This window comes from Corythoichthys intestinalis, chromosome 2, assembly GCF_030265065.1.
Source record: "Corythoichthys intestinalis isolate RoL2023-P3 chromosome 2, ASM3026506v1, whole genome shotgun sequence".
In the NCBI taxonomy this organism is placed as follows: Eukaryota; Metazoa; Chordata; class Actinopteri; order Syngnathiformes; family Syngnathidae; genus Corythoichthys; species Corythoichthys intestinalis.
In genome coordinates this window covers 49915860-50120608 of record NC_080396.1, presented here as the reverse complement: position 1 = coordinate 50120608, position 204749 = coordinate 49915860, and the positions used below count along the sequence as shown (strand labels likewise).

Here is a 204749-nt window from a genome sequence, read left to right as displayed (position 1 = left end):
AATTGATTTCAAATAATGTTTTGAATAATATCTATTCTTGAATTAAGAACATTTCTGACAAGTTTTTCTTTTAAGATTAAATATACAAACTTTTTGCTTAATATAAATCTGTTAAGCTTATTTTTAGGTAGCTGTTTTTCTTCAAGAAATCTGAGTAAAATTGACTGGAAGCACTGTAGCAGTAGCAAATGTAGTGGTGCCCCCCCCCCCCCCCCCCTTTCACAACATTGACGTCTTTTTACATCACTTACAGTGGCTGCTGCTGGCAGAAAAATAACTTCTAATATCCCTCGTCGGGGCGGGGGAGGCGGCATGTTGTATTTCTGTTGGGCTGAGAATGCGTGTTTGTGTGTGGGGGGGGGTTCAAGTCATCAGCCAATCAAACGTGCGTTTGAGGGGAAAAAATGGACTGGCACTTTCAGCGAGTAAAAAGGGGTCAATGTAAGCCTGAACATAATGAAAGTACTGTAATTCACTTAATAATGGTAGGATCAATTCTACCCTTACACCATATGGAAGACAATCTAAATGACCTACAGTATATAACAAGTCATTATATAATGCAAATAAGGTTGCTTAAAAGTTGGTGGGGATAATTTGAGCATCCTGAAAAGTTTGTAGTGTTATGTCCCTACCGTCCCTATGCAAACCTACGCCCTTGCCCTCACCATACACATAAATATGTTAGTAAAACATTTTCAGCCACCTAGAGGAAAAGGGAGGGAAAAGTGACGACATGACTAAGCAGAAATTCCATCATCAAGCTAATTGTTCTAACCACAGTTAGATAAACCTTATATATATATATATATATATATACATATATACAGTGCCTTGCAAAAGTATTCGGCCCCCTTGAACCTTGCAACCTTTGGCCACATTTCAGGCTTCAAACATAAAGATATAACATTTTAATTTTTTGTCAAGAATCAAAAACAAGTGGGACACAATCGTGAAGTGGAACAAAATTTATTGGATAATTTAAACTTTTTTAACAAATAAAAAACTGAAAAGTGGGGCGTGCAATATTATTCGGCCCCCTTGCGTTAATACTTTGTAGCGCCACCTTTTGCTCCAATTACACCTGCAAGTCGCTTGAGGTATGTTTCTATCAGTTTTGCACATCGAGAGACTGACATTCTTGCCCATTCTTCCTTGCAAAACAGCTCGAGCTCAGTGAGGTTGGATGGAGAGTGTTTGTGAACAGCAGTCTTCAGCTCTTTCCACAGATTCTCGATTGGATTCAGGTTTGGACTTTGACTTGGCCATTCTAACACCTGGATACATTTATTTTTTAACCATTCCATTGTAGATTTGGCTTTATGTTTTGGATCATTGTCCTGTTGGAAGATAAATCTCCGTCCCAGTCTCAGGTCTTGTGCAGATACCAACAGGTTTTCTTCCAGAATGTTCCTGTATTTGGCTGCATCCATCTTCCCGTCAATTTTAACCATCTTCCCTGTCCCTGCTGAAGAAAAGCAGGCCCAAACCATGATGCTGCCACCACCATGTTTGACAGTGGGGATGGTGTGTTCAGGGTGATGAGCTGTGTTGCTTTTACGCCAAACATATCGTTTTGCATTGTGGCCAAAAAGTTCCATTTTGGTTTCATCTGACCAGAGCACCTTCTTCCACATGTTTGGTGAGTCTCCCAGGTGGCTTGTGGCAAACTTTAAACGAGACTTTTTATGGATATCTTTGAGAAATGGCTTTCTTCTTGCCACTCTTCCATAAAGGCCAGATTTGTGCAGTGTACGACTGATTGTTGTCCTATGCACAGACTCTCCCACCTCAGCTGTAGATCTCTGCAGTTCATCCAGAGTGATCATGGGCCTCTTGGCTGCATCTCTGATCAGTTTTCTCCTTGTTTGAGAAGAAAGTTTGGAAGGACGGCCGGGTCTTGGTAGATTTGCAGTGGTCTGATGCTCCTTCCATTTCAATATGATGGCTTGCACAGTGCTCCTTGAGATGTTTAAAGCTTGGGAAATCTTTTTGTATCCAAATCCGGCTTTAAACTTCTCCACAACAGTATTTCGGACCTGCCTGGTGTGTTCCTTGGTTTTCATAATGCTCTCTGCACTTTAAACAGAACCCTGAGACTATCACAGAGCAGGTGCATTTATACGGAGACTTGATTACACACAGGTGGATTCTATTTATCATCATTGGTCATTTAGGACAACATTACATCATTCAGAGATCCTCACTGAACTTCTGGAGTGAGTTTGCTGCACTGAAAGTATAGGGGCCGAATAATATTGCACGCCCCACTTTTCAGTTTTTTATTTGTTAAAAAAGTTTAAATTATCCAATAAATGTTGTTCCACTTCACGATTGTGTCCCACTTGTTGTTGATTCTTGACAAAAAAAATTAAATTTCATTTCTTTATGTTTGAAGCCTGAAATGTGGCGAAAGGTTGCAAGATTCAAGGGGGCCGAATACTTTTGCAAGGCACTGTATATACCTCAATAACACTGTTACTTTAATGAGAGTAACAATACTAGTATTAAAATGTTTTTCCACATTAAGTCTCTGGTTTGCTGAATTGTAAAAGAAATTTTCTCCCTACGTTTCTGGGGTTCTTCTCTGTTTACTATTGATTTTGGAGCTGGATGAATGCAAACATGTTTTGGTTGATGGTACGTTTTTCCTCACCACTAAAAGAATTCATTTCGTTCCCAAATTGTCCTTTCATTGTGAACTGGTCTGATGAGCCTACTTTCAGCTTGAAAACACACCACTAAACCACTCCACTGTTCAATCAGGACAGAAATGCACAATCAGGCCAAATAGTGCACACAAAGATGTTTTACTCCATTGGCTGTTTTTTTTTTTTTTTTTTTTGGTGCACTTTTACAGCTATTGGAGAACGAGACTGCAAAACCTTAGTTGTAAATGAAGCAACCAATGTACTGACACACTTACTGTAAGAAAGAAAAAAGGCAGAGGGAATTAAAAGATTAGCAGAACAACAAGAGGTGATATTGTGAAAGTGAACTTAAATTCTCTCCTGAGGATGAATATGAAAGTGTGCGTTTTTGTCATAATTATTTTGTATTCATACACCACATAAATGGGTTAGAAATAAAACAAGATGTGATTAAAGTATATACATTCATATTTATATTTCAAATGAATATGAATTACAGCTATTTTATGCATATTACCTCCATTCTCAATACCACAAAAGCATTTGGACAGTGACTAGTTTTTTTTTTTTTTTTTTTTTTTTTTTTTTTTCCAAAGTAATACTGCCGTCTACTGGTGAGGCCGTGTCATTTCTGTTAGCCGTGCAAAACAAAGGGGGGTGCCAGTTGATGATGCTGATAAAAGATTGTCTTTATTGTTTGGTATTGTTTAATGAATTCCATACCACAGCAGTTATGGGAGTAGGAAAACCACTTTTACAACCAAACACGGTCCGATCATGCTAACACCATATGTACAGGAAAGCACATTGAAAAGTGTATAAATTATTTATATGAGACTCAATGTCAAGAACGGTGGAGACGGCCACAGTCTAATGAATTCCTTTTTCAAACACTGATTATAGATATTTATCAATGACATTGATCTCTGGAGTACATGTATATACACAAAACAACAATAAAACTTTTTGGGGGTGTCTGCAATAATTCTCAAAAATAGCTCACAATACAGCTGTATGTACATTAACGGAATTTACACGGGAAACTTGTAATTGTTCCTCTAGTTTGAGCATCAACTCATTGTGTAGTTCTCCTCCGCAGTTGATACTCAAATGGTGTTTAGGCCTATATCTAACCTCAGGCTTATGTCCATACAAAGTACAGAAACACGTGCAGTACGAGGGCCCTTTGTGAATAAGCTCACACCACTAATGGTCTCACATACAAAAATAGATGTCTAGTCAGCTGGGAATGTGATGTACAGTGATACGAAGCCTCCACCTGCCAAATAAAACACTTAGGGATTTTAAAAAATTATACAGTAATAATAATAAACACATCTCTTCCATTGTTCTTTTCCTTCAGTCTGAAACACGATTCGTTTTAACAATACAGGACGTGACTGGGAAGAGAAGAGGCATAAGTGGGATAAGAAATATCAGCCCTACAAACATGGCAATCTGAAACCAAAATCAGAAAGTGGGGCCTATTTTTCCGTGAGGGAGAGAACACAAAGAAGAGCTTACAGTCCAGATGAGAGGTCAAACTATGTGACTGCACTTAAGGCAAGTAGGCGATTCTGACACTTTCTGATGGGCTTGACAGTGTCATTGAGCAGGTTTAGCCCTCACTGCTTAACAGGATCTGATACAGTAAAGGAGAGGGGAGAGAGACAGAGAGTGAGCGGGAGAAGGCGTGAAGTGAAGAGTCCTTTCAGCCTTCATTCACAGAGAACTTGTCACATGACAGTATGGGGAATTGATTCATTCCAGACAGCTTGTCAACCCGCAGCCGTTTCTGTTCTTCTTTCCTAATAGGTCCTCAACAAAGACTCAAATTAAAGAACTGGAACAAAACAAAAACTCAAGTTTGCTGTACAAGAAGATCATCTGAATACATTCACGTAGGTTTCCATACATGTAGTACGGATGGAGAGTAGCCAGTCCCAAAGATGCTGGTCCAACCTTTGTAACGCGGAAAATATGAGTCACTATTAAGGAGCACTTAACAGTGTAATGGATATATGAAGCCTTTTAAAACACTATCATGTAGCAAATTTATCAAAATAAGAATTCCTGTGTATGAAGCATTGAAAGCAGAGAAGTCACTTGACTGTGAACAACAACCACCTGATGCTGCATCGTGAGTTGGTCCTGCGCGGGCGTGATCATGGTCGCTAGATTTCACAAAACGCTTGTCGTATTATTTGTGAATGGAAAACATGCTCACAGACAAGTTGTACAAGTGTGTACAATCGAGATCTTTTGCTGTCCTTTTATTGTTGTTTTATTTCTCTCATGTCATCACTGCGCCTCCTCGTGCTCCTCACTGATGCACTGCTCCCAGGCGTGCTTGCCCTGCTCGTCCCTGTGGCCGTGGGGGGAGTGGAAAATCCGGCGGGGCAGCGGAATGGGCTGAGGCTGCAGATCCTCTTCTGGGATGCAGCCCTCCCTCAGGTAGGGCTTGGGTGGGATGGCCGGGGGCTGAGGCCTGCGATAGGGGATGTGATGAGGCCCGTGTGTGGGAGGGTGATGGTGAGGCGCCGGCCCGTGGGAGTGGCCATCCAGCCCAGAATGAGCGTGCCCGTGGGGGTGCGGGTGGGAATGAGGGTGAGGGTGAGAGGCAGGGCCGCGGTAATGGAAAGGGCGGACCGGGTCCACTGAGTCCATTTCTGGCGTGCCGTAGTGGATGTGCAGGTACGAGGAGGCCAGGTACTCGTCGGGGGGTGACCACAGGTGGCTTGGGAGAGGCTCCAAGGCGTCGTTCCTGATGGGGCCAGGATCTGGATACTGGCCACTGAAATTACTCTCGCTCAGAGAGGATACGCCGCTGCTGGCACTGCCGGAAAGGGTGGAGTTACTTCCGCCCAAAGCAGACTGAGGGCTGGTAGGGGAGCCAGGAATCGGGTGAAGGGGAGACTGCGGGCAGACAGAAAAAACAATGGATGTTGCAGGTGTTTTAAAAAACAAACCAGCCTTGGAGAGATGCTGCGACTTCATCATTGTGACAAACACTGACTTCAGACGTCTAGCAGCAAAGTCCTAATCAATAGAGTTGAAAACAGAGGTGTGTTTTTTACGCTTTACTCTTGATTAAGACCAAGTGTAAGGGATGACAAATGGGCATCTATCCAGCATATGAAAGCAAGGCAATGTAGAAACATTTCCAACCAATGGACTTAAACAAACATTTTTTGTGACGTAAAAATGAGAACAAGATAAATCAGCAGAGAACTTGAAAGAAATTCTCAGAGTCCCTGAAAAGTGAAAACGTCTTCCACATTTGACCCACCGCAGAGAAGGGTGTTGTTAAGAACCGTGTCAAAAATAGTCATCCATTAAAAAAAAAAGCTTCTAACTCGGTTTGGTCTACTGTCAAATCTGAATCTAATACTACCACTGCAACATGGAAACATAAAGTGGGGCAAAAAAGTATTTAGTCAGCCACCAATTGTGCCAGTTCTCCCACTTAAAAAGATGACAGAGGCCTGTAATTTTCTTCATTGGTGTACCTCAACGATGAAAGAATGAGAAAGAAAATCCAGAAAATCACTTTGTCTGATTTTTAAAGAATTTATTTGCAAATTATGATGGAAAATAAGAATTTGGTAAAGAACAAAAGTTCATCTCAATACTTTGTTATATTGCCTTAATTGATAATGACAGAGGTCAAAACGTATTCTGTAGGTCTTCAAAGGTTTTCACACATTGTTTGGCCCATTCCTCCATGCAGATTTCCTCGAGAGCAATGATGTTTTTGGGCTATCGTTGGGCAACACGGACTTTCAACTCCCCCCAAGGATTTCATATATGGTTAACATCTGGAGACCAGGCCACTCCAGGACTTTGAAATGCTTCTTACGAAGCTACTCTTTGTTTCCTGGGCAATATGTTTGGGATCACTTGCCACGTTTACATGGAGCCAAATATTCCAATTACAATCGGAATATTTGTTCAAACCGAATAAATGTGTTCCATATAAACACCTAATTCGGAATGAACAGGCCCAAACCGAATGGAATTTCATTCCGATTCAGAGGGGTGGAATATTCCTTTTCCCAAACCGATTAGAAGTAAAATTATATCATGTAAACAGGGAAGCGGAATGGTGTCTGGTTGCGTTCTTTCTGCACATGCTCCGTACTGACGTGGTGACGTCACTTTGTGACGTAAGTAACGTCACTCGCAACATGGCTTCCAAGCACAGCGCACCTAAGTCCGGCGGAAAGATTGTATTTAATTCAAACTTTAAAATAATTGAATATAATTGCTCGCTTAGACGGGCGTAAAACGAGGAACAGTGAACTATTTAAAAAAGTTCACGAGAGGTTACACGAAGCCGGAATAGACCGGAGCAGACCGGAGCGTTGACCAGATTAGAAACCGGTGGAAAACCAGCTACTACAAGGCAAAAGAGCAAAACAGCAGAAGCGGATACGACCCCACAAACACAACAAGTGGGTTAAAGTTAAAACAGCAGCACTCCGACGATCGATCTCCATGTTTTGCAACGTGACGCTTTGTTTTGATTAATCTACGCATGTCAGACAGCAGTTGTCAAACGTCCTGTCGGAATAAAGGCAGTCACATGTAAACGCTGGATCGGAATAGATGAAGTGACATGTAAACAGTTGATCTGAAATTTCCATTCGGAATGATTTGAATCGGTATGAATAAGTCAGCATGTAAACGTGGCTACTGTCATGCTGAAAGACTCAGCCACGTTTCATCTTCAATGTCCTTGCTGATGGAAGGAGGTTTTCATTCAAAATCTCACAATACATGGCCCCCTTAATCCTTTCCTTTACACGAATCAGGTGTCCCGGTCCCTTTGCAGAAAAAATGTGGTAAAGCATGATGTTTCCACCCCGTGCTTCACAGTAGGTATAGCATTTTTTGGATACAATTCAGCATTCTTTCACCTTCAAACACGAGAAGTTGTGTTTCTACCAAAAAGTTCTATTTGTTGTTTCATCTGACCAGATGACATTCTCCCAGTCCTATTCTGGATCATCCAAATCCTCTCTAGCAATCTTCAGATGAGCCTGGACGTGTACTGGCTTAAGCAGGGGGACACATCTGGCACTGCAGGATTTGAGTTCCTGGTAGCGGAGTGTGGTTTCGATAGTAGCCTTTATTACTTTGGTCCCAGCTCTCTCCAGGTCACTCACGAGCTCCCCCCCGTGTTATTCTGTCATTTTTTGCTCACTGTTCTTGGGATCATTTTGACACCACGGGGAGCGCCAGATAAAGGCAGATGATCAGTGGTCTTGCATGTTTTCCATTTTCTAATAATTGCTCCCACAGTTGATTTCTTCACACCAAATTGCTCACCTATTGCAGATTAAGTCTAGAATTTTGTTTCTGGTATGTCCTTTGACAGCTCTTTGGTCTTGGCCATAGTGGAGTGGAGTGTGAGTGTTTGAGGTTGTGGACAGTTGTCATTTGTCCTGAGAATGAGTTCAAACACGTGCCATTAATAGAGGTAACAAGTGAAGGACAGAGAAGCTTCTTAAAGAAGTTCAGCTCAGTAAAAAGCAGAAATCTTGCTTGTTTGTAAGTGACCAAATACTTCTTTTCCACCATAATTTGCAAATAAATTCTTTAAAAATCAGACAAAAGGATTTTCTGGATTTTTTTTCTCATTCTATCTCATCGTTGAGGTACACCTATGAAGAAAATTAAAGGCCTCTGTCATCTTTTTAAGTGGGAGAACTGGCACAATTGGTGGCTGACTAAATACTTTTTTGCCCCACTGTAGGTGCCAGATCCAGCATCTTTCTTATTATCTTAACATAACTTTATGTTTGAGTCCCAAAAATATAAGCGATGAAAAATAGTATCATGGTCAATGTTCTGTGTTTCAACGAGTAAGTGTGCAATTAATTTTCTCTATAGACGTGCCCAGTTTTAAAGCGCTACGTTGATTACAATTAGTACCTTTCGAAGTGAACGCACAGGCAGGGCGGGTGGAGGGTCGTTGTTCTGGGGGTTATATGCATCACAATGCATTAGGAAATGTCCTAGGGGGGAAAAAAATCACAGATGACAAAACTTATTTGAGTAAAAAAATAATAATAATTGTAAAAAATGCAAACGTCTTTGCTTCCTATTTCGGTGGAATACAAGCCAAGCATCTGGCCCAATTAAGGACTGCACGTTAACTCATGCACTACTATATCACAAAAAACATGATAGCGCAGAATGTGCCGTAAATGGGGCATGTACCTGGTGGAAAGGATCTGGGGGGAACTGGGGGCATAATTACACCTCCAGTAGAAGTTGACATGTAGGACACTTGTTCCCTGTTCTCTCCATCCAGGTTCCAGCTGCTGGGAACGTTTGGAAACACTGCCGGCAACACAAAGGTGTCAAGGTGCTTGCAAACAAAACATATATGAAGTATTCCATCGAGTTTGTGCCACACCTTTTTCTGGGAGAGTCATGTGAGGATCTGCGCAAGGCTTGCAGGGGCTAACTTGTTGCACTAAGGCACGCTGCATGTGGTTATTCTGTATAAAATGACAGACATGAAGCCAGAGGTTGTGATTTCTAAAATGAACTTTTTTTCCCACTGTAAAAATAATAAAGTTATTTCAATGTTCCTTTTATTTAAATACAATAATACAAACAACTCAAATGATTTGACAACAAATAACTCAGATATCAGCGTATTCACTGCCATTGGCAGCGATAAGACGTCAAATCCATTTGAACTGGCATGGCTGGAATTGAATGATCGTGATTCACTTCCATTGACGGGGATCGACGTCCAATCCATTTTGACTCGGAGGGATTGAAGTGATTTAATGTCAGCCAATACGTTACCCTAATTTTCGGACCATACACCGCTATTTTTTTCTCCCACTTTGAACCTTGCGGTTTATAGTCCAGTGCAGCTTGTTTATGGATTTTATACTGGCTAATGAGCTGCATGTCTTTTGCTATCAATATCTTACAACATGATGTGGACGCTTGCGGCTTATAAATTGGTTTGTAAAACTTGGTGGAAGTGTCTTACTATTGTTTTAGTACAAAAATTTTTAGGTAATTTATTACATAACCTTAAGACCATTACAACAGTAAAAAAAGATTGCTTGAACATTTTCCTTAGTTTCAGCGTAATAAGTATTACTTTTAGCGTTTGTGTGGTCAATGTAAAAATGTAAAAACAAATCTTTTTTACAGCAAATCTATCATTGCCGATGTCAGTCAAACAAGTTAATTGTAACAAAACTGATTTAAGTTTAATTGCTAGCAAAAGAGAAATCTCATTCACTTCTATTTACGGCAGTACAAGTCAAATATCCGTCTTTAATGGGAGGTAGTGATTGCTCATAAATGAAATGATGAGTTGACTTTCATGGTTATAGCGATTTTCAACCTTCAGGGTACTCAAAGCGTTTTAAAAAATATAGTTTATACACTCATTCACCTTCTGATGACACTGCATCAGAAGCAATCAGGGCTTCAATTTCTTACTTAAAACACACCAGAGGCTTGAACACTCTACCTTTGCTTTGAAAGACGGCCACTCCACTCATCTGAGACATGCTGCACTGACGGGATGAAGTGTTATGTGATGACAAGTGCATATTGCAGTGTACAGTTGTGTTCAAAATTAGTCAACCCCCACAGTGGATGTGTTTTTGTAAGTTTGACATTTATTTTTCATTTTGTTAATAATCATATCATACATGTCAAATAGACAAATACAACTGAAATTACCCCCCCCCCCCCGAAAAAAAAATTGGAATAATCCAATTAATGGCCTTTCTGTGATTACGTCATTGACAAAATTATTCAACCCCCCCAAGTCCACCCCTCTAAAGGTTTCCATCAGGTGTTGTCAAACAGTTGATGAAAACATCTATAGATGTGAACGGAATCCTACTGAGCAACAATTAAGCAGATTCAAAAGCATTGTGACACATAGCTTTTCTTGGCAGTTAATGACATCTTTACAACATGGTGAAGTATAAGGAATGGTCAAAAAAGTTCTGAGAAGAGGTCATTTTACTTCATAAGCAAGGTTATAGATATAAAAAGATAGCAAAAGGACTAAAAATTTCAAGAGACAATTGGGAGCATAGTCCGCAAGTTTAAAGTTAAAGCCCCAGTGGAAACACTACCTGGGCGTGGTACAAAGAAGTTACTGTCTGCAACTGATGTGCAATACCTGAAGCGAAAGGTGGAGAAAAATCCCTGGGTGACAGCTGAGGAACTACGACAGGACATGTCATAGGAAGGTATTCAGGTTTTATCCTAGACAATAAGACGCACACTGCGAAACGATGGCTTCCATGCAAGAACTCCCAGGCACACACGCCTGCTGACTCCAAAGCACAAGAAGTATGCCAAAAACCATGTGGACAAACCGCAACGGTTTTAGGATACTGTACTCTGGAGTCATGAGACCAAACTGGAACTTTTGGGGCGAACAGATCAACAGTATGTGTGGAGGAGAAAGAATGATGCCTATAAAGAAAAGAACACCCTATCTACTGTGAAGCACAGTTGTTTTGCTTCTTCAGGTACAGGGAATCTTGGATACAAATGGCATGCAGTCATTGACAAAGCTGAGGCTTGGTTGAGGTTGGACTTTCCACTAGGACAATGATCCTAAGCATACCTCAACATCTACCAAATCTTTGTTGCAAAAGAAGTGCTGGAAGATTCTGGAGTTGCCATCGCAATCACCAGACTTAAATCCCATTGAAAGTCTCTGGTGGTACTTGAAGAAGGCAGTTGCAGCACGCAAGCCCAGAAATGTTAATGAACTGGAGGCCTTTGCCCATGAGGAATGGGCAAAGATACGTGTGGATCACTGCAAGAAACTTGTGTCAAACTATGCTTCATGTCTAAAGGATGTTATTGTTGCAAAGGATGCTGTACTAAGTAATATACATACCTAAGGGGTTGAATAATTTTGTCAATGAAGTAATCACAGAAAGGCCATAAATTGGAATATTCCAAAAAATATTTGTATTATTTCAGTTGTATTTGTCTATTTGACATGTCATTATTTAATGTGATTATAAACAAGATGAAAAATAAATGTCAAACTTGCAAAAACACATATATACTGTGGGGTTTGAATAATTTTGAACACAACTGTATGCCCAATGTCGTATATTGCAATATGTATGTGGTTGTAGAATGGTCTGCAATTATGTATGTTACTTTATTTCTTTTGATTAAGATGTACACAGAAAATCTACAAGAGTTCAAATCTGGGTGGTATCGTTTTTTTACAGGAGTGTGGTGATAAAGTGGCACTGTGTGAGTTCAAACAGGCCCCGGTGTCGGAGTTGAATTTCAGAGCAAAACGGTCAAGTGTTAAAAATAAGTCTCTCAGTGATAAGGTGAATCTGACTTTAACTGTCTTCTGACTCAGAGCTCCCTCAGTGGTGGTTGCAATTAACGAGACACTCCGCTGCTTTGGAGACAGCTCACCAAGCAAAATCGCTTTCCAGTTACAATGTTTTGAGAAGCATTGCATGTGGAAATGGATAAGATATTGAAGGACATTACATTTCATATACTGTAATTAGACGTTTTGTAAGCACTGGATTGTTCAATAACTTGCCCTTGTTCAACTGAATACAGCAAATTGTAATGCACAGAAACCAAGCATTTCTTGTGTGTAAGACCGTTCAGACCCTTTACTTTGATGAACATTTTCATGTATTGTGTATTCATGACCAATATCAAGAAAATTAATTGACATTAACATTGAGAATATAACATACTTCGAGCCATTTGATAAGCAGCTGTCAAACAGCTGATGAACTGCTCTACATCGTACTGTATTTTGAAATAATTTAAAACTGTTTACACCTGAAGAATGTTTTATAATAAATTTGGTCATGAGCAGTACTTTGTTATCATCTATACTTTTCCCTTTTTTTTTTTTTTTTTTTTTACAACACCGCAACTATGGATGTATTTTTACTGAAATATATAATATATTATATATAAATATAAATAATTATAATAATAATAAACTCTCCAAAAAGGTTACATTTAACACTGAAATAGAAGTATTTTTACCTTCAATATGGGAGTACAACTGTTTCACACCGCAAAAGGATTAATTGTAACACCTTCTGTTGTGGTCGAATATAAAATCCAGAAAACGGTTCAAATGAACACCATGGGAGTTGTTCTAATACTGTTGATCTTGCTGTGAGTGTAAATAGCAAGGGTGTTTGCTCTTTACTCATTATTTCTTACCTGTCCATTTTCTGCCATGTTGTAATACATGGAATTGTTGGCCCTCTCACGATGAGATGGCAGCAGGATCATCACCTCCCTGTTGTGCTTGGCCTTGTCAGGCAAGGACGGGGAACCTGCAATGAAAGAATTCAAAACAAAGCTTGTAAATGCCAAAATGTACTAGTCCTTCTCAAAAAATTAGCATATTGTGATAAAGTTCATTATTTTCTGTAATGTACTGATAAACATTAGACTTTCATATATTTTAGATTCATTACGCACAACTGAAGTAGCTCAAGCCTTTTATTGTTTTAATATTGATGATTTTGGTAAAAACGTCCAGAAAAACCAAAAATCCCTATCTCAAAAAAATTTGCATATCATGAAAAGGTACTCTAAAAAAGCTACTAACCTAATCATCTGAATCAACGAATTAACTCAAAACCCTGCGAAAGATTCCTGAGGCTTTTAAAAACTCCCAGCCTGGTTCATTACTTAAAACCGGAATCATGGGCAAGACTGCCAACCTGACTGCTGTCCAGAAGTCCATCATTGACACCCTCAAGCAAGAGGTTAAGACACAGAAAGTCATTTCTGAGCGAATAGGTTGTTCCCAGAGTGCTGTATCAAGGCACCCCAGTGGGAAGTCTGTGGGAAGGAAAAAGTGTGGCAAGAAACGCTGCACAACCAGAAGAGGTGACCGCACCCTGAGAAAGATTGTGGAGAAGGGCCGATTCCAGACCTTGGGGGACCTGCAGAAACAGTGGACTGAGTCTGGAGTGGAAACATCCAAAGCCACCGCGCACAGGCGTGTGTGAAACAGCGGCAGAAGCGCCTGACTTGGCTACAGAGAAGCAGCACTGGACTGTTGCTCAGTGGTCCAAAGTACTTTTTTCAGATGAAAGCAAATTTTGCATGTCATTAGGAAATCAAGGTGCCAGAGTTTGAAGGAAGACTGGGGAGAAGGAAATGAGAAGGAATTCCTTAAGTCCAGTGTCAAGTACCCACAGTCAGTGATGGTCCTGGGTGCCATGTCAGCTGCTGGTGTGGGTCTACTGTGTTTTATCAAGGGCAGAGTCTATGCAGCAAGCTATCAGGAGATTTTGGAGCACTTCATGCTTCCATCTGCTGAAAAGCTTTATGGAGAAGAAAATTTCATTTTTCAGCATGACCTGGCACCTGCTCACAGTGCCAAAACCACTGGTAAATGGTTTACTGACCATGGCATTACTGTGCTCAATGGGCCTGCCAACTCTCCTGACCTGAACCCCATAGAGAATCTGTGGGATATTGTGAAGAGGAAATTGAGAGACACCAGACCCAACACTGTGGTTGAGCTTATGACCGCTATCGAAGCATCCTGGGCCTCCATAACACCTCAGCAGTGCCATAGGCTGATTGCCTCCATGCCATGCCACATTGAAGCAGTCATTTCTGCAAAAGGATACCCGACCAAGTATTGAGTGCATAGCTGATATAATTAATTGAAGGTTGACTTTTTTGCATTAAAAAACACTTTTTTGTATTGGTCGGATGAAATGCTATTTTTTTTAGATAGGGATTTTTGGTTTTTCTTGACTTTTTTTGCCAAAATCATCAATATTAAAACAATAAAAGGCTTGAACTACTACAGTTGAGTGTAATGAATCTAAAATATATGAAAGTCTAATGTTTATCAGTATATTACAGAAAATAATGAACTTTATCACAATATGCTAATTTTTTTAGAAGGACTAGTATATTCCACCTTTCGAAGGACCCATGGCAGCTCAACGGTATTTAATAGTCAAATGATTGGAATGATGAACTGATATAGAGCAGCAGCTTGACATACAAGTTAAATTTACAGCCAATGTACAGTACTCATAGTCTAGCATTTTTCACAAATAGAGCAGAAAAAAATACAAATCAGCCTGAATTAGCTCGTACCTCGAAAAATCTAATCTGTCATATCTTGAAGCACCACTGTGCATAAAATGCTTGCATTGTATCAAAGTATTTTATTTTTATGTCTCCCAAGTAAAATTGTAACATATAACATTACACCAACCAAGGCTATTTTAAAGCTGTAGTGTGAACTAATTTCTTTACATGCCAAATAGGGTCACAAGTAAAGTAATTAAACATTGTCCACCAAATAAAGCATGAAAAAATAATTTATATATTGTATATTTGACAAAATTATCGCGTTTCCGAAGTTCGAGCCTGAGAGGGGACGAACCCGGAAGTGATACGTCACACCGGGAACAGCGTTGGCATACATACGGCCGCCATACAAAGCTCTTCAAACAATGATTCAAACAGCGATATAAGCGATAGACCGAGCGCAAGGGAGGAGATCCAAGTTTTTGAAGAGTTGGAGGAAGAAGAGGAGCTTGGAATTTTATGTTGGATGTAACATGTATTAGCCAGACGCTAATCAGAATGCAAACAGTGTGCCTAGACTACCTGACATGGAATAGATACAAGACCCATCGAGATTACAACATTGGTAAGATATAGGCTGTATTATTTTTATGATTTGAAGATGCAGGCATTTGCACATAATGTTATGTTTTTGTCTATCTGATGACATTGTTAAAAAAAATAATAATCAGACTTCATGTTCATTTTGGCAGATCCTGCAGCTCTCGTGCATATAAAATAATAATATAAAAACGTTGGGGGGAAAGAAGGAGATGAGTCTTCGATGGCTTTCTCCACTTTATTGTGGCAACAATAAGAAAACAAAATAATAGCGGACTGCCGCCACATTCGACAGCGAAGTTTTGCTTCTCGCCGATCTCCTCCTCGCCTCCCACTCCAGCGTCTCTTAAACGGATTGTGCATAGTGTCTTGTTATGAGCTTTTTGTTTACAAATGTATCGAACACACGACGCGCTGACAACCTTGTCTCTTTATTAACACATGGAGCAGTTCTTATGGAAAAGTTAGAACACAGCTCGGCACAGCTCTCGGCAGGAATTGGCGTCTAATGGCGTGAGGAAATGTAGTTTTTTCACACAAGCGAACAGATTACAAAGCACCACTTCAGTGTTGTCCCGAGACTACATTTCCCATGATTCACTGCGTGACCTGCGCGCTCGCTGATTCGCTGCGAGATTGACTCAATTTCTACGCTAAACCAACACGCTATTTTTCAGCTGTCCCCTGTCAGCGGCTCTCATAAAACACAAACTAGAAGCCTATCATGCGATCACCGTGAACGCTGAACCGTCCATAAGCAATGCAATGCTTGAAGTATGAAGGTGGAAATACATAATACAAATACAAATAAATGTGCACAAACTAACCGGCGGTGTGTGTCTCTTACAGCAACATGACCATGAATTACCGCAACGCCGACCCGTTTATATGCACATCCACACCCATTTCCCGATTGACAGTGGATTAACCCTTTCGGACATGATCGTAGATGACGCACAATTTAAACACGCTTAACCTAGCGAAAGCAACAACAACTATGATTGGGGATTTCCACGAGTTAACTTTCGGCTAACGTCGCTAGCTTATACTGTTCAATTCCACAACAGTAGGCAGCTATGCTTTGACAAAGTCATCAGTCATCTATCCAAAAATCACACTTACTTTTTGGCAAATCCTTGATCATAAGCAGACCGGTTAAGAAAGCAGGCATCTTCGAAGTGTTTGCAGCAGAGAACACTACTCGATGATAGCGTGAAATTCATTCGCTTCGTGTGAACGAAATATGTCCATTTACGTGCCCTGCTATCCTTTGGCCACTCATACAACTTTTCGTTTGAGCGAGAGCAAAACATCGCCACACACCGCTGTGGCATCTTACCGAGAAGCAATGCAACAAACAATACTGTTCTATGGTGGACTTCCCTCGCATGTCTAGGTGTGACGTAATTTCCGAAGATTTCCGAAGATTGCCGAAGAAAAGCATTTTCGTTGTCAAGGGCGTTGCTATGGGTTAAACAAAGAATCTGGAAGGGTTGCGTTAAAAAAAATAATGAAAATATGCTTATAATTGTTTAGCCATTGATATTATTCAAAAATATGGTTGGCCAACCTTACTTCAAAGTTCCCCTTTAAAGAACAATCATTAAATTCACATTACATACCTCTAGCACTCGAAGGAGCCGAGTTTATAATTTGGGAGGAGTTGGAACGAATTGAGCTCAGGCTGGAGGATGAAGGGCTCGGCTGCAAAACAAAATACATTTACACAGCATGAGCTGTCTTTCAGCGAATAATGGCCAAAACCAAAATACATAAAGTGGCTTTAAATTGTAATATGAATATTGGACTATGATATAATTGGAAGGAACATTATTTGTTTATTATTATATATATATGTATATTATAGTGGTATTACAGTATTTGAACATTATTAAATTGGGGGGGGGGGATTAATCATTTTAACAGTCAGTTTTTGATATGGCCGAAAAAGCAGTTTCTGCTCTTGCACCCCTCTTTAAAATTGCGTTATTTTAAGCAAAAAGAATTGTTGTGTTTGATAGAACAATATGTCTATATGCTGCCATCGCAGTTTCATGGCGCATTAAGCCCCAGAACTATTTTTAATTTGTCCATTTTACCCTGGAGACCCTCGTTTACAGACACCAACCGCTTTTGTTTCAACCCAGCCATAAAAAGAAGGTAAGTAATTATATTTATTATTCAAAATGTCTATCATTTTTAGTTTAGAATCATTAATTGATGTCTAATATTTAGTTTAAAAAAAAAAAAACGACTTTAAAAAATTATTCACTCGCATATTTTAAACTTTTAAACAAATTACGTCACAATGAAAAAATTAGCGTCTGTAAATAGAACGTGGATATCTACCTCGTAACTATCGCTTAATTGTATTTTTTTTTTTTTTTGTCACTGTTGCATTTTCCCCAATATTTTAGATGATAAATAATCGAGCCAAACAAAGAAAAATTGAAATATAAATGTATAAAAGGTAACATATTTGAAAAACAACATCTGAACATCTAGACCACTCCTTGATGTCTGCGATTTCTGCATTGCGAACCTTATTATATTACTGTGTTTCACCCATAAAATCCCCAAAAAGTTCGCCTGTGGCCATTCATAGCTGTGTCTTGACACTGGGTGAAACATGCTACACGGAGTTTTTGGATCAAAACAAGGTAATATTACACATGCATACAGGACAATTTTGAAATTTGGTCAAAGTGGGGGTCTCAGAACGGAACTTCAAGCCACCTGAATGTTTTCCGCCATATTCAAGCATTACCTGCATGTGAATGGACTCTTCAGGGTGCTCCCCCATCAAACCGTCAGTCATTATGGCGAGGTTTCCTGTTCCGGCCTCACTTGAAGTGTGAGACGACAGTGAGGAGGACGAGTGACGGATCGATCCCTGCAGGTTCAGAGGGCTGCAGGAGACAGTTTGCTAAGAGTACATTTTGGACTTACATTACGCTTCTAAAGAGAATTACACATCTTTCAACAAAACTTTTGTGAGGAAAATGAACACCTCATAAGAACTGTGAAATACAGTATGTCAATTCAACTCCTTCAGGGCAAGTGACAAACTTTGGTAATTTAAGGCAAAAAAAAAAAATGGAAAAAAAAAAACTTAACTCCATGGAGACCTGTCATCAACATACTTGCAGTACATGAACATGACATTTAGTCTACAGTTTTGGCCTACATGACCCAAAATATGTTAGCCAAATATATGTAGAACAGGTCTCAATTATATTGTATATATTATATATTTCCTCCTACCTTTAGGATCAATTATAAAAAAACATAATATCGCTTTTCATTTTTATGCTGATGACCTGCAGCTTTATCTGCCCTTGAGACCCAACAAACAAACTGCTCTCACTAAAATGATGGAGTGCATATCTGATGTGAAGCAGCGGCTTGCACAAAACTTCTTACATCTTAACGAGAGCCAAACTGAATTTATTACTTTTGGCACACTTTCTATGATGAATGCCCTTGAGCCCAACTCTGGCGCTCTGGCTGACATTTTTAAAACACACGTTAACAATCTCGGAGTGATATTCGATAGCAGACTAAACTTTGAAAAACAGATTAGTTCTGTTGTAAGAGCAAGTTTTTTTCCCGCTCCGTCTCTTGGCCAAAGTGAAGCCTTTTCTTAGTGGCCACGACCTTGAAAAAGCAATTCACGCTTTTATAAACTCAGGGCTGGACTACTGCAATGCACTTTATGTTGGTCTCCCCAAGTCCTCAATTTCTCATTTGCAAATTGTTCAAAATGCTGCTGCTCGATTTTTAACAGGTACACCTAGACGTGAGCATAGTACCCCCATGCTATCATCACTCCACTGGCTTCCAGTCCATTTTAGAATTGATTTCAAGCTTTTACTGTTTGTTTTTAATTCTATTAATGGTCCATGTTATTTATCGGAAATTTTAACCTTCCGTAACTCTGGCTGGACTCTTCGGTCAACCGGCCAGCTTCTTTTACATGTTCCAAGGTCAAAACTGATACAGCGGGGGGGAGTTATCTTTTGAGGTTGCTGCCCCTAGGCTGTGGAATAGCCTTCAGCCTGAAATCCGCACCACTACGGATCTAGGTCTTTTTAAGTCTCGGTTAAAAACACAACTTTTTACACTCGCCTTTACACTTTTTTTTTTTTTTTTATCTTGAGCCATGTTTTGTTGTAAAGGGGATGGCGTTAGAGCCTAGTTCGGGCCTAAAAAATCCAGCCCGACCCGACACGGCCCGCTGGTATTGAGGCCCGACCCGGCCCGAGCTCGATCACTTAACTAGATTTGCAGGCCCGAGCCCGAAAAACACGATTTTTTTTTTTTTTTTTTTTTTTTGAGTGACGCGGAAAAAACGCAGCAGCAGCAATTTATTTTCATTTCTTCGAGTTGGCAGAAAAAAACGCAAGTTTTCTTAATGTTTAAATAATCTACATATTTTTTTGAGAATTATCAAAGCATTCACACAACGAAATAACGCTGGGAAAGTTTGTTAAACATATTTCTGAGTGTGTGGGATATTGTTCTCACATGGACGCGCCTCTCTGACAAGGAAATGAAAAAGCGGCCGGCGCCACGGCGTTCGTGCACACGCACAAGCAGAAGCGCAATACAGAGAGCCTGCTCTCCCTTTTTTTTTTTTTTTTTTTTTTTTTAAATAATTTATTAGTCCGGCATGGCGGCCCGACCCGAACTGACCCGAACGTGAATGCTTAAAATGTGGGCCCGACCCGACCCGAATGTCAGGTCGGGTCGGGTCGGGTTCGGGTTCGGGCACAAAATCTAACCTCTAGGCGTGGCTCAGTGGTGGAGTAGTTGTCCCCCAACCCTGAGGCTGTGTGTTCGAGTCTCCACCCTGATGAACCCGCCTAAATATCCTTGAGCAAGATACTGAACCCCGCATTGCTCCTGGTGCTGTGTCACCAGTAGGTAGATGGCAATGTAGTGTAAAGCGCTTTGAGTACCTTGAGAGGTAGAAAAGCGCTATACATGTATAACACCATTTACCATTTAAAGCACTCTGAGGGCCTTTCAGGTTTTGTAAAGGGCTAAATACATAAATTTGATTGATTGATTGATATTTTATCATTATTGTATTTTTAAATTATTTTTGTATTCACATTTTTTGTACATGAAGAAAAAATATAACTCAAGAAAATAATAATCAAAACAACATTAATAAAATTCAAATGTACTTAATGAGAAATACACTCCGGTTACGGCCCCCATTAGTACTCTAAAGAGGATTAACTATTATATATTTTTTTATCTTCATCGCATCTAACTCATCCATTTTAACTAGGAGGGTTGGCTGCGATCATTTGCAATCATTGGCTGCCAGCCTCTCCTCAATTGTCAATACGTTAAATGAGTGCCCTATGAAGCTTTAAGACCTATAAAGAGTTAATAGATTTCCCTAAATCTTTAGTTCGAAAACCTGCAAAGATTTGAGCTTAGTGTATTGTGAAAGTGAGCTGGTGTGACTAACCTGTGTCTGTGTATGAGGCGCAGGCTCTCAGGGCTCATGTGATTGTGGGATGAGAGGATGCCTCTGGGAGAGTTGACCCCCGAGCAGCCACCAGGGCCAAATCGCTCCACACCAGGCACACCCTGCTGAGTACCAAAAATATACTACTCTGAATATTTATACTGCTCACATGTACAAAGTGTAACCTGCATACACAACTGTTCGATTGTATTAATGTGTTTGGAAAATATTCTGCCTTGTGAACGTAATACTGTATGAATATACTTAGGGAGAGAGTAAACTCACGTGGTGCAAACCAGTCCTCATCATGTGGAATTGGTCCACCAGCTTTTTGTGTAGTGGACGCATCTCTGGGTGTACCAGCTTCTCATGAACAGCAAGACCCACCCCTAGAATGTGCACCTATGAGAGGAAACCAAATAAGGCTAAAAAATTCCTTCAAACAATTGACAAAAATTATATTTAGAGAATATAAATATTCCAGACCACAGTAAGTATATACAAACACACTGATCATATCATTTCTCACATCATTTAACAAGGCACATAACTAACAATTCTTTATTCTGTAGAACTGCAAGGTGTGAGCTGTCTAAGTCTGACCTGCTCCTGCATGAGGTCCTTCAGGTGTGTAATCCTCTCCGCATCCTCCGGGTGACTGCTGATGTAGTCCTTGTCAAAAAATGCCTGTGGAAAGGTTTCAAAAGATAAGATAAATCCATGCTCAAACTTAATTCAAATGCACCAGACGGTGGTCCGTGTCTACCTCTTGGTATCTAGCGATGCCTCCATTCACTGCAGCATCGATGACTCCATTGAGGCACATGCTGAGGGGGTTGATGTTGCCGTGATGCTGTCTGTGTTGGTACTGGCTAATCAGAGTCCGCAACTCCTGGGTTTTATTCTCCACCACATAAATGGCATTCTCCAGAGGGCTTACCTCCACCTTGAAGAAGAGTGTTTACACAGCTCATGTTTTGCTTTTAATTTTACTTGTTTACTTTATTTTTAAAATAATGCAGCTGGAAAAAAAAGTACTATAACTTAATTTTATAATTTACTGTCATAATTTAAATAACATGATCTTTAAAATAAAATTAAATACTGACAAGTTTAAAAGTTTTGTTTAAGATGAAACAAAAAGGACACCAAAATAAGTGTTTAAGTAGCATAATAAGTTTAACATTGCGTTGAACCTGTGGATGGGCACCAGAATAGGACTTAGGTGCTCTCTCCTACGTGTTGCACGTAACATGGTAGTTGAGTATAACAGCGTTATAAAGTTTAGCTGAAGGTAACTTTTAAGTTGAATTTATTCAAATCCAATATTTTAGATGTATTTGTTTATAGAGTATATATATAGATAGAACATTTAACATAAATCATTATTTGAGCATTTTTATTCAAGTACCGTATTTTTCAGACTATAAGTCGCACCTGAGTATAAGTCGCACCAGCCCAAAAATGTGCAATGAAGAGGACAAAAAAAAACATAAGTCGCACCGGAGTATAAGTCGCATTTTGTGGGGAAACTTACTTGATAAAACCCAGATATGTCATCTTGAAAGGCAATTTAAAATAAAAATACAATAAAGAACAACATGCTGAATAAGTGTACAGTATTGATAATGTTAAATGATGCAAGATCAACGAAATGCGAACGTGGACGGTATGTTAACATAACATAGCTATTAAGAGTTTTTCAGATAACTATAGCACAAAGAACGTGCTAACAAGTTTACCAAACCATCAGTGTCACTCCAAAACACCAAAATAACATGTGAAATGATATAATATGGTGTTAATAATTTCACACATAAGTCGTTCCAGAGTATAAGTCGTCCCCCCAGCCAAATTATTAAAAAAACAGCGACTTATAGTCCGAAAAATACGGTACACACTTTCAAAACATGCACAATGTTATTTTGTTTTACAATTATATTAATTATAGCTTTTAAGAACATTGCATCATTTTTGATGTGGACTTACACTGCTGGCAAAATTTGGCACCCCCGCAATTCTGTCAGATAATGATCAATTTCTCCCAGAAAATGATTGAAATTACAAATTCTTTGGTTGTTATATCTTCATTGATTTTGCTTGCAATGAAAAAAACCGAAAGAGAATGGGAAAAAAAGTCATTATCATTTTACACAAAACTCCAAGAGTGGGCCGGACAAAAATATTGGCACCCTTTGAAAAATCATGTGATGTTTCTCTAATTTGTATAATTAACAGCACCTGTTACTTACCTGTGGCACATAGCAGGTGGTGGCTATAACTAAGTCACACTTGCAGCCAGTTAAAATGGATTAAAGTTGGCTCGACCTCTGTCCTGTGTCCTTGTGTGTACCACATTGAGCATGGAGAAAGGAAAGAAGACCAAAGAACTGTCTGAGGACTTGAGAAGCAAAATTGTGAGGAAGCGTGGGCAATCTCAAGGCTACAAGTCAATTTCCAAAGACCTGAATGTTCCTGTGTCTACTGTGCCCAGTGTCAATAAGTGTAAAGCCCATGGCACTGTGGCTACATACTACAGCCACACTACATGTGGATGGAAAAGAAAAATTGACGAGAGATTTCAACGAAAGATTGTGCGGATGATGGATAAAGAACCTCCACTAACATCCAAACAAGTTCAAGTTGTCCGGCAGTCCGAGGGTACAACAGTGTCAACCCGTACTATCAGTCGCCGTCTGAATGAAAAGAGACTCTATGGTACGATACCCAGGAAGACCCCACTTCTGATCCAGAGACATTAAAAGCCAGGATGGAGTTTGCCAAAACTAACCTGAGAAAGCCAAAAACGTTTTGGAAGAATGTTCTCTGGTCAGATGAGACAAAAGTAGAGCTTTTTGGCAAAAGGCATCAAAATAGAGTTTACAGGAAAAAAAACAAGGCCTTCAAAGAAAAGAACACGGTCCCCATAGTCAAACATGGAAGATTTTCCCTGATGTTTTGGGGTTGCTTTGCTCCCTCTGGGACTGGACTGCTTGACCGTGTTCATGGCATTATGAAATCTGAAGGCTACCAACAAATTTTGCAGCGTAATGTAGAGCCCAGTGTGAGAATGCTGGGTCTCCCTCAGAGGTCATAGGTCTTCCAGCATGACAATGATCCAAAACACGCTTCAAAAAGCACTATAATATAGTTTGAGATAAATCAATGGAGACTTCCAAAGTGGCCCGCAATGACCTGAATCCCATAGAACACCTGTGGAGAGATCTGAAAATGGCAGTTTGGAGAAGGCACCCTTCAAATCTCAGAGACATGAAGCAGTTGGCCAAAGAAGAATGGTCTAAAATTCCAGCAGAGCATTATAAGAAAGTCGTTGATGGATACCGGAAGCGGTTGTTCGCCTGTTATCTTGTCTTAAGGTTGTGCTACCAAGTATTAGGCTGAGGGTGCCAATACTTTTGTCCGGCCCATTTTTGGAGTTTTGAGTAAAATGATAATGATTTTTTTTTTCATTCTCTTTTGTGTTTTTTCATTGCAAGCAAATTAAATGAAGATATTACTACCAAAGCATTTGTAATTGCAATTATTTTCTGGGAGAAATTGAGCATTATCTGACAGAATTGCGGGGGTGCCAATACTCTTGGCCAGCAGTTTATCTATGTTGTGGTCATTGTGGTGGCACTTGGAAAGCTACTGTAAGTCTTTGTTTAATCCTTGTGTTGTCCCGGTACAATACTCAGTGTCAGTTTAGCGAACTATACGGCTATTATTGCAGTATCGGACAGCATTGGATTTGGTCAAAAGATCGGATCCAATCCAGTGTTGGCTTATTTTTCAACACCGTCGCGCTTTTTGTCTGCTGTAAATAATTTAGAAAAAAAATAATAATAATTTGGCAAAAATGTCTGCTGCGTAGGACTACTTCTCATTTGAAGCCAAAGATAGCAGAAGCGCATCGTGCAGTATTTATGAACTGAGCATTTCTCAAGGAAGTGCCAACAGGGCTCACTTCAATACAAAAAAATATAATTATTTTTAAAGTTCCTAAAATATAGGTGTCGGTATTGGATCAGTATCGGCAAAACATGTCTTTGAAAGATGTGTTTCTCGACTGGGACATCTCTTGTGTTAGTGCAAAACCACTGGATTAAGGTATGTGTTATTGCTATTATTGTCTCTGAAAAATGTTCCGCTCGGTTAAGTTACGTAAACAACTAAAAGACTAAAAAAATAAAATACTTTTTAATAAGCACTGTTTTGCTTACTATAGCCTTCAATGAACACATCTCTGCCAACAAAAATATTTCTAAACTCTCTCAATGCATTGTGCAGTTCAAATTTGAGGAGTGAAAAACAGTCAAATGATAAATCAAAAGCCTCTGGAAAATGTGCAGTCATGGACAATATGTAATGACGTTCCTCACCACTTCCCTCTTTTCCACTTCAGCCCAGCGAGAGATGCCCGGGAGAGGGCGGGAGAGGATCAGGGTGGTTCTCTCAATCCAAAGGCTCTGTGGAACAGGCAGATGAGAGATTTGTTGCGCATCATGTACACCAGGCATTAAGATTGGGGTCAGTATGTAACAGTGGGGGAATGGGTAGTAGTCCTGCAGAGTGCTAGGTCGGCTGGCACACTTAAGAAATGAAGTGAAAAGCTCTTGGTTTCATATTTAGGTCACAGTTTGACACTTGTGTCATGTGGAGTCCTCAAAAAACTTGTTTTGGTATTTGGAGGAAAGAATGAGGAATATGAATGTACAAAGGGAAAAGATGTCGTCGCCAAAATAATAAAAAAAAATTAAATGATAACAATTTCACAATGTTCTTCCCTTTAATCGAATTTTCTTGCAATTGATTTATTACAGGCTTATGACAAATTATTTACATTACTAATTACTGTAGCTCCACTTTGTCCTAAATTCCTGTTGTCACAATAGTCTGACGTCAAGGGCATAGGTTTGGTCTCAACTTTGGTAGGGACGATAACATGCATGTACACTTATTGCTCAGCATGGAACATTAATAAGACCAAACAGATTGGGTGAACGGGGGTCAGGGCTACATTTCTCACGAATATGAACCTAATAATTGATATGCAGAATCAGGAGTGCTCATTACACCGATCACGATTGACCAGTCGATCGCAACGCTAGTGTGGATAGCTCACGGCAACAAAAAACGTTATTTTTTAAAATAAACTGTAAATAGTTAATGATGATTATTTTGTGTGTATGTTGTGTTGTGTGAGAAACATATGAGGTTATACAGCACGCCTCTCTCTTTAAGCAGCTTCTTGCTCACGTTTTTCTAGTTCTATAGCTTCCAGCAAAGTTCACTACATTTCTCATAGTTTAATTAAAAAAGAAAAGACAAACAGAAGGACACTTCTCTCTAAGCAGCTTCCTACTCGAGTTTTGCAGGTTAGCAAGTTCACAGTTTTATGTTATGCTAACTCAGACAGGTCAGACTTTCAGTAGCAAAATTTGTGGTGTGTTTTCCAACTCCAGAACAGTGGCGTCTTTTTTAATTACTTACAGTGGCTGCTGCTAGCCGAAAAAAAAAAAAAAACTTCTAATATCCTCTCTTTCGAAGGGGGCGGAGGAGGCAGCATGTTGTCGACATGTATTTCTGTCAGGGCTGTGTGCGTGTGAGCGTGCGTGTGTGTGTTGGGGGGTGGGTCAAGTCATCAGCCAATGAAACGTACATTTGAGGGGGGATGGGGGGTGGACCAGGAGAAAAAAATGAACCGGCAAAATCAGCAAGTGAAAAGGGGTAAATGTAAGTTTGAACATAATGAAAATAATTCACTTAATAATGGTAGGGTCAATTCTATCCTTACAACATATTGGAAGACAATCGATTTGATGTATATACCTGAACTAATTATATAATGCATATAAGGTTGCTTAAAAGTTGGTGGGAACAATTTGAGCATCCTGAAAAGTTGGTAGTGTGATGTCCCTACTGTCCCTATGCAAACCTACGCCCTTACCGACGTCTTGCCACACATATACACCAAAATACATTCAATATAGTAATGACCTGATTTATACGTTTTTTGAGATGCGATCTGTGCTTTGGCTTTTCTTTTTTCCTCTTTTTTTTTTTTGCTTAGAATTGTGACCAATGTTTTAGGCATGTGCGCTATATGATGGCATTGAAAACAACTGTCTTCAACACACGCAAAAACTTGGCACATACAATAGTAAACATGAAAATAAATTGCAGTATTGTGTATTGAAAACAGAAACACTACTCCGCTGTTATTTATGTATTTAGTTTTATTTTGCTGAGCACTGTATCTTATAGTCATTGCGTTCAAGCACGGCAGCACGAAGTTCTCTGTTGTGACCACCAAGAGGCGTTACTGCTATTTTTGAAGGGTTAAAGTGTTGCTCCATATAAATTAAGCCAGCGACTGGCTCACCGTACCCTGAACTCATTTTCGCGGTCCTTGGGACCCTTGTGGAAAGGCCTGTCATAGTGGAAACGGCTGACGTTGTTGATGCGGTAGAAGCTCTTGATCCTCTCGGGCACACGCTCCAATTGAGGCACATCTGAGATGTCTGACACTGGAGTCACCGCATAGATCTGCAAGTCTACCAGAAGACTGTCAAGGAACAAACTGACACGCAGTCGATCGTAGAAAATACTGTAAGCTGTACTATGATTTGTATTGACTTACTGCCCTATCAATAACCACTCCATATAATGTGTATGTTATCAACGAAACATATACAAAAATGATAACATTAAAAATGATGAAAAAGGATTTACTCAAACAGAACATATTCAAACAGACATGTTTGCCAATTTTCTTGAATTTTCTCATGCATACTCATATTCAGTACATTTAATTTAGCTTATTTGTCATATTAGCATGACCTTACTTTTTTGACACACAACAGTACAGTTTCTTACTGGAAGAAAATAACATTGCACCAACTAGAAAAAAACACTACTTATAGAGGTGTACAGTGAAAGGGATACACTGAGCATCACTCTGCAGGATGGTGTCATCGGGTTGGTTGGGATGCTGCATGGCGATGGCTTGCGGAAACTCTCCCAGCATCCTTTGCTGGAAGTCCTCCAGCCGTTCGTAGTCATAGCCACGACAGACAAACTCTTTGTTCTGGAAAGAGAGAGCATCGCATTCACAACATAACAGGCGAATAAATTGGGTCAGCTTGGGGAAGAGGAGAACTTTTAATTGCACACGTAAGCTCAAAGTAAAAGATCCAAAAATGCTTTTTTTTTATATATTGCCCGACATACTTTCTTTGTCCGTGAGTGGTTTTAAGTTACATCATCTCATTCTCAGCACAGATGGGACCAGACTAAATTTGGAGAATCTTACCCTGAGGAAGAATGGAAACTTCCTGCCATAGAAGCCCATTCTGAAAAACTCTGGTTCGATCCGCTGCTGCTCAATAATGTTGTCATAGTAAGCTGCCTCCATTTTCTGATATAAAACGACACAAGATGAAAATGCCTAAGCAGAGACACACTTACTTAGGAATGAGAGTACCACCAGGAGTGACACTGACTTGACTTACCCTTATCCAGCTGAGACTCTGGTAATCATATAACGTTTCATACTGGAAAGCCAGCTCCCGACACAAAGAGATGCCATATTCCCAGCACTGCAAGACCGTATACAAGAATAACGCATTTAAAAACGGGGACACAAAGCAAAAAACTGCAAACACTCAGCATCCTTGCCATTAAAATAATTCAGTAGAACTAGACATGTGCCGATTACCAGTTTCAAGGTATGCCGTGCTATGAAATCGTCAAGGTTTCAAAACCGCAAAAATTTTCCATCATACCGTCCCTAAGGTATTAGCTATTTTTTATATGCATGGAGAAATCCCTCGCTTGCAGCTGTAAGGCCCAACCCTGTCCCACTGGTAGTTGCTCAGTGTCAGTGAGTCAGGTGTGCTACACAATGGCTGAAGGAAGTGAAACTCATGAACTTTTTCCCCCATCAAAGAAAACGTATGGGAATACTTCCGCTAGAGAAAAGTTACAGGCAGCCACGGCTCGGAGGAGGAGCGCCAACCGACATGTCAAACATATTTGCGGATGGTTGCTGCCAAGGAGGTAGTACCTCCAGTATGATTTCGCATTTATACAAAATTAAAGGTTAGTAAACACTGTCATGAACGTTTTCCACCAGCTACGAGAGTTATGTCCAGCGTGTTTAGTGTGTCTATCAGTGGTAAAACATTTTTTTTTTTCTCTCTTCTCTCTGGTGTTGATAAAGAGAGTGTGTGTATAATGAAACATTATACGAGTAATACACACGTTCTCTATATGGAAAATAACTTGTTTTTGTTTTGATGGTAATAAAGGACTGGATTTAATTTATTTTAGAATATTTTGTAATTTTTTATTTTTTTTTATTTTAACTTAACATTATACCGGTAGTTATGTTCCAATTTGCTAATGTTTTGAAAAATAAGAATCCTATTCAATGGAAAAAAGTTTTGTTTTTTTTAAACCCAGATATCTTGAATTAACTCATTTTAGAGCTCTAATTGCAATACTGTGATACTGTGAAACCGTGATATTTTGGCTTAATGTTATCATACAGTCAGAATATCATACCGGCACATGCCTAATTACAACCATATCATTAGCCTCTACAGTAAGAAATGCCCTTAGACAAACGTGGCAGCACAGTGATACATTGGTTAAAAGTGCCGTACTGCGTAGTTGGTCAAATCTTGCCATAATTTCTACTCATTTGCTGCAGAAGGATTTAGTTTCTCTAAAGTGCAGACGACTCTCAAATGATTACATTCATGGCTGGATATCAGCCAGTGAGGAGAGATTCTTGGGAGTGAAAAGCATCTCAGTCGAAATATGGTTAAAAAAAATTGTAATTGTAATGTATAATTGTAACAGGGGAAAAAATCCCTACAGACATCATTGACAACAGGTATAATACACTAAAATCCACCAAGTAAAATCATAAGTCTTTGAAGGCATTATAATTACAAAAAGTATTTCAGAAGAAAATTTAAAGTTGAGCCTCATATAAGAGTAGTTTACATATAATAATTACGGTATATTCTATCCCAGCAAAACAGAATGGTAGCATTGATGACCACAGTGTTATAAGTAGCCTCAGTTAGAGGTTATTGTACTGTAGTGGAGACTAGAGTAAATAATTATTAATCAATTACAGTACCTCCATTAGTGATAGATTTTAATCAACTCAGCTCTAAACTCGATGTTAATCATAGAGCATTTAAAAAACAACTGCAGCAGAAGCAAAGTGTTGCACATAAATAATAACACAAAACACTAAACATCAATCACACACAACTAAATCAATTAAAAACTGTAAAATAAGATGAAAACAATAAAAACCCGCAATGTTAATGTAATACAAAAACCCCTTATCCTTTTCTAAGTTTGTCTGTTGACCTGGGGCATCGTACAAGGGTGTATGATGGAGCAGCCCAGAGATGTAAGGCAGGGCGGAGAACATTTGACGATTCAAACATAAATTAAAGAATTCTAAAAGGAACTCTGAATTGCTAAGGCAACTAATGTCAAGAATTGGAGCTACATTCGCCTTCTTATTTGTTCCAGTTATGATTTGAGCCACGTCATTTCAAGCCATATGGAGATTTTTGTGTCCTGCTCTGAATTTTTATGTCAGAAAGGAATCCCAGGTTGGATGTTAGCTCGATAAAGCTCAATGTTGCCTTACTTTGCCCTTGTTGAAGTAGTGGAGGATTTTACGACTTAGGTTCTCCTTGCGCTGCCACTCGCTCTGGCATGGATAGTGAAGAAAATCCCTCAGGGGCCGGTCCTCCCAATGGAGAAGCTCCCAGTACAGTAACAGGGTAAATGCGGCCTCTGTGGGTAATGATGCAGAGTTTAGGAAGAAAGTGTTCAGAAATTCTGATTTCTGCCTTTACATAAAAGCTACACATCTTGGACACTTTGCACAGATTGGCCACCAGAGCATGCTGGTACCTTGCAGACATTTTGGGCTATATTTTTTTTGTGAACAGATGTCAGAAGCCGCCTGGAGCGTGGCAGCTGTCTTCTGATGTATAAAAGACCAAAAGAACAAAGTTCAGCCTCACAGATGAAATTATATCTGTGACATTTTTTCCCCTCTGCAGCTGATAGCTAAGCTAATTAGGTACCTGTACTAATCTAATACACTACAGGCTAATGGTGTAACATTTAACAAATCTGAAACGATAGATTGTTTTGTAAGAACAATCGTATCGGAATCGATCAAAACACACCAAATCGAATGATATCATCATCTTTTAGATATGTTATTTTGTTAAAAGGAATTATTTTATTCAAATATTTGAAATTTTCAGCAACAACTCACATCAAATCATCAAAGTTGCTTTGTATTTCTGTTGCTTTAAGTGAAATGGAAATGATTGTTTTAAACCTGTGTATATAAAATTGTATGAACTTGATCCTTGAATCAAATTATATTGTATCGTGAAAGATTTTGTAATACCTGCAGATATCATAGTGTTGTCCAAAGTATTGCTAACTTATTGTCATGAAAACAGTTATTTACATCCCTAATACACAGCACACTGTTATTGTTGTTGTTTTTCGCACAGTTATTCACACACAAAAATTCCAGTACTTCAGTCTGAAGAATATTTAATTGGGTCTGTAAATGTTTACTCCCAGCATGTTAGGTTTATGATAGTATTTCATATCACATCAATCATCAAATCAAATATTGCTTAGTTTATTGACACACTTGAGTCAACTGCATGATGAGATTTACAAACAAATTCATCTTGACTTCCTGATCTCAATAATCCAATACATAGGTCTGAGGTTTGAAGCTGGTACTTCACATACCTGTGTAGTCTTCAGCTTGGAGATGGAGGTCACACAGCTTATGAATGTAACGAATGTACATGTCCTCCTTATTGACTTCCGACTTGTAGAAGTTCTGGGTTTGTGTAAAAAAAAAAAAATAATAATAATAATTAAATGCATGGTGTGGGGCCAGAGCAAAGTTATTAAGATTAAGGTGTCTCACCATGAGGTTGACAGAGCCGCCCATTTTTTTATTGTCGACTTCATCGCCTTTCATGCAGTCCCTAAACAAACAAAATGTATATTGTTATTGAATAAATAGACCAAACAGACAAAAGATTCAAATTCCACTCTGCTTAAAAGACCCTGGATAGATATGTAACTTTTTAAAGTCAGCAAAGTTCTGGTTGCAATTTTGCAACTTTGCCGCTTTTAATCTCTTGGGAGGAAATTAATCTTACACTTTGATGCATATTGCTTATATATGCCACACGCATTCCGGTATGTAAAAAGAGATGTCTAGTCTACTCCCAAAAGAGTGCAATATAATACTTTTGCCCATACAGCACCTTTGAATCTTGACTTTACCTGTAGTCCAGCAGTCGCTCCACTAGCCTTGTGACTGATGTGACAAATGAGATGCCCGTCTCTCTCCAGGTCTCCTGTTCTATCTTCTCCAGTAAACTAAATATAAGCAACCGTCACCCATTATGTCTTTAGTGTGTGCATAATGACATCTCGTAATTCCGTGTCAGTGACATAACTCACCTAGGATAAGGGCCAAACAACTGGGTCCTATGGTGAAACAGGCAAAAAAAATGCGTATGAATGTGTTTAATTATCTTTTAAACACAAGAAGAGCCTGAATGTCAAAAAGCAAGTTTGATACTCACAAAAGGCTGAAGAGTTCCCTGTGATTATCATCGCCTTTGCCATCAGACACCATGCTATCCAGCTTATCCATCAGCTCTGCTTCCACCTACGCACAACACAGGCACATTAGCCAAAATGAGTGGGCTTGCTACCAGAGGACAAAGTCAACAACTAAATGTCATGGTGACCTGTTTGAAGTTTCCATTTTTCCTCTGCTCCCAGTCCATCATGTCATGGAAAATTGGAATCATAATATTTCGAACTTCAGTTTGAGGAACCAGGGTCACACCCAGAAAGGGGCCCATCATTCCTGGAATGAAGTGGGGTTTGTTGTCACCTAAATGGAAAAAAACAAATCCATCATGAGATCGTGTGATACATCTTGTGAGTTTAAGCTTCAGAGTGTTGGTGATTTAATGTTATACACAGTAAGAGTCAAACCTAATTTTTGCCACATGCTAAAGAGTTCATAAGCCATCAGTACTCGCATATCTCCATACCTGCAGAAAGAGATAAGATTAAAATTAACTGCATGCAGACAAAGGACACTGAAAAGAAAAATATGCAATACGGTTGACATTCTTGGCTAATATTCGTATTTTATTTATTTAGCACATGGTAGACCTGAATCTGTTAGCAAGCTTACAGTTCAATGTATTAATTAGTAAATGTATTTCAAATTTGTGAAGGAATTTCTTTTTATTCAATTGAAATTTGATTTAAATAATGTAGACATGTTAAACTTGAGAACAACTACAAAACAACTACAAAATCTGATAGGAAGAAAATTATGATGAAAAATTATGTTTACGCTGCAACTAGCCATTGCTTCATTCTTTATTAAAGAAAAACAAAATGCTGGAAGTCACTAAAACTGACAATTTCTTAAAGAAGCAGTTACCCCTTAAAGACAGGGTGGACAACAGGGATTTGGGGATACTTGTAAAATGTTAAATGTGATCATGAAAATATCTTAAAGGACTTTTTCAATAAAATATCTTGCTGTGAAAACTAAAACCATGTATAACAAGTACTAGTTTCCTACTACAGGCTGAAGGCTAAGACAAAGAACACACATGTCCTCCATTGTGTAACTCATAGCCTGCAGGCTTCCATCTCCCAAAAACATGCATAGTATGTCAATTGAACACTCCAAATTCTCCATAGGGGTGATTAAGAGTGCTAAAGGTTGTTTGACTTTGTGTACCCTCTGATTGGCTTGCAACCAGTTAAGGGTGTACACCACCTCCTGCCCATTACCGTTATCTGGGATGGGCTCCAGCACCCCCACAGCCCTTTTGAGGATACGGTACCACTTATTAAACATACTGTAGTTTAGCAGAACAGCATGTGAAACGTCAAAATCATAAAATTCCATTTAGCCAAAATACATGGTAGTTGCTTACTTATCCAGAATTTTCTTTCTCTTAGCGGGTCCGACCGCCTCCAGCTGGAGACTGGGCTGATTGATGTAGAGCACGGTGAGGCTGAAGAAGGAATTCCATACCTAAAACAAAACCAAAGTTCAACAAAGACCAGACAAGCCACCGAAATGCATTGTGTATTTACACAGACAGACCTTGAAATCGAAATCAGCCTCGGAAAAGTTCTTGTGCAGCGCTGGAGAAAGAAGCTGTGTTGTCACAACAATGATGCTGCAGAAAACAAAGCGAGCATGTCACTGTCATCTCTAAAGAAAGGTAGCAACTAAAAATAGCTGGCAAGGATCACAGCAAGGTAACCTTCACAACAGCGTAATTTGAAGAGAGTCTGATCTAATGGCAGCCTGTGCTACCAAACCTTCAATGGGACAATGACTGCATGTCACAAAGAAGAAGTCACACTCACTGACTGGTTAGAAGTCTCATGACACTCCAATCTCGAGGGAAGATCGTCAGTTTCATCAAGTTCCGGAATACACAGAAGATCTTCAACAGGAACTCCTACAAACGAAGATATTTAGAATGTAGTTTAAGAATGAGGTTTCAAGAGAAAAAAAATAATCCAACTCTTAATCTGGTTTCCCCACTTTGAGCTCTTCTTTGCTATGGAAGTTGTTGAGTAGATGATGAAAATGGATCTCTGTCATCTGTCGGAGCAGAGAGAGAAGACAGGACACATACTCCCCCTAGTAGAAATAAAATTATACATGAAAGTGTGAGAAGTTAATGAAATGCAGAAATAAATGGTTTTGTACCACGCATCAGAAGGATTTATTGAGTTTACCGTTATCTCTGCAGTGCACTGAGGGCAGCGCTGGCCTCTGGATGTCTCCACAGAGTGAGACTTGCTCATGATTGACAGCAGGGTCTGCAGCAATACATCCAAGAGGCTCTCAACCATCATCTCCACTTCCTCCTGAACAGACGACTCCTGAAAACAGGCAAGTTAAAAGATCATGTCAGTGCAATCTGAAAATGATGTCTGAACATTCCAGAAGACTAAAATGAGACAATAATTACTCTATTTGTTTGAAAATTATTGTCCTATTGTTGACGTGACGATACACCATACCATAGAACTGTTTTTGATGATGGAGAAGATGCTGCCAAGAATCCCAGAACAGATAAGCAGCTCCCTCTGCTGGCGCAAGTGCAAGTGAATGTGATGCAGAACAACGGGAAGCAAAATGCTTCGAGACTCTGAAGGACAGACCAGTGAAAGAGGATGGATGAATTTACCATTCACTGTACAATGCCATTAGCCTCAAATACATACAGTGGGGCAAATAAGTATTTAGTCAACCACTAATTGTGCAAGTTCTGTCACTGGGCAACACGGACTTTAAACTCCCTTCACAGATTTTCTATGGGGTTGAGATCTGGAGACTGGATAGGCCACTCCAGGTCCTTGAAATGCTTCTTACGAAGCCACTCCTTTGTTGCTCTGGCTGTGTGTTTGGGATGATTGTCATGCTGAAAGACCAAGCCACGTCTCATCTTCAATGCCCTTGCTGATTGAAGGAGATTTTCACTCAAAATCTCTCGATACATGGCCCCATTCATTCTTTCCTATACACAGATCAGTCGTCCTGGTCCCTTTGCAGAAAAAACAGCCCCAAAGCATGATGTTTCCACCCCCATGCTTCACAGTGGGTATGGTCTTCTTCGGATGCAATTCAGTATTCTTTCTCCTCCAAACACAAGAACCTGTGTTTCTGCAGACGGGCCTGGACGTGTACTGGCTTCAGCAGGGGAACACGTCTGGCAGTGCAGGATTTGAGTCCCTGGCGGCGCATTGTGTTACTGATAGTAGCCTTTGTTACTGTGGTCCCAGATCTCTGTAGGTCATTCACTAAGTCCCCCCGTATGGTTATGGGATTTTTGCTTACCGCTCTTGTCATCATTTTGATGCCACGGGGTGAGCTCTTGCATGGAGCCCCAGATTGAGGGAGATTCTCATTGGTCTTGTATGTCTTCCATTTTCTAATAATTGCTCCCACAGTTGATTTCTTTACACCAAGCGTTTTAATTAATGCAGATTCAGTCTTCCCACCCTGGTGCAGGTCTACAATTTTGTCTCTGGTGTCCTTCGACAGCTCTTTGGTCTTGGCCATAGTGGAGTTTGGCGTGTGACTGACTAAGATTGTGGACAGGTGTCTTTTATACCGATAAGGAGTTAAAACAGGTGCCATTAATACAGGTAATGAGTGGGGCCTCCTTAGACCTCGTTAGAAGAAGTTAGACGTCTTTGACAGCCAGAAATCTTGCTTGTTTTTAGGTGACCAAATACTTATTTTCCACTCTAATTTGGAAATAAATTCTTTAAAAATTAAACAATGTGATTTTCTGTTTTTTTCCACATTCTGTCTCTCATGGTTGAGGTTTACCCATGTTGACAATTACAGGCCTCTCTAATCTTTTCAAGTAGGAGACCTTGCACAATTGGTGGTTGACTAAATACTTATTTGCCCCATTGTAGATTAACACTAGCTATGATGCGACACTTTTTCATCACAGATAAATTCTTACCAGGGAAGAAGAAGAGCCGGCTTTCAACGGTCCGCGCAATCGACTGCAATTTGACAACATCCATTGATTGGCCAATGTCAACGGTGCTGGGCATACTTCCAAGGGTGCCACGGACATATTCAGCCACTTCCTGAACTGTGAACATCTGCAGCAGCTCATCAAATATATCAGGGAAACTGTTCAACAGCGCCGCCTGGGAGTTGAACAAAAACAAGGACTTCAGCGTCATCTCGATGTTTTAAAACATTACATAGCTTTGTCAAAGATTCCCGTGTTAGAAAATCGCTCGAGAAATGTTCAGCTATTAATATTCCAAAAGAAAGTTGCCTAAGACACTAACACAACCTGGCACTTTAGACTTACTCCAGTCTTTTGTGTCAAAACAGAACAGGTGCCAAAGATAAACCTCAATGGCAGCTCATGTCTGATAGTTGTGGGACCAACATATAATGTTGTGACTTACTGAGACTGACGACAGACCTGGAGCAATACCACATAGACATGCAGCGGATCACACCCTCCAAGATCAAGCCAAGAAAGGGGCAAAATTGGACAATGCACAGAATGACACACAAAACATGTAAATAAAAATGAAACAAGAAACAAAAATTAATCAATGAAACATAAATGCCAACTGTGACAATGGACAAATGAAAGATGTGAATAAGTTTTTCAAAAAAATGGTAACATCTGTACTTAAGTAGACAGCAAAGACATTCTCCATTCAGACCTGAGTGAACACAAGGTTCTCTGAGCTGCGGCTGTCCAGGCTCAGCACAAAACGGATGGATTGAAAGAGCTCCTGGATGCTCGCTCGGAATTGCTCCTCCTCCATCCCGCAGGTTGCACGTGCATACAATATTCGGGACTGGACGATGAACTTGAACAGGTACTCCAGAGCCTAAGGGAGGACGAGTAGAGAGGTTTTGATTCTTGGGCTTTGGATTTTTTTCTAGAACTGCGACAAATATACAAATTCTGAATAAAACAAAATAAAATAAAATACCCACATGGAAATATGCCTAGCAAGAAACAATTTAGGATTGATTTATTGAAAAAGGGAGTTGATGTTGAGAGGTAAATGAACATTTCTGCTTGTTATTTATAGAAGTGTAAATTTCATGGCAATATGATATTAATTCTTTGGACAACATACATTCGAGTTCAACGTCCGCCACGATTCGATTTGATTCGATTCAAGGGCCTTTGATAGATTCAATATTATATTGCGTACACATTTCATAATAAGTTTAATTTCACTAAAAGCAGTAAAATAGCAAAACAATTTTGATGTTTTTCAAATTTTGTTGCTGAAACTAAATGGCATATCTAAAAGATAGTGACGCCGATAGATGTTTTGCATTTCGATCCTGCTTAACCAATCCATATATCGATCCAGATCGATGTATTGTTACCAGTGTTAATCTTACTTTAAAAACTAAAAAATTACAGTTAAAAATAAATTCTCCCAAAACGTAATTGAGTTAGTAACTCAGTTACCTGAATGTATGAATAATTAGTTACTTGGCAAAGTAACTGGTGTTACTTTTCATGTTTTTGTTGTTGTTTTTTTTTTTTTATTTAAAAAGAAAATAAATAAATAAAAAACATAGGTCACACTATGTGAAGTTCAAAGGGTTTTTGGGACAATTGGCTCTAGCACAATTCGTTACCCTAAACTTAACCAGACACAGCAGTATTGCGGATTTTGCGATAACTAGATGGTAACCTCTGCTATGTTTGGAAGTCATTTAATGTTGTAAATCTACCGTTAAAGTTGTTAAAATTGCTCCCATTATATTAGTCTACGTTTGACAGGTAAAAGTTTTAAAACTGTTCAATCATTTAATGATAGATTCAAGTCAAGATTTTGCCGATTTAGGAGTATTTTAGATAAAAAGTTACTAAGGTTCGCTAGAAAGGTTCTCTACAACACAGCCTTCCTGAGAAGTCTACTGCTTTACGATGGCGGCTGTTTACGAACGCCGACGAGTCTATCATTTCGCATCTAGTTCTCTATACATGTGATAACGCCATTGAGTCTGTCATTTCGCATCTAGTTCTATATACGTGTGATATCTACCTTAGCATCATGTGGGCATAGTTTCTAGGCTACCGGCTACAGTCAGGCATTTTTGGAGCCACCTAGCATCGTGTTTGCACCAGTTTCACAACTCTCTTCCCTCCTCCCCTCTCTGCTCTCTCAGTGAGTCCGTATCGCTCAGATTTTTCTCGCGTCATTCAACCAACGTAGTAACGCATAGTAACGCACGCCTTTGCATCCTCAGCAATAGTATCGGCGTTGCAAAGATGAGAAAAGTAATTAACTAGATTACTTACTAATAAAAAATATTACGCCATTAGTAACGCCATTTTACTCTAATGCCGTTATTAACAACACTGATTGTTACATTCTAATCATTTAGTGTTTAAGTAACCCACAGTTCTAAAAAGTCATGCTACCAACGCAATGGTCGCAAATGGCATGCCTACATTGCTAATGCTAGCTTGGTATTGCTAGTGTTTTTATTTTAAATGAAATGAAATGTTTTTCCTGTGACTATACGCAATGACTATGGACTTTCATAATCGCATGCCATTATGAATGATAATGTTTGAGAATTGTACTTGTGCACTTCAGTTGAAGGGAGGAAGCGGTTAACTGAAATGAGGCTGCATTCAATTCTTGCCAGCAGTCTTACAGCAACTCCATTTCAATCTATTGGAATACTGCACTGTGCATGAGTCAATACCCTGTTCCGCATTTGTTTTCTCAGCAGCCAACTCACTTCCTGAGGTGTCATATTACCCCTTAGCAAGTCTTTTGCGTTGAGCATTTCCTGATTCCATACAAATCAATTTACGCTGCTGCAGCCATGAAAGTTTCTCTGACCTTCTGAAAGTCAACCATATCAAGTACAGTAGTGAATCCAAACTCCTTTACCCGCATGGCTTCCTGGATGTGATCTTGTCGGACGACTTCCGCTGAGCGGTCCATGTACCACTTCAGGCATCGAATAAGCTCCCTACATGCACATTGTTTGAAATTATTTTGTCAGTTTTAGGTATATGAATCACTTATCAAAGAGAAAGTAGAAACTGTTTCAGTACTTGTATGCCAAAGCTCCAGCAAAATGGTTTTGGATGTAAGAGTCCATTACTGGGCGAAAGTGGTAGAAACGGCTGTCCCTGAGCAAGTTGATAATAAATACCTGAAATACACATGGACATAAATGGCAGATTTATGTAAAGCTCTTTTACCTCATAATAAAGAATTATAAAATTACAAATGTTGCCGTAATTGTCCTACCAGAGACTGGAAAACCAGAGGTCCGTATTTATCAGTGTTGTCATCTAAAAGACAAAAGAGTGTATCCAGGACATCTCGAAGGAACTGGAGGTATAAAAAGAAAAATGGATCAACCATACACACAAACAATTCTGTTCATAGAAAATATCTAATAATTGGGAAATCTACGGTAAGATCTGTTCTAAACATAGATGGCTTAGTTTTCTTTGACCTCTTATTTAAAAATTAAATTTGGTGTTAACCATTCCACCACTGTTCAAATGTCACTTATTAGCCATTTTTTTTAAGGAACTATTATATATATAGTATATTGTATTCACATTGTTAATTAATTTAGAATTAATTCATTGTTAATGTTGGAAAAACTATGCCTTTGTTTGAAAGATTAACAATGATGGCATTTCATGAAAAACATTTTTGGGTGACCTTAAGTATTTGAACAATATCCTACTGTATGAAAAAAAAAAATTGCAGGAAGCAATCGACATTGTGGCTTGCCAGTGACTTGCAGAACTTAAGCAATCAGTGACTGGCTGTAACCCCTGATTCTAGTGATACCATTATTTTGAGCAAAATAGCCATGCATGCCAATAATAAATAACTACTGCAGTAAGGTTGAAAAAAAAAATAAAAAATTTTAAAGGCCTTTGACCACTTTTTCTAATATAAGGCTGTTGATTGGATATAATCATGAAATGATTTGAGCTCAAACGTATTTAGTCACATCTCCTTTAATATCAATGGGGATTTTGTTTTAGCAAGGAAAAATAATCCCAGCGATGAATGCAGTGGAGGCCAATCCGCTGACTGTGTCTAATTCTCTTGCATTTTCATCAAGAGGTGAACAATTAGAGAAGTCAGACATTAAATATTGCCCGAATAAGATGAAATGCCACAGCTGCTGAAGGTTAATATCTTAGAGAATGTGTGTCAAATGCAATTAATACACTCTGCAGCTTTACAGAGGGCAAAATACTTATTACGTTAGCAGGTAATGAATATATTTGACAGCAGTGACCTTGACAATCTCCTCTCCACTGATCTGACGCAGTCGACCAAGGATGTCCAGCACCCTGTCCGGGTGGGTTTTCCAGTTCAGAAGTGCCAACAGATCCACTTAAAATAGTACACAACCAAATCAAAATCTGAAACCTTTAAAATATAGGGTCATTTATTTTGTTCAAAAACAGTAGAAAATGCATTGTTACCATTCTGTGTGAGTTTTGTGGAGCAGAGTATGGTAGAAACCCAGAAGGTCTCTTTAGGGCTCCTCTGGAATGGCAAATTAGCCGGCAAGTTGGGACAACTGTTGAAGTCCTCCTTGCAGCACGGCAGGCTGAGGTACAGGCCCTGGTTACTAAAGGTGGCGTTTTCATCACACTGCATCAGACATAGATAAGATGCAATAAAGGGAAATGGGTCAACCGTACAAGCACTTAGAAAGGGGCAGCTTATAAAAGGTTTCCAATCCTAATCGCATTAAAACAGTATATATGATCATTAGACACAGACATGCAAGGATTAAACAGGCATAACCTTAGCCCATTCTTTATTTTCATGATATTAAATTGATTAAAGGAGATGTTTCTTCTAGCTGCTCATCTATCATTATGAATGTTGGGCACGTTACTTTAAAAAAGTAATTAGTTATAGTTACGCACTACTTCTTCCAAAAAGTTAGTAACTGAATTACTCTATTGTAAAAGTAACTAGTTACCAGGGAAAGTAACTATTTCCGTTACTTTAAAAAGAGGTTGTTGTATGTCAAAGAATTTGAAACTTTCTGAGCAGTATTCGAGTCAGTTGAACAGAGAAGAACAGACAGGTAGTTATGTTATAGAACCTTGTAATATTTATTGCACCTCATCAGCAATAGATTTATCCTACACTTGAAGTGCAACAAAAATAAACAGATTTGAATTGCTTACCACAGATGTGGACAAAAGCTTTGCCCCGGGACATAAATTGCACTTTACATGCACATTCTTTACTTTAATTTTGTCCAACTTGAAATTATGTTTATATCTCCACCTCGTAAAGGACAAATTTTCCTCTGAATGCTCTGCCATCATATCCCCCTGCATCTGTTTTGCGTGTGTGTGTTTGCCGCATGCGCTCTTCCGGTTTGTGTGTGAAAACACCGGCTCTGAAGTACGTGCGCTATGAGGCTCGTGCATTTACGTCACAGAATGGGGATCACGTGAGATTTGACAACAACGCAGCCATATTGGACGCAGGTTTGCCTCGCGGGACATTAACTTGCCAGTTCGATAAAGACACAAACTCGTTACTAAGGCGAAGAACAGATATGTGATCAAACTTAAGGATGTGAACAATGTTGATCCTTACGAGCAAGCCAAAGACAAATGGAGTAAAGATGTCGACGGGGTTCCACAATTACGCGAAATGGACATTCTGCTCTATTTATTGTTTTGTGTATGTTACGAAACACATCAGCGATTCCGAAATTACAAATCGCAACAAAGCTACGAACAGTTTTGCTGCGGATGGGTGCAGGACCTGCACATTATGACCATATCAAGCGACAACTCCATCGTTCTTGCAAAGGTAGGCTATGTGTGTTTACTATTTTCATTGCCATGAACCTGAACGCACCCCAAGTCTTGGATGACAAATATGCAGAGTAGACTCGCTACGGCTGGTAGTTTCTTCAATTTATTCAAAGTAAGTAACGCACCGCTTTTGACCGTCAGTAACGGTAACAGCATTGTAACGGCAGAAAAAATAATTAGTTAGATTACCCCGTTACTGAAAAAATAATGCCGTTATGTAACAACGTTATTTATAACGGCGTTATTCCCAACACTGATCATTATGCTTATGCAGATATGTACAATATGTAAGTTCCAGGACTAACTTCTAACAATGTCAGCAGCCTTCAAACAGGGTCATTTTCCACAATTCTCCTTCTTTCCGAATGCCCAGGTCAACCAGGATGACAATCTGTTCATTCTTTTCCTTAGCTTTTGAATTGTTCAATAATTCTACTAGCAGTATCAAGAGGAATTACAGGAAGATATTCAGCAATTTTTCGCTGGCTTAGACCAGCATCACACTGCCAAATAATGCAACCTCTGAAAAATCTTACCGTTCTGCTCTATTTTTTCTGCGTGGAACGGTTATTTTTTGCACGTTTTATAATATAGCATCAAGAAGGACATTACAACGAAGGTTTCTTTTAACTTCTTGCATGTCTGTGTATATTGTTATGTGTTCTGTAAAACAGTTTGGAATAACTAATGTTGTCAAAGCACTACCGTAATTTCCCGAATATAAGGCGCACCCATGTATAATGCGCACCCCAAATTTACTTGTAAAATCTAGGGGAAATTATTGTACCCGTTTATAACGCGCACCCTAATTTTAGCACCAATAAATAGAAGAATACAAGAAAACAGAGCTCGTGTACAGATACAGAGATGTCATTTTACTGACTGGTGAAACACAGCACAAGCATAGCACATTGGTAGTTCAAAACATTACCGTAAACTGACAATATTTACGGTAATAATATGATTTGACAATTTCTCCAACTTACCAGAATCTAGGAGAAAACAAAACGGATGTGACTTTTCTTTTAAAGGCTGGTGTATAACTTGCTCGTTTCCTCAGGTTGAATAAATGTTTCTTCCATGGATTGATACGGTAAAATGAAAGTCAGAACGTAAGTCAGAAATCCGTGAGAGCTCATCACTGTCAACACGACAGTAACCAAAGGAACTATTGTAATTTGGGTTTGAGTTTTACAAGGGACCGATATAGTTGACGGACACAGGAAGTGTGTGTCCTTACATTTGTTATGGTCCGAATTGCGGAGCTGCAATAAACGTCGACTCAAATGAGTTCAAGAAACTAAATTCTGTGCTTTATGAAGAGTGAAAAAAGCAGAATTTAACACAGACGAAATCATTCGGCCGATTAGAGTGAAGTACGGTATTACCGAAACAAAATGGTGACGTCACGTACCGTAATGGTCGACAACGGGTCGCCGCATACGTTTCTTCAACACAACGTGGCCGTGTCAATGAAAAAAAATCGGTTTATATATATATGTAATACATATATATTTCTGTCTCCATCCATGTACCCGTTTATAATGCGCACCATGAGTTTACAAGTTGATTTTGGGGAAAAAAAGTGCGCGTTATATTCGGGAAATTACGGTAATTTAACCAATGGAAAAACAGTGTGGCTGTTCTTGAGAAATAAGGTTCATGACTTTCTTTTAGCTGCTTTATGTTGGGAAGAATCTCACCTTGTAGACATACAGCTCATGACTCTCGTCCGACAGCGTCGTCCCATCCTCTCTCATTAGAGGAGTGAAAGCGAAGCCAAAAAGTTTTTTCTCCCCTTTGTCTTTAGCTGAAATGACATTGATGTCAGTGACCCGCTTCATAAACCACCCTGACTGTGCTAATGAGTTCCCTGAAATGAGGGACGGGCGCCGCTGACCCACAGGACTGACTCACTGGAACAGTGTCTGAACTCGAAGCGTAGGTGGGAGCCTCGGAAGCGGTCTATGGGAATGGGAAGTTTGACCATCTCACTCCACCGAGGACTATTGTTGTGGTAGAGGACAAAGGAGCGATATTCAGTCATGTTGGGCTCACCGCTGCCCAAACTGATGCAGTCCTGCGAAGGAAGGATGCATCAGGCCATGAGCAGATGCTGACAGAGAACTAATGTACTCATAGTGAAAGATGGATTGCTATTATGCTGAATGAATCATTTTTGTCACGTATCATACTTTGAGAGTGTCCCCATCGGCATAGAGGACATAAAGCGTCACTTCAATGTTCTTCTGTACACTCTTGCCACCCCGCTCGAACTCGCCTCGTTCCAGGGTTAAGTACAAGTCATTGCGAATGTCACCTGCAAGAATTAGAGCAGAAAGAAAAATTACACAATGAGCTACTAGATATGTGCCTTAATATAGCTTACTGCAAACCATGCATGTGACGACTATGCAAGATAATATAATGCAAATTATCCAGTTTGAATATAGTATTTATCAAAGTGGTTTCCGATGGGACATAAGTCATACAAGGTGTGCAGAAAGGTTTGAAGACTACTGTCACCAAAGATATATTCCAAATCCATGAAATGCTTAGGGCATCGCAGGCAGCGTTGTTATGCGGAAGCAGGACTGAAATGGTCAGCCACAACTTTTGCTGCAGTTTCCACTCCTCTGGTAAGATTTTGTACAATATTCTAGTCCGTTTTTTTTCTCCTAAAATGTACAGAACACCAGCAAAAAGGGAAGGTCTTGGCTCCCAAGTTATCCACAACAAATGCATCTACTAACTCAGGCTTCGGTGGATGTTTTGAGCACAGAGTAAAATATAAATGAATGTTTTCCATACTGTTCTCACATTTGGGATCTGTTGCATTCAGCCAAACTGTTGATTAATCATTATTTTTAATGAACCTCTGTCCCAAAATGAAACAATACAGCATTAGTGTATGCTTTTCTGTTTCCAGTTCCATTTCTTCTTTTCTATTTGTTTAAGGGCTTCAATCCTGCTCCCGCCTCGTCCTTTCCACATCTCTCCTCTCGCATCAACATCCTGTGTAAACTGATCTTCGACCTTCAGTTGCCCTCCGCCTCTGGTCTCCAGCCCACTCGCTGTAGCTCTGTGCTCATTATGTCCACCGCTTTTTGCCTCCTTACCTGGCATGATGACATCTGGAAAACCCAGTTTGCGCGTGAGTGCCAGGGCGCGGTTGAACACCGCCTGGTTCTCCCGTCTGATCTGCTCCAACTCGCCCCTCAACAGCTGCAGGGAAATGATGAGGCCTGAGAGCAAAAGGGGATTGTGTGAGGAAAGTGGAAGAAAGGAAGCAGAAGGGTAAGAGATGAGGGGGGCAGAGAAGGGAGGACAGAGGGTTATTTAAAGGACATTAGTCAGTGTGGGGGAGGAGATGATAGACAGAGGGGTGGATAGAGACGAGAGATGAGAGCAAAGAGAGAAGAAGATGCAGGGTGAGAAATATCTCGCAATAAGGCAATTGTTGGCAGTGCCTACAAATGATGACAGATTTTTTTTGCGAATCTGCAAGAGGCAGGTTAACATGATGAGTTTATCTTTTAGTTGCAGCGTTGTCATCAGAGCATAAAAAGAAATCTGACTAAATTTTCCTAATAACAAAAATGAGAAAACTTTACTGTTTGCGAAAAAAGTACAGTGATCCCACGTTAGTTCGCACTTCAAACTTCACCCACTCAGTCCACTGCGGATTTTTTTTTTTTTTTTTCAATTAAAAAATAAGTAAATAAATACAGATGAGCTGTCCAAAGCCGATCACCTAGTCCCACCCTCCCTTCCTCCCTCACTCTGTTGGTCAGGCAGTGCATTGGAGTTGCTTATTAAAGTTTACAATGATTGACAGACGGTTAAGGTCTGATCTTGTCAGAAATGAGTGACGCATGCGGCGCTTTGAAGTTCACATTGTTTAACTTGTTAGATAGTTGCTGTGGCGACTCATAGTGTGTAAGTGAGCAACTTGAGCAGATTTGAGTGGACTCACTCAATGAAGCATTTAATAAAGACAAACATTTTTTTTTTTTTTTTTATTCTTGTTTAAAAATAATTCGGTGGGACAGTAATATGTTTAAAATATATACTGGACTGTCTCAGAAAATTAGAATACACAATATTCTAATTTTCTGAGACAGTCCTGTACATTAATCCACCATTTAAAGCAGGGGTGTCCAAACTTTTTGCAAAGGGGACCAGATTTGGCGTGGTAAAAATGTGGGGGGCCGACCTTGGCTGATGTCCTTTACATAGAACAATATACAGGACTGTCTCAGAAAATTAGAATATTGTGTATTCTAATTTTCTGAGACAGTCCAGTAATTATTGCATTTTAAGTGCTTAAAAACCATTTTAGATATATACATTGGGGAAAATTAGCATTTAGTCAACCACTAATTGTGCAAGTTCTCCCACTTGAAAATATTAGAGAGGCCTGTAATTGTCAACATGGGTAAACCTCAACCATGAGAGACAGAATGTGGGAAAAAAACAAACAGAAAATCACATTGTTTGATTTTTAAAGAATTTATTTGCAAATCATGGTGGAAAATAAGTATTTGGTCAATACCAAAGGTTCATCTCAACACTTTGTTATGTACCCTTTGTTGGCAATAACGGAGGCTCTTCACAAGCTTTTCACACACTGTTGCAGGTATTTTGGCCCATTACTCCATGCAGATCTCCTCTAGAGCAGTGATGTTTTGGGGCTGTTGTTGGGCAACACGGACTTTCAATTCCCTCCACAAATTTTCTATGGGGTTGAGATCTGGTGAATGGCTAGGCCACTCCAGGACCTTGAAATGCCACTCCTTTGTTCTGGGTGTGTGTTTGGGATCATTGTCAAGACCCAGCCACGTCTCATCTTCAATGCCCTTGCTGATGGAAGGAGATTTTCACTCAAAATCTCTCGATACATGGGCCCATTCATTATTTCCTTTACACAGATCAGTCGTCCTGGTCCCTTTGCAGAAAAACAGCCCCAAAGCATGTTTCCATCCCCATTCTTCACAGTGGGTATGGTGTTCTTCGGATGCAATTCAGTATTCTTTTTCCTCCAAACACGAGAACTTGTGTTTCTACCAAAAAGTTATATTATGGTTTCATCTAACCATAACACATTCTGCCAGCCCTCTTCTGGATCATCCAAATGCTTTCTAGCGAACCGCAGACGGGCCTGGACGTGTACTGGCTTCAGCAGGGGGACACATCTGGCAGTGCAGGATTTGAGTCCCTGGCGGCGCATTGTTATACTGATAGTAGCCTTTGCTACTGTGGTCCCAGTTCTCTGTAAGTCATTCACTAGGTCCCCCCGTGTGGTTCTGGGATTTTTGCTCACCGTTCTTGTTATCATTTTGACGCCACGGGGTGAGATCTTGCATGGAGCCCCAGATCGAGTGAGATTATCAGTGGTCTTGTATGTCTTCCATTTTCTAAAAATTGCTCCCACAGTTGATTTCTTTACACCAAGCGTTTTACCTATTGCAGATTCAGTCTTCCCAGCCTGGTGCAGGTCTACAATTTTGTCTCTGGTGTCCTTCGATAGCTCCTTGGTCTTGGCCATAGTGAAGTTTGGAGTGTGACTGACTGAAGTTGTGGACAGGTGTCTGTTATACCGATAATGAGTTAAAACAGGTGCCATTAATACAGGTAACGAGTGGAGCCTTGTTAGACCTCGTTAGACCTTGTTAGAAGAAGTTAGACCTCTTTGACATCCAAAAATATTGCTTGTTTGTAGGTGACCAAATACTTACAGTATTTTCCACTCAAATTTGGAAATAAATTCTTCAAAAATCAAACAATGTGATGTTCTGGTTTTTTTTCCACATTCGGTCAAAGAGAAGAGCGGCAAGTTTGAATTTACTTTCATTTTCAATGTTATCTTTAGAAAACCGTCAACTGCGGTAGGTGTTTTGTGTTGGATAAGTTGTGAAATAAATGATAAAAACGTGACGAAAAAGTTTTTTGTAACTATACTTTGGGGGGGGGGGGGTGAAAAAGCATGTCTTATATGGATCTCTTTCCAATGTTTTATATTCATATCTATATAAATTCTGGGATTTACGCATTTATTTACAAGAATTTTCAACTTAAATAGCTCTTTGTTTTGAGATGGCCGCCATGTTGGATTTTGTATCCATACACAAAAGCGTAACTTTACATTCAAATAATCAGATAACTTTTGGCCAACTGCCCTTTTTTGGCATAAAAAGTAGTTATTTAGACATTTCTGCATCCATACAACAACAAATAATCGTCATTTACGTGTTTTACTTAATGTACCATTTCAATCTAAAAATGATGAGAGCCAGATAGCCGGCAAGACGTGCTGAGGTAATAGTGACATTGGATTTCAACCTCAATAAGTTGTAATTGTATATAGTAAAATACAAAATTTGCTTTTGTTGGGTAAAATTAAGATGGTTTTGCATACTTTCTTCAAGTATTATGTTTCTGATGTGAAAATTGAGTGATTTAGCTGTTGAAAACTTTTTCAGGAAATAAACTTGATATGATATGTTAAATATTGCTATTGATCCTGAAAATATAGGTGATTATCTCTGCATTTGGTGATTTTTATGCATCTTGCATAAAATCTGAGAATTTTATAGCCGTATTATACGTATATAAAAAAAATAATTAATCGGGATTTTATAAGGGAGCGACTTTGAATTTTTTTTTATTGCCAAAGCTCATGAAGACTCATATATTCCTAAGGGAAGTGGCTGTTCTGCGTTTAGGTCGCTAGCTGCTTTGGTTCTGAAAATATTTTGAATTTTAAGTTTTTGAAAATAAGCCCCAATACGGAACGGTCCTGTGCCCCCTTTTCCCCGTCAACTGATAGTGAAGTGTCTGCATAACTACTAGTTACTATAGAGGTGACATGGCACCGGACCAGACTCTACATTCTTCTCTGGCTCTTCCTTCTTCGTCTTTTATCTACTGCGTGTGCAACAAAGTGCCACTGTTCAGTTAAGAACCCATGTAAGTGAACTGCATTGTGCTACAAGCTAATTTTAAGTGAAACTTGCGACAGAACTATTGGAAAAACATGCAGTTGAATGGCAAAATGTAAGTGATGATAAGTTCTTACTCTAAATAGCTTAATATTTGTGTGAAATGTGTTCCGTAATCAAAAAAAGGTTTTGTGTTTAGAAAAATATTTACATTTTGACCACAATTGCAAGACATAATGCCATCATCAAGTATCAGTAGGCCTACTCTGTATCAGCAAGTCCTCGAATTTAGGTACCATGTTTGTACTCACACTTGGCCTGTAAAAAGTGGAATTAGTGCATCCAGAGTTTCATCATTTTATCCGAATTTCACTTAGAGAAGAAAATAACTTATTAAAAAAAATAAAAATAAAACACATGACAAAACTGTTAAAACACGCAACGAAAAAACATGTTGATGGAATATCCTCCGTTAGCACTGCATATTCAAAAGACCCACAGTAAATGTGTTTACCATAATTGGTGCTGGGAGCAGAGTATTTGGTGTTGGACTTGCGGATGATGTTTTCATGAACCTGGTACCACTCGTTTTCGTTGTTACATCTGGAGAGAAAAACAGGCAGGTAGGGCAGTTGGCAGCAAAGCCATTAGTGGAACAGATGGGCGAATAGGAATTGTGCACATGGGGACTGCACGAACAGCATGTGTCCCTAAGCTGATTTCCTCCTGGAGAAAAGGTAGCAGCATGGGGGAGTTGCTATCAAGTAGCACGTCAGCCCAAATGCTCAGCACACTAAACAAAGCTGACAGCCAGCTCTCGACCAGTCTTTTTCATTACTGAGGGCCTGTAGGCCCCTGGGAAAGGCATGGGGAAACGCATGGGCTGGAGCCTTATAGGAGCAGACAGTTTGGAGGCAGCACAGCATTGAATCACTGCTTGCTTTTCAGAAGGAAGGTCTCTCGCCTAAGCAGAGTGGCCGGCGACAACAGTCCTTTGTTGTGGAGACATTTATTTTAAGCCAAATCTCCAAAATGCAACCATTCCAGTGGTATGGTGTGTCTAAGTGACCTCTAGCCCAAAGCTGAGACATTATCACAGTCAACTAACTATAAAAAGGCTGGGGTATGATCATCATTTTTAGTGGCGCTCTACCACTGGTCTGTGATATTTTGTATGCGGTGCTTCTTCCCTCTTAAACAGTAGAGGACTCTAATATCTAAAACCCTGTCAAATGAAATTAGTGGTGGGCAATATCACATACACTAAACAACAGTACCATAAATTAGACTATATATTCATTCGTCACTATCAGCAATTTTTACGACACATTTTAAAGTGCACTGTGCTCAAGTCTACAGCGCTGATATTTCTTGAGTGTGATAAATCGCCACACAACACAGATATGCGGTGCATAAATGAAACAGAGTTGATGAAAATTTAAAAATTTGGTGGTGGAGAGCAACACTACTACTACACTACACTGGGGAGGAATCAACCACTTACAACGAAATACAACTAAGTATTAACAACTTTTTGAATAACATGTTTTCATCAAACAATTGAAATAGTGACATATTGTTATCATATTACAAAATGCTCCATATCATGACAGAATATTTTTCCATATCATCCAACGCGATGTAAAATCATAGATTTGTTTTAAATGAAAGCTGTCAATTTAACTTACTAATAATGTCGATAACTCTAAATTCTGATGTGGTTCATTTTTTTTAACATGCAGTTAATAACCTTTGCCAAACCACATAATTTGATGAAAATACACCTTCAGACCTCCTGGCAAATCACGCCACTCTCTCGGCTGCCAGAGACAATGTTTTCGGCCATGCTGGCCCCGAGTGTCAGGGAGGATTCCTGATTGTTGGGCAAAACAATGTGGGGTTTTACTAGTCGGGCAAAACAATGTGGGGTTTTACTGGCCAAAATTGGCCATATTCAGGCGGAGCGATGAGCATGTTTGGATGAAAATAAATCTCCAAACCTCAAGGCACTTCGCTCTGCTCGAGACACACTATTTTAGGGCACAACCGCATGAAGGATCAGTGTGAAAACTAACGCCTGCCCGTGTTAGCTCATGAGCTAAGTTTTAGCAGGCGCCTTTTGTGGTAGCTTAAAAACCATCTCATGAGTTTTCAGAAGTCTCATTATTATTACAGTGCTGTACTCTCAACACATCAGCATTCAAGTGCAGGGAAACTAAGCACACTATCGCTTTACTCACGTATAAACTTTAAGCACAAAGTCCTTCTCCTCTTTGAGGTCAGTGATAGTATGGAAAACATCACTCATAGCGAGAACGGCGCAGCCATATGGTCGTCGGTACATCACGTGTGGTGGGCCTTTCTTTGAGTCGTTCAGCAGCATGCGGCCTGAAACGTAACAAATAAAAACCTGTGACAACCTCTCTGAGAGAAAACTAGTAAATACATTTGTAAACAAGTCAGTACTGTACCAGTTCTCATGACATGTGCAACAATGTACAGGTCTCTCTTCAAGTCTTTACTACTTAGGTCCTGCAGAGACACATGGAAAAACAGTTTTGTTATTGAATAAAAAAGAGCTGTTGTTAATTTAATCTATTTTCAGGCTGAGTAGAGAGGCCCTCACCGTGAAGAGAGCACAAAGACGATCAACCTTCTCTGGATTCTTTGGTCCTCCATTTTTGTTGAGTTTCACCATGAACTTTTCGCTGCAAAGCAATCACGTTTATTGTTGGCCGTGTCCGTTGCAGAGCAGGTCTGAACCAGTAATGTGAAAGATGTTTACATGCACCTGATCTGTCTGGCCTCTCGAGTGTCATACAGAGAGAAGAAGACGTCTGCGTCCTCGCTGATGCTGTTGTAAGTGAAGCTCTTCAGATTGATGAAAAGGTGGTGTGACACTGGGACACGGCAACTGTCACCATGGCGTGGTCTCACGTTGTCAGCCTAGCAACGAAGGGATAAACTGAGAGACCAAGTATTTGCAAGTAAAGTAAAATTCCGTAGTCAGTACTGCAGTTGATTAATACAGAAAGAGCCCATTAAAGTTGCATGCAGATGTTGGGTTTTGTGTTTGAACACTGCATGAAGGTCATTTTGGGATATTTCCTAAATTAATTATTCATCAATCACAATGACGGATTTCGAGCATATGCTAGAGGGCTATCTCTAAAGGTGTTCATTTTGGTGCTGATCTAATTTGGAGCTGCTGAGTTGACTTGTTCGGCCTTGATGGAGGTCAGCACAATATACTCCACTCTATACTCGTGTGTTATTGGTTATCAGGAATGGCAACCTGTTTACACTACTACAACATATATGAGCACTGGCTGGAGGGTCCAATCTTTTTCTTCCAAGCGCATAAATATAAACGGAAGACTGCAAGGGCTGCTTTGACATTCCATGCTAAAACCATTTCATTAGCATTTAGATATTGTTTGTATGTTGTGGCTATTTGGAAAACCTGATACTTTAAAGCTATCTGAAAGGTGATAATGCAAATTTTGGATTTTGGCGTAGTAACCAGCCTTGAAAACACACTAGAATAGATCGTCCACTGCAAAAAGTACCACCATAATCAGTAGTATGCATTAGGACAGGGGTCAATAACCCGCGGCTCTAGAGCTGCATGCGGCTCTTTAGTGCTGCCCGTAGTGGCTCCCTGGATCTTTTTCAAATATCTTTCAGAATCGAAAAAGATAGGGGGTGGGATATATTTTTTGTTTTAATATGATTTCTGTAGGAGAACAAACATGACACAAACATTCTTCTAATTCATTGATATTGTAATAAACTTAAACTTGAGGCAGCATCGTACAACAGAGTAGTCATGCGGTGCGTCATTCTCTATAGCAGTGCTTCTCAATTATTTTCTGTTACGTCCCCCCCAAGAAGACGTAAATGTTACGCACCCCCCAAACTCTCTGCCGCCACTGTAAATATACTGTAGTATCATTTTGTATATAAATAATATATAGCGTATTGGCCCGAATATAAGACGGTGTTTTTTGTATTGAAATAAGACTGAAAAAGAGGGGGTCGTCTCATATTTGCGGTCTAGACATTATACCCATTCGCGACGCTAGATGGCGCCAGATATCTTTGAAGCGATGTTCTGTCATGACAGATCTCAGCTACTCTCAAGTTTAACCAGTTTGCATCATTTTATTGCAATGTTTTCCCTATTCAGATTTGTTTCAAGACTGCAGTTACAGTTAGACTTCACTTTGATGGTTAATGCGGTTATTGCAATTTTGTTGTTTTATCACAATAGATTGTTTTTTTTATGTTTCAAAAACCAGAAGCCATTCATTTACGAATCTGATTGCACTTTAGTACATATTTAGATGTTCAGATATTACGATTTGAATGAGGCAAAATAACAAAATAACATGCTTTTTCTCTCAAATATATTGTTATAATTATTTGTTTCAGATCTACTGTAATTATTTTCTGTATTAAAATTAATTTGGTGTTCAAAAAGTCTTTTTTTCAAACTTAAGTCTTGAAAAAGAGGCAGTCGTCTTATAATCAGGGCCGTCTTTTATTCGGACCGATACGGTAATAAATTTGTACAACTCTGCATAACATTGTGTTCTTTTTAATATCAAAGCAAAATGTCATATAGATCAACTCACAATAAAGTTTAAAAAAAAAAAAAAAAAAAAAAAAAAAAAAAACATCCATTCTGTAAAAATACACACATTTTTATATACATACATTTTTTGACCGTTTGATACTGTAAAATAAAATTCAATAAAATCAATAAATGATAATAAATTCAAATTGATTAGCAACATTAACTCATGAGAACAATATGCCAAACAATTAGACCGAAAAAAATATATATAATTAATAGAAAAAAATGACAGTGTCATTGGATAGAGGGACAGTTTTAATTTTTGCTGCAGGAAGTATCTGCTCCTTTGCTATGGTGGGGTTATTTTGCACTGAGCAACTTGGTATGCCACCTTATATGATGCCGACAGTGTTCACTGGTTTACTGATGTAACACTGACAAAGCGGGAGGATTGTTGGCATTATTTGGCACTCGCTGAAAAAAATAATTCCTGCTATTCGCTTCAAACCTTTTTAATCAAAGTAAATAGTCTTTCCCCGTCTCCCACTGTACTAAAATTCAAGGCCAAAAGCTAAATGCTACAAACGCTTCGTTTCCTTGTATAAGCTTTTCCTATCTCCAATGCTCTTTGCTTTGTGCTCTTGTTTGGTTCAAAAATACTGCGCACACGCTGAAAATGAGAGCGGCACTGCCACCCACGGAGTGGATGTGCAATTACACGTTATTCTAGTACGACAAAAAAGTATGTTCCCCACGGTCACGTGCGCAACCCCCAGCATTGCTCTGCACCCCCCTGGGGGGGAAGCCCGCCCCACTATTTGAAAAGTACTGCTCTAAGTACTGCTTATTTAAGGCTTTTAATTTTTTGCGGCTTTAGACATATTTGTTTTTTGGTCCAATATGGCTCTTTCAAAATTTTGGGTTGCTGACCCCTGCATTAGGAGATGGATGGATGGATGGATGGATGGATGGATGGATGGATGGATGGATGGATGGATGGATGGATGGATGGATGGATGGATGGATGGATGGATGGATGGATGGATGGATGGATGGATGGATGGATGGATGGATGGATGGATGGATGGATGGATGGATGGATGGATGGATGGATGGATGGATGGATTTAATCATACAAGTCAGGGTCAATCACAGGTTAAATTTATAAATTACCAATTCTATATTATCGGTGAGATTAAATCAGGTGGTTTTTTTTTTTTTTTTTTTTTTAAAGATACTGGGTGTCGACTCATGTTTGATTGGGATATTTTATTTTTGCCGGTGCAAAATTAAACTATAAGAAATTCTCACAAAGACTAAAGTCGTTTTCAGTGTTCTTCAGGCACCAAACCTTCTGGAAAACCTGTTCTTGAGACTGTTGCCCACCTTTTGACATCTTTGCATAACTTTGCCATATTTCATATTTTTTAACTTTACTTAATAAATTGAGGAGGGTGAATCCGAACTCTGATGAAGTGTCTGAAGCATTATTTGGCAAGCATTGGCACTTCTGAAAGAATTTGTTAACCCCGCTTTTGGCCAACAACACCCATAACATAACAGTGTCTGTGTCAATTATTGAAATCTGGCCACTAAAAATGAGGGGTGGGTCGCAAAGGTCCCACCAGCTATTGGTCGGACACCCCTAACCACAAACCAAAATGTATGTATGAGATAATCAGCTGTGTTGTTTGACTGAAATTTAAAAAAAAATGTTGAGGTTGTGTACCTGGTTTGTGCTTTGCTGACCACAGTGTCTGCTGGATACATGCTGAAAGAAAAAAAAAAAAAGAGCAAAGGTCACAAGAGAGAGCAGTCAAGCCATTGTTGTCCCCTCCCACAAAAGATTTGATCCTATTTACCGCACCGTAGCTTCAGACACGCTCTAATGCCTCCGCCTATATTTGAAATGGGACAACATTTCACCTACGTATTGAGCTGCAAGCGCTAAAAGAAGCGACGTGTGGGAAGGAAAAGGACAAAGCCGTCCTAACGCTGTATCGCCCACACGCTTCACAGCAGCCCCAAAGAACCTGTGTCCTCCCCTAACTGAAAAAGTGCCAGGGCCTTGAGACCTGCCAAAAACAAGCTTGTGCTCATCAAGTACATTTTTTTACAAGGTCGAGCTACAAAAACTTTCTGGACTGAGCATTCAACTTGGGAATAATTTGCACAAAAAAATTAATGAATTAATCTACATAAAATTATAGTCATTGGTTGTTGTTCAATTTCATACTGTACATCAAGTCATTTATAACATAAAATGATTTACCATGAAGCCAAAGAGTGTCTTGTGAGAATGCATGCAAGAAATTTTGAGTATTTTCCCATCATCTATCCCATCACCTGTCGCTTTACATTATATCTGCATTGCTGGCTTGTCAGAGTCACGTGCCCGCATGTGGAAGGAAACACTCAATATGGTACTAGACCAAGCATAAAGCACAGGTCACACAAATCTTTTCCTTCAGCTGAATTTGCCCGCTCTCGTGAGTCACCTTCTTATGGATGATTTAATAATTGGCACATTTACACATCCTTAAACATCCCACAATATATACTGTATATGCTAATAAAAAAAAAAAGTGCCTTATACATATTTTTTAAAAAAAAAACAAACAAAAAAAAAAAACTCCAAGTGCACAGAAACCTTTCATTGCTGCAGATGTAGTATATGCATTCTGCAGGGACATAGCATACTTTATAATTTAGAGACCACTAATTCACATATTTAATTTATTGCGTTTAATAATTCATAGGGAGAGTTTGTGTAAAATGAAATGGTTCAAGAATAATTCTGAGCAACATACCAGTTTGTAAAGCTCTGATATGCTGATCTGGTCTGGGTCCACCATTTCAAACTCTTTCCTTGGCACAAGGTCGATGCCAAGGTGTCTGTTTAAAGAGAAATGATTGAGGTTAGGGATAAGGTTAGAAAAGTTTACATTGCAATGACCGTCGAAGTTCAGTTTATTAATAGCTCACAGCTAAAAATAAAATCAAAACACTTTGTGTCACTCCAAAATAAATACAGCATAAATAGAAACTTATTTTTATTTAGATAAATATTTCATCTAGTGCATGTGGAGAAAACTTTGATATGATTTAACCCTACATTTAGTTCTACATGGCATGGGATTAAACTTTCATACAAACTCAAACCTGCGAACAGCAATTTGTGATTCAAAGATAATTTTGTCAATGAGGTCTGACAAAAGCGACAGATAAGGCGAAAAGGCCTTCATTCTACATAATGAAGACAATATTCTTTCCAAATGGGAGTTTTCAATTTAAAAGGACAATCAGTTTCTGTTATACTTGTTAAATGTGTCAGTATGACCCTACAATAGCACATTAGTAAAATGAACTGTGAGAAAACAAAAATAACCCTCTTGTGCATACCTCGAATATTATTTTTAATTAACCAGTCAGTGATAGAAGAGAAGACGAAAAAAAAAATATATATATATATATATATGTGCATTCACAGGCGTACACTGCAGGCTCATTCTAGATGTTCCTGATTAGGGTCTCTGGGTTACATTAAGAACTGTTGCTTCCTTGCACAACTAGGGATGGACCAATCCAGAATTTTCCACTTCCAATACTGATACAATTCAGATACCAGAACTTTTTTTTTTTCAAACATATATATACAGTGAGGAGCAGAAGTATTTGCACCCCTTGTGATTTTGCAAGTTCACCCACTTAGAAAATAGGTACAGGTCTGAAATTTCTATCATAGATGCATTTCCACTTATAGAGACATAATCTAAAATAAACTCACATTGTATTATTTTTCAATCATTTATTTGTAATTTACTGGGTATTTTTACCCCTGAGAATTAGCAATAATCATGACATTCAAAGAGTTGTCAGTCTACCTTAAAAAAAGTCCACCTTTACCCCATGAGTAACCACCCACCCACCACCTGTTTGAGCTTATTATTATCATCACCGGTGCACCCCACAGTCAGTCATAATCCAACTGCTACCATGGGCAAGACCAGAGAGCTTTCAAAAGGCAGCAGAGAAAAAAATGTTAAGATCCACAAAGCTGGACAAGGCTATTGGACAATTAGAAAGCAGCTTGGTGACAATAAATCAACAGTTGCAGCAATTGTTAGAAAATGGAAAAGGCTAAACATGACTGATAATCTATCTCAGACTTGCACTCCATGTAAATCTCTTCTCGTGCGGCATCACTCATGATGAGAAAAGTGAGGGCTCAGCCTAGAACTACACGGCAGGAGCTGGTCAATGACCTGAAGAGAGCTGGATGCACAATTTCAAAGGCTACTCTCAGTATAACACTACGGTGCGATGGTTTAAAATCATGCATTGCTCAGAAGGTTCGCCTGTTGAAGCCAGTACATGTGAAGGCCCGTCTGACGTTTGCCAGTGACCATCTGAATGATGCAAAGGGGTCATGGGAGAAAGCCATATGGTGAGATAAGACCAAAGTAGAACTTTTTGGTGCAAACTTCGTCGTGTGTTGAGGAAGGAAGGAAGGATGAGTACAATCCCAAGAACACCATCCCCATACCTCATGCTTTGGGGCTGCTTTTCAGCAAAGGGGACAGGACGACTGTACTGTATAAGGCATCCTCTGAATGGTGAAATGTATCGTCAGATTTTGAGCCACAACCTCCTTCCCTCAGTCAGAGACTTGAAGATGAGTCGTGGCTGGCTCTTCCAACATGAGAATGATCCAAAGCACACAGACAAGCTGACGAAGGAGTGACTGCGTAAAAAGCATATCAAGGCTCTGGAGTGGCCTAGCCAGTCTCCAGACCTTAGTCCAATAGAAAATATTTGGATAGAGCTAAAATTTAGGGATCCTCAACGACAGCCCGAAAACCTGACAGATCTGTAGAAGATTTGCCTGAAGGAATGGGCCAAAATCCCCCATATGTGTAAACCTGGTGAAGAACTACAGAAAGCGTCTGAACTCGATAACTGCAAACAAAGGCATCTGCACTAAATATTCACACTGATTTTTTTCAGGGGTGCAAATACTAATGAACCCCAGCGAATTACAAATAAATTATTGAAAAATCATACAATGTGCGTTCTGGATTTTTTTACTTTTTTTTTTTTACTTTTTTTTTTTTTTCCTGAGATTATGTCTCTATATGTGGAAATGCATCTATGGTTGAAATTTCAGACCTCTACCTATTTTCTAAGTGGGTGAACTTGCAAAATCACGGGGGGGGGTTATCATTGACAGTGACACCATATGGGGGGGCCTGATGACTGAGGAGAAAGAGGAGGGACGGGGATTTAAAGGGTATATTAGCACTGATTTTCTCAGGGGTACTAATACTTATGAACCCTAGTAAACTACAAATAAATTATTGAAAAATTTATATGTATATATATTATGCATGCCTAGCCGTTTGAAAAATCCAGGAGAGCTATCAACAATAGTCCTGAAATAAAGTATGTCTAGGAGAGCAATTTACTCTTTTAAGTGACAAATATTTTGCAGTGCCATCATTGCTCATCTGTATGATGTACCCTGAACAAAACAGGAAATAAAACTAAGAAAATTAACAGGAACATAACTTCTACTGCCAAAACACATTGAGTTGGGATCATCTGGTAGTATGTATGCCATGGATAGAGTTGCACAAAAAAATTCACATTTGCAGCCTTTATTCTTTGTTAATGCTGTAAAAATACTGTAACTGAGCAAACTTGTTTGTTGTACAGTATTAAAAACTGACTAAATGAATAATAATGAATAATTTCGCAGCTAGCTGTTGTTAGCTGTTTGTTAAGTTTTGTGTTTGTATGCAATGTTCGCTCACATCTTGTGGATCACCTGAGGACTAAGTCCACCTGTCCTTAAGGCCTAGTGACCCCCCCTTAGCAGTGGTCTGTAAACTTGGAGTAAAACTTAAAAAAATAAAAAATAAAAAAATAAAAACATTTTTGGAAGAAAAAAAAAGCAGGACTTCCATCCCTATCTCGCTCTCTGGCGGCTGCCGAGACCGCCTCATTTTGGGCTTGGTTCACTGACAAATCCTTATTCTCAAGTTAACCTTTGCCAAAAATGCCTAAAAGTGCACTTTCAAGGTGGATTGACTGGGGCTAATGCCCGTGCTGCTCACGGTGACTTCTTGCAGTATTTATAGGCCTTTTTGGAAGGAAATTGATTTGGGGACTTTCACCATAGGCAGAGTTTGACTTTTGGGGCAGGGGGGCACAACATGTTTATGACCCCGAAACGCAGTGTCAGCAATAAAATTAACTTACAAGAATATTCATAATAATAAGTTGAAAATGAGTGTTTTTTGTTTCCCATCATTCTTGAGGGGAATTCCAAATCAGGCTGCTTAGGCAATACATTTCCCCAAGATCGTCATCCATTGAATATGGTACGCCTGCCGGTGTCGTGCCAATGTAGTTACCCCTGTCAAAAATTGTATCCCCTGGGCGAAGCCACTCCGCTGCACTGATTTGCTTTATTTCTGTGTTTTGGTGATGTGGTTATCTACGAGGTTTTAAAATATGGCACATCCATTAAAAAAAACACACAAAAAAACACGTTTTTTTCTGTCGAATCATGAAACATACGTTCTAAACGTAAAAAAAGCCAATGTCTCAGTTTGACTCGTAGAATGACCTATAACTGATATTACTGTAATTCAAGTCCTGTATGAATTTTCTCCAGTTTAATAAACGTTGATGTCCAAAATATATATAACTGTGGTTCTTTTTTTGGCTTCAATTAATTGTTTAAAACTATTTTTGACAGGGGTATCTACATTGGCAAGACACCGGTGGTGGCTCTGTTGTACAATTAGTGGGGCTTTAGTGGGGCAAATTGAAACTCCGCCCACCATTTTGTCGGTAGTCTCCATCATTTCATGGTCCATATTTTCAATCCTTGGTTCTTGCTCAGTAGTTGTTGTCGCGTTTTGAAAGCTTAGGTTTGAAAAAAATTACGAATATCAATCTTGCCTTACATTTGACTTACTATAAAATATATTTTTTGTTAATTTCATTCATTTTTGTTGTTTGTTTTATTGCTTTGCAACTTTTATAGACAGTATTTTACCAGAAAATTCTTAATCTTAAAATCATATACTGTATAGGAAAGTCAATTACAAGCATATGGCACTTTTCAACCACCAGGGGGGCCTGACCCCCCTGGCCCCCCCCGAAAATCCACTTCCACCTCCAAACTCGCTCTTTCAAGGCCGCCGAGCTCGCTGTATTTTGAATTTCAGTGTAAAATTATAGTTCTAGGCGAGACTCATTTTTTTTAGCCAAAAACTCCCAACATGAAGCCCTTCAAGGCAGATTGACTGGCACTAAGAAAATGTTCCATTTCTTTACAGCAATTTAACACTAGATTATGTGAGCTGAATGCCGCCAACTATATCTTATATCAGAAATGAAGATGACTCATAAACAGGTGAAACAGCCGTGGCTCATGAAAGTGGACCTGATTTTTTTGACAAAATGACTTAAAACTGTGGGACCTGTAAATGCGCACCCCAAAACACATTTTAAAGCACATGCACATTCGTGCACCTTAAATGACGAAATCTTGAGATATAGCTATACCGTATTTTTCGGACCAGAAGTCGCACCTGAGTATAAGTCGCAACAGCCAAAGAATCCGCAATGAAAAGGAAAAAAACATATATAAGTTGCACCGGAGTATAAGTCGCATTTTTGGGGGGAAATTTGATAGAATCCAGCACCAAGAACAGACATGTCATCTTGAAAGGCAATCTAAAATACAATAGAGAACAACAAGCTGAATAGGTGTACGGTATGCTAACATTACATGATGCTAGAAGTTAGATCGGCCCTAAAAAATCCAGGCCGACCCGACCGGCCCGCGGGTATTATGGCCCGACGCGGCCTAAGCCTTATCAGTTAACTTGATTTGCTTGCCGAGCCCGAAAAAACCCTGAAATTTTATGTTTTATTTGTGAGGACTCAGGAGAAGGAGGAAAGACGGTGATGCAATGCGTGGTTGCGTTTTGGGTGATCATATTTGTGACGATGCCGGTGCATATATGCATAATGATAACAAATTAAAGCCTGTCTTTTGTAACGAATTCTCCCAGCTAAACAAGACTGAAAGATGTATATTCAATAAACATTTATATCTTTTATATTTGCGTGTCTGGATTTGACATTTATTTCAATCTTCTCGAGTTGGCAGAAATAAAAAACAAGTTTTCTCAATGTTTAAATAGTATACATATTTTTCTGATCATTATAAATGCATTTACACAATGAAATAACGCTGGAAAAGTTTTTTAAATATATTTCTCGTATGAGACCAATGCGCCACATTCGTTTACATTCAGCTAAGCTGGCACAGGTTTCTGTATAGCAATTTGAATCCTTTCCATTTCCCACTCCTACGGCAGTTGTTTGCTTTTCAATTCCCCTGTCTTTTGTTTGCTTCTCACTACTATGCTGCTCCATATCGAAAAGGAAACACCAGGATGCTCGCGGAGGACGCCATGGCAGTAAGGGAAGATTGAAAAGAGCGGGGCCACTGCGTTCCTGTGCGCAGGCATGCACAGCGCTTTGTCCGTTTTATCCAAATGATTTATTTTATTTAACATCCATACATCGTTTTAGTACAAACATATGAATATATATATATATTTTTAAGAAAAGTTAGCGAGAGAGAGGTCAGCCCGACTCGACCGTAAATAATAACACATAAGTTGCTCCAGATGCGACTTATAGTCCGAAAAATACAGTATATATGATATATAGATATAGATATATTGGAAATTTTCATTGGTTGAGTCAATCGATCTGATTCATGAATTAATTTTTATCGGAAACCGATACTCATACTGGATCGGATCGGCCGCACCTATGAACACAACATAATGTAAAGCCTCAAAGTACTGCTGAGACATGTTAACCAGGAAAATAGCTCAGACAAACTCTCAAATCTCAGGTTAAACCTTTCAGATCCGCATTTTTTCCGCTGGGCAAAAATAAAAAATGTGCAGTGATTTTTCCTCAACTCAAACACCAGGACAAAGTGCAATTTTTTGGTTGGGGATGTTTCATGCTTTTATTAGCTATTTTTAATGTTAATGTTAATGTGTTAAATGACAAATTAGCACTTTACATTATCCTTTTTGAAGTTGCGCTTGGTCAGCCATTATCAAAGAGCCAAAAAATAGCAAAGAGGGCGTGCCGAACCTCATGATTTGATTTCGATGGGTGAAGTTTCATCCAGTCATGTCCCAGAAGTGGCAAAAGCAACTAAATTCAGTGTAGTAAGTGGTTTAGACACGCAGCATGCTTAGGTCTGAAGGGGTTAAGTTTCCTCTCCAGAAAACTGACCTCAACAACCTCACTAACCTCCTTTTATTAGAGCCTTTATGTTTCCAAATCAAGATGAATGAAGACGTTAAACTGCGTATCTCTTTTAAGACGTGGCGAATCTTAATGTCATGATTGCAGAATAAGCTTGGCCTCAATCAAGATGCAACCCCCGTGTCTTTACATAGTTTATGGATGTCTTTCACTGCTCTGTTAGATTTGAGAAATGGCAGCAGAGAGAAGATGGCCTTACAGTTCCTCCAGGGAGAAAGACACTGACTTGAATCTGCTTGACACGCACTGAACTACAAACGCAACTTCAAGATGTGTTAGGACAGTAAGCAAAATGCTAAATAAGTCTAAATATATTATGACTCATGCTTCATCACTGTGAACATAATTTATGTGGTCGCTTGGAAGAGGAAACAGTATAATTACAATAATAAACTCAATAATGACATATACTATCCCAACTGTTTTATACTTTGTGTTGTTGAATAACTACAAAATTGTATTAATGAACCACAGTAAGACAAAACCATTCTGTCAGCCTGCCACCACATTGATTAATTGCACAGTAAAATAAGGATGCACAGAGCAGAGGATAAACTCACTCATTGCCCCAGTCAAGGCGTACAGTGATGTGCCTCTTGATCTCACGGGTTTGGTCTTGGGCGAGGTGACCCTGGATGAGCTGCCGACGCAGATCGATGAGCTCGTTCATCACATGACGCAACTTATGGAAGAGATCCACCTTATGTTTCTGGGAAATCAGACAAAAAGCTTAAGTTGGTAAACACTTTGACAGTCTTTTGGATATCAATAGTGCACCACTACTATAAAGACGATGGCTAAGTAGCGTTATCAGTGAAAGTCAGGTAAAATATATCATTCGGAATGAATGGCTTAATGTGCCACGAGGATGCAATGCTAAAGTAATGTTTGCCAGTATTGATGTGTCCACCTGTGTTGCTGTGCTTCAACTCAATGTAGTAAATATAAAACCCTAGTGTTTTTGATATTATAAAAATGGCACCAAAATATATATATATTTTTTTTTTTCCAAAAACGTACTTACGCTTTTACTGAATAACCACATAATTAAGTGCTGTTCTAGTAGCTGTCTGAAGGCTTTTATTTTAACAATGACTGTTATGTAGGAAAGAAAAGAACTCTTTACATAATCAATTTTGACACTTTTTGACATACGATTTTATTTACAAAGATATCTCCAATAGGACAGAACACATAAGGACAGAAAACTACATTTAGTAATGTAAGGATACCAGCAGTGTACCAGTACTGAACAATGTTAGCTGTGCATGTGATGCTGAGAGTTGTCCAACAATACAAACTGGACTGCTTGTGAACAAGAAAAGTTAATAACAAGACTAAAAATAAAAAGCAAAATATTTGCCCAACTTCTTTTTTCTGGTCATAACACTTGTTTTCTTGGTCACCTGTTGCTAGGCGGAACTCAAGGAAATCTTGCTGCATGTCAGTTGTGCTCAAACTATTACTTTTTCTTAGGAAAAGTGAAGGCAACGGCCTCCACTCTCTGCCAACCCAATGGTTTAATGACAAACTCAAAAACCGCAAAAATAACAACTTAAAGACAAATTCATTTACAACACTATTTATACTGCGTATTAAAAATTTAAAACAGTTCAAGCCAAAAAAGTAACATGCTTTTACACCACAGAACCATCTGCTGCATCTGGTGAATCACTGCTCCACTTGCCCTCGATGCATAATTGCAACTGCAATAAATCTAAATAATTTGCCAGGCATGTAAGTTTCGCCTCCTTTTTGACATTAACAGCCGATGTGACCTGGAGTGGACCATTCAGTATTTTAGACTTATTTCTGGTTCCATAACCCCACATGACAAAGTTGCTGCATCATTAACCTGTGAATGGTCAAAATAATTTCCTTACATACATCATAATCATCATGTGATGAGGTGAAAGTGCTTTACAAACCTGATGGTAGAAAGATTCTATACAAATGCATTTGCTCCGAGTTTACAGCCCGGACATTTATACACCACTATTTCGCTTGTGCATTGACCTCCTGGTGTTAATTTCTTGTATATCAGAGACAACACAATAAATACAGGCAATCTTTGTTCTCCCTAAAGACATGACACAGCCGCAGTCCTACTTATGTTTGTTTACATAAATGCAAAGATTAAGCAGAACCACAATACCCATGTAAATTTAATGAGGATAAACAGTGCTTGTCCTCCAAGACTGCTGAGAAACGAAGGCTTCGTTTGGAGTTGATGAGCCTTTTCAGACATCTATTCCGCAGGCCTAATTATGTACATTTTCAAGTTATCTTTAGACTATTGCTCCTGAAACTAATGTAACGAATTGAAACTGGCAACAATGAGATAAGGGCAATCAACATCTTGTCCGCGATACGTCCTATTATTATCTGTGGCAACGTGGTCTGTCTCACACAGGGGTTGAGGACCGCCCCCAAAAAAGCACCCTTAAATCACAGCTTTGCATCATTCCAGCATGAGAGGGAGTTACATCACCGCAGTAGTGCCCTGGGCTGCTTGGTTGCTCAGAGGATGAGCAGCTCTCACTAAGCGCAGTTATGTAAAAAAACAACATTTTAAAAAAAGAAGAAGAAGAACACAAAAATCAGTGGCAGCTCCGCAACATTGAGAATCCACTCAGGGCCTCAGCCTCAACCCATTCTGCCTGCCCTGGAGCTGGATTAAGGATGTTTTAGGTTTCCAGTAATCACTTTTGCCCAGCAAGTGAAGATGATACAGGAACTAAGTGAGGCAGGCCAAAATCAATCAAGGGCTGAATGACAGCGCATGAAATTGTGGCTGGCAGGTCTGTGGGCCATTATCTGCGTCCAGCTCCCATTTCTGTTCCCACATAGAGAGTACATGAAAATGTAGAGCAACAGTCATGACTGATCTAAATGAGGTGTGCTGTATATTCAGCCTATATCTCTTTTGTAGGAGTCCGGGTAATATGTGCTGAATTAGGTGGGTGGGGAGAACCATGTTGAAAAGGCTTATTATGTTAAACTCCTCTGCAGGATGCAAATGAAACAACGAAAGCTGTTTGGGTTCCAAATCACATCAGAAAATGTAGCAAATCTCGCTCGTGTTTATTGCTTAGGGATTTGCTGTCGTATTTTTGACGATGTGAGCGCTACTCACCACATAGAGCTGCTTCCACAAGACACCCCACTCCTGCAGCGTCGAGGTGGTCTCTGTGATAATGGGGTCCTCGAGGGGCACCACCGTCTCGCACAGCCTGACAGATAAATTTGCATGAATATGAGGGTGTACAAAGACACATGGGCAAACTGGTGAATTGGTGTGATTTAAGCTTAAACACAAAAGGTAAAACAACTGGGACCTGGTGTGATCAAATTCTCACAACACCTTTCAGTCTACTGTTTTTTCTGTTGCTATCACATCCAAATTGTCTGAGCTGTCTTCATTTTGGAGTCATTTTATATTCCTAAAATCTAATGCAACAGTTGTCCAAACCAAGTAAACAAATTCAAATATTTCAATGGCATATCAGTCAAAAATAATTATGTAAAGAAATCCTATGAAAATATCCTGACGTAAGTAAACAAATTAAGATCTAAAAACCATCAGACAATTTGACGTGGAATAAAGTGATCCCTCGCTACTTCACACACTCCATTATTTTTTTTCATTTAAAAAATAAATAAATAAATAAATACAGATGACCTTTCCCGAGCTGATCACATAGTCTCACTCCCTCTCCTGCTGCTCTTTGTTGGTCAGGTTTGATCTTACCACAGATGCCTGGAAGCCGAAACTTCAAAGCGCCCCATATGTCAATAATCGTTTAACTTGTTAAACAGTTGCTCTGGCAACTCATTGTGTGTAAGTGAGCAGCTTGAGCAAATTTGAGTGGACTCACTCAATGAAGCATTTAATAAAGACAAGCATTTTTCTACTTTATTCTTGTTTAAAAATAATTTGGTAAGACAGTAACATGTTTAAAACGTATCATTATTATTACATTATTATTCATTAATTAATAAAAGTACCTAAAAACCATTTATTAAAATATGTATATACATAAAAGTTTTTTTTTTACTTATACTTTGGGAAAAAAAGTGAAAAAAAACATGTCCTAAATGGATCTCTTTCCAATGCAATGCTAAATCTGAATAAATACATTGAACACACACACACACACATACAAAAATAGCGGGGGGACTACGCGGTTTTTCACTTATCGCGGCGGGGTTTGGGTCCCCATTAGCCGCAAAAAACGAGGGATCACTGTAGTGAAAAAAAGAGTTACTGAATCAGTGTCACATAGTGCAACATTGCAAAAGTAAAACAAGTGTGCTTAACTCTACTTAAATAGACATTGACATTACAGTTATTTATTATATATAGTATATGGTGGAAAACACAGAGAAGACTGAAAAAGCAGTTTCTGCTCTTGCACTCCTCTTTAAAAGAAACTGCTGTATTTTAAGCCAAAACAACTGTTGTGTTTGATAGAACAATATGTCTACATATTGAATAGCAGATTCATGGCGCATTAAGCCCCCAAACTATTTCTAATTTGCCCGTTTTACCCTGAAAACTCCCGTTTACAGACGTCACACAACCGCTTTTATTTCAACCCAGCCATAAAACGAAGGTAATTGATAATATTTATTCTTCAAAATGTCTGTCATTTTTAGCTTAGAATCATTAATTGATGTCTAATATTTCGTTTAAAAAAAAAACGACTTAAAAAAATTATTCACTCGCATATTTTGAACTTTTAAACAAATCACGTCACAATGAAAAAAAATGGTGTCTACAAAAAAGTCACGGATATTTACCTCATAACTATCGCTTAATTGTATTTTTTTTTTTGTTTCTGTCGACTTTTTTCCCGATATGTTAGATGATAAATAATTGATCCAAACAAAGAAAAATTGAAAAAAAAAAATTTTGAAAAGGTAAATATATGAAAAAGAAAATCTCGACCACTACTTGATGTCTGCAATTTCTGCATCGCGACCCTTGTTATATTACATTATTATATTATTGTTTCACCCATAAAATCCCCCAAAAATCCAGCTGTGGCCATTCACAGCTGTGTCTTGACACTCAGTGATACATGCTACATGAAGTTTTTGGATCGAAACAAGGTAAGTACGCCATAATATATCATTAAAGTCATGGCGTCTGTAATTCTGCTCTCGCGTGCTCTCGCTTCCAGATAGGGTTTTGCTGTTTTTTTTTTTTTTTTTTAAATACCCTCCTGTTCAAAATTTTTCTTCCCCCAGAAAATTGAGATTTTAAGCTTTCCAGTGATGTATCACATGTGCATATCGGACAATTTTGAAAGTTGGCTAATTCGGGGGTCTCAGAGCGGAACATCAAGTCACCTGAGTGTTTTCCCCATATATATTTTTTTTAAATCGACGTCTCGCCCACCCGGGCGGTATGGTCTCTCCTTTCAAGCTCGGGTCCTCTACCAGAGGCCTGGGAGCTTGAGGGTTCCGCACAGGATCTTAGCTGTCCCTAGGATTGCGCTCTTCTGAACGGAGACGTCGGACGTTGTTCTTGGTATCTGTTGGAGCCATGCACCCAGCTTGGGGGTTACTGTTACTTATATTTATATAACGTCATTTAGGCAGTGAAGTGTCTCCTCGAACAGAAAGGTCTTCAAGCTGCATCTTGTATAAAGTTTTGTGGAATCCCATCATTCATGTCAACATGGTTTTCAAAATCTTGTCTTTTTCACACTACCAAACCAACCCGAATTGTGCCATTTTGTAATATAAAATTAAACAGTTGCTTTTCCATCTGGCAATGTCTTCTCACATTAGGATATTTTGTCCCTTTACAAAAAGAAAATCAAATCTTTTTAACCCAGTACCGATTAGATGAAAGAATTTGATTAACTCGATTCCCAAGCACATGATCAAATTGGGACAACTATGGAGAACAAGTTTTTCCTTTGTCCATCTGACTGTGCGGCAGCCACTGTGCTCTCCTCTCACAGCACCACGACCAAAATGGATTTAGTTCCCCAGTGTATCACTGTTGTCGTGACAAGAGGGAAACCTCCCAGTCCATGAAGCCAAGTGATTATCAGTGCAGGGAACACTTTGGGAAAATGCAATAGATGCGTCACATCATTAACTCCACAAGAAAGCAAAACAGAGTTTCCAGATTGCAGCTCCTGGAGTGAGAAAGTAGAATCATGTTGATTTCAAAGTTGGTTCTTTTTAATTGTTTGAGCCCAAACAGAAGTCTTCCCCATATGAGGTAACCCAGCTGGTGGGTGGTGACACAATAGTGAATTCCTTACAAGTTTCTTGAGTTCAGGAAGTTAAAGACCTACACTGCCTACTATTCTCATATAGAATCATCATGGTTGGCTAAGGATATGAATAACTCGACTAATGTTTTTCTATATTTAAGTCAGCATTTGGATGATTTTTGCTTCAACCTACGAGCAAACATTAGTCATATGATCACTGAATGGTGGCAGTGAACTCAGCTTGACTCACTTAAAACTCACTTTAAAAAAAGAGGTTTCAATGGCAATCCCAGGTGAAATTTACTGTAAGAAACACTAAAAATGTAAACAACCGTATACAGTAGCTTAACATAACACAAAAGGTGGAGCAATACACGTAGACAGAAAATATAACAATACTCAGAGATTTGTGTCATCTGAAGGAAGGACTAATACTATCACTGTTTACTGAGTCACTTTAACCATTTCAATATGTACAGTATATGTTTGTATCTCTAAATTATAGTGTCCCAAGCTGGCGCGCAAACGAGAAGAAGCATCAACACAATGTTCATTTTATGCAAGCAAAAAATATATAAAAAGTATCCAAAAAAAATTACATTTTATATATGTTATTTAATTATGCTATCCTTATTTGAATTATAAAATGTGTTCAGTTATATAGGTCATTTAGATTGTCTTCCCCGGTGTTGTAACGATGGAATTGACCCTACCATTATTAAGTGAAATATTTTCATTATGTTCACTTTCTGAATGAGCCAGTCCATATTTTTTCGTCAAACGCACGTTTGATTGGCTGATGAATTGACACCCCCCCACACACACACGCACACTCTTACAGTACAGAATTATATTACATGTCGAGATGCCGCCTCCTCCGCCCACTTCGAAGAGGAGGCGTATTACAAGTTTTTTTTCCGGCCAGCAGCCACTGCAGTCTGTAATTATTAAGTTATGTAAAAAGTAGGGTTGTCAAACAACTAAAATTTTTAATCGAGTTAATTACAGCTTAAAAATTAATTAATCGTAATTAATCGCAATTAATCCCATTTCAAACCATCTATAAAATATGCCATATTTTTCTGTAAAAATTATTGTTGGAATGGAAAGATAAAACACCAGATGGATATATACATTCAACATACTGTACATAGGGACTGTATTTGTTTATTATAACAATAAATCAACAAGATGGCATTAACATTATTAACATTCTGTTAAAGCGATCCATGGATAGAAAGACTTGTAGTTCTTAAAAGATAAATGTTTGTACAAGTTATAGAAATTTTATATTAAAACCCCTCTTAATGTTTTCGTTTTAATAAAATTTGTAAAAATTTCAATCAAAAAATAAACTACTAGCCCGCCATTGTTGATGTCAATAATTACTTACACAATGCTCATGGGTGCTGAAGCCTATAAAATCAGTCGCACCCAAGCGCCAGCAGAGGGCGGCAAAACTCCATAAAACACAATTAACGTGGGCATTTCTCTGTACTGTCATTTAAATCTGTCTGAGCGGGGCATGTGCGTTAATTGCGTCAAATATTTTAACGTGATTAATTTTAAAAATTAATTACTGCCCGTTAACGCGATAATTTTGACAGCCCTAGTAAAAAGTTACTGTTGTGAAGGTGGGAAACCACTAATTTTCCCTACTGAAAGTCCCACCTGCATCAAAGTTAGCAATACCATGACAATAAACTGTGTGAACATGCTAACCTGAGGAAGCTGCTTAGGTAGAAGTGTGCTCCTGTATGTGTTTTCTACTATGTCAACGTTAATTAAACTGTGAGAAATATAGTGAACTCTGCTCAGCTGTAAGAAAACCAAGGTTTACCCCCTTCTCCCCAGTTTTCATTTTTATTTCACTTATGTGGTCTTAAAGCAGCCCAAAGGAGCTTTCATTTTTTAGTGTAGTTTGGCTGTGCTTGTGGACAAAAGCAGTAGTGTTTGTCCTGGAGGAAGGCTCCATTTTTATTTATTTTTCTTATTCCCTAAGAACTTTTTTTATATATATATATTTTATTTCGACAGATAATTTTGAGTGGTATAAATATAATAGTGGTATAAAAAACTAAATACATAAAAAATGGTATAAAAAAATAATAGTGGTACATTTGGGGGGGGGGGGGGGGGGCATTCCTGGATACTTAAGAGATGATTAACAAGTTTTGTATTTCTTGTGTATGTGCATATAATTTGTGTTCATAATAATGCAATTTAAATTTGCTAATAAAATCTGGACATTTATTCTTGAAGTTTTCAAAATGTTTCTTTAGTAGTTTTTGAAAACAAAGGTTTGAATGGAACGGTGTATCACCGCAACCATTACACATGCACTGCAAAAACCCAACTCCTTGAAGCTGCAAAAATAAAATAAATAAATAAATAAATTCCCTTGTTTTTAGTGTAAATCTACTAGAAATAAGTGAAATTATCTGCCAGTGCTTCAAGTAAATTTCATTCAGATTTCTTGAAATAAGAAAAATAGCGAGCTGAAAATAAGCTTAACAGACTTATTTTAAGTAAAACGTATGTATATTCGATCTAAAAAAAAACTTGTTTGTCAAAAATGTTCTTAATTAGATAATACAACTAGCTAACAATACCAATGTTTAATGTATTTGTTGTTGTTGTTTGTGCTTCTTCTGTCTCTCTCTCCTTCTTTTCGTTTGTTCCCACATAACCCCTTCCTCTTCGCTGCTTTAACCTAATAAACGAGGCACTTTGAATGATCACAATGGGAGTATGTTATACTCCCATATGATATGATGTCAAGCAGCCGAACAGGACAGGTTAAAGAAAAAAAAAAAGATTCTTAATTCAAGAATAGATATTGTTCAAAACATTATTTGAAAGCATTTTTTCTTGATTTAGGTGAAAAATGACCGACTTTTACTGTGTATCACAAAAGTGTGTACACCCCTTGCATTTCTTCAGATATTTAAGTATATCTTTTCATGGGGCAACACTGACATAATGACACTTTGACACAATGAAAAGTAGTCTGTGTGCAGCTTATATAATAGAGTTAATTTATTGTATTTGAGACTTTGCACGCCTCCACCTTCCGCTTCAGATTCACCCGAAGATGTTCTGTTGGGTTCAAGTCGGGAGACATGCTTGACCAGTGCATCACCTTTACCCTCAGCCTCTTCAGTAAAGCAGTGGTCATCTTGGAGGTGTGTTTGGGGTCATTGTCATGCTGGAACACTGCACTGCGACCCAGTTTCTGGAGGGAGGGGATCATGCTCTGCTGCAGTATTTCATAGTACATGTTGGAGTTCATGTTTCCCTCAATTTAATGTAACTTTCCAACACCTGCAGCACTCATGCAGCCCCAGACCATGACATTCCCACCACCATGCTTGACTGTAGGCATGACACGCTTATCTTTGTACTCCTCACCTGGTCGCCGCCACACATGCTTGAAACCATCGGAACCAAACAAATTAATCTTTGTCCCATCAGACCATAGGACATGGTTCGAGTAAACCATGTGCTTTGTTGACATGTCTTCAGGAAACTGTTTGCGGGCTTTCTTGTGTTCCGTCTTCAGAAGAGGTTTCCTCCTAGGGTGACGGCCATACACACCAATTTGATGTAGAGTGTGGCGTATTGTCTGAGCACTAACAATCTCTGCAGCAATGCTGACAGCACTCCTGCGACGATCTTTCAAAGAAAGCACTTGTATGTGACGCTCAGCACGTGCGCTCAGCTTCTTTGGACGACCAACCCGAGGCCTGTTCTGAGTGCTCCTTTAAAACGCTGGATGATCTTAGCCACTGTGCTGCAGCTCAGTTTCAGGGTGTTGGAAATCTTCTTGTAGCCTTGGCCATCTTCGTGTAGTGCAACAATACGTCTTTTAAGATCCTCATAGAGTTCTTTGCCATGTGGTGCCATGTTGGAACTTTCGGTGACCAGTATGAGAGAGTGTGAGAGCTGTAGTACAAATTTGAACACACTTGCTCCCTATACACACCTGGACCTGGTAACACTAACAACTCACATGACCTTTTGGAGGGAAAATGACAAGCAGCATTCAATTTGGACATTTAGGGATGTAGTTTCTAAGGGGTGTACTCACTTTTGTTGCCAGGGGTTTAGATATTAATGGCTATATTTTGAGTTATTTTGAGGGGAAAATAAATTAACTCTATTATATAAGCTGCACAAAGACTACTTTTCATTGTGTCAAAGTGTCATTTTGTCAGTGTTGTCCCATGAAAAGATATACTTAAATATTTGCAGAAATGCAAGGGGTGTACTCACTTTTGTGGTACACTGTAGATGTATAGGCTTAATAAAAACAAATGGTAATATAGTATTTACTAAAAGTAAGTGAAAGAATCTGGCGCATTAATACGTTAACTAGCCTTTGAAACTCAAGATAAAAAATATTTGACTAGATTTAAGAAAAACTGTCAGATTAAGATGTAATACTGTAAGTTTGAAGAGCGAAATGTACCATATTTTTCGGACAATAAGTCGCGTTTTTTTTTTTCTTTCATATTTTGGCTGGGGGTGCGACTTATACTCAGGAGCGACTTATGTGTGAAATTATTAACACTTTATGATATCATTTCACATGTTATTTTGGTGTCTTGGAGTGACACTGATGGTTTAGTAAACTTGTTAGCATGTTCTTTATACTCTACTTATCTGAATAACTTAATAGCTATGGCCACGTTCGCGTTCTGCCTTTGGCAATGTGTGTTCAATTGTATTATCGACTTTTTTTTATATTGAAATGCATGCTTTTAGTTTGTGGCGCTTTCACGCCCACGTGGGGGCGCACTCGCACTTGTTTACGTGAAGAGCGCTCACACGCCAGAAGAAGACGGACAGCTACGTAGGTCTGAGTGAGTGGGTGAGTTAGCAAGAGAGAAACACGGCTGCGAACCTACGTTCATTGTTTATGCTTTTAAAATATCTCTACAGAGGCGATGCCTGTGTGTATCATATTTTCGTTTGTTGTTGTGTGTTTTCCACCCGCGATCGGCACTTACAGCCAGTTGTGTGGGTGTTTGAACGATGTGCTAATGCTAGCGAATGCATGCTAACTGTTTGTGTCATTGCTGTAATAGCACCTGATTATCATTTATTTACGTTGATGCGAACCTGTTTGGTATTGGTGTTTGGCCGTAGCATCCCGGTGAGGATAATATATTCACATTTCGTTGTTCATGCACTGTACATTTATTCAGCATGTTGTTCTCTATTGTATTTTTATATTAAATTGCCTTTCAAGATGACATATCTGTTATATGTGTTGGATTTTATTAAGTAAATTTCCCCCAAAAATGCGACGTATACTCCGATGCGACTTATTTATGGGGTTTTTTCTCTTCGTTGGGCATTTTATGGCTGGTGCGACTTATACTCAGGTGTGACTTGTGGTCCGAAAAATACGTTAGTACAGGTCAGTACAGATTTATTTTGCATCAATCATCTAGCCTATCAATTAATTAGGTTCTTATTGGAGAGAAATGTAGCCCTGAGCGCCGTTCACCCAATCTGTTTAGTCTTATTAATGTCCCTTCCCCAGCAAAATGTGTACATGCAGGTTATGCTGTTATATCGTCCCTACCAACATTGAGACCAAACCTATACCCTTGGTCATTAGCATTAATGAATACTTATGACAGATGTCATTAGGTGTCATCTGGCAAATTTTGTCACTAAGTCCATTTATGTCCAGTCCACATCTTTTACATCCATTCAAGAGTGACATAATTTGCCGAATGACACATAATAACTTCTGTCATAAGCATTCATTGATGCTCATGTCAGTGTCATGTCATAATTATGACGGTCTAATGACAGTCTTATGACACCATTGTCAAATAGTGTTACCAAAACTTTTTAGTAAGAACAACATAAATAGGATTTTCAATGAAATACATGTTTTGAAACCACAGATTTTAATAGTCAGAAAGCTTGAACAAGAAGCAATATGGTGAACTCAGCATGGAGGCCCTAATAATTGGAATGAAAAGTAGGCAAACTGGTTAACGGTCATCAACACTCAATTTTATATATTTAATAATCAAATTTTGAACCAGTTTCTACATCAAGCTTTCAACTATCCATGTATTGTGTAGAACTGTGGTTAAATTTGTACCAAATCTGGTACGGGATTACATAAACAACCCTACCTATGTATCTGAGTCAAAGGGACCAGAGCGCAACTGTGTCAGTAGGAGGTTGCAGTTTTTTTGTTTGTTTTTTTTTTTTTTTTTTTTTATCTTGGACAAATGGTTTGTAACTCCAGCATTTTTCAGATAGTATGTATGCAGTATGTATGTCTGAAGATGTCCAATCATTTAGCTTACCCTCTGTTTGTCACTGTGGACTTCTTTAAGTGGACATAGCTGATTGGGAAAATACCCTGTGGACAGACAGAAGTAGCGAAATATTAGACACTGTGACAGGATTGTGTTATTGATTGATCAGAATCCGGTTTTGTGACCGTATTGTTTGTTATAAATAGGGGACAAAAGTTGTAGAGTGATTCCCGTTCCTCTTTAATCCATCTGCGATTTAATTAAATATCGTGTTTTGTAGAGAAATACTCCTACCACGTAGAGAAATTTCATTAAAACTTGTTTCACAATGCAAAGAAAAATCCATTAAATAATAAAATAAAATATTGTATGACCACAATGATCTCAGAGTGCACAGAACTGGTGAAATTGCTTTTAAAATAGGTATAAGTTACTAATAAACTCTCATATATTACATACGGTATCTGTTTTAACGAAAACCAGTTTATGGATTTTGTATTTCATAATAACTATGAATTAGGCATTTATAAATAGGAAAGGCAGTCCTATGGTTAAGTGTAAGACAGGACATTACTGAATGGACTTAATTGCAAAATGGGGTTCTGAAGAGCTAAATGGGCGTCCCTCTCACTCATCTTTCTGGACTCATAGCAGTTCATCATGACATAATAAACTGTTAACACAATACAGGATATACAACTACTGTATTTAGAAACCTTTCACAATTTTACCCTTATTGTGAAATGCTAAGGAAGCAGGAAAATAACATGCAGAAGAATACTGTGAAGAGTTTGGATAATAATGGTAAGATGTGGGTCCAAATGTCACTTGTACAGCTTGTCTTTCCAATCTGCCAGATGTGAACAATTAGCCACCACGAGTGAAATGAAGTCTGTGAGCACACAGAGAGTACGGGGGCGAACGAGTGTGGGCAGCAGAGCGCACAACAAAATGGAGGGGTGTTAGGAAGAACTGTAAATAGCTGATGGGAATGGAAAAGTACAAACACCTACATTTACAGGGAATAGACAGATTTTGTGTTTTGCTTTAAACAACCCAGTTGCATCCCATAATACCGCAGATCCTTGTAGCTGTTAAAAGCAGTGCGGATGTGCTTGAAATGCACCTGTGTTTCTTCGAGGAATCAACTTTTTATTGGCTTTTCCAGACTACTCTGCAGCATGCTATTCCTAATCAAACACTTTGTCATATGTATTGGGCCTTTTCTGCAGTGCAGTATATTGATTCCAGTCCGCAGTGATGGTGTTCTATTGGTGTACTTCCTTGCTTCTTTATGCTTCTCAGATTTAATAAAGATGCTCCATATAAAGGAGCTCCCAAAGGGAACATGATGGCTGAATGTACTGTAGTACCCTGTATCAGAACAATGCATCTTGGCCGCGATTAACCATTTCAGGGACGAATGTCATTGCATTGGACGACTATTCAAAAGTTGACACTTCAGAAATTTAACCCTATATACAGTAGTACAAGTGACTATTTTTGTTGATAAACACTTAAATATTAGCAATTGTCATGATATTATTTTATAATGATTTTTTTATTATTATTTTCTATATAATTACCTATTAATAAATTCGTAAATGAATAGAGGGTAGTCCAGGGGTTACAACAAGTTCCGTTCCTACGCTGGCGACGTAACCTGAATTTCCGCGTAAGTTGGAATTAACCCTTTAAGTACCCTTACATCTTAAATAAACTATCCTAAAAGTCCAAAAGTATTGCATCTGTTTTAATGATGGAGGATACACTGCCCTCTGTTGTCAGCGTTGGGTGTGGCTGGACTGTCGCCTTATATGACTGAGGAGCAAACTCAGACGTCTGACATGGATAAAGTATAGCTGCCTTCTGGTTAGGCCCACATCCGGCTGTAAGTTGTTTAAGCTAATATATGTTTGTGTATGCATTTTTAATTAAGTTTAGAGCTGCTGTTTCTGATGAGTTAAGTCTGAGAGATTTGCTATGAAAATTGTAAATACATTAGCATTCGTAGCATTTAAGATAGCGGACTTATGTTTGACAAATTGGGCAAATTTAATCTACTAAATTTACATATTGATCAGACTAGATCAATGTTTTAGCACCAATTGTTCTGTGTTTTATTGTTAAAATACGTGTCATTTTATAAGTGTACATATGTGTGTTACAGCTTTACAAACTGTCAAAAGTGATGGAAGCAAAAAGCTTCAAAAAGCACAATTGCCATGTTTGCTGTCTGTAAAGCTGAACACGTCATATTAATAAAGTAAGTAAAATTAAAAAAAACACTGGAGACTCCGGCGTCGTAAAGTCGAAACTGCGGAAGTCAAGTACGTCGTAACCCAGGGACTGCCTGTATAATGTCAATAAAAGCCAAATTAATGTAATTAAAATGAATGAATATAGAAATAGTTACAGCCCAAAGTAACTCTTTAATGTACAATAGACGTCCAATTCATTTTACCTGGGAAGATTGACCGTATGGCAGCCAATGAGTTAAATGACCAGCCTGTAAGGCGGGAAGTCAATGTGTTGATGAAAGGGTTAAAGCTAGGACTCTAGAAATCTACACTAAGATAAATTAAACAACATTTGGCTATTTGGTTATGTTAAATGGCTTACAAATAGTAGATATACAATGACTGTTCTTTAGATCACGAACGGTGACATCTGTTATCGAAAGAAATGTTACCTTGATTGAAGGCTTCTTGGTGGAAAAGCCTCTGTACCAACCTAAACGACAAAAATAAATCAAATCAAAACTATTAAACAGTCAAAAATAGAAAAAACTGCATGTGGTGTGTTATTAAATCCCAGTGCCATGGCAACCTCATAACTCAAACTGTTGTTACATAACTATGTATTTGTACAGAAAGATATTTTATCCATATTACTGCAGGCTGTTGTCTGTCATTCTCAGCACCATAGTTGTACTTACAAAATGCATGAAGAAAAGGAAATCATGCCTTACAAATATATTCAGATGTTTCAAAACTATGTAAATACGTCTCCCAAAAGCAGGCGGGAAAATGTTATACTTTGTAACTTTTAGGAATAAAAACCAAAGATTAATTTGGAAAAATACCACAGCACATAAAAAAAAATATATATATTTTTTTTTTAATCAATTTGAGGACTGTGTACAGAAGTGACAAATAATATTCACGTTCATGTTATACAGTATTTAGCAGGCAGAACTTGCCTGCCATCATTTAAAGTGACTTTGATTTAGTTTAGATTTTAAAATGAAGTGGGCCAAAGCAGCTTTAAAAAAAAAGCTGCAGGCATTCTAAGCATAAAGTCATTGTTTACTACATGTGACACCAATCTACTTTATCCTTCATGTCTCTGAGATGTTGAGTAGGTAGTTAAAAAGAAACAAACAAAACAAAAAGGGTTACAAAAATATGTGTGAAAATGCTTCATGAGCTAATAAAAAAAAATTTTTTTTAAAAAAAACAATGTTGAATTTTTATTAGGAAATCATACATTGTTTATTACATTTTGCAGAAAACCTTTTACCTTCATTCTTCTCCAGAATCTGTACAGTCTCCCCAATCTCCAGGACCAGAGCCTGGCATATTGGTGACCGGAAGTTGCAGATAACTGTGGAAAAAAAACAGAAGAAAAATAAGGATGACACAAGAGTGATGAGGGCAGTTTAGAAAAAAGACATTAACATGGTTACGCAGTTTTTTTGTTTTTTTAAATCAAATTTTACAAACCCAATACTTTTATGATTAACTGAATATTGAATATGAAATGGTGAAAAACAGTGACAGTAATCCCCCTCCGTTGTGGGCGTTACACTCTAGCCCAGTGTTTTTCAACCTTTTCTGAGTCACGGCATGTTTTTACATAGGAACAAATGTCGCGGGACACAACAAACCAAAAATGTTCCAAAATTACTTCCTTTACAGTTCATTTAATTATCCAATAATTTATCAATATTTATTCTAACTCAGTGTGACTTGAGCGTGTTTAGATGAACACAAAGCCGATATCATGGCTGGAATTGAAGAAAGACGCACACAAAGCTCTTCTTCAACAGCTCTTTGTCTCTCTGTTTTTATTTTTTTCATCACAGTTAGGCTCGAAAAGTTCAGATTTATCAGACAGGGGGACTTTAGCAATGCTTTTAACCTCATTAGGGCCAAGCATTTCGCTGACAATTACTTTGCAGGCAGGAAGTAATAATTTCTCTGCTACAGTGTGGGACTTTTTGAATTTAGCAACAAGTTCAGCAACAAGGTAACTGGCTTTGAGGGTTTTCTCATTTACCTTTGTAGTTGTTCCTCCAAAAAGTTGCCTGTTTCCTTGTGTTTTCACAAAGGCGAACAAAATAGTCAATCGACTTCTTTTGACCCCCCATGAGTCATCACCTTATCGTGGTGGAGGGGTTTGCGTGTCTCAATGATCCTAGGAGCTATGTTGTCTGGGGCTTCAAGCCCCTGGTAGGGTCACCCATGGCAAACAGGTCCTAGGTGAGAGGCCAGACAAAGTATGGCTCAAAAAGACCCCTTATGATGAGCAACATTAATGAACCCCAGTTTCCCTTGCCCGGACGCGGGTTACCGGGGCCTCCCACTGGAGCCAGGCCTGGAGGTGGGGCTCGAAGGCAAGCGTCTGGTGGCCGGGCCTGTCCCCATGGGGCCCGGCCGGGCTCAGCCCGAAAAGGCAACGTGGGTTCCCCTTCCCATGGGCTCACCACCTGTGGGAGGGGCCAAAGGGGTCGGGTGCGTAGGGAGTTGGGCGGCAGCCAAAGGCGGGGGCCTTGGCGGTCCGACCCCCAGCTGCTGAAGCTAACTCTTGGGAAATGGAATGTCACCTCTCTGGCAGGGAAGGAGCCTGAGCTGGTGTGTGAGGCAGAGAAGTTCCGACTAGATATAGTCGGACTCTCCTCCACACACAGCTTGGGTTCTGGTACCAATCCTCTCGAGAGGGGTTGGACTCTCTTCCACTCTGGAGTTGCCCGTGGTGAGAGGCGCCGGGCAGGTGTGGGCATACTTATTGCCCCCCGGCTTGCCGCCTGTACGTTGGGGTTTACCCCGGTAGACGAGAGGGTAGCCTCCCTCCGCCTTCGGGTGGGGGGACGGGTTCTAACTGTTGTTTGCGCTTATGCACCGAACAGCAGTTCAGAATGCCCACCCTTTTTGGAGTCCTTGGAGGGTGTGCTAGAGAGCGCCCCCTCTGGGGACTCCCTCGTTCTACTGGGGGACTTCAATGCTCACGTGGGCAATGACAGTGAGACCTGGAGGGGCGTGATTGGGAGGAACGGCCCCCCCGATCAGAACCCGAGTGGTGTTCTGTTATTGGACTTCTGTGCTCGTCACGGTTTGTCTATAACGAACACCATGTTCAAACATAGGGGTGTCCATATGTGCACTTGGCACCAGGACACCCTAGGCCGCAGTTCGATGATCGACTTCGTAATCGTGTCATCGGACTTGCGGCCGCATGTTTTGGACACTCGGGTGAAGAGAGGGGCGGAGCTATCAACTGATCACCACCTGGTGGTGTGTTGGCTCCGATGGCGGGGGAAGATGCTGGCCAGACCTGGCAGGCCCAAACGTATTGTGAGGGTCTGCTGGGAACGTCTGGCAGAATCCCCTGTCAGAAAGAGTTTCAACACCCACCTCCGGCAGAACTTCTCCCTTGTCCCGGGGGAGGTGGGGGACATTGAGTCCGAGTGGGCCATGTTCCGCACCTCCATTGTTGAGGCGGCCGATCAGAGCTGTGGCCGTAAGGTGGTTGGTGCCTGTCGTGGCGGCAATCCCCGAACCCGCTGGTGGACACCAGCGGTAAGGGATGCCGTCAAGCTGAAGAAGGAGGCCTATCGGGCCTTTTTGGCCTGTGGGACTCCGGAGGCAGCTGACAGGTACCGGCTGGCCAAGCGGACTGCGGCCTCGGCGGTCGCCGAGGAAAAAACTCGGACATGGGAGGAGTTCGGTGAGGCCATGGAAAATGACTTCCGGACGGCTTCGAGGAAATTCTGGTCCACCATCCGGCGTCTGAGGAGAGGAAAGCAGTGCACCATTAACACTGTGTATAGTGAAGATGGTGTACTGCTGACCTCGACCTCGTCGTGAGTCGGTGGGGAGAATACTTCGAAGCCCTCCTCAATTCCACCGACACGCCTTCCTTTGAGGAAGCAGAGTCTGGGGACTCTGAGGTGGGCTCTTCGATCTCTGGGGTTGAAGTCACTGAGGCGGTTGGCAAGCTCCTCGGTGGCAAGGCCCCGGGGGTGGATGAGATCCGCCCGGAGTTCCTAAAGGCTCTGGATGTTGTAGGGCTGTCATGGCTGACACGCCTCTACAACATCGCGTGGACATCGGGGACAGTGCCTCTGGATTGGCAGACCGGGGTGGTGGTCCCCCTTTTTAAAAAGGGGGACCGGAGGGTGTGTTCCAATTATAGAGGAATCACACTCCTCAGCCTCCCCGGTAAAGTCTATTCAGGGGTGCTGGAGAGGAGGGTCCGTCGGGAAGTCGAATCTCGGATTCAGGAGGAGCAGTGTGGTTTTCGTCCCGGCCGTGGAACAGTGGACCAGCTCTACACCCTCAGCAGGGTCCTCGAGGGTGCATGGGAGTTCGCCCAACCAGTCTACATGTGTTTTGTGGATTTGGAGAAGGCGTTCAACCGTGTGCCTAGGGGAATCCTGTGGAGGGTGCTCCGGGAGTACGGGGTACCGAACCCCTTGGTAAGGGCTGTTCGGTCCCTGTACGACCGGTGTCAGAGTCTGGTCCGCATTGCCGGCAGTAAGTCGAATTCGTTCCCAGTGAGGGTTGGACTCCGCCAAGGCTGCCCTTTGTCACCGATTTTGTTCATAATTTTTATGGACAGAATTTCTAGGCGCAGCCGAAGCATTGAGGGGGTCCGGTTTGGTGACCTCAGCATTGAATCTCTGCTTTTTGCAGATGATTTAGTGCTGTTGGCTTCATCAAGCCGTGACCTCCAACTCTCACTGGAGCGGTTCGCAGCTGAGTGTGAAGCGGTTGGGATGAAGATCAGCACCTCCAAATCCGAGACCATGGTCCTCAGTCGGAAAAGGGTGGAGTGCCCTCTCCGGGTCGGGGATGAGATCCTGCCCCAAGTGGAGGAGTTCAAGTATCTTGGGGTCTTGTTCACGAGTGACGGTAGGAGGGAGCGGGAGATTGACAGGCGAATCGGTGCGGCGTCTGCAGTAATGCGGACTCTGCACCGGTCCGTAGTGGTGAAGAAGGAGCTGAGCCAAAAGGCAAAGCTCTCGATTTACCAGTCGATCTACGTTCCTACCCTCACCTATGGTCACGAGCTTTGGGTCGTGACCGAAAGAACAAGATCCCGGATACAAGCGGCCGAAATGAGTTTCCTCCGCATGGTGTCCGGGCTCTCCCTTAGAGATAGGGTGAGAAGCTCGGTCATCCGGGAGGGACTCGGCGTCGAGTCCGCTACTCCTCCGCGTAGAGAGGAGCCAGCTGAGGTGGCTCGGGCATCTGGTTCGGATGCCTCCCGGTAGCCTCCCTGGAGAGGTGTTCCGGGCATGTCCCACCGGCGGGAGGCCCCGGGGACGACCCAGGACACGCTGGAGAGACTATGTCTCTCGGCTGGCCTGGGAACGCCTTGGGATCCCGCCGGAGGAGCTGGTTGAAGTGGCTGGGGAGAGGGAAGTCTGGGCTTCCCTGTTAAAGCTGCTGCCCCCGCGACCCGACCCCGGAACAAGCGGAAGATAATGGATGGATGGATGGACTTCTTTTGAAGTGTCGGGTGTTTCGTTTGGAGATGACGTTTAAGCTTGCTTGGCAACTTGGCAGCTTGGCGCTGTTGGATAGCTGCTCGTGTCACATTCAAGAACTCCTCTAACTTCTACCCACCAGCCACCTTGCTGGCCTCGACAATGTGTTGGAATAAAATACATATTTTATCCATATGTGACAGTCGTCACATATGGATAATATAGAAAGGATAATTTCGTTTATATTGACACTTGACTAGTCTAATCCAATCATGTACAGTAGACGTGCTGGGGTCCACATTGTCACGGACAGCAAGGTGGCTGATGGATAGAAATCTGAGCAGTTCTTGAACATGACACGAGAAATACCTCGCTCATCTGCACACAACTGAAACTTTCTACCTAGTCCTTCCTTGCGATAAATGCGATACTGGATAATCTCCCGCGGCACACGGTTGAAAAACACTGCTCTAGCCCACCACCATAAAAAGTGAAATTGATGATACAGAACAACTTTGCACCTAACAATAATCATGCTCAAAATGTTCATTATAAAATGCACCAAAAGATGTTGCTTTCTGTAAGCCTATAAAAGAGGATTGTGACATTCAATAATCTTGGGCAAAAACTAGGGTGAGCCTAAAAACCTCCTGTTTTCATTCTTCTTCTTAAGTAAAATTTACACAGTGTGAGTGTATTTCCACTTAGCAGTCTTTAAAGAAAATACTCTTAAAAGATTAGTAAAGCATAAACAAACCTCACCACTGAAGTGGGCTTTCGTTGATGACTAATTTATCTTTAAGTGGCCTTAAATATGTGTAATATAAATTAAATTAAAGATTGCATATTGGAGCCCACACAGGGAGGCTGCATTTTTTTTTTTTTTAAATTCAATGTTTTTAACTCTTATAATAACCAGGCATTTGCATACATCTTCCGTCCCACCTGATTGTAATGTGCAGCATTATGCAGTCTTTGGTCAAACACACACATGACTAAAACACAAATTAATGGCAGTTTTTTTCTTTAGGGAATGAGTGCCACGGCGAAGTGACAAAATGAGGCATGCTATGTACAGTAGACAGGCTTGAGGGAAGACAAAACTTGTTTCATAATGACAGCGCTCCTTTGACGACGTTAAAACCCACAAACGGTGGCCCTTGAAGGTCCGCTTGCTGTGAATCATTATGCTAATGAACTAGCCATGGGACCCAGTGAGGGGGAGGAAGAAAAAGGAGGGGCCCTGGCTCAGCTCCGCTGCTTGATTCAGAGTAACAAGCGCTCAGTTCCTCTGCGAGGGTTTCTATGGCAACAGACCAGCGACAAACTGCAGCGCTCTTTTCACTGTAACTGCTTCGAGGATGAGGGTATTGTAGTTTAAAATGCCAATCTTATATATGCTGCGTGCCACCATAGAGCTGAAGTCAACTAACGGTACTGAATTAAAAGGCAAAGTGATGGAGAAAACCTTTGGTACTGTACGTTCAAGTTACTGGTCTCTGTTAGGCTTCAAAGAGTAAGAAAAACCAACTGGGATGAGATAGTCATGTGGGAGCGAGATGAGAGATTCCTGTTTTCATAGTCCTCCCTCAGAAAACCTGGAAGCTGTGCAAACACTCTTTCACTGTGTCTCATGATGGAGCGCATGAGCATCTCCTCTAAACATATCCAGCAAAGTTCGCTTCCAAATGTGCCAAGAGTAGGGAATAATGACCAAACCACAGAACTTTAACGCTGCAACAGAATATCGGTGCAGACTACGAATCTATTGACTTGCGCGATCAAGTTTGTGTGCAGCATTGAATCACTGAGTTCAAGATCTTTTTTAAGCATTCAGCCACTAAACCAGATTTTTTTTAACCTCATTTGGAGAGAATTCCCTGTACTATATACACACGTTAGTTTGTATACTGTGTAAAAAGTACACTCTTGAAGCAAGCATACAGTGCTACATTGTGGAAAAAGTACATGTGCGTTTAAAGGAGGCACTCCAGCCAGATTTGTACTGGACACAGGATTAGCATAAACAGGCAAAATCTAAAGAGATCTAATAATAGAGTTGCATTTTCTTTATATTGCTGTATAAGAAACGTTTCTCAGTGCAATGCAGCATTACAACTTGCAACAAAATTGTTTCAGTCATAACGGGGCATTTTGAATGGCAGCATATTTAATTCAGCTCTAGGTGAACTCTGCAGGGGGTACCAAATACTATGATTGCACCCAAAAGAAAGACTTTTTAACATAAGCAAAGCCAGAGTGGATTTTTGTTTGTTTGTTTATCCTTAGCAACACGACATAATGTGCTTTTTGTTCCTCAAGTCAGGTGGTTCACTCTTATGAAGAAACTGTGACTGCATCTGTTCAAATAGTAGTTTACCCTCCCTAATCTCTATGAGGACAAAGAAAAAGCCAAAATGCACGAGCTGCTCTCTATTCAAGCAGCACCAATCACATCGCAGCAGGAATGTTAAGTTTCTTCTGCCGATGTTAAGTAAGATAGTGTGCCCTTCTTTCTTACAATAAGGTTGACGACACCAACTGTCTTTCAGGACATTGTCCCCTAGTGAGCTGGCGAAATTGGCTGCATTTATTTATTTTTGTACAACAATTACTCCGAGAAGCCGGCAAGTCCACCTCACAGTTCTGAGATCAAGGGTTCAATTCTTCTGCCTGCGTAGGTTTTCTCTGGGTACTCCGGTTTACTCCTAAGAAACATGTATTGTAGACTGAGCACTTTTAAATTATCCATAGACATGATATGTGCGTGATTGGTTGTTCATCTCCTTGTGCCCTGCGATTAGCTAGAAACCAATTCAGGGTGCACCACACCTAACCTTTAAGTTGTCCCAAATAAAAGGTTTAAGTCGTCATATGGTGAAGTTTGTTTTTAACTGAATTTAAATACAGGGTGTCTCAAAATAATGTTTACACTCTTTGACTTTAAATAGCTAATATATTTTTTTTCTATTTTAGATTCGATTTTGGAGTAAGAATGACAGGGGCTTACGTTCTGGATAAAAACAAAATTTTCTGATAACTTTCTGTAAATGTGATAATAAAGCTGAAGTGGCAAGACACTTTACGTGTGTGATCCACAGAGAACCATAGCTGCAGTTACTGGGCCCAAGAAAAACTTCATCTTACAGTGGAACATCACTTGAATTTGCCTGGAGTCACTGTCTGGTGCCAACTTTCATCCAGGGGACTTATTGGACCATTTTGTTTTTTTCGAAGGCACAGTGGCTGGGTTGAATTATCTCGTGTTGGGGCATCTCTGTGGAACTCACGCGTAAAGCATCTTGCCACTGCAGCTTTATTTTCACATTTCTAGAATGTTTTCAGAACAAATAAACGTTAGCCCAGTAACTGTCATTCTTACTCCAAAATCAAATATGAAATGGGGAAAAAATGATTAGCTATTTAAAGTCAAAGAGTGTATACATTATTTTGGAATACCCTGTATTTTATACATTTATCTTCCGTACTGCTTATCCCCATGAGCGTTACAGAGTTGCTGGAGCCTATCCCAGATAATTTACGGCAGGAGGCATGATACAGCCTGAATTGGTAGCCTACTAATCTCAGGGCAAATATAGCCAAACTACATTTCACTCTGACAACAAAAAATGTTCCATGAAGTTAAAGTATTCTGATTGAATAAGGAACTGTATTTAATCCAGTGATAAAACAAATTCAATTAATTTAGGTAAAAATGAAATAATGTATTTGCCTCATTATCAGAAACTGGTTTGAATAAAGTTAAATCTTTCATATTGAAAACAAAATATTGTACATTGTATATCCACCACAATATTAGTTGAGATCGATAAGCCAGATTGTTTTAAATTGAGCCGCTGTGTAACTTTTTTTAGTGTAAACTACACCACTGATACGATTCAAGAGAGTGGCTGAAAACATGCAAAGACTGTGAACAATGTAGTTCTAAAATGTGAATATAGTATACATTTTAACACCATTTCAGGTTACCAGATTTTTGGGAGATGATGGCTTTTTCACATTATCACTTTGAGCTTTAAGCAGATATACATGTATAGTGGCCGTGGCGCAGTTGGTAGCTCGAGTTGTCCCAGGACCGAAGGGTCAGCGGTTCGACTGCCCACTGTCAAAGTGCCCTTGGGCAAGGCACTAAACCCTAATACGTCCCCAATGGGTTGGCAGCACCGTGTGTGAATGTGTGTGTGAAAGGGTAAATGTGTGCTAACGTAAAGCCCTTTGGGCATTGTAACAATGTAGAGAAATGTGCAATACTATACTGTGCTCTCTCCATATAAATTAACTCAATTCACAGGGACTCAAGTCAACTCAAATTGCAAATTTCATGACTTGCAACTGCATTAAGACTTGATGAAGAAAAAAAACAGACTCAGACTTAAGTCGCTTGGGTTGGGGAGCTCTCCAACTCGAGATTTGACTCAACTCGGGAGGTCGAGACTTGACTCAGCTTAGGGGTCATTGACTTGAGATTTGACTAGATCTGAGACAAGCTGACTCAGAAAACATGAAGCAGACATACTCTGGTGCATAGCGGTTACCACCTGCTACCAGAGATCCTTGAGGACCACCACCGTGAGTGCCTCGATCTCAAGGACCGTCACGTCCAGGACGAGTTCTACAGTTCACAGAGTAAACAATTTGAATTTTAAAAAAAACAACCATTCGGATGGGAAACAAAGAAAGTTTAATGCAAGATGTGCAACGCCATGATTAGCAACCAATACGACACCATGTGGAACTTGTTATTAACTTAAACCTGCACTTCAACTAATATTATCGCTCTTCTTTTTATAGGCTTTTACCTAATAGATCTAGTTATGAAAGTGTTACCATCAAAAAGTATAAGGACAAATCTACAGTTTTGTTTCACATTCTCTAGCTTGTCAGTTGCGTGCTAGCTATTATTTAGCTTGTAGTCTTTAACATGAGTTGAGGGTCATTGTCACACCATGAACAGTCCAAAATATTCAAAGGTTTTCTTTAATTGCAAATGTTCATGGCACAGTAAATGGTAACTTAATGCAACTCGGCTTAACAAAATTCTGACTCAGCTTGATTTGACATAACATTGTGATTTGACTTGACTTGACTAAAACAGGAAAAACTAGCTCCACGCACGGGAGGAGGCGGGAGCACACTCCCACACATGCATACCCGTGACACTTGGGACCTGCTGGAGACTCAGACCAAATGACTTTGCCTGGCACAGCCAGACTGATCTCCCTGTATTTTTCAAACACTGTGAGAACAGTCTGGGACCTAGCTCCACATTGGCCTCTCGAGCCAGAACGAACGTATCTGTGCAATCAGATTCGTTTATTTGCGTGACGTGTTCTTAAGGAGCAACGTCACTCTTGCGCGTCGGAAGTCGTCTCCACAACAACACAGATGATGAACGGGAGAGCTGGGAATATGTTCCAATCTGCAGTAAATCCAGTTTTAAATGACCAAAAACTAGGGTTGCTCCGATCATGTTTTTTTGCTCCCGATCCGATCCCGATCGTTTTACTTTGAGTATCTGCCGATCCCGATATTTCCCGATCTGATTGCTTTTTTTTGCTCACGATTCAATTCCAATCATTCCCGATAATTTTTCCCGATCATATACATTTTGGCAATGCATTAAGAAAAAAATGAATAAAACTCGGACGAATATATACATTCAACATACAGTACGTAAGTGCTATATTTGTTTATTATAACAATAAATCCTCAAGATGGCATTTACATTATTAACATTCTTTCTGTGAGAGGGATCCAAGGATAGAAAGACTTGTGACTTTGTATATAGTGACTAAATATTGCCATCTAGTGTATTTGTTGAGCTTTCAGTAAATGATACTGTAGCCTTGCCCAAATGCATGATGGGAAGTGGAACCATGACTGTGCGTAGTGCTACCAATTGATATATCTTCTCTGCGTTGGGAAATAACATAAGGTGTTAAGAAAAAGATCAATTGCTACCTTGCTTCCCCACATTGCTTCCCATGATATTTCTAATCGTAGGGAGAGGGATTGTAAGGCTTTAGCCAATTAAAAAAAAGCTCCAAAGGCTGCCAAAATTCAACCTACTCATTTTATGCTGCCTTTTATCTCGCTATATAGGTAAAACGGTGCCATTACAGATTGAGCACGACAATGCGTGAGTGGGTCGCACAGCGCATGCATTAATTGCGTTAAATATTTTAACGTGATACATTTTTTTAAAAAATAAATTACCACCGTTATCGGGATAAATTTGATAACCCTACCTTAAGCCTAAACTAAAGACTCTGGATGAGTGTAACATATTATGTCTATAATGTTAAGTACAATTAGAAAACGATTTAATTAAAATATATACAGTATATATATTTAAAAAAGGCATGGCCGATATTTTTTTGCCGATTCCGATACTTTGAAAATGACGTGATCGGACCCGATCGATCCGACGATCGGGACATCTCTACCAAAAACACATCGGGTCGCTAAAACCCCAGCAACTGACAGCACTGGAAGCATTTCTTTTCAAAGAAGATGTGCTTCCTTGCGCTAGAGTTTCTTGTCGCTTTACTAACGTCACGTCCGCCCGTCGCTAATTGGTCCACTCCGCTGTCTGTTTGCTGTGGTTTGCTCCACCCTGGGTATTTGATCCGCGGAACGGTCGCCAGACTGTCTGGAGTTCCAGGCAAAAAATGACTTGCAACTGGTTTGTGATTCGGATCAGAGGGACTCTGATGTACAGCATAGTCATGTGTATGCATTAGCAAGATGTAAGACGAAAAAGCATCCATTCTTCCATGTCATAGTAGAGGTATTTGATTTAGAGATGAGAGGGATGTAGTTTCAGCACATTTAGCTTTGAGAAAACAACTTCATTTTGAAGCCTCAAGCCACACTTTTTGACAACACTCTTCTCCATGGTTTGTGAAATTTAGAAGACTTTCATATTTTCACTTTGGAAGGATTTTGAACAAATAAATGGATAAGTGAGACCGTTAAGTTGCCGGAGAAAATTTCGATCAAGAATTGGCGCTAATCAAATTGACTTGAATTGACTAGCTGTGCATGGGGTCTCAATTACTAACAGATGAACAGTCGTAATTTGAACTCCATTCTTGGGCACTTCATTGTTACAGTATATTTATTCAAAGTCTGAATTCTTTTCTCTTTTAGCAGCAACTAAATTGTGCATAATGAAACAGAGCTGTCTCAGCAGGTGCACTGATATTCAGCTCACTACACTTCTTAATTATTATCAGGCACACACACACACAAAAAAAAAAAAACATTAAGTCGAGCAGAATTTTGTATAAGTTACAGGTCTGATCTTATGTGAGAGGACAAATAGATAGATTACAATGTACTAAAATGTGTCCCAAAGCTAAATGTTGAAATTTAAGGCAAAGGTTTAGTGAGCAACAACCTTCACTGTTATTAAATTGGCTCCAGTTAAAATAAACAACACTTTATTTTAAAAGTTGTTTGGATGCTAGGAAGACGCCCAGTTTTTTATTAAATCACAGTTTTACGTGTGCATGTGTTTTTTGTGTGTGTGTTTGGACCTACAAATCCATTACTGATGAAAACACCCTAGGTTTGCAGTGTTATTGGGCCTTTTATGAGATGATTACAGGTAATTGAGGAGAATATTGCACCTGATGTGTCATAGTTTTAAGGTCCGTTCAGTATCACAAGCACGCAACTGCACCACATCAGCGAACAACAACATTATTGGGAGTTTGAAATTATCTCTTCACGTCACATTTACTGCACATTTGAACTCACAGGACCTTAATTGGCGCCGTTTGGCCTTCTCTGACAATACTTATCCATTTGCTGTCCTGCATTACTGCCTTCATCCTCAGGATAAACATTAAAATGCTCCTCATAAAACACGTGTGGCTGAACGATCTTGCTTTAGGACCACTGAGGCGCATTCCTACATAACTGTACAATAACCCTCGGGGGACAAATGCAGAGAAAGGTGAGGTATCATCAAAAAGCTGTCGGTACAACAATAAGCACTTTTACATCTTATAAATGTACTGCTGTCAAGCACCTACAGTATACACGTGTAAACGGCAGTACTGACTAAAATCAGCTGATTTCCGTTTTGTTTCCTTTTATCCCACTCTCCTTGTCTGCTATATGAAAGTGTGCTTGAAGCCTCGGCAGAATGACAGGACTGTATGTAATGCATAATAGCCCAACCAAGTCTTGAGCCAAACAAGCATTCATAGATCAGTGTTTTTCATCATTCAGGCCTGCCACCACAATGTAAGGCCTTACCAAATGACTTTGCAAGCTTGATTCGTTGTGATTCTGTTATGATCACTTGGAATCCTAGAAGTGTCCAGTACAAACAGCAGTGACCTACAACAGTTGGCTTGATTATTTAATGCATTGTGACAGTGGCATGTGCGTGAGCCACGTGCACAGTGCAGCAAACTGTACGCATCTGTTTCATGCCCTTGTTTCATTGAAAAGTTCAATAGAAAGGTCAAATGCAGGCACTTTTAAAGGCTCTTTTGTTGGGCTTGCCAGCAAAAGTGCTGTTATCACATTGAAATCCCTTTAAAGGCACTAGAGGTGCCTCAAGATAGTGATTGGCCCAACAAAAGGTTTTTGGGAGATACGAGCTGTCATTTGTCAATTTTTTTTTTTTTTTTTTTTTTTTGCATTTAAGCATAAGTCGAAATTTGAGATACAGAATACTGGCAGTGAATTTAACTCACAACAGCAAATAAACATAAAGCGAAAATTGTGAATTTAAGAACAGCTACACAAATGTATCTTAATGCTAGTGGGTATCTTATTGCAAACAGAAAGTGGGGGGCTACAAATAACATTTATATGGCAGTGCAACGCTTGAACTAAAGGCTACATCCAAATCAGTTAGTCATATTGCGACTGTTTCATTCCTTACCAACTATTTACCTACCGTATTTTATTCCTGTGTCTTTTACAAGATTATATTTTTTGTAACTAATAAACATATTACAAAATATTTTTCTGTTTGTTTTTGGGGAGGCTAAAAAATCAATTCATTTTGATCAAAAAATGAATTCAGATTGAATAATAATGAATAAAATTGGATTTCTGTTACAATTGTGGTTGTGAAACAATTTTAACTTGATATGTTTTGATCAGGATGTAGCATATCAAAGTAAACCTAGCAAGCAAAGTGCAGTAATTCAACTACAAGGGCTAAGGTTATTATTTGCACATTTTTTGCTATCCTCTAAAAATATTTCTTTCTGCAGGTATTTCCAGGAATTTAACAAAATAAACATAAAGTCAACTCAGCAGCTAATTTGAAAAAGACATTGCCGTTTTATAAGGTAGTCTCCACCACTTTCCTTTTGAAATGACACCAAATAAAGCAAGACAGCAGGAAGGACAGGCCTGATTGGCTGCTCAAGGGCTCTAGCTCTGTTTTATTTGCTACTACTGGCAGGAGCAATCAAATCATTCATGAAATAGGTAGGGAAATGTGTAAAATAGTGCTATTAGTTTCACAAGGAGGGCAAGGGACTAGATGAAAATGAGCTTTGTGGGACAGCAAAACAACCTGTCAGCCTGGACTGCATCTGAAATAGGAGTGACAGTAAGAGAAAAATCTGAGTAAATAAGCAGCAGAATAGATAAAAGATGCAGGGATGGGGCCTTTGATTGTAGAAATATATTGCCATTCAGATCATCTGTACAAGCATGAGAGCTGTCTTGTAATAAACACCACAAGCAGCTTAGAGGCATCATCACATTAAGTAGATCTATATCTTTATGGAAAGTAAGCTCATAGCCAAACAGAGAATATAGGCTGCAGTCATTGGGTAAATAACATGCTCCTGCGTTTCTGCATTTCAGCACCATGGCTAGTGCCAGATCACCCTGCCTGCACTAATCTTCACTTTTTTTCATTCATCCATTCAATTCCTACAGCTTTTACACAGTTGAGGTCCACAAAAAAAGGATCCAGTCCCAAATGATTTAGGACTATGAACTTGCCTCATCCCATCATGTAAACAGCTCCGTCACAGTCATGTGAACCGCTACAGTACTCACTACAAACGTATCTTCTTTTCTCTTGCCGTAAATGTGCTAATAATAATAAATAATAATAATAATTAAATTAAAATGTGAGGCTGCAATTCTTTTGCATTGAGATAATGATCTTTAAAAGTGGTCCTCAAACTTTTTAGACAAAATACCACCTGAAAAATATTTGGCCCCCCAATTACCACCATCATGACCAACTTTAAAATACAGTGTTGTAGTAAGTGAAAATCAAAAACGAGGCAGATTTCATTCCTCAAATTTGTATTTTATATTATTGTAAAACACTGTAGTATTATGCACAACAATAACACTATGGTTAAACACAGGGGTGGAGGGGATTTGTATGGTTCAAAAACATGTTGTACACAAAAATGAAAAAATACCTACAAATGTTAACAAACTAAATGTTCTTAAAGTTTGCCTGCAAGTGTGTTGAACCTCAGGTTAAACACAACTGAATGGAGGTAGTGATTATTTTGCCAACCACTTGAGGGTGACAACATTTACCTCACACACAACCACTGATGATTATTGAGATAAGAGAAGTGATGACAGTAACTGGTAGGGGTGTGACAAAATATCAAAATGGTGATATATTGTGATACTTTGTATCCCAAAAGGTTATCGATATGCTCCTCCCAAGAATCGAGATATCGTTTTAAAAAGGTGTCAATGTTAAAAAAAAAAAAAAAAAAAAGGAACCAACAAGTTGCTACAAAAATCTTCCACCATAATAGTGTCTCAGGTAACTCTAAGGCTGCCATTGACAGTGCTCGACATCCAATCCATTTACACTGGGAACGTTCGTTCATTCGAAATAAGGCTGCAGCTATCGAATATTTTAGTAGTCGATTAATCTATGAACTATTTAGTTTGAATAATCGAGTAATCTGATAAGGAACATATAAAATTAAAATACCTGAGCTGAGCCTCACATGGTATATAAAAATAAATAAAGATAGGATCTATGTACAACAATAGAACAATTGGCTAACTTACAAAGCAAAAGTCTGCTAGCTAAAATGCTATAAAATGCTAACGCTTTTTTACAATGCTCTTAACAAATGGCTCAGACACATATTTCCACAAAACATGGCTAAATATAGCTTTAAACTAAATTAGGAATGCGTTCAAAAAATCATTAGCTCAAACAAACGCTTATGTTAGTAATAAAATAAAGCAATAAAAACAAATGCAAACACTTACATAGCAAAAGTCTGCTAGCTAAAATGCTATAAAATGCTAATGCTTTTTACAGTGCTCCTAACAAATGGCTCAGACACATATTCCCACAAAAAATGGCTAAATATAGCTTTAAACTAAATTAGGAATGCGTTCAAAAAATCATTAGCTCAAACAAACGCTTATGTTAGTCTTAACAGGGAGCAGATGGATTCAGCCATGTGAAATGAGGTAGACTAGAGGGCTGTGTATCCACCCAATTCAATAAAAACAAATGCAAACACTTTCAAAGCAAACCATTACAACGCCACTTCAATTAAACGAATACTCGAAGCAGCAAAATTTGATTTTTTTTTTTTTTTTTTTCTAATCGAATACTCGAGTTAATCAATTAATTGTTGCAGCACTAATTTGAAACCAGAGCATTCGCAGTCATTCTGTCCAATTTTCGGGGCATTTACAGGTCACTTGCTTTTCATTTATAGGTCATTTCCTGTTGAGTGTGAGTCACTGCCTATTCATTTGGGTGATTCCCAGGTCACTTCCTGTTCTGTAACTCAAAATAAACAGGAAGTGACCCATAAAATACCCCAAAATCAACAGGAAGTAACTGAAAATCAACAGGCAAATGACCTTAAATGTCCCAAAATTACCTCATTGCCTGGCATTGGCTGCCACTGACGGCCATAGACGTTCAATCCATTTGAAGTAGGAGGGATGGCAGCGAATGAACTTGTGACAAACTCATTCCAATCCAGAGCAGAAGCTTGTTTTCTGTTTATAAGTTGTTTGTAGAATATCCTAGAATGATATCCTGACCAATATATTGATAATCGTTGTATTGCCATATCGTCAGATCATCGTTATCGTGAGCTTTGCATCGCAAATCGTATCTTATCGTGAGGTAACTAGAGGTTCCCACTCCTAGTAACTGGTATGTTTATGTTTGTTTGATTCAACTGCAACTTTTTGCAATAATGTCTAAACATAGTGTGGAGACGTTGTTGGGTGCATGTGGCGATATATATCAATTAATCAAACAGTATATCAAACCGTGTGTGTATCTGTCAGGGTCAAGGGCCACCCATCATGACAAAAGTTCACAGGTAGATCCCATTTATACCTGTTGGGGTAAGGGTGCCCCCTGGTGGTTGCAAAACCTTTCGCGTCCTTGTTCTCCCCCTCCCTGGCTCAACATTAAAATTGACTGAATAGAATGTGCTAAAAATTAAACATGGATACATTTCTATCGAAGCAAGCAACCAAGTGTGATTCATTCCATTAACACCTGAGCATACTGAGATTGCATCTCCGAGGAGGTGGCTTGAACTGGAGGCTGCATCATCCCACGCACCCCCCACCCCCACCCCTTTCTATGCAGCCATTATAAGTGTGTGTTGTTCTTCATTGGATGTAATGTTCTTAATAAGTGGGAATCAAAATGAGCTGTGTGACTATGGGTGTACCTCATCCCAATGCTAATAAAGAGTCCCCAACGTCATAAACGGCTATAAAAGGCGCATTTGACTCACCAACTCCGATTTTCTCCTCTTCGGTAGGAATCCACATATTTGGTTATTTGTGGCACATTGTGTCGAAGACTGGAGATGACGCTGGTTTAAAAACTGTGATGAAGAAGACGAGGGGGAATATTGTTCATACTACATGTCTCCACTGGAATCTTGACGTCGGTGTGCGCAGTGATGGTGGCGGGGGAGGAAGGAGCATGAAAGATCACTGCCGTTCTTTTTGAATATCGGACAGTATTATGATTATTTCCCGGCTTGTCTTCAGTCTGATGCAGTCTCCGTGACCAGTACGCGCACGCGCGCAAGGCGTTCTCCACAAAGGTGTTATTACAGCCGCATTTGGAGTCAAGTGCAGGTAGATTTCAAAATCCTCTCATGCGGTGGCCCTTGTAGAAAGAAAGAAAAAAACACTACGTTCTACAAACAAATGATCAAATGAGAAGGAGAAGCAAGTTGGCGTCTATAGGTCGCAACACGGAGAGGTCCGAGTTGGCGCAAGAGGTATCGAGAGGAGGCTGCAATGTAGCGTAAGATGCGCCATCTTCGTGCGGGTCACGTGACTCGTTTTGTCAACACTGATGTGTCAAGCGTATGCGAATGTGCTCTCTTTCTCTCTCCCTCACAAACTGCAGTTCCTCCTCCCTTCCTCTCTCCTTCCACTGCGCGCAGGCCACGATGCACCGCCCCCTCCGCGGCACCCTGGGTGCTACATGCCAGGCCCATGTTGAGGTGGTGGGGTGGGTGATGGTGGTGGGGGGGGGAAGACCTCCCCGTTGAGTCATTCCAACGTGCCATCAGTACTATGCTTTGTCACGCTGCATACATCTTTAATGTGATTTGGACATTGGTACAACCGCCGCCCCCTTCTATCTCGCCCACCCACCACATTCACCTCTGTCGCCAGTATTCGCCATCCATCCATCATAGTATTTCACAGACGGCCTTGATATCCTACAAACTGCAGGATCGTTAGTTTTTGACACGAGTGGGCATTATAAACTAAATAGCGTTCATTGTCTATGCGTGCATGTCCATTCTATACGATGGACATATGGTATGGCCTATGATTCGACAGGTTGGTTGATTTGACCCTACAATAGCTGGTCAAGTAATGACAAGTTTCTGAGGTACTTCCGCATTTCTGCTCGCGACTTCCATTTTTCTAGTCTGTTGCTAATCGGTAGATGTTGGATGGCACAATTATGTTCAATTTGACTACAATTCTGTGTGTTGTGTCACAGCTGAGACATCATTAGCTTTGCTTGTTATCCAGCGATAAAGAAATGAAAAACAAACACTCATCTACTACAAATCATACATGGGCTTCTTACTCTAAATCAGTCTTTTTCAACCGGTGTGCCGCGACACACTAGTGTGCCGTGAGAGATCGTCAGGTGTGCCGCGAGAAATTATCCAATATAGCTTTCTTTTTTTTTTAACATCGTCGGGCAGAGTTGCAGTAGGAAGGAAGGAGTGGGTAGAAAGTTCTCGGTCGTGTGCAGATGAGCGAGGTATTGCTGGTGTTGCGTTCAAAAACTGCTCAGATTTCTAGCCATCAGCCACCTTGCTGTCCGCGATGATGCGGAACCCAGCACGTCTACATCATTTGATTAGACGCGTCAAGTGTCGATATACTGTACACAAAAGTGTCCTTTCTATTTTCTCTATACGTAACGGCCGTCAATCCTCCCCCTGTGTTTTATTCAAACACACTGTTAACAACAGCAAGGTGGCTGATGGCTGGAAATCCGAGCAGTTCTTGAACGCGACACGAGCCAACAGCTCCATGGTGCCAAGGAAGCTTAGACTTCATCTCCAAACGAAACACGCGTCGCTTCAAACTATGGACTATTTTGTTCGCCTTTGTGAAAACACAAAGAAACAGGCAACTTTTTTTTTAGAAAAACTACAAAGGTAAATGAGAAAGCCCTTCAAAGCCAGTTAGCTTGTTGCTAAGTCCCACACTGTGGCAGGGACATTAATACTATCTGTCTGCAAAGCCATTGTCAGCGAGATGTTCGGCCCTAATGCGGTTAAAGACATTGCTAAAGTCCTCCTGTCTGATAATTCTGAGCTTTTCAAGCCCAACTGCTCTAAAAAATAAAAACTGAGAGACACTGAGAGCTGTTGAAGAAAGTTCCTGCCAAGATATCGGCTTTGTATTCATCTAAACAGCTTTAAATTTCACACTGACTAAGTATAAATACTGAGATTTCTTTTTTTTATATAATCTAACATACTGTACAGAAAGTAATTGTGAAACATTTTTGGTTTGTGGTGTGCCAGGAGATTTTTTTCCTATGTAAAAATGTGCTGTGACTCAGAAAAGTTTGAAAAACACTGCTCTAAATGCACAAATGCAAGTGTCGTAAGTTTTTGTTCGTTTGTTTACAGGTGGAAAACGCTGTTAGGCAAGGGAAGAAAACTTGATGTGCCTCACAACAACACGTACTGTACGTTAATGGACATAAATCGAGACCATGTGCATTCTACTTTGATGATGGAAGGCTCGACTTATGCTTCACCTCAGTATATATTTTTTCTAGTTATATAAATTGTGATTTATTGACCTGACCAAGACATTGAATCATGTTGTCCAAAAGTTTTATTCCGATCAATATCTGCAATAAAAAAGAATGACATACTAATTGTGTTTATATGTACATGTATAACTATAAACAGATGAACAATACCTTGTAGTATTTCCTTGTAACAAAATCTGTGTCAGCCCTTCTGCATTCGGCAACTGTAATATTATTTGTATTTTGCCTAATTTTGGTCACTCAAGTGACCGGCGTATCAATCTACACCTCATGTTAACACAGGCTGCACAGATTGTTAGAATTTTATCCACGAACGATCAACGAAGTAATAAGAACAAACGCACAACACAGAAAGTACCAGAGCTTCATCTACGTCGTGCCGAATCCATTTTTGGAGATTCCGTGGGGTCCTCTGGTTTGATTTTGAAGTTTTAACTTTGTCTACATATTGCTTACTTCAACTGCACTTCATGTTGTTCTGTCTAAACCAGTAGTCTGTAGCAGAAAATGTCAAAGATAACGCCGCCCATGTTTCGCTCAGAAAACTTGTCTATACCCACACATTTAGTGGTACGTTCAGATATAAATTTTATTTCTGTGACCATGATCATAATTCAAAACGCTATCATCTCAAATCCTTTTTCTTATTAAAATGCACTGAAATGCCATTAATCCGTTCCATCATGTTCCATAAAAAATGCAGTGTTATACTTTTTAAATAAGCAACAGCACTCAACAGTTTTTTTCAAATTGCAGTTCATGAAATCGTTTAAATATACCGTAATTCGTTGGCCTGTTTGTGGAGTTTCCCCTTTTAAGTGTTAGCACTAAGCTAATGGACAAATTTCAAAATTGTGGTTCTAAATAAATACACATCAAGGAATTGTCTTTTTTACAGGCTGAAGGCCTGTGAAGTTACCATTCAGGTTGTTTATCTTGCTGATCTTTTTCTTGTAGACACTAACTTTGAAATCCTACTCCACTGTCCTTTGGGAACCGATCATCTTTAAACTTATGAGCAACGTAGCATGGGCCAGTATATATCGATCATCAGAGCCCCATTTTTTTTTTTTTTGTTTTAAGGTGGACTAATTAATTGCGGAATTTTTAGCCAGTAAAGCGCAGTCTGCTGTATGTTAGGACTTTGCCAATAGAAGGCAATTTAATGTACGTTTATTTCGAGGACGGAACGAGACACATTTGTTGTCCACGATTCATGCTCGTTTAATTTAATAATTGCTCGATACACAAAGCTACTAAATAAAACACAGTAGAATTAGAATGCACTCCTAGTGTACAAATTTGAACCATATAGCGAAAGAAAAGACAGCTTTGGACCCCTGCTTCTGGCTTCTCAGAGCGCAACCGCCTTATACTCAGGGGTGAAAGTGGTTAGAATTTCTTGCCAGAACTCCCCGACGTGAAAGTCGCCAGGAGCCAGAATTTGTATTTTTTTATTCATTTATTTATTTATTTTGGGGGGTGGGGTGTTTGAAGAGCGCGCAAACATTGACTTTTTTTAATCATAAGGAAATTAATAAGTAGCCTAAGATACAAAATACTGAATACTGAACAAATATAAGTCCAAAGTGCACACTGACAGCTAAAATGTTCTGAACCTCCCCATCAGAGTAAATAAAACTAAATATGATATATAAGCCACCTTAACTCTTTCCTTGCTCTTAAAGATTTGATCCATTTTCTGTTGCATTGCCCCCTTTTTTTTTTTTTTTTTTTTTTTTTTGGGCTGTTTCAGAAAACATGCACATTTGAACCAATCAGAGCTAACAATCTCTGGTGATCACATGTCACCATGTCAGCCAATTGAACGGATAAAGGAGTCAAGGCGTTTTGCTTTGCTGCGTGCATTCGCACGTTGACGTGACTCGTCATCGTCAGACTCAGATAACTGCAGCAGCTGGGGAAACCTCCATGCCGTCTGTGGAATAAAATAAATAATAAATATCGGGGGAATATAAATATCGGTGGAAACAGATTACCCTACACAAGAACTTTATTATGGTTGTTGTTAACACTTGTGAATGTAAATCTTATGTTGGTAGATTGCTTTCTTCTTGGAGATGAAATGCATGTGTGGCAGCTTTGTATTTTTTTTTTTTTTTTTTTTATAAATAGCGTTTTGACAGTTGCCGTCATATTTTCGGAATCAAAGCACCATAGCCTCACCATATAGAACGCTGTTCCAACCCTGAAACTTATACCGGAACTGCGTTCCGGCCTTAAATCTTATGCCGGAACTGCGTTCCGGCCTTGAATCTTATGCTGGAACTGCGTTCCTGACCGTTCCCGCCCACTTTCACCCCTGCTACTGTAAATACTGATCTCTGGAGCGAGCTACTGCGATGGACAAGTGAGTCTGCAGTACTTGTGCAGTTGGAATTCATGGATTGAATTTGTGGCAGATAAAATACCGCAAAAGTGAAAATGAGCATTGTATTTGGATTGCAAATGTCCACCACATCTGGTAGCGACATCCGCTTATGAAATCAAATTAAATAAAAAATGGGAAAGTACAAAAAAAAAAAACTATCCAACAACTGCAACTCCAGTGGTCATCTGAAAATATAGACATGATTTATCAAAAAGTGTTGCACGCATGGGTTTAAAGTTCATTTAAGAAAAGCTTTCAGGAACTTTCTCTCGATGCCCCATGACAACTCATGCGCACATAAATATTTGGTCAACAGGGGGCAGAGTTGTGACGCAGCGTCATTGCAAGGCAAATCTGCCCTTGACATGAAATGCCACTGCCAGTCCCTACTCTTACAGGATTCGGAGTTATCATGGCTTTAATGCAAAGGTATGGATGTCTCAATAAAGAGAAAAAAAAAAAAAAAAAAAAAAACAAGGAAAAGCGCTAATTTTGCATGCCAAAACCTGTTGATCCAGAACATTGTTTTGGTCTCGCAAAATATGAAAATAACAATGATCCGGCGCTTCACTCAGTCGCAACTGGTGGGTGCTAGTGAAGCCCAGTCAATGATTTCACGTCACATCAGTTCCTAAAATGGCAGCTCGAATGACAATTAACTAGGGGGGGTAATTTTGGCAAACACAAGTCTAGACACAAATATTATAACCCCAGATATTTATCAAACTGCAATATTGCTAACCACTGCTGGTACACTTTATTTTAATTCACACTGACCTTTTTCTCTGCCATTCGGGACGGGCTCGGAATAGAGGAACTGCTCCTCCGAATCGAGAGGAGCCAGATGAGGTGGCTCGGGCATCTGATTAGGATACCTCTCGGATGCCTCCCTTGTGAGCTGTTCCGGGCACGTCCCACTGAGAAGAGGCCACGGGGTCGACCCAGGACACACTGGGAAGACTATGTCTCTCGGCTTGCCTGGGAACGCTTGGTGTCCACCAGCGGGTTCGGGGATTGTCGCCACGACAGGCACCAACCACCTCACGGCCACAGCTCCGATTGGCCGCCTCAACAATGGAGGCGCAGAACATGGCCCACTCGGACTCGATGTCCCCCAATTCCCCCGGGTCAAGGGAGAAGTTCTGCCGGAGGTGGGTGTTGAAACTCTTTCTGACAGGGGATTCTGCCAGACGTTCGCAGCAGACCCTCACAATACGTTTGGGCCTGCCACGTCTGGCCAGCATCTTCCCCCGTCATTAGAGCCAACACACAACCAGGTGGTGATCATTTGACAGCTCCGCCCCTCTCTTCGCCCGAGTGTCCAAAACATGCGGCTGCAAGTCCTATGACAAAATTACAAAGTCAATCATCGAACTGCGGCCTAGGATGTCCTGTTGCCAAGTGCACATATGGACACCCCTATCTTTGAACATGGTGTTCGTTATGGACAAACCGTGACGAGCACAGAAGTCCAATAAAAGAACACCACTTGGGTTCTGATCGAGGGGGTGGGGGGCGTTCCTCCCAATAACGCCCCTCCAGGTCTCACTGTCATTGCCCACTTGAGCGTTGAAGTCCCCCAGGAGAACGAGGGAGTCCCCAAAGGGGGCGCACTCCAGCACACCCTCCAAGGACCCCAAAAGGGTGGGTACTCTGAGCTGCTGTTCGGTGCATAAGCGCAAACAACAGTCAGAAGCCATTCCCCCACCCGAAGGCGGAGGGACGCTACCCTCTCATCTACCGGGGTAAACTCTAACGGACAGGTGCCAAGCCGGGGGGCAATAAATATGCCCTCACCTGCTCGGCGCCTGTCACCGTGGGCAACTCCAGAGTGGGAGAGAGTCCAACCCTTCTCGAGAGGATTGGTACCAGAACCCAAGTTGTGTGTGGAGTAGAGTCCGACTAAATCTAGTTGGAACTTCTCTGCCTCACACACTAGCTCGGGCTCCTTCCCTACCAGAGAGGTGACATTCCATGTCCCAAGAGCTTCTGCAGCTGGGGGTTGGACCGCCAATGCCCCGCCTTTGGCTGCCGCCCAACTCCCTACGCACCCTACCCCTTTGGACCCTCCCACAGGTGGTGAGCCCATGGGAAGGGGAACCCACGTTACTTTACCAGATGCTTGCCTTCGAGCCCCATCTCCAGGCCAGGCTCCAGCGTCCGGGCAGGGGAAACTCGAGTGCATTTATATTATTTATCATAACGGGTCTTTTTGAGCCATAATTTTTCTTGCCTCTCACCTATGACCTGTTTGCCATGGGTGACCCTACCAGGGGCTTAAAGCCCCGGATAATATAGCTCCTAGGATCATTGAGACACGCAAACCCCTCCACCACGATAAGGTGATGACTCACGGAGGGGGTCAAAGAGTCCATTTGATCTGAAAAGTATGCAAGGTTTAAAATTATTACAGCACACATATAGAAAAGAAAATTGAAACATTAAAATCATGTGCCATGTACATAATCTTGAGCAGATCATAATCAATATTTCACATGTGCCATGTACATAATCTTGAGCAGATCATAATCAATATTTCACAATATGACAGAAACATTTTTTTTTTTTTTTAATTACAGGAGCGAGCAGCCTTGGCCAATGTAGCTAAATTCAAAGCATTGCCATATTTCTGACGTCTGTGACTTTTGAACCTTTCTTTTCTTATCATATCACCTATCCTGCAAATTTGAGTTAAATAGGCTAGGCTGTTATTAGGTTATTGCGCATTATATATTCTTTTCCTGACCTCTGTGTTTATCACCTTTTCCGTTTCATATTGCAAACTTATTCTGCATTTTGATAATTATCCCTTTGTTAGTTCTTAAGATATCTTGAATATGGACATACAGTACCGAATACATCATCTCCACCCTCTGTAAGTTTCACCTGACGGTGGAAGTAATAAAATACATCATACTGACTCACAGATGCTGATTTTGAAATGGACTAATGTGCGCTGTTCGCTGAAGATGTGTTTTGCTCATCAAAGTTGAGAGAAAGCATTTTTGCTTTGACCTACCAACCAGATGACGGTAAAATGCTGATGTCCTCAAAGTCCAGTCCCACTGCTAATATAGTTTATTTCATTGGTCAGCACTTCTGATTTTGTACACCCTGGGCTGATTAGAAATACATGGCAATGCATTTTAGTGACCGCTGTCCAATTGCAAGGAAAATCAAACCCTTGCTTTACTACTAAAAGAACTTTTGAGAACTTTGTGGGTCACAACGTTTTATACTTTTTAAGTATTTTATTAGTTCTGTCACTGCTGTCCCAAATCCTAATGAAGCTTGAAATTATTTTGATAAAATCCTTTAACTGTGTTGCCCACAAACAGGCACCGTTTAAGAAATTAAGAGCATAGAACAGAAATAACCCATTTTCATCTGAAATTGCTGCAGTGTTGCATAATAGGGACATTGCCTGGAACAAAGCTTATGCTTCTGGACAGAGGGTGATTGGCAGTATTTTCATCATCTCTGAAATAAGTGCCTTGTTGAACTCGGTAAAGCTAAATCATCTCACTATGTTACATCTTTATCAGGCTGCTGTGGTAATCCATCACAGTTCTGGAGGAGATTCAAAACTCTCAAATTGCCCCCCCCCCCCCCCTTCCCTTGGCTGGGCTGTTTCTTTTTCTAATAAAAATGAACTATGTGACACTCTTAATAAACACTTTGTTATCACAAGTTATAGTGTATTCCAGAATCTAAGCCAGAATGTTCCAATCAACAATTTTATGCTAACAAATAGTGATGTACACAGGCCCTTGACTACATCTGAGTTCTATGCTTTCTGTTCCTAGGAAAGCTAACTGACAAGGGCTGACGATTTAAATCGACAATTTAACTTATTTTGGATGTCCGGCTGAACCCTTATAACTGGGCTCTTTCAATCGAGTGTATTATTATTAACCTATCAAAAAACCCAATTGTATTGCTTGTACTGGTCTTTGCGTGCCTGTACAACATTGGCATTAATGACAAATTCTGTAAGTGTTTGAGAACTACTTATAATGGCAGAACTCAAGCTGTTGGCTGATGGTTATTGATCAAGTTATCTGAATGTTTAGTCTTCTGAAGGACCACTGTTTTTTTTATCTGATATACAGTATGTATGGTTTGTACGTGTGTATAAAAAAGTTTCACCTGTATGCGGATGATGCATCACATCTGTCCATCCAAACTTGAGAAAGTGAGTCGGATTTATCTTTAATTGAAGTACAGGGTTTTAATGTCATGATTGCGTACAGTATTTGGGCATCTGTAATGATGACACATCACTACAGATGTGACACACATTAAAAAGATGAAGCCTGTCCAGTATTTGCCTTTTTTCCCTCTCACATTTAAATATATCTTGCCTTCTTCTGCCCTGTAGGAAGCAGATTGTAGAGGCAACATTTTGATCACTTTTTGATTAAGGAACTGTCATTCATACTCCTTTATCTACATTAACACCAATCTGCAACGTTTATAATGTTAAAATTTGATTTTTTAGTGGTAACCCATTACTATCAAAAGGGCCAGTATGATTGCTGGACCTTCTTGACTCTGAAAAAAGCAATACTGGTTCTTTACAAGGTATGTTTTTCATTATCAACCTGCATATTTTGATTAATCTAGTTATTCAGTTACTTAGTGCATATTTATTACCACATAGCTCTCAAAGTCCTAAATGGTAGGACTGAGGATGGAAAAAACTGCTTTGATTGTTTTGCACCCTTTGAATGCTTTTGAGAGGAAAGGGATCACTCCTGCAGAATGAGCCTGAATTCCAGCATAATATTGGAGCGCTTTGACGAGTGCAAAGAAAAATCGTCTTTAGAGGGGCATTTTGAGAGCGCTTATACAGTACATACTACATGTGTGCATAGTAGGCATATAAAATGATAAATGGTGGCATGTGCACTTATTCAGTTGCTGTTTTGTAATGATTTGATATGCAATTTTTTTCCTTCGCTTTCAAAATATATTAAACTTTTAATGTTACCCCTGTTTATCTTTAATCGGACAGTAATTGCATACTTAAAAGTTTGCTTGCTCCAACTTTACATGACTTCTGATTTAAATTCATTCTGTTGTTACCGATACGTAAATTTAAAATGTATGACAGGAGTTATTCATATGATTTTCAAAATCATAACAGGACCGCCGTATGAGAAACTACTGTAAATGAAAATGTGGCCCGCGACGAAAATGATTTTAACACCCTTGATTTTCAGTAAACACCGTGAATACACGTTTAGAGCTAGAGAGCTGGAGATAATCTACACAAGCACACAGAAAACATGTCAAATCACACAGAAAGGCCTGCAGTAATACTTTGGAAGCTGTAACTTTCTTCCTTCAAGGCAACCATGCAACCAAGCAATCCACTGTTCAGAAGTTAACTTTTCTTGGAATATCAACTACTAAAAAGTGCAAGATGTTTCTCTTTCTGGCACAAAACAACGTGAACATTAATTTGCCGCACCATATATTCAGGATCTTTATGCATTGAGCATATTTTGTGACTTGAAAAAGAAAGTTTGCATAGAGCCGTCCCAGGAGTTGGCTCAATGTAGGAGGGAGGGCAGCGTTCAGCAGGCTAATACAGTATGTGTCTGTGACTGACTTCCATCTGTCGACAACGGAGACTGGAACATTGTGGGAGGCCTTACAATCACACAGAAAAAGCAGAAGGGGCTATAGCACCACCATAATAAAACGTTTTCAGTGGGAATTTGAGAAAACATCTGTCGAATTGATGCTCATTTGATATACTGTAGACATGACATGTCATTTTAGTCTGGGTTCCCTATAAAAACATTTCCGTCTGGAGTTTCTGGCTGATGACCCTGCAACTGTATCAATGTCATGTGCCGTGAAATTATGCCTATAGCTATTGTGAATGAACTATACATTTGACATTGGAATGGTTTGAAAAGTTTGCGCGAAGAGACGGGGAAGAATACGTCTAAAATTTTGGTGCACAATCTTTTTCAGCATTGAGCATGTAGAGCACCAAGGAAGGAAATTCCTTCCTAGTTGCAGTAGCACCGTGGCAATAACATGCTCTGCAAACAGCCTGTTGCCGTGAGTCCTGCTCTCTTTCAACACCCTCTTTGAAAACCAAGCAGGTAATAAGAGGCACATCTTAGAAGATCATCTATCATTGAGCTGTACACTTTCTTTATGGTCATAATAGAATTTCTACAAGTGTAAGGGGCCAGTTGCTTGTAAAAATGCACAATTATACACAGAAGATATATAACGTCTACCTGTGGCCTGTTCAAATCCCAGGTTTTTGTCTTGAACAAAATAAATAATTTCAAAACCTTTTCAACCATTTATGTTACCATTATTATTAAACAACACAATTAAAGAGATAGTTGTTAAGGGGAAATAAAAATAAGACAATATGGTTGAAACCATGCACACCCTCTTCTAACTGGGGATGTAGCTGTGTCCAGTTACCTAATCGTGTTTAAAATCTTGTTAAATGAAACACACTTGAACTCAAACACAGTCTGCTTTTAACAGAGCCACTCCACTCATTACAAGGTGCAACTGTGCCACTATGTTCTCTTATTTCGACTTTTTCAAATAGTGTTGCGTCTTTGAGAGCATGGTTCACATTTAACGGTGTGATGCGGGGGGTGTCTTTGTCTCCTTTTGTTTTTGAAATCTCCCAAAAGCATTAGAACAGGGATGTGAAGACATTTTTAAATATTATAAATAGTATAGATTTCAAAATAAAAAGGTCACATGGAAGTACATGAGGCTGCGAGCAATCATACGATTTATATAAATCATTTGATCTCCCCTAATGAGGTTCTGATGACTATTTTAATGTGTTCTATTATTAACTGTAGGGAGGCCACAGGAAATAAATCCCGTCATGCACAATCTGACAATAAATAGAGCGTGGTAATGTCATTTCATGGGAAATCAGAAGCACACACTCAAAGGGCTGTACATAAGATGGTCACTTGACACAATAAATGCCGCTAATAGGCACATCCTTATTGATGAGGTTATAGCAAGGGGCAAAATATTAAGAGCACCAGTCGATTTAACCGCAACATCAGCATTTCCATTCAGTCAGTAAAAAACAGGGTGAGGAGAAAAGTGGGAGAGATTAGGTAAGCGAGGTTTTTAAAAATCTGCATAAATTGATCGTGAACTCTAATTCTTATGGTTTAAATAATCAGACTAGAGTCTGCTTCAACTAAGACCACACAAACAAGTTTATATCAGACATAGGCCAGGGAGGAAGTGTGTGATACAATAAGTGCACAAGCAATGTTATTCATGTGTAGTAAGAAAGTATCCTACTTTTTGATATGTGATCGGTAATCCTGGCACCAACAGTTTTATATACGTATGTGTCGTAATATATCGTAATATTTATATACGTAATATGTCTAGTGGCACGTAGTCATGTAGTCATACGGTACTGTCACCAATTTCAAATCGACTCCTTTTCAGATTGGCAGCATCTCACGAAAGCCATTGCAATTTAAAGCACAAACATCATCAATGACGAACCTAAACTAGGTCACATTGATTATGCTCCATCTTAAGCATTTAATGGTAGTGGGGGGAAAGGTAAAGGTTCATATTTCCCTCCCACTGAACATTGTTTTTGCATTTGTGTAGTGTCTTCTCATTCAGTCAGCCTACATGCAGACATTTACAGTTCATCACTAAACTCTCAGTTGTTTGAGTTTGTATGTAATAGAGATCTTGTAAAATGGCGACAGACCCAGATGGAAAACATTTACATCAATATGGAAACGCACAAAACAAATTCAGAAGATTTATTTATACGAAAAATACTTTAGGTACATACAAGCTGTACAGTAAATGTCTTTCAGAAATTAATTCCACTCCATTGTGAAAAAGAAAGCTGATAAAATGATATGAAACTGAATCATTTAGAAAAACTCAACGGCTTTATAAAATTGAGCCCGAGCGCACACCCACACACAAGCACACACCATGTTTGAAATGACCGAGAAACAAAAATTTAAATCAAAATAGACTTTTAGATCACATTTTGCAGCCCGCATATATTTAAACGTGATCCCCCCCCAAACCCCGAGAATTGGTATGGTCAATTTGTTACCAAAAGCACAAAAGTTGGCCACCATCTAGAGGCATCCCTTCCTTGGTGTAGGATGGAGGACAGCTGTCATGTCAAGTTTTAGTGTGCACACTGGGGATTGTGAAGGAGGCATTGGCAGTTTTGTCACATTAAGCACTCTTGTTTAGGTTCAGCAATTCAGAATATGAATATTTCAGTTGATGGTCTACGCCTATGGATGCATTGCATAACAGAGATGCACCCCAATAATGTAGCTCCAGTTTACCTAGTAATCTGTTACCAAATTGCTGCTTATGTAAGGCTTTACATCAAACAGACACTTGTTAGGAGTTTAGTGAATAATATATAAAACCTTTTCAAAGCACCCAAACACCAGCTGTTTCCCTCTACATCAAGACTTCTTATAAAACTATATTCATATCCAGCACAATCATGTTTTTATTTATCTCCTTGGTCCAATCACCCAGTCCATTTGTACACAGACGCCAGCTCATTCAAACTGGCAGAGCTCCAAGTTAACTCCCACCACATCTGCTGATCCCCCTTCTTGCCTCTTCCTCCGCAGCTCACAGTTCTGCGCTGCAGAGGTCCTGACTTGTGGCCCTGTTAGTCCCCACGGCCAATCGCCCCTCACTCATTCAGGGACAGAATTATGTCATCCTCAAGGTCAGAGTTGTCGGAGCTGTCTGTTTGAGGGTGAGATGGGAAAAGAAACTGTTACTTACCCAGTCATCTGTCAGTGTTTTTGAGTCATGACAAAAACAAAGCAGCATCAGCAGATTTCTCTGGGTTTCTGTGCCACTCTCACACTGACCGTTTATCACAATAAAAACAGTACGTCCGCTAAAATTAATCTACCCCTAATACTGACTCTGCAAGGGTAGCAAGTGTTTGACTTAGTGTTGTCACAATACCAAAATTCTGACTTTGGTACGGTAACTGCATAAAGTACCCCTATTACCCCATTAAAAAAAATGCAAGAACAACAAACAGGACATCAAAACTGAAAAAAATTAATTTAAATATATTTTTTTTTATTGGTATAAATCCTAAACATTAAGATACTTTGTGTGAAATTGCTTTTAAATTCAGATTTGCACACCAATTCAATTCACACAACAGTATGCATGCACGTTGCTTGCATCTTGTACTTAACATTTACAACTTGACATTTGATTTGTTCAGTTTAAAATGACGCATTTATACCGTTATGCCTGGCTTATGCCTGAAAATTTATTGCTAATGGCTCAATATAACATTGCTGGGGTCTGTGTTGTTTACATTGCTAATCACAGCCGAAAGAGTCTACTAGCATTTAGGAACAAAATAGGTTATAACAAAATAATTCTCATTGGACTATTTGAAGGGAGGCTTTGAAACATGTCTTTTAATTGGTTAATTAAGTAGTTCATCGAAATGCTTCATGATGTTGGAATAGACCCTACCCACCGACGTCACAAAATCACGTGCTCACTGTATGGTTCCGCCCCCTTGTCCGTCATTTTGTGTCTGTATTATCAATGGTCTCAATTGATCGAGCAATTTATAATGCATTTCATGGAAGACTCGGTGCTTTCGGATGCCGTAAACTCACTTGATGCGTTGCATAAAAGGCGTTATGTGGAAAAGCTTCAGTTTATCCATTCGCCAGATCCATATTTGATGCCTAAATCGATGTTTTTCGACCCGCTGTCTCCGCCGTATTTGCCTGACATCTGCTAGCAACCCTGATATGTACAACTATCTTGTCCACACTAAATCAGCCTATTCTCACGAAAGTTTGAAAAACTTTAAGAGCTTGGAGGCTTATAAATACTTCGTTGCTGGTTGGGTGAAACAGGTCCTCGTCCACGAAAATTCGGCAGGAATCTATCTTGTGCTTGGAAAGGTGAGTTACAAAATTTTCAATTCAAAATCTTTTGTTATTGCTAACATCCACTGTCAAGTCTAATGTATTTCATGTCGTTTGTCAATGGAGTTAGGGCTTTTAATGTTTATATGGTTTAGCGATAGCACTCTCACTACATACATACGTGTATGTTGTCGGCGATTAGCCTAGCAATGATCTTAATTGTGGTTGTCAGCCCAAAACCCTCTAAATATATATTAAATGCATCTTACCAGATATAAAATGACTACTACATAATCTGTGGTAATCGTTTGGAGCCCAGTTTTCTCGTCGAATTGCAGCAGCCCATCTTGCGCTCTTCTCTCCGGGTCTCTCGGAATCCGGTAGAACTTCAAGTCTCTCCGTCTTCTCCGTCTATCTTCTCTGTTATTGCAACCGACCGCCACACACGCCTTCACCATTTTGATTATTAATGTTAACGAGCAGAAAAAAACGTCGTAAATAGGAGGAATGTACGTAGCCGTAACAGGTAAACATGATGTGTTGACGGACAAGTGGGCGGCACCAGTCAGGAGGAAGGAGTTGTGACGTCACGTGGGTAGAGTCTATAGCTTCTACCAAGTGCGACAGATGTCTTATAACCAGTGTTGTCATGGATTACTTCAAAAAGTAATTTAATTACTGAATACACCTCAAAAAAGTAATCTAGTTACTTTACTGATTACTTTATTATCAAAGTAACTAAGTTACTTTAAAAGTAAATTATCAGTTACTTTCTACCAATTTTTCTCCTTTTGCTGCCTCAACATAAAAATGACAAAAGAAAAATGTAATCGCATGTAAGTGAATTTCTCACATAAGGCTTAACCTTTGAGTTAGCGGGGGTTTAATTAGTCGATGGAGTTGATTTCAACCACCATTGATTCGCGCTAGCTTAGCCACTCTGGAGCCCTGAAACTAACAAATAACTGACAAACTGCACAGAATTTGTTCAAATCAACTCCAACGACTAATTAAACCCCCGCTAACGCCATGATTAAGCCTAATGTCAAAAATTCTGAACTTCCCCTTTAAAATGAAGACCTAGCCGATAAAATGTTGTCTATAAAAGTTGTAAAGCAATCAAACAAACAACAAAAATTAATGAAATGAACAAGAATCCTACAGCGTATTTCATAATGGGTCAAAATCATTTTTCAAACAGATCATGTGACCCGCGCCTTAGAGACTACCCTTTGCTTTGCTTAGCCAAAACTACTCATGAGGAGGCAAGATGGATATCTAGAATTTCTTTAAACCTAAGCTTTCAGACGCTACCAACAACTGAGCTTGAACAGTTGATTGAACACCAACGGTGTAAAGATGTGTTTACAGTAGAGTTGTTCCGATCACGTTTTTTTGCTCCCGATCTGATCCCGATCGTATTAGTTTGAGTATTTGCCGATCCCGATATTTCCCGATCTGATTGCTTTTTTTTGCTCCCGATTTAATTCCAATCATTCCCGATAATTTTTCCCGATCATATACATTTTCACAATGCATTAAGAAAAAAAATGAATAAAAGTCGGACGAATATATACATTCAACATACAGTACATAAGTACTGTATTTGTTTATTATGACAATAAATCCTCAAGATGGCCTTTACATTATTAACATTCTTTCTGTGAGAGGGATCCACGGAGAGAAAGACTTGTGACTTTGTATATTGTGACTAAATATTGCCATCTAGTGTATTTGTTGAGCTTTCAGTAAATGATACTGTGGCCATCCCAAATGCATTATGAGAAGTGGAACCATGACTGTGCAACGTGCTACCAAATGCTATATCTTCTCTGCGTTGGGAAATAACATAAGGTGTTAAAACAATGATCAATTGCCACCTTGCTTCCCCACATTGCTTCCCATGATATTTCTAATCATAGGGAGAGGGATTGCAAGGTTTTAACCAATTAATTAAAGGTTCCAAAGGCTGCCAAAGTTCACTCTACTCATTTTGCGCTGCCTTTTATCTCTCTATATAGGTAAAACGGCGTTATTACAGATTGAGTGCGACAATGAGTGAGAGGGTCATGCAGCGCATGCAATAATTGCATTATATATTTTAACGGGATACATTTTTTTTTAAATTAATTGCCGCCGTTATCGGGATAAATTTGATAACCCTACCTTAAGCCTGAACTAAAGACTCTGGATGAGTGTAACATTATGTCTGTGACGTTAAATACAATTAGAAAACGATTTAATAAAAAAAAAATATATATATATATATATATATGTATTAAAAAAGGCATGGCCGATATTTTTTTGCCGATTCCAATACTTTGAAAATGACGTGATCGGACTCCCGATCGATCGGGACATCTCTAGTATACAGTATTGGCCAAAAGTTTGGAGAAACCTCAAAGGTGGATACTTTTAAGAATGTAGAATATAAAACCTGTTTCCAGTTATTTCACTTTTTTTTTTTTTTTCATTCCACATGTTCATTCGTAGTTTTGATGTCTTCAGTGAGAATTTACAATAGTAGTGAAAATATATAATACATAAAAATGATGAAGTGTGTCCAAACCTTTGACTTTTGTTTCATGTTTTGCCCCCAGTTCTATAAAAGTAAAACTTCGCCTATGATTACAAACTCTAACTATAAAATGTACATAAAGGCTGGTTACAAACTGTAGAAGTGCTGGCTGTATTTCCAGAGAGTGTTTGTGGTATATCTCCTGCCGTTCACTGTTAGCATTCTAACAAGGCAGCGAGGATATGCTGTTGACCGCCATGGCAGACAGGGCTCAAACAGCATGGTAATATATGTGACCCGTCCCCCCCTCCAATGAGAAAACGTGAGATGTGATGTGACTCCCTAACTCAGGGGTAATATTTTCTATTCAAATGCTCTTCGTACATGACTACAGTGTTCTTCATTCTACATACATTATGAGGCAACAACAAAATAGTAACGCACAGCCACTAAGGAAACTAGGGCTGCAGCTATCGATTATTTTAGTAGTTGATTAATCGGTGACCTATTTAGTTTGAATAATCGAGTAATCGGATTAGGAACATGAATTAAGATACCTGCGGTGAGCCTCAAATAGTATTAAAAAAAAAAGAATAAATAAATGAGGATCTATGTACAACAAAACAACAGTTGGCTAACTTACATAGCAAAAGTCGGCTAGCTTAAATGCGATAAAATGCTAATTTTTTTTTTTTTTTTTTTTTTTTTACAATGCTCTTAAATGGTTCAGACACATATTCCGACAAAAAAGGCTAAATATACTAGTTAACTAAATTACTAATACATTAACTCATTTGCTCCCGGAATCGTATAAATACGTTTTATTTTTAAATGCTCAACTCTCCCGCAACCGTATTTATACGTCTTTTGCGTTTTTTTTTTATAAGAAGCATATATAGCTTCCACTGTACCTGAGAAACAAAGAAAAACGCTCCAAATCAATTTTAAAGCAATAAAACTGGCCACTGGAGGGCAGTAACGCATTTTGGAAGACTAGACAAGCCGATTCAACAGCAGTGAACGGCCGGCCAGCATTGTCAAAGCGCTGGCGGATTGAGCCCAGGCGGCGCTCCGTCCGGACAAAACAACGAGAGGACGCCTGGGACACCAGGCGCTGGACGATCGTGCAAAACGAGTAAAACCCCCCGTGGAGCGGCTCGCCTAGCAGACCCTGCAGAAATGCAAAAATAATCCATTTTTGTGAGACAGACAACGATGAGGGAAAAGTTTACACAGTCGACGTGGCGACAACGGCGTCATCTCGGCGACAAACCGTCATCTCTCATAGTGACGGGATCTGTCGTTCACTTGAGTAAACGAATCCATTCCGGTTCGTTCAGTAAAACGATTCGTTCAAACGAATCGTTCAACGAATCGTTCGCCCCCCTCATCTCCCTCCCCACCCAAATGAATCGTTCGGTTAGTGAACGGGAAGTGACGTTGCCGAACGAATCACCAAAGACCGCTTCGCAGTATAACTGAACGGGAAGTGACATTGCTTGGTCCCTCCCTCTCTTGCACATTGACCACTCGTCGTAGTTTCAGAAATGAGTGACAGGCGATATCATTCTGCTCTCAGAGACAGCCTCGTCTCCCTCCCGCTGCTGCAAAAGCGAGGGAGGACTTCCGCGTCGTCTGTCCTAGTTCTATGGGCTCAAAGTCATGGCTCGTGCTTGCATTTCGAATTAGGACACGGTTAAACATTTTCCTTTTGAGGGGGAAGTCGGGGTTTGGGGTCGGGGGCGCACGGACTTTCTTTAGCATGATCTTGCTCACATATACAATGCTGCTGCTAACAGCCAACGCGGCATGCTTGCTGTCACGAAAATAAAAATAAATCGAAAGTTTAATTTCTAATTATGGAACGGCCAACACATCATATTAACCTCTCGCTCTGTTGTATTTTTGTTTTTTATTATTAAGATGATCGTTTTGAATTTTTGCACTGGTATTAATAAATAAAATAATCCGGTCAGCTCCCCTGTCGTCCCCGCATCTCAGATCGTCAAATGCTGACGAGAAATAATTGTTTGCTTTATGATTTCGCCTTTCTACTCTTATTAGTCTGTTAAGAAAAATGTAGACATATTGCGACATCTCCCGTGTCCGCGCGCTTTGTTTTTGGGGCGCTTGAGTAGCACATGATGGACGGATTGACATAATTTGTCAAACCAACCGACACCCTCTGACACGAAAAAAAAAAAAAAAACACTCGGAAAAAATTGACATGTATATACAGTTTCATTGCAAATCAGTATTATGGTGATCATACTAAATATTATTTTTTTTCTGTGCACATATGAGGTACATATCGCTGCCATGAAGCCTCCATATAGTGACAGTTCTCTGCCCGCTTCACTGCCGTCACGCGACCGCAGCTCAGGTTTTGCTTGCCTCGTAGCTACGCGTGTTTTAAATTACTGTAAATTTGATAGTATATCGTCATAGGCACAGTCCCGAGTCTGTTGAGAAAAGTAGAACACTAAACCATGCTCGCTAGATTTGTGTGGTGTTTTTGTCTTTTTGAGCAGCATTTGATAGGCTCCACGTTAACAAATATGTGACAAAGTCGTTTCCTTTCATTTTATGACTCGTTCACCGCATAGTCATTACTGGAAAGTCAAGTTAGCAGCAAGCTAGGTCAGGAACCGGAGGACCGAATCACTGAACGGGAAGTGACAAAACTCAGTCTTTCCCCCCTGCCTGCACGCTGGCTGCTTATTGGCCACACGTGGAAATGAGTGACATACGCCATGATTCTGTTTCCGCTCCCTCCCCTGCCCGCGATGAGGCTGGCGTCTGATTGGTCGTGTGCGATGTCAGAAGACGCTGCCGCTTGCTCAACGCCCTCCCACGCAGCGAACAAGCGCCACCAACTTCATAGAACGAATCAGTGCAGATGGTGATTAGTTCGGTCTCGTTCACCCAAACAATTCGTTCAAAAAGAACGAATCGTTCGCGACCGATACAACACTAATCTCTCAGTCGTTGTGTGTGAATAAATTGTTACTATTCTATCTAAAGCTCTATTTGTCTGGTTGTTCATAGTATTTTGTAAAAGGAAAACATTATTCAGATGTTTGGGATGTAACTAATGCAAAAAATAGCTTTGTTAAAGTCAAAGTTATGTTTGAAATGTATGCGTTTACAAAAAGCTCATTTTCTCCGTTTTTTCATCAGAAATTGGAAAATTGCTCAAACTAAGCTATTTTCTAATGCTGATTTCTAAAGAATGGAAAAAGATACGAACTTACTTTTTTTTTCTGCTGAAAGAAGAGAGTCCAATCTTTCTTTTGGTGGGTTCAAAGTTTATATAGCTATAGAACAGAATTTTTTGTGGGCCTTGCAAAATCAGTCAAAATCCAGAAAAAACGGCCGGGAGCGAACGGCCTTGCTCTGGTGAAAATGGCTGGGAGTGAAAGAGTTAAAAAAATAGCTCAAACAAAAACTTAGCTTATGTTGGTCTTAACAGGGAGCAGATGGATTCAGCCATGTGAAATGAGTTGGACTAGAGGGCCGTGTATCCACCCAAATCAATAAAACTAAATGCAAACACTTTCAAAACAAACCATTACAACGGCATTTTAATTAAACGAATACTCCAAGCAGCAAATTTTAATCCGAATCTTCTTTTCTAATCGAATACTCGAGTTAATCGATTAATCGTTGCAGCACTAAAGGAAACTAACTTTAATCAGATTACTGGCTTGGAAAAATGAACGCGTTAGATTGCTCGTAAATCAGATTACAGTAACGCGTTACTGACAACACTGCTTATAACAAGCCTTGTATAAAGGCTTTGTTCTGTCTAGTGACTTGCTATCACAGCCCCACGTAAACAAAATAATGTCCAAATAACATGCCATGCAGCTGTCTTCTTTGCAAGGAACAGTATACACGCAGCAGTACATATGGAGTACACGTCCACTTAAGGGCATTTCTTTCTTGTCAGCAAAGATGCTCTGCGTTAGTTACTGTCAAGAGTGTGTGTGTATGCCCCTTTAAGGCCCACATTTGGATCGTTGTGATTTCACACATTTCTTTATCTTATTAAACTACTGGGACTAAAATAAATATGGTACCAAATTATTTTTTACATTGAGGTGGGAAAAAAAGTAGTTATCGTTACTTCTTGCAACAAATGGGCACATTTTCTTTCACTATTGCAATCATCTTGAAAAGATTGGAGGATATAGTTATAAATTATATTTGACTGTTTTTCCCCTAGTTGTCAGGAGGATATTCAATCCAACAAAAGTGTCATGAAATCTATTACTATGAAACACTTTTGGGTGCAAAGAGAGTGATCTTTTAACTTAAAGGTTAGAGCAAGACCTACCAATGACATCCAGTTCTGCATCGTCATTGTCAGAGTCATCGTCATTGTCGTCGTCATCATCATCCTCCTCATCCCCTCCATCTAGCTCCTCCTCGAGAAGGCGAGCCACTTCCTCGTCAGAAGGAGAGAACTCATCATTTCCATCGTCGTCCTCATCTCCACCATTCTCATTCTCAAGCTCTGCTATAAGAGGATCTGTATCAACATCGTCATCAGAGTCGTCATCGTCTTCGTCGTCGTCTTCCTCCTGATCATCATCCTCCTGCAGCACAAAAGACCACAAATATCAAAAGATTGATAAGGTTCCAGGCTATTTGAACCTTTACACAATAACTGGCCGCATAGGCGTTTATGACCCCCATTTGCAAAACGCGAAAGAGGTGCATACATGACATCACTCTTAGCAGAGGTTCACATAAAATATTGCTGACAGTCCTTTGTGCAGTGTCTTCAATTACATGAATATCATTATTAAATAGTGTAAAGAACAATGCTATTTTACATGGATTTAGAGAGGCAGAAGTCTGTAAGACTTTCTCTAATCGTTGCAGCCGTCATAATGGAATATAATCTTGTATGAAAGTCTTCAACAATTGTTAACTGTTGATCTTTATAATCATAATCGACCTACAGGTTGAGAAATCTGGTTAGTCCGCGCAACCTTTTTGAGAACACCTTCTCATTATCTACCCTTCCACATCGTGCGTCGCCATCTTCGAACATATTCCTGTGTAATCGTTACATGAACGTAGGATGCCTGTGCGACTCCCCGCAATTTCCTTCCTTAAATTGTGTCGAAAAGGTGAGTTTTGGGCATTTATCACGTAATTTCCCTTCTGTAAATGCTTGGTAAAAATCAGTTAAATGAATAAAAGATATATATATATATATATATATACATAAATATAATGCAGTTCAATACCTGATCTTCCTCATCCTCCTCCTCCTCCGCGAGCCTTTGTCGGCCAACTTCGTAAAGCCGACAGACCGTGTCCGTGTTATTGGAGTCTTGATTCTACGAAATTAAAGCATGAACTGTCTATATAAAAAGTAAGCTTCACCTCGTAAGCATATTGAAATGGCAATGTTACATAACTTACCTCGATCACAGCAAGGTAGCAGTCTTTAGAGTCTGTACACAGATCAAAAATATTCTTCTTGACGTCAATAGTGGCTGAGGGAAGAAAGAAAACACTTAAGTTAAGCCTGCATAGTGTAAATGTAACTAAATAATATTGCATAGAAGACAAGGTGGAGGAATGAGTACACTGAAACACCGTACCAATAGGTTTGTAGTCTGTGGCATTGAAAGTCCGGAAAGATGAACCAAATGGACTTTTCATCTGCACCTCCATCATGTCGTCTTCATCATCAGCCTGCAGTATTGCTGCAGACACACGACGGGCCAGAGTGAGCTAGTCAGATAGGGACTTTTTTTTTTTTTACATCGACTTATATGGCCTTTTTTTTTTTTTCTTTCCTGGGTCACTACCTATTAGAAGCAGCCGATAATGATATTTTGTAACCAATATCCATTTTCCACAAAAGGGAAACTATTGGTCAACATTTTAATAAATAAAAGCTTTATCAATTGACTTTGTGTAATGCCTTTAGCATGTTTATTGACGTTTTTCAGGCTTGTAACATACTGACAAAAAAGAACAAACGTTCAGGAAACTGCCAAGGTCAAGCAAACATACACTAAAGAAGGGACGTCCAAATCACATATTTTTGCACCAGAGTCTGAGTTCGAGTTACCTGATTTTCAGAATCTGCAGATACAGAGTCCTAATCCAAAACCGTGTTTTTTTTTCTTCTTTTTTTTAAAAGTGTTTTTTTTTTAGTTTGAACAAGTTTCAAACATGTTACAGTATTGTACTGTTTACAGTACTTCCGCTTTTTCCGGGAGTGTTGCGGAATATAAAACGTATATTTTTGTTTCTTTTGGCAATGACATTGTATTTCTGGATTATTTTGTTACTTTTTAGCCCTGAAAAAAATTGAAGAAAAAAAATGAAAAACCCAATCCTTTTGACCTGATTCCAATCCTATGAAAGATGGCCTGATCGGACAGATTTCCGATCATGTGATCGGATCGGGGACATCCCCACACTAAAGGTAAAGAGAAACAGTTTTCTACACCCTTTAAAGTTCACCAAAAAAAGAAATTGAAATGGTTATTTTATTGCCGTGTAAAATTAAAACAAATAACGCTGAGTTCTCAAGGTGACATATTTAAAAAAAAAAAAAAAAACCCACTAAATTATGGAGACCACAGCTACATGCAACATTGATATTAACAATTTTGCCTCTAATGCAGATGTACAGCACTTTATATTTAACTCGCAAAGCCTTCTAAAGTTGTGGTACGTATCAAAACCTAAGCACAAGCACAATTCTGCAAGCAATGTTCAAGCCCCTGCGGATGGCGACCAAATACTAGTATACTTCCCAACATTAGGTGTTTATTTACCTCCATAAATGACAGTCCCATTGTTGTTGAAGACTGTCCTGCACTGGTCCAGGGCAGGAACTGTGTGAAGCAGGTGGAAGGTTCGCAGATCCCACTAAGAACTCAGATTAAGGAACACAGCATGCCATGCTTGACCAGAAACAAACTACATAAATGCATTAATCTGAGCAATTCAACTGCTCCATGATATTTGTTCAATGTTAAACGATGAGTCAGAATCCTCAAGGATACAATTTCTGTGTTGATGATGACCTCAAGGCCATTGGGGTGGAAAACGCCACTGATGTTCATGTTGAACTTGTCAAACTTGTGGATGGCCTGAGCTGAGCGCACATCCCACAACACGCCATCGTTCAATACCAGGTCATCTGTAGGGTTGAAGGTAGCACAGTTCCTCTTGTAGTTATTAGCGAGGTCTGGGTTGTTTAGAGTCAGTGTCACCTGCCCTGTCTGGATGTCGTAAATCTAAAAAAAGAGCAAAAGTTGATGTGAGCAGGCTGTCATCCATGAAGGTCAGCATATTCTCTGCATTTAATATTCAATGCAGATACTTTTAAATACTGGCATCCATACACGCGCTAGCTGCTCCTCAGTCCCAATGACACGATCTTGTGACAGCTTGCTGAACTCCACATAATGGTCACCCATAAAAGAATGCCTGCACACAATAGAGGTGGAAATTTTCATGTATAATTAGAATATCAGTTTGAGTATAAAGCAATACAAAGCATGTCAGAGCTTGTTGGCGGGCTCAGGATCAATTAGAATAATGTTGCCTAGGCTGCGCTATCGGATGAATGAATCAGATTCCTGGTGTGCTCTGAGGTGAAACTTGCCGGCCCCAGGCTATTGGCGTGCATAATTAAACGAGCCCTGTTTTGACAGTTTCAAACTGCTCGAGCAGAGATCAAACTTCTTTTAACTCCTTGCCATTGACGATGATAGACATCCAATCACGTGGCTCTCTTCATCATTCTGCTGTCAACTCTTTTGAGCAAACGAGCAATATTTTAAATGAATTATCTAATAGGTAATTGATTATATGAAAGAGCATGATGCTAACTGAATCTACCTAGGGTTGAAACGGTTTATAATGATTATGATTAATGTTAAAGATATTCTATATTGCGTAATGTGTTTTGCTGTGTGCTTAATATACTGTATATACACTCATCGGCCACTTTATTAGGTACACCTGTCCAACTGCTCGTTAATACTTAATTTCTAATCAGCCAATCGCATGGCGGCAACTCAGTGCATTTAGGCATGTAGACATGGTTTAAGACAATCTCCTGCAGTTCAAACCGAGCATCAGTATGGGGAAGAAAGGTGATTTGAGTGACTTTGAACGTGGCATAGTTGTTGGTGCCAGAAGGGCTGGTCTGAGTATTTCAGAAACTGCTGATCTACTGGGATTTTCACGCACAACCATCTCTAGGGTTTACAGAGAATCGTCTGAAAAAGAAAAAATATCCAGTGAGCGGCAGTTCTGTGGGCGGAAATGCCTTGTTGATGCCAGAGGTCAGAGGAGAATGGCCAGACTGGTTCAAGCTAATAGCAAGGCAACAGTGACTCAAATAACCACCCGTTACAACCAAGGTAGGCAGAAGAGCATCTCTGAACGCACAGTACGTCGAACTTTGAGGCAGAAGGGCTACAGCAGCAGAAGACTACGCCGGGTGCCACTCCTTTCAGCTAAGAACAGGAAACTGAGGCTACAATTTGCACAAACTCATCGAAATTGGACAATAGAAGATTGGAAAAACGTTGCCTGGTCTGATGAGTCTCAATTTCTGCTGCGACATTCGGATGGTAGGGTCAGAATTTGGTGTCAACAACATGAAAGCATGGATCCATCCTGCCTTGTATCAACGGTTCAGGCTGGTGGTGGTGGTGTAATGGTGTGGGGAATATTTTCTTGGCACTCTTTGGGCCCCTTGGTACCAAATGAGCATCGTTGGAACGCCAAAGCCTACCTGAGTATTGTTGCTGACCATGTCCATCCCTTTATGACCACAATGTACCCAACTTCTGATGGCTACTTTCAGCAGGATAATGCGCCATGTCATAAAGCTGGAATCATCTCAGACTGGTTTCTTGAACATGACAATTCACTGTGTGACAGTTCACTGTACTCAAATGGCCTCCACAGTCACCAGATCTCAATCCAATAGAGCATCTTTGGGATGTGGTGGAATGGGAGATTCGCATCATGGATGTGCAGCCGAAAAATCTGCACCAACTGTGTGATGCCATCATGTCGATATGGACCAAACTCTCTGAGGAATGCTTCCAGCACCTTGTTGAATCTATGCCACGAAGAATTGAGGCAGTTCTGAAGGCAAAAGGGGGTCCAACCCGTTACTAGCACGGTGTACCTAATAAAGTTGCCGGTGAGTGTGTATGTATATATATACATATATATATATACACAATTTATAGGGTGTTATGATGAGGAAATTGTTACATTTAGAATTTTAAGGTAAAAAAAACATTGTTTCCCGGGAAGCATGTAGGTGTTTTTTGTTGTTGTTGTTTTTTAAGGGGGCGGGGGTATTGATATTTTTGTGATGATACCAATAAACATACCATTTTAATCTTTAGCCCCTGATTGACAATTAAAGAGCTGTAATCTAAAATTTGTGTGATCTCATTCATCCCGATACAAAGATGGATTAAACAAATCATACATATAACACTGTACCAATTCTATATCTGTCCTACAGTCATAGAATACAATTTTTGCTCAATGCTGATGGTTTAATGCACTGTGATGAAAACAGAGCCAAAATGCTCAAGTAAGAATCAGATAAAGGACATGTAACTCATTAATAGCCCAGACACAATGTGAAGGAAAACAAACATGCCAAGATTGGACAGAAAAAGTATGAATTAAAATGTCTCTATCATAATTTAAACACTGTTTTGAAGTGTACAGCCAACGATCATGTCATGAAATATTCTTTTCAGATAAATGGCTTACTTCATGATGAATACAGACTTCATTCCCCAGAGTGAAGATGTTGGGAAATTCCAAGAGGCGGATGTTAAAATTAGGGAGCCATCCTGAAAACACAAAATTTTAAATTTAGGGCTAGCAGCTAACAATAGATTACAAACCCAATTCCAATGAAATTGGTATGTTGTGCTACTCATAAATACAAACAGAACACAACGATTTGCATATCATTTATTCAGTCATCTCCTGTACAGCTTATCCGCACTCGGGTCGTGGCGGTTCTGGAGCCAATCCCAGGCAGTAGGGCGAGTTACACCCTGACCCGGAGCCAATCAGTCGCATGGCACATACTGTGCAGACCAACAGCTTTTTACACTCTCAATCACACTAATGGAGAATTTATATTGTTATGCTTATCATGCATGTTTTGGGGATGTGGGAGGAAACAGGAGTACCCGGAGAAAACATATGCAGACACGGAGAGAATTTGAAAACTCCGCACAGGAAGTCCGGAGTCTGGGATTGAACCCTTTATCTCAGAACTGTGAGGCGGACGTGCTATTAACTCATTCACCATGCCACCATTTGCAAGTCATGTTCAACCTATCTATATTTAATTAAATACAGTACACTACAAAGACAAAATATGTAATATTAATCTGATACTTAAACTTTGAATTTTATGGCTGCTGCAGCATGTTCCCAAAAAGCTTGGACAGGGTCAGGTCTACCAATGTGTTACATCACCTTTTCTTTTCACAACATTAAAGAAAAATGTTTGTGAACCGAGGAAACTAATTGTTGAAGCTCTATAGGTAGAATTCTTTCCCATTCTTGCTTGATGTACAACTTCTGCTGTTCAACAGTCTGGGGTCTCTGTTGTCATATTTTACGCTTAATAATACGAGACATTTTCAATGGGTGACAGGTCTAGACTTTAGGGCGTTCAGTCTAGTACCCACACTCTATTACCACGAAGGCATGCTGTTGTAACACGAGTAGAATGTGGTTTGGCATTTTCTTGCTGAAATAAAGAAGAAAGCCCATTAAAAAGACATTGCTTGGATGGAAGCATGTTTCTCCAAAACCTGTATATACACCCTTCTGCATTAATGGTGCCTTTACAGATGTTTAAGTTACCGGTATTCATTCAAGGCTTTTGAATTCGCAATTCAGATGGTTCATTTCCTCTTTGACCCGGCGGACACAGCATCCAAAATTACAAAAAACAATTTGAAATGTGGACTCGTCAGACCGCAGAACACTTTTCCACTTTCTATCTGTCTATTTTGAACTCTGATGAACGTGAGATGTGATGTCACTCCCAAATTCAAGGGTAATATTTTCTATTCAAATGCTCTTCGTACATGACTACAGTATTCTTCATTCTACATACATTATGAGCAGGGGTGCACATAAGTGGTCCGCATGCGCGCATGCGTACTGGATGTAGACAAACGCGCTGGCCCTCAACGGCTTCCATACGCTTTTGCGTACCGATGGCTGACCTCTGTATTTGCGGCGGACACGAGAAAATAACTTCTCAAAATGTCGACGAAGTAGGCCACACTGAGTAATTACTTCCGTGTTCCCCCACCCCCGTCAAAAGACAGACAGACGAAAGAGACGTCACCGGAGCTACCGAAAAAAAGGACTTTTGCTGAAAAGTGGCTACAGGAGATATCATGGCTAGAAGCAAATGATGCTTGCGCGGAAATGCGGTACAAAATGTGCCGTGAGAATCACAATGTCGCCGATAAGAGCAGCGCATTTTATGTAGGGTCAAAGAATTTCAGCCATCCAAACTTTGAAAAGCACGAAAAAAAACAGAGAGCATGTGGCAATTAAGCAAACTATCGATGTCAAACAGGACCCCACTCGCCCTATGGACAAGTCGCGGAATAAAGGTAAAGAACAGCGACATGCACTGACAAACGTGTTTTTGCTCGCATTTTGCAAAGCTAAACATGCACGTTCAATGAGGTCTTATGAGGAGGACATCCCACTTTTAAAAAGGCTTGGAGTTAATGTGGGAGCCGCATAACGCCCTTTATTTTGAATTGGTGCTTTTATGTTTATTTCTTTACATTTCACTTCATAGTAATGCCAATTTTGTTGTGCCAGTTGATGTTAATCAAGCATTAATTGTTAATATAATTAATTAAAGTTAATTGGCTCTAAGTAAAGCTTGTCATAAATTTATCGCATCAGGCGGGTCGGCTCTCAAGCTCAATGAGGACCAAGTCACATCTCCAGGTCTTCCTCTGAGAACCTGGGCAAAAAAATTATGTGCACCCCTGATTATGAGGCAACAACAAAATAGTAAGGCACAGGCACAAAGGAAACTAACTTTAATCAGATTACTGGCTTGGAAAAATGAACACTAAGTTAGATTCGTCGTTACTGAAAGAAAGATTACAGTAACGCGTTACTGACAACACTGCTTATAACAAGCCTTGTATAAAGGCTTTGTTCTGTCTCGTGACTTGCTATCACAGCCCCACGTAAGCAAAATAATGTCCAAATAACATGCCATGCAGCTTGCTTCTTTGCAAGGAACAGTATACACGCAGCAGTACATATGGAGTACACTTCCACTTAAGGGCATTTCTTTCTTGTCAGCAAAGATGTTCTGCGTTAGTTACTGTCACGAGTGTGTGTATGGCCCTTTAAGGCCCACAGTTGGACCGTTGTGATTTCACACATTTCTGGTCTGAACTGGTCCAGAGAAGCCAGTAGCATTTAGGTGTCATCTGCGAGTTGTTGATCAGTGGCTTTTGCTTTGCATATTTATTTTTAACTTGCACATATGGATGTAGTGCCGAAATGTATTTACTGATGTTGGTTTTATGAAGTGCTCCTGAGCCCATGTGGAGATATCCGTTAGACTTTTATGTCCGTTTTTGATGACATGGCGCCTAAGGGATCGAATGTCACAGGCATTCAATATCTGTTTTCGACCTAACCGCTTATATATCAGTGATTTCATCAGATTTTCTGAACCTTTTGATGACCTCAGATGATAAAATCCCTAAATTCTTAGTAATTGTCGTTGAGGAACATTGTCCTTAAACTGTTCGACTATTTTCTCACGCACTTGTTCATAAAGAGGTGAACCCCCATCCCATCAATTACCCTTTCATCCGTGGGATCTTACAAACAGATGTTAGATGAGCCTTCCTCAACTTTGTCAGCCTTTTTTGGCACCTGTTCAAGCTTTTTTTTGTTTGTTTTTTATAAATTCTAAGTTAATGATTATTTGCTAAAAACAATTTATCAGTTTGAACATAGTATTCTGTTGTATTCATGTTTAAATCAACGTCCATACTTCTTTGGAGATGGGCTTGTAATCGCTAAAATGGTCACATAGTCCGAAGCTCATCCGCTTACCCGAGAGGGCTCGAGGTGAGTTATGGCTGAGCTGTGACAACTGTAGCTGGCTTCCTCCTGGCCTGTAAAAACATTGTAGAGTTTCAGTTGGCCCGTGCAGGTTCCAAGCATCAGGAAACGCTCTCGAGCTGAGAAGGCACAGCACATGAATCCACTCTCGTCTTCATCAGCTTCTCTAAATACAGAGATTGGACGAAACCTGGCAAAAGTAAAGCAAAAGTGTAAGAAAACAAAATCAGCAAACAAAAAAAGTTTGCATGCCAACCTGCTGAAAATGAGGTGTCTGTCAAAGCATCCTCCATCGACTCCTCCGTATTTCGGGTAGATGACCCTCCTTGTGTGTCGGGACGTGAAGTTAATAGGTGCTTGTCGTCTCTGTTTGGGCTCAGGACACTGATGAGGGGTGAAGAGAGAAAAAGGCGGGCAGGTTGCGACTGGGTTTTTACAGCGCGCGTGCTGTTCCCGCAGGTACTCAGTGATGATACTGTCTAATGCAGGTGGCGAGGGCATGTGCCTGTCAAACTGTTTCTTTATGGCTGGTGTTTGGCTGAAGGCGCCGTGGTCTGACTTCTGCCTCAGAACTCGAGTTTTCTTGCAGCTCATCACATTGCACGACGTGTGCCGCTCGCGAGAGAAAACGATTCGTCCGATCAGAGGAGAGCCGTTGCTGCAGTGAGGCACAGATGTTGAGGCTAAAGCAGTTGTGGAGGGTGCGACAGGTTGCGATGTTGAGGGGCGTGCTTGTAAATGGCCGGGTGACTGAGTTGGTAAGTGAGAGGGATGGTTGCTGAGTCTTGACCCCACACCATTGGCCAGTCGTGGGGTGCGAGGTAGAGTGGTGATGGCGGCGGTAGTGGGGGTTACAGCAACAAAAGGAGAGGCAGAAAGTGATGAATGAGAGACACACGCCATCGGGAGATCTGCCTCTTTGGTGAGAGCCGTCGCCGTGTCTTGAAGGCCTTTGGCTACAAGATGGTTCCTAATAAGTAGCAGCAGCTCTTTCTCTGGAAAGGTGATCCTCGACTGAGCGACCACACTTGCTCTTTGCAGCCAAGCGAGGGATACATCAGTACCTATCAGCAAGGGTTTCCCTGATATTCTTTCCATGAGCTCAGCCGCAAACTTGCAAAACTTGACATGCTCGCTGCGTTTGTCCTGGAGCACAGGCTCCTTCATGAGCTGCTGGATGTGTCCGCTGCTGAACAACGGTAGCTTACTGATGATCTGTCTGACAGAAGTGGACCGAGACAGACCGACCAGAGCTTTGCAGGCAAGAGCTCGGATCTGATCTGCATCTGTAATTGGCATCTTGACCGTCAGTAGGGACAGCAGCACCTACAGGAATATATGCATTTTTAAAATAGATTACCAAAGACAGGCAAAGAAGGCATGTTTACAAAAAGCATAGCGTCTGGTGGATGTATTCTCTTGTAGTTCATTATGTTTTGCTTTGTTTTTGTCCCCCCCCAATCAAAATTGTCAGTGAAATATAAGAAACACCCACCCAAACCATTTGATCAGTTACAGAGAAGTTGCAGCGGGCAAAATTTATCACGTGACTTTTCATAAAAAAATAAAAGAATTAAGACCATAAGAAACCATATGTCCATACATGTGGAAATCACATTTTGGGTCATGTAGGCCACAACATTAAGATTTGGTAAACAAGTGTAGGCTCCATGCCTCCCCCAAATATACATATACAGTGGGGAGAACAAGTATTTGATACACTGTCAATGGGTTTTCCTATTGGCAGTGTATCAAATACTTGTTCTCCCCACTGTGTGTATATATATATATATATATATATATATACACACACACACACACACACACACACACACTCACCGGCCACTTTATTGGGTACACCATGCTAGTAACGGGTTAGACCCCCTTTTGCCTTCAGAACTGCCTCAATTTTTCGTGGCATAGAATCAACAAGGTGCTGGAAGCATTCCTCAGAGAGTTTGGTCCATATTGACATGATGGCGTCTCACAGTTGGTGATTTGAGTGACTTTGAACGTGGCATGGTTGTTGGTGCCAGAAGGGCTGGTCTGAGTATTTCAGAAACTGCTGATCTACTGGGATTTTCACGCACAACCATCTCTAGGGTTTACAAAGAATCGTCCGAAAAAGAAAAAATGTCCAGTGAGCGGCAGTTCTGTGGGAGGAAATGCCTTGTTGATGCCAGAGGTCAGAGGAGAATGGCCAGACTGGTTCGAGCTGATAGAAAGGCAACAGTGACTCAAATAACCACCCGTTACAACCAAGGTAGGCAGAAGAGCATCTCTGAACGCACAGTACGTCGAACTTTGAGATTTGTTTTTCAAATGTAAAGTGCGTTATAAATAAAATGCATTATTATTATTATTATTATTTGAGGCAGATGGGCTACAGCAGCAGAAGACCACGCCGAGTGCCACTCCTTTCAGCTAAGAACAGGAAACTGAGGCTACAATTTGCACAAACTCATCGAAATTGGACAATAGAAGATTGGAAAAACGTTGCCTGGTCTGATGAGTCTCAATTTCTGCTGCGACATTCGGATGGTAGGGTCAGAATTTGGCGTCAACAACATGAAAGCATGGATCCATCCTGCCTTGTATCAACGGTTCAGGCTGGTGGTGGTGGTGTAATGGTGTAGGGAATATTTTCTTGGCACTTTTTGGGCCCCTTGGTACCAATTAAGCATCGTTGGAACGCCACAGCCTACCTGAGTATTGTTGCTGACCATGTCCATCCCTTTATGACCACAACGTAGCCAACTTCTGATGGCTACTTTCAGCAGGATAATGCGCCATGTCAGAAAGCTGGAATCATCTCAGACTAGTTTCTTGAACATGACAATGAGTTCACTGTACTCAAATGGCCTCCACAGTCACCAGATCACAATCCAATAGAGCATCTTTGGGATGTGGTGGAACGGGAGATTCGCATCATGGGTGTGCAGCCGACAAATCTGCACCAACTGTGTGATGCCATCATGTCAATATGGACCAAACTCTCAGAGGAATGCTTCCAGCACCTTGTTGAATCTATGCCACGAAGAATTGAGGCAGTTCTGAGGCAAAAGGGGGTCCAACCCGTTACTAGCATGGTGTACCTAATAAAGTGGCCGGTGAATATATATATCAAACTCATTGGCAGTGTATTGTTCTCCCCACTGTGTGTGTATATATATATATATACATATATATATATACTGTATATGAAGGGTGTAACAGTACATGTATTTGTATTGAACTGTTTCGGTACGTGGTGCTCAGTTCGGAACGGAGGCGTACCGAACGAGTTTCTGACGTAATGCAACTTACTTTTCGAGGCTGTGAGTCGATCAGGTTACAGTTTCTTTGTGTAGATTATATTTACGCCGTCTTCTATATTATAATGAGGACCAACACGGTACGACAGTAAAACCCAGAAACGTCAACGGCGCGACAACGTGGCCGTCGCAAGAACGCAGTGAAACGCGGGCGTTAAAGTCAATCAGCCAATGCACACCAAAATCTAAAATCTTTGTCATTGGGATTGCTTTTCTCTTTAGCACAGGACTTCTTTTTTCTTCTTTCTTTCAGAAAGAAAGCTGACCAATACGCGGTGTCTGAAAGGCAAATTGTTGTTGGATTATCTTTAAATACCCGCTACTTTTTGAGCAGAATTCTAGTTTTGTATAGGCTAATGTTCCTATTGTTGAAAGCACAAAGGTGTGTAATAACTGGCACATTTATATTTTGCATTTTTTTCTTACTGTACCGAAAATGAACCGAACCGTGACCTCAAAACTGAGGTACGTACCGAACCGAGATTTTTGTGTACTGTTACACCCTTAATGTAACAATTATAATAATAATAACAATTGATTAAAATAAATAAAAACAGAAATGAACTATGGTTATGCCCCCAAACAACATATAAAGAATGTTAGTTTTTTTTGCCTAGTAATTAAGAGGGTTGGAACAGTTTAAAAAGGTTTGTGTCAAAATAATTAGTTAATTCAACTTACAAAAATAAATTAACTGAAATTATTCACGGAAAATCACCTTAATGCCATTGTTGGACTGCACTACATTCCACATTTTTGTGAGCACATTCTCACTCGCTTTGGTCATCTGGGGGAGGCGACGACGCGGAGTGCCCGCAATAAACTTGCCAATGCTGGACATGCGTTTGTCAGGAGCACAGACACAGTTAATGACAACCTGCAGGGCAGACTTCTGGATCTCCGCATCATTCACAAACACTTCTCCCTCTGCTACTGACAGGACAATGTTCATTCCTGAAATAAAAGAAATCCATCTCAAACATATGATGCAGCAGAAAAGTATTCTCTATGCCCTCGTAGTTGCATTTTTCTTTAGCAACAATTTAATATGTACGCATATATGGACAGTGCTCGTGAAAAACTATTTGCCCCCATATTTATTATTTATCACACGCAAAGGTTTCAGTGAACCAAACCAACTGTAACATCACATGGAGACAACCCAAGAAAATACAAAATGCAGTTTCTAAATGAAGATTTAATATACTAAGGAGAAAAACCTATTTGGCCCTTTGTGGAAAAATTAATTGCCTCCTTGACACTAAGGTTTGTGTCACCTTGGAAGCAATAACTGAAATCGAGCATTTGCCAGAATTAGTTATCTTTCACAAATTCCAGTGAGTTTAAGCCCACTTTTCTCTGCAAAATTTTCAAAGTTTCAACTATGCAACCAGGATAAAAATATTGAAGAGTGTAAGCCGTCTCCAATACATATCGTTGCCATATTTATGATTTTGTCATTTAAGATTCGTTCTTTTTTTTTTTTTCTTTTTTTTTTGGCGCTTTAGTGGTAGATGACATTAATTCAGATGTTTGTAGAAGTTGAACCGGCCTCAGTTTGAGAAGCCTAGAGGTTACTGAGCTCCAACAACCTGGATGCAGACAGAGCTGATCTTATATAATTGGCCGACAGGTGGAAATCCATCATAAATAGAAATAAAACAACTTCTATGGGCTGACAATCAAATTTGAAAATGGGAAAATCTAGGCTTTAACATTGAAAAACATGTTGGAAGTATTTACAAAAATATGTTTCTTTGATAACTATTGAAATCATATACAGGTTGTCCCGTTTACGATCGAGTTCCGTTCCTGCGCTGGCGATGTAACCCCGATTTCAGAGTATGTCGAAATTAACCATTTAAATACCTTAAAACAGCCTCTAAATGGAAAAAAACACATGTATTATACGTCATTGTCCAGTCTTCGCCAAGACGCTGGAGCTAGGTCCTAACTGGACAGTGATCTAAGCTCCAAAATGACCATGTCAGACATCCATGTGTTTCGCTGACTTTATTCAGCTGCTCATGAAATCAACACTTGCAGAAAGAAACTAAAATAAAATGTAATTAAATCAGTCTCATCTTCAATACCAGCAATTCAAATTTGTGTTTACAAGTAACTGCTGATAAAACATTAACAAATGATTAGCATGTATCAGTTAGCGTCCGCACACCATCAAAAACCAATCACATAAACCCGCCCCAAGTATTCGACCACAATTGAATACGCACAGTAAACAGTACAAAAGGGATTATATACAGCCGTCGCATCTGGATGCTTCTCAAGCAACAAAGGTGCGCGCAGGCGGTCTCCTCCGTCACTCGGCTGCGCTGAGTGTGCGTATATGGGGTGGGCGGGCGCGTCTGTACATGCATTCACTTCCTGTTCTACGCTTACTGCGCCAAAATTAAAGCATGCATCACTAAACAAAAGTCAACATAAAAAAAAAAAAAAAAAAAATGAAAACGAAACACCGGCGACCGTAAAGTCGAAATTGCTTAAGTCGGGTCCATCGTAACCCGGGGACCACCTGTAATGAAAAATTGAAGTGCATTTCTTATATGGCTCCTTTAAAAGGTACTGTATGGAATTTACAGTGTTCATGTAAATTACTTTTCTACTTTTCATGCATGCTCCACCAACGCCCTGATAAGTACACAGAGAATTTTACAGAGACTGCTCCAAAAAGCCCTATTTCTTCCCTTCAATAGAGTGTTCAGTCAAACACTCTGGGCAAACAACAAGCGCCTTTGCACGTCCACACGGCAGCAGCTCTGTTTCACCTGGCCTCTGCCTAGCCTCTGCTTGGCAAAAATACGCGAGCCGGTAACTGTCCACAATTTAATATGGATTCTGCAAACAATAAGAAGAGACCAACTTCCAGCACAGCAAGTATAACTCGTACAAGCATGCGCACCATGCACAAGCGTAACAAAGAGGCTGTAATTATGCTTTAAGTGTGGCAGTCACATACTGGACTGTCTCAGAAAATTAGAATACACAATATTCTAATTTTTTGAGACAGTCCTGTGTATATATACAGGACTGTCTCAGGAAATTAGAATACACAATATTCTAATTTCCTGAGACAGGAAATTAGAATATTGTGTATTCTAATTTCCTGAGACAGTCCAGTATAAAAAAAATTGACAAGCTCCATATAGCACAATTGCAATTGGTTTGCTGAAATGAAACCTTTGTGTGTGACGACAATGCAAAAAAACTAAGGAATCAATAAGGGACGAAATACTTTTTAACTGCACTGTGAGTATAAGACGAAGATAAATCAATTCTCCAAATGATTGGTCAAATATCAAATTAGATGTCAATTTGAGAAGTGAGACAAATGCACTGTATGATTATTAGCACACTCCCAGTGCACCACAAAAAATATGACATGTTAAAACAAAAGGATATGTGTTGGGGCCTTTTTAATGATGCAGGGACTAAAGGTCGGCCGATATAGACTTTTTTCAAGATCGGCCATCGGCCAATAAGTAGCCGATATAATAGAAGAAGTTATGTTAGCTGCTTGGTTGCTGATCTTTCTCATAAAGGTCAAACAATATGTTGGCTGGCTGGCTACTATATCGGGCCGATATATGAACTTTTTTCAAGAACGCCCTATATAATTGTTATGCTCACTGTTTGGGTGGTGAACTTTCTTATAAAGGTCAACAGAGATACAGTGTATCAGGCCAATATAAGCTGATATACAGCCTGTATAATGACAATAAAGGGCTATTCTATTCTATTCAATATACAGTGGTATCTCGACATACGATCACATCGACATACGATCCTTTCGACATCCGACTTAAAATATGACTCCCCATTTGTCTCGACATATGACGACATCCTCCAAATACGATGAGTTATGACAGCGTCACAATTTCATTGTTTATCCGCAAGACGGACGCACGGCGGATTTTCTTGTGAGACCCATGTTGATAAATCACATGGGTCCCAAGAAGGTTAGTGCAGGTGGTGGAAAAAGGTGACGCTCGGAGTTGAAATTAAGAAGGAAATGATAGAAAAATATGAGCGTGGTGTGCGTGTGAGCGAACTGGCTAGACTACGCGGCTCACAGTCCCCGCCCTTTCACGTCAGTCACACGGTGCGTTCAGTAACAGCATGCAAAACACAACTGCCACATTAGAACCTGATTTGTTACATTAATTTATTATTATTATTATTACCTGTATTAAATTATTATAATTCTGATTTGTATTTACAGTTTATTTGTTTTGCTATGAGTAATTGCTATTAGTAATTATACCTGTAGCAGAACGAATTCATCAAATAATAATGTATTCTTATGGGAAAATCCTGCTCGACATACAGTGGGGAGAACAAGTATTTGATACACTGCCGATTTTGCTGGTTTTCCCATTTGCAAGCCATGTAGAAGTCTGTTAGGTCAGTTACTTCTGGTAATGAGTGGAGAACAGGAGGGGTTCTTAAAAAGGAACTAAGAGCTGAAATATTTATTAGTTGGTAATGTATCAAATACTTATTTCATGCAGTTAAATACAAATGTATTATTTAAAAATTATACAACGTGATTTTCTGGATTTTTGTATTAGATTCCGTCCCTCACAGTTGAAGAGAACTTATGATACAAATTACAGACCTCTACATGCTTTGCAAGTGGGAAAACCAGCAAAATCGGCAGTGTAGTGTACTTGTTCTCCCCACTGTACGACCATTTTTACACACAAACCAGGTCCTGGAACTAATTAAATTTGTATGTAGAGGTACTAGTGTAATGGAATAACTGTATGTGCCTAGTTTTACAAAAGGAAGCAGCAGAAGAAAGATTGAACCCTTAATATAGACATTTATATCATGAGAGTTAACTTTAATAATCAACCTGCTTTAAAAATAAAAAAATAAAATAAAAAAGGATATCGGCCACAAATATCAGCTTACAAAATCAGGTTTAGACAGCCGTGATTGACTGAATTTTTTTCTTTTAAATCTGTTTCGGCATCGGCCTTTCAAAATCCCATATCAGTCGACCTCAAGCAGGGACTCTTAATATTCAAACCTGTAATAGCAGACAGTAATGGAAATTGTACGATTTCCAATATGACTATATATTGCACTGTTGATTCTATTTTTGTGTGCCAACCTCAAAGATCATCATTTATACAGCCAGCACCCATACACAATTAATGTCTGTATTAATTGTCTCCCGAGGAACTGGAATAGGATGTAAGCAGGTTATCACTAATTTTTCTTGGCTTTGAGTCAACTCAACTAGAAAGAATTCGGAAAAACTTGAAAGAATCACTAAGCTCAAAATGTTATTTCTGTAAAACATTTCTCAACACATACCAAATGAAGTGTAATGGAAGGCATGTCGATTCCTTATTAAACTATTAAAAATATTAATTTGATACTTGACCAATAAAATAATTCAGTTTTCGACTTCTAGATTAATTCCTCTCTGCATACATACCAGCACTAGATATAGTAGACCCGCCCTCACTGACAACAGTAACCGTCTCAGATAATAACATCTGAGTCTTCGGTACTACCGTGAGAATACTCAGGATGTCAAGTGCGTAACGTACAGTGTCACTCCTGCAAGAAAACAGACAAAATAAGTGAACCATTGTCGCACAATACACTCCATGCAAGTGACAAAACAAACAATCTCAATCATGAAAATACGGAATAGCAAATCCTCCACACCTGCCATAGTAGGTCCTCCAATCACACGCGATAGAAATGAGTTGCAAGAGCAGTTGGATACAAGAGAGTTTATGGAAGACTTCTGCTGGTTCCCAATATAAACGAAGAGGGCCACGCTCGATGAGGAACTCCATCATTTCCACTACCTGCTCACGGCTGTAACTGACTGCCTATGTCCAAGGAAAAAGTCAAATAAGCACTACAAAACATCACAAATAAATCACAAAAACACACGCTATATTTTTTTCAGCAAATACCTTGTAGTGGGGCTGTGAGTGAATAGGAGCACCTCCCTCTGTGCGTTGCAGTGACTGCTTTACCTGCTCAACCTTGATGGCCAGGTGAGCATCAAAGTACCTGCGCAGCGCCATGCAAGTGTGCTTGGCTGTCTGCCTGCTGGAAAAAATCTCATCATCACTGAGAAGCGCTCCCTGGTCATCAGGGTTCAGTATCTCCAATGTGCTAATCTGGAAGATGTCATAGCACACAGCAGCTTCAGTACGAAATAAACAAACGTACTAGGATGTAGTGTTGCAAATAGTCAGTATTCAAGTCCGCAACTTTGTTTTTCAGTCAGCAACACAGATGGTAACATTTGCATGGTTAAAATGACGTTCCCGGGAGGCGAGCTGTGGGTTTGTCGTACCAGATTGACGAGGCGTCGAAGCCCGTCCTGCTTGTCAAAGAGCTCCAGCACAGCACGGAAAGAGAAGGAAATGGAGAAGAACATGGTTGCGTGGCAGCAGCCGGATGCATGCGAACATTCCAGCAGCCACAGTGTGTAGCCAACCACATCTGACAAGACAGAGTGAGGCAGCATGCATACCTTGGAAGAAGAAGTCACACCAATGAATACCAATGGGAGCATGCTGGTTTATACAAAATACATATTTTCAAGGAATATTTACTTCTGGTGTGAAAACTGGACGTTGTGTTTTGATATTATTAAATTGCCATTTCTACCCAAAAAATGTGATTTTGATTTTAATTGGAGCAGGATATTATATTTCTGGTTACTAAAAGTTGAGAAAATTTCTGCGCACATAAATTATTTTGTTGAACCTGCAAATATTCGTTTATATGTTTTATTGTTTAGGGTTAGCACACAACAACTAGTGAGAGAACTTTAGAACTTAAAAAGTAAAAAGTTTTTCTTTTTTAGTTATACAAAAAATATCAAGTTCAATGTAAAAAATGATGAGGTTGAAAACAGGACAGTTGTCGATCACATTTTTTTTAACAGAACACTGTACTTTGATTTGTGCCATATTCACAGATAAACACATGGACAATCACTACTTCACAAGACCATTTGGAAAAATTCCAGTTTATGACCTATTATTAATTGAGATGATCTACAATAAAGTATACATACATTGAAGACAAAAATATTATCTTTTGTTTATAAATGTTCACTGTTTTTCGAATGGCCCAGATGCAAAATGGTCAACGAGTGATGACGTTCGACCCCATTGCCCCCATAGTGTAGGACGGGGTACTCATTACGTCAGTCGTGATATACCAGTCAATCACAACGCTTGTGTGAATAGATCGCGCCTTTTTTTTCATTTTTTCATTTAAAGGCCAAAAAAAAAGCTTAAGCATGTTTTGTTGTGCAATACTAAATGTGATTAAATGCGATTTTTTTGGTATAATTTTATTTTCTGTTTCAAATGTCTTTGTTTTTACGTTCTATTGATTTAATGTGATTTTTATGATCTTCATGTGATGTAAACCACTTTGAATTGCCTTGTGTTGAATTGTGCTATATAAATAAATTTGCCTTGCCTTCCCAATACTGCTGCTGACCTTTGTAGGAGCTATAGAACACTATACGAATAAAGGTTAAATGTATTGAATAAAAAAATGGATATAATCCTATCATCCATGATGAGTAGCTCACAACATACATTGCTGCTGAGCCTTTTCACACCCCCCAAAAAACAAGGGAGATCATGGGAGGCTGTCTCCTTGAAAAGTAGACCTTGAAGTAAAAAAATGAGCACCCCTGGTGTAGGCAATAACTGCTAAATGCAGTCGTAAGTCACTCAAAGTATAAATTCTCTCCACGTCTCATTTCCGTTGCATTTAAGTTATAAAGACATTTACTATATATTGATGACCCGCTAACCTTACAGAACCAATCAGTAGTTAATGGAAAGGATTTAGCGTTGCGTGTCAGAACTTTGCAAATAGCAAATGAATATGTAAATATGTAATGCAACCATGTACTGGAAATTTTTCAAAGCTGTTTATATCATTTCATACCCGCTCCATAGCATCCTGGTTATAGGCAAGGTAGTAGAGGCAGAGAGACACCCCAGTAGCAGCCATAGAGGGCCTTGGAATTTCCAGCAATTTCTGAACACCTCCGTGTGCGACAAACTCCGCAGCAAACTTTTTGTGAAGCAGCAGAGAAGCCAAATACTGTGAGAGAAAGATAAAACGAAATTGTAGTGTTTTTTGAGTGGATTACACTGATTATCGACTTCACCTTGAGAGCCTCAAATGTGAGCTGTACATCGTTGGTCTGCTTTAAATCAGTATAGTGCATCAGAAGCTCACGGGCTCCCATCTGCATGAACACCGCCAACATCTGAAAAAAAGGGGCAGGTTGGGAATAATTACACTTGGCAAAGTAAAGTCAAAAGAGGATGAGTTCAACTATTTTTAAAGCATCCTGTTACCCTAATCGGGGAGGAATTGTAAGTGCTAAAAAACAAACCAACCTCCTGATATTCTCCCAGGGGAGTGAGATACTGCAAAATGAGCCTCTGCTCGATTTCAGGAGTCAGGGGGGATAAGCGGTAGTTGTTACCAATCACCCATGGGCTCATCTCAGACCAGCTACTGTTGGAAAGCTCACTTATATTCCTCTCTACTTCAGGCATGGAGAAATTCAACTTGAGTTTTGAGGTCCTGCCATACTCTTTTTCTGCTTTTCTTTTTAGGTAACTACTACCATCCGAGGTACCAAGGTGCAGAAGTGACCCCGAGGCAGACATGGGCTTCATCATGCTTTTAACAGCCGAGGTGGCACAGTTGTTGGTCTTGTGAGGGTTGTTAAGGTGAAACGGAAGCTCATTTTCAGACTCCAAGGCGGACAGGGTAATTTCACTATCCTCCTCAGATTCCAGTCCTTGTGTTTCAGACCCATTGTGGCCGAGGGAAAATGGCTTCTCAAAGCCTCCATCAACAGCCTCTTCATCCAAAGGCAGCAACGGTTCGTTCAGAGCTTTTCTGGGACTAGGACGTTTAATTTCTCTTTTGTTTTCAACATCTTTATCTTGAAGTTCACGAAGGCGATGCAGCATCAATGGCACCTGTCAATTTAGAGAAAATAATTGAAATTTAAAAAAGATTGGCAGGGACGGGAATTTAGTGTCTAAAGGAGACTAATAAGTTTAATTATAAAATAACAGCAAACAAATTCAATATGAGGGAGGAAATAGGGCAAGAGCACCCCCTACTGACCAAAATAGAGTTTTCTTCTCTGTAGTTGGCAGCAATGTCCTGGTTCTCCATGGCACCTGCCAACAAGCCAGTGGCATAGATTCTGAGAGGCTGCTCGGCCTCCTGAGCCCACTTGAACAACCTTTCAACTAGCCCCTCCTGAAGAGAAACAATCAAGCAAATTACAATAAAATCATAGTATATTTATGTGCACAGCCTGCCTCAGATCAGGTCTTGGCTTAGTGCTCTTTTTTCTTTTTTTTTTCATGAAATGGGCAAGAGAATTGTGACTCGACATTTACTATGTTTATGCTGGATAACGACAAACAGTGTGGAAGTACAACTTGCTTCCAAACTGAACTCTGGCTCTACAAACAAGCAACAACAACAAAATTGTCGAAAACAGCTGATTAGTGGGTACGAATATCGACTAGTTTAACAAACGTTTCTGCCTGTATGGCTCAAATTAAAAGCATTTAACAAGCAACGGTGACAGAATTAGTCAAAAGTAAAAACGATAACACTGCTTGCTTCAGTGTGTTCATCATGGACACCTACTAAATAATTTTAATTTTCAATATTAAACAGCAATAAAATGCCATAAATGAATAAGCCTGTCGCAATATGCAATAATTCCATTTATCGCGCGATATATAAAAATGGAGGCGATAACTTTTCCGCTGCGATTTATCGCCTCGCGTGCACGTGTGTGTGCGCGTGCGGCAGACGTGCTGTTAATAGTTCGTTACCAACTGCGCAAAATGCATCTTCGTTCCAGGTCCGCCAAAAACTAGCGCCAGAGCCAATTGTTCCCATTATATCCTATTGTTCAACGTATACCGGCCGCGTCAGTGCTCCGGAGTGACTGTGGACCATCTATGGCGCGCCGGTGTTCGGCCATTCCTTACTACGCGGCGAAACGTTCTACACAATGCTCAGGGCGCTTGCGCATGCATTCACACGCATGCGCACATCTGTTAGAGGCGGCGATTACTCACTATTTTTGTTTTTATTTAGTTATTTAGAACCTTTTCACAGCCTCAAAGATACTTTTTGCATGTATTACCCTCTCATACTTTTAACCATTGTGTTTTTTTGTGTTAGCTTTGAAGCAGTTGACCACATTAGTCACGTAGCGTGTTTAAACCGTCCTTATTTGATATAACTACATTTAAGTATTTTCTGCAGGCATTTTTTTAGTACCTTATTCCTGTATGCATCTAAACAAAACAAGTTTAGAGCGCACGGTAGTACTTTAGGTCTCAAATTCGACTAATGTAGGACGTTTCGCCGATGTAGAATATTTTGGCAGAACACCGGTGTTGTTGACGTGCGGGCGCTCCCGTCAGGAGTGACATTTCACGCGGGGCGGCTATTTTTCGGCACAACGCTGGATATTTACAATTAAGTCCGCCAAAACATTGTTACCGACTTGGCTGCTACGAATAACCTCACTTTGACAAAGAACAGCTGAATGAAATTACCGGTAAGAGCGCTGTGCTTCAAACTCGTCCTGTATATGAAAGCCCTCATATGCTGGTGTTGTGTAGTAATGAGCAGACGTGACTTTCGCGGCGCTTGCTAACTTTTTTAATGCGCGCACACACTAGATATCATGAAATGGCAAACTAGATGTGCTACTTCCCATGCCATTGGCTACGTGAGCCCAGAGTGATTATGGGACATGTAGTCCATATACTACATCGATGAATTCTAAACTGTCATTTGTCACATGAGATTAAGAAGGCCAAATCAATCCATACCAGTGCCTATAGATAATGTTGCAAGTATTGTTAATTCAGTACGTGACACAAATGGATTCGGACCATAAATAGGATGTCTTGCTCATGTAGTAAACCTAGCTACTAAGAGAGCTGTAGCAATCAACGGTGTGCCCTGCCTCACTTTACAAACAGTAAAGATTGTTCTCAGCACTTTTATGCAATTTTTTTTCATATCAGTAAGAAGTAAGCACATAAATATTATGCACTAAAATGCATGTTTATATGATGGCAATTTAATTTTTGCTCGTTAGCAAAAAAAAAAAAAAAAAAAATACAATTGTTTTTTGTTTTTTTACAGAGCATTAAATGTATTGAATCGGATCGAAAATCATGTCCCTCGTATCAAAATTCGTACCGAACCATGACTTAACTGTATCATTGCATCCCTATGGAACACCATTGCAGAAGCTATGACGGGAAAATTTTTTCTAAATGCTGAAGTTGTTAAGTGCATTTTTTTTTTTTTTTAAACACATTTTATTTATTCTGTGTTTCTGTGCGGTATAAATATTGTTGTTTTTTACTTAAGAGGTATGGTCTATTGTTTTTAGTTGTGATTTCTTAAAAAGTAGATTTGAATTTAAGAGTAAATATCGCGTTTAAATGGGTGTACTTCATCTATTAATATATACTGTATTCGCACTGTGTTATTGTAAATTGGTTTAAAAAATTGGGGGGGGGGGCGCAATAATATCGCATATCGCAATAATTTATGAGAATAATTATCGCACACTAAAATTTGTTATCGCGACAGGCCTATAAATGAATGTAAATATTTTCATAGTAGAGTCAAAGGCAGCAACAATGTACCTTTTCCTGAAAGACAACGGCAGTCTCCAGGCCAGGCATGATGTTCTGAAGGAGGCGACAAGCTTCTGCATTGAGGCTAATTTCTCTACTGGCCATCACATAACTATTCACCAACTGTATGGGACATTAAATGTTATGTAACACATTCAATTAGACCTTTTCTGTAAGCAAGTACTGAATGTCGATTCAAAGCATCCTTACTGTATTCATGAATTCATCATTCTTGAAGAGGATCTTGAGCAAATGCCCTAATACACATTCTGGATCAGCTCTCCCTTAGGGCCAAAGAGGAAAAGAACACAATGTATTATAGTTTCACAATTTACAGACCCATTTTAAAGAAATACTGTTACATGGAAAAGTTGATTTATTTCCATAATTACACTCAAAAAGTGAAACTTTGATAAATTATAAATTTGAAGTGGGAGGGTTGGCAGCGAGTATAGATTCCGGGCTCATAATTTAAATGATTTCAAGTATTTATTTGTACATTTTCACATAATTTGGGCTGCCAGCTCATAAAACCCACAAAAACAGGATTTCAAAAAAATCTTAATACTGGACATTGCGACCCAGTTTCTGACTGACAATGGATATTTCACGCTGGACCAGAGGGTTCTATCCCTCATTCCTCTTCTGCAAAAACCCTTGGACCTAGATCCCTAAAGCAAGGCTCACTTTACCTTACTGGGAGAAGAGCGCCTTGGAACACTCTGTAAACAACCAGCTTTGTTGAACCGAACTGAAACAATTCAACCAAATTGAAGAAATTTAATGACACCCGGGGAAACCTGTGCAGGTGCTTTGAGATCAGCATTTGACACCCAATTTAAAAAAAAAAAAAAAAAAACGTAATGGAAAATCTGGGATTTTTTTTATTTTTTATTTTTAAACAGCATTCAAATGTTTTTGAAACCCTGTTTTTGTAGGTTTTATGATCTGGAAGCCCAAAATATGTAAAAATAAAAAAAATAAATACTTGAAAATTGTGGGCCCTGCATCTATAATCTATGAAATTCTGACTTTAATTGTAATTGTGAAAGTGTTTTTTCCATGATATTGTATTTTTTAAATGGGCCTGTATTTACATATCTATTGTTCTGTCTTTTTTTTATCATACCAGGATGTCGATCATCAAAAGGGTCTGGATCCGCTTTGCGGTACTCCTCAGTCTCCTTCTCGACAAGCTCAGATATTCTAAAAGGTAGAACATAACGAACCACAAAATCTACAACTATCAAACGGCTAATGTGATCAATCAAAAGCACTTACTTGGTGAGGATGTTTACTAGTTCCTGTGTACTGCCTTGTTGTTCCCTTTCCCACTGTTCCAAAAGCGCAGTCAGCTCTGCCTTGGAGTCCACACTGGCAGATGCCGACGCCATAACTCTAATGAGGAACAACAGTACATTGGTTTGGTTCAATTCAATTCCATTCTGAACTAAAGTATACTCCCCTAACATAAATAGCGCACAGCGTGTACTGTAACCGGGTCTTAGCAGCTACTATGTATCTTACAGTCAAAGAGGGAGTAATACTCCTTTGAGATATATGAAAAGGAAGCTAAACATAAACTCAATCAGCCGGATCATTCTTGTGATATATTTAGTAATAAATGAAACAGATTGTCTGGTTGCAGGTGCAGCGGTCTTCAGGGACTACAACTGACAAAACCAGTAGGACTGTTCAAAACAAGACAAAACAACCAAGCAGGAAAACAGTTGTTCTGATTATATCAAGATGGTAAATTTCTTTTTTTTTTTTTTTTTTTAACATTCAATGACATGAACTGCGGTTTCAGTCGCTGAGCCGTGGCTAAGGACGGGAGCTAACTGGATTCGTACTACTCATGACATTATACGATTGCTCGCTTTAAAACCCAGTGCTGTGTTTACATCTGACGTGCATATTGTACTGTGTTATATCAAAATGATCTCTGAACCACGGCGACCGGTCCATACATGGAAACCAATGTTGTCATTAGCCACGAGCTAGCGGCATCATAAGTAAACCCGCTTATTTAGCTAGCTAACAATGCTAACTTTACCTTGCTGTTCCGCTTAGTCCTTCAGTGTTGTGTGATTGCTCCAAAACTTAAATAAGTTGATAGGAAGCTAGGTCCAATGGCTGCAAACAAACGCCGGTAGAATAGGCGGGATTTTACAGTCAAATCTCAATATACACAATGTGGCTTTTTTTGTTGATAGTTGACTGTCATTATGGCGAACACGTTCTTTACGTCATAGCAGCTGCGACTGTCCACTTCTTATGACGACAACACACGAAGCAAAACATTACGAAACACAATTTATTCGATTTTCTCAATCAATAGTTTTTAGTGTATTTGTGCAAAAGCATAAGCAGAAATAAACGGTTATACAAAAAAAAGGTATTTAAAAACAAAAATCGCAAGATAGCAAATTGATACACGTGTTGCAGTGATTTAGAAAATACAAAGACAAAATCATGCTTAACATACAGGAACTTCTAATGAAATACAGGATTACATTATTACATTTCCCAGAATGTACTGTAGTGGCTAGTGGGATGTTTCTCTTCATCTCCAGGAATGTTGTTCTGGGCGAAACATAGGCCTTTCTGTCCATGGGCATGTAAACACTTAAACACATAACATACAATTTGAAATTATATTTCATAGTTGGTCAGAGGGGATGATATGAAGAGCCTACATCAGCTTCTACAACTACATCACTGTGCAGCAGCAACAGGTGGCAGGGTAGTTGTCTGCACTGACTTGAAATTCATTTCCATAAACATAGTAAATGTGCGTTTTCCCTTTCCATGAGTAGGTCACCTTGGTGACAGGAATCAGCTCGATAGTTTGTCGCTAGAAACAACAACAAAAAGATAAATGGGCATGTTACTGAAACCCACATTCATTATTCATAGAGGTTTAAATGGAGTTTACGTAATTGTATTCAGCTAAAAATGTGGATGGTCCACAATTACCTGTTGAAGAATGCGAGATGACTGCGAGAACCTGGCTTGATGTTCATTGATTAAACGCTGTGCGGCATTTACCACAGTAGGGTCTGGGAATCCCATCACAGGGTATACCTGCACAGGTTCACACAGTAAGCAATGTATCGTAATTAGGGACTTGAAAATTGATCTGTGTTAGAGCCTTCTAAAAGTACAACAGCCACAGAGCAGACACTTTAGGCACTCATTATCACAAGTCAGTTTGAGTAAAACAATTTATATTAAAAATGATAATAATTTGATTAAAAATCTAGCCCTTAATCAAAGGAAGTTATTTTATCTATTTTTATTTATTATTTTCGAGTTCCTGTTCAGTATTTGTGCCAAATGATTTCCACACAGTGTTGAAATTGACCAATTATACCAATACAGGGATCACAATGGGATCAGGTTAGCCTGTTAGTCACTGGGTCTCCAGTTTGTTCAAAATTCTGCTGTTCTGCTCTTAACTGCAGCACGTAACAGGGGACACATAACCCCTATCCTGCCCAGGTCATGCAAATTGTACAGATGTCATTAAGGTATGGTTGAATGAGTCTGTTTTGGAGGAACATGAACACTAGCTCTAACCCTATTAAACACTTTAGATCAGGGATGTCCAAACTTTTTTCCAAGGGGGCCAGATTTGGTGTGGTAAAAATGTGGGGGGGCGACCTTGGCTGACGTCCTTTACGCAGAACAATATATTTAAGCAAATTTTAGCAACCCATACTGTGTGTCACATTTGTTTTATTATATTTTTTAAATTAATAATTGCAACAATCTTGCAACTAGCATTCTCTTTCGACTCTCGGGCTCTTGCGAAATGCTGCTGCTGTGAAATCAAACTAGCTTCAAAAGTTGCTTCAATTTCTCGCTGCATATCTTCCCTGTAATCTTGTCGTACATGTTAGCATGTCTAATATCGCCTCACATTGAATTCTTTAAAATCAGCGACTGTCTCTTTGCAAATGAGGCAGACACGGTTGTTGCATATTTTATTGAAGAAATAGTCCAATTTCCACCTATCCTTGAAGCGTCAGCCGTCGCAGTCAACTTTTTTTTTTGTTGATTGTCGCCATTTTAGAAAATTGGAAGTCAAGGATCACACGGGGTAATGTTGCTTAGAGTGCTGCTGCCTTTTAGTGGGTAAATGAGGGGCAGCATTTAGTGTGTAGGCTACTTCATATGCTGGTAGCAGTACTGCTGACCAATTTATTAAGTCTGTGTGCGGGCCAGACAATATTGATCTTATGACAGAGGCTGGAGGCCGGATGAAATTTGACCACGGGCCGCATTTGGCCCCCGGGCCGCAATTTGGACATGTCTGCTTTAGATGTTACCAAGAAAAGTGGCGTGTGGCCTGGTTGACTGGACATGAATCCAAAAGACACATCAATTCATTGCAAACTGGGGAAGGTATAAAAGGTGTACTTGTTCTACAAGTGTCTTCTTTGCACCTTTTGCCGTTTGTCTATATTGTGTACATTATAACAAGCAACAGCTGTGGGAAAAAATAGCAAAAGCATAAAATCTTACCAAGTACTGGGAGTCGCTGAAAAGCTCTTTGCCAGACACTTTGCTCAGGTTGTCCAAATTAAGTCCACTGGACTGTTCCACAACATAGTCGTCAGAGTTGTTGGTCCTGAAATACATAATAACATTTTGCTTGATCACTGTTACAATGACACCTTTTAACAATGCACCCAGATGTTCAGTACCATTTTACAGTGAGGTTGATATAGACCAAAAGCTGTTGTTTTCCATGACATGTGGGGCATTGCTTGGATCCTTGCCCTTGGCAGCCGTGGCAGCTACAACACAATAGTGCAGGAATGGTACTCTGTACATTTTAAGTAATACATGTTTTTAAAGCTAATGTTTTATAACAACAAAAAGTGATACTTACTTTTCTCTCCCTCTACCAAAGCAATGATTGCAACGCTCATTTCCATGGCGGAAACCAGCTCCATTACACACCCAACAAACTTTCTACCAAAAACAGAAGTACAGGAATCCAACACTGGGTCGGTATTACAACAAATCCTGTTTACCAACGAGTTATAACTTACATTGCCCGCACCGGCACAGTCTTTGCAGGGTGTCCGCCCCATTCCCATGCAAGCGTGACAGGTCTATTGATGAAATGATTCTCATTAGGAAATGGCGCACACGTCATCTTGTCTGAACATGTTTAGATTAGAATGGCATTTAGCTGTTATGAACCTTCATAGATGAAGTGTAAGGAACTTTGATGATCTGTTTGCTTTCTTTAAAATAACTGGGGGCAGCAGCAGGAATGTTCCAGGGCCCTGGAGGTGGTTGGGCGTATGCATCCACTGGCTGACCTGAACCAAAGAAAATAGGATTGCATTGGGGAGACAACCGTATTGATCTCAACTGAAATTCTACAGAGTTAAGTAAAACTGATAACAACACAATTTTCTACCATCAATCACCTGTCAATATCTACCACTTTTCTCAACTACAGTATACCAGATTTAAATCAAGAAAAGCATTTCTTTAACACCAAGCCATCATAACAATCCTCACTGAAAATATGTTACATTAGCCAGATTTAATGAACAAAGTAATAAAAGAAACCATAAACTAACAGTTGAAAAGTAGGACATATACAAGAGAAGAGATACATACCATTATATGGCTCGTGGCTCCACTCAGTCAGTCTTGATTCAGTGAAGGTTTCCAGGCGGTACTGAAACGAAGTCATTAAGATGTGATTTAAATTACATGGTCTGTTTTACACAATAATTTTTCCTGATTTTGCATTCCTTTTACCCTGTAGGTATTGAAAGCTTCCATGTTGGTGATCACTCCATCTTTTGCTGGTGCTGAACTGTAACAACAATTGCTGGAGACCCAAAGAGCAAATGCCTCCCGTGCTGTAGACTCACTTATCGATGGAATACTGCAATTAGCAGAGACATGAGATGAGGTATGTCGTAATTGTCTTAGTTGCGGACACCCTTAGTTTGCATTAAATGCAGTGCATTACTTCCATTGTGGCTGTTCAGGTCCAGGTTGGGGCTGAGGAGTTGGATTCATTGGCATCGGAGGTGGAAGAAATCCACCTACAGCCAAGATTAAAAGTTAATATACCTTATTAACATGTCACTATCAAATATACAGTACTTAGAATCATTTACGCCATTGATCATCATGTCAATTAATCGAGAAATCAGATAAAGATATGGTTTACATTAAAAGTGATTACTGCCGTGGTGATTCCCCTGGAACTGATACTGGAGACAATACTCAGAAGCCAAGAATGTCTTAACTATGAAAAAAGGCTTATTTGGTCTGGAGAGCCTCACAACAGTACAGACATTAAGCCACAAGCCAGAAAAGTCTCCCCCTCCAAAGTTCAAGCCCTCCATATAAATCATAATTATCAATATTATGTCTGAAGGAATACTTCTTCCTGAACCTAGGGCCAGTACGAGTCCAAACAGTGGGTTATAGGGTTCCCAATTTGTTCCTAAATAAAAGAGTGCGAAGACTAGGAACTTAACAGGGGAACACAAATTACTATTAGAAGGTTTGTGGCGATGTATGTATATATCGACCATGCTTATGGGACCAAATAAACAACCCTAAAGCGATATCAGTTAATATAGGAGTGATGTACTCACAATCTTTTTGGAACTTGTTGTATAGTCACATTAAATTAAAGGGATAAGAGGTCAATAAACACTTCCGGAGCTGCTTCAGGTTTAACTACAGTACATGTTAATTACCGGTTACCGTATTCACATACTATGGCTGTGTGATTTATTTTTCAAAATGTATTGAATAGACTACTATTTTTTTCCAAAAACATGATGCTTCAGTTACTGGGTTTGTCTGTAGCATGTCAGCAAATTGGGAGAGGTATCGATCATTGAGGACTCCTCCGTCTTGCAAGGGGACTTCTCGAATTAAATGTTCAATGACAGTGAGACCTGGCATGGCGTGATTGGGAAGACCGGTGTTCTGCCAAAATGTCTACCCCTGCGAAACGTGCTACCAGAAGCAAATTTGATACCCAAAGTACTACCATGCGCTTTCAGCTTGCTTGACATCATCAAACAAGTACTATCATACAGTGGTACAGCTACTTACTAATGTCTCAACATACAGAATTTTCAGAAGACATGCCTCAACGGGAAAATATGGCCTCTTGTTACAAAAGAAATTTCAGGATGAAAGGCAAAAATACAGTATGCCTGTTACTCGTAGCTCCCAGAGTTTACTGAATGTGACACACTTATACTGTAGCTGCTCTACCATTGGCTACTGCCTGGCATTCCTGGCATTCAACTGGCTAAGAGAGGCCTTCCCTGCATGTGTATGTGCGTATCCCAGCGTCCTCTTCATTCGCTTCTCGTGTTCTGACAGCTTTACATGAGTCTATTAACTTTTATTCTTCACTCTATTCTTGGTTTTTTTACATTATGCACAACTCTGATTTTGTTTATTGTGCAATAATCTAATTGTAACATATATTTGTTCCATGTTTTGATGCATTTTTATGCATTATAAAGGATTTATGTCTAATTTGGAGGGGCTTGGAATGGATTCGGGAATTTACATGGAAAACGCATCTCTACTTACAGAATTTTCAAGTTAAGAAACTACTTCCAGAACCAATTAATTGTGTAAGTTGTAGTACCACTGTACGTGATTTTATCCATTTTTACCATAAATGTCGCAATCACCCATCGCTGTCAGTTCCATAGAAAACCATTACAGTGCTGCTTGTGCTTGGAACTATTTAGGCCTACATGAACCACCCGTGGCGAGATCAGAGCGTGTCGCAACTCTCTTTCTTCTTTCTACATGGCTCTGGGTAGGACATCTCGCCGGGTAGAAGGAATTGCAGAACACTGTCCGCCCTGATCCAAACCCTTCTGTTTTATTCATTTTTAAAAATACGTAAATTTAATCACATAAAAAATAGTCACTTGCCTTATGAGGGGGTGAAGATACAAAGTGTCAAAAAGAGTTTACTTTTTTTTTTTTTTTAATTACCAAAAACAGTCACCTGCTCTATAAAGGGTTAAAGGTCTTTAACGTCAACTATTGACTTTTGACCACTGTCCTTGAAAGGGCCAAGTATCACTTGTTTAAATCTTAGTACTAGCACTCAGTACGTGTTTTTTGTGACATACAATATTTCAGGATTAGTTTATGGCTCATATACTCAGTCAGATAAGTGTTCCCAACTTTCGAGGCACCATACAAGTACCTCCTCCGCCGGCCACAGTGCCTTCATAACCGGGCATGTTATCGAACATGCTGGCTGGTGGAGCGCTCGGCCCATGAGAATCAGGCGCGGGTGGGGCGAACATTGCTGAAAGAAACCAGAGAAACCAGTTCAGGGAACGCTCATATCTGTATTGAAGTGGTCAAAGAACCAACGTTTTCATTTGAGACCCAAACAGTTGACCTAAGAAAAAATATTTAGTTTCTTCGCGTTGTGTATCTATCCCTAACTATTTTATATTAAGTTTTATATGGGAAGCGGACACATATTCTTCCCTCCGATGTATACGCGAGTGAGTGTGTGCGACTCACCTTGACCCTCTGCGTTGTTATAGTCCATTTTAGATGTTTGTGGTAAACACAAAATAATACTGTGAGGTTGGGTTCAGCCTTTGAAAGAAAAAATCTTAGAACACCTCGCTCTTAGGACGCCAAGTTTCTACGGTGTGGACACATTGCGTGACGTCACTAATATGTTTTGCACGGAAGTGGAGAAGTGTGCGAGTACATCCTTGTTTTTTAAACAGACACACTCCCAGCTATCCAAACGTGTTATGGTCCAGTGAAAACATTTAATTCTCACACTTACCAGGACGAGTGTCAGCTGCTTGTACGTAACCTGGATTGGCCACTCCGTAACTTGCTGTCCCATCACTGGTTTGTTCGGAAAACGAAAGTTAACAAGAAGGTCATAACGGGACGATCCCTCATGACGTCTTTCTTTACAAAACACAAACTTTTAAGACTCACTGTATCATACGACGATATTCCATATTGGTGAATTAGATGTGATCTGAAACAAACTACAAACAAATGAGTTTCGCAAGAGTTGATCGCAAATATCATGTGACAGACAAATCATTTACCTTTTTACCACACGTTAGAAAACACGATGTCAGCTAAATAGTCCTGTCGAACATTCAGATTAAAGTACCAATTTCAGAGGTCATCATCCGTGATTTGTTGTCGAAATCCGATTTCCCAGCATAATCCTCCTTCCTTCCCTAAAAATGAAGAAAAAGAAAAAAAAAAAAAGGTGGGGTGTTCCGGAAGTGCGCATTTGCTTTATGGATGTGGGCACTGGGCAGTAAACTGAAGTGAAAGTGTGTCTGTGTGTGCTGATGGAGGCAGAGCCTGGACGTGAAGAATTAACTAACTGGCAGCCATTGACTGCGATAGACGTCCAAACCATTTGGACTTTGGGGGGGGCAAAGAATAAACTATCGCTCATTCAGCCACCCTTTCCAGTTCAAATGGATTGGACGTCTATCAGTGACTAAATATTTTAAATTCACAACAGAAGGATGCAAAGTGCCACATAACTGGACTTCCATCATTACTATTGTGAATGACACTAAAAGAGTTTTCTTTTAATGATATGGTCAAATTATTTTCCATTTGACTTGAATAGTATTATTATGTCATTTAAAAAACATTTTTGAATACAATAATGTCCATGATTTCATTTGCTCTATTTGTGCATTGGCTGTTTCAAATAGGCCTACGTAAGTGGGGCAGCAAGTAACCAGCTTCACTGCAGATCCTACCTATGTCACAAACGGCGCTCCGTATTTATCTAGCTGTTACTGTTGAGCAACAGGACAAACTGTGTTATCAAGTCAAAGTTACAGTATTTTTTGTTTCATGGTTGTCTGATTCTGATCATATAGATTACAGGGTTGCGTAAAATGAACTAAGTCATCCAATTAGGGCTAACTATTTCATGAAACATGAAAAATAGAAGCAAGGACATAAATTTGCTCCACCCATTCGTTTGGAAAGCCGATTAATGTCAAGTCAGCGTATTTTCTCACTGCTTTCTTCTTATAATGCTAAAAATATTATGTCAACAGAGTTGCATGCAAGTTGTGGAAGACACGCTCAATGAATACCACTTAACATTTAAAATAGTATGTTTATTAAACGAACTATTCCTGCAGTTAAAAGAGCAAAGGAACAAACAATAAAGATGAAATGGATTTTGTCATTGGACTGGGGCAAGAGAAAAATGCCATTTTACAGTGTATTCCAGAGTTATTTGGTATTTTGAAATTGTTTTCACGCGTTGTTTTCTCTTAATATTATTAGTTCTATTGTTTTTTTGTTTTCTGTTTTTTGTTTTTTTCCAGATTTAGTGTCAGGATATGTAAATTGACCCAGACCCTGCATGTTTTAGTATTTTGTATCTAGTTGTTGTTGTTTTTTTTTTTTTTTTAGGGTGGAACATAAAATGTCCTCCAATTCTGGAATGACCTACAGGGCCTCCTGAGACATGCCTGAAACACTTCACTAGGGAGACTATCCACAATGACATTGCAAAAATGCAAAATGGTATATAGATATACGATATCAAAATAATGTGATACATTTTAGAGTTCCTCATAACATATTGGGGCCAAAGTTATACAAACAATTGCAAACTATATTTCCTCCACCATAAATATCTAATCAATAACAACATTTGGTCAACTTTTTTTTTTTTTTTTTTGGTAAGTAAAATATGATACAGTATTCTGTCTCATTGTTTTTATGTGCACATAAATGTCCACAACAGACTTGCTTTTCACCAGAAGTTCAGTTCAGTTTATTCACACATCATTAAAGGTATACAGTCCATGGTCATATACAAGCAGTTCGTATGATAAGATGCGCGAAAAGGACACTCCAAAGAAACTATTTAAAACTTTTAGTAGGGGCATAGTTGGACAGCATACACATACACAAACCCGTACACATACATACAATTAACTATGGACAATTTCAACATTCCAGTTACATTGGATTTGATATATGGTGAGTTTTGTCTTTATAATGGGGGTCACCATAACTGAAGGTACACGTAATAAAGCAAATTTCGAAGCAATTTCCCCAAATTATTTTATTGCTTCTCAAAAGCTTCATTTTCTCATCACTACTTTGGGATTGATTATTATGTCTTCTCTTTTACAACCACTGTGAGATCAAAGATAATGTTGCGAATTAGTGACATTTCAGATCAAAGCAGCCTCAATGTTTTTTTGCTTTTTGTCGCTAATTTTCAACATTAGCTTATTTTATTATCCATTTTTGACTGGCACCCTGGCATAAGAGATTAGGTGATATAAAAACCATAAAAAAACATGATTTTATTATAAAACCTCAACGCACTACTAATGTATTGTAATGTACATTTTTTGTGAGAATGATTTCAGTTTGAGGTTTGTGTTTAATTTAAGCAGTTGCATGCGCCTTTTGCTAATACTGTATGTTTGGAATACAATTCCCATAAGTCTGTGCGAAACCCCGGAAGTCCTTTTTCCTTTCTTCCGGTGTAGGTGAAGTCCTTTTCGGATTTACATCGGTGGGTGAGTCTATCGTATCCGTAACAATCCTCATAATTTGTTCCCTTAATACACCATTATGGTGTTTTCTATCGATTATATGCGTTTGCTCAGCGTGAATCATGTGAAATCAAACTTGACGGAAAGACATAATCCATGATTTGTCTCGCGAGGTACCACTGCTGGAGCTATGACGCTTGCAAGGCTTTCTTCCTGTCATGCCTTGTCAATATATCAGAAGCCCATTTAAAAAACGATAAAACAAGTCATAGAAGCGCTTAAGCAGTTTTGATTTCAGAGTCATGGTAAATGAGAATTAAATTGGTGTGTAAGGAAATTTCTTCCGCACAGACATAACGTTGAAACGTGAGCTAGCTAGCTAGCAGGCTAGTCAAGATGCTATTGGAAAGCAGCCATAATTGAAGTGATTGCGAGTTTAATTTAATACTTTTCTGGTTGCGGACTAACTTGCCGAATGCCCTCTTTCTAATGGGATTATTTGTGTGTATTCTTAGTCATAATGGCAGCCCTCCGACCCCTCACAAGGCCTAAAATTGTCAAGAAGAGAACCAAGAAGTTCATACGCCATCAATCCGATCGATATGTCAAGATTGCGGTAAGTTGTGATCCTGTTACTATTGTTGAGGATGCACACAACTCAATTTGATTTTTCTTTTCCAGAAAAACTGGCGCAAACCCAGAGGTATTGACAACAGGGTTCGCAGGCGGTTCAAGGGCCAGATGCTGATGCCCAACATTGGTTATGGTAGCAACAAGAAGACAAAGTATATGCTTCCAAATGGCTTCAAGAAGTTCCTGGTGCGCAATGTCAAGGAGCTGGAGGTTCTGATGATGAGCAACAAGTGAGTCAACGTCCATGGTGTTTTGGCTGTTCAGCAATTTTTGTATTTGCAGGAAAGATACTGTATTTTCATATTCTTTTTGTTTTACATCAAACACACTAAGATGCCGTAAGATTGCATTAAAGCTATAAGAGAGTAGTAAATGGTGTCGAAGATCAATGTTAAGTTGATACATCTCGAGTGGGTGCTGAGGTTAATGTTTGGTAATGTAATATGTTGAAATAGTCTTTATTTTTGGGCTTGGGCTGGTATGTTATTAACCAAATTTAGGAAATGAGATCTTGGTTTGGGACAGTGTCTCCAGTTACTTGTGTTTGTTCACTGTTGACATCAGTACTTGGTCCGTATTTCCCTGGTTGAATAGTGTGAGCTTACTGTACAAATTTGTACAAGAAAAAGATAATTAAAAAAAAAAAATAAGGGAAATTTTAACTTGGATGAAATCGGAGGCTATTGGAAATAAATTTTGTTTCCAAGCCTGCACCATCATACTAAAACTCGATTCAAATTGTTTTGCCTATCCAGTTAATTCATTAAAAGAAAGCTGCGACTATAATGAAATAATGAAAGCAACAATGGTGAATTAAAAGTAACTTGTACTTGAGCCTTTACCCTAATTTGCGATATCTAACGATATAAATCTCTGAACACTGTATTAACCTCATGTTCTTTGATTCCTCTATAGGACTCACTGTGCTGAGATTGCTCACAATGTCTCCTCAAAGAACAGGAAGGTGATCGTGGAGAGGGCAGCTCAGCTGGCCATCAAGATCACCAACCCCAACGCCAGACTCAGGAGTGAAGAAAACGAATAAAAAGGCTGTTCATAATAAATACTTCAATATTGAATCTTGCGCATATATTTTATTGGTTAGTAAAAAAGTTCGGCACCGTGAATGAGAAAGCAAGTTCATTTGTTGTTTTTCAAATGGATGACATTTTTACTACCCAAATTCACATTTGTTATTAGATGTTGGAATGTAGCCAATTGCCACAAATCCCCAGTATGTATTTTATAACCTTGCCCAGATTGTGTTTTTGTTTAAGAGGCTGTTCCCTGTAGAGAAAGTTTCCATTGCTGTGTGTCTGCCAGGCTATGCCCCTTGGTGCTCAGTCCTGTGCCATCTGTCACCTGAAAAGTGCCAGAGATGCACACAAAAAACCTTGCCAGTCTTGTCAAGAGAGTAGAGCAAACAAACCTCGGACCCTTTTGAATTCTTCAAAATACATTGTCCTGTGGATGTAGTCAAGAAGGTTTGGAGTGTTCAAGAGGGGGACGAAGACTGCAGGCAAACTTGGATCTATTTGTATCTTGCCACAGTTCAAGACAATGAATATGACGGCGACTTTAGTGTTAGGAAAGGGCCATCTCACGCCCAAGCAAGTCTCATTTATCTTCTGTCAACCTGATCAAAGGCGAGGTGTTCACTCTGGTGGAGGACCGAGGAGGATGTTTTTTTCTCTCAGATGTCGGCTAGGCTTTGCCCGAGGGAGGACTAAAGGTACAAACTTAAAAAAAAAAAAATTATATTGCAGGTGCCATCAGATGCTCATGCCTTCCAAGATTGGTGAAAGCCGTTAGATTTTATCACAGAAAATACTGAAATATTTTATGTGAAACCTAATTTTCTGCCACCGTGTTACAGGTACCGCGTTTCAAAGTATCGTCCAATTATGTTACGACAGACGACTGTTTTGACTTCTATAAATGCTTTGTTGCGTCGTTTTTAAACATTGCATTTTCACCTGACTACCAGAAGATGGCAGTCTGGTTAAATTATGAGGACCTTTAGGGTGAGTTCGAGGACTAAAATTGGAGGTCATGCCCTTTTCTATATTAAGGCCCTTTTGTACTAATGACATCGATGGTTTTGGATGGTTTTGGTCCTGTCTTTTTTACTGCTACTGTCCTACATTGTAGGGGCAATTAGTTTATTTCATCCCCCAAATCCAAGGACCGCAGCTGCTTTCAGAACAAAACAAGAAAAGGGCCATATGAGGGTTTTTTTTTTTTTTTGTCCCAGGAGTTAATTTATTTCTGCTCATTTTGTTCATGTTCACTCAGATGGGATTTACCTTAAACAAGTCACATTGCAATCGTAGAAGTCATATATCCAATTACAAAACTATTATGTCTATGGTACAATATGCTGAGAGCTTCAGAAGCAATAACAAAATGACTAAAACATTTAAAAAGAGAACAATATTCATCAGACATAATGACTAAAGTCCCTGTAAATTCAAAATACAGCTCTTTTAAATTTGGCACGTCACTGAATAGTGTTGAAAACCAAGGGCGTAGGTTTGCATAGGGTTGGTAGGGACATAACACTACCAACTTTTTAGGATGCTCAGATTGTCCCCAACAACTTTTAAGCAACCTTATTTACAGAATATAATGAGTTCAGTTACATAGGTAATTTGATTGTCCTCCCATATGTCGCAAGGACAGAATTGATCCTACTTTTATTAAGTGAATTATTTTCGTTATGTTCAGACTTATATTTACCCCTTTTCACTTGCTGAATGTGCCGGTCCATTTTTCCCTCCAAACACACGTTTAATTGGCAGATGACTTATTTATTTAAAATTTATTTTCTACATTATTTATTCAAACATTTTTTACAGACATTTTTTAGATAATCATACAGAGGGGTGAAAGTGGGCCAGAACGGTCAGGAATGCAGTTCCGGTATAAGATTCAGGGCCAGAACGCAGTTCCGGTATAAGATTCAGGGCCGGAATTCTGTCTCGGTATAAGATTCAGGACCGGAATGCTGTTCCGGTACACGGTGCTTTAATTCCGAAAATATGACGGCAACTGTCAAAAACGCTATGTAAAAAAAAAAAGTGCTTAGCTGCCACACATGCATTTCATCTCAAAGAAGAAAACAATATACCACATCAGATTTACATACACAAGTGTTAACAACAAGCACAATGAAGTGCTTGTGTAGCGCAATCAGTTTACACCAATATTTATTATTTATTTTATTCCACGGACGGCATGGAGGTTTCCCAGCTGAGCTTATCTGAGTCTGACGATGATGAGTCACGTCAGCAAAGCAAAACGCCTGGACTCATTTATCCGTTCAGTTGGCTGACATACTGACATTTGATCAGCAGAGATGGTTACCTCTTATTGGTTCTAATGTGCATGTTTTCCGGAACAACAACAAAAAAAGAAAAAAAAGGTTGTTGTATTGATGCGACAAAAAAAGGGCAATGCAACATAAAATGGATCAAATCTTTTAGAGCAACGAAAGAGTTGAGGAGGCTTATTTATCATATTTAATTTTATTTGCTCTGATGGGGAAGTTCAGAACATCTTTGCTGTCAATGTGCACTTTGGACTTATATTGGTTCATTTATGTTAGGCTACTTATTCATTTCCTTATGATTTAAAAAAGTCAATGTTTGCACGATCTTCAATATATATTCCATTTCACTGCATAATATACACTGTAAGTCATTTTTACTTATTTTTCTGAATGTATGTTACTTAAATCTTTATTATTAAAAAAAAAAAAAAGTAAATGTTTACATCATCTTCAATTTTAATATACATCCTATGTTCTTAACTTTTATTTTGCAAATCATTGAAAAAATACAATTTTGAATGAAAATCAGTTTTTGTATGTGTTATAGAAATAACTGCTAAAACAGTTTTCATTGCATTTCAGTAGTTTAAGAGGTTTGACACCCCCCCACTAAAAAAAAAAAAAAAAACATGAAATTTCTGGCTCCGAGGCGACCGTCATGTCGGGGAATTCTGGCAAGAAATTCTAGCCACTTTCACCCCTGATCATACATGATCATAATTGAGGTAAAAAGTTTTCATTTTTTTATTGAGTTTGGCTGTTCTTGTGGACAAAAGCAGTCGTGTTTTATTTTTGTTATAACTAAGAAGTTTTTTTTTCAGTTATGTTTTATGTATTTATGTAGACCAGTGGTTCTTAACTGGGGGTCAATCGAACCCCAGGGTTTCCGTGAGTAAGCATCAGGGGTTCGGTGAAAGTTAAACGCAAAGCCCTATTTTGTACGCTGACTAAATCTAGGCAAAGTGGCGTTTAAATCCAAGTTTTGGACAAAATTAAAAGGCCTTATTCTATTTCTTTCAAATGCTAGCCCTCTATCTAATGGGAGGTGAAATTGGTTTGGAAGTATAACAAACCTACAGACGGCGTAAACTGCGTAGATAATTTAAAAAAATAATAATAAAATAATAATTGCATCATTTTACGCCATGAATATACTGTATTAGCCCGAATATAAGACGGCCCTGATTATAAAACGACCCCCTCTTTTTCCATGACTCAAGTTTGAAAAAACACTTTTTTTTTTAACACAAATTATTTTTATAGAGAAAATAATTACAGTACATCCGAAACAAATGATTATAACAATATATTTGAGAGAAAAAGCATGTTATTTTGCCTCATTCAAATCTTAATATCTGAACATTTAAATATGTAAACTAAAGTGCAATCACATTCGTAAATGAATGGCTTCTGGTTTTTGAAATGTAAATAAACCAATCTATTGTGATAAAACAACAAAATTGCAACCATTAACCATCAAAGTGAAGTTACTGTAACTGTAGTCTTGAAACAAGTCTGAATAAGGAAAAACACTGCAATAAAATAATGCAAACTGGTTAAACTTCAGAGTATCTGAGATGTGTCATGACAGAACTTCGCTTCAATGATATCTGACGCCATCTAGCATTGTGAATGGGGAGAGTAGCTGAGATCTGTCATGACAGAACATCACTTCAATGATATCTGGCTCCATCTAGCGTCGTCAATGTGTATAATGTCTAGACCATGAATATGAGACGACCCCCTCTTTTCTAATCTTATTTCAATGCAAAAAAAACACCGTCTTATTTTCGGGCCAATACGGTAGTATATAATGCAAGGATGTGACAATAAAATGAGAATGTAGACATGAAAACAAAAAAAGGAACAGTGTGAAATGAATGAAACAGCAGAAGGCAAAATAATTTGTAGTAAATCTGAAATCTTGAAGAAATTTGAACAGGAATTCACTTAGATGTTAGCTTACTAGGTTTTGAATCCATTAAAAAAAAAAAAAAAAAAGGCATTTTTATGACATTCCAAAGGGTTTGGTGAAAACACTCGTGAAACTCTTAGGGTTCAGTACCTTTAGCAAGGTTAAGGACCACTGATTTTTGACAGACAATGTTGAGTGGTCTTAAGACAAATGTTTATTTTTCCGCATTTCAGGATAGCTAAGAGATCACAATTAAGTTTGTATTTAATGTGTATGTTAATATAATTTATGTTAAAATTTCAATTTAATTTCAATTTAAATTTGCTAATAAAATCCAGACATTTATCCTGGAAGTTTCCGAAATGTTTTTTAGTTTTTAAAAACAAAGGCTTGAATCGAATGGTGCATCACCTGAACCACATGAAAGTTAGTATAAGTCAAAACAGATTTATTTTGCATCGATCGTTTAGTCTCTGAATTAATTAGGTTCATATTCGTGAGAAATGTAGCACTGACCCAGTTTCACCCAATGTGTTTGGTCTTTTTAATGTATCATCCCCAGCAAAAATTTTACACGCAGGTTATGCTATTATATCGTTCCTATCAATGTTTAGACCAAACCTACGCCCTGGTTCAAAACCTTCCCCAATCTGAATGATTAAAAAAAACACAGTGTTTTTATAACAAAGCATTGAAATATGGCTTCCAGCTCTTCCCACTTGAAATTGATCGGACGTCTATTGCACAACAAAACCTATGACCTGGGCTGCTGTGAATGACTGAAAACTTTTGAATTGATGTCCACTGTACAGTAGTGACCACTGTTTCCGAAAGGGTTATGTGATTTTTTTCCACCACAGAACTTTTTTATAATGAGTTAGGGTTTGGGGGCGGTTGTGCTTTGTTTTATTACTTTTGTCATTTTATTCCCTAAATTTAAAGCTGCTGCCTCTGTGACCTGATTAAGCGGGATGGATGGATGGATGGATGGACGGACGGACGGACGGATGGATACCATCAATATTCCATCTCCCGATTGCCTTTATGCAGCTGGTGATTAATATGCTATTAGAGAGGAATAAAAGGCTCTCAGAGGAAATTATCCTCAGTCAAGTATTTTGTAACAAGTGGAACAGCTGACTAATTAGGCCTGGTGCAGAAATATGATTTTTTTTTTGTAACCTCTTGAAATTGGCCTGACCTCACATGGATTCCTGTTGAAAGGGCGACAGTGTGTAAACGTTGCAAGCGTGTCAAACTCTGCTCAGCTCAGGAAGTGGTAGACGTCCAGGAGTGTGTGCTTGACAAATGGTTCGACAGGTGTGGCGACGCTTGCGCCGACATATCTGTTCATATGGCTCGGATGTCAAACCGAATGTATTTCTCATCACTTTAACCCGCACGGTCAGACATGATTGCCCCTCTGGAATTGTGCATATGCCGATATGTGCGATTGTGCATGTGCTGGGTACGTGTTACGAAAAGTCCTAGTGTTAGAGTGGGTGGGTGTGCACATGTAATGAAGGGTGTTGGATTTGGTGGGAAATGGATGAAGACTGTGCATGTGTGCGCGCGTGTAGGGGGAGGGAGCAGTGACAGTAGTGTGCTCCCGCCTCACTCAACCCCTCTGGCAAAGAGAGAGTGTATATGTGTGTATTTGAGAGAGAGAAAGAGAGAGAGGTATGTGTGAGTCTGTGAGCACATGAGAAGAGGAATGATAAATCCACTGAAAAGAGACTAACATTTTCCAATAGAATGGCAAGAAAAGGATGCATTTATCTCCTTGTTTTGGATTTCATGGAGAAAAGGAAATCGGTAGGTGTTCTTTAGGCACCCGAGTACAAACTAAGATCAGGTCTTCCACTAGAATAAAAACAGCGCTGTATAGGGCCAAAGGATCAAAGATGGAGTTCCACTGGTATCTGAGTCGGTGAAACATCCCAGTCACCAACTTAATCCTCAGGTAGACTAATTATCAAGAAGGTGACTTCCAAAAGGGAGCTGTAGCCATGCTGTGTGGTCTTCGGAGAGACTCCAAGAACAGCAATGGTAAGATCGCCACTCTTTCATTTTCACCAGGTCACGGGTGTCATCTTTGGTGTCGTCGAAGTGGATTTGAGGAGCGAGAGCATTGCGCTCTTAGAGCAATGTAATGTCACGGATAAATATGAATGATGAGACTGAATATATTGCATGAAATGTGAATGTCAGCAAGCGCGTCCAGCCGGCGCCTCTTGCCCTCTGCCAAGTGTAATGTGGACAGATTTAGACTCTGTTTGTGAATCAGGTTTTACTTCTGAAATAGCATCATGACTTCATCCTCACCATTTCTGTCACACCCTCTTCCTACAAACCACATATTCAACCTTATCCTAAACTACACTTGATAGGAATTGTTCTGATTTAAAATCTGAGTTAATGTATTCATCCTTTGCATATTCATAACAGAATCCACAATTAGAATTATAATGACGCACAGCTCTTATCGTGGAGTCGCAGTCGAGGTTGTTTATTAATTAGCTTCAGTGTAACATCTTGAGGGCGACTGATGCTTCTTTTAAGCCTCCAGAAGAAAAGGCTACAGTGGTACAGTCGTGGCCAATCACGTGCAGCACGTTGGGTCTGTGTAACCCACAGCTAATGTTGCCTTTTGACTGCAGTGACAGCTGCTGGACTGTCAAGGCCCCCAGGAATCTGTGTGGTATTAAGGCTTTTGCCTAAGATAACATGTTTGTGATGTGTCACTCACTTTGTTCATGTGGGCTCGTACCTTTGGGCATCCAGGCTGGATATTGTGCAAGGATGTGTGTAAAATACCATGTTATGCAAATGTGTCTTCATTCATCACATGAAATAAACAAAGATATATCGTTGTGTTGGGTATGAGTCATGCAGCTGTGTAAAAATCAGAGTATTCTTCTGGGTTCCCGGCATCCAGGTCAGAGGTTTCAGGTCACAAATGCTTTGACAGGGACTCTATGCCTCTCAGTCATCTCTACTGTGGATGCATGTCGACACTTGATGTGTTTGAGAAAGGAAAAAGACAGTAATTTTGATGCCCTTCGAGTTGTTCAGTCCTTACATTCCTCTCGTGTCGTGGGAATCTCAGTTATGGCCGTTACGTCATTGATTGTAGACCAGAAGATAGCAGGTTCAAAATATGGTGAATAGCTGTCAGCTCACTTCCCGAGTGCAACCAAAAACGCCATGAATGAGGGGCACAAACCCACAACTGCAGGGTCTTTCCCTCTTTATTGTTTTCATCATACAGGGAAAAAAGCATGGAGAAAACATCAGCCCTCAGAAGGATGCATGATATTGTAATCACGTTGCCCGATCAGAAAGAAAGGCAGTCACCAGCCCAATCCCATTGTAAAAGCCATCCAGTTTAATAAGAGCCAGCTCAAATTACAACCTCCTGTTAAAGATAAGATGTTTCCTTTGTACAACTCTGTATTTACATTTTGGGGTTAGTGGATTGGGGTGGGGTTAGCAGTTTCTAGTTTGAAAATTGTGGTTATTGTAGGTAACACAATCAGTATCCCAAATTGTTCACATTTCTTATTGGGTTTCAGTAGAAATCATGGTTAAGCCTCACCGCAGTTTTGATTATGATGACTTTGTAAAGAATGTTTCAAAACCAATGAGGACTTGATAAATGTAGATCTTCATCACTCTCGACATGGTGCTCCGTCACTGTACCGGGCAGCCAAAAGGTAATTCGCAGTGAACACAGTCTGTCAAAACAGCTTCCTCGTCGGCACGACTGCTGAAATGCTTATGTAGCTGCTTTCAGCTTAAGACTGCTCACAGGACCACTGCGAACATACCCTGTGCTTCAGAAATGGATCCCACTATGGATGGAACAAAACACTTTCTCCCTGCGGAGTAAATTGAAGACTCATTGTGGAAACAGCTCTAAATGACATGAAATGATGATTTTCCCCCCATGCAGAAAAGAGTCCATTAACCACATGCTGTTGCATCCAGAGAATCCTCAGGCTCAAGTCGTTGCATAGAACCCTCTTGCTGAAAATATATTCTTGTCACGAGTAAATGCTCTTCATGGGTAATTTCTCCACATTGAACACATCTGACCATTTCAGGGGTTGTTTAGGAGCGGTCACATTAAAAAACTGATTTATTCAACTGCAGCCCCCTTTACCACCTAGTCCCCACTTTACCCAAGGTGCACTTCAGAGTAATAAAAGCTTGAGCATCTGTTATGAGGTGCATAATGGTTTGTTCATTTGGCCATCTGCCGCAGAGATTCTCTCTCATTGAGCCACAGTGCCTCCTAACATACCTCCTTTCTGTCTCCTCAGATGAGGGACCATACGCAAAAGGAAGCAAGCAGTCCGGGGCATCTGACCAATCACATTTCTCCCAGAGGCGCAGCCTTTCAGGTACAATTTAGTCAAACGTGCATCATACTTTGTTTTCAGTTTGTGCCTTGATGCATGCTTATGCATTCACCTGCATACTTTTCTGCTGTAGAGATTGCCACATGGGGAAAATGTTTGGCATATCACTTATTGGCAATAGGGTATTTTTATAACACTTTTTAAAATCAATTATCTATCACTTAAACATCAAAAAGAGGTGATGAACTTACTTCTCAAGCAGAAACTTGTGCTGGCTCCAAATTCTATTAGAGGCCTCTCCACATCTGAAAAGCTATTATACAGTATGTTTACCCTTGTTTGTGTCAGGCCAATTCCTTCTTTTGCCCTTTTATTGCTTCCCGGATATGGATATTCCTCAGGTGGGATGTTTAAAAAAAAACAACAACAAACAAACCACAGAGCTATACAATGGAGACATTGAGGCAAGACTTTTCATTGATCATTTTTTTAATGTACTAGCATCCTGGTTCATTCAGATTTTTTTTTTCTTCAAATTCATTTTTCAACCGACTGTTTAATACGACACTTGGTATGGATAACCTGCCACAAAAGAAACCTAATCTTCATCTTGCTACCCTCTTTTACTAACTTCCATAAGTCTTTAATTGAGAAAGGATGTACTTTCACAACTTATTCCCAGACCTTTGCTAAGGTGAGCGATATGACAAAAAAACTTAAAAATTTTGAAAATGTTAACACCGATTATTGACAATATCAATTTTTCCCAAATAAGGTCCTTAAAGACCCCCATACAGTATAATAAAAAAGTATTCGTCAGTAAATCACAAATTCTTCTTGATCTCTTTTTAGACCTTTTTATGTGATTTTTTTTTTTTCCATTTCATGTTGTCATTCATAGAGGTTGAAAAAAAAAACAGTTTTTTACAAGGGAGTGCAAGATAAAATTGCGGCACTCAAAGTATCTGGGGAAAAAATACTTAAGTACATTAACAAATTTTTGCACTGTGACAAACCACAGCACAAATTTTGATTGAAGTGATTGACACAAAAAGGCCAGAAAATTGTTTTCTTTAAGAGGACCTGTTTGTCACAAGCAAATACTAATGGCCCATCCACATGGTTTGTCTACAGAGGAGTACCGGGGAGTGACCACAGTGGACCTAATGAAAAGGGAAGGCAGCAACCTCGGCCTGACCATCTCCGGAGGCTCCGATAAAGATGGCAAGCCCAGAGTTTCAAACCTACGGCCAGGTGGGCTGGCTGCCAGGTGAGATTTGCATGCATTCTGTGATGCAGCTGCAACCACGCCACGCTGTCCGCACCACTTAGCTCTGCTTGCACAAACATGCTTATGCTGCAAAGTTACACTAGTTCACCTGCAGGACCTTGCTGTTATGTGAAGTCAGCTTGATGCCAAAAGAAATTTCTCTCCAAAATTCCTTGTTTTTTTAATGCAATGATGCAACTAAACTAAATAGAATTTACTGTAAGTGTGCTATTATGATTTTCTACATTTCTGTCAGATAAATATCTATCAAACCTCCTGCCTAAACCAATATAGAATAATTATATAATTATATACTGTACATGAGAGAAAATTCATTATTCAAATATGTTTAGAGTAGCACAGTAATACCTCAAAATGCTCAACTCTCAGATCGCATTACCTTCAACACCTGATACTGTCCTTACACTGCAAGGAAACCAATGTGAATTGAAATTGGCTTGATGTAAAGTTTGCTTCTGTCATCTAGCAGTGAAGTCTGAAGACTGACCCATATCTGTTTTTCCACTCGTTGTCACTCTTAGACAAGATGTGGCGGACTCAGATGTAGAATTCAGTCTTTTAATAACAAATGGTCAGAAGTAGGTACAAACTGAAGGTGCTCCAGCAGGAGGAAATAACGGTCTATGAAACAAAAATTATACAAAGGAGAAACAAGAGAGCCAGGCAAAATGCAGTGGAGTTGACAACTACAACAAAGGGCTGTGCATGAGGTACAAAATAACAAAGAGCTATGGCAGAATACTATGAACAACTTACAACTTAGGATATCTTTGGCTATGGACTGGCTTTGGTGTCAACGAAGGGCAAAGACACTTTGGCACGAGACTAGGGAGTGACAAACAAATGAGTAATGGGGCACAGGTGGGAACAATAGGCAATCATAATCATAGACAGGTGACACAGCAGGAAGGGTGAGTGGTGGAAAAGGAGGGTGAGTCTTCAAAATAAAGCAGGAAGAGACAATATACCAAGACATGACAACCCTCACCCAGATGTGACACTCGTATCCTAAAACAAAACATCCAGTCACTTTCCAAAAGGTTATAAATACTCATTTTTAAGACTCTGACATGCATTCAATCCATCCTCTCACATGTGCAAATATATGCCGTAGTTTTCAGACTAAAAAGTGCACCTTACTATAAGCCGCCACTCACCAAATCTGACACGAAAACACCATTTGTTCATAAATAGACGCATCAGACTATACTGTAAACTGCAGCTGTCCTCATTGTATTATAGGATATTTACAGCAAAAGATATTAACCGGTGACACTGTATTGGACAGTGGCCTCATAAGACTGTCATAAGACTGTCATAATTATGACATGACACTGTCATGAGCATTCATGAATGCTTGACAGATGTCATTTAGTGTCAACCGGCAAATGAGCTCACTTTTGAATGGATGTAAAGGATCCGAGCTGGACTTAAATGGAGTTGGTGATGAAATTTGCCTGATGATACTTAATGACATCTGTCATAAGCATTCATTCATGCCAATGACAGTGTCATGTCATGATTATGATGTTCTTATGACGCCGCTGTCAGATAAAATGTTGCCTATTAACCCAAATAAATCAACAAATAAGTCGCACTGGACTGTAAACCGTAGGATTCAAAATGAGGGAAACAAGTAGCATCTTATTGTCTGAAAATTGTGTGTTGAAATAAAACTATAACTGAAACAAATATTCCAAATACATGTGTTAGGTTGTTTTTCATAGGTGTGAGTGTGAATAATTGCTTGTCAGTACCAGTGACCACCAAGCACTGTTACATGAGACATCATCAGTCGTGTTGTTGTCCTTTTACTTCTGTACTACTTACAAATAAAACATCCAAAATGTTTCCATTATTCTAATTACCTCCCAAAGAGTGGGGATTTTTTTTTTTTTTTCATCTTGATCAGACAACTGTTTCGATATTTACTGTACATTATATCCATGAAAAAGATCCAGTTAAAAATCCCCTACAAAATACGTGCTGGTGGAAAGAAATTTGCGACTATGGACATAGCGCAATGATAAATTGGATTTCAAATCTTCTCTTCTTCCTGTATTCAATTGATTAGCTGTGCATTACAGGTTTTTTTTAATGTTGTATAATTCAAAGTCTTTATTTGGGGACCTTTAGCACATATGACGTTAAAATGCGATGAATTCGATAATATATATTTGTTACACCAATATTTATAGAAATCTCACTGTGACTCTGCCACTCCTTTTTCATCAGTCTGGCTTAACTAAAGGTGAGAGAAAGAGGCACAGTATGTTAGGTTATTTATGAATAATTTATTTTATTTTATGTATTGATTGTAATTTATTTATTAATAGTTTATTTATTGATTATATTTTATTCGTTTTAATTTATTTTATTATGAATTAATTAATAAGTGTTGTATTGTTTTTGCTGCTACAAATTTTAAAAACATGCTTGAAAGTTTAGCATAAGATAAAATGTGAGAAACCATTATTAGTCCCACTCTGGGGAAATGTATAACTACAAATACATATAGCTATAAATTTTAAACATTGCGGAAATAATTGCTATAAACTGTACAGTTGTGTTCAATATTATTCAACCCTCAGAGTGGATAAGCATTTTTGCCAGTTTGACATTCATTTTTCATCTTGTTTATAATCACATCAAAATAATGACATGTGAAATTGAAAAATACAACTGAAATAACAAAATATTTTTTGGAATATTCCAATTAATGGCCTTTCTGTGATTAAGTCATTCCAATCAGTCAACACCCTGAGTCCACCACTCTTAAGAACAAAGGTTTCTATCAGTTGTTGTCAAACAGTTGATGAAAACATCTGTAGATGTGAACGGAACCCTAATGAGCAGCAATTAAGCAGATTTAGGGACAGATTACATGGCAACTCTGCGACACAAAGACGCAATGACTGAGTAGCTGACTCGCCTCGCGTGCATATGGTGTCGGCAAAGACGGAAGGCGAAGACAAAAAATTCTGAATCCTGCCTCCAAAGTGGAAGAATCCGATTGCGGGGGATTGAGGGGGGCTTCCTCGGCATGCATATTAAAGGCTCCTGCGGCGTGAGACCGCGCTGGTAACGTCAGCACTCGTACACGTCACATGGGGCGTGCGCAGCGGTGCTACTAAACATTTAAAACAGCAAATATGGTGGAATGTCGGATTTAATTTACTTTTTTAATAATATTTTTAAATTAGATATGTTGAATGTTTCAATTTTTGTGCCTTTTTGAACAAAAGAAAAATGACATTGCTTCGAGTGGGCGGGCATATTTTTTTCCGGGCTGAGGGAGCTTGATGGGGTCAAAGTGCATCATTCTCTGTTGCCCTGTAAATCTGCCCCCTAGGGCCTGGCATAAATACTACATCATTTTCATGCGGAATTGCGACATTGTTCAAATGGAGACGCAAATGCAAATGCAAATTTGAAATTTTTCGTATTCTCGGAGAGTCACCATGTAAACGGCCCCTTAAAAGGACTGCGACACATGGCTTTTCTTGGCAGTTAATGACATCTTTACAACATGGTGAAGTCCAAGGAATGGTCCGGAGTGATGAGACCCAACTGGTACTTTTTGGGCCAATGGATCAACGGTATGTGTGGAGGAAAAAGAATGATGCCTACAGTATAAAGAAAAGAACACCCTATCTACTGTGAAGCACAGTGGGGGTTCAGTCATGCTCTGGGGTTGTTTTGCTTCTTCAGGTACAGGGAATCTTCAGCGTGTGCACGGTATTATGAATTCAGTTCAAAACCAGGAGATCTTGGATGCAAATGTCATGCGGTCATTGACAAAACTGAGGCTTCGTTGAGGTTGGACCTTCCAACAGGACAATGATCCTAAGAATACCTCAACATCTACCACATCTTGGTTGCAAAAAAAGTGCTGGAAAATTCTGGCATGGCCATCGCAATCACCAGACTTAAATCCCATTGAAAATCTCTGGTGGTACTTGAAGATGGCAGTTGCAGCACGCGAGCCCAAAAGTGTTAATGAACTGGATGCCTTTGCGATTGAGGATCACAGCAAGAAACTTGTGTCAAGCTATGCTTCACGTATAAAGGATGTTATTGTTGCAAAGGATGTTGTACTAATTACTAAAGTTATACATACCTAAGGGGTTAAATAATTTTGTCAATGAAGTAATCACAGAAAGGCCATAAATTGGAATATTCCGAAAAATATTTTTGTTATTTCAGTTGTATTTGTCTTGTCATTAATTAATGTGATTAGAAAAAAGATGGAAAATAAATGTCAAAATTGCAAATGGCAAAAACACTTATCTACTGTTGGGGGTTGGATAATTTTGAACACAACTGTAGCACATGCAAACTGGCTTTATAGAAAACTAAAACAACACTGTATATTAGAATCTAGTCTACTCACTGATTGATTTCTCTCTTTAATAATCACTTTAATCACTCTTTATGTGTATCACTCTCTCTTTACAAAAACACGTACACACGCGTGTGGACACACACGACACATGGCGCCAACACCACTTTAGTGACAAAGCCTGTCAACATACACGACCTGACGCTGTACAGGGTTTTGTATGAATAAACATATCGGTTATTCTTCCAAATTTCGCCGCATGAGTGAGATGGAGAGACGCGACTGAAATGCCTTCAGGTTGTGTATATGCGTTTCAGTCGCGTCCCTCCCACTCATTCATTTAGTTAGTTCGTGGGGGGTGAGCGGAGCACTGATATACGTATATTTGATTGGACTAACAAAAATTGGATCCACGAATGGGCCGTGGGCCACGGGTGAGAAACCTTTTCATTATTTATTTAAACAGCGTCACCGGCCCAAAAATGTGTGTCGGCCCACCAGGAAGTGCCTGGCACACTCGAAGGACAGTCCACCTTTGGCCGTGATAGGCACCAGGACCCGTGCAATCCTCATTTGGATAAGCAGAAATTAGTGTTAATGAATTGGAATTTTTAAAGATAAATGCAATAAGGTGTGATGGGATTCATAGCAAACTAATAAAGAAATCATTGGCACCCTGAGTGGTATGCTTTCAACGCACAACTGTACTGTCGCAGGTGTCGAACTCAAGGCCCAGAGGCACATGCGGCCTCCCAAATCCTTTTTATGAGGCCTGCGAGAGCGTGAAAAAGATATACATGAATACGGCTTCTCATCCTTAATAAACAATTTCTTGTAAGCACACACTTTAAATTAGCTTTATGACTGTGATTCCACCCATTTTGCTGTATTTAGCCACGCAACAGCGGAATTTTGTGGGTAAAGTCACGTTTCATGGTGATTAAGCAACGTGTGACATGCTTGGCGGACGCGTGAGCTAATTCACTGAGTGGAGAGTCATGCGGGCAGACAGGAGAGAGACTGGGAGTGACATTGTGTGATGAGAGCCGACTGGACGACAAGCCAGTCAGCTCTGCTTGTTAGCATGTCTGTACGCCTGCCTGTAGCGTCCATTGGCAGCAGCCCAGAGGTGAAAAAGGAAAAGAGGTCAGAATCATTCAATTAATTAGTCCTCCAATAAGTAACAAGATGACTGAGGATGTTACATGAGAGGTGACATGTACATGACATTCCAAGGGTTCACATTTTAAAATGTGTACAAATATTTACAAGACTTCTGCTGTGAAAGGTCTCTTTATTAGAGGTAAATTTTGCTATAAATTTTGCTGTAAATTTTCAAATAAAATGCTTGCATCAAATAATATACCATCTCATACTAGGAGTGACCAGCTGAATGTAGGAGATCACATAAAGTCAGTAAATGGAATCAACTTGTCCAAACTTCGACATGATGAGATCATCAGCCTGCTGAAGAACATCGGGGAGCGGGTTGTCCTAGAGGTGGAATACGAGCTTCCTCCATTACGTGCGTCAAGTCAGTTTGCAAGTAAACATATACAGTAGTGGATATAAAAAGTCTACACACCCCTGTTCAACTATAAGGGTTCTTTTTTTGTGTTTTGTGTTTTATGTCCATCAAATGCCTGTTCTAATTCAGTCTCATTTGTTTTTCTGTAACAGTCCAGACTCCATCAGGAGTCATAAGCAAGACCACAGAGGTCTGTTTGCTCAAAGAGGGCAACAGTTTTGGCTTTGTCATGAGAGGTACATCAAAGCCAGTCTTATTTTTGATATTCATTAAGGTTATTTATATTTTGTTGTTTTCATCTTCTGAAGGAGGCTTTCATGAAGACTGGCGCAGGTCTCGTCCTCTGGTGGTGACCCACGTCAGGCCTGGGGGTCCTGCTGACAGGTAGGGACGTGTCGACTGTGTTCAACCAGTAGGCTATATACACTGATGAATGTATACCTTTATATATTTTACCATCTGCAATTTACCGGAAGAAGATTTAACAGTGAACACTGGTAAACACCGTATGTAATGCATAAATGACAAAGATGCGTTTTTGTTTTTTTTTACTCAGTAGTACAGTATATGATGAATTATTTGTTGAACAACTGAGGTAAAATTAAACAAATTCACACCTGATATTTTCTAAAACGTGGTTGTCAAACTCAAGGCTTGGGGGCCACAACATTTCTGTTGCTCACAGAAGTAAGTCATGTCCCTGAAATTTGTGTTTCTTGCTAAAAGTCAGTTTTAGAACCCCAACTTGAAATAATCTTTCCTTTTTTCTTTTTTTTTTCTCTCTTTTTTTTTTTACTGGCTACTGATTCCACAAAGGCGGCACGGTGGCTGAGTGGTTAGCACATCTGCCTCACAGTTCTGAGATCAAGGGTTCAATCCCGGGCTTCGGCCTTCCTGTGTGGAGTTTGCATGTTCTCCCCGTGCCTGCGTGGGTTTCCTCAGGGAACTCCGGTTTCCTCCCACATCCCAAAAACATGCATGGTAGGCTGATTGAACACTCTAAATTGTCCATAGGTGTGAGTGTGTGCGTGAATGGTTGTATGTCTCCTTGTGCCCTGCAATTGGCTGGCAACCAGTTCAGGGTGTCCCCTGCCTACTGCCCGTAGTTGGCTGGGATAGGCTCCAGCACCTCCGCGACCCTCGTGAGGAAAAAGCGGCATGGAAAATGAATGAATGAATGATTCCACAATCAGGTATTACTCAATTTGTGGGTATATTTAACTAATTCACTGCCGTTGACAACGATAGATGTGAATTCCATGTGACCTAGGATGGCTTGCATTGATTTAACAATTACTGCCAGCCCCTCCTGGTCCAAATGCATTGGACACATATCCCCGTCAATGGCAGCCAATGTATTAACTTATTAAATAACTTTAAAGCAGTGGACATTGTAGGAAGGTTACTGATTTGTTTCCTTACTTTTAATGTTCATAGTGGTACATGCCAAAGTTACTGTGTGATCAATGTAAAAACAGTTCATTTTTAGAGCAAAACTGGTTCATCTATCACCATCCATGGCAGCCAATGAGTTAATAATTTGATATATTTATGGGTTTGCAGTCATAATGGCCCTATAACTAGAATGTGGGCCATGAAAAAATGAGTTAAACACCCCTGCTTTAAGCACGCAGTATTGTACGCACTGGTTGGGAATTACAGACATGAAACTGGAGGATGGCTTGTGGGAAATGTGCATGGGAGATGTTGCGGTACTTGACAACCATACCTTTTGAGCTTCTTGTGCAGTAATCGTTCCCTACCCCTGAATGAAAACAGCATACTCGGCACGTGTGTTTTCTCTAGAGTAGAGGACAATGCTCATCCCCAGGCAAACACAGCATTACACTTTCTCCTAACGAAAATAGGCTTCACCAAAACACACGGTCAAACTTCATCTCACCTGGGAGGGAACGCTCATGTGGAACCATTTAATCATTTAGTGTGACTGGTGTCAGGACGCTTGCATGAGTATCTTAGCGCTAATGTTTTCCCTCTCTTGTCTTTCTCAAGGGAGGGCACAGTGAAGGCTGGCGACAGAGTATTGAGCATAGACGGCATGCCTTTAAACAGGGAGAAGCATGCTGATGCGTTGACCATGCTGATGCAGAGCAGCCAGGAAGCTTTGTTGCTGATCGAGTATGACATCTCTGTCATGGGTGAGCACACACACACGGGGAATATGTGAAGGCATGGTAGGGCAGCGTTGCTCTGAGGGTAAATAATGTAGCCGTTTGGCTGCGTGGACGAGGGTGAGGCTCGGTGCTGTAGATGCCACCAGGGGAGTCACTCGGGCCCAAGAGCAACAAGGAAAGCGCAGATGGATTACCATCATGTGTGCTTCTCTCTTGCTTCCCCTATACAACCTCTGAAGGCCATCCTTTACTTTGTTAACGAGCACATTTTCCCAACATGACCTATATAAATATGAAAATGAACAGTTGACAAATAATGTGCCTCAGAGCTCCAGTGAGGCTACGGCGACGTGATGTCAAGCTGCGCCCCTTTGCTTACCCATTCATACAGGATACATAACAATTTGGTGTTTACTAAAAGCATATACTGTACAGTACATAATAAATTGCTCACCCGTTGCCGTGAGTCCTATTGATAAAAAAATTAACCCAGTTAATAAATCCAATTAACTCCAAATTGTATACTTGCACAAGCAATATATCATATTACATGATTAGTGTTATAATTTACAAATAGGCAATTTTTATTTTATTTTTTGAGTACAGATGATTTTTAAAAAATAATTAGTTTGAGTTTTGTTGTTGTTGTTGTTGTTGTTTTGTCAAAGAGGAGAACTAGCAATCAATTATTTTATAATTATAACTTAGTATTTGGGGGCTGAGAGCACAAATAGGGTTAGAGAAAAATATAGTTTTGCACTTTATACTTACTTTACTTTTGTCCGTCATTTAACTTTTTTCCAACTCTTCACTCATCACATGCTTGTATTTCAGGGACTTGCGGTGAGGTTCATGGTTGGTGAGGCACTGACTCCTTTAGTGTCAGATTTCCAAATATATAAACCAAAAAGGGTAGCTTATTCAATTGGCTACTGGTTATTTCATATCTCATCAGCATTCTTCACAAAACACGCACACACGGTACATATTATCGATACGTAAAAGTAAGAAAATAACATGCATTTGCTCTACACCCTCAATGTCTTGGTCGTCGCAATTCTATAATTCATGCAACATAAATGAGAGTAAAGAGTGGTGTACAAAACCACAGAATTCAATTCTGACCTTTAGTGAAATATTCCGTTGTTTTTAAAACTTTTAATTCTGATACTTTAATCAATTTATTACAGATTGCTAAACAAAAAGTGTGAAAAGAAAAACAAAGAATATTTTATTTAAGGCCCAAATTTAGTTTTTAAATATTCTATTGTATTTTTCTTGGTCTAAGCTCTTTTTTTTTTTTTTTTTTTTAATAAGATTGAAATGAAAACTGTTTGTGCTCTTGCGCCTGTCCTTCACCACAAAAACCGGCGTTACTTTGGAAGGGCATAGGTTTGGTATCAACATTCGTAGGGACGATATAACAGCATAACCTGCATGTAGGTACCCTTTTTGCTGGGGACGGGACATTAATTAGACCAAACAGATTGGATGAAGGGGGCAAAGGGCCACATTTCTCATGTATATGAACCTAATTAATTAATAGGCAAAATGATCAATGCAAAATAAATCCTTATCTTCTGATAATAACTTTTACATGCATTGGTTCAGATGATACACTGTTCGATTCAAACCTTTGTTTTCAAAAAATACTAAAGAAACATTTTGAAAACTTCCTCAATAAATGTCTGGTTTTTATTAGCAAACATAAACATAATGAAAATAATTCACTTAATAATGGTAGGGTCAATTCTATCCTTACAACATATGGAACTATTGAAAGATCTAAATTCTCTATGTAACTGAACATTATATCATGCAAAAAAGGTAAGGTTGCTTAAAAGTTGGTGGGGACAATTTTAGCATCCTGAAAAGTTGGTAGTGTTATGTCCCTACCGTCCCTATGCAAACCTACGCCCTTTTTGTAAAAGTCCTCCTTATTTTCCTTTACTTTAAAAAAAAATCTCTCCGCCCCAATGGAGAGGATTGCTTCAATTAGATTGTTCTGTGTTCTATTTGACAAGCCAGAAAACACAGTGGATGTGTCCAAAAGTCTAGCTAACCTTTCATCTTTCTCAGCAAAACCATGTAATCGTTCTACATATATGCCACGTTTAGAAGAGCTTACACGCTCATTGTTACCACGAAATGTTAACTCCTGTTTAGCTAGGATGCAGGTTGCATTAATGAGGTATTTCAAACTCTTTACCTTAGCATTCTGAATGCTACCGTTGAGATTCCGCTGTTCGTCAAAGCCAAATCGATCCTTGAGCTTCCAAAAGTTTTTAAAGCAATCAGGCTTTGAATGTGAGTGGTCGAGCTCTCATGTTTGCTGAGGCTTCGTGGTAGTTTTTTAATGTCACAATATCTCGTGTTAGTCCAGACATTGGCACAAGTTGAGAAGAAAGGGCAGGGAAAGCAGCAAAGGCGATTTTTCGAAGGACAGCCACATAGCCAGTCTTTTCGGGTGTACCAGTCCGTTTGAAAAGCGCGAGTTATCTTCTGTCCCGTAGTTTGAAGCAAACCTTTTAGCTCCGGTGTTGTGTTAACCGCGTCCACATTTAACGGAGAGTCCAGTTTCACGTACGCCCCCTTGCAGTGCGACAGAGTACTATCTGCCGCAATCTGTGCCTTTTCACTGCGGTTTTATTTCCCATCAGCAAAACTAAATATGTCGCTAACAAACATTACACTTTAAGGGATAAAGACATTAGCCAGACTTTGGAAAATCAGGTCAAATAAACGTATCTGGAAACATTATAATGGCGACATGCAGATGTACGGCAACCAGCACGCTCCAATTCCATGTATCAACCCAGTTTGTAATGGATTGCGCAATCAGAGGTGAGGCTTTACTCGTTGCTGCCGCACCTCTCGTTTCATTTCTTTATTTGAACAGGAAATAGGCAAATTCAGCGATTTTGACTATAAAAAATGTTTGAAATGAGTCATACATAAAGAGCAATGGACAAATATTCATATAAATTTGATGCTATAATTATTTTTTTGTCATGTTGACAGGTGAGGCTCTGCCTCACCTGCCTCCCCTGACCGCACGTCACTGTAATGTATTTTGACATTGGCGCCATAAAACCGGAAATTTGTGCACTTCTGAACTTGGTTCACTTTTGTGTCCACAGTCACATTCGTTCATTCGCACCCACCCAGGCAAAATGAAACTGACGTTTAGCGCCGTCAATGGAAGCCAATGATTGATAAAAGAAGTGATCCCAAAATGCCCCAAAACCAACAGGATGTGACCCAAAATAAACAGAAAATATCTGGAAATGCCCTAAAATCCACAGGAAATGCCAATGAAGAGGAAATGGTCTGGAAATTAAAGGAAAATCAAAAGGAAATTATCCAAAATGTGCATGAACTAGTCCTGAATAACCCCAATAATATACAGGGAGTGATCCGTAAGTACCCTTAAATTACAAGGAAATGACCAAAAATGAACTTGCTGGCTTGCATTGACAACGATTGATGTCCAATTCACTAAAACTGGGAGGACTGGCTGTGGATGCTTATATTTCAGGGCTATTGACAGAGCTAGACATCATTAACTGGGAGGGGGCCAATGAATGCGCCCCCTCCCAGTTAAAATGGATTGGCAGCGCAGCCCATCCCCCCTCCCGCAGCCCAGCAAAGGGGCCATCGTCACCCCCCCAGGGATCCAGGGTGGTCCCACGGGCTACCTGCGCCTCCATCAACTAGCTTTCAGGGATGAGAAGAGGGGACGCACTAAAGTTAATTAGTCACGGTGAAAGAGATACAGACCCCTTCAGGATATAAAAGAGGTGTCATTCAACTGCTTGTCAATTGACATATCATCACAAATGTTATGATAATATATTTATAAAGTTTGAAAAGTTACCTAGTGTTACTTTAACTATTTATCAATAGAACATGCCACACAATTTATAGCATTAACAATGTAAATTGATAAAAGTAAGGCAAGAATACATTGAACTGAAATAACCACACAGTTTGCACAAATTAATTAATATATGAACTACATTTGTACTACGCAGTGCCATAGAATGACTTACTGTACTTAGATACCACGCTACACAAAAATATTATACATTACTTATTTTTCAAATATATACAGTTCATGCAAACCTTTTGTGTATTCTCGTTTTTAGTAGTAGTAATTGCTGGAATTTTCTTTTAGCGGGGAACCAAAAACGTTAGCCTTGTGCTGCTGGCTGTGGCTTCATGCAGTGAACTTATTGTAATGAATCAAGCGTGTGATACTTTTTGCAGAGGCAGTGCAACAAGCTTCAGGTCCACTGCTAGTGGAGATAGTCAAAGGGGCTTCCTCCAGTCTGGGAATCAGCCTCACCACATCCATTTACAGGAACAAGCAAGTCATCATTATTGACAAGATAAAGGTGGCGAGCGTTGCCGAAAGGTAAAGCAACGTCGTCTATATTACTGATTTAGACACAAATTCCCAGCAAATTTTTTTTCACAGATTCACATCTCCTTCCCTGTGTCACTCTGTCAGGTGTGGAGCATTGCACGCAGGTGACGTCTTGCTGACTATTGATGGAACAAGCACAGAACACTGCTCTCTTATGGAAGCTTTGCAGCTTCTAGGCAACACCCCTGATGTTGTCAAACTGGAAATTATACCATGTAATCAGAGCAGACTGCCTGTACGGCCACAAGACACAGGTAAGATGGAGGAGATCACAGTGAAACTCAGTACAGATTGACCTTCATTACAATGACTGAACATTGCAACGACATAATTTATGGTGCAAAATCTTGAGTGATATCATGGCATTGTATGAATTGATCTAATGAGGTGTACTAAAGACAAAGGAGCACATTGTTTTCACTTCACATAATGTACATGCTCTCGGCATTATTCTTCCATGGAGCTGAAGTAAAGAGTAAAGCTGCCTCCCAGCTGTTTCTTCTCTCTGCTGTGAATCAGCTTGCGTGAGTGCACACACGTGTGCTTGCCTGCATGTATATTTGTAAAATGTGTACAACATACAGGACACAATCACTGTACCTCAAGTCCCACCCTAGGCTCACGATGGATACTGACTCTGTAGAATTGTGGGTTGGCAGCTGCAGGGGCTTTGCATGGAGGAGAAGGGATGGCATTTGCAGTGTTGGGAATAACGCCGTTATAAATAACAGCGTTATTTTTTTCAGTAACGGGGAAATCTAACTAATTATTTTTTCCGCCGTTACAATGCCGTTACCGTTACTGATGGTCAAAAGCGGTGCGTTACTTACTTTGAATAAATTGAAGAAACTACCAGCCGTAGCGAGTCTACTCTGCTCTGTTTACGTATTTGTCATCCAAGACTTGGGGTGTGTTCAGGTTCACGATGGATGAAGAACGATGGAGTTGCCGTTTGATACGGTCATAATGTGCAGGTCCTGCACCCCTTCGCAGCAAAACTGTTCGTAGCTTTGTACCGATTTGTAATTTCGGAATCGCTGATGAGTTTAGTAACATACACCAAACAATAAATACAGCAGAATGTCCATTTTGCGTAATTGTGGAAGCCTGTTGACATCTTAACTCCATTTGTCTCCGGCTTGCTCGTAAGGGTCAACACTGTTCACATCCTTAGGTTTGATCACATATCTGTTCTCCGCCTTAGTAACGAGTTTGTCTCTTTATCAAACTGGCAAGTTAAAGTTTAATGTCCCGCGAGCGAGACCTGCTTCCAATATGGCTGTGTTGTTCTCAAATCTCACGTGATCCCCCATTCTGTGACGTAAACGCTCGAGCCTAATAGCGCACGTACTTCAAAGCCGGTGTTTTCACACACAAACCGGAACAGCGCGTGCGGCAAACACACACACGCAAAACAGATGCAGAGGGATATGATGGCAGAGCATTCAGAGGAAAATTTGTCCTTTACGAGGTGGGGCTTTAAACAATATTTCAAGTTGGTCGAAATTAAAGGAAAGAACGTGCATGTAAAGTGTAATTTATGTCCCGGGGCAAAGCTTTTGTCGACATCTGTGGTAAGCAATTCAAATCTGTTTATTTTTGTTGCACTTCAAGATTTGGATAAATCTGTTGCTTGTGAGGTACAATAAATATTACAAGGTTCTATAACACAACTACCTGTCTGTTCTTCTCTATTCAACTGATTTGAATACTGCTCCAAAAATTTCAAATTCTTTGACATTCAACAACTTCTTTTTAAAGTAACGGAAATAGTTGCTTTCCCTGGTAACTAGTTACTTTTACTATAGAATAATTCAGTTACTAACACAGTTACTTTTTGGATGAAGTAGTGAGTAACTATAACTAATTGCTTTTTTAAAGTAACGTGCCCAACACTGGGCATTTGTAATGAATTCAGCCCTCGACACTTTCTACTCATCTACTCGTTATGTTGTCCACTTCGGAATCATTCCCTGTTCCATTGCTGCTGCACAAGCCGCATTCAGCGATGAAGTAGCTCCTGTAGACCATTTAAATGCAGCGCATAAGCAGTTCTGTGCATGTCCTCTGAAGTCAAATCTCCAGTCTTCAGTGAATTCTGTATAGCAAAATAAAACCTAATTTTGACAGCTCATTTGCCCCCAAGAAGTATGACTTTAAAATGCAGCATATTTAATCTCCTCTGGGGGGGCTTTAAGATTGATATGTGGCCTCCATGAGATTAGGAGTATTTTTTAATGCTGTCTACTTCAGAATTAAAAGAGCATTTCTTCAAGAGTTCCATCAGAGAGGAACCATTCCTTCGAAATGAAGCGTTCTATGTCATGGTTTCTCGCAGCCAGTTCCCTCCAAGGGGCTAAAATCTCATGAGCTTGTTTTGTCATCCATGTTAGCAGCAAATCCTCCTCACATGTGAGCAAGTTGTCACAGATTAGACCCCTACTGCGGAAGCACCAAGGATTACTGTCACATTTGGCGAGCATTGACAAGTCTTAATGAATCTCTAAAGGAAGTTAATTATTGAAGTGCGTCCCACACACAAAGTCAGCTGATTACATATGAATGCCTCATAGTTATCTGACTCCACGTCTGCTGGTTGTCATGCACAGATGGGGACTTAATTTCATTGCAGGCCTACTGTAACAGTAAAGCCACATATGTGCCTTAAGATACAAGTGAGCCAATTTATGAGTTTCTGATTATTTAATGAGTAAACGAAAGCACACAGTTAAATGATCTCTGTTACATAATTTCACCTGCATTCAGTTATCATCGTTGTAGTATATTATTTTCAGCACCAATTTTGAGCAGAAGTCAAAAAGATCGCCTAAAATGAGAATGGGCCTTGGGTTCAACGCCTGTGCAGTAAGACACTGCACTTCATTAGACATCAAGCATTCAGCTGTGCCCAATAAAGGGTTCTTGCTGCAGAACAGCAACATCATGCTTGGTGCACAACTTTCTTACAATCTTTTTGCACCTTGGACTTTTCAATGAAATTTTAAAAATGATCTCCAAGTTCAAGGCTGCTATTTGGACATTTGCCAATAAAAGTAAGGTTCTGTATTTTCACTTTGCACCATATACCACCAGTGTGTGTCAAACACTCAGGAGAACACATCAAACCAAGGGATTAGGTGCACGTGACAAAAATTGTTCAGTATCAATTACTCTGCTTTGAATAATCCTCCAGGCGGTGTGCGCTCTGGTATAATTTTAGACATGGGAAGGAAAGTGTGATTTTTTTTTTTTTTTTTTTAATGGGTTGGGTTTAAAACGTGCACAACACGCCATCCTCACAAGTGCTTCTTTACTGCTGCAGTAAAGGTGCAGAAGAGCAGCCATCATCACTGGGACCAAAGCAGCAACTTCTGCCTCCCCCCACATGCCAGCCACAGCAAGACATGGAGCAGCCCAAGCCACCCACACAACCAGCAAGACCTCTGCAAAAGTAAGTGATCAGTTGTGACAGCCTTGCTGCTGGCAAGACTCTATCACTGGAGCTTTTTCGTCAACACTTTTGTTAAATCCATTTGCAACATTGACAACCACGTACCTTTTTGTGCTAGTGGTGAAGACTGTTTTGCATGCAGCAATTCTCTGTCACTAATGTGCCATGAAAGAGCACAAGTAAATGAGACAATTTTTAAATTTTTTATGTACAAAAAATCATGTCTACGCCAGCGACATATACTGATAGGCAGAGCCTCATTCACTAGTTGGCATAAAGTATAGTTACTCAGTGTTTCCACGTTTTTGCCATTCATACAACAAATTCTTCAACCTAACGGGCTCAGGTTTTAAACCAGTGGTGGATCTTAGGGGGTTGTTGGAGGTGCAGCGGCACCCGGGCCCAGGCCTCCCGGGGGTCCGGTCTGCAGGCGTAAAGGGGGTGAGGTTGGGCAAGGTGAGGGTCAAACAGAAAAGTATGATGATGTGCGAAGCTGGAATATAGTATTTAAGCCTTAAAATATCTTTAATCTCCCCAACAGATCCCCTCTCGACTTGTTGTCTGGAGGGGCCTGCAGAAAATTTTCCACTAGCACCCCCACACGCACACACACACACATCGGACAGTCGTCTTGAAGGGCCTTTGAAAGTGTCCAGTAGACTGCAAAATTATCCAGTAAGATCCCCACCCGCCGGATGTTCACCTCGGAGGCTCAATAATACTCATCGCACCTGGACCCTTGTAACGGTCCCCTCTGTAAATGGTGGTCGTTATGACATCCACCACATGGTGGCGCCTCTTTATTTGTATTAAATAGTTTTCTTCTTCTGTTACTACTCACTTTTTGTTGGAGTTCATTGTAAACACTAAACACGTGTGCGCGGACCATTGTGCTCCTGAGTGACAAGTGGTTGAGCTGGATATTTATTTATTTTTTTTTTTGTGTAATAAAAGTGCATAAGTGGAAGTCTGCTCCTTTTTTTCTACTTTTTATGCACTCCTCCTGCCCTGCCACTGTTTCGCATTCAATAAAATTGGGATTAGAATGAGAAGAAATCATTACTTCAGATTACACTATAGCCTACCTTGATTTACAATTTATCCGATTTATGATTTGTTTCATTAGCATGCTCTTAAACAAAAATCCTTCGTATTGCGAATCAAATTTCTTCACTGAAAAAAAAAAGGAAATTCTGTTAATATTTCCCAGCCCTTAAAAACATTTGTAATTGTTGTAAATTTTTAATAAAGAAAAATAACACTGTAATTTAAAACATAAATGCTAATGGACAATGTGAAGCAATGAACCAAGAAATGTAATACAGAATGTCACATGCTGTCCTAAACTACAATGTTTCTCGTGTAAAGCCAGTGGTAAGTGATAGTTACTGAATTTGTGCCATAACTGTGCCATATTTAATGTTATGTATTTTTTTCCCCCACTCATATACTGTATGTTTGTTCAGTTGTATATACCTTTTTTAAATACACTTGGCATTTATCATTTTAGAACTGTGTTCCTTCCCTCCAAACATTTTAATTTTAATTCACTCAAAGTACCACTTTGATTTTTTTTTCCCCTTCAGGCATGATAAATCCAAACAAACATACAGCATTTATATATGTTTATTTCCTATATTTGTTACAGTGTTGTTGTCAAAACTGGGCATAATGCTATAGTGGCTCACAATGACACTAAATACTTTTTAGGATTAACACCTCCCTCGTTTTTGATGAAAGCTTAATCGAGTCTTCTCCTATATTTTATTGTTTGTCACTTTGATGGTCCGTAAACTATCACAAGCTTTTTTTCTTTGTCAAGGCTGATCTTAGTGTAAAAAATTGAGAAAGTGTTGAAATGCCTTAAAGTGGTGTGGCCTTGAGTGGTTGTGGTGTTCTCATGTTGCTGCACTGCCACTGTGGAGGTGGGGAGGGTCGACAGTCTTTTTTTTTGTTTGTTTGTTTTTTTTTTGTGTTATTAGCATCGACTGATCATGCTGCATTTCCCTGTAGTAGAAATGGAACTCTATGGATGCAGTGAACCAAAGCAATACTTAAACTGACTGTCCTCTAAGCACACTTACGCCGTAATATTTTTTGTTCGCAACACAAAACGCAACAAAAAATATCAACTGAACGGCTCGGAACGCGGAAACCTCTCAAAGTCAAAGGAGCAATTATAAACTAAAATACTGTATGTGCCTTGGTTCAGTTCAATGAAAGTTGTGAACCTCTAATTGATCCACGTCTGTTGATAAGTAGAGTGCAATTTCTCATGTCTGCAGCTCTGGTGAGTGGTGGCTTCTCCCCTTCTTCCACAGCCACCTCAGGCTTCAGCAGCCAGGGAAGCAGCATGCTGCCATGCCCGATGGTGTCCACTGCACCAACCAGCCCTCGGACCTCAACCGGCAAGAGGAGGAACAGGAAGAAGGACCACAAAAGCTCATGTATGACCAACTGCTCGTCACGGTGTTCTGGCTTAATTATGCTAAATTTCAGTTCCATTCCAGACTGCTGGAAGTTGAAAGTATGACCCTTGTCGCGTATTAACTGAATTTACGAAAAACATGGCTGTCGTTGTCACTGCCACAAACAACAAACTATCTTAAGGATGGGACTACCACATACTGTACATATGGCGGAAAACACTCAGGTGACTTGAAGTCCCGCTCTGAGACCCCCAATTTAGCCAACTTTAAAATTGTCTGATATGCACGTGTGATACATCATTGTAAAGCTTAAAATCTCAATTTTCTGGGGGAGGAAAAATTTCGAACAGGGCATTTAAATTTTTATTTTATTTTTTTTTAAACAGCAAAACCCTATCTGAGGTGAGAGCACGGGAAAGCAGAATTACAGACGCAATGACTTTAACGAGATATTATCGCGTATTTACCTTGTTTTGATCCTAAAACTCCATTTAGCATGAATCACTGAGTGTCAAGACACATCTGTGAATGGCCACAGCTGGATTTTGTGGGGATTTTACGGATGATGCGTAATATAACAAGGGTCACAATTCAGAAATCGCAAACATCAAGGAGTGGTCGAGATTTTCTTTTTCATATATTTAGCTTTTTAAATGTTTTTTTTTTTTTTTCCCGATTTTTCTTTGGATCGATTATCATCTAACATATCGGAAAAAATGTGACATAAACAAACAAAAAAATACAATTAAGCGATGGTTATGAGTTAAATATCCATGACTTTTTTACAGACACCATTTTTTTTATTGTGACGTAATCTGATTAAAAGTTTAAACTATGCGAATGATTAATTTTTTAAAGTTTTTTTTTTTAAACTAAATATTAGACATCAATTAATGATTGTAGGCTGAAAATGACAGACATTTGAATAAAAATTATATTTACCTTCGTTTTATGGCTGGGTTGAAACAAAAGCGGTTGCGTGACGTCTGTAAACGGGGGTTTTCAGGGTAAAACGGGCAAAATAAAAATAGTTCCGGGGCTTAATGCGCCATGAAACTGCTATGGCAGCATATAGACATTGTTCTATCAAACACAACAGCTGTTTTGGCTTAAAATACAGCAGTTTCTTTTAAAGAGGAGTGCAAGAGCAGAAACTGCTATTTCAGTCTTGTCTGTGACATACTTTTAAATACAGAACAGAGGTTGCCAAGGAATGAAGGTAATACTGTATATATTGTTATAGTTGTGCAGGTTGAAAAAAAAAAAAAAAAACGGAACCATTGGTTCCAAAAACATAAGGTAGCCAGTGTAAAATATGAAATCAAAATGGTAGAATAAAGTTGTCTCCACGTTTTCGCCTTGGGCGGTCTGCCATCTCACGAGCTAACACCCGAACAAAAATCCCAGACTTTTACAAGAATGAAGGGATTCAAACCGGACAGGAAAAATGTCCTGAAAAATGAAATGTTGCAAAAAGGTACCTATCCCCACAATTTACTCCAAGATAGTTCAGTTTTTGAACAATTATCTTGAAACGCCTAATGTATTTTGAAGGAAAAAAAGTGTCTACTCTGAATTCTCTTCAAACTGTATATAATGTGTCTGTGCTTTCTGCCGCTGATCTTATGGCACTGTACATAATTAGGGCTCATAAGCTATAGGTATTATTCAAAGAAAAGCAACTATAGATATACCAGAAACATCTTCATGAGTCTTTTTGATTGTCACCTTGCGTGAATGTGTGTGTGATAGACTGCTGTAGTGTATGCCTGTTTTTCTTTGCACCACTCCTCTGTCCTGCATTTACCTTATACGTATGCCATGTCTCCTCATTTATCATTGTGTCCCTTCCCACATGTAGTGTCTCTGGCTTCAAGTTCTGTGGGCCCAGGGGGGCAGGTTTTTCACGTGGAAGTGAGTGAGGTCATCCTGAGGGGGGATCCGCTAACAGGTTTTGGGATCCAGCTGCAGGGGGGTGTCTTTGCCACAGAAACTCTTTCTGCTCCTCCCACCATCCGCTTCATTGAACCAGACAGCCCAGCTGAGAGGTAAGATGCCAACACAAGAAGGAGCACAAATCATACAGGGAGTCACCTTGAACTTGGAGTGCAGGAGTGCTAATCATTCAGTGACACAGGCAGTGACACATCAGGAGGCTAATTTTAGCTTCATGAGTATTTGGTTTGAAGGCAGACACATTACAGATGCATCACGATGATACAAATGAGGCCCACAGACAAAAGATTCCTCTCTTCCAGTTATTCTTACGCATCAAGATAAGGCATCAAAGCCTCCTTAGCTCATTTCCTGCCAATGACAACGATACAAATCCGATGCAAATAAATTGGAAGAACTGACTGTGAATGCTCATGTGCTATTAGGCTCGAGCGTATGACGTGGCACTCACGAGGTTTCCGCCGCTATCGCCATTTTGGAAGCGGAAAACATAAACAGTGAGGCATTTCAACACAGGTCGCTCTTTAAAAATGGTTGGAAATTATTGTGCGATAAAGAATTGCAACAACCGATCGAATAGAAAAGAGAATGTACAGCTCGACGGAACACCATTGAGTTTCTTCCGGATCCCTACATGGAGAAAAGTCGAGGGAAAGGTCATATCTGAATTTACCAAACGTCGAAGAATGGCATGGGTGGCCTCGATCAGAAGGAAGGGCATAACGTTTGATTCTCCAGTTACACACAGAGTTTGCTCTATGCACTTCCACTCCGGTAAGTTAATTTCGTTTGTTTACGCAAATTTCGGTAACTTTATGCCCTAAGTCGGCCTGTTGTTAGCTATAGCTACAGCTAAACAACTAGCATGCATACATGTGCATTGTCTTCATAAGACGTAATTCCTGTCGTTGCTAAATGAAAAAGCTGTAATATTTTGACGTGAGAGAGTGGCAAAGAATTTGTACACAGGCTACATTTTCTGCAACAAAAAATTTGTACACCCGTGGTCACAGACTAATGTAAACACACATTGCCTACCTTTGCTAGAAAGATGTTGTTGCCGTTTGCTATGGTCATAATGTGCAGATCCTGTACCCATCCGCAGCAAAACCGTTCGTAGCTTTGTAGCGATTTGTAGTTTCGGAATTGCTGATGAGTGTAGTAACTTACGCCAAACACTAAATACAGCATGATGTCCATTTCGCGTAGTGGTGGAAGCTTGTCGACATCTGTATTCCATTTGTGTTCGGCTTGCTCGTAAGGGTCAACATTGTTCACATCCTTAAAATTGCTAACATATCTGTTTTTCTCCGTGGTAACAAGTTTGTCTCTGTATCGAACTGGCAAGTTTTCCTTACTTTTTTCCATCTTTGGCACTCGTAGTTGAATTGTATTTGCCGTTAAGTTTAAATGTCCCGTGATGCAGACGTGCTTCCGAAATGGCTGCGTTGTCGCAAATCTCGCATGATCCCGTGCTGCTCTGACGTAAACGCTTGAGCCTAATTGATGGTGCTAGACGTTTGAGCCATTTTGACTGAGTTGTGCTAGCAGCGATCAATTGTCGCAAGCCTATGCCAATAGACTGGATTTGACGTCGAGTGCTGTCAATGGCAGCCATTTAGTAGAAAAATAATCGTCTTAAAATAATAAGCAATAATAAAATAAGTGTTTTGTTTTTTTTTTGTTAAAAAATATTTCAAATACTGCAGTATGTTTATTGCTTTATATTTACCGATAATTTTGCAAAAAAAAACAAAACAAAAAAACATTTAAAAAAAAAAAAAAAAAAAAAAAAAAAAGTAGTTTAACCCCTTCAGACCCGCATTTTTCTGCTGGTATGCAAAAAAAAAAAAAAAATCTTCGCTGATTTGTTCTTTACTCAAATACAGGAACAAAGTGCAATTTTTTGATCACAGATACAGTATTTCATGCTTTTATTGGTTATTTTTAATGTTAATGTTAAACATTGTTTTTAATGAGAAATGAGCACTTAAGTTTGCCTTTTTTAAGTTGCGTTTTGTCTCACCAATTTTCAAAGAGCCAGAAATAGTAAAGAGGGGGTGCTAAACCTCATGATTTGATTTCGATGGGTAAAGTTTTGTCCAATCATCTCCTGGAAGTGGCAATAGCAACTAAATTCAATGTACCCTAATTTTCACACTATAAGGCGCATCTGACTATAAGCCGCAGCCCACCAAATTTGGCCCGAAAACAGCATTTGTTCATAGATAAGCCGCACTGGACTGTAAGCCGCTGCTATCCTCACTGTTTTATGGGGTATTTACACCAAAAGATAGTAACCGGTCAAACTTTATTTGACAGCGGCATCATACGACTGTCATAAGGCCAAACGAACCACCATGAATCTTTGAACCAATTGGCTGCAAAGCTTCATTCCTTCAAGAAGCTTCATTTGGCCATCACTGCTCCGTTGGTGGAGAGAGGCAACCTCTGCTGCCACCTGCTGTAAACACTGTTGTCATCCAACATACCTCCTAGCATGCATTGCATTGTGCAGACGTAAATTTTAATCAAAATTCATGTTCTGTGCTAATTATTTCTTCAGTTACTGTTCCAGTTGTTTCATCAACTGTTAGTTATGGTATTTGCTAACACTTTATTTGACAGTGGTGACATAAGACTGTCATTAGACAATCATAATTATTGACATGACACTGTCCTGAGCATTAATGAATGCTTATAACAGATGTCATTTAGTGTTATCCGGCAAAAGATTTCACTTTTGAATGGATGTAAAAATTCAAGCTGGAAATAAATGAAGCTAGTTACATAATTTCCCGGATGACACTTAATGACATAAGCATTCAGTAATGCTGATGATAGTATCATGTCATAATTATGGCAGTCTTATGATGCCGTTGTCACATAAAGTGTTACCTATTAACTCGAATAAATCAATATATAAGCCGCACTGGACTATAAGCCACAGGTATCAAAATGAAGGAAAAAGGTAGCGGCTTATAGTCCGAAAATTACGGTATTTATTTAGAGACGTGAATGCTTCATGTCCTTCAGCAGCATGCTCAGGTCTGAAGGGGTTAAGAAAGTGACTGTATTTAAGTCAGTCAACAGTGAACACAGCTCACTCACTTTCCAGATGCTAATGTAACCGCCTCCTGCAGTGTGTTCTAGTACTAACAGCGTAAGTTCGTTTGTTTCAACACTTCCAGTTGGAACGGACTGTCGAACTAGAAATAAACCAGAGAACTACATGTGTATTTAAAAAAACAAAACAAAAAAATAAGTGCCTTACGACAGTCTATTCAGCTTCATGCTAACAAACACTGCAAAACACCATTGATGGGCTCATGAAAAGTGATATTTGTCTGTTATACTGCCAACACTTGGCAGAGGTGTGTGTACCAAATGGAGCAGTGCAGTTTTTAACCCCACCCCTTTGAATAAATTACAGTATTATAAAATGCTAGTTTTCTCATTAAATAGTTGCGAATATCACATTATTGGTTGGAGACTGGAACACATTTGTATTCTTTTCAATGTGGAAATTTGATAAAGGTTTTGAGTTACAAGTGTTCACAGAAAACTCAATTCTCAAGGCACAATTGTACTGGGCTTACATTAATCCACACATATTTTCAGACGAGTTTTTTCCTATTTGTTGTGAGGAAAAATGTTCTTTTTGACTTTACAAGCCACTAAAGGGTCAACAGAAATTGTCTGTCCCACCCCTAATGTGCATCTATTCTCAGGCCTATCCCTGCGTATTGTGTGTGGTGAGGTTATGATGGCGTTAACACAGGGTCACCTCCCCTGTGTGACGCCATTTAAGTCAAGCAGTGGTAAGACAGTTCTGCTGTGCAGGGGAGCCTCCCACTGGGGTGTTAGCTCTTTAACTCCATGCGAGCTTAATCTGTTGTGTAGGTGTTGCTAAATTAATATTTGATGACAGGACTTCATTTTGCAGGCGTAATGTAATTTCTGAAGATTAGCTCATTTTTTATAGGGAGTCGATGATCCAACTACATAATACCCAAAATTGATGACAAACGATGACAAATTCGCCCATTTATAGACAATGTTTTATTGAATATACACCAAAATAATAGGTAAAGCATGCATTCTAGTTAGCGCCAAATACAGATGTATCAGTTTGCATTTTAAAAATACTCTTGTAAACTAAAAATGGAAAACATAATGCAGTACGTTATTGGAAACACTGTTCAAAAAGATGGTCAGGGAGCGTGGGACTAGGTTTCTATGTAATTAGTGTTTCTCGTGTTTTATTTGCAGCTGCTGCCACACTGTTGTTGTGGTTTTGTGTGCAGGTGTGGCCTGATACAGGTTGGAGATAGACTCTTGTCTATCAATGGCATTCCGACTGAAGATGGCACTTTGGAGGAGGCCCATCAGCTGCTTAGAGACTCAGCTCTGGCCAACAAAGTCACGGTGGAAGTTGAGTTTGATGTTGCAGGTACAACTTGTTGTAGCTACAAATGTGTTGGTTAATGAGACCAGTGTTTAAATGCAATTGTTTGGTTATACCAGTCGTCACAACACCTTTTTGCTTCTACTGAAAAATAGGAAGATATGTGAGGGAAAAAGTAATCTTAAATTAATTGTTTCTGTGTGTGTGTGTGTGGGGGGGGGGGGGGGGTGGCGGGGGGTGGGGTAAATTTTAAGTGTTGTTACTATTATAACAACAACAATCACAAAAACCTTTATGTGTTTGAACAGGGTTGTATAGACTTTTTATGTATATTGTGCATAGACTATGAACACTTCCATTTAACTTTTATGTGTGTTTCCATTAGAGTCTGTGGTTCCTAGCAGCGGTACCTTCCACGTGAAGTTGCCAAAGCGAAGAGGAATGGAGATGGGGATTACAATTAGTGGTGAGTGCTATCATAAAACTGTCCAGCACGGTACACTATTGTTCAAATGTTTATGATGCTATATTCCAGGGTTCACTAAATCCGGACCTCGGTGCCACTTTTCCTGTCGTGTTTTCCACGTCTCTCTCCCCTAACACACCTGAATCAAATGATTATGTCATCAGCAACCTCTCCAGAAGCCTGATAAAGATCGTGATTATTTTGATTCAGGTGTGTTGGAGGAGGGAGACATGGAAAACACGACAGGAAAAGTGGCACCGAAGTCCAGATTCAGTGAACCCTGCTATATTCTATTGTCATAACAAACTGAATTTACACAATTTTCACGGGAAAATTGTGCTGTTCTTAAGGCATCAAAATATGGCAAACACAGCTGAATAAAACGATCCACCTTTTTTCTGAAGTCTTATTTTTGGATCGTCAGAGGTAGAGACGTGCGAAATTTCCGATTCTTAGATTATTCGCGATTCGGCCGTGAAAGATTCGAGAACGATTCACAAACATCCAAATTCCGATTATTGAATTATACCAGGTAAAGCAGAACTAAAACACAGCGTGGTCTTCGGGACGCAATGAGGAACGGACCGAGAGTAAATATCATGTACAACTCATGCCGCTAGATAAAAAAACAGTAATACCTGACTGCGGCCGAAAGCTGCTTCAAACAACGCCCAGTTGCTAGTTGCTAAAAACATACGGACACATACGGCTATAATAGATATCACATATATGTACAACTAGATGCAAAATGACAGACGACGGCGGTGTTAAAACATATAAAGAGAACTAGATGCGAAATGACAGACTTGCCGTATAGTAGTTTAGTAGTCTTAAAGCAGTAGACTTCTCTAGAAGCCTCTGTTGCAGCGAACCTAAATAACGTTTTATCTAAAATACTCCTAAATCAACAAAGTCTTGACTTGAATCTATCTTTAAATGAAGAAACAGTTTTAAAACATTGACATTTCGAAAGTAGACAGAAGGGAAATTATGGAATAAAGATGGCAATTTTAACAACTTTAACGGTTGATGCACATCATTAAATTAATTGAATGTAGTTTAAAGCTGCTGATACAGAATGGGGACTTGAGTATTTTATTTACTTTTTCTAACTTGATAATGAAATATTAGTTTGGTTTAGCCTGAGAGGATTTTAGAATAGTTTTGGAACGAATGTACAACACGTTAAAGGCGCGGTGGCGGGGGGGTGTTAAATCAATAATCCGTTTATAATCGAATCGGAGCCTCTGAATCGTAATCAATTGGTTAGGTGCCCAAAGACTCCCACCTCTTGTCAGAGGTCATATATAACAAATACCAGGCACTGTGCATACGCTAATCCAAAAATAAAATGTTTTATAAATGTTTTTGACACTTTCAAATAAAAAAACTTAAAGGAGAATTTATTTTATCTTGTGTTAGGTCTTGTTTTATTTTGTGGCTGTTGAATGTTTATGTACAATATTATGTTCACTAGTTTTGGGTATGTAACTATCAACATTTGAAGTCTTCAAATTCAAGCATTTCAAATCCAACATTTTTTTTTTTTTTTTTTTTTTTTGCATACTAGCAAGTAAGAAGCCTGGCAAGCCACTTATCATCTCTGACATCAGAAAAGGAAGCATAGCACACAGGTAATGTCATTTAATCACATCGATGTTGAACCTGAATCCTTCATCAAAACCACTGTGTATGCTTGGTTATTCACCCATGAAAAACTAAAACTGTCTAACAAATCTATTCAATCACAATTAGAATGCCAATAAAATGTGGTTCAGTAGAGCATTGGCAGAATGCTTCAGAAGGCTCAGTGCCAATTAGAGCTGAGGGTTAGGTTGCGGTCACTCCCCTATGATCCTGATGTAATAGGATTCACATTGTGAGTCAGGAGCAGCTCCCCAGTTCCACATAATAGCTTTGGTCCCCTTTTCCATTTGTAGGACGGGCACTCTGGAGCCTGGAGACAGGCTGCTGGCTATAGACAGTGTGCGTCTTGAGGAGTGCAGCATTGAGGACGCCATGCATGTCCTGGGTCAAGCCGAGGACATGGTCAAGCTCCGAATACAGAAAGACGAGGACAACATTGGTACAGATGTCACTTAAAGTACATTGCCAGCATATCACTAATAGAGATGCATCATTTGTAGGATTTTTTTTAGTAATGTTTGGTTGAAATAAAGCAAAAATGTATTTGTAATTTTATACACGACATTCAATTTGAGTGATTAAAAAAATCAGCAAGTCTTAAAAATGAGCATTCAAACTGATTTAAAAAAAAAAAAAAAAAAAAAAAGTAACAGTTCTCTTCAATCTCAAACGCTCGCTGTGGTTAAAGCTGTCCAGCAATCACTACCGCATTCTCCTTTGTCTTTTGTCACATTTTTCAGTATAGGCACATATACATTGGTACGAAAAAGTATCTGAACCTTTTGGAATTTCTCACATTACAGCATAAAATCATCATTAAATGTGATCTGATCTTTGTCAGAATCACACAGATGTAAAAACAGTGTCTCCTTTAACTAAAATCACCCCAAAATTTATATGTTTTCATATTTTAATGAGGATAGCATGCAAACAATGACAGAAAGGGGAAAATAAGTGAACCTCTGCCTTAGGAGACTTAAAGAACAATTGAAACCATTTTTTTACCAAACAATTTAAGTCAGGTGTGTCTGCCCACTATAAAACACACATCTGCTATTAATTGTCTTGATGAGAAGCATTGTCTGATGTGCATCATGGCTCGGTCAAAAGAGCTGTCTGAAGACCTGTGATCAAGGATTGTTGATTTGTATAAAGCTGAGAAAGGATACAAAACCATCTCTAAAAGTCTGGATGTTCATCAATTGACAGTCGGAGAAGTTGTCTACAAATGGAGTTTGGCACTGTTGCTTTTCTCACAAAGAGTGGCCGTCCACCAAAGATGACGCCAAGAGTTCAGCGCAGAATACTCAGAGAGGTAAAAAAAGAACCCTAGAGTGTCTGCTAAAGACTTACAGAAAACACTGGTGCAGTCCAAGGTCTTTGTGCACACGTCAACCATATGTAAAGCTATGGCCAAGAATAGTGTTCAATGGAGGACTCCATGGAGGAAGCCACTGCTGTCAAAAAAAAAAACATTGTTGCTCGTTTAATGTTCGCAAAAAGGCACATGGACACTCCATAGATGTTTTGGCAAAATATTTTGTGGACTGGTGAAACCAAAGTTGAATTGTTTGGGAGTAACCCACAACGTCATGCATGGAGGAAAAATGTAACGGCTCACCAACATCAACACCTCATCCCCAGCATGATGGAAGGAGCATCACGATTTCGAGCTGTTTTCTGCCTCAGTGCCTGGACACCTTGCATTCATTAATGGAAGAATGAATTCAAAAGTTCATCAGGATGTTTTGTAGGACATCCTCAGGCCGTCTGTCAGACAGTTGAAGCAAAAAAGAGGATGGATGCTTCAATAAAACAATGATCCAAAACACAGAAGTAAATCAACTTTAGAATGGTTTCAGAAGAATAAAATACACGTCCTGGAGTGGCCAAGTCAAAGTTCAGACTTGAACCCCATTGAGATGCTGTAGCGTGACCTAAAGACAGCGATTCATGCCAGACATCCCAGGAATCTGACTGAACTACAGCAGTTTTGTAGAGAAAAATGGGCCAAGATTAGTCCTGATCGATGTGCCAGACTGATCTGCAGCTACAGCTTCGTCTGGTTGAAGTTTTTGCTGCCAAAGGAGGGGGCACAAATTGTGATGGTTCAATTATCCATTTTCCCCCTTCTGTCATTGTTTGCATACCATCCTCATTAAAATATGAAAACCTATATGAAAACCTGGTTTTAGTTAGATCACAGTTTTTCATCTGTGTGATTTTGACAAAGATCAGATGAAATTTGATGGTGATTTTATGCATAAACGTGAGAAATTCCAAAAGGTTCAGATACTTTTTCATTCCACTGTATTTGCACACAGCTATTACTGTATTGTCAAATTCATCGTCAAAAGTAAAACATGCTTTATTTACACTGACTGATCATTTGTTCTCTAGATGAGCTGGAGATGTCTGGCTCGATCATCTACACTGTGGAGCTCAAGAGATATAACGGACCTCTGGGAATCACTATTTCAGGCACCGAAGAGCCTTTTGACCCAATCGTCATTTCGGGTCTAACCAAGAAAGGCCTAGCAGAGAGGTAAGATGTTGGTAGGGAGAGGTTTTGGTCAAGGTAGTTAATAAAGTGCAGGATGACATTTGCATGAGAGTAGACTAGCAGTATGGCACGGCGTTGCTGGGCATACTGCTTGTGCTGGGTTGTTTTGGCCAAGGTTTGTTAAATTGAGACATAAGAAACCTCGAAATCAGAGATTCCCCATTTAAAGAATTTTTTTTTTTCATGTATGCTGGATGGATTTATTGAGCAATATGGCCCAGAGTTGCTTGGGTTTGAGTAACATGAACACAATACAACCGAATGGCAGATAAAACATATTTTCCTTAGAGATGCAGATAGAATGTAGTGAAAATAAAATGACACCATAAATGGGTTAATGCGCAATCTGTACAGAATTGTGCCGAGTGACGTAGAGAACAATGAGTTCTTGTTTCACACTTGCTGCTCTTGTGCCCATAAACAGCACGACCCCGAGAGGTAGAGCCTTTATTGAACAGAAAACATCAGATCATAACTGCAACCTCCACTCTGTCATGGTTACAACTACCAATGAACCATTGCGGGCATAGCACATAAAACAATAATAGTTGCTACAATATGAATATCCAGCCGAAATTAATCCCATCTTGATATTCTGGAAATTGTACTTTAATTTTTTTTTTTTTTTTTTTTTTATACCAGCCTCTTGTTGTGGAGTAGTAAAAGCCACAACATATCACCACAGCACATTTTAAATTTGTACATAAAACCGTAAAGTTTGAAAGCCAAACTTTGGAATTTTGAATATTTCGCACTAAATGAAGACCTACAGAGTTCAAACCCATCTAAGAACACTCCTAGAAACTAAGAATAACTATGTAAAATTTTCATCCGTTTTAGAATCCATATACAATAGAAGAAACACAAACACACACTTTTCCATTTTATACAAGTATAGATAAAGGGATGCTAATGATTTTTTTTCACTTGAATAGGTCTGGATACAATGGCTGACTGACTTTGATTTTCTATTACAAGAAGCCCCTTTGTCTGCATTTCAATTGGCGCACTGACAAACGCGTTGTTTTCTGACCAGTCCTTGCTCTCTGTGCTGTCTGGCATCTCCGTCTCCTCCTCTCTGCTACTCTGCAGGACCGGAGCCATTCACATAGGAGACCGCGTGTTGGCTATCAATGGGATCAGTCTGAAAGGCAAAACGCTGAGTGAGGCCATCCACCACCTGCAGATGGCAGGGGAGTCGGTCACCCTCAAGATTAAGAAACAAGCAGACCGCATGACAGCGTCTCCTCGTTCCCATGGCAAGATGGCATACTTTCAACTACAGTGCATGTACTTTCTCTAGGGCAGTGTCAGACTCTTCTTTATCGACCCATATACAGTGCCTTGCAAAAGTATTCGGCCCCCTTGAACCTTGCAACCTTTGGCCACATTTCAGGCTTCAAACATAAAGATATAAAATTTTAATTTTTTGTCAAGAATCAACAACAAGTGGGACACAATCGTGAAGTGGAACAAAATTTATTGGATAATTTAAACTTTTTTAACAAATAAAAAACTGAAAAGTGGGGCGTGCAATATTATTCGGCCCCCTTGCGTTAATACTTTGTAGCGCCACCTTTTCCTCCAATTACAGCTGCAAGTTGCTTGGGGTATGTTTCTATCAGTTTTGCACATCGAGAGACCTACATTCTTGCTCATTCTTCCTTGCAAAACAGCTCGAGCTCAGTGAGGTTGGATGGAGAGTGTTTGTGAACAGCAGTCTTCAGCTCTTTCCACAGATTCTCGATTGGATTCAGGTCTGGACTTTGACTTGGCCATTCTAACAACTGGATACGTTTATTTTTTAACCATTCCATTGTAGATTTGGCTTTATGTTTTGGATCATTGTCCTGTTGGAAGATAAATCTCCGTCCCAGTCTCAGGTCTTGTGCAGATACCAACAGGTTTTCTTCCAGAATGTTCCTGTATTTGGCTGCATCCATTTTCCCGTCAATTTTAACCATCTTCCCTGTCCCTGCTGAAGAAAAGCAGGCCCAAACCATGATGCTGCCACCACCATGTTTGACAGTGGGGATGGTGTGTTCAGGGTGATGAGCTGTGTTGCTTTTACGCCAAACATATCGTTTTGCATTGTGGCCAAAACGTTCAATTTTGGTTTCATCTGACCAGAGCACCTTCTTCCACATGTTTGGTGTGTCTCCCAGGTGGCTTGTGGCAAACTTTAAACGAGACTTTTTATGGATATCTTTGAGAAATGGCTTTCTTCTTGCCACTCTTCCATAAAGGCCAGATTTGTGCAGTGTACGACTGATTGTTGTCCTATGGACAGACTCTCCCACCTTAGCTGTAGATCTCTGCAGTTCATCCAGAGTGATCATGGGCCTCTTGGCTGCATCTCTGATCAGTTTTTTCCTTGTTTGAGAAGAAAGTTTGGAAGGACGGCCGGGTCTTGGTAGATTTGCAGTGGTCTGATGCTCCTTCCATTTCAATATGATGGCTTGCACAGTGCTCCTTGAGATGTTTAAAGCTTGGGAAATCTTTTTGTATCCAAATCCGGCTTTAAACTTCTCCACAACAGTATCTCGGACCTGCCTGGTGTGTTCCTTGGTTTTCATAATGCTCTCTGCACTTTAAACAGAACCTTGAGACTATCACAGAGCAGGTGCATTTATACGGAGACTTGATTATACACAGTTGGATTCTATTTATCATAATCGGTCATTTAGGACAACATTGGATCATTCAGAGATCCTCACTGAACTTCTGGAGTGAGTTTGCACTGAAAGTAAAGGGGCCGAATAATATTGCACGCCCCACTTTTCAGTTTTTTATTTGTTAAAAAAGTTTAAATTATCCAATAAATGTTGTTCCACTTCACGATTGTGTCCCACTTGTTGTTGATTCTTGACAAAAAATTAAATTTCATATCTTTATGTTTGAAGCCTGAAATGTGGCGAAAGGTTGCAAGATTCAAGGGGGCCGAATACTTTTGCAAGGCACTGTAAATATGATGGCCTCATTTTATTACATACAAATCGGATGATGCCCAGGGCTCCACATCTTTTAACTTTGTTTTTAATTTTACTGTGATCACTGTAAAACATAACCTGAAGTTTTAGGGTCATAGGTAAATTTGTATAAATTGACTCACAATATATTCATTTTCATCTGATTCATGGATTATCTCCAACAACTGGGATAAAGTGTGCAGCAGAAGTTTTTTGACAAAATTACAAAATCAAGAATAATGATTTTGGGGGGGGGGGGGGGGGTACAAACCAGCAAAATTATTGGTCGCAGAAATTTTACTTGCTACACTGTCAAAACTCATGGGCAAAGTACCTACAACTAAGAAAAGTCTGAAGAACTTACTGTAATACCTTTATTTTTTTCCCAAACATGCTACTACCTGGTTTTGGAATTTAAAAGCCATTTTTCATTTTTCTTTTCTATTATAAAATGGACATTGGTATCAACAACATAAGGCTTGCTCTTAAAGTCTTTAACAGTGATGGCAATCTCAAATTTACCGTAACTTTAAAAAATTGGGCACAAAATATGAAGTCAATGCAAATGATTTGCTTTTGGGAGCCCCCAAAAATTATGCGTTTCATGTGCGTCGGGCCTTATCTGACCTTAACTCATTGGCTGCTGTGGTATATGTGCCGAGTTATTGGTCATGTGTCGTTTTGTATAGTTACTCTTGCAGGGATTTAATCAAGGGCAAATGGTACCTTACAGTCCACGTGACGGGATGAGAGGGAATGTCTGCAACCCTTGGGTGAAGTTACATGATGTTGTGACATTGTGCTAGCTCTTGTCAAAAACCGTTGCATTCAACATCGATTAAGGAGTGGCATTCTTTAGTGATTGCATCTTGATGCTGCTGCTATATACAGCCACATAGGAAGAAAACATCTCTCTCGACCTGATGAGTGAACAAAGGATCATCTTGGGGTATTTAAGAGAGATAGGGGCTCGGCCTCTATTTTTCCTACCATGGGCTTGTGACGAGAAGACTTTTGTAAGAGTAGACATGAGACTTCTGCCTGAAATAAAGCCTCTGTGGCTTTTTTGGAGAGTCTTCAGGAAACCCATCTGGTCAAAAAAAATTACCATACAAAACTGCCATTGACGGCGATATACTGTATATTTGTTAATCCGAACCCAGTCTTCCAAGTTCAAATGGAATGGACGTCTACTTGGTGCCAACTTCGTTCTGCTGTGAATTTAAACAATGTAGAGCCACATGAATGGATGTCTATTATCGTGAATTTGGTATTAAGTTGCTGTACTGCCTTTTGACTCCCTATCTGCTCAATTTCAGAATATGATGGGAGGCGAGTCCTGGACAGAGAAATTGGATTTTTGAGTGACCTTGAGGATGAACTGATGGACTCTCAGAGAATGGGTAAACTTTCAGAGATGTACTCAGCCACCGTGCCCAGTATCGACTCCGCAATGAGCTCCTGGGACGGCTCGGGATGCGACGCCGGCTTCAGTAGCCAAGGTGAGGTCGGGAGAGTAAGCTCATTCCCAAAGCAGCCTATTGTCTCTTCTGTTTCTTTTAATATTTTCTTCTTTCTTAGGAACTTATCTCCACAAAGATTCATTACTCAATCCCAATGAATGGAGGAGAACCAAGTACAGGAGCCCAGTCGGGTCCAGCTCTGCAGGACTGCTACATCACACAGGGCTCTACAACGAGCGACTTACAGAGGATGACTGGGAAAAGATGCCCGGGTAAGGTCTTTCTCCTTCAGGTTTTCTCTCGGCACCTTTTTAATGTCAGTGCAGATTTATTTTTTTTCATTGTAATGTACGTATTTCTGTGAGCTTCTGTGCTTTTTTTTTTGTTTGTTTGTTTGGTGTCTTTGACAATGGCAAACTGCACTGCGTGAGCTAGAAGAATATTAAAGCACCATTGCAGCATTTGCTTGTCAATTGATGCTTTCATGTTTTGTTTGCTTGTCCAAACTGTCCTTTTTTCTTTTTTCTCAGGTATTCTCTCTCTGATCTGCTTTACTAATTGCCCACAAGCTCTTTGGTGTGTCACCTTTTTCATGTCCACACCAAACACATCTGGACACGTCAGCCATATGTCTCCTTGTACCTTTTTTTCCCCCTTTTTTATTTGTCACATGCTTTCTTTGTTCTATTTTGGGGGGTTAGTAAAAGGTAGTTGACATTTACTTTTGTATTTAAATTTTTGAAAAAAAACTTTTGAAGGACTCTTCTGTGTTTGAGATGTGAATTTGCAATAACTTGCCCCCCATCGGTGTGGTCTTGAGACTTTCAAAGGGAAGCTCCTTCGCGAAGCCAAACCCATCCCAAAAAAGCCTACTATTCCTACGCTGCTTTTGAAGGCAGCACCGGCCTCAAGACGGCAAGACTGCTCTCATGTTGTGGTTCCTGCGTTGTCGTAGATTCATCAGCCCCCCTCATTGCCATGGCACCCTGAATCAGGATAGCTTCTGGTCTCAGGCTATTCAGGACCTGGAGACTTGTGGCCAGTCTGAGATCCTCAGGGAGTTAGAGGTAAGCCTACTTTCCCATCCCCCATTTCTGACTTTTTTTCTCGTTTTGGTCTGCGCTACCCCCCTGTGTCAGGCTATATGATCAAGCCAGATGAAGCTTTATGATAATCTCTTGAGTGTGTAATCTGCTATTAAACCAGACAGGACAGGGAGAACACCTGTTGCCTTATACGAAGTGATGTTTACAAAGCACAACACATTCAAATTCTTTCAATACGTACGAACCTGTCATTTTTTTTGTTTTGCATGTGTTTTTTGTTTTTTAACAGGCATCTATGACAGGTAGCGCTTTTAGTCTATACCTAGAGGAGACCAAGACAGATGAAGACTCCATGTTTCTGTCAGAAATAAGTCCTATTAAACAAGAGGAAACGAATGTGGCACCAAAGAACAGGAACAAGCTCAACATGTTGACCGGATGTGGCAGGGGCTCAAATAGTTTGTCTTCTATGACCCTGGCCCTTCACAAGGTAGGTTTTAAAATGGAATACACGTACCATAGGTCACATTAAAATGAAAAATCTGTCTGCTTCACTCATCCTAAAAAAAGTTCCCGCTCACATTAGTGTTTTCTGAGGATGTAGCTTGTTGACGCAATGTGTGTCCTTTACAGACTGACCTTAGTGAGACAGTGCAGTTTGGATAATATCATTGTTTGAGATGAAAGTCATCATGGCAGTAAATCAAAGCCGCTTTTTGACCTCAACACAGCCATGTGTAGATAGTCCTAGCATTTGAACGTATTGGGAAGTACTCAGTGCTTAATTTGTAAATAATAAGGTGCCAGAACGCAAAGTACATATGACAGTGCAGTGATGACGAGACGGACACAGGTCCCGGAATATAAGCAGAAATGGTGCTGAAACAACATGCAAATGCCCACTTGCCATGCAGTGGGACTTATAAGCCTCAATTTCGGATGATAATAATAATAATAATACATTTTACTTCTAGAGCACTTTTCAAGCCACACAAAGACTGTTCACAAGAGAGATGGAACCATAGTACCAGCAAAACAATCATGAAAGAATTAAAAGCATAATATTCATGGTATGAATGTTATGACAACATTTTAGAATTATTTAGGCTATACTCTGCACAGCACGGGCAATTGTCCACATAACCACAGGTGGGACTTGCAGTCGGCAATTAGTTTCTCAACAGGTCTAACTTGTATAACATTAAAAAAAAAAGATTGGCACGGCGGCCTATTTAGTTTACCATATTTAGTTGTCCAAAACATTCCTTGTTGTCATTGTTGCTTTTCTGACTCGTTTGTCTGTCTTTTAGGCATGTTATAATACCGTTTGATCCTAAAGTTTTTTCTAATTTATGTCAGGGGCTGATTTGTTGGTACAACTTTTGAGCGTATCAACAAATCTATGACTCTTTCAAATGACGTAACATTTTTATCAACAACATTGTTACTAGCATCTCCAAGGGGCCGCTGTCCTGTTTCAGTGTGACCGGCATTGCCATTCAGAGTTGGAAGCACCGCTAACCAAAAGTGCAGATTGGAAACAACATGCAATTCTTGAGATATGTTCTGTAAATGAATCTATGGATCTTATTTTATCCTCGCGACCCGACCCCGGAGCAAGCGGAAGATGATGGATGGATGGACATTTTTTAAAAAACGTTTTTATATTGTAGCATCACCGGGGCTGTCATCGGCCTGGTAATTTATGCGTCAACGCGGGGCTCCTATTGGTGCGCCAGCGCGACGCTCCGATTGGTGGACTGCATAGCCGCCCGCCAGTGACTTGTTGTTTTGCATTAGGGTGGCGGAACGAATAATAAAATGAGGGGGTAAAAAGCGTCATGGTTCCTGTGTTATTTTTGCTGCCAAGCTTTCACTTAGCAAGCGTTACAATTCACTGTTTTCTGTTCAGCCCAAATGCTTGATGAAAAGTTTGGGCAACCATGACTTTAGAGCGGTGGTTTCCAGTGTTACATAATGCGTGCTCCATTCGTAAGTGTGCAGTGATTCGTGGCGTGTTTTATTGTAGAGAGTGCTAGCGTAGTAAGTGACGATGATGAGTTCATCACCTCATATTCTCCTCCACGGCGCCCGGCATAATATTATCATTTATATTACACTCAAAAGATGCTGGATCGGACTAAATAAGTTCCGGAACACGTGGAGTCCAAAATCAAGAGGTGCCGGAACATGATCCAGCACAAATTAACCCCTGGAAGTACTGTAGTGGGAAAATGGTACAATACATAGATGCGGTTGACAATTTCTTCACAGTACACGCTGTAATTTCTCATTAACCTCTAGCATTTCTGAGCTACATGGCATTGTGTCAGTGCATTTTAAGTTTGGTCTTTTGTCATTGTTTAATAAAAAAAAAAAAGAATAAATCTGCATTTGTAATATGGCTAATTTCTAATGATATACCCAAGAAAATGAAAAAAAAAATACAACAGTACAATATGTTCCATGTATGCAGGTGACTATCAGAAAAGACCCTGAGAGCCGTGACTTTGGATTCAGTGTATCTGATGGGCTTGTGGAAAAAGGTGTATTTGTCAACATGATCCGCCCTAAAGGCCCAGCTGACCAAGCGGGCCTGAAGCCTTATGATCGTATACTTCAGGTACCTCTTCTTTCTGTAAAGCGATCCTTTATTATTGACAAGAGTATTTGGATGTTTGATCTTGGTCACAAAACAAATGAAACTACTGTATTTTCCGCACTATAAGGTGCACCTAGAAGCTTTCAATTTTCTCAAAAGCCTACACTGCGCCTTATTATCTGATGTGCATTATATATGAATGGATATTGGTTAATCATGGCATGATATTCAATTTAGTGCAGCTCCATCTAGTGGATGCATAACAAAACCCCAACCACGATGACTACTACTACTACTACTACTACTATTGCACCTTACAACGTGGTGTGGCTTATGTACGAAAACTTTTAGAATAGGCCATTCATTGAAGGTGCGCCTTATAATGCGTTGCACCTTACAGTGCAGAAGATATGGTATACTTAAACTACCACCGTATATGGGCGCTACTGTGTAACAAGTCATATTGACAAGGAAACACAATTAACAACTTACACAATTTCATGGATTCTTCCAGGTGAACCGTGTGCGGACCAGAGACTTGGATTGCTGTCTCACTGTGCCACTAATTACAGAAGCGGGAGCCAGCCTGGATCTGGTCATTAGCAGGAATCCAGTGGAAACTGGTAACACCAGGGGTCTGCCCGGCGACCGTAACGACCCTTCCGTCTCACTGCTCTGCTTTTCCGAGCAGCGCACCAACAGTATTGCCCTGTGAGCACTAACACAGACGTTCTGGCACCTCGCACACGACGTCACATTGCACCTGCTAGATGTTCACAGCATCCGCAGCACAGTGACACTTACAGCACCGCCGGCGTTAATCACCACATTCACATGATGCTTTTCAGATCTGTTTTTTGGGCTCACCCTCCCCTCCCTCTCCAACAGCACATTGCAAGGTTATATAACATCAGAGACATTACTCACAGTCACACGCTGCATACAACTAGTTCTTGCATTGACTACTTGACCACTAACACGCAGCCATTTATTATGCCCACACATGCACAGGGTGTTAGCACATTTAAGGTTTAAGGTACATATGTTTTCTTGGCTCACTACCCATGTTTCCATCGAGAAGGATCGGTCTCCCCCGAGTAAAACTCTCACCGCCATCAGCCAAGCATCATAAAAGGTTACGTCGTATAGGCTATGTTGATCTCGGGAATGCTTGCAAAGACATGTCTCTATTCTCCTGGATGGCCTTGAGGTGGATTAATGCTAACATCACTTTTTTTTTTTTTTTTTTTTTAAATACTTCACATTTTCTACACTGTCACATACACATTTTCACTTTTGGTTTTCACTATAGGATGTCTGCTCATTGTTTCAAATGAAAGTCTCTCTTCATGTTGGCTAAATGATTCTCTTTGGTGGTTTTGTTTTTTTGGACCACCAGCTGACCCCGTGTTGCTGGTACAACCTCAGCAAGTGACTTATTAACTTACAGAAGCCCCCGCTGTCACGTCTTGTTTACCTCCATGGGGTTGTTGTCAGCGTGCCCCTTCAATCTTACCCCTCCAGTTTAAATGAAGAGTTGACATCCTGTTTTTGGCTGCTGTCTGCACAGCCTTAAAGACCCGTACAGTGTTGGGATGTCAACTCTACTCAGTTAAACTAGCAAATGTCTACAGAGGCCTATTTTTAAAAGCTTTATATACTGTATGAATAAAATGTTCTGATTCTATTTAGGTGTAGAGTAAATGTTTTTAATTCTCATACAAGCATGTGCAAATTGAGTTAACTGTTATACAGAATGTGGAATTTTATTTGAAGTTTTTTTTTTAATATAAAATGCTTTTTTGTGTTTTTTTTAATAAAACCTATCAAAAACCATGACTACTTTACTTCTAGCTTTACATGCTCGCGAAACCTGTTTAATGTTGAGGTCGATCGCTCGGGTAAGATTCCATAAGGCAAATTTTCTGTATTGCACTGGTTACCACTACGTAATACCATTATACATTTTGACTGGTCAAAATGGATTGAGTGAATGTCTATTGCCGCACTGAAACATGATCATTCAATGCCAGCCATCACAGTTCACATAGATGCCTGTCAAAGGCAGTGAATGAGTTAATTTACCACTAAATGGAGCCAGTGTACCACTGGAAAATCACTGCTCACTGATACATTTCTTCTTTGACCTGAAATAGTCCTAGAAAGTTCATCAAGTTTCACTGGCGGTGCCCTAATCAAACAATGAGTGTTTACATTGTGCTATGTCTTATCAAAGTTCAGTTGCAGTCAAGGTGTGTTTGTGTGTGCACATCTGACGCCGCCCTTGTCAGTAAGTTCTCTCCTTGATTGATTGTACGCATTAGATTTATAGCAAGTCACAACGGAGTGTGA

At 39.7% G+C, this 204749-nt stretch overlaps 5 protein-coding genes and 1 long non-coding RNA gene across 13 annotated transcripts; 3 read left to right on the top strand and 3 right to left on the bottom strand.

Annotated features, from left to right (window-relative positions):
- Positions 1–3319: 3319 nt before the first annotated feature.
- Positions 3320–96856, bottom strand: dock3 (dedicator of cytokinesis 3). 2 transcript variants are annotated; one of them, XM_057818686.1, is made up of 54 exons: positions 96235–96856; positions 79270–79353; positions 78440–78480; positions 75796–75851; positions 66358–66454; positions 63782–63930; positions 56657–56741; positions 55576–55617; positions 52059–52213; positions 51894–51975; positions 51739–51799; positions 51508–51655; positions 49782–49870; positions 45446–45571; positions 44522–44646; positions 44244–44406; positions 44030–44136; positions 40962–41133; positions 40772–40869; positions 39754–39837; positions 39555–39655; positions 39388–39469; positions 37174–37344; positions 36444–36636; positions 34987–35114; positions 34699–34845; positions 34502–34600; positions 34321–34415; positions 34052–34127; positions 33879–33979; positions 32914–32972; positions 32661–32809; positions 32493–32578; positions 32368–32394; positions 32188–32283; positions 31823–31883; positions 31639–31732; positions 30500–30648; positions 28332–28418; positions 28133–28237; positions 27766–27907; positions 27208–27374; positions 25200–25286; positions 21584–21763; positions 21421–21504; positions 21103–21219; positions 20818–20960; positions 18100–18241; positions 16955–17036; positions 12885–13000; positions 9076–9160; positions 8877–8999; positions 8589–8671; positions 3320–5567 (listed from the first exon to the last, which is right to left on the bottom strand). In XM_057818686.1, exons 1-54 carry the CDS (start codon positions 96269–96271, stop codon positions 4953–4955), a joined length of 6273 nt encoding a protein of 2090 aa, XP_057674669.1. In that variant the 5' UTR covers positions 96272–96856; the 3' UTR covers positions 3320–4952. The 2 variants fall into 2 exon arrangements, with proteins under 2 accessions (XP_057674669.1, XP_057674677.1); XM_057818694.1 differs by having other exon boundaries at positions 20818–20939.
- Positions 96086–98860, top strand: LOC130905371 (uncharacterized). The gene is made up of 3 exons (XR_009061089.1): positions 96086–96758; positions 96864–97078; positions 98626–98860. It is a non-coding gene; the product is annotated as an uncharacterized LOC130905371 (long non-coding RNA).
- A 9997-nt stretch (positions 98861–108857) lies between these two features.
- LOC130909417 (DDB1- and CUL4-associated factor 1-like) lies at positions 108858–144107 on the bottom strand. The gene is made up of 25 exons (XM_057825873.1): positions 143910–144107; positions 143135–143251; positions 142983–143059; positions 142064–142137; positions 141863–141976; positions 139290–139427; positions 138545–139138; positions 138310–138411; positions 138084–138242; positions 136462–136641; positions 136073–136282; positions 135816–135985; positions 135580–135704; positions 130831–131066; positions 127055–128124; positions 126790–126988; positions 123424–123506; positions 121014–121098; positions 120672–120905; positions 120441–120534; positions 119250–119354; positions 119068–119141; positions 118890–118982; positions 117968–118229; positions 108858–109944 (listed from the first exon to the last, which is right to left on the bottom strand). The coding sequence occupies exons 2-25, from the start codon at positions 143245–143247 to the stop codon at positions 109889–109891; spliced, it is 4647 nt and encodes a 1548-aa protein (XP_057681856.1). The 5' UTR covers positions 143248–143251; positions 143910–144107; the 3' UTR covers positions 108858–109888.
- Positions 144108–144217: 110 nt separating this feature from the next.
- Positions 144218–151193, bottom strand: ssuh2rs1 (ssu-2 homolog, related sequence 1). Of its 4 annotated transcripts, none has more exons than XM_057825894.1 (14): positions 150976–151193; positions 150860–150902; positions 150699–150763; positions 150093–150197; positions 147861–147936; positions 147644–147773; positions 147500–147560; positions 147071–147192; positions 146917–146979; positions 146754–146836; positions 146566–146658; positions 146384–146489; positions 144833–144940; positions 144218–144710 (listed from the first exon to the last, which is right to left on the bottom strand). In XM_057825894.1, exons 2-14 carry the CDS (start codon positions 150880–150882, stop codon positions 144567–144569), a joined length of 1179 nt encoding a protein of 392 aa, XP_057681877.1. In that variant the 5' UTR covers positions 150883–150902; positions 150976–151193; the 3' UTR covers positions 144218–144566. The 4 variants fall into 4 exon arrangements, with proteins under 4 accessions (XP_057681877.1, XP_057681868.1, XP_057681897.1 ...); XM_057825885.1 differs by having other exon boundaries at positions 144219–144710; positions 150860–150912; positions 150976–151192; XM_057825914.1 differs by lacking the exons at positions 150860–150902; positions 150976–151193 and adding an exon at positions 150422–150548 and having other exon boundaries at positions 144219–144710.
- Positions 151194–153383: 2190 nt separating this feature from the next.
- Positions 153384–155141, top strand: rpl32 (ribosomal protein L32). Of its 2 annotated transcripts, none has more exons than XM_057817427.1 (4): positions 153384–153449; positions 153945–154045; positions 154111–154292; positions 154978–155141. In XM_057817427.1, exons 2-4 carry the CDS (start codon positions 153950–153952, stop codon positions 155105–155107), a joined length of 408 nt encoding a protein of 135 aa, XP_057673410.1. In that variant the 5' UTR covers positions 153384–153449; positions 153945–153949; the 3' UTR covers positions 155108–155141. The 2 variants fall into 2 exon arrangements, with proteins under 2 accessions (XP_057673410.1, XP_057673401.1); XM_057817418.1 differs by having other exon boundaries at positions 153390–153453.
- A 5846-nt stretch (positions 155142–160987) lies between these two features.
- LOC130904536 (glutamate receptor-interacting protein 2-like) lies at positions 160988–204537 on the top strand. Of its 3 annotated transcripts, none has more exons than XM_057817361.1 (24): positions 160988–161357; positions 163634–163714; positions 164807–164942; positions 170685–170839; positions 170986–171069; positions 171142–171217; positions 172847–172992; positions 177238–177385; positions 177482–177651; positions 180720–180848; positions 183134–183295; positions 185139–185325; positions 189541–189686; positions 190027–190107; positions 191678–191741; positions 192048–192193; positions 194155–194299; positions 195410–195576; positions 198606–198788; positions 198868–199021; positions 199705–199816; positions 200085–200285; positions 202272–202418; positions 202912–204537. In XM_057817361.1, the coding sequence occupies exons 1-24, from the start codon at positions 161318–161320 to the stop codon at positions 203110–203112; spliced, it is 3261 nt and encodes a 1086-aa protein (XP_057673344.1). In that variant the 5' UTR covers positions 160988–161317; the 3' UTR covers positions 203113–204537. The 3 variants fall into 3 exon arrangements, 2 of the variants coding, with proteins under 2 accessions (XP_057673344.1, XP_057673355.1); XM_057817372.1 differs by having other exon boundaries at positions 170685–170830; positions 202912–204536; XR_009060863.1 differs by lacking the exons at positions 202272–202418; positions 202912–204537 and having other exon boundaries at positions 199280–199816; positions 200085–200130.
- The last annotated feature ends 212 nt before the right edge of the window (positions 204538–204749 follow it).

What these genes read in the sequence shown, in the direction of transcription:
- LOC130904536 (XM_057817361.1), top strand. Translation starts at nt 161,318, where the DNA reads ATGCTGTGTGGTCTTCGGAGAGACTCCAAGAACAGCAATG. An exon ending in TTTTGGCTTTGTCATGAGAG is followed by an intron (nt 171,070 to 171,141) that starts GTACATCAAAGC and finishes CATCTTCTGAAG; the next exon opens with GAGGCTTTCATGAAGACTGG. An exon ending in CCAGCAAGACCTCTGCAAAA is followed by an intron (nt 180,849 to 183,133) that starts GTAAGTGATCAG and finishes TCATGTCTGCAG; the next exon opens with CTCTGGTGAGTGGTGGCTTC.
- LOC130909417 (XM_057825873.1), bottom strand. Translation starts at nt 143,247, where the DNA reads ATGGCGTCGGCATCTGCCAGTGTGGACTCCAAGGCAGAGCTGACTGCG. An exon ending in AGACACCTCATTTTCAGCAG is followed by an intron (nt 126,989 to 127,054) that starts GTTGGCATGCAA and finishes TACTTTTGCCAG; the next exon opens with GTTTCGTCCAATCTCTGTAT. An exon ending in TCATCATCAACACAGAAATT is followed by an intron (nt 120,535 to 120,671) that starts GTATCCTTGAGG and finishes CTGAGTTCTTAG; the next exon opens with TGGGATCTGCGAACCTTCCA.
- dock3 (XM_057818686.1), bottom strand. Translation starts at nt 96,271, where the DNA reads ATGTGGATTCCTACCGAAGAGGAGAAAATCGGAGTTG. An exon ending in AGAACCTTGTGTTCACTCAG is followed by an intron (nt 36,637 to 37,173) that starts GTCTGAATGGAG and finishes TTCAACTCCCAG; the next exon opens with GCGGCGCTGTTGAACAGTTT. An exon ending in TAGCATGTGGCAAAAATTAG is followed by an intron (nt 32,810 to 32,913) that starts GTTTGACTCTTA and finishes TTTTCCATTTAG; the next exon opens with GTGACAACAAACCCCACTTC.
- rpl32 (XM_057817427.1), top strand. Translation starts at nt 153,950, where the DNA reads ATGGCAGCCCTCCGACCCCTCACAAGGCCTAAAATTGTCAAGAAGAGA. An exon ending in ATCGATATGTCAAGATTGCG is followed by an intron (nt 154,046 to 154,110) that starts GTAAGTTGTGAT and finishes TTTCTTTTCCAG; the next exon opens with AAAAACTGGCGCAAACCCAG. An exon ending in GTTCTGATGATGAGCAACAA is followed by an intron (nt 154,293 to 154,977) that starts GTGAGTCAACGT and finishes ATTCCTCTATAG; the next exon opens with GACTCACTGTGCTGAGATTG.
- ssuh2rs1 (XM_057825894.1), bottom strand. Translation starts at nt 150,882, where the DNA reads ATGGAATATCGTCGTATGATACA. An exon ending in ACTGTGCCGGTGCGGGCAAT is followed by an intron (nt 146,837 to 146,916) that starts GTAAGTTATAAC and finishes TGTTTTTGGTAG; the next exon opens with AAAGTTTGTTGGGTGTGTAA. An exon ending in CATCTCGCATTCTTCAACAG is followed by an intron (nt 144,711 to 144,832) that starts GTAATTGTGGAC and finishes TGTTGTTTCTAG; the next exon opens with CGACAAACTATCGAGCTGAT.